The sequence below is a fragment of the Mastacembelus armatus genome, chromosome 11 (assembly GCF_900324485.2).
Source record: "Mastacembelus armatus chromosome 11, fMasArm1.2, whole genome shotgun sequence".
Classification (NCBI taxonomy): Eukaryota; Metazoa; Chordata; class Actinopteri; order Synbranchiformes; family Mastacembelidae; genus Mastacembelus; species Mastacembelus armatus.
In genome coordinates, this window is record NC_046643.1 from 8,944,403 (window position 1) to 9,178,931 (window position 234,529).

At 41.1% G+C, this 234,529-nt stretch overlaps 13 protein-coding genes and 1 long non-coding RNA gene across 22 annotated transcripts; 6 read left to right on the plus strand and 8 right to left on the minus strand.

Moving 5' to 3' along the window:
• Window positions 1-17,731: 17,731 nt before the first annotated feature.
• On the minus strand, window positions 17,732-23,709 carry trappc3 (trafficking protein particle complex subunit 3). Of its 2 annotated transcripts, none has more exons than XM_026299807.1 (5): window positions 23,582-23,709; window positions 21,660-21,757; window positions 20,477-20,576; window positions 19,169-19,351; window positions 17,732-18,570 (listed from the first exon to the last, which is right to left on the minus strand). In XM_026299807.1, coding segments are annotated over exons 2-5 (405 nt in total). In that variant the 5' UTR covers window positions 21,662-21,757; window positions 23,582-23,709; the 3' UTR covers window positions 17,732-18,450. The 2 variants fall into 2 exon arrangements, with proteins under 2 accessions (XP_026155592.1, XP_026155591.1); XM_026299806.2 differs by lacking the exon at window positions 23,582-23,709 and adding an exon at window positions 22,596-22,906.
• Window positions 23,710-23,780: 71 nt separating this feature from the next.
• On the plus strand, window positions 23,781-37,552 carry smap2 (small ArfGAP2). Of its 4 annotated transcripts, none has more exons than XM_026299802.1 (10): window positions 23,781-23,915; window positions 32,941-33,074; window positions 33,737-33,901; window positions 33,989-34,048; window positions 34,152-34,205; window positions 34,342-34,399; window positions 34,733-34,890; window positions 35,015-35,195; window positions 35,341-35,822; window positions 35,998-37,552. In XM_026299802.1, exons 1-10 carry the CDS (start codon window positions 23,810-23,812, stop codon window positions 36,121-36,123), a joined length of 1,524 nt encoding a protein of 507 aa, XP_026155587.1. In that variant the 5' UTR covers window positions 23,781-23,809; the 3' UTR covers window positions 36,124-37,552. The 4 variants fall into 4 exon arrangements, with proteins under 4 accessions (XP_026155587.1, XP_026155588.1, XP_026155589.1 ...); XM_026299803.1 differs by having other exon boundaries at window positions 35,344-35,822; window positions 35,998-36,138; XM_026299804.1 differs by lacking the exon at window positions 34,152-34,205 and having other exon boundaries at window positions 35,998-36,138.
• Window positions 37,553-43,561: 6,009 nt separating this feature from the next.
• rims3 (regulating synaptic membrane exocytosis 3) lies at window positions 43,562-72,212 on the minus strand. The gene is made up of 7 exons (XM_026300531.1): window positions 72,081-72,212; window positions 62,370-62,682; window positions 46,495-46,636; window positions 46,258-46,370; window positions 45,465-45,566; window positions 45,223-45,362; window positions 43,562-45,090 (listed from the first exon to the last, which is right to left on the minus strand). Exons 2-7 carry the CDS (start codon window positions 62,641-62,643, stop codon window positions 44,878-44,880), a joined length of 984 nt encoding a protein of 327 aa, XP_026156316.1. The 5' UTR covers window positions 62,644-62,682; window positions 72,081-72,212; the 3' UTR covers window positions 43,562-44,877.
• Window positions 72,213-76,194: 3,982 nt separating this feature from the next.
• On the minus strand, window positions 76,195-79,650 carry nup42 (nucleoporin 42). The gene is made up of 8 exons (XM_026300354.1): window positions 79,430-79,650; window positions 78,554-78,661; window positions 78,319-78,493; window positions 78,138-78,226; window positions 77,940-78,016; window positions 77,571-77,657; window positions 77,369-77,471; window positions 76,195-77,038 (listed from the first exon to the last, which is right to left on the minus strand). The coding sequence occupies exons 1-8, from the start codon at window positions 79,584-79,586 to the stop codon at window positions 76,518-76,520; spliced, it is 1,317 nt and encodes a 438-aa protein (XP_026156139.1). The 5' UTR covers window positions 79,587-79,650; the 3' UTR covers window positions 76,195-76,517.
• Window positions 79,651-79,791: 141 nt separating this feature from the next.
• On the plus strand, window positions 79,792-83,611 carry LOC113125939 (uncharacterized). The gene is made up of 4 exons (XR_003295220.1): window positions 79,792-79,920; window positions 81,278-81,418; window positions 82,760-82,861; window positions 83,486-83,611. It is a non-coding gene; the product is annotated as an uncharacterized LOC113125939 (long non-coding RNA).
• On the minus strand, window positions 80,552-86,588 carry LOC113125938 (gasdermin-E-like). Of its 2 annotated transcripts, none has more exons than XM_026299617.2 (10): window positions 86,331-86,588; window positions 84,687-84,925; window positions 84,409-84,601; window positions 83,899-84,076; window positions 83,458-83,578; window positions 82,739-82,876; window positions 82,100-82,221; window positions 81,791-81,974; window positions 81,612-81,682; window positions 80,552-81,415 (listed from the first exon to the last, which is right to left on the minus strand). In XM_026299617.2, the coding sequence occupies exons 2-10, from the start codon at window positions 84,895-84,897 to the stop codon at window positions 81,188-81,190; spliced, it is 1,446 nt and encodes a 481-aa protein (XP_026155402.1). In that variant the 5' UTR covers window positions 84,898-84,925; window positions 86,331-86,588; the 3' UTR covers window positions 80,552-81,187. The 2 variants fall into 2 exon arrangements, with proteins under 2 accessions (XP_026155402.1, XP_026155403.1); XM_026299618.1 differs by having other exon boundaries at window positions 80,554-81,415; window positions 82,784-82,876.
• Window positions 86,589-91,224: 4,636 nt separating this feature from the next.
• Window positions 91,225-107,797, minus strand: LOC113126599 (oxysterol-binding protein-related protein 3-like). Of its 2 annotated transcripts, none has more exons than XM_026300699.1 (22): window positions 107,711-107,797; window positions 102,130-102,321; window positions 101,579-101,695; window positions 100,647-100,700; window positions 100,458-100,571; window positions 100,202-100,354; window positions 100,011-100,101; window positions 99,765-99,868; window positions 99,551-99,640; window positions 99,278-99,437; window positions 98,989-99,113; window positions 98,771-98,902; window positions 98,334-98,427; window positions 97,371-97,606; window positions 96,701-96,838; window positions 96,372-96,435; window positions 95,776-95,854; window positions 95,451-95,595; window positions 94,742-94,886; window positions 94,488-94,614; window positions 94,090-94,212; window positions 91,225-92,042 (listed from the first exon to the last, which is right to left on the minus strand). In XM_026300699.1, the coding sequence occupies exons 2-22, from the start codon at window positions 102,190-102,192 to the stop codon at window positions 91,946-91,948; spliced, it is 2,451 nt and encodes an 816-aa protein (XP_026156484.1). In that variant the 5' UTR covers window positions 102,193-102,321; window positions 107,711-107,797; the 3' UTR covers window positions 91,225-91,945. The 2 variants fall into 2 exon arrangements, with proteins under 2 accessions (XP_026156484.1, XP_026156482.1); XM_026300697.1 differs by having other exon boundaries at window positions 101,579-101,716.
• A 7,859-nt stretch (window positions 107,798-115,656) lies between these two features.
• On the plus strand, window positions 115,657-119,742 carry tril (TLR4 interactor with leucine-rich repeats). Its single transcript, XM_026300711.1, has 2 exons — window positions 115,657-115,754; window positions 115,882-119,742. The coding sequence occupies exon 2, from the start codon at window positions 116,003-116,005 to the stop codon at window positions 118,481-118,483; it is 2,481 nt and encodes an 826-aa protein (XP_026156496.1). The 5' UTR covers window positions 115,657-115,754; window positions 115,882-116,002; the 3' UTR covers window positions 118,484-119,742.
• A 126-nt stretch (window positions 119,743-119,868) lies between these two features.
• LOC113126607 (cyclic AMP-responsive element-binding protein 5-like) lies at window positions 119,869-134,349 on the minus strand. Of its 2 annotated transcripts, none has more exons than XM_026300712.2 (11): window positions 134,261-134,349; window positions 131,873-131,939; window positions 131,209-131,302; window positions 129,832-129,941; window positions 129,185-129,441; window positions 125,312-125,438; window positions 124,949-125,020; window positions 122,084-122,443; window positions 121,711-121,992; window positions 121,511-121,619; window positions 119,869-120,651 (listed from the first exon to the last, which is right to left on the minus strand). In XM_026300712.2, the coding sequence occupies exons 2-11, from the start codon at window positions 131,924-131,926 to the stop codon at window positions 120,518-120,520; spliced, it is 1,599 nt and encodes a 532-aa protein (XP_026156497.1). In that variant the 5' UTR covers window positions 131,927-131,939; window positions 134,261-134,349; the 3' UTR covers window positions 119,869-120,517. The 2 variants fall into 2 exon arrangements, with proteins under 2 accessions (XP_026156497.1, XP_026156498.1); XM_026300713.2 differs by lacking the exon at window positions 134,261-134,349 and adding an exon at window positions 133,794-134,250.
• A 5,150-nt stretch (window positions 134,350-139,499) lies between these two features.
• Window positions 139,500-154,698, plus strand: LOC113125912 (juxtaposed with another zinc finger protein 1). Its single transcript, XM_026299546.1, has 5 exons — window positions 139,500-139,783; window positions 147,881-147,953; window positions 149,145-149,341; window positions 150,512-150,681; window positions 152,139-154,698. Exons 1-5 carry the CDS (start codon window positions 139,669-139,671, stop codon window positions 152,313-152,315), a joined length of 732 nt encoding a protein of 243 aa, XP_026155331.1. The 5' UTR covers window positions 139,500-139,668; the 3' UTR covers window positions 152,316-154,698.
• A 1,143-nt stretch (window positions 154,699-155,841) lies between these two features.
• On the minus strand, window positions 155,842-171,912 carry tax1bp1a (Tax1 (human T-cell leukemia virus type I) binding protein 1a). Of its 2 annotated transcripts, none has more exons than XM_026300570.1 (17): window positions 171,786-171,912; window positions 170,497-170,711; window positions 167,780-167,882; window positions 166,918-167,108; window positions 166,415-166,570; window positions 163,687-163,835; window positions 163,157-163,247; window positions 162,859-163,044; window positions 162,460-162,711; window positions 162,041-162,232; window positions 161,835-161,907; window positions 160,958-161,445; window positions 159,133-159,219; window positions 157,911-158,097; window positions 157,607-157,815; window positions 156,788-156,870; window positions 155,842-156,400 (listed from the first exon to the last, which is right to left on the minus strand). In XM_026300570.1, the coding sequence occupies exons 2-17, from the start codon at window positions 170,683-170,685 to the stop codon at window positions 156,190-156,192; spliced, it is 2,847 nt and encodes a 948-aa protein (XP_026156355.1). In that variant the 5' UTR covers window positions 170,686-170,711; window positions 171,786-171,912; the 3' UTR covers window positions 155,842-156,189. The 2 variants fall into 2 exon arrangements, with proteins under 2 accessions (XP_026156355.1, XP_026156354.1); XM_026300569.1 differs by having other exon boundaries at window positions 157,911-158,139.
• A 468-nt stretch (window positions 171,913-172,380) lies between these two features.
• LOC113126521 (3-hydroxyisobutyrate dehydrogenase, mitochondrial-like) lies at window positions 172,381-194,373 on the plus strand. The gene is made up of 8 exons (XM_026300571.1): window positions 172,381-172,502; window positions 174,503-174,663; window positions 174,928-175,037; window positions 175,217-175,338; window positions 186,653-186,786; window positions 187,414-187,490; window positions 192,028-192,184; window positions 192,922-194,373. The coding sequence occupies exons 1-8, from the start codon at window positions 172,433-172,435 to the stop codon at window positions 193,078-193,080; spliced, it is 990 nt and encodes a 329-aa protein (XP_026156356.1). The 5' UTR covers window positions 172,381-172,432; the 3' UTR covers window positions 193,081-194,373.
• A 16,481-nt stretch (window positions 194,374-210,854) lies between these two features.
• evx1 (even-skipped homeobox 1) lies at window positions 210,855-214,609 on the minus strand. The gene is made up of 3 exons (XM_026300478.2): window positions 214,145-214,609; window positions 212,938-213,173; window positions 210,855-212,496 (listed from the first exon to the last, which is right to left on the minus strand). Exons 1-3 carry the CDS (start codon window positions 214,506-214,508, stop codon window positions 211,966-211,968), a joined length of 1,131 nt encoding a protein of 376 aa, XP_026156263.1. The 5' UTR covers window positions 214,509-214,609; the 3' UTR covers window positions 210,855-211,965.
• An 8,918-nt stretch (window positions 214,610-223,527) lies between these two features.
• On the plus strand, window positions 223,528-225,753 carry hoxa13a (homeobox A13a). Its single transcript, XM_026300180.2, has 2 exons — window positions 223,528-224,270; window positions 224,753-225,753. The coding sequence occupies exons 1-2, from the start codon at window positions 223,610-223,612 to the stop codon at window positions 224,998-225,000; spliced, it is 909 nt and encodes a 302-aa protein (XP_026155965.1). The 5' UTR covers window positions 223,528-223,609; the 3' UTR covers window positions 225,001-225,753.
• The last annotated feature ends 8,776 nt before the right edge of the window (window positions 225,754-234,529 follow it).

The window sequence follows — 234,529 nt, forward strand, 5'->3', positions numbered from 1 at the left end:
TCTACATACAGTATATGCATGCAGACTGTATGTGCACACACACTGTAATTATAAATGTTGGGGGGGGAAGCACACATGCGCATGCCAAAGACATCCATCCATCTTCTTTTTCAAAATCACTTGCCCTGTTCGGAGTCATCTTATCTTATAGAGCACACAGAAACACACACATGCATACACATACAAGATTTTGAAAACCAAACAGTGTAGGCGCCTGAAGGAGCATTCAGCTGTGATGCAGATGTGCCAAATAGAGTGGATGGATGGAGAATTCAACATACATGTGCACATGTTCACATGCACGTCTTTGCTTGCCATCAGAGATGAAGAGGGGTGTTCTAGGCAAGGTAAACTTCAAGGGGGAAAGAAATAAGCACCATATTCTCTCCTCAATCAGGCAATATATTAATACACACTGGTTAATTAGAGAATTAAAGAATCAAAGGAAATATTTCCCCAAGTAGCCTCAAGGTCAGGAAGAGAGTGGGAGGAAGTTGGAATGAAAAAGAAAAGGAAAAAGGATGGCAGTGAATGGAACCAAGACTCCGACATGCGGTTCAGATTATACTTCAATGCCATGAACAACCTAAAAGGAAAAGTTGTGTGTTGATCCAAGAAATCTGGCAACGTGTGGCTAGAGGTTATTCGAGGGGCCATAAATGTTCTGCGCCACCGGCATCTTGGTACAACAGTGCACAAACAACACACAGGTTCATTAAACACATAAGACTGCCACAATCTAGCACTTCAGAGAGAAGGGACTTTCTGTGGGGAACGATCTTGCACAAACAGCATTTACACGCTTAAACAAAACCTATTTACTCACACCACAGGCCATTCATTTATGTATTGCACAAGGTCAGCGTGCATCTGACTTTACATAAACTATTTGGGAAATCCAGCTGTCATTTGCACAAAAAACATGAAATTATTTACAGTTTCAGTGTTTAAGCAAACCATGTGTAAGCAAACCATGTGAATTAGGCAACAGAAAGGTTGCTTTCATGTTTGTAAGAACAGGTTAGGTACACATCTTCATCAATAAATGCTCTGTTTTTGTTTCTGGGGTCTTAAATACATCGCTTATAAACAGGTAACTGAGATTTGGCACAATTGTCATCTTGAAGCAATCAAGGGGCCACAGCGTATGCAGATTATTACAAGGGTCTGCAGGAAAAGAAAACAAAAAATTCCCCAGAACGGCCAAGCAAAAATGAGGCACCAGAAAAGGACCACCAGCATCATGTGGACAAACTGACAGGAAGTGACGACCAGCGTCTGTCAGAATAAAGGACACACCAAGAAACTCATACCCTTAGAGACACAATTATGACAACAGATATGCAATGTTTAGTTTCATAGTCCCAATTAACGTACTAATTAAACAGTTTCTCAGACTTTAGAAAGTCATAATTTAATGGTTTCTGTAGAACTGCTTCTTGGTACTTTATCTGTTTTTCTTGGCATAGAGTAATACAAAATAATCTTGTAATGTTCTTGTAAATAAATAGTCTGATCAGGACTATGCCAAAATACCAAACCTCTTTAACAAAGATCCCACACACATTTGAATGGACACCACTATCCCATAGATATAATCACCCCTGGAAAAGTCTCTACTAGTCTGTTTCTTATTTCAAACCTCAATGAATCCCATCCTCATCCTTTAAAAGCACACAGGCGCGCGCACACCCCATAGCCTGGAGAGATGGTTACACTCGGTGTTGACTCAGTGGAAAATTTTCGAACCACAGAAACAAAGGCATTTGGTAGAATCTGAGAATAGGACTCGTATATATCAAGTGATCAGTCTTTGAATCATTATTGATGTAGTGGTTTTATAAACACATGGCTGTATTCAAAGCGTGATGTGGAAATCAGCTCAATTAGTTTCACATTTTAAGCAAAATCCTCAAAAAACTCCTTGGCTGAGGTATTAGAAAAACATTAATCTGACATAATTTCTGCTTTTATGTTAATATGGAGCAAAAGAGGAGAAAAGGGTGTTTTGAAGGCCAACAGTGCTGTTTTCATGACAGCAAAGCCTGACACTCCTGTGAGATGGTCTATTTAAAGACCGTCATTAAGCCTTAAAGTGCTCTGCTCTTTCCTTTTCCATTCTGTATGTTACAAAAAAGAAAACATGTTTGTAACATTCACTCATATGCGCTTGTTTCAAAAAGGGACTTGGCTGGAGCCGTGTGTTTCCAGTGTGGGTTCTGAGGATCAAAAATGGAAACATATTGAAACCTCGGTACAGATCCAGCTCTCTTTTAGTTGTGTACATTCTTCATAGGCAGTTCGCACTGCTGAATCAGAAAGAGTTACATAACAAACGTTGCGAAACCTTGAGGGCTCAGGGCAAGAATATGCCCCTGGTCACTCAGTTGTGAGATGGCCTTGCTTTGAGTGCACATGAAAATATAAAGATATCCTTTTTTTTTTTACCTCTGAGAAAACTTTCTGGCTTTTAATTAATATTATCTGCTTTGGTATTTCGCCACATTCAGGGACCTTGAAGTGCTATTAAGGTTTGAAATAGGCCCTATAGAAGTAATATATTCCCTTCAGCCTCAGCTGGTCTATGTTTATTACCAATTAACTAATGTTAAATTGCTCACACACTCAAACTAAATTATAGCTGCTACATGTGAACATGTTAACACTGTCATAGAACGTGAGCAAGTTGACTGCTGCTATACCAAAGTACGGCCTCAAACAATCAGTAGCATGACTCAAAGTTGTGTCAGGATTGTGAGATACTGTATGAAAAACTTTATAGCAACCAAATAGTGATACAAATCTGTTTCAATAAATTGTAATATCATTCACAGATTTTCCTACAGAATCCAATGACATTAAATGAAACATTTACAACAGTGTGCTGAGCCTGGACTCGTTTTATGTTTTTTCTTATCATTTTATTCTTTTTATGTGTGGTGTCTATCAAAGTGAAACCATTTGGATGTGTAGACAGGATGTCAGAAAAAAAAACAGAATGGTAACAGTGTAAATTTGGCCTTGATAAATGTTTTCATACACTACCTTGAGGGCAAGGATGACAAACAACAGTGAAACTGCCTGTTCCTATTCTAGATTATAACATAAGACAAGCCTGCCCTGTGTCATGCTCACTGGTCAGGAAACTATCATAAAAACATTTAAGTATAATAAAACGTTCCAAATGTGCAGCAGACCAAAACAAACATTTGAGGAGCAGATTTGTATACAAATAGTTTTTCTGGTTTTTATTGCTAACATTCCCCTCTGGCCCCTTACATTTCAGCTGCAGAATCTACAAATTATATCAGCCATTAGGAGGAAGAAGATGCAAATAACATCAGTGTAAAGTGTCTCCTATTAGGGAATGGAAAGTATGTGTATCAGCAGCAGGTTGCCAAATATGTACATCTATACATAAATATGTAATCTGCAGACTTGAAGGCTCACGGGATGCTGTGATACACATATTTCAAATGAATAAAAAAGATGAAAAGATTCCACTCATGCATATAAATACACACACAAGCCCTTTTATGCCCTTACAGATCCCATGCTCAGCATCTCCGAGGGGCTCAGCAGGTAGGGAAAAAACTCTTTTAGAGCTTGCCGCCAAAATCTCCAGGGCTTTGCAGAGCGTCATTGGCCCAGTGCTTCAAAACACTCCGCAAATCCTGGAGATCACCCTGAGAGAGAACATCTGTGGGCTGGGACAATCTGCAGATGAGAACAGAGTGCGCTGTGTGTGCGTGAAAGAGATTGTGCATGTGTGTGGTTGTATGGATAGGTGGGTCAGTTATGATCTATGTCAAACGTGATGTTTAAGTACATGTAAGTCCTTCCATGGTCCTAATTACTAGTATTACTGTATTAGTGTGTCACTGTATCTGTGTGTGTCTGTGTGTGTCATCAGCAGGCACAGTTTTGACTTTCTAAAATCCCAGTCATCAGTCACTGAGGCAAGTAAGGAATTCTGTAATTGGGATCATATGTGTGAAGAGAGCAAAAAGGAGGTGTGTGTGTGTGTGTGTGTGAGTGAGTGAGTGAGTGAGTGAGTGAGTGAGTGAGTGAGTGAGTGAGTGAGTGAGTGAGTGTGCGCGTGCGTGTGACGCCATTTGTGTTATTCACATCGGTGGTGCATCAGCACACTTATCCAGTTAATCAATACTGACACAGCCACAACTGAAATGACACATATTGTCAGTTTTCACAGGTATCATGCTTACAGTCTACTGCTGCAATAAAATGCACACAGTATAATAGAGACATTGTGTTTTTCATAACATTACACACCCCGGTCTAGGGCTTACGATTGATTTAACTGTGACATAACCTAACCCTCACTAACCAGATGATAGATTATAAAAGGTTCATAGTCCTTTTTGGAATGATCTTGGTACAGATAAATAACAACATACTTTTTGGAAAACACAGATTACACTAAGATCGTACAGATTGTCCCCTTGCTAAAACACAAGTCCATTTGTCATTTGTGCCAGCAGGTCGTTACGACCAGCAGTAACATGTTGTTGTTAGATGATCATAGTGGCCATAGTAATTATGACATGATCAAAGGAGGACGTTAGGTGACATAGTACATGGAGTGGGAAAGAAGATTGGGATGGATGAACGGGTCAGAAAGTGCAGGACTTTCCCACAGGGTGCAGGTGTTTGATTCCTGTGTGAAATGTGCTTTTCACCCCATGACCATATCACAGTCTTAACTATGTGTTTATTATTGTAACCATGACAACAAAAGTTGCTTTAAAACTGCCTAAACCAAAAAACCAAGCTGAAAACTGTAATGGTCCCGTAGTCGGAACTGTGTGTTTATGATCATTTCCATGATGACAAAAAAATTTGGGTACGTTTGAAGATGGATTAGTCATTTGGATGTATGATTGTTACCATAACGTCTAGTGAGCATCCCACTGGAAAGGGGCAGCAGCCTAACGGCCATTTTCTAAAGTAGGGACAGATGAGATGTATCGTCATTTAGGGCTTGTTGAGCTTTTACTGCACACAGTGCAAGCACAAACAATACACACTGCACACGCATTATCACATTGGAGATCCACTGCACATATACACTTCTGTATCTGAATAACAGTTTATGCACTTTCAGCCTATTTGTTCCCATCAGGGGTGATGACTGCGGCAGATTAAATCCAAAACTCCACTCTAAACAGAGAAATGGGCGTATGTTTAAACAGGTTGCTGCCAACAAGCCAAGGGAAGCAGGACTTTGTGGCAACCTCAGCAAACAGCTCGATTAAAAGGATTTACCACCGATTTCCTGGTTAAAGTTACAATGGAAATATTTGGGCAAACGGCCGCTATCAACATGAATTACCACTGACATGTCAGCACATTTGAAAAAGAAGAAAGAAAGAAAAGAAAGAATGCTAGATTTGGCAAAAGCAGAGAAGAAAAAATGGACATACAATGAAACAATGGAAGAGAGAGTGGAGATGAAAGTGGGTTGCAGGTTTTATAAGGGTGCAGTGGACATCCCTGTTATGCGTTTGGGAATCATGTTGGAGGCTGGGTACACTCTAGTTTGTGGTTTTCCCAAGGCCAAGCAGATCCAGCCTTGGCCACTTCTCTCTCTCATAGGCACACAGAGTTACACACAATTACACAAAGGATGGGAGAGCCAGGGTTTTACTGTTCATGTGGAAAACAGGAGGGATGAGGGGAGCAGAGGTAACCCTAGCCGTCGAGGTGGCCCTCTGGACGAGCCTGAATCCTACTATTCTCTTTCCTGAATCTCTCAGTCTCGCTTCCTTTCACAGATACAGTACATGCAATCAAGCTGAACGTGTGTGCCATACATGGATGACGGTTGGTGGGGTGGAGTCTGAAAATTGCTAAACCCCTCTGTTTTTGACAACAGTTACGTTACATACCGATGTCTGGCTAAAAAAAATAAAACAATGCAAGTGCGGGCCCCTGTCTGAGCTTGTACATAAAGAATATGTCTCCAAACACAGGAATCCAAATTCCAATGGCAGGAATTTAGCAGAGTTCTTCAGTTCTATTTCACCGTGGCGTGGGACTCTTTCAGTCCAAAATGTGATGACCTCCCTTACAAATTGTTTTAAAACAGCAAGAGTACAGGGTCTGATCTACAGCACTGCAGGGTATTAGAATTCACTGTCACTTTCAGATACAGGAATATTTGCCTCTGTCTCTACCTTGTGTTCCCTTTCTTTCTGCTCGCTCCATCACTGTATCCTGTTCTTTTCTCTTTGCTCCATTTTCCCCTTTTCTCCTCTCTTGTCTCTCTCTGGGGGACACTGTGCAGGGCGGGCCCTCTGCAGTACTTCTCTGATCCCTAAGAGGGCCCGCTGAAGGGAGATATGCAGTCCATAAAACACTTATTTTAAGTTGTCAGTTTGTGGAATAAGTCCCCTTTTTGGTCCGAATGTAAAACAATGTATCAAGGGCTAAAAATCAGCTTGAAAATTAGGTTAAAATTAGACGGAGAAAATAAGCATTTTAACAAATAAGCAGTTTAACGGATTGAGCCTGAATAATGAATAATGTATGGGAATGAGCGCCATCAACCACACAAAAGGACTACTACTATAAATGACCCAAAAAAAACAGTTCATAAGCATCATAGAGGGGTTTGGTACCTTGTGTATTACATTCCTGTCAGCAGACTAAACCACCGTGTCTCTATGACTTCTAAATTGCTGATCACGGTACATCTGGTACAAAGATGGATCATATTTGGATCAGACTGGATGTCAAAACCAACCAGTTCCTCATTTCGATGGCTTCCATGATGTAACAAGTTAGCGACAACAGATTACATTAGACTTAAATGAAAACACACCATTTAATGAGGATCTTCGGTTACTGTGCATGGGAACTACAGAAGCACCTGACACTTCCAGCCTCAGAAACCTTCACCTCCACATGGAATGACTTATATTCAGAGAATACTTTGCAATTTGGAGTACAACCATAATTATGTTTTTGTGATTTTTGCTGTGAGAATGTCAAGCATTGTTACAGTACGCAGTATAAATACTACAGGCCTACCGGAGAGGCAGTGGTGACAAAGGGTTAAAAATGAATAGAAGGAAAAAGAAGATGAATGAGGGAGATGATGAAGGGAAGTTGGTTTTTTTTTTCTTATTTGATCTGATTGTTAAAGAATTTTTAAATTACTGATATAAATTAATAACATTTCCCTGACTTGCAAGTAAAAGCCCTGTTAGCAGGTTTTGTTTTCTGCTGCCTTACACTCATTCCAAACCTGACTAGAAATCTCACATGAAGTCAGCAGATCTATATCTAGATTTGATAAATAAGATTGTCCCTTTAGTTCAATCACAGAACCAGGCTCAGAAGTCAAACATGTTCACTTTTAATGGGCTTTGGCGGCTCAGAACTACAACAGAGAGCTCTCGGGTTACCGCAGCTGCACTCTGCACAGTTCACAATTTGGGAAACCAATTTAGAGAAATAGATCCAAGATAGAGACAAGATCCAGTGGACTCGATGCGACCTGGACTACCTCAGCCAGCGCACACTGACAGTGATGGAGAAGAAAAACAAAGGGCTGGAGGGAGGGAGAGGAATCACAGAGGAAATGAATATCTTACAGTAACACATGGTGTGAAAAAAAGAAATGTCTCTCTCGCTGACCTCCTTGTGTTTTTCATTCCTCCCCTTTCCCCACCTCCCTCTCAGCCCTTCCTCCTCCACCCCTCTGCACTCCATGCCGATTGAAATATGCAAGCATAATAGTCTGGGAAATAGGATCGAGAGGTTTATGAAGGAAAGTGTGTTTGCGGTGGTTAGTCTTTACTGAAGACCAGTGGAAGAGATTTATGTTGTTAAAATAAATTCAAATTATCTCTCTAAAAGACCATGAAATGAAAATGATGCAGAGGAGAAGTTGAGCGAGTAAAAGATGAAAATGGAGAGGAAAATTAGTCAGTGGGTTAAGTTTAGGAATGACTTCATGGACATAGGAGTTTGCAAACATACAGGTTCAGGCCAAACCTCAACTATTTTACTCTTAAATCCATCCTCTAAATCTTGAAACCTTGAATCCTTTACCCATATCTACTGTATGTGTCACCTTTATTAAATAATCATGCCAAATCATGTTTTGTCTAATCTCATCTTTTATATCTTCATCCCTCAATCCCAACTACTCCAAGGTCATCCACAACATGAAACCTCTTTTCTGCTTTGACCTCAAAAGTGACTTAGGTTATAAGAACACAGGGATAATCACAACCCTCTTCTTCAAAACAGCTTGTCCTCTATCCCCTATCTGGATAATAGGATAATAGAAGTCTCTGCGACAAATGTGTTCCTGCCAAAGCTTGTCAAGGAAAACCTGCAATCAGGACCCTCATTTAGATTAGACCAAAAGGCCTGGACACAGCAGTAACCCAGCGCGGCCAGTCTGACTCACTGTTTTTTTTTATAGTTTTTGGACAACAGTAAAGACCTACAGCACTGATACATAAGCTGAACCAGGTCTTGGATTCACATACATTACATACATAGACTAGTGACTACCCAAATTACATTGCTGGTTTTGGTCTTTGTGGGGGATTTGTGTTAAATAACAACAAGCTTTTTACCGAACCTTTGAGTGGAGCCTTCTGAAAAAACAATGTAATCATTTTCCTTTATTGGTTTTGATTAAATTTAACTTTTATGCAAATATTTAAGAATAAAGCCTATAAGTCCTCAAAACTGATCAGTGACTGTTACAAAGTGACACAGACAGGCTGAGACAGACTGACCTGGACTAACATCGCTCCAGGTGACGATTCACATTTCCTACACCCAGCTGACAGGTCAAGCGAGTGCATCACACTTTCTCTTCCTAAAGTGATCTCATCTGTCAGCTGTACCAGGCATCAGCACTGTTCCCACCTCAGTCTCTGGTGCCCTGAAATGGAAACATCAGACAGGAAACACTGTTACCATCCAACATCCAACATGTGGATATCTGCAGGTTTATAGTAAATTTACTAATGCAAGCAAGCTACTATACCACAAACATGAAATGGTATTAATGTAAGACATTTGACTTTTAATTATTACATTATATCCATTTTTACTGTAAATTATACATGCATATATATATATATATATATATGCATGTATATATATATATATATTAATTTCTCCAGTGGAGATGAACAAAGTATCTATCTAGCTATCTATTTATCTATATATGATATATATATACATATATATATATATGATATATATATATATATATCATATATATATATATATGATATATATCATATATATCTAGATATATATGATAGATAGATAGATGGATGGATGGATGGATGGATGGATGGATGGATGGATGGATGGATGGATGGATGGATGGATGGATGGATGGATGGATGGATGGATGGATGGATAGATAGATAGATAGATAGATAGATAGATAGATAGATAGATAGAATGAATTCATTTTCTTGGACTGATTTGAGCTGCTGAGTGGGTGCTACAGGTGTACTTGACCATAACAACACCAGTGTGGGTGGACCTACAGGTGGAGTGATGTGTTCAAGGACACATCACGCCACCATTATTTTGGTTGTGAACACGTCACGAAGTTTACATAAGTGCCTAGAATATAAAATGGAAATGTTAGACACAGTTTTCCAAGCATGTTGCTTCTATTTTTAGTCTCAGTGTACCTTTTTTAAAATTAGGGAAAAAACTCAAGAGTTGCTAATGACTCACATTTTATGGAACCCTCCACTACGCCTGTCAGTCTTTCCCTGCTGATTCAAGTGTCCACACCTTGCACCACTGACTCCAAACATTTTGTGGTTTTCATCATAACCAGAAATACCACTGCTCATGCTCACTGTCTCGGTTTCTACCTTGTTTTCACTGTGCAGTAAAGTGTTGATATAACACGAAAATATCACTGGGTTACATTCATCCATCCCTCAATTCATACATTCATTCCTCTAACAGTCTTTTTCTCCTTCACATTCCACCCTTTCTAGGAATCCTGTTCATAAACTTGGAAGGACGTACCAGTGGTTTGGGATGTGTTTTAGACCATTAGTTACAAATCACATTAAATCTTTATTTTCTAGACAGCCATTGGTTTCCTATTACTGTTATCTGCACAAAAGCTAAACTTGCTTGATAAAAGGGTTGTTGTGCATTTTCTTCTTTCTTTTTTTTTAAGTCACATTGTTGTCAGAAGGTGAGAAAAGAGTTACGATGCATTTGGCACAAAGCATCACATCAACAAACTGCATTGCCATGAAATTAAATATCTGAAGACAACAAGCAAACTTAGTGAAATCAAATAATACATAACAACAACAAATAAATAAAACAGAAAACAAATGTTCACTGTGACAGTTTACAAATCAACAGCTCTCTCCACAGTAGAAAAATAATCTAAAACATATAAAATGCTTTCAACACTCAACCACTATATGAGATTGATGTTGTAGTTACTGGCACAGTCATTTAAAGGAAATGAGCCAGTGATTTTTTTTACGTGTGTGTTTGGCTTTACTTTATATATGTATGCAATTATCATACAGTATTTTGAATACAGAGGTGTTAAGAGGTGCCTTGTGTCTCAGTGTTAGTGTTTTTGGGTGTGTGGGGTGGGTCAGAGAACACTGAGCTGTGATTGACAGCACCTTGTTATAATTGCACAGATTTCTTCCAAACTCATTCACCCACCCTGTTATTATTACTTTATGTTTTTTTTTTTTTCCAACCCTCATCATTGGGCACCATTCTCAGTTAGATCCTCCACTGACATGTTTTGCCAGTGGTGGTGTTCTTGTTAATATGGTGAGCTCTGGAAAACCAAACAAAGCATGACAAAGCACTCAATTACCTGGACCGATGATGTCATGATACCACAAATATCATAACACTGTGGCCCCACCCTCTCTCCCAGCACCTGTCAAAGTGTGGCAAGACATGGGCAGGAGTGTGTATGCATTTGCAAATCAGTGGCATATTTCGGAGGTTGAGTAGTGACAGGGCAGGTTTTTAAGACCCCTCCTTTATGTTGTTAACTTGAACCAGACCATGCAGTACCAGAGCTGGAAGTAAATGGGGGGTTGTGTCTGTGAACAGTGAACTCTTTAAGCTTCCAACACCAGGTCCACCCTAGTGGAATGGGCATTCATGGTAGAGGTGTTGGTATTGGGATGGTTGGTGCCTGTGGCAATACGTGTTAGGGTAGATTTAATGTTTTAACCAGACTGTGCGTACAGCTGGTCCCACATACTACAACATCAGATTAGAAATTCAGTTTTATACCTGCTTAACACATAAAATAATGCCTTAATATGGGAATTTCTTGTACATTATGCACTTTGACATAGCAGTGTTTGGAACTAAAAGATAAAAATAGCCTACTAACATGCTTAAAATGACAATGCTACAATTCAGAGTTTATGTGGTGTAACAGTAATTAGCATATTAGTAATTTTGTTTACTAATACTATGTTTTCATAAATGCAGATTTATTTTTACTTTAAAAAGTTTCTATACATATACTTTTAAAGAGGTTAAATGTGGGTTGCTCTGTTTGTGGTAAGAATGTTCCGCGTTGAAGACGCGTTGAAGATTTTGTTACAAAGTCATGAAGCAGTTACCGATAAATGTCCGGTTTAAACGAAGGTATCATCACTTTCATCCTGGCTAATGTATGTCTTCATTTTTCTCAGAGCATCATCTATCTTCACTCATACGCACCTGCCAAGAGGTACAATAGATAGGGATTAGGACAGATCAAAAGAAAGAGGAAAAAATGTGAATGTTGGATGCTCCCTCATAGTTTGAGTCATGCTTTTCTCTTCCAAAGTACATCTCTGAGGACATCCAGGTTTCATTCACTCAGCTCCACTGGCTTTTATGTCCACTGAAATGCCTCCATGGTGCATGCTGCATACCGAGAGCAAAAGAAACCAAATGTGGTTTTCTGAAAACAGATTGTTTTCAGTTATTATGTTTCATTTTCCTATGTTTTTTGGAAGACAATTTTGCTTAAACTGATTATGGTTACATTTCTGAATCAAAGAAACACTTTCATAGAATTAAAGAAGGGAAAATAAGAAATAATTATATGGTCTCACAAGATATTAATAACAAAATCGGTTAATACTTACCATGAAACATAAACCACAATTTGACTGTGGCTGGAAAGGCTAACAAACACAAAGAGAATCTCTCTTGGTGACAATCAGTTAAAACGAGAGACTCGTCTGTTGAAATAAGGCATGGACCTGGTCCAGTCGGTCCAAAGAGAAAAGATTTGATATTTGCATGTGGGGATGTCAGTGGCCATGTGTGTGGCTGTTCCTTGGCCACAGAGATCAAAATCTGTCTGGTTTCTTAATTTTTTCCTGCAGGGAACCATATGTCTGGTCTTTCATTGGTGAAAACTGATGTGGATGCTGACAGTCAGAGGACCAGACACTGACCTGCAACACTGGAGGCCCGGAAACCATCCAACAAAATGCTACACAGCTTTTGACAGCTTCCTCCCTCTTCCTCTCTTTATCTGTCCCTTTGGAGCAGCACCCAGTGGGTGTTTTGTCTGCATGAGATTTACAATAAGTCTAAGCACCACAGAGCCAAACCTGGCCAGCTAATTGAAAAAAGATTGGAGCGTTATGAGGCCCACTATATGTAGTTTCACCACCTCCAGACAGAACAAGTAAGAAAATCACACCGGAAGGCACACAGGTGAAGCAGATACACACACACACGTGTAGCAATAAATCCTCTAGGGTATAGTATGTAAGCACACAGATATAAACGTCATCTTTTGAAGGCTGTAAAAACTGTGGCTCACATTACTGAATGACATGAGTTAAGGTATAAGAAAGTAAAATATTGGATATTAAACTACACATTTCGCTGAAACATTGTCATTTTATAACACATGAATATATGTTTACATGTTTATTATTTATTTATTTAAAGAACAATAAATATATGCAAGTACACATCTTGCTCTTTCTCAGGCACATACAAACTTCAGAGCAGCTTACAACACATAGCAGAGCATAAAGCATAAGGTTCTTACGTTTTATAACATTACACACCTGGAAGGGCAGAAATGGCAACTAAGCTTAGGTTGTATAGGAAACTACATCTGTTACAAGCAATTAAAAACAATAGACAGACTACAGTTAGGCAGAGATAGCACCACAGAGCCTTGATTTTAGCATCTTACTCAAAGTGCCATTAAGTTACAGCTAATCTTGTTTCCACTAGCTAATCATGCCCAATCACGTGGCTCCCATATTGTGGAATTGCCATAAATCCTCATCCACCCTTCAGATTCTAATCAGTCTCATTTTCCAATGTGACAGCTTGAGGTGTTTTATATGGAAAGTGGTACTCACAGACCTGAAGTGTCTAGCCTTATAACTGGACATCCAGGCCCCTTATAATCACACTGACTGGTGTGAGAGGTGCTTGAAGGGGATGATTAATAAACGGCTTGCTGACAACATAAAGCCTCCAAGCTGGTATCTAGATTTATGCTGTGGTATTACCTCACACATCACGTTAGACAAATGGCCTAGCCAGTAGGCGAGCCTCATCAGAAGTATTCTGCTCTGATTATTGTATGGTGTGTGTTTTGTCACTTCATTTTAATGTGACACACACACGCACACGCACGTACGCACACACACACACACACACACACATGCACACCATTGGCTCATGCTTTGCAATGGTGAGAGGTGATATCCCGTCCAGTGCAGCTGGTGTGCAGCCTCTAGGCAGCCCAGTGCTCTGGGAGGGAAGCCTGGTTTGATTATAGTCCAGGGCAAACCAGAACCTTCACATTCCTGCTTTTCAATTGGAATTAATGTATTTGTTACTGCCTGGGAAACTGATTTAAATATATGCTTACTTATGTGCATTTGGACAAGGGGACCCTGGAATAATGAAGTCTAAGGTGAGGTGCCATTTGCCCTCAGTACTAGCTGGTGTGAAATTATAAATGACACTCTTTTTTTTTTCCTTTCTCTCCCACTGATTCTCTTTACTCCATCTTCAAGTGAGGCTGTTCCAAGCTGGAAAGTTCTGCCATAGTTACATAAACTCCAGGGTCAGAAAAAAGGGAAGGAAGGAGGGAGAAAAACAAGACAAAGGTTGAGTGTATTGTGGGAAAATGAAGCACAAAAATAAGAAAGATCTGGAATAGGTAAAAGCAGTATCATCAGAAACGTCTAAAAGCTCCTCTTCATCAGATCTGGAAGAAAAGAAGAACAAAAGACCAAGAGGAAATTGGAAGCAGAGTGAAGGCAGCTTAGCATCTCCCATCCAAAAAGCCTTAAAGAAAGGGAAGGAGGAAAAACTAAAAACAAGGCATTAAATGGCTTGGTGGCGTCCAGAGCTCCGGCTGAAACCCTCATGGGACCAGCCAGGTCGTTGCTGATACAGAAAAGGAACGCAGCTTTGGACTGATTGCAATGTGACATCTTCCTGTTAAAATGATGTTTTCATTGTTAACACGAATCCCTTGTGACACTGCTGATCCAGGAATTTACAGTACAAGTTTGCTGGATCTGATGCTTTTACTTTTGGGATTGAAAGATGGAGGTTTTACTTGTTTTGTTTCTCATTTCCCCCTTCCTGCCAACACTCCTGATGACCCACACATAACTCTGGGAGGCCTAAAAACCTCTCACTTTCTACTATACAGTAACACGCTTAATGGCTGAGTAATACATAAGTTATTAGATTTACATGAGGTGTTCAACAGTTTGACTGGAATTGGGAGATGATTCATATTCAAAATGGCTTGCAGATGCTGAGGCAGATTTTAGCGGGTACATGCTGTGACTGAACACCAAATCAACTCATAATTTCGCTTCACAACCACATCCAGGTTTATTTATTGAGGTGTTTATGCACATGAATCCCAGCAAAACATCACACTTTCACTCAGTACAGCAGGTTGAATTTCGAACAAACAAGGCCACAACCTGGGAATTATGTAATAACAAGGCTCCTGTTCATGGGAGCATATTCTCAGGTGTGTACCAGTGACACGCAAACTAAATCAACTCCATCTTCCCAGAGCTTCATTGCTTGGGAACATAGTTCAGACTGTCTGGCAGAGTTAAAAAAAAAAAAAACAAAACAAAAAAAAAAAAAAACAACATGAACACACTTGTTTTCTGATTCACCACATTATGCCGCTGACATCTGCACTGTTTGTGCTGACCAGACTCAAAACACACACTCCGGAAACTTCTGGAAATCCTAGGCAACTGCATCCTCAGTCAGCCCTTACATCACCTGACAGACAGCACATTTCCCATAAGACATAGGACATTCCCACAAGGTTGACTAATCCACATCCCTTCTGTGATTTACTGACTTCTGGCTTACCTCGAACACATCAGCAAAACATTACTAAGAAAACAGAAAAAGGGCTGAGGAAAATAAATTGGTAAAACTTTGAGTAGAAATGGATGAAGTGAAGGTAGAAGAGAGGGATGCGGTATTCAATAAGGAGAGGTCAATACCAGGCTGTGTGCTGAGCTTTACTGTCACAGCGTGCCTCTCACCATTTGCTTCCTATAAAGGCCACATGGAAATGTTTAGCTGGCTTAAAGCAGATCGGTTCACATTGTGTCATGCCTGTAACATTTGCTACTTGTTTTCCAGCTCTGTCTTAATAAAGTTTTGTAAAAAGAACAGTCAGTTGCAATAAATAATATCAATAATTACAACAATGAAGAAATGAGCATGTCTGATAGGAAATGTCCATCTCCCATAGTACATGTACACATTTGTGCTTTAAATAACTACTCAAGACAGAAAGTAAACAGATAAAAATAGCATTTTTAAAGCAATTCCCCAGGGCTTGGGAAAAGTCTTAAGTGCCTCAGCAACAACTTGTTTCTTTCTAATTTCTATTTATATTTACTCCCTGTGTTTTCATTCTGCAACAACATCTGCAGTATTGCAAAAGGGAATAGAAATCGCAGATGCACAGGTTATGAGGAGTGAAGTCATAATGGAGCGTTAGTTTGTGGAAACAATCAACACAAAACTCTCACTAGACACACTGGCCGAACTTTAGGCAGTGGGAAACAGAAAATGGCCTAACTGTGCATCAACAGGGTTATTCTAGTGGACATTACCACCTGTTTGTGATTAGAGCAGTAGTAATAAATGCATCCTCACTTTGGCTTCTATGTACAGTATATGCATACTGTGTACACCTTGATCAAGTTACATTCTTGTGAGCATATGGCAGAGTGATACAGGTTTTTCACAAGTACACAAACCCAGCTGTTCAGCATCCCTCAGGTACATGACTCTAATTCTGCCAAGTCATTTACATTGAGCTTCTGCACAGAAACTATTTCCTGCCCCTCTTTCCATCCAACATCCACATCACAGGCCTACTGGGTGCATCGATATGTGGACGTAATGTGCTGTCAGCTTGCCAAATGGTCTGCTGAGTTTATTGCATGCTGACGGCCGTCGCGGTGCTTCCACTTTCCTGTCTTTATCCTTCTAAATGAGCACTATGCCAGACAAAAGTGGACAGAGGCTTAAGACAGTAAACAATACTAAGAAATTCCATCCTAATACATCTTCCTTGGGATTATACAGCACAAAGAATGCATGTTGTCATTGTCTGTCTAATCTCAAGCCAAATCAAAGCTAGGGTCCACAAATTGGCATCTACTGCTGCAAACTGTCTGCTGTTTCCATATTCATAATCTTAAAATGTTCTTTATGTTTTCTGGCAGCTCTAACCTCTACTCCCACAAATAAAGGAATGTATTTCCCCCTCAATATCCATCGTTGGCCAAAAAAATGCGAAATCTTCATGACTTAAGCTGCATACTGGGGAATAAAGCTGCCTACAGCTGAGGAAAGTTATGTACATAGCAGCCTCTGCTGGCTATGTGAAGAATAGAACTTCAAGTGCCTGAACACTAGAACTGTAAAACCAGAAATGAGTTCCTGTAATAGCAGCTATAAAATACAATGTGTAGAGCCGCAAGGTTTCCAGCAGCTAATAGCTGACAGACCTCTCCAAAAGGAAATCCCTATCTGACAATCTCATCCTCTAAGTAGTTCAGCAGACTCGTGAGTTTGGTACTAATGTTATTGTTCTGTTTCACAATGTAAGAAAAAAAAACACACAGAATAAGAAAAACATGGGTAATGCTGTTATAAGTATCCAGACCAGATTTTTGCTTCTAACCCAGGACCAGTGATGATTTGTGTATGTGTGTATGTGTGTGTGTGTGTGTGTGTGTGTGTGTGTGAATGGTCGTCTGTGTTTTCAGTTACTGACAAGGTGTGTGGTGGCCGTAAATGAGAAGTTGTGTTTGTTATTTCTGGGTGATGTAAAGCCATTCACAGGTGTGACAACCAGACCCAAGCAGCAGGGACTGTTAGTTAGGCAGCCACAAACACACACACACACACACACACACACACACACATTACCTCCAGGTACCCTGAGCAAACATAAGAGTAGCATTAGATCTGTTATTGTTTTCCTTTGCAGAGCCGCTGCAGTGCAACACTCCCACAGTACACTGAAGCAGAACTGACAAGCTGGTGCATAGGACACAGTATGCCTTGTGTGTGTGTGTTAGTAGTTAAAATGGTTCCAGATCCCCCACCAGGCATGTTAGAAAGTGCCAAGTCGCTTTAGTCTTACAAAGACGTGAGAAAAGTGTCACATCAAAAATGTCGCATTTATTTGAACTATGAACTTACATAAATTATTATGCCAAACAATTGGCCGCAATGTAGAATGTGATTTCATTAAAATAAAAATAATAAAATAAAAAACAAGACAAACATGAAAACATTACAATCCAAAGTTTTCCAGCTGTGCACCAAAAAAAGAAACAGACAACCAGGAAAGCGAATCACTTTGTCAACAAACAGGACAGAAGCTTCAGAAAATCAACAGAAGAAAAAGTGGCTTTTTAATATGGGATGTCAGAGATAAATGTTCTGAGGAATTATTTTACCCCTTAAGAGTAACAACAAATATCAGACAGAAATCCTCAACCTCGACTGCTGATCATTGCCATGCAAAGATAGTCAGAGTAGTAGGGGTCATGTTACGATATTGTGGGATGTTTTAATAACGCATAGTGTTTCTTTTTTCCTCTGGGGAAAAACAACAGCACAGACAGAAAAGCTTTGTGAGAAAGACAATATTTTTTTCTAATTTCACCATAGATTCCTTTGAATCTTTTAAAGTGAGAAATACAGACCTAAAAAGTCTCGCATGTCACCGACAATATTCAAGACTGCAAGTAAGGGACAGGAAAATTACTTGGGCTACTGAGATGTACCACTCAGCTTGATGTTTTGAGTTCGGCTGATTCATCCTTTCAGTCTGTCAATGAAGGCCTTCCTTGCATAACTTCTAGTCCCTTTCTATTACTCATCACCCGCTGGGAGATTTTCTTCAATCCTCTTGATGAATTTCATGCGAATTTCTGTCACATTGTCCCCTCTCAGTGTGTCCTGCGCAAATCTCACATCCACTGCCATCTGGACCTAAGTCACATTCATGAATCAGTTACAAGTTCAAAATTGTACAGCTTAGTCATTTATATTGTCATGTATGGTGTATTTTCAACATGTCTGAAATGCACATGTATCATGTTTTAATGAAGTAAATGAGTAGGGCTGCAACAAACAACTATTTTAATCATAGATTAATCAGTCAATTATGTTTTCTATGATTCATTTAATCGTCTTTTACAAAAGAGTACGTCTGGATTCAACATTTAACTGCCAAAATATGAATCTTAACAGATTTGCTACACATGTATTATCTTTATGTGTGACATTTGAACAGATCTTACATTTTCTTACGTTAAAAAAAGGCACTTGTTTACTAGAATTTCACACTGAAAGCAAATGTGAGCATGTTACTGTATAAACTGATTTGAGAACCATAAACATTTTACTGGATGACTGATTGTCTGACCACCATAACAGAAAAACATCCCTAGATCCAGCTAATCGCTAAATACATTCATTGCCAACTATTTTAATAATCAAATTTTAATCGATAATATCAATCAGTTGTTGCAGCCCTATTTACATGTATCAGAGCAGCATGAAAAGACATATAAATACTCGACCTTACCATCTCCAAGGCTCCTCTGAGGACCCCACACAGCAGGTTGGAGTAGATGAGCGTGCTGTGATTATCTGGAAGCTCCACAAAGTCTACTAGTGGGTTGTTCTCTAGGATGAGGGAGAATTCATCTCCTGCTGGGCTCCAGTTGGTCACACTGGGAGTGGTGCCCAGGTACATCTTAAATGCAATCTAACAACCACAACCAAGTGAGGAGTGGATAAAAAAAAAAAAAGAAAACAGAAAATAGTTCATTTCTGTTAACATTAAATGAACTACCACTACCCCAATCCAGTGACTATCTCTGAGCTTTTCCTGCAGTTTCCTCACAGTAAATATCAGCAACTGTATATTTTGCTGGAAGGTTTTCCTTGTGAAGCAGCTGCAGGAAGTGTTGATTTGCACAATACTAGCAGTACATACACACCTGCTTCCAGATAACTGCTGTCTGTTGCTCCCATTCCTCTGCAGCCCTTTGTCACAGGAAGGACGGCAAATGTGTTCGCGCAGTGTAAAATCAAACATCCGATCGAGTGCTTTGAATTCATTCGTATATGTAAAATGACCATGAGGAGTAGCGCGGCCTTACATCTACGTAATAACATTTTAAAAACACCGAAATCAAAATAATAATGATTTAAGATTCATAACTGTACACAATCTGATTCGACCATATGACAGTCCTCTGCCATATACATTTAAATGAGGAATGACTGAGGTGATTTTAGAGTTTGGCTGCAGGTCATGTGGTATACTGAGGAAAACCATCATTGTACCCTCCAAAATGCTGTGGCATTCTTCATTCACAGACATTACCCTTTAATTTATGACCATGAGCCCGTTCTTTCAGCTAGACTTGAGTTATATCTGGGGAATGGCTCCCCAGCACACAGCAATTAGACCTTGAGTGCTAAACACAGTCGGTTGTCTACTGTGCGTGTCGTTTTGCAAAACAAGGTAAGGATATATTAAAATAAACATCAGGCCAGAAATATATGGAGAGAGGAAAAGAAAAAGACCAGCATATGACAATAGGAATATATATCACAGTGTAAATAAAGCAAGGCAAAGAGAAAAGCTTCTTTGGGCTAATGTTTAGTACCATGCAGAACCATTTCCTTGGACTTTAACCTTTTCCAGTCAGTCCTTATCCCTATGACTGCCCCCCCTCTTCTTTCATGAATCATTTTTGAAACATTTCATCAAGATCACGCTCTTTAACCTCTCTTTTATATCTTCCCTCTTTCTCCTTTTTCATCCCTGACTCTTGGGGCAAGTGCACGGTCACGCTCAGACTGCCAGGAACTTTCCGATTACCTTAGCAATGACATCGGCTGTTTCTCGGAAATCCTGACACCTGCCGATGTTGGAGCGTGCCAGGAAGTCCTCAATGAGACGCACTCCAATGTTATAGCCCCTATGAAAGAGTGAGAGAAGCATGAAAAAGAAAAGGTTATTTTTCCTCTTTATAGCAAAGGAAATGTACCAAAACGAAATTAACTGCAGATTGTAAAGAGACTGAAGAATGTTTGAAATGGTCCAAAAGCCATTTTTGGTCACTTGGCAAGTGATGCTAATTCTGATTAGAAGGTCAAGTCAACTTATCCTAACTACAATGTATGAAGCCAACTGATGCATCCAACTCCTAAAATGGTCTGTCTCTGACTAGTTGACTGGCAACAGGCAGAGAGCACAGTGCAGACTCACTGCCTTCTAAGGCCAGATAAGACAAGCATCATCTCACAGACCAGAAAAGCAAAATACATACATTACAAGCTCCTGTCAGCAGGAAGGGATGTTTAGATTTTTTACAGTTATAAGACCATCACTTTTTTCCTAAACTTAATTTACTGGGGAATTGTCTGCAGTATACACATATCAGTGTTCTCATCCTCATAAGTAGAGGAATTCTCTGATTCAGAAGTCTGAGACATAAAACTCAGTTATCTCTTCTTTCTGCTTGAGATATGAACAAAGAAGTAGTTTGTGTCAACGCAGTATGAAGCTATGGGGGTGACACCCAAGTGGTCAGAAAAAAATAATTTCTCTTCCCTTTGTTGAAGCAAAACTTTACCATGCTGCAGTAAAGCAACTTAGTTCGGGTACTCAGTGTATACACTGTGAGTAGTATTACATAGTGTACTGTTAACAAATTCTACCAGCTGGGCAGGTCTGTTATTAAAGTGAATTGTACTGACATACACAATTAACTGCTGTAAGAAAAGAAGAGAAGTAAATATTTTTACATTCAACTTTGTTTCTTTGGTTAATTAAAAAGTTTTAATATAAGACCAGATGAAAACAGATGTGAAATAAATAAATCTTGATTTATGCCAATTAATAAAAAAAAAAAAAGATGTGATCAGGAACAACTTACTTTTGTGCATAAACCATTGGTAAAGATGAATGTGATTCATCAAGTAAGAGCGTGCTGCCTTGGAATTTACACTATTTTCAACTCATATTCAAGCATGAACATAGATCATGAAAATAGACTTACATCTTGTCTAGCTGTTTATTGACTTCTTCGTCGTTCTCGTAGTCTTTACAAAGCTGGGTGACCAGGGCCCCATAGGTCAGCGTGAACAGCTCAGAGTTCTATGGGGGAAAACAACATAAATTACATACACTCAGAAGTGAATGGATAACCAAAGATCAACATATTTGGTTTCTTCTTTCAAAGCAAAACACCAACCCACCCTCAGGTAGATGCATATTGACAGAGAAAGTGTCTGTGTGAAACGATATAAAACATATAGGGAGTAGCTCATGGTGGTGTGGGAATAAGGACCACACTTTTTATGGCAGTGGACGTTTTTACACTGTATGGTTTCAGTGTATAAGTTACTTATAACAAACCATAACTGAGTCACACAGTCAGTCGTCACTGCAGCTGTATAACTAATACCATCCAATGTTAACTGATTAAAAATGAAACCCTAACTAAAACTATTGACACATCCCTGACATGTTATTTATGGTGATGGCACATTTAAATGCCATTCTGTAGCTCAATACCAACTTCACTGGAGCTGTTTTTATTAGCATTTGGACATTCAGTGTAGTTCAGTCAGTAGTTATGCTGTTTCATATTCGTCCAGATAAACATGCATCTCTGCCTCAGTTGCATTTTACGGATTTCATTTGGAAACTGATGCAGTGACACATGAGCACATGAAGCTGCTGTGGAGACTAACTAACTCTTTAGCTTGTGTGCTACAACGAATGACACTTCCTGTCAGAGTCAGACATGTCCAGCAATGAATTAAAACTCTCGGCTGAATCCAAATATTTTACACATCGTTAAAACTATCTAACACAAACACATGTTCATCACTGACACGCTGCTTTGAAGAAGAGCAGTACACTTGTTAACATTTGGCTACGTTAGCATGCTGCTACACAGGCTAACTAGGTTAGCCGATGAGTCGCCTACCATCTTCTTGCTGTCTGTTGTTCGGTTGGACTGCCTGGACATTGTGGACAGTGCTGGACGTTTACACAGGTAGTGACTCGATCTTAATCCTTTATTTATTTGATTCAGGCTAAGCTGCTATTTCCGTAATCACCAGTTCAGTCACACAGGGTACAGCAAAGTCAAGGTATTTGTAATATAACAAACTTCCGGTTTTAGTTCATCTAAAAGAAGCACTGGAGGAAGAGTCGTGAGTGGTACACATGCACGGAATGGAAATAAAACTATGTAGCGTTATTTTAGAAAGAGTTCAGTGGATAAAAGCAAACACGCTGTTGTTATCACGTCTTGCACATCGAATTCATTTTGTTTAAAAGAAAACGTCTTTTAAGCTTTATTTTGAAGCCAAACTCATTGGGTTTCCGGTGCTTGATGCGGTTCAGTCAGCTGTCGCTCTAACATTTCTTCGGCTGTTTTGCTTGTGGCACAGTGTGTTTTATCGCCACCTTGCGTCCCGGGGAGGAAGCAGGAGCACTGCCTCTCTAAAGCCCACCCATGGTTGACCACAGGGTGGCAGTATATGTGATTAGTGCTGTCTGCTCAGTAGCTGAGTGTATTTTTGACAAACCAAACGAGCTGGCATTTCCTCACAAAGCATGAAAACACAACTGTAAAATGATTTTTGTTAAGTATGTGGGTAGTGACTAGACACCCTTTATTGCACGGGCGGGTGTTAGTTTAGGGACATACATTTGTTCATACTGTCATATCTTGTATCCTTTGGGGACAAAAAGCAGGCCCCCAGTATCATTCAGTTTTAGGGTTGCTGAGAGATTTAGGGTAAGCAGGCCCCTGACGTGATGGAAACCTGACTCTCTGTGTGTGTATGTGTGTGTGTGTGAGAGAGAGAGAGAGAGAGAGAGAGAGAGACGGAGGACTCAGTACCAGTCAGTGAGGTCACAGATGGGCATTAAAGTCCACATTGCACACTGAGTCTCATCGCTCACATGTCGTGTTTTCCCGTCTTCATCAGGGAACCCGAACCTCCACTGACCCGCATGCTGGTTGGCTGAAACACAGTCATCCCATAGTGGTGAACCAAACTCGCTGGGCTCCACATCGAGGAGGAAGAGGAACTGAGCGCATCGCCTCTGCACACACCGCTCTCATTTTGTCCAAGAAGAGGCTGTTTGCCTGGAGCCGGCACGGGGCTGTGGAGGAGGTGGACTATTGCGATGATGACGGGCAAATCTGTGAAAGACGTTGACAGATACCAGACTGTACTCAACTCTCTCCTGGCGCTGGAGGAGAATAAATACTGCGCTGACTGCGAATCAAAAGGTGGGTGATCTGTCCTGTGTGCAGCCTGCAGATGGTCAGTGCATCCCTCGACCCTCTAGCTCGTTTACTACTCTGCAAAATGCGGCGTTGCATTCATCGGGCTTCGACCAATTACGGCGCACTATGGTGCAAGACACGGGGCCACATCTTTATAAGGCTGGAGCATGGCATGATGTAGCTGCATGCCATGCTCCCTCAACTCACAGTCTGTCAGAAACAGACAGACACAGGAGGTTAAACAATAAATAATAGGTTTATAAAGGAATAGCTCTAATACAAGAAGTTTCAGAATAATGAAGACAGGACAGCTTTATTACAGGTAATGAGTGATCATCAGTGAAAAAGGTATTGGAACACCTTGCGAGACCTTTTGGGGTCCAGTGTGGAAACCACTGGAGCGGCACATATAGACAGGTTAGAGACACCTGCACTGACTCTGAGTCAACCTGAACACATTGTTCCTGCAGGGTGAGTGCAGATGGGGACACAGGGAAGCCCCACTCCTCTCAAAAAGTCACTGCATTGATCCTGAAACATTCCCTCATTATTGGGACCCTTCACATGTGGTGCTCAGTGTTTTATAATGTCATAATGCATTATTCAGATTGTTGCGACATGCTAAGGTCCCTCATGTTTTTTTGTTTTTTTGTTTTTTTTAATTTCTTGGGATGTTCTCATTATAATCTTTGGCAATCTTTACAAAATGTATTCTAGTATTATTTCTATGTTGATCCACACTAGCACAACTCATTTATATCCAGCGTGTTTCTATGCTCAATGAGGCCATGAACTGTGCCTTCAGTTTGCAGAACCTGTTCTGCCACACTGGTGGGTAAACAGTGCTGTTTTGGTAACAAGTACACTGAATCAGAGACTGAATCAACGAACCCATTAGCTAATATCTCGTCTTTATTTTGGTTTAGGATGAACTGTCAATAAGTTCGTATCATCGGTGACTGTAAAACAATCTAAACGTGTGTTGTACGATACAGAGGGTCCACACATTAGCAGGTAAAACTGTGGCACACTCAAAACCACTTCACAACCAGCGCGTGTTCCCACTCATAAATTATAGCTGTCAGTTAACAAGTCTCCTGAGTTCACTGTCAGTAAGCATCTTTATTAGTTATTGCAGCTTGTACATCTAAAATTTTTTTTTTTTTTGCAAGTTATGTGGGGTTTGGTAGGAAACATATATACTTTCTACATTTTGGTGCTACCATAACTCATACCATTTCATTTGTTCTGATGTAACTTGCCCTTGAGGTTGATGAAATGGGCCTTGTGATCCCATACCTTGTCTGAGAAATAATTCAACAGTACTGCTGCGTGTCACTCAGCATATATTTTCACATCACTGCCGCTGTTGCTGCAACCTCAGTCATAAATTCTCAGTTGAAGTCCCTGAATGTGAACGACTGCACCCTGTCATGCAGGGGACATCCTTGGAACTCCTTATGAAAATTTCATAAATGATGGGAGTAAACATCTTTCCATATTTAATAGGGAGTATGATGTGCTCAGCAGGAAACAGCGCATTGACTTTTATATCTGTGTTTCTTTCTTTGACACAGACATAGACAAACTGACAGGAAAGCAGCAGATTATACTGTATGAAGTGTCAAGGTACACACTTGTCTCAGTTGTGTCATGATTTAAAAACTAGGCTTTAATCTATAGGTATATCTTCTGCTCCATGACTGAAGGGAATGAGAGAGTTTTCAGGTGTTCTTTGGATTTATTTACTACGCTGTGTAATTATGGCAGAAAAACATTTGTAATCTCAAACATGTGGAGACAAACAGTTTGTCTGACCTCATGTACATGAGCTGACCTTAGTGTCAAGGAATCATCTCAGCTGATGCGTATTGTTCTTTTGCAATAGGCCTCCTAATGTTACTGGCTCTCTGTTTGCTTCAGTCTCTCAATTCGTTTTTTTATTGGTGACTTTTCGGCACCACTTCTTTCAGGTTATTTAGCTGCCAAATGCAGGTAAAAATGATCTGAGTGCTGAGGTTGGCATCACAAATATTTAATGAGAAACAGCAAATGGAAGGGGGTGTTAGGAAAATAAGCTATGGAGTGAGTTTTGGAGTAGGTTTTAGCTAAAACAAAATGGAAATCCATTTGCCACAAAGTGTAGTGAGCCAGAAGTTATTTGCAAGTCCTGTCTGTAAATCTTATACTTTTAGAGACAAATCCACTGTAAATTGTCCATACTTTATACTTAAATTGCACTATACTATTTTTTTTGTTTGTTTGTTTTCTTGCCTAAATTTTTCAAACATTCCACTTCCTCATTAAAAGAAGCAAAGTTTTATCAAACAGTATTAGAAATACTCCATACATGCCCAGGACACAATATCAAGGTTTGTACAGTACTTTGTTCAGATGATGTGATGTCACCGGGGCACCCTGAATGCTTAGTTGTCTAGTGCATATGGCTTTTGGTCGACCTTTAATAAACTGCAAACATTAGATTTCAAGCAGACACACCTGTTCAGACCTTTTGATCAGATTTTTGCAGCTTATCTAAAGACATGACATGTAGGACTAGAATACTATCAACAACCACATAAAATAAATAGTTAAAACCATCATTACGGCATTTGTGATGTGGTTGACCTTTCTTTCCACATCAGCGACATGTGCAAAGTTCATTTACATGAGTTTGATTGATGTTGGAAAAAAAAAACCCTCATTTCTAACCGATCTTTTTTAATTTTTTTCTCACACATTTAAAGCACATGTGGTCATCAAGCATGCCAGTGCTTTGCTTTTGTGATTGGTGTGACTTCACTTTGCAGCAGACTGGTCTAATTGGACTGCAGATGAGATAAGGGGTTAGAGGAGAAAATAACAACCACAGACATGCCAAGGATACTTGAGATTTAGCATTAAGATTTAGCATTTTCCCTCTATCATTTTGTGGTCTATTAATACAACCTAAGCCACATGTTTCATGGCCTATGTTTCTTATCTTATAATGTAATTATGTATGGCTCCATACTGATTGAAAGGTCACACATTATTCTTATATCCTACCTTTTTTTATGTAGGACTATGCTAATGAATAGGCTGATGCTTAAATCTAGGTTGATTGCTTGAAGAGAAACATTTTACCTCCCAACCGATTTGGACAATCTTAAATGTGTGTTACTCTTTAATGAGAAACACACACACTCAAAAAACCATCCACGTCTGCTCACACATGTGCACACCTTAAACGCATTTGTCCGTTCTCATTCCTCCCTTTAACTCAGGCTTTTGGCCATATGGCTAGTGATAACGCTTGGTCTAATCTTGTTTGCTCTCACATAGATTACATCTTCCTCCCCCTGGGTGACTAAAGAGGAAGTGGCAAAATACATTGAGACAAGAACATGCTTACTCCAGACCATGAAAAGACACAAAGACACATTAAGATCCCTATCAGGCAATCCCTACTTTATCTATGTCTGCTGTAAAAAAAATCTCAGAAATTTAATAGATAGATAGATAGATAGATAGATAGATAGATAGATAGATAGATAGATAGATAGATAGATAGATAGATAGATAGATAGATAGATAGATAGATAGATAGATCTTTTTTAATGCAGGTTGCTTCCTGTGCTGCTTTGTGGTTCCTGTTTTTCTCATTTTCACCACACAGCATTGTGTTCTGTAGTATTTGTATGTATCACTTCCTTATAGTGTGAGGGGGGGCAAAGACAGGTGCATAATGTACTCAACACTTCCACCTCTAGCTTTAGTCCCAAGGGGCTGTGCACGTGCACAAGCTCGTGTGTCTTTGCACTTGATGTATAAAAGCTGACCGCCATTATTGTGTCCATTGTACTTGTGTTTACATACACACTGGGTCCTGGTTGCTGTGGCAATATCACCTGGCGATGTCATGTTTTATCCCTCTACCACCGCTACCACTACCCAGACTCCTCCCCTGCCACCTCTTAATCTTATCCAATCAGAAGCCAGCAGGGATTTCCACTGAAACATAAAGGTGACTGGCTGTTTGTGTCCCCTGGTTGGCATAGAGCTCAGAGTCACACAGGGTGACACAGTGATAGAGAACACAGTATATTACAATGTGTATACCTATCTCCAGTACACTGGCATGGCTGCATTAACCTGGTAGGTGCATATCAAGCAGCTGTGTCCCTTTTTAATAACCCCGATCCTGCGACTGTGTGGGCATGAATGAGTGTACATTATTCCTGGAATATAACATGGTGCCAGTTTTGCTATGTGGTATTTTGAATAAACATTAGGAATATTAGGCAGAGCACTGGGGAAATACCAAAGGTTTTCAAGCTAGATTTTAAAGCAGAACCTTTCTGACGTAAAAAAGTCATATCCTCTTGATGTTCTTATCATGTCATGTGTTAGTTGTGTATACTGCCATATTTCCAAAGTTACAAATCAGTCAACTTACCACACACCGATTGCCACAGAGTGAACCTTCAGTTTTGTAGGGCGGTGACAGTTGCCTGCCTGGCAGTTGGTAATCCAGCTCTGAACAAGTAGGCCTATGTATGATAGAAAAAGCACACAAAAAGTGCATTAAGGTCAAATATCTGTTTGCTGTGCATAGGTTACCTGGAAAATGCCTCGCTGCTGAACAGGAGGGGCATAAAATACCAAGAAGAGCTTACAGTGAACTTACTGCATAACTTATTGCAGCCTCAAAATGAAGCTATTCACAACAGTAACAGCTGATGCTGGGTGAGAGGCAGGGTACACCCCGTACACATTGGCAGTGTAGAATAGACTAAAATTACACAAACAATAGTGTCAGTAACAGGATAAAATGAAGCATAAAACTAAGACTAAAGACTAAAATTATGTTTTGAGAAAAATCTAAAGCTTATGATGATGGAATGTCTTACTCATCTTTTCATGCACAACCCATTTAACCTCAGTGAGTCACCTGCAGGATCACGGTCTTGACACTCACATTGTAACACAGATGGTGACTGTATATTAGTAAATTATCAATAGGGTTCCATCTGTTTATCTCAGACTGGGACTGGGTCATTGGCTGGCCTCAGGGTTTCTGGATTGGTTTAGGTACTGAGGCACTGGAGGATTGGTCATGTGCACACATGAGTGTGTGTTTGTGTGGTGGTGCTGGAGGGCGTAGGAACCCTTGTGACTGAGGCTCTGTGGGATTAACTGGGTGCATGCAGACAGAGCTATTTATCCTTGTGGGATATAGGCTAATGAGCCACATGCACCTGCTCTTGCATGAGTGTGTGCAAGTCAGTGGGGAGTGTACATGAATAAATGTGTTTCTGTGTGACATACTGTAGGCATACCCTAATGTGGATTAGGGTTAGGGTTGTGCATACCTGAAAAGTTCACATTATGAGAAGGAGGACATCACACAAAACTACAAAGAAAGTCACTAAAGACACACAAAACTTATCTTTGTCATCCTTAATATAAAGCTAGCAAAGATAACGGAGTAGAGATATAAGGCCACATCATACTATCAAACAAACCAGCACAATAACCTGTGTTTTCATAAATAAATCACTTCAACATTGAAAAAGTTACATATAACTAGGACGATAAATTTGAGGTTTCCCTTAAGATCTAATGTGACCTTCTTTGTAAAAAGTCCTGGAAATGTTGCAAAAGCAACTAATTCCAATTGCTGGCAAACAGACACTATGTTAGTGTTGAACCCAGACAAGAACAAATGTGCAACACTAGCTCTAATCTGCTGGGCATGGGTTTTCCAACCCCTCAAAGGCGGTCTTTGAAATAACCAAGGGCTCCGTTGTTCTAGATATGACGTTCCACATTTATTTGAGTCATTGAGCCTGTTTTGTTCAGACTTTAAAACCATAAAAACACTGAATGGTCAAAGTAACTAAAAAAGAGGAATTAGCCAACAGTCTTCTTTTATCAAGTGAATCAGCTTTTCTAGCCAAAAACCTTGGCTGTTATTTACTCTATTTACTTTCCTTTGGGGCTCTAATCCAATCTAGATTACTGTCTAACAAACAGGAGAAATTCCTCGAAGCTTTATGGCTAAACCAGAAATTTTCCATTTATTTTCACATAATAATATTAGGCTAGATTTTGGCACATGCTTGAAAACAGATACATGTTTAGGTTAAGGGGATAAAAATGTATTTAGCCAATATAACTTGCCACAAGTGTAATAGAAATAAATGTGTGTGTGTGGGCGACTGAAAGAAAGGTTCATTATGGATGTGTGTTTGCACTTCATGCTCGTCATACCCCCTGTACATCCCAGCAGGTCACCAAACAGCTAAAGTCCACCATTTGATGGCTATAAAAATCCCCTCTTGTTTGTCTCACTTTTGGCTGTCGCCCCAGCTCTGCCTTCTCCTCCCATGATGTGCTTCAAGCTGCATGTTTGACGACCACAACCAGTCATTCTTTCACCAGGATGATTCATCTTTCGCCTATGCAAATCTTCTACTTTTGGATAGCTTGCCCTTTAAATAATGAGACCATGTTTTTTCGTCAAACCTGAAGTGTTTAATTATACCTCAGACAAGGTATTTGTTCTATGATTACAAAAAGAAAAGATAAAGCCTACTCACTTCTTTTATTCAGCAGCAGAGAAATCCACCACAATGCAAACCTAGAAAAGCTGATTTGTACAGATTGTTTGTTCAATCTTTCCTTCCTTTTTTTAGACATTCATTCCTCCTACTCTCTTCCTACTATATCTGTTCAAAGCACCTGGAGGTGTAGACTGTTGCTGGACAGACATATGGTATATGGGTTCTTTTTGAAGCACCGCACTGCACGAATCCAAACAGGCTACTGTGGTGCAGTGTGCAGGTGTGATTCACTTTAAATCTCTAACCTTCAGCTCTGTCCTCCCTGTTCTTCCCCGGATCACCTGGTCAGCACAGTCCTGTCCACACCTGACCACAGGGATTTCAAAACACTGGTAACACCCTACTGTAAGCAGATTAGACCTACACTTATGCTTCAACAACTGGACACACGAGCATGTGGTGCTCTGATTTAAATATTAACATCAGCGTGCTAACATGCTAACAGGTTTTGCTCAGGTGTAGTGAACAAAGTACAAAGTACAGCTGACAGTGGAGGGTAAAGCATTTGCTTGCAAATATCTGAAATAGTAATGGGCATAAACTGGGATGAAGAACAAAAGGATCGCCAAAGTTGCTTCAGTTTATCCATAGGGGTACATTAATGTCTGCAACAAATTTCAATGCAGTCCAGTCAGTGGATGTTGAGACAATTCAGTCAGACTAATGTGAGCCTCATGGTGGTGCTAGATGAAGAGTCAGGGGATCATCAGAGTCAGCAGAATTCATCCTCTGGGAAATATGATTATCTGTATAAAATGTCAGTGTTCCTAGAGCCACACTACTAGTGTAGCTGAAAAGAGATGTAAAATCAGTACATTATGCAACACAAGGAGAACAGCACTTTAGTGAAACCCCAGAACATAAGGGTGGAGAATATAACAGAAAGGGAGAAACAGAAGTGTGAATGAGAGATATGGATGGAGAGGGGAGAAGAGAAGGGTGGTAACGGTTGTGAATGAGAGAGATAAGAAATGGCAACCAACACACAGGAGGAGCATTGCAATGAGGATGAAGAGGAAAAACTAATTCCAGTATTTGGAGAGTTCAAGACAGTTGAAGGTCTTTCTCTGTCAGTGTTTACAGCTGTTGAGCAGGCTTTGTGGAGCAATTCTACTATTATTAGCTGGCATGACAGATAATGCTGAAGCCAGACGGGCAGGATGATGACATACTCTGTCTGGTGACCCTGTGTTTACTGATTTGCTCTCTGTGCTGATCTTTGCATTATATGCCTGTTTGTATTCAGTCTGACAAATGAAGCCTAAAGACTGAGCACACAGAAACACATGAAAAATGTGTCCAACAATTGCGTCCTATTAAGGTAACCCATTTCTTTTAGCATTCATAGTTTAAGATGCAACTAAGACAAGAGGCTTTTATTTAACTCTGCAGTCAGACTGTTTTCACAGCTGCCACAAAGAGGAAGCTTTTCTCTTGTGGCACCCAGCTTCCTCTTTCATTTACATAGAATGGCCTTTCTTAAACACTGCACAATGACTTCCACTGACCGAAGAGCAAAATCCAAATCGAAAACTGCTCTTCCACCTAGTGGTGTAAAGGCCACAGTGCACCAACCTCCAGCAAGGATGCAAGCAGAGAGATGGAGACAGAGGCAGAGAGTGATCTAGGGAGGGCGAGCAGGAAGAGATGGAGGAAAGAGAAGAGGAGGAGGGGCGAGAAGAGAGAGGGATGTAGGGAGAGAAGTGTCAGCATTCCCTTTGAAACTGACTGTAGTCTCTGAAGAGGATGCTTGAATAATTTGCATGTGAAAAAAATAGCCTTGGAAATAAAGACATCTGCAAATGTTAACTGTTCAAAGATCCTGACAGCCCCAACAGATACATAGAGGCAAACATGTTTGTTAAGCTTATATACAGCATGTAGATGAATATGCGGCACACAGCACTCTAATGCATCCAAAAACATACATATAGAAGTAAGATGAACAAAATTTCCCACTCAGATCACATTGCTCCTACACACACAGGATCATGAGTAATCATCCCTGCAGGTATCCAGGCTCTGAGTGTGTGTGTGTGTGTGTGTGTGTGTGTGTGTGTGTGCGTGTTGAATGACTTTCTACTCCCCCTCTCTCTTCTCAGTCTGAGTTATCTAGGCAAACTCTCCCACTGGATCCCATTACGTGTCAGGACACTGCATGATTTACATGGGATTAGATGTATTCCCAGTTGGATTAAACTCATAATTGAGGTTTCAGGCTTGTCTCTCTATAATTGGACTTAAATTAATCAGTGTTTTTCCTCATCACCCAGTTCTCTCTTCAACTTACTTTACCCTTCTTACACCTCAAGATATAAATTCCTTGTTTGTTTTTTTTTATTACCTAATTATTTTGTTTTCCTCCTAAGTAGTATTTCTACAAATACGCTTCTCTTCCTGTGTCACCTTGCTTTTACCAGGTCCACGATGGGCATCTTGGAATTTGGGCATTTTCATCTGTATTCGCTGTGCTGGAATCCATCGAAACCTGGGGGTCCACATCTCCAAGGTCAAATCCGTCAATCTGGATCAGTGGACACAGGAGCAGGTTCAGGTCAGAGCACATGTTACGGATACAAATTTCAAGATGGGGACATTCACGACATGTTAATGAGTGACATACAGTGTGATGTTTCCCAAACAGACATTAAATGGCCATTTGATTATTAGGTATCACAGACCAACTCCAAAAACTGTTATCTGACAACAGAAACTAAAGCCGTCATGTTCTGCTTTCCAGCTACTGGAAGCAGATGTTTGCATGTATAGGTTTATGTAAATGTATATGTATAAGCATATTTAATGGTACAGTTTGACATGTTGAAAAACACCTTCGCATAGTTTCTCCCTGAGAGTATTGTACTGTAATATAACACACAAAGTTATGTCAGAAATGGTCAATTGTTTCAACTTTCTATCAACCTGGATCAGTGGACACAGGAACAGGAAACGACTGAGCATGAAAAGACTGTTCACAGACAGTAGACACGTTCTCATTTGTATTCAGCTGATCTTTCCTGGGCCTGATAGACAAGAAAGTCAGCCTTATGCTTCCCTGAATGAATTTCTGTAGTCAGCGCTTTTGTTTTCCCTTTCTAGTGAGAATCCTCTTCAGTATCACTGGAAATATTGTGCTTGTGTAATATTGTACTTTGTGAGGCTGCTTTAACAATGTGACTTGGGTTGTTATGTTTCTTTTGTTTTTGGTGTCCTCAGTGTGTTCAGGAGATGGGAAATGCCAAGGCTAAACGTCTCTATGAGGCTTTCCTGCCTGAGTGCTTCCAGCGCCCCGAGACAGACCAGTCTGCAGAGATCTTCATCAGGGACAAGTATGACAAGAAGAAGTACATGGATAAGGTCATTGACATCCAGATGCTCAGGGTAAGTCTCTATGCATAAAGTACTTTTGTGTCAAGGTTTGTGTCAATCCCATCATCAGTAGAAAAAGCACTTGTTTTCTGTATGCAGAAAGAAAAGAGCTGCGACAATATACCTAAGGAGCCTGTTGTGTTTGAGAAGATGAAACCGGTGAGTACCTCATAGCGTGGTCATATTGGTTACATTGCAGTGTTATCAGATTAATGCTGAGCCTAACCTGTCTTTAATGTGTTGGATCTGTAACGCTCTGCAGGTGCTCTATAAGCAAAGAAAAGATGAGTTGTCAGTGAAAAGAAGCTTAACTGAGGTAATTTTGCTGTTGTGACTCACGTGGGAAGGTCATTTCACCAACAGGGAGCCTGAAGAAAAATTTTTTGGATCTAGGCTCATTCATCAGTGTACTCTTGATGCATTAATTGTATTGATTTTCTTTGTTGTGACAGAAAAAAGAAATCAGCCCAAAGACAGATTTCCAGTCTGTTACAGACCTGCTTGGACTAGGTATTCTACCCAATACACATGCACATGCTAACTCTTATTTACAGAGTAATTCTAACAACTGTATGATGGATTATTATTCGTACAATCAGTGGCATATTGATTTTTCTACCCTTTTTATGACATTACACAGCGAGCTTCACGGGTGTCCTTTTCAAATGTCAAAGCACCCAGAAAGCAACATTTCCATTTGGATCCTCTTATTGTTATTGATTTTTCTCAGTTATAACCAAAAACTAACAGCTGTATAAATATAAAATTAATTGTATGTTTTCCGCCTGCATCAGAAAGGACAAACACAATATTCTAAGCATGTTTCTGTCTACCTTCATTTAGATGCCCCTGCTCCAAGCCCTGCAGTGTCTAGTAGTGGAGCATGTGTTCCAAACAGTAATGAGAGCCCAGCAGTTTCTAATCCACCTCTGGCACATTCTGCACTGGATCTCTTCAGTTCTCTGCCAACACCCTCTTCTGCTTCCTCGACTAAAACTACGGTAGGAGATAACAAACTGTACATATTGTGCAATGTATGTATGTATGCACTTTCCAGCATCCTGCCACCATTGAAAACCTTTCTTCTCTGTCCATGCTGCACTGCAACCCTTTCCCTTTTTCCAGCATGTCTCCAGCTCCATGCCTCAGAGCAGGGTGACTGCCTCAGTGCCTGAAAACCTCAGTCTTTTCCTAGATCCTACACCTAAAGCAGAGGAGGGCACTGTGAAGAAACTGTCCAAGGACTCAATTCTGTCCTTGTACGCTTCCGCCCCCTCAGTGCACGCTAGCAGTATGGCGACACATGGTGAGAACTAGATAGACTTTGCTCAGATGTTGTTTTCTCTGTCTTTTCTTACACCTGCACCAATGTTGTCTACATTGATAATCAAAATACACACAATAAACAAAATGTTTAGTCTCATCCATTTTCTAACTGTAATTGTTGTCAGCAGGTTTATACATGAACCAAACGGGATACCCGACACATCCATATGGTTCGTACCATTCTTTAGCCCAGGCAGGTGCAATGGGAGGCACCATGATGACATCACAGATGGCCATGATGGGACATCAACAGAGCGGCATGATGGGGGTTCAGCAGAATGGCTTAATGGGTGCCCATGGTGTCATGGCTCAGCCTAGCAGCGGTGTGGCATCGCCCTACATGACAGGGATGACCCAGGGCATGATGGGACAGCAGCAAGGTGGAATGATGGTACATCAGCAAAATGGCATTATGGGACAGCAGCAAAGCAGGATGATGGTACAGCAGCAGAATGGCATTATGGGACAGCAGCAGAGTGGGATGATGGTACAGCAGCTGCAGAGCGGAATGACAGCACAACAGCAGGTTGGAGGTTTGGCCACATTACCCCACCAGCAGATGTACGGAGTGCAGCAAGCCCAGCAGCTACAGTGGAACATTGCCCAGGTGTGTGTCTGAAAACCTCAGTCTTTTCCTAGATCCTGCACCTAAAACGGAGGAGGGAACAGTGAAGAAACAGTTTGTTTGTTGTTATTTGTTTTACAATATAATAATAATATAAATACAGAAAATAGCAACAGTTGTGTTAATCACAACTCACTGCGTGTTTTGTGGCTTTCAGATGACTCAACACATGGCTGGCATGAATATCTACAACACCAGCAGCATGATGAGCTACAACAGTCAGCACATGGGAGGTTCAACAGCTCCGAGTTCAACGCACATGACAGCACACATCTGGAAATGAACTCATCTGTTCAACAGGTGATGTAACACCAGTGACCCAGACATGAATCTGCGGAATAGACTGTCCATAAGATAATTTCCAGTGCGAGGCAGGAGGAGGAGGAGACAGGTGTAAAAAAAGAATGATTTGGGAAACCACTATTACCTCTCTTTCTCTCTCTTCTCGGCCCATGCATCCTTTTCGCGTCTCAACCATGGTCATGATTTGCAGACATCCATGCTTGCCTTCGAAACATTTTCATATAACAACCTAGACAACAGGGTTAAGAGGCCACTGGTTAGGACGACATGGCTTTCGTTGCACCTAGCCTTTCTGTGAGTGTCTACGCACATCTGCTGAATCTGGTTGGTCACTAACTGTTTGACTTAAAAGAAACGTGTAATGTTTTTTCTTAAAGTCAGAAAAACATAAAAGCATTGTCTGTCTCTTTCAGTAGTTTGGACAGTGAAGTTAGTCTACCCTGGCTTCATCTGCCGACGCACTTGAATGCATGTTGCCAAGGAGCAACATATTTCTTGCTGCAAGGCTGAGGTATAATTAAGATTTTCTAATTCGTTAAACCAGCCATACCGGTGTGTCACAACAGAATCTCAACTATTCTCCAAACCACTGTGGTTGTAGTTGTACTCAGTTGTACTAAAACTTTCTTTGCACTGCACACAGACCACTATTGGACAGATTTCCCACTAGAAATGATTATTTTTTATTGAAACAATAGGCCCTTTGTTTTGGACAGAGGTATAATAAAAGCATGATACTCAGTTCTATTAAAATAGGTTCAGCTGAATGCCCAATGTCATCACACCTTCAAGCTGCATGAAGAAGAGAAAGGGAGTTATCAACTTTTCTGGATTCGTGTTAGTGGGAAATTTAGTAAAATCTTAAGAGGAAACTATATAAAATACTTAAGTTATCCAACCTAACAATTAGAAATCCCTTTATGTGTTGGTAAGCTCCTATATCCTCACTCTCTCACAAGTTAAAGCAGCCACAAATCCTACCTAAACAATCCTTCATTATGATGTCTTCTACTTAATTTACACAGGGCTTCTTTTAGAATGAATATCTAATTTAGTGTCAAAAGACTTTAGAGAGACTTTAGTGTCAAAAGTCCTAAACTGGATTTTAGGAGACCAAAGATCAACGCTAGCTTTATAACTGTATGGTTGTACAGTGTTCTAGTGTGCTTTACTGTATAGCCACCTAACTAGTGATTAGTAGAGAAATGAATTCAGTCCTGGTGACCTGTCCAGGGTGTACCCCTGCCTTCCACCCGAGAGAGAGCTGGGATAGGCTCCAGCAGATCCCCGTGACCCTGAACCAGGAAAAGCGGGTATAGAAGATGGATGGATGGATGAATTCAGTCCTTTAACAGTATGTTTGGCCATACTTGCTCTTATGACTCACTGTGCTATTTCCTCAACAAGGGTGGGACAGTCAAAAAAGTCACTTGCATGCAGTGTCACAATATAAGCGCTCACACACCTCAGTGTAAAAGTCTACCTTGTACAATAGGGCCTCAGATATAATGCTGAATGTCTGTAAATAAGAGAAAAACAGAGAGAGGTTGGGACAGAGACAAAGGAAAAGTTTAAGGTTCAGGTCCGCCATGTTTCAGATGCTTCCACTGAACTGCATGAGGAGAACATTTATCTAGCTCTGATCGTGCGTACTGTGTGTTTATTATATACGAATGTGTCTCTGCAGTATGTATCTCTGAATGTTTCTCTCTGCTGTACATCTCTGACCAAGACCAGGAAAAAAAAAATCCTAATGAATGTGTGTCCTCAATGTGTTCACAATTTTATGGACTATTTTTTAATGCACACGCCTGAGTATTGTTGGAGTTTTTGATATTCTTTGACGTACACTTGTGTGTTTTGAATGTTCTGCGTCCAACAGTGTGTGTTTTTTTTTTTTTGTTTGTTTTTGGTGAATTGATGAGTTTGACTCATAGATGTCTAACTATCAAGTTAGAAGCAAACTGTGACCAGGCCAAATCACATTGTGAAGCAAAAAGTAATTTTTTTTTTTTTTTAACCCTTACACACAAGCCCACGCAAATCAAATGAACTAGTCATGATTTCTCTGGAAGTGTTTCTAAATGTGTTAATTCTTATAAATGCATGAAGCGAGTGTAAATAATCTCAGTCTTTCCATTTTTGTAAAAGCACTTTGCTTTTAAGTTTTCACTTTGAATGTGAGTGGTAAAAAAAAGGTGCCGCTAAAATGTAAGTGAATGAATATACACTGGTATAATATGATTCATAACTGCTGCCGGTAAACAAGTAATATATATTTCTCACAACTCAGAAACTCATAGTATATTCTTTGCAGGTTTTTTTTTTTTTTTTTTTTTTTTTAATATTTAGCTCATGTGGAGGCAGGTGAGGAAACCGTGTGACAGCAGCAGTCACCTTGTCTGCTGCGAGCAATATTACCATAAGAGAATGTGTCATCTCTGCACCGTAGCAGCTCGATATGAAAGAATGCTTCTTAAAAATCCATCTCTTTGGGCAATAAGGCCTCTCCTGAGCTTTTGTGTTTGTGACTAACTTTCAGTTGCTTGTAGTCACTTCCTTTATGTTTGGTATATTTTCTGTGAAACGGAAGCAAATAAAGGAATGTATCTTTTTATGTACTTGTCAATCGAGAAATTGTGCGTTTTGTTCTTTATCAGAATATCTTTGTATATTTTGTTTCCTAAACAAGATTAATGAACATGTACTGTATATTACTACTACTGCATTTTTTCATGTTTAACCCCTTTTGATTTCATGTTTACACAAGTTAGTCAATTAGATTTGAGAATATGTAACATGATACCCGTCCCTGTGAAAATATACAAAATAAAAATTGTTTTGATTACAATCATCTACTTTGTATTGATTTAAAATTGGCTACCATACATGATTGGTGTTGTAACATGGATCTATCAAGATTTGTTTCCTTTTTTTGTTTGTTTTTAGTTAAAAAGCTCTGAAACTCATCACACACTACCTGTCAAGCATCAAGCAGCAGACACGGCCAGGAGCTGGTGAAACGTTTTTTTTTTCTTTTCCTCAGTGACTGGTAAACATCAAAAACTGACCTAGAATGGAAATAAATATTGGACAGAAGCAAAAAAAAAAAAATGTTAACGCTACTTTGATTCTGCTGGAAGTATAAAACGAGACATGGAACATATGGACATATGAAAGTTATGCACAATAAACACTTGAGAAATATTTGTGATTCAAATAAACTTTATTGACTTTGCGTCCAGATGTCAAAGGGCATGCAAATACAGGCTTCTGAATCTGAAATTGCTTTTTTTCCTCAGTTTGGTTCTATTTTCTTACAAAACTACGTGCACCTAAAGTAATCAATTCTGCAGCGTACAAACCACAAAAATACCAGTTTTACATTTATCAAATACTGCACATAGAAAACATTTACAAAGCACAGGTATAAAATTACAGCTCCCTTTTTCTTCTTTGCCATAAACCGCACCCTTTTGATCAGACGGTCTGCTACGCTTTGCCCTTTAAAACGTACTGTGTGAACACTCCTCGATGGAAAGGTTAAGGCCAGTTAACAAGAGACAACCGCTCATCCACCAACCCAGTGATCCAATTTAACAGGGCTGAGTGTTTCAATGCACCCATCCATCTCTGCATTTGATTCCAAGGCACCAATCTATTCTATCAATACAATATGTGCTTGGGAATGTCAATGTGGTCCAAAGATTTGAGGTTTACTTTATTATGAAGTTCCACATTAAGCCATTAGTTCAGGTTGTATATGTGTAGTTTGTGCTTTGCTGGGCTTGATAAAGATGGAGGTTGTCTCAACAGTCGGGGAGGGAAGCTACAGTGGCCTTAGAATATTCTGACAGACACCTAAAACGACAAAATGGCTACTCAGAAAACCTGTGCCGTGATTATCAACATTTATGGATGTGGATGAAGAGGAACCAGCAGAAAAAACTTCAACTCGCCCATCAGCTCAGCAGTGATGGGTTTTTTTTGTTTGTTTTTTGTCATTGGCAGCTGCTACACTGGCAAACAGAGATGTGGAATGCATGCTTCATTAGAAAAGGCGAAGTAGAAGAAAAAAAATCAAAGTTGTTGTTCATGGGAGTTATAAAATACCAGTCATTCACAATGCATCGCATGCTATGAGCCTAAACTGCATCAAGTGCTTGAGACTGTGACTTTATATCTTATTTGTCATCATGGCAGCTAAAACTGATACGTCCAAGGAGTGAAAAAGAGGCCAAGAATGAAGGCCCCAGCAACAGTAAGAGGCTACAGCCAATGGTTATTGCCAGAAGAAGACTTATTTCAGAAAATGGAAGGCTAGGTCCATGCTACTTTAAACATAAGATTTTACATCTTAATGAATTTCATTTGATACTGCACTGGGTCTAATCAAATTCATAATCATTGCATCAGAAAGACTAAATACAAGAAAATCATCAGAGTAACCATGCAAGCAAACATTTGACAGTTCAAAGTACAAAAACCATAACAATTCCATCAGCTGGTTAGATAAATCGATAAGTTAATCAGGGGGAGAATGTCAATCGTTTTTGCTTGAAATCATTGTGGCGATTTAAATAAATAAAAAAGTGCATTTGGCCAAACAGGATTCATGCTTGTTTCAACCCCAGAGCTGTTTTTTTTTTTCTTTTAAATGAACACATGAAGAATAAGACATTGAGTATACAGTACAGTAAAAGTAGGAGCCACCTGAACCAGTGCAGACGAGGTCCCTGGAAAAGTCTTCAAAGAGTATAGCAAACAAGATGACAAAAAAATTACTCTTGGTTCTGGTGTAAGGATTAAGAAATACATTCATAAAACTATACATATGCACATATATAACTTCAGTACAATATTTCAAGCAAAATACATTTGTCAAAACTTTCATTTGTGTGCTACAATAGCGAAGCAACGTCTCCTACACAAAATAAGGCCATTGTAAACTGAACAAGCCCTCATTTTTCACGAAAGTCCAAAGGCAGGTTTTGTCCGCACTGCCCCTGGAACTCTCCCTCCACCTTCTCTGAATAATACCGCTCTCCTTACAAAAATAAAATCCATTTTCAACATAGCGCTCAACAGACAATTCAGATTGATTGAAGATACATTATAAAAGTTTTGCACACAATAAAGTTGGGTTAGAGAATGCTCAACGTGGACTCTACAGGGAAGCAAAGCAGTGTATACTTCAAACATTCACAGCCTCCACATTCAAATCTTAGGTGAGCCACCTAAGAGATATGACGCAGCCGTTAGCCATCTGAACGTGACATGCTATATGCTTTTCAACAAACTGCTCATAATTATCTACCAACACAGCAACCTGCTCCTGTGCATCTATCGTCACATGTAAAAAGTCTCAACAACCTTCCATCAACCCTGCTGCTCTTTAAGCATCACCTTTCAGCTTAAACTCACTTAAAATAGTAGAGTCTGTGCCCAAAGAAATAAAATGTGCATGTGGTGAGACGATGCACGCTAATTATGTGAAAGTACAGTCAATTCTTATGTTAAAATCCACGACAAGAGAAAAAGCTGTTTATGCTCATATTGTAAAAACCCTAATCCTCAAATTCTCTCCACTATCGTCCTCAGTTAACTCTAGTCTATAAGATGCTTTTTAGTAAATATCGACACATTCAAACCTCTTACTCACATCTTGCTGCCCTGCCATTCATTATGCATCACAGAGTACAATAAAAGCACCTCACTGAAAGACATACACCCTCACTACATTTTGAAGAGAGGCAATATTTCAATTTTTCCTTTTGGTTGCAGAAATCAAAGAATTGGGACACATTTGGTTAATGTTCTCCATAAAACCACTTCCTGTAGGATAATTATACATCTCTTTACTTGTTTCTTTTCCTACGTCCTTTCCCTAGAATCTTCAATGTTTTAGGTTATTCAATATACAGCAAAAGGACATGTACAGTCTCATACAAGCTTCAAAACATTTGGAATCACAGAAACATAGTAACAGTTTTTTTACCAAGGACTAAACATTTAGCAGGGAGGAATTCCTTTTAGATTGATTTTTAAGTTTTATGTTCTTTCTCTTTCGCTTCTCTCTTTTCAACCAAGTTTTTTTTTTTGTCGTCAAAAAAAGGTGCACGTGTTCAAATACCAAGAGTAGAGTCTTTTTTTACATCATGCCAGCTGTCCAAAAAAATAGATACAAATTAATAAAGTACATAAAATTACTTCATATACATGAACATACAAGTACACATTAGGTAGGAATAGCTCCAAAACGTAAAGCAAATTAGCAAACCTTGATGGTTCTTGTAAAAAGGATTGTATATGTAATAGGAGGTTCAGAAATAACCATTACCCTTCTCCCAAAGCTTCAGGAAATCCAGAAATCCCTTTATCCAAAGTTCAAAAAGTGTTGAAATGTGAATTCTGTTGGTCTGTGCTGCAGAGAAGACAAAACGCCTCAGATTTACCCTTTTTGCAGAAAGATGAAGCAAGGAATGACTTTTTTTTTTGTCAGACGATAAAACTAAACATACAAGTTCCTAATGGGCTGTAGCTGAAGACTGTCAGCTCTTTAACACTTGTGAAATACAACAGTCTTGTGTTTTTATCATATACAAGGTCTGGTATCGGTCTCAAGACAGACAGATTTAACAGCTGAAAAGACAGATATAAATCTTTATCTAAAACAAAACCGTAAACACCAGTAACTCAGGTTGTCCTGTTACTCATATACTGCAGATTTACCTAAAACAACCAACAGGTCAGATTTTCATTTTTGAGAATGGCAGGAAAAACTGTAAACATTTAATCTGTTTTAAACAAAAGCTTAAAGTTTAACTCAAACACAAATGTAAATGTGTTGGCTTATTTGAAACTGTACATCCTAAAGACATACAATTTAGCATTTGAATTAAATATCTAATATTTCCTCCTTGATTATAAATACTACAATCCAAAAATCTACTTAAATATTGTTCTTTTCTATTTAATGAGTTGAGATTTTAGTGTGAAATCAGTGACAAAACAGACGCAATAGGAAGAACTGACCTGTTTCGGCTGGTACAGGGGGCCTTTCCACTGCAGTTCATAATACACTCAAGTGACATTTCCACACTGCTCGATGCAGTATTACCACATAAAAATAAATTAACAAGTGGTCAGCCACTGCAGGTTTACAGTTTAAAAATAATACATATTTTACAGTAAAGTGCCATCTTAAACACAAAAACACTGCCTGGCAGGAAATACAAGAATACATGAAAAATGTGTTAGATTTTATAGACTGCACCTGAAATAAGTAAAAGTACCCTCTAGGGCAGGTTAATGATCACCCTGCTAGCAAAGTAAATACTGGCTTAAATAGTCAGGTATCAAAAAGAAAATCTCATCTGGAATCACATTTTACACATTTACAACAGGTTTGGTTACAGTCAGTGAGACAGAGTGACCGAAGAGAAAACGAAGAGGGTTATAGGTTGTAGTTGTGCGCGTGTTTGCCAGTGGTCTGTGTGTCTGGCTGTGATCTCACCAGACGTGGAGAGAAACAGTTCGGCACCTCTCTGGGAAAAGAATCATCAATGCGTGGAAATCTGGGTGCTGGTATACAAAGAAAATGTGAGAGACTGTGGCACCGCAAGGACGCAGAACGCAAGAACGCCCGGACGAGAGCAGGACACATTTCCCAGAATGTGTTACAACAGTCATTTACTCTAAAGATGAAGGCAGGAATTTGTTCTTCAGCGAACTAGTAGCTGGCTGACTGACTTGTTCTGTTCTTCTGCAGATGGAGACAGCAGTCTCCAAAGCCACCTGTCAACAAAGCTCCATCTTTTGCCCTAACTCACTGGCGTTTTCTCAGGACGGGTCGCAAAATGAAATGCCACTATACTGGTCAAGGCAAGCGAAATAAAAGGATCAAAGCACTTTAAAAATGTCTCTACAAGGGTTTCAAGCAAACATGCAAAATGCAGCCAATACATACATAAACACAAATAAATATTTAACATCTATTTATATATATATGTGTATATCTATATATAAACTCTGCCCTGTGAAAATTATAGAATAGCACTGTTGCTACGTCACATAATAGCCATTATGTGAACATCCAAGCCTGTTGCTCAGGTATGTTTATGTGTTTGGCCTACGGTTCTCAGCTCATGTGTAGAGTGTATCTTCTTTTTTTGCATTACAGCTAAGTCATTGACTCTGCTACATATCCATATTTGTATTGTATACTAGTTTACCTACTACTTATAATAACAACAATAACAATTGCTTTGGTTTTAAAAAATAAAGTTTTTTCTTAGTTTGGCATAGAGAGTTTACAAACTGGCATCAGGATTGCCCTGGGATGAGTCGTGCCACAGAGATCTGGTACCACTGAGTGCAGAATATGGCACCTGGTGGATCGTTGTGTCATGGTAGGAAAATGCTGAAATGAGATTGTGACAAATGCTACATGTTCTGGTAAATTATGTCTGTTTCAAGTTAGATCTGCTAACCAAAAACACTGATCAGTGGGTGAGAATATGGACATACAGTAGGACATGATGTCCAGTAAAGTATATGGCAGCATGTTAGTGTGTCAGGTGTCGTCAGGTATCATATATGTGCTTTAATGCACATGGTTATATGTGTGTGTGCCTATCTGCCTTGAACTTCAAATACAGTTGTGTATATACAGTATGTGTGTCCGTGTCTGCATGACTGCCTGTGCCAGTGCATGTAGGTTTCTACTGGGTGTCTAAGTGCATGACGGGCTGGTGGCGCTCTCCAGGGAGGACTGGGAGAGGCGTCTGGTGAGGGGTCCGATGCTGGGGTCTGCCAGAGAGGAGGTAGGGAACAGCTTATACCAGCCACTGACTGTGGCAGATAGGTCCAAGTCCTCCAGAAGGATCTGGGCCATTCCCATGAAGCACTTGTGGTCCATACGCCCATAATCCCCCCACACTATTACCTACAGAGAAGGTGAAGTATGAGTATGAGTATGTGTGTGATATGTGTGTGATTGCTAGGAATAATAAACAAATGATAAAAGGTGAAAAGGACAGATAGAGGGAAGAATCAGGCGAATTCTACATTCACTTACCTGTAGGACTTTGCCCTGAGGACTCTCATCAAACAACAGAGCCTGCTGGTAAGTAGGGTCCAGAGATTTCTTCACCACTTTGGTTTTTTTCTTGGCCAAGCACACTCCGTTCTCCAAGACATACACCTTCACATAGGTTGCTGCAGCCACAACATGCACAAGAACAGCTACTTGAAACTGCTACATGTACAGCAAAGTCAGTAAATTTCCCAGCAGCAGCAGGTGAGGTCAATTCAGAGTACCTGGTATGTGCTTAGAGCCTGGTTTAGGAATCAACCCTCTGGCCTGGTTGACATCCACCTCCAGCTGCCCTCCTCTGTCCACCATGCCAACATGGACATCCCCTGCAGAGAGAAAACACACCATTTCTCTTCCATTCCAGCAGTAATCAAAATAATCTTGATGAACAAATCATAGGACTAGAGATTCAAGCTGAGTTCTCTGACGTGAATAAAGAATGTGATGCTAATTTATTTTCCAAAGAAGTCAAGTTCTCAGAAACTGCAATTGCTGATATCTACCAGCAGAGGGCGACACAGGACTTTAAGTCTGCCTTCAGGTATGGTGAAGCACACTACTATGTTTTTTTAAACAAGCATTGACCACTACATGAAATGTTTATATCTCATGCAAGAGCACCTTGTAGTATTTTTAAACAGTTTGTACAATATGCTGGTTTCATGGTTGTATTTAGTTGGCACTCTGCTGTGTACTTGTACTTTGCTGTTGCAACAATGCAATTTTCTTCAAATAAAGGTTTTCTTATCTTATCTTAATTTGACTCTATCATTCTTCCATCAAAAAAACATTTACATATTCTTGTACAGAATATACTCTCTTGTCGTGTTAGTGATGAATGAAACTGAAGTTTAACAGCCAATGTTGATCTCACATGAGTGGGTATCAGCTGCTAGCACACAAAGAGCAGGCAAACCACATTAATCACATTGCTTTGAGTCAAACACTACCAGAGCAGATTGAAAGTGACTGACAACAAAAGACTTGCGTTGTTGGTCTACATCACACTTGACTTACCCATGGGCGGTGTAGCTAGTGTTTGCCGGCCTACAATCTGTGCGGGGCCTAGTCCATCCAGAAAGTCACTGAACTGGCTCTCGGGGCCCAGGCGAGTGGTAGGGAAGACAAACCTGAGAAAGATGGAGGGTTAATGTTAGATGTGTACTGCTTATGGATGGATGGATGGATGGATGGGTGGATGGATGGATGGATGGATGGATGGATGGACGGACGGCTTGCATGTTGGATACGCACGTTCCATCAGAGCTGTTAGAGTTGGTGCTGCCGTCAGTTGAGTCCTTGCTGCCCTGCCGTGTCACTCGGTTCCTCATCTCCACGGCGATGCCAGTCTCCGTGCTCCGTCGGATGGTGCTACGAAGCTTTTTTGTCCCACCATCTGGAAAACAGAGGTTGCCGTTCCTGTTTTAACTAAACTTTTTTAATAACAACCATAGGAACATGTGAAGCTGAAAAGGTCAGGTTCTATAGAAGCCCAGCACTTGCATGATAAGCCTTTATGTGGACACTGCCTGTAACGTGAAAAATCCAGTAAGTAAAATGAAATTACCCGATTCGCTACAAATACCTGAAGACGTTAAAGTGATGCTTCCACGAGTGAGAGTTTCAGTAGTTTCTGAAATTATAAAAAGCCCTGAAACCTGCTTATGTCAAACCTTTTTATGTCTGAGAGATAGACTCTTTAGCAACTACCCACAGCGTTTGTTTTTCTAAAACAACTTCATTAGAAATGAAGAGGAATTTAGGCTGGCCTTGAGAACACCCATCTCGTCACTATTTATTTTGAAACAGGTTCACTCAGGCGAGAAGCAATCTCACCTAATATCCACTGGGATGTCCCTGCACTATTGGAAAATCTCTCCACTTCACAGGTATTACTACGAACACGAAAAGCCCATTTTACAATAGCTGTTGTGAGTGTGGGGCAATAGGCTTTTACGAGGACTCCTGAGCCTGACTTCTGAGGTAGAACCACATGCAAATTGGCAGCTTGAGGATTGTGGTGAATAGTGGGGTGGAAAGAAAGTCAGGCGGCTGTGCTGAGAGGGGGTCTTTACAGCTCTGCTGACGCTAGGAGAATGAGAGTTGAAGAGCGGCTAACCCCAAAAGAAGCTTTCAGGGCATCATCCCATGTAATGACATGCTGTATCTTTGTGCAGCTTAACATGCTGACTTCAAAGTAGTAGGGCACTGTCGCAATGATTTAGGTTCAGGATGAGACATGTAAGGCTGTGCACTCAAGCAGTTTTAGAAGACAACTCTTCCCTTATCCCTCCTTTCACTCCCATCTTTGTCTCACTGTACTCCGTGCAACATTACCCAGAGTTCCAAGGGTGCAAAGATAAACATCTCATGGGAGTACTTCAGGACATGCCACACAGACACACACACACACAGACCTCCTCCATATATACTAGGACAGTCAATTAATCAGTTAGGTGGTCAACAGAAAATAGGTATTTTGATACTTGAGCAATGAGTCAGGTTTTAAGCAAATGTGACAAATCTTTAGATTTTCAAATATGGATGTGAAGTCACCACCTGGGGCTCTGGAAAACTGGGACATTATATAGACAAAATAAACAGACTGATCAAGAAAAAAATAGATAAAATAATGAAATCTGTGAAAATAACCACTAGCTCCAGGTCTAGTATCAATGTATTTATCACTGTAGAAGTCAAAAAATACATTTACTGTATGTACAAACATCTTTACTACACTAGGAAATGATACTAACAGGACTTTTTATTAAAACATTAAATGCTATAAACAAAGAGGGAAAGGGAGGAGATGTACTAGAAAGAAAATTTTATTCTATAAATAATACATCCCAGAGCTATTCAACACAGAAATCTATAGATGCACACACACGAACACACACAGACACTAGATAGCACTAGTGTTTGTACATTTACACTTCCATGCAACATTCACACAGATTATCTGCACGTGAGAGTCCAGGCCACGGGGTGACAGTTTAATTAGACGAGGATGAGAAAGCTGCTGTGCGAAGTTGCGTCAGCAAAGCTCACTTAATATAAAGGCCTCAACAAAGTCTCTGACTCTTTTCTGAGCCTTCCCTTGACATGGGCTTTCTGTGCAGACATATTTTCAGTCTCTAAATTTCCCCTTAACTAAACAGTGGTGGTTTGGATGTAAATCACTGGTTGACAGAAGCAATAACTAGAGGAACAAAGTGATTACCCTAACGGCTTTACGCTAGCAGCTCCAATACTCGAACCGTGTTATATCTGTTATTAAAATGGGACCTGCCGCTACCACTCTGAGAAAGTCAAAATGATAAAAGTGGCACATTTGGCCTTCCAAAAGCTTACAAAATGGCTAAAATGGATAGTATTGCATTTTTGTGCTTCATGTACAGCATCAAATTTAGAGTTACTGTTCAGAACTCAGAAGCAGTGTTGCCTGATGATTATTACAAGGGTGTTTTTCTTTCTCCAATTTAGAACATTTATTTGGTAGAAGTAAAAATTTCCATTTTAACTTAAGTTTTTCAAATGTCACTCCGGTCTGGTGATGTGGAGAGAGAGAGAGACACATTGTACTTAAAACTGTTTCCAAAAGTCACTTATCCATAGAGCACAAAGTACGTTTTTTCATGCAGAAATTCCCCCAAAAAATGCTTAGAGATTAAGGGGTTAATTTTCTCTGTTTTAGTGCTGTGACCATGCAGCACATTATGACTGCAGTTGTAGTTGCAGGAGAAACCCATTCATCTCTCCTATATTGAGGCCCAGATACTATAGCTGAATGGTGCAGTGGAGTCATCAGAGACTTTTAACTAGCAGTAGTTCATTGTTGCCAGTTGTGCACACACTGTTGCAGTCGCCCCACTTCATCCGTTTAAGCAACTGCAAGCTCATTAAACATCCTCACTGTGTCCACCTCATCACCATGACAACCACAGACCACCATCATCACTAGGGAGGTAAACAGATGGTAAACAAAGCCACCTGATGAGGTTTTGAGGGAATGAGAAAGCAGAGATTTACCAACTGAACATAGAACTTTAAACAAGTGTCACAGACAACTAAAGTGTTGGGGAGAGATGGGTGAAGAGGAATATGAGAATGATGGAGTCCCCATGGGTGCTGGGGATAAGGGGAGGGGAGGTGCCTACTGCTGCCTTCTATTTATAATCCTGCAGTCAAGAATATTTCCAGTGGAGAGTGCATGTGTGTGTGTGTGTGTCTCTGTCTTGTATGAAGATTTAAACCTGTTTATACACTCACATTGTGAGAACTAAGATTTCCTCATGGGGATCAGATACTAGTCCCAGGCATGAATTTTAGGGTGACAACTTTGTTTAAGGTTACGTTTAGGGTATGTGTTAGGGTTAGGCAAGTACAAGTTGTGGTTAATGTTAGAATACATCTTCAGGAATTGAATGTAAGTCAATGTTTAGACTCCAAAGGAATTAAACCAAATGTGTCTGCACAATTTTAATGGTTGTGTGCACACAATGAACATAAAGCCATTATTAAGAGAACATTTTGGCTTATCCTCACAATGTCAAAGCTCTCTGAGGGTTAAGACTTGGTTTAAGGGTAAAAGTTAGAATTAGGTTAGTGTTAGGAATTTAGTTGTGGTGGTTAAGCTTAGGGTAGGGGGTTTAGGCAGACAGTATGTCAGCAAGTGTCCTCAAGACTCTAGAAATACCAGTCTGTGTTTGTGTGTGTCTGTTTGCAGCATCACTCCCAGACAAACTCCTGCTGCCATGACAACCCCCGCCCTCGTATCTGGACCCAGACAATGCCACCTGAGACAACTGGCGCCATGGCGACAGGCTCATCCGCCCAATCACTTTTTTAAAATTAATTTATCGAGGCAACTGAAACTCCTGCACTTCACGCAGGAACAGGGATTAACAATGTCACTACAGAGGTAACCTAAACTCTGTCCTTTCTTGTAACTGGACCTGAGGCCTGCTATTTAATATAGCATTTAAAATGTTCATTTAAACATCATTAGATTACAACTGTGTATGATCTACACATGATGATCTATTACAGTGGTGAATCTGTCAAATCACCCTGAGTGACTAGAAGGACACTACTATTAACCCATGTTTGACCTATCAAGTGGCAACTCTTCTTTTTTCCATGTTTGCTACTCAGCCGACCCCTCCCCTCTCATCAAAACAACCTCCACCTATCCCCCCACCCCTCCCTGATGGTGCGAAGCAGTGATCTCTTCCTTCCGATTTAATCCCCTCCTCCTTGTCTGCGCTTTCCCTCCATTCGTTTCCATGGCAATGCTGTCTGCATTGCACCAAGAGCCCCGGCCGGCGTGTTCGCTCATAAGCCTTTCCCCTCTCTCTGTCTTTCTTCACTTGTACTGTCATCTTCACAAGTCTCACTCTTTAGTCAGTCCTCACTTCTTTCATCCTCTCGTTAAACCCTATCTCCCAACACGATTCTGTCTTTTATTGCCGCTCTTTATCTCCACCTCTTCATTTACTTGCAATGTTTTTCTTATCTTTGCTTCCCCTTTTCTATACATAAACTCCTTAAGAATTGACTCCTAAAGGCAGATAGCCTTGATTGCCCTTTTAATTCAGTCACTTTTAGTTCCCTAAATCTTTGGCCTCTGTCCATCTTTATCGATCAGTTCTTATCTCTTCATCCAGTCTATCCCATCTAAATTATTTAGCATATTTTCTCCTCTTGCTTTGCTGAACTAACTTTGTTATACAGTGTTAACGTCAAATATGTGCACATCCTCAAAGACGTAATTAGAGGTATTCTGACATATATGCCCTTTGAGCAGCTAAAATAAAAAACATTACATAAGCTGTTGTGCTTTGTGTGCTATAAAGCAGTTAAAATGTCTCTTGTTGGCTTCACTAAGGTGAATAATACCTTGTCCTTCATCATGAATCCTACAGAAACGTGCAGCCCAGGGAGCAATCACACACTCAAAACTTTCTTTTGAAAACCAAGGAATTCATCTGAGCCACTTATGCAAGTCACATGGGTGATAATCATGATAAGGCAAGATCAGGTCACATGGAAGAAGATTAGGATGATAGAAAGTGGTGGGCAGGGAAAGAATTAATAGCTTCACCAGTGGGAATTAATAGCAGAGGGGGATAAAAGGTGGGATTACTGAAAACGCCAACAATGCAGAAAAGAGCTATACAAAGTGACTGCACGCAGGCTCACACATGATATACAGCTTCTATGAGTGTGTGTGTGTGTGTGTGTGTGTGTGTGCTCAGTAGATCATTAAAGCTGCTCTGACATTTACAGAGAACACTGCTGAAGCCTTTCTCATTATATGCAGTTATATAGAACGCTGTTTTTAGACTCCTTGGCTGCGCCGACATGCCTACTGGATGCACCAGTGACGGCAACAATCCACCATGCATAGCAACAGTAACCAAGCATGGGTGTTGGAGATGAAAGATCTGTTGTGGTATCTTCACTGTCGGACACCTGCTAAATTTGGATAAAAGAAACACTCAAGGTAGAAGCCAAAGTAAGACAAGAGATTATATATAAATCTGTCATTCACCACTACTATCATGTGTCATGCAGTTATATAAGCTTATATACAGTGATTCAGTGATTAGGATAGTATGCTTATAGTATACACCAGTGTATATATGAGAGCTAAGAGCCACAAAGACATTTCATGCCTGCCAACAAATGTCAATAATTCTATCCTGCAAATGAAAAACTGAATACAGATTAAATGGTTTTACCCTTCAGGACATTTCTGTTTAAAACATAATATAACCCTGTAAACACTTTCATTTTGTTTGAGATATCAGCTTGCAAAATCAGCTGCCTCACTGGTCTGGCGCTTTGCTCAAGGGAACATCAATAGCATGAGGAAACTCATCCATGCCAATATGTTATATTGGCATCATATCAGCTAGTAAAATAAAACCTTTCTAAGGTTAGAGCTTCCAAACACTTTCTACATCTGCTTCTCACTAAAGCTAATAATACATGAACACCACCAAATGTCACCAAAGCTAAAAGAATTTTGGTTATTTCATATTAGAGATCTTTGTTTCTGTTCTGTTTTTTTTTTCTACATTGTAATCACTAATTTAAAGTGGGTGCTTAGTTAGATGACATGAGATTAATTAGATCCATTTTTAGAGGTGCTGATGTGCAAATTGCATTTGCAAGACTGGCATAGTTCTTCTGCAATAATAAGGCAAATAAGTCAAAATGTCAAAGTATTCTTTTAAGGCATCAGCCATCTGAGGACATTCATTCACAATGTGGATACAAAATAGTTCAGGTAGCAGCATAAAACGTCCTTACAATTCAAGTAGTTAGGTTAATGAACTGAATCTCAGTATCTCTTTAGCTGTATTTATGGCTGTGTGCCATCATAAGCCTGGGTCCCGGCTGCTGTGTGTGTGTTTGTGGTCTTCCTCAAACCTTTTTTCCTATCATCATGTCATTTATGAGACTGTCCATTTTTCTAGGACACGTATTTAACACTAACAGACCATGCAAAAACAAATAAATGCCGCAGAGTTAAGTGTAGGCTAGAATGCAAAGTGTTACTACTGTGTTGTCTTTGTGTGTGTGTTTGTGTTGCGTCATGGGGTGGTGAGTGTAGAAGCAATTTGTTTTTCTCAGCAACATGTTGCAAAGGAAATGATTTCTTGAAATCTAAAACCTTAACGTATGGCAGGACGTCTTTCAATGACTTAATATGCCACATGGACCTCTGTCTAATGACAATTAATTACAATGAGGAAAAGAGTAATCTAATTCATCTGTAATTTCCTGTTGATTACTCAACCCTGCTGAGACCAGACGGCTGAACCATTTGTGAGGAAAAAGCAGATGAGGAGAAACAAAAGACATCGGATGTTTGAAAACTAACCAAAAACTATTCATAACATAATTTTATATTTACATATTTTGTGTGAAGAAAATTCCACATATCATTTTACATTGAGCAGAAGGGAAACTATGCCACCATCCTGGCATATTTGCTCTTTGATTTACAAGAAAAAACATTTAAAGCATGTAAAGTAAACTAAATCTCTCAGTCAATGTTTCCTGCAGTGCAGCAGCAGCCTGGCTGTATGTTCACAATGGGTGAGGAGGAGCTATGAGTGTGTGTGTGTGTGTGTGTGTGTGTGTGTGTGTGTGTGTGTGTGTGTGTGTGTGTGTGTGTGTGTGTGTGTGTGTGCGTGTGTGTGCGTGAGTGTGTGTTGCTCCTATGCACCAAAAACTGATCTCCAGTCCATGTTTTCTTTCATAGCACCATACAGCAGATGACAGCAGACTTGCATTTTAATGTGTCTTCCAGCACTCACTGTAATGAGGAGTGATAATGACACCCTAATTCTAGGCCCCTGACACAGACTTTTATTCACTTTGGGCTGTAGATTTAATTTGAAATGAATAAAATTGACCATTTTTGCCAATAAAGGTACACTTAATAACCCATAATGACAAAATAAAAACATGCATTTAGGAAGATTTATTAGAAATCAAACACTGAAATTAGTCATTTACAAATGTACAGTATTCTACCCTTTTGCTGTGGCTCTCCACGCTGTGGTCAGATGCATCCTGTTTTGCTTTCATTTTCCTTCAGATGTCTACAACTTGTTTGGAGTGCACCTGTGGCAAACTGATTTGATCTGACACAGGCAAACTCTGTGTCTTTCCCCTGACATCACTGAGCCTGCTGAAGCCTTGCTGGGATGCCAACAACCCTCTCTGACTCATTTTTAAGTCACAGTGCTATATGTGAGAGCTGCTATTCTAAAAAAACGAAGGTCAGCCAAAGGCCCTTCAGTGGACAGTATATGGGAAATAACACCTCAGCTACCTTTGCTGTGTGAAAAACCTGACATGCTGAAAAATACATAGAACAATACAGGACATAGCAACATATTCATCCTGGAGTTGATCTTACCCATATCTAATTAGCAAGAAGGCAAATACAAGTATTTCAAAAATGTCAAACTCTTCCTTTGAGTGTGAAGGCTGCATCAGATTACAGGTGCTGTGCTCTAAAATTAAGGTGCACACACACAATAGGAAGTACACAAACACAGCGACAGATTTAGATTGAATGGTTCACCAGTCTGGCTAAGAATAGAGCATGGAGCATGGAGGAGTCAGTGGGCAAGACAAAGAACATGATGGATGCTCTGAGTAAATGGGAGAGCAAAAGAGATGGAGATGATGGGAGGAGAGATAAAGGAGAGGGAAAACTGGGGAAGCACAAAAAGGGCAGTGAGGGAGTACAGAAAGTGGAGAGATGAGAAACAGAAAGGGGAGAGAAAGTGATGGCTGGTCAGCTTAGCAGGTATTTGGTAGCCTCTAAAGGCACCAGCAGGGACGATAAAGCTTTTAGAGACGAGTTAAGTTTCAGTGTGTGTATGTGTCAGGAGATCCAGTGACTCAACACACTTCAAAAGAAAAAAGTGGTGGAGGAAAGGAGATGTGATGAGGGAGTCAACAGAATCACAGTCTCACCTGAAATAGCAGCTCAAGATACGCAAGAAGCATTTTTTTGACTCGTAATGAATAAGAACAGCTATCATGTGTAGTCGTCTTGTGAAACAGGTATTATTATAAAAAGGCAGTTCAAGTGTTACCGTAGATCGGGCGCCGCGGAGATTTAACAAATCCATTGTTACTGTTCTACCGAGTCATAGCTTTTTATCCAGTGTTGCTCATTTTGTTCACAAGATTTTCCTGAGCTGTCCTGAAGTGTAAAGATTTCTCTTTAGGAGTGAGTTTGCCCTCGAAGGATCTAATAACTGTAAGCTTTCCAAAGTGTTGCTGCCAAAATTTCCAAAGTGTGTTTCCTAGCTGTGACTCAGACACAGAGCTAGAAGTAGGGCATGAGTGAGTCACACTGAAAACACCCTTAGTACTTTAATGCCAGGCCTGTTCACTGGCCCACTGCAACACAGTCTAAAAGACCTTTAGGGGTGCACTGTTTTTAACCAGTGGACATACTAGTCTGTTTTATGATGATGTTGCTGAGGTCCCTGATCACTTTCATTTCCCTCACAATCATAAAATCAATCACTGAATCTGCAAATGTTTACAGTCTGATAAAGACAACACACTCGAATTAAAAGACGTTTTTGTGAAAATACTACAACTATGGTGCACTATGGTGACATTAAATGGATAAGGGGTATCTCTGCACAAACACTATGAAACTATAGTAGTGTTTGGAGAATTTTGTTTGGAGAATTTAGTTTGGAGAATTTTGTTTGGGCTGGTGGTGGAATGTGTCTACAACCGATAAGCACTTTCAACTGTTCCTGGGATAGAAAGACAGTCCGAAAACGTTATCCACAGCTACAGTATCTCCCCCCTGCATCACATCTGCCTGTGCTGCAGAGCTAATCCCAGTGTAGAGGAGTGCAATGTTCAGTGTATGTAGGAGTAGAAGAAGTATACAGGAAGCTACAAAGACTAAAAACCAGAGTCTACATTTATCTTGAGCTAATAATGGTAGCTGAAACTGTCTTCTAATTTGTCAGCAACAAAACCAAACAAGTGCAAAACCACCTAGCACCACAACAGTGCACAGTAGGTTACATTTACTTTCCTTCATTTGCAATAATCATGAGTCAGCCCTAAATTTATCATAGACTCTTTCAGAATCTTTAGTAAATGACTCCTTTATCTTAATTCTGTCACTTCTTTTGTTTTGTTTTTTTGTTTTTTTTTTGAGGAGGGGGATACTTTTTGTTTGTCTCTAAGTAGCTAACTAAGGCTAGTCACATGTAAATATTTATGTTGTAGGCATATGTTTCCTGTTTTCAGAAAAATGAAATGTGTAGCTTGAGAACATTTACTACCTGCAGAGGAACAAAGCTTACAGAGGTTTTATTTTGAAAGCAACAAAATTCAAAGCACAGTACTGTAGATTGCGCCACAGAATCATGAAGCTTTTTACAGTCACAGGCATATGAACTGGAAACATCTGGGTTACTTCCCTGAAAGACAGAATAAAAGTAAATGGAAAAAAATGGTTTTCTTAACATTACTGGCAATGGCAAAATTCCCCTCACATATCACCACTCACAGGCTGGAGCTAGAGTTAAAGTCAGCCAACTCCAAATCATTGGTCTGACAGCAGTACAACCCAGAAATGTGGCTGCTGTCTTTGAACAAAGTTGGAATTAATTTAATAAGCAAACTAAAAAGTATCCTCTCCCTTAGTCAGACAATCTTCCTGCTCTGTCTCTTTTCCCTGGTATATTTCAGAAACACATACGCAGAATGAAAAAAAGAATTAAACATAGAATATTTGAAGAAACTGAGAAGTGAGGGTTGAGAATAGAAAAGGATGGATGTTGAGTGGGTTGGGAGGGCTAAATGGAGCAGAAAACAGTGAGGTGATCGAGTGTGGATGTTTACCAGCCAAACACATGCACACTCTGTTTATACTAGGTGGGGTTTGGCCTTGGTGTTGAAGCCTTTCACTGGGATGTTCACCAAAAATGCACACGGACACACATCCATGTCTGGTTTTCTTTTATGTAACTCCCTTTGCGCACTGCATCTCATCAGTGGCACTTGTTTCTCTGCAAGCCCCCAGCCCTCTGTGCAGAATAACAGTATACTGGGAGCCGCTCTGCTGGCTCTGTTTTCACAGTCATGGATAAACCTGCACAGGAGATAAGAACATGTTCAGTGGAAGAGTGACTCACCCATTTAAAGCCGGGAAACCATTTGTGTGTATGCGTGTGCACTTTCTCCTCACAGATACTAATAATAGCAAGTGATAAATAGAACACAGACAGAACCAAAATGCCATCCCCAAATGGGCTGTTACACAAAACCTAGAATAATAACACAATGAGAGTGGGAGTCAGGGCTATGAATGGAGAAACATGAGGAAAACCGCATTATGGAAGAAAAACATACAATATGTCTGTAGGAATGCATAAAAATAGTCTGTATCTAAGGTAAGGGTCTGTATACAGACACACACATTGCCACCAGCTTTATGAAAGTGTGCTTCGCATTGACACCTCATGAAGGAATTTATGCTACCTACCTTTTTCCTTCTTTTCTTTTATGCTATAATCAATTCTGACACCTTTATTCCTGTTGTCATCTCTGGCAGTTTAGTGCAGAGACAGATAGGTGATATTAATGAATATTAGAGATGTCAAAATATATTGTGGCATAATATAACGCTACAAAATATGAAAATGTGCATTTGGGGATATAAAATTCACCTGTGAATATCAAATAAATTAATAAATCTTGTCAGTTTTGACTCTCTAAAGATATACTATCCTGTTTGGAAACACCAGAGGGCATAATTAAATGTCATCCATTAAGGTCTCAGCTGCAGTCTGAAAATGTTGTGAAGGCTTTGAAAATGTCCTTGTCCTACTTCATACATTTAAAACCAGCATGTGAAGATGGTAAAACAAAGATTTGTGACCGACTGTATTTTGCACCAAAAAACTATTTTGTACAGTGTTTTTGGTCATGTTAGCAAACCTTTAAAGCTTTGCTTATGAGACTTACTGTTCAAATCGGTCTTAGGTCAAGGGTCTGATGAAAGACAGTACACCGGAGTTAAAGGCTCGGGTATGGTGCCAACAGCGACACTCCATAATAAACATTCTCCTTGAGAAATCACAAAGAGCTGCCAAACAAATACCTGAACTTCAGTCATTTCTAGTCACTTGAAAAACATCTGCATATAACTAAGACCACGCTGGGTATAATCCTGCAGTGTGTAGAAAGACTGAACAATATGTGAGACATTAAAAATAGCACTGGTTAAAAGCAGATATACACAGTATAACCATTGCAGTACAGAGAGAAAAGGCCGTGGTCATTCAACAATGGGAAAGTAATGGGTCAAATAATGATCAAAGACAGTACACCAGAGTGAAATGGCTCAGGCATCCCAAAGGCTGATCTGAGACAGATACGCCCATGAAAATGAACTGGCACAGAACCGTGATAGGCAAAGATGGACCTGACCTAACAGGAGGCTCAACATGGTGCCACAGACAGGGAGCAATGATGGACATCACTGTAGCCTTTACTAAACAGCACAAAGAGGATTACTTAATATTTGTTTATATACCTACTTTCTTTCTTGTAAATATAGCATGAGCCCTGCAGCATTTATACTGCCAAAGTGTGAGCTAACTGTGCAACACTAACCATGACTTCTCTAAATGCCCAGATCACTGGGCAGTAATCCAGCCAAGGTTATGATATGTTCAAAGCCTGCTAATAACACCAGATCAGAAAGGCTGTTTACAGCTGCATATTCAAATTAAACAGTAAATCTTTCTCAAATAATTTCAACAGCTCTATTTTTTTCAGGAGTTGCAACATTAGTTTTTTTGACCGTTTGAAAATAATGTCAGAAATGATGTTATTTTGAAAATAACATGCAATTCTTACTTAGGCACGGCTACAAAAATACATCCTAGCGCAAGAGCTTAGCAGGACAGATTCAGCTGATAGTTGTAAATTGACTGAATCCAATTCACACGGTGGCACACAGCTAGAACTTACCCAGCAGAAACTCTGGCACAATAACAACACCATAACTACATTACCTCCTAATAGCACTTTAATGATGAGACGCTGACATATTCCGCCACTGCCCCCATTCACTTTGTCTTTTCTACTTCTGTGTCTCTATCATCCATCTCAGTGTTCAGTCACTCTATTACCCCTCATTCATTTTATTTAGTCTATTTAGTTATAAATTCATCTTTTCTTTTGGAGGATAAAAAGCAAACAGCAGAAATATATTTTTACTGACTACATATAAGCCTTCTCTGATCTTAGATCAGTATATAAACGACATATGAGTTCATATTTGTTAGGTGACTACTTCTATTTCTTTTCCCCCATTCAGAACCCAAAGCCCCACATGTACTTCTTCAAATTTCCTGTTTATTGGGGATCAATTCATCCTGTGGCTTATTGGTTGTTAGCTGACAAACCATGCAGAGCAGGGGGCTGACACCTGAGCCAGCCCGCCCCATCAGCCCAAACAATGCATGTGCCACTCAGGACATGGAGCACTGACAGCTGACCAGACTGAGAACACAGAACCTAATCAAACTTGATTAAGCGGGGAGGTATGTTTGTCTGTCGCTCTGTTAGTCTGTGTGACCTTCTGTCAGTCAGTCTCTCAGTGTGGCTGCTCCACCTAATTATATATACCCATTTTGTGCCTCTAATTGGGGAAAACATTAGATTCGGCCTCACTGGGTCATTGAGTAAACGACCTTATTTGTCTCCAGGAACAGGTTTCCAGGTTCAGCGTAGTGAAGTTGTAAGGGCCAGTTCCTAGTATTGTGGTGCTATCATCTTGTTGGGGTAATTTCAGCTGAACGATTTGTTGAGACCAATGCAGGGAGGCGAAACCTGAGCATGCCATGGCAAGGAGACATGCAGAGATGATAGAAGAAGAAGGAGCAGTGCATGATACTGTGATTTTGTTCCAGGCGTGATGTGTTCCTCTGGCAGCTGAGAACATCTAAATTTAGACACACCCGCCGTCTCTCTTTCCTCTTCTCTACATCCTCAGCCTCCTCATCCACACTTTCCCCTCCACTGTGCTCTCCTCGACGCCGTGAACACAGAGACATTAAAGCCCCTGTGGTGCAAATATCGACAGCTTTCTGTGCGTCAGACAAGTGTCAGCTGTGCCTGAGCGCGCTGAGCTCTTTTTTGTGTGTTGAGCACTGGAACAACAGCCATCTCAAACTTATGGGTACCAAAAACAGGTACTGATACAGAATAAAACAGGATTTAGACGACTGTGTTTGCGTTGCTGTGTGTGCAGCTAGTCAGCCATATGGTGACCACATTAGAGCTGGCGTGAGAGCATGTATCAATTTTTCCACCTTCATTTTTTAATCCACATTCCTTTGCTGCATTTCAAAACATTATTTTTCTTCTCCTTTCACTGTTCAACCATCAGTTCACATCTGTCATTACTAAGAGACAAGCGTAAAGCTGCCTGATCCTATTATAATGACTGCATACAGTCATGGTTCCACCATGATGTACAACATTCATCATCTACTACTTATTCTGGACTATCCATGGTCACGGAGGGTGTGTGTGTGTGGGGGGGGGGGGGCAATACCAGCTGACACTGGGTGCGAGGCGGTGTATACCCTGGACAGATCTCCACTCACTCACCAAAGGGCCAAATAGACAGAGACAAACCTTACCACCACACCACCCAGAAGTATACCAAAGAGACTGAAATTATCCTGGAAGTTAATTTCAGTGAGACAAGGCCACAGCTATTTTGTCTGACAAGGCAAATCCCCTATCCCACCCACTGTAAGTGATGTGTCAGTTGGCCAGAACAGATCAGGATCAGGAACGGCTGGACATTGGATCAATATCCTAAAGCATCCCAAACCAAGGCCTGGGTTACAAATCTCTGTTTTTGAGCACTGGTCAAAACAGACCCATAGCACTGAGTATCAAATGATGTCAAGTTTGGAAGTGAAAGATGTCACTGGATGCTTTGTGACCTTCTAGTTTGTCTACACTTTCTTAGACTTAGACTTTAAGCTGCATTTTAGATGGCTGTCTCATGAGCATCTGACAGAACAGATATGTTTTTAATCACACCAGCTCTTTCTTAAAGTTGTGGAACAACTACACACACACACACACACCCTCACACACACACACACACCATGCTCCATGTCCATTTTCCACCATTACCCCAGACTACAGTGATTGTGTTTGGCTTCTAAAACCTACAACTCAACGTGTAGCCACACACAGACCACCAGAGCTGCTAACATGCTGCTCATGCTACACCTTCTGTGTAGACAATGTTTGTTAGATATTACAATTATTTTCACTTTCATTATCTGCTGATTCTTTTAAGTGAGCCAACAGTCCAAACTCAGTTTACTATTATAGACTACACCTGAACAAGTGGACCGTTCTGGTACTGGTATTGATATCTAAATGGTGCGAGTCTCAGATCTTGTACTGCAACTGTACATTTTCATAGCGTTAAAAGACAAAGCGCGCAGGCAAGCGGAAAGACAGACATGGATACAGTGCTCTGAAAAGGTTACAGTTCAGTCTACTGAAAGGAAAAAAGGAATATCCTGAGAGGAGGTGGAAAGAAAAACAACATGTTTGTTATGACAGATACTGAAAAATGAAGAAAAATTCTTTAACTGCATTGGAATGAGTTTCGCCTCCTGTCCCTCTTGGTCCTATTTCTCAGCCTTTACCAAGCCTCGGTTTGTGGCATGTTTTTCTCATTTCCCACCAGGAATGAGTGGGTTTGTGTGAAACACATCTATTCCAGCTGCACAGTATCTGTAATTATACCCCATGGGAGACATATTAGAACATAACACCACTATTATTGCCATACAGCCACCATACATACTAGCTACATGGCTAACTTTAACACACAGTGATGCTTATAACAACACTGCGGCCTTTTAGAAAGGACTCAATAGAGTGATAATACCAAAATAAGGTAAAACCTCTCAAAGCTTGTTGAATAGGATATTAGTATAGTGCACCACTAAACAGTCTTTGCATTATGTTAGTGTCATTGTGGATATAATAAAACAATCCCTGTTCTTCTTGGCCAGTATTAGTACCAATGTAACAATTTAACTGCACCGGGAAAGCATTGATCATTTTAAAGACATGAATTTGTCATCTTAAAACCAAGCCAGAAGAAAAACGACAATTACAGTAAATGTCTTGCCTATTAAACCTACAGCCTTAGTTGGTAATAAGATATACTTTGCAGCTTGGAATCTAAAGAAATAATCAACGTCCTCAAACCGTAGATACTATGATTAAATGGACAAAAGCAAAGTGAGGTCAAGGAGAGATAAAGCCAGAGAAAAAGGACAGAAGTGGAAGGAGAGAAGTACTGTGGAGGCTCGGAGTGAAAACAGCAGAGGTCTCATTGACCTGACACAGTGAGAATTGGAAAAAAGGAGAAAAAAAATTTTGGAGAGAGAGAATGTGATGGAAAACACAACCAGACATAACGAGTGTAAAAAGATGACAGAAGGTTTAAAAAACCCAACAATCCCTGTTTACGCCCTACAGATTTCAAACTGTACACTGACCTTGTTGGTTCAGCTGCTGCGTACTCTTACTCCACTGTGACAACCCCACGATGGCCACCATCTTGGCGCCCAAACTTGAGCGCCGCTTCTTGTTACCAGTCAGCGACGTGGAGTCCGGGCCCCCACTGCCGGGACTCTTCTCCAGGTTGTACATGGCCCCTGAAATGCTGGAGGAGCGCACCACGTTCCGGGCTGCTGCACTGAGGCCGCTGAGGCCACCGAGGCCACTCATCCCGCCCGGGCTGGGCACCTCCACTGAGCTGCTGAGCATCATGGTCCTGCTAGACTGGAGGGCCGGAAATTTGGAGTGGGGCTGAGGAAAGAGAGGACAAGACGATAAGCTGAGGGCGAATGTACAGAAGAGAAGATCAAGGGGGTCGGCAGACGAGAAATACAGTCCAACAGCTTGTCTTATGTCTGCAGGACTGAGGGACACTGAGTTTAAATTTCAACCACAGCTTGGTTTTCAATTAAATTCCCCACATATTAGCAGAGGAAGCAGAAATGACTTCCTCTGCTAATATGATAATGATACAAAATAATAAAAAATGAAAACGTCTCAAAAGTCTTTCTGATCCCCAATACTTCAGCAAACTGTGGAAACAAAGACCACAAAGGTCAGCAGGCGAGGACACTGCAGATGGAAGACGGCTGTTTGAGCGAGTTAAGAAATATCTCCAGTCATACACACACACAAATGTCAGGGCTGGCCTGCTGTTGAGGGCAGACCTTGTCAGCTGGTATTTGTCTTTTGCATTTTTTTTTTCTTAGTCATATTCGGTTTTTGACCTTAAAGAATGACAGACGATAAACTCTGCAGCTGAAGTCGTCATCGGCTGACTGAATCCTGCAAAGACTGCCCACACTTGCCAAACTTTGATTAACTTCAACGTGACATCTAAGCGATGAGCGCAGTTTCTGCAGGACGTTTTCAGGACAGACATTTTGACTTGTCATAGCAGGAAAAGCACAGGTGTGAATAAAATAGATGCTGGCTCTGCGCTGTTGAAGTGTCTCACTAAGTCCTGACAACGTGACAAGGAGCCAGCAAACACCACACCACAACCCTGAATCTGAGGCAGCTAAATGGATTTCACCATATTATTTAAACCTGTGTTTCGTTTCGTTTTTTTTTCTGCCGTGACATGTCAAAGCGTCCTCTGTAAAAAAAAAAAAAAAAAAAAGGCCTATTATCTTTCTCTGGGAAAACTATTTCTTCCATCATCATCATCATCATCATCTCCTCTCCTTCACTCCTTCCCTTCTCTCCCTCCTAACATCACAGTGATTTTACTCAGGCCAAACTGACAGCCTGAGGGCACATTAAATATGTAGATGCACTGTGGCTAACATCGTGCCTCCACATATGCCTTTTTAATATTTCTCTAAAACTTCACTACTCATTTTTCATATAGTTCATATCTATTCTCTTGATGATTACACCCCTTGATGTTTTTTGTCCTTGTACATTGTTTTTATTGTTTTTTGAGTCTGTGTATTTATTTATTAACACAGAAAGTGCAGCAATGCAGTATTTTGCGGTCTCAGTAAGTGCGTTACTTAGTAAAGTGCGTTCCATATGCAGCTCAGGTGGCACACAACATTTCAGCACCCTAAAATGTTACATGGACTGGATGATTCACAGTGCCATCTCCAGAGCCTGCTAGCATGGGAAAAGACACTGATTTTACTTGCTCGGCCTGTAATTGCACAGAACAGCGCATGAAATCTCACTACCAAGACAGTCATAATACATAATACATATACAGAAGAGTGAGTTTTCCTTTAATATATATTTAGAATTGAAGGCTCAAATATAAATGCGGTGTGCTTCAACACTGTCTCCGTACATCATCATCTTTGTCCTGCTAAGCCACATTACCACACACATGATGCTTACTGCCTAAAAAACTTTGCTGGCTAGCACTTTTTGGAGCAATGCACTGACCGTTACCACAATAACTGAAGTGGGTGCTATTGAGGGATGATGAATTCATGTAGCAAAGTGCAAATTCTGGCATTTTGTAATGAAACTCATAATAATAGCCAAGGAGGTGGAGGAGAACGACCACATGCGTTGTACAGAGCTACTGTAGCGACATTTGTTATGATGGGAAAAGGGTATTGAGACAGGGGAGGTAGGGGTTTGAAACCTGAAATTCAGGTCTATATGCTCTTATTTTCTTTCCTTCTCCTTTTTCTTCTCCCTTTCTTTCTTCGTTTCTATTCCAGCCCATGCACACTCCTCTCCAGCTCTCTGGGGGGCTTCTGTACTTTGAACACACAACGAGCAGAGAAGGAGAAAATGGGGCTAGGAGAAAGATAAAGAAGGCTGCAAGAGAAGGGGGATAAACAGAACAATTCAGCTCTTAGAGGAAAGAGTGCAGAGAAGAAGGAAGGAGGGAAGCGGGAGGATGCAGAGAGATGAGTGAGAGGACAGAATGGTTCATGATGAATGGACACAAGACTGCAGGACGCTGGGGCCTGATCTCTGAGGAATAATGGAATGAAAACAAGATAAGGAGAAAAATATGACTTGCATCTATTTCTACTTTCTCTCATGAGATCCTCTATGGGTGTGTCTGTCTAGGCACAATCCAGTGTACAGGTTATCTACTCTGACGAGTGACACTGAGCTATATTGGTTTCAGAGGTTTACTGCTTAGCTTTGAGTTTGACAAACAAAGATTGATTCAGTTCAGCTTTACATGCTTGGCCAGTGAGATGTTTTTACCTTTAGAAAAGCAGCGAATTTATGCTGAACAGGGCAAATCAGTTTTGGGGTTTCTTTGTGCGAGACCCATTTCTGGATAATTAAAACAATCCCCAAACCTGCACCTGCATTTAGAAGTCTCTAATATCTGCAGTGTCACAGTTGAAGATACCACCTTGTACCTGTCCCCACACAATGTTTTACTGGACCTAAAGGCAGACCCGGAGCCCATCTGTCTTCATCTCTGTGCCAGACAGCTCCCCTGCCATACATCTCTGTTCTCTCTTAACTTCTCATCTCAGAGCTCATTTATTTCTCCTCCCGTCAGCAAACGGCTCACTATCGGCACCTACTCCGCACCTCGACACCACCAGTCTCCACCCCACACAGATGCTTTCGGCAGGTTCAATAAAATGCTAGAAAGGACACCGTTATATTTTAGATTAAACTGGAAAGGCCACAAAAAAAAAGCACCTGCAGATTTTTTTTTATAAAGGACAATGAAAAAACTGTTTGCAATCTAGTGTTGAAGTAAAAAAAAACTGCTTCAGTGTGATTCCACCAAGCATGACTATCTGCAGTCGGTATACAGAGTGGAAAAGGAGTGAAAACATGATCTTTCCTCGCAGTTCCACCCATAAATACAAATGCCACAACCTCACAATCCACTAAAGGTCTCTTTAAAGACGCTCTTTAGGCCACAGTATCACTTCTTGTCAGTTAGTTATAATTTATTTGTGGTAAAGATATGCAGATACAGAGTGTCTTATTTAGGAAACACACAGCTGAGTAACCGTAATAAATCTCAATGTAAACATGAACCAAATGCCATTTTACTTCTCCGCTTTAATCCGTTTTAAATAGTTTTATCTATTGCCTGCACTTACTGTTTTTACTGCTATGTGTCACATTTGTTAATTGATGTTTTGTTTCCGTTTGTTATTGGATGAGTCTCTTTGGCTGTGTCTTTGCCAAGTGTTTCTGGCATGTGAGACAGTAAACTGAACTGAATCATAGCAAAAGTAACAGTAATTAATAAATAAAGGCTGTGTTCTGTTGCTCATTTGATACTGGTCAAATGTCATCAGGTGTACTTTTAATTTGATAAAAGTCCTCCTAACTTAAGATTGACACACTATTTTCAAATTAAAGGCAGGTCTGTGTCTTGTTCTTTTTTTGGTATAAAAATCTCAACTATGGGACATTACCTGTAATATAAGGAAGGATTATGTTGAAAAAGAAATGATTAGTTAAAGGTAAACAGCTGAGTAGATTGTAAATATCTGTAACAGTGCAAAAGAAACAATGTGCAGAAATGACCAGGAAATAGATGTAAAACAAAAAAAAAAAAAATGCTGAGGCACTTACTTACTTTTACAAAACTGCACATCCTAATTAGAGCATTTGTTTCCACATTTTATATCAGCCATTACACACACACACACATAAATACAACAAAAAAAAATTGTATGTATGGTGAACAATCACACCGGCAGTGCACGGGGACAGACAGGAGTTGTAATGCACTTCCTGTTGAGGCTACTATGGAAACCTCCCAGGCTGTGATACTGTATGCGCCTGCTGCCGTTGTGTGTGGCCTGGTGTTTTGTGTGTGTGCGTGTGCGTGTGTGTGTGTGTGTGTCTCTGACCATAAGGGGTGTTTTAGGGCAAGAAAACAGAAGGCTGGTTATGCAGCTACACATAAACACAGAGGACAGTAAGAGTGCCAGGTTGTGGGATGACTGAGAGCCAAATGGATCACACACAAAATCACACACAGAGAAACCCAGCACAGTGCAAAAACACATGCTGTACTGGAAGTTATGTGCAGAAAAAGCAGCCAAAATATTGAATGACAGAGGGTGTTGACACTGATGTCTTGGCTAATGAATCTAGATCACCCACTGGCTTGAATTAACATCCAAATCTTCTGTAAAACACCCAGCTCTGACAACAATTAGAGTTCATATTTTATAGCTTCATATTGACAGGGAGAGTAGAAACACACTGACCAGATACAATCACAGCATAATTAAATATTCACAAATTTCACATTTCACACTTTGTGAATCTATATTACGCCTGGTGAACACGCACATGGATCTGAATCGAATGCTAACAGCCATGAAACTCACATAAAAAAGACCTCTAAGTAGCTTTGGCTTTGCAAGTCCCACTGGCCCAATCACGTTTGTATCCAATAAAATCTTTAATGAGGTGAGTCACTGAGTCACTGCCTCTACATCACCTTGTGACAGCAAAAATAAATTCGATCTGCCACACCATGTTTTGTCCGAATCAGCCACGGCAGGGTGGCAAAGGTTTACAGTTTCTCTATCCGATCTACAATTAATAGGTCAGGTTAGCCTGCCTGAGGTTGTATCAGATGTGATTTGGAATTGAAAATAACTTGGGCAGCACACATGGGTGACCAGTGAAGTAGCAGGAAACAAGGAGGAGCCATTAGTATTATTTTTTTTTTTTTAATCATGAGGCAAATACTGACAAACATATTCCTTTGTATTAAAGACTATTTGTCATGACAGCATAAGTCATTATGGTGTGTATTTAATGCATACTTGAATTAAGTATAACTGCTAGTTCTTTTTATTTGCAAAAGCAAAAAAAAAAAATCCATGCATGCATCAGGATACTAGGACTAAATATGTTGTTTCTGTACGATTCCAGGAAACTACATTTTTAAGAACCAAGAAGTATTTTTTAAAGCTTACTTGAATAAATGTAAATTCTAGCAAGTCTACAACATCCGTTATCAGAGGATATTTACACTGGGTTTTGTTTTCTTAGTTTTGGCTGTCATTTCTATCGGCTATGAAAACATACTACTCCAATAACTAATTGCTCAAAATCTGGGAACACAACAGCATCTCAACAAAAAAGGCAAGAACCACAGGCAGAGAGAGACAGGCTCTAAAAAGTTTTCACTAGGCAGACCATCTAAGCCATCATATTCGGAGGCAAAACCAAAACTGAATTCACTAGCAAGTAAAAATCTACTGCTCATGAAAACTGTGTGGCATAACACTGGCATGCACGATATATCAAGATTGAACTTGAACGTCGGTCTGCAAACTGTGATAGATGTTTACGCCTGACAAATGGAGTAACAATTCAGTGCTGGTTCATGAACCGGAGATGTCTGTTTGGCATCTAATCTATAGGGATTGATCAGATTGATAGATTACTGTTTACATAAACACAACTTTGGGTGGTTGGTCATTACCTTTTGGCAGTAATAACAATTACATGACAATAATTTACAAAAATGCTGTCACTAAGCCACATTGATAACCATCAAATCACTACCCTGTGGAGTATTAGTTTGAAATGTTCCTTTACTCATCCCCAGCTTCTCCTATTTTCCACACTAATCCCTGCACAGCTGAGCTGGTAATATAATGTTTTCATCTCAGCAGTGAATCAAATATCTTGCCCAGGATTTACGCCAACAGTCTTTTGAAGAAGTGAGACCCTTTCATATCATCACTTATCACCCCACAGCGGTCTCACCAGCTCACAGGGTTTCTCTTCACACAACCATGGGAATCTGGTGTGAAAATGAGACACATTATGTCACTATGTTATCTTCTCCCTCTCTCCTCAATGACACAGACTCCACAAGCTCCCTGTAATGGTTTTATTTATTTACTTCAAATGTAGACGCTGTTTGTTTCCCGTTTCCCTTTGTGCATTACAGAGTTTGCGCCTCAATCTCTTTTTGCCGTCCGACACTGAACCATTCTCTTTGCGCCTTGCCGATGTTGTTTTGTCAGCAGCAGGGGGATGGAGAGCTGGCAGAAAATAGAAAAATAAAAAGCTGGAGTGACTGTGCTAGAAGGAAAGTGGGTTAAGAGGGGCGTGATGGATGAGACTGGGAGCTTTCCTGACTCATGGCCTGCTTTCTCTGGTGACTAATGTGGTCAGTGACATCTCTCTCACTAGCCCTCAGCCACATCCCCCTTTCTCCATCCCACCTGGGAAAATGGTAGCCAGCCTGGGGCGAAGCAGCACACAGGATCTCACCCCACTTACCGTGCCCGGATTACCAACTCCCAGTTTAGACAGAACGGGATGTGTTATGTGGAGACATAGCTGGGGTCAACTAAAGCTCGCCTCTTTGTTTTATTTACTGCTAAACCTCTTGAAGCAATGTGTGCATTGGAACATAGTCAGATCCTTTGGGAGGAAAAGATAAGAGCTGTATATTTAGTTCTCTGCCTGGTTATGTTTTAAGATGTCTATCAAAGGCTTTTAATCCATTTTCCCTCTGCTATCCTTCTATATGTGACCTCATTTATGTGCAGCTTCCATGTTTAGGTGTCAGACTGATAGTGCTCTATCCATACATGATATTAACTCTGTATTATTTGCCATTAATGTAACATATTTTAATTGTCTACAATTGTACTCAGAATGTGTTTGTTATATTGTGAATCATAATATGCAACTATGTTCTTAAATAGTCAGGGGATTAGGTCATATCTTTTTCATTAGATGCAATTTGATTACACTGTTGATGTATCATTTTGGCCTATATAATTTGAATGTTTTAATGATATACACTATACAGTTTCTTCTTCTATTAAGACACAATGTACAGTGAAAAGCATTACAAAAATTCAGATAAATCCCAATTAAAGCATGATTAGCATTAACTTTAAGTTTGACCAAATGAAGAATAAATATAGCACGAGTCAAAAAAAAAGTAGTGAGTACAGATATAAACCCTATGAAGAACTACAAACGCCACCTTTTTCTGTTACACACTCCTTTTAGCAGGAAGCATAGCAGACTTTTTTCTGCTTGAAAGGTGTTTGGTTGTAATGGAGGTCAGCTCTTCTCTGCAGCATCCTTAAATCCATATCAGGTGTTGAGTGGAATTGATTTCTTTTTGAAGAGTCCAGTATCATTTGGAAAAACTCCACTGGCATTCGCCTGTAAGATCGCCTGACAGTGTGCAATGAAATGTAAAACAAATTAACTCATACAAGACCCCACATACATATCCCACACCCATACGTGACTACAGTGTCTCACTGGCAAGTTTTCACTGTTACCCCGTCTTTGATGATGCATACCAGCTGACCAGTGAATTGTGCATCACAGATGGTTGTAGATAAGTCCACACTGCCACATAAGGTGCAACACATGCACACACACACAAAGATGAACTCAGTGAAGCCTGCTCATTACTATGATAAGTGTCTGCTCTGTCCCTTCATTGTTTTCATTTGATTTTCATTTCAAAGAGAGCCGGGACCAGCAGCGGCCAACCACAGATCTGAAGTGTGCTCAGATGTGTCAGTGCATATGTGAGTGTGTGTGTGTATGTGTGTGTGCTGCACTGGACTTGGCCTTTGCCCTTTCCAGCTATCAATTTTAAAGAGAGGGTGAGTGTGTGTGTGCCTGTGAGCAGAGACTCTTTGATGGAAGATGATACAGTGCATCACGGTCAGGCTGGCCTTTTGAGTAGCCAGCGTATCTGATACTATCTGATGCATCTCCCTTTACTACTCAGAGTCAAACACATACCCTCATAGACACATGCACACATGCATATATTTCACCCAGGTGAATATTTCAGAGCTGTGCTGATCTGTCAGCCCTCTGAACGTGTGTGCCACGTATCTCCAGGCTGCTTGGTAGCCACACCCATCCAAATATGGAAACACGCTGTGACACAAATAAATGAATATTTCATAAACAGCCATGTGACCTGTGTGGCACAGCTGTTTGACGACGTAAAGATTTTTTTCTCTCTCTCTATCTTCTGTGCTGGTACAGACTGCAGAGTTTCTGAAATATGGCATTCTGTCACAATGGATGCAAATCAAGTGTGTTAGGCAAGGCTTGCAAGAGTTTAGGTCATATCTTTTTGTTTTCTCCTTCTGCTAAAAAACAGAGCAATGAGTGCCAGCTAATGTCCACACTTTATACGTCACATCCAGTGCTTCAAACTAACAATCCCAGATGGCAGAAATGTCAAACAGCTTTCAGACTGCTGTATTTTCTTAGCAAAACGTATAGAAACACACAGGAGGCTCTGTAGCCCTGTCACATGTTACTGCCCCCATCCACAGGTGATGAACACAGTATGAGCATGCATACATGTGCGTGGGGCCATCTGACATAATCTCACAGCTCAGCATGCACTTGGCTTGAACCTGAAATGCTGGCAGAGCACTGGGATCTGAAAATATGCTTATTCTCTCCCCCCACTCTCCCTTCTCCGCTGCTACCTTTACTGTCACCCGTGCTCACACAAACACAATCAATAAAGAGAACCAGCGAATTGCTTTCCACTGTCAAGTCAGGCGTCCCGAGGCACCTTTATGCATTTGACCTCACCACACGACCCTCCTACAGATCAGCAGCAGAAGGGCACATTTGACAGCTGACATTGCTTAACTTTCTTGCCTACACTGATAAATCAATAAATTACTTGTCTTTTTCTAAAGCCACATTAGGGGGGGAAAAATGCACCCAAACACTTATAGCACGTTTTGTAAACTGGAGAAAATACAAGCAAATAAATAAATAAATAAATAAAGACGATATTTACATGTCTAAAAGTATTTAGGCCACAATGTAATGGCTCAGTGCAGCATTGATGTGCATTATCTTGTCCACATCATCTCATATGACCGCATTAATCTCTTTAAACACTTAAGGAGATTGGTTGAAGTAGGAGAAGACATGCACCTGTAAGCTGTAATTGCATTTTGGCAATGGTTGCCTTGTATTTCTTCAAAATAATTAGAAGCCAAGTCTCCCCAGCTATCACTAATCATCTCACCTAGTACCCACTGCCTCTGAAGACACTACAACAAAAACAAATTCCAAAGACTGCACCCAGTCTGAGCCATGCGCATCATAACACTGGTCATCTGATCTCCTAGTAATTGCATTATTCGCAATATCGCTTGATTCCACCATCGTTTTCTGTGGAAACTGAAAAAAGGAATCGGACCACTTACCGCTTACAGCGAGGAGCGGCGAAGGCAAGGTGTGGGGGTCGGAAGTTGTCAAATAAATGTTTGCTTGTGTCGTGTGTGTAAGAATGTCATCGTTTGGGCTTTAGTTTTAGTGCTGGTGTGCGGACGGCGAGGTGCTGCACGCTTTCTCCGCTCAGCGCTGCTGGTCACACTGCATCCGAGCCGCGGTGAGAGACGCGCTGCCGTGGACGGAGGGATGGGAGGAGGGGAGGGACAGGGGCAGACGGGATTACTGGAAGGTCTGGGTGCTGTTCAGGCAAACAGCGACAACGCGTGGCCTTTCGAGGCCAGCATACGGACCACATCTCGTGTGAGGAGGAAAGTTAGAGGGATCAAGGAGGGATTATGGGTTTGTCTGTGTGTTTGTCTAAATATAAATATTGATACTGTAAGCATGGACGGATTAGGAGGCAATGGGCCCCTGAGCAGGGACATGTAAAAGGCCCCCACCTCTCCTTGTAAACAGTTTGTGTTTTCTTCTGTTAACTTTACATCTGTCTACAGTCACTTTGGACTTGTTTTACTTGTTTTGTGTTTCATTTGGTTTTTTCTCTGGTTTTCTGTTGCTTTTTAGTCATTTTGTATAGTTTTTTAAATCTACTTTTAACAGTCCCTCCATGGTTCTCTGGTCTAGAGACCCCCCTAACTCCCTTGGGCCCCTGGGCACATCCAGTAATCCATACATGATTGTAAGCATATATTCCTCATGCTACATTTAAACCAAAATAAAGAGGTGTGTGACTTGGATCAACCACTTGGGTGCCTGTGGGTCTAAATATTAGACCCCTTGCACTGGTAAAAGTCAGATCCCAAAACTCAGAAGCAGGCAGAGACAGCATCAGTTTGTAAGAGTTATAGACTATAATCTATGGCATGTCAACATTTTACAGACCAAGTGATTAAAACGTTAGAATTTAAAAGATATGGTACATTTCAGAAATTTTTTTCAAACTAAACTTCAAAACTTGCCTGAGAAGTCACGACTTAAAATTAAATTACTTTATTGTTGCTCAGTCTACCACACTGAAATAACAGAATGTTAAAAACATATACATAAAAGGAGACATTTTCACAGTGCATGCTGCACATGTATATTCATTTAATGAAATGATTGAAATGATTTAATAATCCCCCCCTCTTTACTGGTTCAGTATTTACTTTGCTTTATTTAATGCTGTCATTGTCACTGTCATTGCATCAGTGTCAGGAAAACATGGTCCACTGATTCCAATATGAACCCGTGAACATGTGCAGCACAGAAAGCCAGGTTAAGACCCTTGCCTGTGAAATATGGGCCACTGAGTCACCCATGCAGCAAGCCACTCAAAATGGCATTAATCAGTGGCCTTGGATCAATGGCTTGTTTCCCACTGGCAAACTGCTGTGGCACAGCACAATAAGTTCTACCCCAGGATTCATTGTTTCAATTACTAAGCCTTGTTCTCTGCTGCAACAGTAAGTCGACGGGAATCAGCCCCCATCAAACATTAATACCAGCAGTGAATCCAAATCAGCTCATTGGCATTCTGTCGGGAGAGGAGATTCATGTGGTGGTATAGAGGCATCTGTTGCTGTCATCCGCTGACCACTATGGCTCTGTAATAGCACTGAGCGCAGTGTCATACAGATGCTGATGTGGAGAATCCAGCAAGGGAGAAAAAAATTCTAATAGCTGTAGGCAGAAGTCGTAGTTCAGAGGATTGATCTGTTTAGGGCTTTAACATGCCTGCACCGCTACACTATACAGGGAATTGTCAAGGCAGACAAGCCCTATGGAAAATGTGCTAAATGTATTAGAGCACCATATACAGTCTATCCTGCTGGAGTCAGGTCTCAGTCTATTAGATTACAGTAGACAGCATGGACATGTGACCTGGCTTGTGTGAGCTATAATTTCATAGCAGAGTGGAGTAGGATGGAGCTTAGAGGAGCATATGACTGGTATGTTTGCAGTGGTTTAACCCCTTAACTTTCTGTGCATTTTACTTTTTATATTCAGTTTTAAACTGATGATATTGACATTTTTGCCTATTGAACCACGAGCAATGTCAAAGTTAAAACATGTTTTTGCAATTTTTTGCAAATTTATTAAAAACATAATACACAAATAATAATCTACAGAAGTATTCAGACCCTTAAGTCAGATGTTTGTTGAACCAACAAGCAGCAAGTACAGCCCTGGGTCTTCTTTGGGTAAGAATCAATAAGTGTTGGATAATGTCACCACCATGCTTCACCGTAGTCAGCTGATGAGCAAAGCCTGATGCTCAGACATGGAGCTTGGAGTTGTGCTCACAGAATTCAGTTTTTGTCTCATCAGACCAGAGAATCTTTTGATGACCAAGGCCATTTTTGCTTTAGTTCTCTGTTTGCCCGGAAAGTTGTGCTTCTCCTTCTATTTAACAATTATTGAGGCCACTGTGCCCCTGGGAACACTCAAAAGCCTCAGAAATGGTTGTATAATTTTGCTACCTTATCTAGAGCTCACCTCAATTTTATTGCAGAGGTACAGGGTTTTTCTTTGACTCCATTGATTTTTGTCCTGACATGCAGTTTGAACTGTGGAACCGTATTTTCACAGGTGTGTCTTTCAGGATGCACCTGAACATAATTTGAGCTAAGGCTCTGAATACTGCTGTAAATTAAAGATTTTGGTTTCTGATGTTTAACAGATTTTTTTTTTCAAATTATGGGTTATTAAGTGCAGAGTAATGACAAAATAGCAGCTTAATCATTTAAAATGAAAATCAGCTACATGCCGTAGTAAAGTTTGAAAAAGGTGTAGGAAATGAAATATCTTTTGAAGCCACTGAACGTGCATGATTGTTTTAACTGAAATGTCATGTCTCCAAATCCTCTTGTGCACACTAGACAGTCCCCAGCAGGGAAGGAGGAAGAAATTACTGTTATAATATAAGAAAGTTGTACAACCTTATTCAGGCCATAATGTACTTCAGAATGATGAAATGTTCCCAGTAAAACATTCAGAATTTATGTGTGTGCAAGCATCCAAAGATTCATGTCTCATCTTTCTCCTGCATATGTTACATAAACACAGACTGGCAATTTGAAGCTGCAGCAGTTAGTGAATAGATCTGCATATCTGCTGTTGGGGAAACAACCATTCATGAATGCACATGTTTCTCAGATGTATTTAAGAGTCACTACATGGTAATTTAAACAAGTTTCACTGAAATGGGCGTGCAAGCTTCATGAGATAGGCTCTATTTCAATCGTTCATTAATCTGTTGAATCATTTATGTATTATCTGCTAGTGGGAGGTGGGCGGGACACAACTGCTGAGAGATTGAGGAGAGAAAATTACTATGTTGAGCAGTGTTGCTGGCAGTGGATGCTGTGTTAACATTTTTAGCTAGGCATAAATTTGTACTATATACATAATGATTCTGACCTGGCCACAAGATATGGACTCATTTGATACTTATAACTCACACTCAGACACACAGCTCAGTTTTACCTTTTGCTGACATCACAGTCTGTCACTTGAAAATATGCTCTAGTCAGCAGAGCTGTAGCCCTTATAGCAGCAGAATAGCTTATTGCTGTCTCTTCATCACTGTATTACTCTTCTTGTAGTGCCACTGAATGCTCAGAACCTAATGAATACATATTGAAAAGCTTACTCACTCACTGTCATCTGTGCACTACCCTACTTTCCTCTTCTTCAGTGGATGTAGGCCTATGAGCTGTTGTGGATGTATCATTTTTGGATTGATGGGCAAGGCTTCAGCTGTTTCAAAACTGCAATCTGAGTTTAAAAAAAAAAAAAAAAAAAGAGTGGGAGAAAAATAAAAACCTGAGGCAAAAAAACTTTTTTTTAAATAAGCTGGTCTAATACATTTATGTACATGTCTGGTGTCTCTCTATGATGTTAAGAGGCATTTTTAGGCTTGTACTCTCACACCTTCCGTGGGAATTGTCCAAATATAAGCTTGCAAGTTTACAGTATGCAACTAAGAAAATCCATTTGCAGTCCAATGACATACTCACTGAACTACATTTATAGGCAAGAGGACAGTGTCCATGAAATGGGATGGGGACTTTGTGCAAATAACAGTTTCCAACCAAGTTCATAGCATGTTTTTAATGTTTTGTTGTGATATATTCTTGAGTATTCATACAGTATACTCACATACCCAAAAAATAGATTTTTCTTATCAACTATTGACATCTTTGGTGTCAGAAAGTCAAAACTGAAAAAAAAAAAAAAAAAATCATCTGGCAGCATTGTTACACATACATAAATATCTTAAATGGAGCTAAACATTCCCCAATTACAGTGTTTGATCATTAACTATATCTTAAAAACAACAAATTATTTTGAATTTAACAAAGGTTCTGTGCAGGAAAAAAAATGTATACATTATATGTTATTAAATCAAAAAGTTTTACCATATATTATACTATTAGCATGTTAGCTGGAGGAGGTTTCAAAGGAATCTGACCAAGAGTGAACCTCTTTGCCTTGAACTGATTCAGTTCTTCTGGAGTCAGTTTGCTCTCAAGGGAAAACAGACTGTCCGATGACCCGCCGGCCAACCCGGCTCCCGCTGGGGCTGGAGTGGTAGTTGTCCCAAATCCTCCACTCGCCTGTTCAAATATACTGCTGCTTTGTGCTGTGGCAGGTGTAGGTGCAGGTGCAGCCCCAAAGCCACTCCCAAATCCCCCTCCTGTGTTTGCCGTAGATGAGAAGCTGAACCCAGAGGCCGAGCCAAATCCTGAAGTAGCCTCTGGTTTGTTAGAGGGAGGGACAGTGAAGGAAAATGTTGAAGCCAAAGGAGCAGAGGAGGCTGCAGAGGAAGAACCAAACCCAGATGGAGGTTGTGTAGGAGCTGCTGGGGTGCTACCAAAACTGGCTGAAGTTGATGGCGCACCTGAAGAACCAAACCCAAAACTTGGAGTTGCTGGAGCTCCAAATCCTGCATGTGCAGAGAGATTTCAGAGTTAACATATGAGCAACAGTTAGTGCATATTTGACTATCTGATGCTGTATATTCAGACTGGGCAACAAAAAGCTTGTTACACATGATCTGTAACATAAATTTACAGAATCACATTTAGGACATTAAGACAAGACAAAAGCTGAAGCCAAAATGACAATTTTGTATTTTCACAAAAAGTGACTTCTTCGCTAGGAACAATCACTTCCTTTGGTTCTTTACAAAAAGGTAAATTACTATTTCTCCTATTTCACAGAATAATGAATTGTGACCCTTCTACTGTTACAATAAAACAATCTTAATCTTTACCTTTGCTTCCAAAGTCAGATGTAGAGGGTCCAAATCCAGTTGTGCTTGCTAGGCCAAAGCCACCTGAAGATGCCTGAGGTGCTGGATTGTTTAACTCCGCAAGCTGCAGAGTTAAACAATTAGTATCAAAATATGTTAAAAAAAAAGTCATAATTAAAACAGATGGGAGGGCTGTTACAGTGCATGTGTCTGCCTTTCTCACCAAAGCAGCACGCGTAGCTGGATTCATAACCTTCAGTTCCTGGACTCTGCTTCTCCACTGGCTGAGCAACTGACTGACACCATTGACCTAAGCATATCATACAGGTGTTTCTTAGACTCTTAAATATTTAAAAAGCAGCTAAAACTCATTATTTACCATTTCAACAAACGGCACTAAAGCAGGATCAAGGAACAAAACCAATGAAATATCACTTATGTTTATTCAAACAACAGTTTCTCTGAAAACGACATATCTATGCAGAGGACAGACAGTAAAGAGTCAAGACACTTCAGACATTCATAGAACTGAGTACTCATTAGCCTGTGGACAAACACTAGGAATTACATTAATGGGTGTCACTATACTTACATAGCTCTGCACATCTCCTGAAGCTCTTGTGGTGTAATATTCCAACCTGAGCTCTTCTGGAGAGAGATCAGCGAACCCTGAAGAAAATAAAAATCAAATGTCTAGTTGATATATTAAACCCATATTTTTACAACTAATGGCATGATTACAAATAACAGTAAAAATCATGTAATTAAATGTATTAGATTTGATACAGACCAGATAAAGATGTCTTGGAGCATGAATAACACGAGAAGCCCCACTGCCCTGAACTGTCCCAAATCTCCATGTCCATCTGAATGGTCTCTCTGGGTATTCATGAGAGAGACGTTACATGAATTAATTCCTTATGACAGATAAACATTTATTTTAAAGCAGCTTAAAGAACAAGCAGACTTACATTTTTTTGTCATCATCATCATCAACTGCTGTTCCTCCTCCTCTTCCTCCCCTGTTTTGAGAAGACAAGTTGAATTCAGAGCTCTTCACGTTATCTCTTCTGCCTCCTCCTCGGCCCCAGTCATCCCCTCCGCCTCCTTCTCCACTTCCACCTCCTCGGCCCCAGTCTGCTCCTCCTCCGCTCCCTCGGCCCCAGTCTGCTCCTCCTCCGCTCCCTCGGCCCCAGTCTGCTCCTCCTCCGCTCCCTCGGCCCCAGTCGCTGCTTCCATGAGAGGAGAAAGATGAAGGCTGAATATATGCCCCTTTTTGCTGGTTTGGATTCACCCAAACTTTGTTCCCAAATCCTGAAAACAACATATTGCCAAACAGTCATGTTTCACTATTGCTGTGAGTACACTAATAGACAATGCATTCCCTAGACTCTAACCATCACAACCAAATGCCTAACCCTAAACCTAGATCTAACCCTAACCCAACCCTTAACACTCAAAAACCAGTTGAGGTTGTGAGGACAGGCCAAAACGTCCACACAACCATAGACAGACTTGTACACACACACACACACACACACACACACACACACACACACACACACACACACACACACACACCATACAATAATTAAATGAATATACGCATTATTTGAATAAATATAGGCAACTTACGCAGAAATTGTAAAACTGATAAACCCCTTTTATTAAATTCCAACAGTTTTCTTTTATAATTTTAAAAGAAAACTGTTGGAATATATATGTATATGTATATAGTGTATATTTATTCAAATAATTATTTATTTCGCAATGGCCTATTTATTTATTTCCTTTTTTACTCTTCGGGCTCCAAAGAAACCGAGTTCAAATGTGTCGATTAAACAGTTTCTATTCTATAGTTCAGTCTGTGTTCAGTCTATATTATAACTATAGTCTATAACTCACATTATGTTCAAATCACTGACCAACCGAACTAGTTAGCTTTTCTTCAATAAAGAAAAACTATTGTCAGTGAATGAGACACAGACTAATTACTGACGGCTCTGTACAGTCAAACTAAGGCTGGCGTTAGTTCCACTTTGTTAAGTTCATGTTTCCATTTATCTGTATTTCTACACCAACCTCCTCCACCCCCTCTGGGCTGCTGCTGGCCCGAGGAGCGGCTGTAGTTGTTGTTATGTCCCCCGCCTCCTCCTCGGCTTCCCCCTCTCGGGTGCTCATTCCAGCATTTGTCACCGTAACGACACCGGCCCTGAAGAAAAAAGCTGCATATCGCCATTTTCACTCTGAGCTCCCACTGTGACCTCGATGTTTTATGTTTTCATGAGAGTCGCGAACAGTGACGCTCGTGGTCGCAGGATATTTGCGTCATCGACCAGAATATCATTCATTCCAGTCACAACAGCGACCCCACGTGGCAGTCGAGGGGACAGCTGGTACTGCATGTGCAGTCCCCCGTCCTTAGGCATCACCTTCACTATGACCTGAGCGGAGGCCACAGCTCCTGTGGTGGACTAATACTAACTGAGCCCAGGTTTCCTCAGCGTGGATTAAACTTTAAATTACAACCAGTGTCACAGAGAGGCCTGGACACAACAGGCCCACAAGCTAAGGTAATAAAGCAGCTGACATTACAATTTAGTGGTTCTAATCAGGACTGTCTGCAGTTGCTTTTATTAAGCCTGTGTTTTATTTTGCTATCAGCGTTTGCTTACTGACCCATTCTTATTGTTGTTGATGTTTGTTTCCCACTGTTAACAGAGAGTTGCACTAAAGGATCATGTTATGTTTACCTAACTTACCTTACTTACTGCATATGCCATTAGACACTTGCTGTTAAAAGTTTGAAAATGAGCCAAGATTAAAAAAAAAAAAGCTAAATAAATTCAAAGTTGTTAATAGTATTTCAACCCAGAAAAGGTCAGAAGTAAACATTATCTTAAATAATTCCAATAAAGATTAATAGCTAACATTTTTCAATTTATATCACATTTTTCATCTTTGAGAGACAACCTTCATGAAATGTAAATGCTTTATTTTCATTCTGTAAACATATACATTTTATATAGGTATGATACATACAAGAATTAAATGATAATACTCAGAATGTATTAATATATGATTGTTTTTTTAATTATTTTAAATATTAAATTAAAACAATCAAGAAAATGCCAATACGTGAATGGCTTTATAAAATTTTAGTGTATGAACAGACACACAAAAATATCAACACTGTTTTTGATAAAAACATAACATTGTTGCTATGCAATGCTGGTATTTAAGGGAATGTTTCTATATTTCTGATAAATAGATTTTTTAATAAACTGTAAGCAGCAGCAACAATAGAATACCTCGTTTAAAATCAAAATCCTGACAGGAATAAGTGTACACCATAGGTTTCAGTAATACTGTAAATAAATGTCAATTTCATGTACACTTGGCATGCATCAAATATTACATTTTGTTAAACTCTGAAATGTAAACCTTTACTAAGTGATAACTGTGCTTTTTCAGCTTTGGTGCTGGCTGAAGGGTTGTTGAATTTTCTCAACCCTCTGAATATGGTAAATTTTAATTGTGAGCTAAAAATGAATAAATATGAAGTAAGACAATAATTTGTAGTACCTATGTATGCACTACATACCATATCTCACATTGAATAAAACACATATATTTGTTTTTTCATATACAAAAATAAGTTTAAGTGACAAAATATATGTAGGAAATGTGACAATATGACACTCTTCTATGTATGATACTGAAACAAATAAACATCATTAAGGATAGCAATATTTATCTGTTTGCTTTATGATAAAGAAAGAAATGGACTGAATATAGTCCACAACAAAGAAATAAAAAAGCGCACATGCAGTTAGTCCTTTAACCATTGCACAGCAAGGACAGTCCACGTATGCTGAGGCAGAGGAGCAAAGGAAGAACCTCTACTTTATCTCCTGTTTCCATCCACAGTCGGTCGGTGTCTCTCCTCAGTGACACATTGGAGGAGCTGAGCAGCTGTTCTGCCAGTTGGAAGGCTTGGTTGTTCTGCAGCAGGACTGGAAGACGCTGGATGGATAGAGGCTTCTTACTGTCCTTTAACCTGTGCATCTGGTGAGACAGACAAAGTGATAGATAAGTTGTGTTTTAAAGGTTTAAATGTTACTTTTCTTGATGAAACAGTTTAACATTTTATGAAATATGTTGTAGGATATAAATCCATAGATCCATACCTCGTTCTTATCTGTGTAAAAATATAAATATAAAATAGCCAAAAATGTAAAGATGTTTAATAAATGAAACTAACCAGTGTGTCAAAGGCTTCCAAAAAATCAGGACAGCTCTCACTCAGCAGGGTCAGTGTTTCATCAGGCAACTCTACAAGGATAATACACAACATAATTAAAGTGTGGAGAATAATTTCTATAGTACTACCCTGAGCTTCTCAGAGAACTGTGGAGAAAATGGGAAAAAGGTTTCCTTTACCTTCCATGGCACTGACCAACAGGTGAGTTGCATTTAGTTGAGCCGGGCTAACAGATTGGTCATTCTCAAGGTGACTGTCTGAGCTGAGTTGGTTCAGTATGGCCAACACTGATTTTCTCTGACTCTCAGACAGCTCTTCTTGTTTGCCCATATCCAATGTGTCACCACTACACAAATCCTCCAGCTGATAGGAAGATAGATACAGAAAAGTGGTCAAATGGAAAAAGGTGAAATATGAAAGGAGAAGAATTGGAGTTCAAACTACTGTAGAGGATCCATGGATTCTTGTCATGCCATGCTGTCACTCACCACACACTGTAGATATGACAGAGCAGTCCTGTCTCTCATTATCTCTTGAAGCTTTTCGAATAAGGCACACTGAGTTGACTGAGGGAGCTCAGCCAGTGCAGACAGTTCCATCTCTAGTGATCCTGCAAGAGACCAGGAGACACTGCATGAGATTTTAAGCTGAAGCTACACTGACAAAGTATTTGGCATCTGGCATCAGTCAGTTTTAACCTTTGATATCATGGATGCACAACACTGGATGTTAACAGGACAACCTCACTCACTGACAAAGAGTGAGACAAGCAAAGCTTAGTGGATCAGCATATATCTGTCCATGTAATCCATTTGAAAATCCACTGAATATCCAAGAATGGAACAGCATCATCAGATCATATAGTTATATCACAGAATAAAGTGACATACTGTATCTATTGGTGTTTTTTCATGATATATTAATATAGACAGTTGACCAGTATACTTTAGTCTTGTCTTTTAAGTTTCAATAATTTCATGTTCATGTGTATTATAGTTAGTTTAAGTGTTTTAGCTGTTGAGGCAGGTCAGCCCAGTCATATTATTTCAAATCAAATGACCCATGCAACTATTGTTGTGTAGGAAACATACGCAACTGGATGAATGTATGCATGAATTGACACAAACCATCGTGCAATGTATTCAAAGGAACTTTCTTCCCATCACATTTACCATCCACCACATCCAAGGAGTCATGGGATGGCCAGGATGTTACAGGGGTGTCTGCCTCAAAGCCTCCTACCGTGCCAGGTTGTAGACATATATCTGAAAATACACACAGCATTACATATAAACACAGTGAGAATGAAGCATGGGTGTGGTAAAACAAATAAAACACCTCAAAACATATTAGTGAACATTACGGGACAGGCTGTTTAAAAAAAGATAAACTATGTGCAATGTATTGTTGTACGATGTTTAAGATGCAACACTAGGAGTTTCTGGTGTTTGGTTGTATTTGTGGTCAGTGAATACAGCCCACAATGAAAAAGTGATGCTGTAATTCACCTTTTCCTCTTCAGACATTTGATTTACTATCAGTCCCTGTGTGCTTCTCTATAACAACATCCATGCTTGTGCTTCTATAGTTGTGAAACTGTAGTCAATGACAAAATGCATTCCCTAATCACTTACTCTAACATTAACTATCACATCCATTAACCCCAAACATTACTCTAACCATAATCATAACCTAACTCCATCCTTAGCCTTAAAACCCACAAACAGCCCTTTGAAGATGGAAGGACAGGCCAACACGTCCTCAGAGTAATTTACTGAAATAAATTCTGCCCACACAACTACAGAAATATATGTATGAACTCACACATCAGCACGCCCACACTCACCATAGTGTCCATTTCTTTTAATTTCCAGTTCTAAGATGCTGTATGCAATGACTGTACCAGAAGGGATCTCCAAGGAAACGTCACTGTCCATCTCAATGTTGTTTCTATCCTCCAGACGTACCTGAGAATACACATACAAACACACAAAGAAGTCTTCATTTTGGCACCTGATTTTTTTTTGGCCTTATTTTTTTTTTTCTCTTTGTATGTTCCTCTAAAGGTCAAATTTCAGTAAACATAGTTTTGCCTTAATGTTTCTCTTTTGAAATGTTCCACGGTGCCTGGGGTTCAACCTACTGGTGGTGTAAAGGTGCTTCTAAATTAATTTAATTAATTGATTGTCACTGCTAAGACTAAACATAAATCTGCCATTTTCTTTGACAACACAATAAATTTAACCAGTTCAATCAAACACAGACACTCAGCTTCACACACACCCACCTTTACAGAGTTGCCCACCAAGGCCACTAGTCCAAGCACCCCCTGAACCATGCACTGCTCCTTTTTAGTCTGGGTGACAGAGCAGGAGCTGGTAGTGAGGATCCTCTCCTTCACCACTACCAGCACCTCAGCCCGCTTCTTCAGCTGCTGCACCAGCACATGCTGCATGTCCACCAGCCTGGACAAAAGAGAAACAGATCATTAACCTACATACTACATGAAGGTGGGAATCCCCGGCCAGCTGTGAGTACATTCACAGGAAAAGGGTGAATGTGAAACAGTCACAGTCACAAAAAATAAATGACTAACATATTCAGTATAATAAAGGAAGATTACTCTATTGATATCTAGTCGTGGTTAAGATTATTTATGACCATGGTTTGAGGTCTCAAATGTCTGATGTCTAACAACATTTTCGGACTGTTCATCTCATCAATAATGAACTCACCACCTTGTCACCTCCTGACTAGCTGCGGTGTGCTAACACAATAAAAAGGAATTATTTAACACCTGTTACTCGAGTCACGTAGCAGCTTCTTTACATCCAGTTCCTCTTTCTTCAGCTTGCCAAAACACGACTGGAGCTTGGAAGTGCCATGTCCTTTCAGTCCGACACTGACAGAGCCAGCCTGGGCGTCCAGCTTCCCAGTCAGTTTGTCTCCAAATGTCCCTTCATAAGTCAGGAATTCTGTCTCACACATTCCTGTCAACATATGTGATATTGGAATATATACAGTATATACAGCAGTGAAAAATTCTTTAGCCACTTACTACACACATTTACTTACCAGGACAGAGCACCTTGTCACCCAACAACAAGTCATTGAGGGTGAAATCTGTCGGTTGGTACTTCGGCCGTTGCCAGAACCACATGCGGTTGCGTTTGACAACAAGTGCCATGGGAACCAGTTTGTGTGAGTCATTTACACGAGACACGTGGATTAGGCTTCCTTCAGGGTCAACCTGACAGACGAAGTTGGCAGTAGCCTTGGAAAACATGCCTTCAGCAGATGAGGACTGCAGACAGCTGGAAACAAGAGATTTCTAAGGCCAGAGGAAGGCACAGAGTGCAGCAATAACAACCTCGCTGTCTTATTAGAGCACAAAACCGCAAAAGGTGATTTCCCGCTGGTATTCTCCCTTCATTCCCCCTCTTGGTTAAACTTATATAAGTTTGAGAAGTCTGTTCTAATGTAAGATTTTGACTCAATTTGACTTGAGGCCCCAGTAAAGCAGAGAAGAGCCTATGTGGGTGTGTTTGAGCACTGTGTAACCCCAAATGCCTGTGTGTTCTAGTAAAATAAAATGGAAGTCCCCTGGATGTAGTTAACATATTAGTGTGAACATACACACACACAGACACACGTGCACACACATACGCCTCTGTTCGCCAATTCTGCCAGCTCAGTTTTCATAGTTTAAATATTTAAACAAATCAGGCATAAGGGGTTTCTGTACATGATGGGAGGGAGAAAGAAGAGAAGAAAGTTTGAGCTGTGCCCTTGTTCATTTGAGCAATATTAAGAGTTAAACTGGGAGATGGTGAAAGAATCCAGTTAGAGGATGTTAAGACCAACCCTGACAGAGCTACTCAGCCCCTGAAGGGCTTTTTTTTTCCTGAATGAAATCAATAACAGAATCTCCGTCCCATTTGAACAAAACAGACGTCCACTGACTTGGCATTGTTTCAGTGTGAGTCATTTGGTCTGAATTATTCAAGAGCTGTTGTAATGTCAGTGGGGACCTTTCTCTAACTCCAAACTCAAAATCCAAAAATCTTAAATATGATGTTTCTGAATAGTTTGTGTTTCGTTTGTTTGGTGCGATCTGGATAAAACAGGAAGAAAAAGACATAAAAAACATGAGGGCATGTTTTTCATCAGGTGTAAGTAAGTAAAATGTCATACACACACACACACACACAGGCAACCACACGAGGTTTGGGCTGTCTAAGCATTTTATATGATGTCACTTTTCATCATTTGGGTTTACTGAACTCGAATTATAGTCAGAACTGGAGAAACATTTTTGATTGAAGTTTTTTCCATGTAAACTGAAGGTTAAACTAACTGCGTCAGTGTCTTAGCCCCCACAACATTACTGTTGACACACACATAATGTCTCAGCACGTGTATGAGCGCGTGTGTGTTTCCCGGCAGCCCACTTTTTTTAATAGATCAGACAACAACCAGACTGCTTTGCGCATTTTTGCTCGGTGAGATCAGCTGCACACGAGCGTTCAGAACGCATGACTCGCATCTTATATCTTATACATCTTATAATATGAATATTAAATCAGAGAAGTGACACAACCGTGCTCTGACTGAGCCTAGGGCAAGGAGACGAGGCTGACTGTAAAATGCCTTCATTGTAGTTCTCTCCTTCTAAAAACGCAGATAAACGACCCAACTATGAATAAAGTTGGCTCTTACCTCAAATACGCTTAAAACCAAGTGTAGAAGTTTGCCCGGGGCGTTCAGACCTCTCGTCAATCCAGTTGTCAGTCCTGGAAAGTCACCAATGCTCCCATGCGTAAAAGCGCACAAAGTCGTCCCTCTGTGGATAAAAACAGCCCTGTGGAATTTACAAAGTCGCTTCTTTCAGCGTTATGGAATAAAACTAGGCTGTTTGGAGAAGGAGGATTGTAAAAGAAAACGCTCAGCTCGACACTGGTCGGTCAGAGCTGTGGCTTAGTGGTGGAAGGATGGACTACAGTTATTCACCTCACAGCGGAGGATAAAAACCACTCCCCCCACTCTCACTGGAGAGTTTATTGTGATCATATATATACATATCTGGTATATCTCTCTCTCTCTGTGTATGTGTGTTTTGCTCACATTGTGAGTAATATATGTAAGTCAATGTAATGTTCCCACGAAGTGTTTCATGTTTCAGGGGGGATGACCAGACTTGCCTCTTCGACTTTATATTTTAACTAACTAACTAACTAGAGAGTTGGCTGATATGATGGAGAGAAGAAAGGTGGATATCTTGTGTGTTCAGGAGACCAGGTGGAAAGGTAGCAAGGCCTATAGATTAGGAGCAGGGTTCAAGCTGTTTTATCATAGTGTGGATGGAAAGAGGAAGAAAATATCAATCTGCTGCTAATCTGTGGTTTAATGGTGCCTTCAAGTCACTGTAAAATAAAGACTTTCCCCTCTGCAGTTCAATGAAACATGTTTAAGTGTCTTTTCTATAAGTTACAAAGAAAATCTCTAGAATTTATAATTTAACCTTGACCTTTAATACATAACAAGAGAGGGGCAGGGCACCTTTATGCGAGAGGGAAGCAGATTCTGTGTCAGTGTTGTTGGTTCCCAGAATTAATGTGTGGGAAGTTCAGATTTGAAATGAAAGCATTTTAAGCAACAAGTTTAGTGGAAAGTGTGCATGTGTGAGTGGGTGGGATCTGCTTAATGTCAGTGCTGATTATTAACTTTTTAAGGGATGTCACTCAGATAAAGACATAACAAACACCTGTTCAACCAGAGGTATGGATGCACCCAGATGCACAAACACTGTAGTCGTAGCTGATTAAAGACTACAGGCTGCTGAGGACCCTCTGTCCCCTGAAGGCAGTCGTGGAAGAGGCATTGAGATGTTTTACTTTTGCAAAAGTAGGAGATTCACAGTGTACATATCAGCAAAGTGCTGAGACAAGTGATTGTTTTTTATGAAGAAATACGGTGTAAATGAACTCAAGTCATTTTGTTACCAGTACCTAAATCTTACCTATGTTCTGATCATATACTTTTGGTTCAGTATTCTGGCCTGTTTAAGGTCATGCCACAATATCTCAATCAGATTTAAGTGGAGACCACTCGAAAGCCTTAATGTTTTCTTTTTTTTTCTTTTTGAGCCATGCAGAGGAGGACTTGCTCTGTTTCGGGATCATTGCCCTTCTGTGTCATGATCCGCACCTTGACTTCCTGTTATATGCTTTTGTTCTGAAGGATCATACAGGATCTGGTTTTCTGCCTTGTTTTCATCTTGACTGATTGTATGATTGTTTTTACCTGTTTGCTCTCTTTGGTTCATAGCTTTTATACCTCTTCACTGCCATAGACAAGTCGCCGGATTGTCTGACGACACATTAATTCATGTTTCCCTGTTCCCCATGAGAATCTGATGAGTCCATGTTCAGCGACCCAGATTCCCATGCCATGTCCTTTTAATTCCATGTTCCCATTTTTCGTAGTTTCGATGTAGATCTGGTGAGTCCCAATTAGGAGACCCAGATCCCCACATCAAGTAATGTAACCTTGTTTTGTGTTTTCATTGTTTTCATGTTTTTTCATGAGGATCCGGCGAGTCCTAATTAAGAGACCCAGATCCCCACGTCAAGCCACGTAACCTAGTTTTAGGTTTTCATAGTTTCCATGTAGATCTGGTGAGTCCCAATTTGGAGACCCAGATCCCCACGTCAAGTAATGTAACCTTGTTTTGTGTTTTCATGTTTTTTCATGAAGATCTGGCGAGTCCCAAGTAAGAGACGCAGATCACTAGGCCCCTTGCTAGTACCGAGTGTGACTTAGGCAGCAACCATCATCCTCCATAGCTTCTCTGGTTTTCTGTCTCCATCTCCTGGTCCACCACCATTCCACGTTCCACTCTGCTCCCTGTCTCACGACCAAAATAAGCATCTTAAAACTGAGTTTTGGTGTTGGTGTCTAATTGGTCCTCATTGCCCTGAAAACCTGACATTCTGCATAACCCAAGTGCAATTGAGCTTGAGGTCATGAACTGACTGCTGGACATTCACCTTCAGGGTTTTCTGGTAGAGCAGAATTCATGGTTCCATCAATTATGGCAAGTCGTCCAGATCCTAGAGCTGCAAATCAGCCCCAGGCTATCACAGTACCACCATCCCGTTTCACTGTTGCTATAATGTTCATTTTATAAAATACTGTTAGTTTTACACCAGATGTAACAGGGTGCACACCTTCCCAGAGGTTCAGCCTTTGTCTCATCAGTCCACATTATATTCGCCCCAAAATTCTTGGAGATAACCAAGATGGGTTTTTTTTTTTTTTTTTTGGCAAATGTGAGACAGACCTTTGTGTGCTTTTTGGTCAGCAGTGGCTTTTGCCTTGGAACTCTCCCATGGGTGCCATTTTTGTCCAGTCTGTTTCTTATCGTTGAGCCATGAACAGACCTCAACTCTGACAAGTGAGGCCTGCAGTTCATTACATGTTGTTTCAGGGCTCCTGGATGTCCCAAGCAATTACTTTTTCACAAAGGTAGGTTTGGACAGCTGTTTTCCCTTAATAAATAAAATCATCATTTAAAAACTGTATTTTGTATTTACTCAAATTATCTTTTTGTAATAATAAGGTTTGTTTGATCTGAATCATTTAAGTGTGACAAATATACAGCAACAAAAAAAAATTAGGAAAAGGCAAATACTTTTTCACAACACCTGTAATGAGCTAAAGACACCTGTGCTCATAGTTTCCCAGTCAAAGAGTACCATCCCATTTTGGATCAAATTATAATGATGTTTCCTTTCAATGTCAGGTCTTGTGGTATAATGACTGAGGTATGAAATGTTTTAGATTTCCTCCACTTTGTTCTAAGTAAAAAGTTTACTGTTTAATTATTAAAACATGTGTAGGACACTAAATACATGATTAATTATTCATACATTCTTACAGTTTTCTATTGCCTAAAGAAAGGTCAGCAATCACAACCTGTTTCTGTGTATTGGTGTGATTTCCTCTGTGTGTGGATGATTTGATGATGTTTACAGAGAGTAGGAATTCCTTTCATATTAATATGAAGAGCTGAGTGGGCAGTGAGAACATAAGACTGTGACTGGTCTTGTCGTTGAAACTGAAAAACCTTTCAAAAGAAAAGCAGCCCTCACAGCACAATTATGAACAAAACGTAACAAAATAAAGTTTATTTATTTCCATTAAGCTATGATTGTTAAACTGAGATCATCATGGCTTAAATGAAGTTGTTTTTAGTGTCATGAAAATAAATATCAGATATGGAGGATCAGGATCCTGGAGGTTGAGCTGGACGTCAGGTTCTTCAGGCACCTCTGAACTAGGTCAAAAGTCATGAAAGATGTTCACCCCTGCATCTCAACTCCCAGTAAAATCTGGTGGAGGAGGTCATTTCATACTATTAAGAGATGTTGACATCTGTTAATTTAAACTACCTGGAAACCTATATGATATGGAAATGATTTTAGATCTGATAAGACTGGATATTTTGCCTGATCTGAACAGACAAGAAACTAGTTAGAAGCCAGCTCCAGTCAGTTAAACACCACCCAGAGGCATTAAAGACGAAACTTCACGAAATTTGCCTGGTCCTCATAGAAGAGTTACAGTTGCTCTTTCTCTCAGTATTTGTCTTTGTATTGTGTATGCAGAACTACTGACTGTTGTTGTTGTTTACTGTCTAAGTGAAAAACCTGCGTTCTACTGTGGCCTGTGCTGCAATGGACACCATAGCAGTGCTCCACACTTATCTGGGAAAGGTCATGGACCCTGAGGCAGAGAGGACAGGCTGTGTTCTGCTACTGAAATTTGCAGAAAACAGACCAGCTCCTTCAAACACCAGCAGGCTGGACGCGCTGGTGGAGGGCTGCAGCCCGGGAAGAGTTACTACCATGCTGCTCAACATAGGGTTGAAGTATGAGGAAAACAAATGCAGTGTAGTAATAGCAACTTTAAAAGTAGATTAAACACAATGAGAGGATTTGTCTGACATTTTTCCGTCATCGTTCTTCCTCAGCCACTTTTGTGCTGCAGTGAGGGGGAGCATAGCACAGCATCTCTGCCAGCTAGCAGACCTCATTGGATCGGACCGCATTCTAATATATGGGAAGAGTTTTGCTGAGTGTTTCATCAGCGCTGTCAGCAAGATGACGGTAGATGCCGCACCAGAAGTCACGTGGGTTACCAAGTGTTGTGTGGCCTTATACTTGGCTGCCTCTCTGAAAGACACTGATTGTTTGTTCAGTCTTAGGCAGAATCTTACAACCTTGTGGACATTGTGCTTATACACTACATTGAGAAATGAAAAATGTATTGCTGCACAGACACCATAGACAGAAGATGCTGGAGAGCGTTATCTTTGAAAAGGAGTTCCTCCTAATGTGGGATAAAGTTGTTCCAGTAAAGGACAGAGCACCCCTGGACAAGATCATGAAGAAGATGAGGCAGCAAAAGAGGAGTTTCCTCATATAAAACCCAAACTCAAATGACACTAACGTTATAGTGTGTTTCACTTACAGTTATAATCATTACTTTTCGAGGGTGATTTACTTATTTGTGGCAGTGAGAAAACAACTAATCCCTTACACAAACAACAAAGTGTGACACATGTCCATTGTACAGTTTATTATCCTCTTTGATGGAGGATTATTATTGCTTTTTTCTCAGTCAAAATTTGTATCCACATTCCTGTGACGCTCATGACTGATAACAACAAGGCAGCATCCTGAAGGCTGAAATCCTTCTTTATATTTAGAACCTCTGGTCAGACACTGACTAAAGCAATCACAAAATCTTGGAGTCATGATTGCATGAAGGAATACTTGAACAACTTTTGACCTTTTGAACAAAGTTCACTTGCACCTCTGATCCTTTACTCAACAGCAAAGTTTATGTATCATACTGACATCATCCAAAGAGGACTTTAAATCTCTGACTAAAGGTGAAAAACTGCTCCAGCAGTTGATCGAGTGCAGCACTGCAATAAAAGGCACTTTGGTATATCCTGATATGCGATAAAACATAATGTTATGACTCTGCTGTCGACAGTGACGCTAAGTAAATTAAAGGTATGATAATGAGAGGAGAAAACGTACCCTTGAGACAAAATATAAGAAGAGGAAAAAGAGAAAACCAACAAAAGTTCTATAAGTTCTGCTCAGTCCAAAAAGAGGAAGCCCATATTGGTTTGGGTTATCATGACATGGAGCGAGTCATGTAAACCAGGTCAGGACTCTTGAAAGCTGGTCTGAGTTCAGTTTTACACTTCCCACTCAATGATAATGTGTTGTGCAGAGAGGTATGGTTAAATCCAGAGGTCACCACAACACGGGGAAGTCCATTTTGCTGAAGCCAGGGTCTCTGCGAAGCTCCCAGTACGTGTTGTTGCTCACCCACGTGTCGTCCTTAGACTTCCTGTCAGCACAACATAAATGACATCTGGCTGTGACTGTTACATCATTCAATTTAGGAAGGTTAGACAGCAATATTCATTTAAATCATCCAAAATCTATTATCAATTATTTTTCCAATAAGCTAAAAATATCCTATTTAAACCATCTACAAATATAAGTGATAACCCATAATGAGAGAAGCACATGACCAGTGATAAGTCACATAATGTTACTTCTCAAATAGATGTGATGAAACCAACAATAACATAACAGATAATAAAATTCTTTTTTGGTTATGATGAGCTCATGTTTATCACAAACCTACAGACTGTAACTCTTCAGTCACAGTCATGTGACTGCTTCAGAGGTGATCTCTGGTCCTATGTAACAGACTCATTACAGTTGTGCTCATAAGTTTATACCCTGGCAGAATTTATGATTTCTTGGCCATTTTTCAGGGGAATATAAATAACACAAAAACATTTCTTTCACTTATGGTTAGTGTTTGGCTAAAGCCATTTGTTACCAATCAACTGTGTTTACTCTTTTTAAATCATAATGACAACAGAAACTACCCAAATGACCCTGTTAAAAAAGTTTACATACCCCGGTGATTTTGGCCTGATAACATGCACACAAGTTGACACAAATGGGTTTGAATGGCTATTAAAGGTAACCATCCTCATCTGTTTGCTTGAAATTAGTGTGTGTGTTTAAAAGGTCAATGAGTTTCTGGACTCCCGACAAACCCTTGCATTTTTCATCCAGTGCTGCACTGATGTTTCTGGATTCTGAGTCATGGGGAAAGCAAAAGAATTGTCAAAGGATCTGCGGGAAAAGGGAGTTGAACTGTATAAAACAGTAAGGGATATAAAAAGATATCCAAGGAATTGAGAATGCCAATCAGCAGTGTTCAAACTCTAATAAAGAAGTGGAAAATGAGGGGTTCTGCTGAAACCAAACCACGGTCAGGTAGACCAACTAAAATTTCAGCCTCAACTGCCAGGAAAATTGTTCAGGATGCAAGAAAAACCCACAAATAACTTCAGGTGAAATACAGGAATCTCTGAAAACATGTGGTGTGGCTGTTTCAAGATGCATAATAAGGAGGCACTTGAAGAAAGATTGTCGAGTGGTCGAGTTGCCAGAAGAAAACCATTACTATGCAAATGCCACAAAGTATCCTGTTTACAATACGCCAAACAGCACAGAGACAAGCCTCAAATCTTCTGGCACAAAGTCATTTGGAGTAATGAGGCCAAAATTGAACTTTTTGGCCACAACCATAAACGCTACATTTGGAGAGGAGACAACAAGGCCTATGATGAAAGGTACACCATCCCCACTGTGAAACACAGAGGTGGATTGCTGATGTTTTGGGGATGTGTGAGCCACAAAGGCACAGGAAATTTGGTCAGAATTGATGGCAAGATGAATGCAGTATGTTATCAAAAAATACTGGAGGAAAATTTGCACTCATCAGCCCAAAAGCTGCTCATGCGACGTACTTGGACATTCCAACATGACAATTATCCAAAACACGAGGCCAAGTCGCCCTGTCATTGCCTACAGCAGTATAAAGTGCAGGTTCGGGAGTGGCCATTTCAGTCTCCTGACCTCAATATCATTGAGCCACTCTGGGAAGATCTCAAATGTGCAGTTCATGCAAGACTTTACCATCTGAGAAGATAAAGAGCCTCATTCACAACTACCACAAAAGACTTCAAGCTGTCATTGATGTTAAAGGGGGCAATACTAATACTAATACTAAGAACTGGAGTATGTAAATTCTTGATCAGGGTCATTTGGGTATTTTCTGTTGTCATTATGATTTAAAAAGAGTAAACACAGTTGATTGATAATAAATGGCTTTAGCCAAACACTAACCATGAGTGAAAGAAAAGTTTTTGTGTTATCATTTATATTCTCTGAAAAATGGCCAAGAAATCATAAATTCTGCCAGGGTATGTAAACTTATAAGCACAACTGTATATGGAAAAACATATAGAAGCTATATCGAATAGCACAGAAAGACCTTTATGCTCACAAAGAAACAAAGAGCTGCATACTTGAAAAAACGTGGCTGGTGTGTCATGTTGTTGTCCTGCAGCACTTTCCTCCTCTCCCTCTGGAGCTGCTCTATTCTCTGTTTCTGCTCCTCAGCTCCTTCTGTGTTCCCTTCCTCCAGCAGCCTGGACAAAAGAAGACAGTGAGAGTTAGACAGGATGAGAAGAAAAAGAATTTTCCATTTGCCAACATCTTTTTGGATCTAAACTCCCTTAGACTGTTGCCATGCTTAAGTTCATGTTTCTAGGCACCACCACAAATTGATGTTTGCAGAAAAGTAAAGTTTTAAATACATTTACAGGATCATTTGTAAAGTTATCAGAGCAGCAATGACTCAACTGTGACAAGTAGTGAAGCAATTTCTAAAATGGGTAGGAATGATGTCTGTGGCCAAACTGACCTCTGGTCCAGCCTGAAGCGTGTGTCTGTGGGGGGCAGCAGAGTTCTCAGGCTGAAGTCCAGCTCATTTAACTCCACTGCAAACTGGGTGAAACCATAGTACTGCTCTTGGTCCACTGGCATGGGGTCTGCATAAAGACAAAACCACAAGTGTAAAAAAATAAATGAACAGCTGCTCAGCTAATCATGTCATGCATAGTTTTGTGTTTTGAATGAACTACTGCAGTAATAAAAGCTGTTTAACTGAGAACTCACTTGCTCTCCAAATGCACATGGCAGAAGGTGGGTCCCCTTGAAAAACAGACTCATGCCATTTTCCAAAAATGGTATGTATAACTTTTCCTTTTGAATCTGTGACCACGCCCTCGATCTCATTCACTGTGGAGCTCCATGATTTTGCCTGTAGACAGAAGTGAACATTTTTTGAAATGGAAAGAGATTTCCTAAACACTTCCCTAAAATAAATATAACATGGGTTGCGCCGCTTATTAGTATTAGATTGATGGTACTTAGGTGTAGATGACAGTGTTCTGTTTTTTTTTTTAATTTCAGTTTTGCTTTTCGTCCACAGGAGGCTGCTGTTGATCCTTAACATTGCTGATGGTACAGCATATATTGAGGAAGCATGTCTGTTTAATAACAACTAATTTTAAACGCATCCTTAGAGTATGACTAAGCTAAAGGTCAAGTGCTAAAGTTTAGACACCTGTAATAATATTGACTGAGTGAACTTCAATAAAATGAGACATCAGTACATACTAACACTGAGTTTGTTTGCTACAATTTGCTACTAAAATAGATACCAAGCTATAGTGCAAATGACATCTCATAAGGATTAATGAATATTTTCTGCATTGTTCAGCCATAACAAAGAAAAGTGGGCTATATGCATTTTTTTCTCATTCACAGTTGCAGCACAGACATTCACAACACAAGACAGTGAATTGAATATGTGTTTCCTGACCTTAACAAATGTGACTTTACACTGGCAAATGTCGCTGTTTGTGTTTTTGATGGCCATCTCTCCATAGTGTTCGATCCAGCGCTGACCACTCAGGATGTTATGAATGCAGGATGTTACTTTGTTCCATTCATAGTGATCCCCAAAGCTAGAGAAATCACAACTATATTTTACTGAATATGTCCAAAATTACATGTTTTATTCTTACACTTAAATTGTGCAGAATTACATTGACACTCATATTAAGCATACAAGCACAGAAGTATAAACACTCATCTACATGCAAACACACACCCACACATCGTAAGTAAAGGAGTCACCGACTTACGCAGGTAGTGTGACATGTGTGGTTCCCATGGGAACAATTTCCATGGATTTCCCCCAGAATTTATTTTTCCATCGGACATCTAAAAAAGAATGGATCATAAAATAACAGGTGAGTGCTTTGTGATGATGGAAACAGCAACATTATCTTAATTTAGATCTTCATGGATCGTTTTCTGGCCTCTCCAGCAAACAGTCCTTTTATTAACCATCTTTGTTATTCATGTGCCTGGAGAGAAATGCAAACTGCAGATTCTTTGACCACCACTGTCAGTTAATTGGCTTTTAAACAGCACTTCACAGGGCCAGAGTTAACAAATGAGGTCACATTAATGTAAACTGCACTGTAATTTATTATAGACTGTAAATATCAAGCACTTAAACATCTGCTAAAGGTTTAAGTTACAGAAAGATCACCAAGGTCAAAAAAGGTTAACTGAGGTTACTTAATATTCCATAACACCAGTTTTCACCTTTAGTATAACCTACAGCATGTTAGCAAACACTCAAACAAAAGTGTGGTGGCACTGATCCAATTTCCAAGTCCAAGCAGACAGAAGAAATGTTATCTTAATTTCAAACACGCTCCCTTCTGCTTACCTTGCCAAAAGGTGAAGTTCTTTGAATCAGAGTGACATGCTGACACAGGTGGGTGATGACTGACCTTGGAAAAAGAGAGAAGAGCCACGAGATGAGGTACTTTATTGGAACAGCTTAATAGCTATTGTAGCTCATAAACATGCATTCATCAATCAGTCAAAACGACATGCCAGACAGGTGACAGGTATGGCTTTTTTGTAGCTTTAGACCATTGCTACATTTGTTTTAAGAGATTACGATAATTGGTGTAAACAAACAAGATCAGCACAGTGTTTTACATTTTTTGCTACTAAATATCATATGTGTGCTATAACTTGTGTGCCCTCTACCTGTTCAGCTATGAACCTGAAGCCTTTATCAGGTCTGTCACACTCATACGTCTCTCCCAGGACAGGGTTAAAGGGTTTGCTTCCTGCTCGATGGTAAGTCGATGTATATGCAGATATTGCAAATGTTGCAACATACACCTGTGTAGAAATCAGAGAAGGCAGGTCAACAATTGCACGTAAATGTGTTTATGCATCTTTGTGTGTATTTGCATTAGTGTTATTATATTGTTAATGCAAACATGCATACCTCTCTGTACTGTGTATAGTATATTCTACATTAGAGGGGTAAAACATATGTGTATGGCCATACTGTGTGTCTACTTGAATATTAAAGTGATAAAAAATAAATAAAAGCTTCTTGCTATTGACAAACTAAATATTTATCAAAGACTTGCACATAGAGAGCAAAAGATGAACATCAATATAGAATAACACAGCTACTTTGATGATTGTCTTTTTATTTACTTAACAATAAAATGTTCTATAAGCAAGTAGTTTCTTGTTATTTAGAAAGTGCATGTGCCAATGTTCATGAGTGCTTGATACGATGCCCATGTGTACATCACGCTTCAAGTGTTCAGGTAGTTATTAGGACATGTTTACAAGGCTTTATCTTGCTTGTCCAGGTTTATACAGTATTAGTATTATCATGCGTGTTCTTTCCTCTCACCATGCGTTGGTAAGGGTCCTGGCAGTCATTGGCAGTGTCCAGCAGCTCGCTGTACTCTAGCTCCTCACACAGCCTCTGCAGAGTGTTGAGTGGCTCATTGAGCTGTACTGGCATGGCCACCTTGGACAGATCCTTTCCGATGTTGTTCCTCAGGATGTTCCACAGGCTAACGCTGCTGGTGGGACTGGGAGAGGGCAGCATGGAACGCCGACTAGTCAGGGTCAACACGCTGCTGACTGGAGCAAAGAAATGTACAGAAGGAACTTGAAACTTAATTCACTCAATGTGAACAGGATGTAGCAGACTTGTTTCAGTGGAGCATTTTGGTGAAAATTTAAAAATACACAATGTTGTCTTTTTTCAGCTTCACTACAATAATAACCAATAAGTAAAAAGTGAAATTATACTGACATAAGAGAAAACCCCTTTCAATATAGAGTTCAGAAGGTTAAATAAAGGTTAAATAAATATTCTTTAAACTTTATCAGCAAAAGCCTTTATTAAACTATCTAAACTGTACAATTCCAGATAAAACAGGTAATTTTGGAATTTCACTTAATCCCAATTATTCTGTTTTGTTGACCTGGGTGCAGGTTTATGGACTGAAAATATAAAATAAACACCATCTGCAGCAGTGAGTCAATAATGCCTGTTCACAGATGCTTTGTTGCATACTACTGTATGATCAAATTTCACACTGATTTTGGAAATGTGTCTCAACGTTGGATGCTGGTTATGTTCAAAACATCCTGTGAGCAAGTGAGTCATTTCTCTGATTCTGTGCATTCATAATTTACTGGATGCTGAAACGTTCTATAAAATACACAAAAGCACACGCATAACCCTAATCACAGACACGCTTAAGAGCGCAGTGATGGACAAGGCCTGCCTCTATGAAAAAATAAGCTCTCTTTTCACTTTATTTCACACAAATACAGACACAAAACTTATTTTATCATGTACCAGAGTTGTGTCTCTCACTGCCACCTTCATTGCTGCAGGTATCCACGGAGATGCTGTCACTGACATCACTGATGTACGAGTCATCGTCAGACACCTGGAGACACAAAATCAATGGCGAAAGGTCAGTGAGAAAACAGAACATAGAATAAAAGGACAAAAACACACAAACCAATACATCTAGTCATCAGAGAAAAACAGGTATACGAGTATAAACAGCATATATATTTACGTCCGAGCACACTGACAGTGCTGGTTGTTATTAGTTTTCTTAAAACTAATAAATATTTTTGTACTTCTGCACAACTAGGTGATATCTGAAGGCATATCTCACATGTTATAGACACAGTCGTCATCTGTCTAATTAAAAACATCCGTATTTACCTTTAAACATTAGGGATAGAAAGATGATGAGGAAGTAGATAGTGGTATATAGATACCTCATTCTCAGAGGATGAAGAAGAGAGGAGGTACTCCTTAGCATCAAAAAACTCCGACAATGACTCTGGGATAGATGCTTTGCTCTCACTGGACACCTGGTGAACCAAGGAGTGGGAGCCGTCTGGACAATCCTGTTTAGAAATCAGTTGAGAAAATTGCACCTGATAACCGTGACATAATGACAGAAAAACTGAAGTTCTGAATCACAGTCACTCACTGAGGCATAGCTGGTCTTTAAGCCCATGACCTGCACTGGCTGAGGGGCCTGCATATCGATGGTGTGCCTCAGTCTGTCTCGTTCTGCTACCAGAGAACTAAAGGCTGATTTCAGTGTAACATGAACTGCAGAGAGACAAATACCACAGACAGAAAAAAGGGAGACAACCGATACAGAGTTGTCATGGAAACTATTTTCCCATATAGAAGAACACACAATAAGAATATTGTTCTATCTACAGTAAATGCATCCCCTGAGCACAACTGTGCAGACTTAATCACAGACTCACTATTACTGGCTAGTCTGCAGAAGTCCTCTTGCAGACGGGACACATCTGTAGGTGAGTCTGGAGACTCAACACAGACTTCCTGAGTGTTGGGCTCAGTGGTGGAAAGGTTTGGGTTGGAGGCATGGAGACGAGGCGACTGGGAAGATATACAGCTTGGAACCTTATGGACAAGCACAGACAAAGGTGAAGAAATGTATCCCATTATTTTCCCTTAATTCCCACTTTTAAATGCTTGTGAACTAGTATTCAATAATCATGATGCTGCCCCTGTACCTGTAATGTGGCTTTGGCTTCTTTGCCATTGTTTTTGGATCGCCACCTCCTTGTCCTCTTCTCCTTTTTGGGAATGTCATAAGTAGATGCCTGTGGTGCCACAACGAACAGATATTAGATGGCAGCAAACAAAATAACTTTGAATATTGACCTAAGCACAACATGTCCAACATTCCATGAGTGTGGCCAATTTCATCTGTGTGCCTTTCATTACTTGTAGTGCAGTGATGGCTGGAGCAGAGTATGTGCGGTGGAGGACCTCCATGTTCTTCAGCAGCTGGTTGAGTTCAAGAAGATACGATCCACATTCATCCAATTCTGAGTGAAAAATGAATCAGGCACGGTGATGTACAAAGAACATTCACTGCAGTGAGACAGACTGTGAAAAAAATAAGGCTAAAGGCAAACCATCAGACAATTAAAAAAGCAAGTGAGCAGTGACAAACAACCAGTGACAGACCTTTGCAGCACTTGTCCATGTCTTCTGAGGAGTGGAGCCAAGAACTGACCTTAGCCTGATGAATTGATGCCTGCTTGGTGAGAGTAGCCCTCTGTTTAAGAGTTAAAGATAGATGAGAAACGGGGATGCAAAAAAAAATCTCATAACAACATCCCTATCAAATGAACACTGACAAAAAAATAAAAACATACTTTTCTCAGGGACTCGTTAAGAGATGGGGAGGGTGAGGCATGAGGGTGGAAGAGGTGTCTCTCATGGGGATACATGGCAATTTCGTTTTGTCGAAATACGCGGTGATGACGCAGCTTTGACACCCACTCCTCAAACAACTCAGATGATTTCACCTGGGTGCCATAAAGTCGATTTGGAGAAAGATGCTGTGAATATCTTTGTATGTATGACAGATGACCCTGAATTCAACTAAGCCTGTCTCATATGTGAAATTACCTTCAGGTGATAGATGTTATCCTCTGTGTCCAGGTCAATACACATGGTTTTCTTCTTTATTGACATGACAGAAAGGCCAACATCTATACAGCCATGAAGCTTTCCCTTCTTCAGCTGTGGAAAAACACTTTTCAGCACACGGTTTTTGCAAAATTGACATGCAGATGGTGCTCTTGAGTTGATACCTACATCAGTTTCACGCTTTGCATACTTCAAGATGCCTCTCTCCAACAGAAAGTATCTCTATGTGGGAAGAAATCAAACATAATATTTATTTTTATTTTTTCACCTTCTTTTTCACTTCTTGTCATCCTTGAATCATAGGTTTATGACATTCTACATAAAAATAAAGGTATGCAGACATTGTGTAGTACCACTACCAATACCTCCACTTTTTCTTCAACTTTCACAGCAGCAACAGTGATATAGATGATCAGCAGTACAGAGAAACGAGCATGTCTTGACATTGTTTTGGTGTACAAACACACCTGGCTCACTTTGGTTTTACAATAATAAGAACAAACCCAGAAAGCATTTTGTTTATAAAAGTACCAAATCTATCATGTTGCAAGGCAGAAGTTTCCAGGTATGCATGAGCACACTCAGAGAGAAGAGGGGGAGGAAAGATGAGTCACAGTTACAGTTTTATCAGCTGGCAATAAAAAGAATGGAAAGAAGGAAAGAGAGATGACTATAATTGTAAACAGGAAGAAATTTGTAAAACAAATCCTAAGTTGTTAAACAACAGCTGGTCCGAACTCCACGTAGACATTTAAGGAAGCACCAGAAGTATTACTTGTTCAATCTTGATGTCAACAGAACAGACAACACATCTCAAACCCATGTTCATATTTCTATCTATCTTGGCATTATTTCGTTCAAAGCATTATTTCTTTACAAAGTAGGATAAAGCTTTTTAAAACATAATCCATAAACACAATCTGTCACCAACCATTGGAACAGCAATTAGATTCAGACAGAAAGCAGGTTTGGGGATCAACAAAAGAGAATGGAAAGAAGGGATGCAGAGATGGCCGCATAGCAGCAGTGTTTTGTAAAAACAATTAGTGTCTCACTGCTGTTGCTGTCTAGGAATTTAAGAGGGCAGCCAAAGTGCTTACCTTATGCCATCCCTTCATTGGCCACTTTCTCCTCTTGAGAAGAACGCCCTCCTGTCTGTCAGGCTCTTGCATGGTGGCAGGAACGCCCCTGAGCCCCTCCACAATCTCCCAGCCATCCTGTATGGAGACACAGGAGTACTGCTGACTGAGTTACACAGGTGACAACTTTTTTTGCAAGATATAACAGTGGTGTAACACAATCCCAACCTGTTACACACACATATTATTATCAAACAGGGAGAGGGCAGCATGTACAGTACTGTTGTAAGTACAGTGTCAGTTTCTGAAAGAACAAACAAACAAACTGTTATTTAGCTTAAAGTACACTTGGTTGTGTGTGCGTAAAGTTCACAATATTTGACATGCTTCATAGCCCTCAGCATACCATCTTACATGGTGCATTAAAATTGGCAAATCTGAGGGCAGCTGATATTCACTGAAAAGAAAAACAAATGGTCAAATGCTAACAGTAGCTGCAAGCACTTTTCACTAACAGAGAACACACACACACACATACAGATATACTGACAAACATAAACCGACAGACATACCTGGTTGCTGTCATGTTTAGAGGAGCCACTGCTGTCACTGTGAGTGGGTGAAGGTGACGTCATCTTGTTGCGACTTGACTAGTTCCTGCCCAGCGTTGTCTTGTTTCTGTGGAAACTGCAGCAACAGTAATCACAGCAGGGCTGCCCGGAGCATCACTCTGACCTTTGAAGGCCACGCTGCAACAGTCAGCACTGCAGAGAAAGGTTAACACAAATGGGTGTGAGAGCAGCAGACACTGGTTATGCTCAGTTTAAAAACAGCAGCACACAGGACAAGACAGGCAAAAACAGAGAGGAATCACTTACTCACTGTGTCTGACTAACTAACCCGTGAGTTCTAAGGAAGCTAGACACAAATTGGCTAACAGTCTTTATATCATGTGCTCTTGTGTTCAGACTGTTCAAGGTCAAGCTCAAATAAATGTTCAGTCACTATTCATGACCATGGCTGTGCTATATCATACCTCATGATCAAAGGCCTACTTATAAATGTGCACATTAGCACTGAGAACACAGAAAAAATTCCCATTAGAATATGAACATCATACAAACAAGACTATCACTAAAAAATGAAAATGTAGTATGACTCCAGTGGCTATTCCCATTTCCATGTGCCAGATGCAACTACCACATCTTCTAGTGAAAATTTTATATCTTCCATTAAAAAAGGGTATAGTTAAGTGATCAATGGAGCCTTTCAGTGATCAATGGAGTTCCAGGTCTTTTATAGCTGCATGTTCCTTGAAATTTCCAATCACATGTTCATTTCCTATTTAAACCCTAAGCAGCCCATGTATAGAACTCACTCATCTGCATACTACAAAACTGAGGACTGGATTCTTTACCAACCTAAATAACTGGCTGCCTTCAGCAAATTGATGTTTTTCTCCACCTGCAGATTTGAAGATGAATTTTGAATGTTTCTTTTGTGTGTTGATTGAATGGTACATATTCCAAACTCAGCATGGCGCATATTCATAACATCTGCAAAAACTGCTAATAAAAGCTAAGAACTGCACATGTACTGCACGTGTTTATGATTGTATGGGGTGAGCAGAGAACACTATAATCTCACTGTCATGCAACTTTCATTCCTCTCTTTGCCAGAAATGACAAGCTTCAACCTGGCTATATGCATGCATGGGTGTTATAACACTAGTAGCGTCTTATAGCGTCTTAGAGTGTGTGTATTGATAGTCTAAGAACAAACTCAGGTATGTTTGTGTGAATGTCTGCTAAACTAACACAGTGAGGAAATGCTTGTGGTATTTGTGTGTGCTCTGATGAATGCAAATGTGTTTAAACTTCTGGATTTTATGCCACCAATTACATCCTGTGTTTTAGTGAGTATTTGTGTGTGTGTGGGTATTCTGTAGTTCCCCAAGGCCTCACTTACAGCCAGTACCAAGCCCAGGACATGAGTCATCAACAGGAAAGAATGTGCTCCGCACTTCGATACCCCGACAAACCATAACACGCAGCTAGCAACAGTCAACACTCATCTAAAAGCAGACCGAAACACATGGACGGCCCACTTACTTCACAGCTCTGGAGCAGGCTAAAAGGACACACAACACATTTGCGTAGGCTTCATCAACTGTCGTGTTCACAATTTTTCAGGCTGTGGTATTCCTGGGGTCTTCAGCTGTATCTGAAGCTTTACAAATACAAATCCAGTCAAAAATGTACTACACATACCCTCTGCATATTCACATCTGCCTTCACATCTGTATGTGGTCTGCACTGAAAGCAGGAAAAAGTCCATGCAGGCATGTATTATAGGAGATTAGGACCAGAATGTTACATTTCCAGCTCCAACAAAGTGTGTTTACAGCACACCGTCATCATTATATACAACACAATGTGGTGCGTAAGGGCAGCAGTGTCAAGCAGCACTTTACATAACACACTCAGTCCCGCCCTCCTTTCCTCAGCCCTTTTCCCTTTCATACAATTCAGCTGCAGTCTGCAACAACGCACTTCCTCTTAGCAGAACCTCAAAAATGATATGTGCATAGATTTTGTTTCAAGTGTTACTACCTGCCCGACAGTTCTTTAATTCACTAGCTTAAAAGCTTGAGTAAAAACTATGTGTAATCTAGAGTATAACATAAAGCGCCACTGTAAAATCCGTAAATGAAACTGGGAGAGATAAGTCCCACAACATCCCACTGAGTGCCCTCCTTACCTCCACTGACTGATACTGTATTATTGTACACCACTGAGCCTCCTGCAGTGTAAGACTAGAAGTACTGGGGTTTTGCCTCCAGTCTTGCATAATTTGAGTCAATCATTAATGGCACTACACTTTGCAAATGATCTGTTAAAATGCAAAGGGATCATTCTCGTAGCAAAGGCAGATGCTGCAGAGTCACAAAGTCGTATTTAGGGTATAAATGTATAAAGATGATGATATTATTATTCATTAGATCATTGGATGGTAAGGACAAGGGATGTAAATGGGAAAGGAATTGGTTTTGTCTGGATGTATGATAGTGTGACGACAGTGGGTCTTACATGTGAGACCGCAGTGTAACATTTTGCATAACTAAAGTGGTTTAACACCCAACCTATGCTTACTGTATAATACATTAATTTGGACATGCTCTTCTTGTTTTCCAATTACAGTGTAGCATATTGTCAGCACACAGAATAAAAAGTACCTACAAGTCCCTTACAATGAGAACAGAGATCTCTCCAAAAATGTATTTCGTATTTGTGGGGTTAGCACACACAGTTTGCACTGTGTCAGAAGACAAAGGCGAACAAAACTGAGAACTAACTACTACTAACTACTTTTTAGTATAGTACAGACATATTGTCGCTGAAGTATTCAGGAATGCTGCTTTTAAAGATATTTGAACTACAACCTAAACATTATTAAAGGTAATTACATCCACCATTACATCCTTTTTGAGAACAATGTTCTTATTCACACAGAGCCCTGTGGCTTTCATTAAGCAAAGCATTTTCTGTTCCCCAATTATCATCATAGTATATCAACCCAACAAGGCTAAAGCCTGAGAAATCATCAGACTGGAGTTTCCCGTCCTGGCATTACAAACACAACAGCCAGTCCCTGCCTATACACATTCCTGCAGCAGCAGGACTGCCATCAACCAGACTATCCACATAGTTACAGGTTATGGTTCATCTGTGATGCAACCTCAAATAAAGTGCAAGTCTTTTCCAGTTTATCAGACTAAGAGCCACTATAATGTGCTTTAGACAGACACACATCAGGCAATACTATCTGGCTACTTCATACATAAACACCTGCATTATATAACAAAATAGTGTAATGGATGCTTGGCAGCCTTGCATTTGTCACTGGCCATAGAACTTAGCTTATCTGACTGCTGCCATAATCTCTGACAGGCCTCACAACCGGCTGATAGCACTGGTTTGTTTGAAGATATTTTTAACAACATTTTTCATCTGTAAGTAATACAGTGTCTGTGTTATCTGTCTGCAGGCAGGGCAGCAGGTGATCAAAAAGGTAGACAGCAGCCCCAATATGTCATGTAACTGTTATTTTCATATGCCCTCTAATAAAAGAGGAGAGGTTTGAGCACCAGTATGCCCATGTATTCTTGACCAACAAATTCTTTAAAAGCTGCATCATAGAAGATGTCTTTTTGCAGAGACAAGTGACATTTTGTGTTTCTGCTCAATCATTGGTTGCTATGGATACAAAAAACCAAAGGCAAGAATTTTGTTGAATTTTTATGGAAAATCTGAAGACACTAAAGACGGGACTATTTATAGACCCCATGCTGTTACCAGCAGAAACAGACTTAATTCCAACCAGCCGGCTGGGCTGCAAGTAGGACACATCGTCGTATAACCTTAGAAACCACAAGAGCCATCACAGCCGGGCTATTCTCAGAGTGGCCACTTGCTGTGTTAGTCGAGGCAGGAGTGCTCAGTATTTACCAGCTTTTAAGTGGGTGTTGTGTAAAGGATAAGGTGACATCGAGATAACTCAGTAAATCACACCAGCCACAATGAATGTTTACGCCCAGAAATGCTATAGCAGGGAAAAAAATATTTTGCTGTGAAGTAATTAGCTGATTAAGAAACTTGATAAGACTGATACCTGTGTTGGCTCTGGATTACAAAAGTGCCGGCTTGAACAGAGCCCCCTAGAAGTAGAAGAAACCCAGTCTCAATGTCTTGCTCAAGGGCACGTAAACAGGGCAGCGAGGTGTCTCGTCTTACTACCACTCTGCTGCTCAGTTTTGCTTTCATTGCTGATAAATCTGCTAGCTAAATTTTTGATCAACCATTTGGGCTACAAAATGTCAGAAATGTCCAAATTCCTTGAGCTTGAGGCAACATGTTAAAAATTCTAACCTTGCCTGACCAAAGGTCAAACTTTCTGACACTTACTTCAACAAGTATTTGTTCTGCATATCAAGGTGCAGGTGCAGTTTGAGTTTCTCTCAGTAATCAACTATCAAAATAAAAGCTTTTCAGTTGACCATAAAAAGGTTTGGGTGACTGAACCAGATATTGTCCTCTATTATTTCCATTAATACATTACTCTACACATATTCTCTAAATTCACTCCAGCTTTATGAACCAGCCTCACCTGCAGTGTAAATATGTTAACAAAAACCTAGGGCTGCAAGGCTACAGTACTGTTTGCACTAGTTTGAGGACTGGCCTGGCAGTGTGTGCTCACAGGCCGTCAGTGAATGGCACAGTGATAGCATTGTTATCACCTATTGTGCATACAATGATGCTGACTGGGCTAAGAGGTTGATCGACTCATTTACGATACAGAAAAAAAAAATAACTTAAGCACCACAGAAGCCTGAAATCAAAGAAAGCACTGAACAATGATGGTGACCACTTCATGAATTAATGATGATTAATGATCGATAGAACAAATCGTTTTGTTCAATCAATCAACCACAGTCATAGAAGCTGAAGAAAATGATTCACATTTGAGAAGCATTTCTTATTTGTTGCTTAATAAATGACAATGAGCTGATGATCATAATTGTTAGTAGCCTCTTGGAAAACATACTGTCCCCTGTACTGTAGGCCCACATGTAAAACACAAGTAAACACCTCACAATGGTGTCAAGATGTAGTTTGAACACAATTTATCAATATAAGAATAATAATTTGCGTACGCTGGATGTGATGTCAGCACGGCAGCCGGTGTTAATTGGTTAATTAGTTAATGAGTTATTACAGGGGACAAACTCCACAGGTGTCCCGTTTAAATTCACAGCCCTGCTCAGTTCCTGCTCAGCCGCCACCAGGCAGCACAGGACCTCAAACTCACAACGTCCAAAATAACCCAAGTGGTCTGAAACTCGACACATACACAGCCTCCATAAACGATCAGACATCACATTCAAACCAGTACGAGGAGACCCTCGCACACTAATCCAGTGCTCAACACAAGAGGAAGTCCATTAATAATTCTGTCGAAAGCGATATTTCACTCCTACACGCACAGTTCCAGGCACGGCGGGACTCTGCCGCTTCATTTAGACGAAACCTCGACGACACCAGCAAAAACAGACAGAATTTGACAGGAATATTAAAGTAAAGACATGCTTACAGTGCTACAGCATCCCGTCCCGGTAGTAGAGACTCACCGTACCTGCTCCTCGCCTCGGTGCCCGAGCTTCGTGGACAGGGAGTGGCTTTGCGCGAGAGGCCGGTGTGAGTGACGTTCGTATTAGCCAATCACAGTTGAGGATGAACGAATAGGGCGGGGACCGAGGTTTGGGTGGACACGTGTTGATCGGACGTAGGCAAAAATGTCAAATACATTCAGGTAATAAAAAAAGACCAGAGGTTGTTGTTACACAATGGAGCCTCAGGTGACTTCCAGTGACGTAAAGCGACGTAAGGTCCTGTAAATACCTCTGCAGCCCCAACCACCTACGCGGTGTCCAATTATTTTCAAAGGCACTCCTTTCTAACTTGCAACATTAAATGTACTGGGAACCATTCTAACTTTTAAAGTGTAAATAAAGCAAATTCAATGGTCTGATACCCAATCATGTAGCATTCAGCTCCAGAAACTAGGCCTACAACATATTAGGGATGCCTCTTCTTTTACTTTCATTATTGAGACACACCATTTATAGATTTGTCAAAAACCAAGTGTCCTTTACTTTTCATAAAAAGGCCAAGTAATGAACAGCTCTCCAGCTGAATAAGAACATTAATTTTACTGTAAAAAAAAAAACATTACAGATGAAATTAGTACAATTTTAATGACTGATTCATTATCAAAAGAATTGTCAACTATTGTTTTGTCAGGTGATTCAGAGATTAATTCACTCAGTTATGCAACGAATTGTTTAATAATATCGCCTGTTGCAGAATGTAGGAGCCAGTTTGTTTATATATAAATGTCTTAATAATCTAGTCTCACTGCTTCATAACACAGTGCATAGTCCAGTGACAGATTGTTTGGTGCTTTCCCTCAGACATTCTGCTTGAAAAAGATGGCTGTACCACGAGTGCTGACTCTTTTCTGAAGAGATGAGTAAGTAGTGTGACTGCACCCAGATGGAAAAAAAGACTGATGGAAGTATGAGCATGTGCATTTCTACTCAGTGTCTGTCTTTCATTGTCTGTTAAATTTTGCTCAGTCTTCAGAGAAAGAGCTGCTCAATCAGCCCTCCTCTACTGTCCTTGCTGCGCTCTGTACCACCTTTATGCATTGGCTTTGTTTACCCAACAAAACAAATTTCCTCTTTTGCATGGGCATGAGGTTGTCACTTCCTGTCTGGGATTATTTCTATGGCAACAGAAGGAAGGAAAACCATATCAAAACGGTGCGAGGGGGGAGGGGGGCATCTTTGAAAGGGAGAGTCAGAGCTGGGTGTGTTCAGAAATATGGCTGTGTTTGGAGGAATGTGTGTGTGCGTGTGTGTGTGTGTGTGTGTGTGTGTGTGTGTAGTGCCACTGACAGATTAAGAGAAACTGAAGTTGCCACGTAGTGGTGTGGTGTTGGGGAACACACAGGAAGAACAGCTTGTTACCAGTGGCTGTATCACAGATCATTCGTTGTCAGAACCAGGTGAATTCCCTTCGTCTGCCTAAGTGGTGCACAACTGTAGCCACAAGGGGACACACCCTCACATACCTGACAACAGACACACACACTGTGAACCACACCTGTCTATGTACATACAAACATAGCATGGTAGCAAGCCTGAAAATACAATAAACATACACTGTTGTCAACTTTCAGACATAGCACAGTTTGAATGTTATTTTGAAAATGGATTAATGAAGAAAAGATGGTGTTCATAAATAAGTCACAATTAAGAGAAACAGCTATTCATATAACACACACCCAACAAATCCCTTATGAGCAAGAGCTTAGTGTGGAGAGGAAAAACTCCCTTAGACTAACATTCATTTCTAGGAGACTTACCACAATCACTACTTGCCTAACCCTACCATTAACCTAACCATAAATTTAAGCCAAGCCATCACCCCAAAATTCAGTGATTTGAATTTGGCTTCCACAGGTCCCCAGTGAGTGTATAAATCTGTTTCAGTCCCCACAGTGTGTGATACCAGATGCACACACATGCACATCGTGTATAACAGTGTCATCTATAGGTTAGATATGCTCACTGCACAGTGAGCCGCTTGTATTTTTGCTGGAAGCTGAAATGACCCTTGCTGCACCGAGTGCTGGTGGTTGTCAATCAAATGACGTGAACTTGTGTTTAACAAAGAGGCAAAGAACATGAATTGCAGGGAGGGTGTTTATATTGTCTTGCACTGCAGGTCTGTAATTTGCTTGGCTATACACACTGCAAATTATCGTTAAATGTAAGGAGGAGGCTATGAAGAGGGCAACACCTTTCAGCTAAAGAACTTCTCCCTCATAGTCTAAAAAGTGACCTTGAGTAACACACTGACACTGTGTTCTGTACCGCAACCCTCCAGCACATTAAACCATCAGGGGCAAAAATAGCACCTGATTTTGATTTAGTTTTGGTCTTGTTTCAAACAAGTCAGATTTTAGGCAGAGGAGGAAACATTTACAAATCAGGAGCTGATTTTAAAATTTTGCATTAACACTCGTTACGTCATATTTTTAAGGTATTTCAGTCTGGACCAATGTGGTGGACTGGCTGACTGGCGGTGCCATCAATATAGCCATTTTCAGGTTATGACCATGACATGACCACTTTGTGCAGTTGGTGGTCCAGCCATGTTCTAACTTTTGCAAAGGAAGAGAGAAGCAAAAATACAATTCTCACAGAGGAGCAGCCGTCTACAGTGTTATTGTACTGTTGCTGCCATTTGCCTCACATAATATTCCATGTCTGCAGAGGGCGATGCTGCACGAAAGCAGTGCAGTGTGTGGGAGTGAACAGCTGCAGATCAGATGTCTCAGCTCTCTAAATTACTGACTGACAGCTTTGCTTTAATGACTCATAAAGCATAGGTCTTTTTAACTCTTGTTTGTGACTTGTTTTGTATTATGTTAGACTGAGTGATCCTGAGTTCATGTGCTTATGTGCAATTTTGTGCTTGCTTTCATGTTGTTGTGTGTGCTCGCATAGCCGCAGCCTATCACAGTTTTCAGGGTGTCTGAGTTCCTGGGTATGAGTGTTATCTTCTGTGCAGCTCATTGATCTTAAGATCTTAAAGGCATTATGCTCTTTCAGTGTCATTATGTGATGGAGGTGATTATGTGCATGCAGACAGTTTCTATCAAACTTGGTAGATCAAAGGGTTACCCTTCCAGTACACGTGCGCACACACACACACACACACACACACACACACACACACTAGCCTTTACACTGCCCTCCTTATTCCTCTATCGCCCCCACCATCCTCCCCACCCTTTCAGCAGGGCAATAGCATGCTCTCTAATTTTTTCCAGATGTCAAGTACCTCCCTTCCTCTTTCCCCTGCTCTATTCCCCCCCCCATTTCCAACTCTGACAGGCTCGACTGAAACCCCTAAAATTCTGCCAACCCCCCTTCCCTCACTCTCTCTCTTCTCCTCTGTTTGCCCCCATCTCCACCACCTCGTTTGACGTATCGACAAAACGTGACCCCTGGAGGTCAGGCAAGAGAGGCTGCAGCTCTCCCAGAGCAGAAAGGAATGCTGTGTAAATGCAATTCCCACATTGCATGACCGCCTAGTCTTGCTGCAAACAACCATTTGGTCATGCTCTTTTCATGACATCCTCTTTTGCTCTTATTTTGTTGAGATTATTACTGTTAGTGTTTATTAGTTTAAAAAAAAGTGCCTTGCAATTGCTGCAACTAGGCTCTGTCTTTTCTACTTTTCCCTTCTATCTTGCCCTCTTTTTCTCCCTCCTACGATGGGAACCAGCTGGAAGAGTTGAGCACGGGAGCACTGAGAAAGTGCAGGGTTCCAGGCATGGGGCCCAGATGTTCCCTTCACTCTTTTTCTCTCATTTATATACATTTATGTGCAACTAAAATGTGACTCAGTCTTCTGTATAACAAACAGTAATGCAGACTGTCGTCAGGCTCTGCTCACAGCAGCATGTCAGCGCAGTTACAGACGCATGTTGCACCGAGAGAAAAGAGTCTCTTTCACCATCTCCCTCTAAATGCATAAACACACTCACCCATCCGCTCACAAGCATACAAACTCACACGCGCACACTCACACACACACACACACCGTTAATCCGTATAAGCATGGACTAGATCTATGATTCCCCACTCTAGCTAAAGCACTTAATGATCGCAGCAGCTGTTGCTCATGTAAACTCTCCTCACACACAAAGAAACACAAGTCCACCTCCTCATTCCCTCTTTCCCTCCCTTTGCTTCATTCGCCCACCTTTGTCCATGCATATTGATTCTTTAAATGACTTAAGAAATATATCGAGAGAAACATTTACAGTCCTGTCACAACTGTTCATAAACATGCAAAAGTAAACATCCACAAATGGACATAACACAAGTTTTGCAACACTACTACACAAACTATTAATTGTTTGAACTATTTGCTTTTTGTTAGAGGTCTGATGGCGAAACCTGAGGAACAGTGTAGCTTTTCCCTTCTATTATAACTCATACTTTATACTGAGGATCAACCCTGGATATGTGATAGTTCCATGCCATGTAATGTTATAAGGACACGTCCCCATACAGCTCGTCTCGCTGATGCATTAGAGGCCTGGAGGGAACATGTGAGCCGCCAAGATGCCTGCATTCTGAGATACAATAGGATACACATGTTTCCACTAGCCCAACTTCCTGCAGGTTTGTGACTTTATGTGAGGCCCATTAGTCCCTACACTGAGAGCTCTGCTGTGACTGTGTATATTGTTGATTTTTTTTTTTGTAAATCTGTGATCTCTAGAGTATCCACCATATGTGCTCATGTGAATTTGTAGTCCTGTGCATGTGTGTGGGGAAGTATGTGTTAGCACAAAATCCCATCTTGTGTGCATTATCGGTTACGGTGTGGTAATATGCAGCATTTGACCTCCTTTTCCAGTGTTAGCCTTGCTGAAGTACTGGTACGTCTAAAAACAGTTAATACACTGAAGATTTGGATTAAATTGAACTTGACTGAAGATCAGTTGTGTAAAAATGTTAATATCTATACTATTTTCTGTCTTGCCAAGAGTTAGATTAGAACGTTGACAGTGATGTGTTAATTAGCACAGTGTGGACGTGCTGGATGGGATATTTTTCTGTACCTTTGGAAAGCGCTAGGCTGGCTGTTTCCCTTTGTCAGATTTTTATTATAGGCTAGAGTGCTCCTGACAGTAAGTTAATATTTATCTAAATTCAAAGTTTAAGCCTTGCAATGCAGTTTTCATTCTAGACCTTAGCAGAACAGAAACTTATTTATTAATTAAATAACGTTTACTAATTATCCCTATTTCACTAAAATCATTTTCACATGAAATATAAAAAATAAAGTCACAAAAATGTAATTCTTTGGTACTGTAAATGAATGTATTTAGTTAGTTTCCACCTCAGTTAGGGCGCCATACAACTTGTTGATCTTAAAGCATGCACAAGATATCTTTAAATTGATTCTCTACTCTCACATAAACATTTTCCCTCTCTCTCATTCACAGAGAAGCAGCTTCAGCACCCGAAGCATTTGAAGAGGAATGTAACACTCCAAGACGACCTACATACGCTGCAGCCTCAGCTTATTTACATGTACACGCACACACAACCTCACCGGCACTGACCTGGATATTTTCTATTTCAGGCAGACATACTTTTACACATACACAAAAAGCTGTCAGTCCACACTGCAGATACACAAGCCCTTTTCTCTTTCTCCTACTCAGATGGAATTAGCTTTCTCTCCCACAGACACACACACTCTGCTGAGAAACTAAAATGTCATATGGCAGGTTGATTGGCCACTGAGGGGAGCAGGCTGGTGACACCAGTCTGGAGCTGTTTTTGGTGTGCAGGCACGGTGGCAGACAGCACTGTAAGGGGTCCTGCCAATGTCTTTGTGAATCTGGGTCAACTCCAGAACATTTTTGACCCCTGTTTTCACATGCCTCATACTGTGCTATATCTAATCACCTCTATGTCCATCTTCCACCCAATTTGCACATCTCATTAATACAAAACATTTGACTCCTTCAGCCTCTTCCAAATGCTAATACATTAAACTTAAGCTCAAGGTATTGCTGAAGCTGCAATTAAAGCCAGTTTGAGCTGATGAAATCATTTGTGTATTCCTTTAAACTCTGACACAGACCAGGCAACAGTGATAAAATAACTAGACTGGTCCCACTCGGTCTGAGGCCAGACCTCTGAGTGTTGTCTCAATGTGTGTGTTCCTCACAAAGAGGGAAAGAGAGACCAGAAAGACAGGGACACATATGGGGGTGGGGGGTGGGAGAAGCAGAGATGCAGAAATACTATAGAGATATAGCCAGACAGGAAATGACCTCCCACAGAGAAAGAGAGGGGGTTTCCCCAAGGGTTATATTTCTCTCTCTCTGTCTCTCTCTTATACACAGACACTCAGAGCTATAATGTTTGACTATGATGTCTACCAACAGATATGCATGAGAATGAGACCAGTCGGTGAGTGCTGAAAGTGCAAAGGGCTAAAACAGTCATGCATAAGCTCGGCTCTGGAAACCATTGCATCACTCGAATCTCAAGGGTAGTTGAAAAAGCATCTGAGGGTGTGTTCATGCATGTGCTTGTGACTATGTGCTTGAGTGACTTATGCATATTCCTCCGTTGGTTGACAAATCTCCAGGTGGAGATGTCACTTGGAAAGAAGTGAGAAAGTGAACAGAGAGGTTCATATAGATAGCAAAACGTAATGGAGAGTTTAAATCGGTATCTAATATTAATAAACTTAAAGTATTTCAGTGAAATTGTGAATAAACAATTTAAATTTCCAGTTTCTGACACAAGTATTAACATTTTATAGTAAAATTGTATGGAAAAACTTTAACAGTATCTCCCTCAATGGTTAAAAATGTTGGGAAATGTGACAGGTGGTGCCAATGAAGGCTCAGATAGAAAAAGGTTCTGATCCATAGATTCTGCCTGTGTGTTGTAGGCTATGACAGTGGGTAAAAGCTCTACCTTGTGTGCCATAAACGTGCAGATGTCCTGGCAGTAATGCTGCATGCTTTTCAGACAGGACTGGAACAGAAACCTTCGTGTACGCTGCAGAGAATCATTCATCATTCCGCTCAATTCTGCACAAAATCTTCACATGCTCCACTCCCCCTGCGTTTATTTCCCCGCTTTTAAGTTAGAGATCTTTAACTCAGACTTGGCACCTCTCCTCATCACTTAACACACACGACCCGAATTCCTCATCTGAAAAATGTGAACCATCTGTGCTCCTTATGGTCCCTGCAAAACAAGGCGTGTTAATGAGAGAATGGTAAATTAGAGCTGAGTTGCATGATGAGGGTGTTCCTACTGTATACAAGTCATGCAGCCTGGGCTGTTGATGTGTTGATTGGAGCTTTGCATCACTTATTGAAGGCTATGCAATGTCTGCACTGAGCAGACTGACTGTACTTTCATAGCACAATGAATAGCTGTCCATTGCAGCTGTTCTATGAATTATTTTCAGTTTGTGTAAACCAGAGGCGATTTGAATTGTCGGTATTTTGTTGTGTGTTTGTTTAAACTTGTATGAGTGACTATAGCTTGCTCTGGATTCCAAGACTCCGGGGTTCTCTAGGGATTCCGTGGGAAGGAAATCTTCCTGTCTGCTTTGTCCATACCAGGGATCCGATCCAGATCTCAGACCCCCGGTGACTGCGGGGCCGCGCAAAGAAAAAAAAAAAACTCGGTCAAAGGGTTTCTCAATGTGTCTCCCACCCTCTCTCGTTAGACTCGTGTTTGTGTTTGAGTTTGATTACCTGCGTGCACGCGCAAAAGCGCTGCCTATCGTGCGTTAGGACGCGTGCACATCTGGTTTTGGCCAAGTCCCAGGGTTGCGGGGGAGGGACTACTTCAGCGTGTGTGTGTGTGAGAGAGAGAGAGAGAGAGAGAGAGAGAGAGAGAGAGAGGGAGAGGGAGAGAGAGAGAGAGAGAGAGCACGCTCTGCGCCCGAACTCTGTTGTTTCTCCAAACTCTGTAATTCGCAGCAGATGACCACTTGGGGGGATGGAGGTGAGTTTTTCCTCAGACAGCATGAGAGCGCACGGCACAAATTAATTTGCTCTAAACGCTGGATGATGCTGCTCAGTGATGGAGCCGTGTGCTTGACCCGTACAGCGGTTTTCTTTCCGCTTTTCAGAGCAACAAGTGGATTATGGAAGAGTCTGTCTGCAGCGTGAGAGAGGAGAGGGGCGACTGCACCTGAACAACACAAAGCGAATGCAGCATCAGTCTCTGACTGAGCCAGCCGCGCTGTGGCAATGGATAAGGGCAGTTACCTGGCAGGGATATGCTTTCTCTTCCTGTCGCTCAGTGGATTCGACTCTTCCTCACCGGCGTCAAGCTTTTGTCCCGACCGCTGTGACTGTCAGCACCCGCAGCACCTCATGTGCGCTAATCGCGGGTTGCGCACTGTGCCCAAACCCGTTGGTCGGGTGCCCGAGGAGGTGCTGACCTTCAGCCTTGGGGGTAACTTCATCAGTAACATCTCTGCTTTCGACTTCACACGGTACAGTGACCTTGTAAGGTTAAATTTACAGTACAACCAAATTCAAACGATTCATCCCAAAGCATTTGAGAAAGTCTCCAAGCTAGAAGAGCTGTATCTGGGACACAATCTTTTATCAAATATACCTGCTGGGACTTTACAACCCCTGAAGAAATTAACTGTACTCTATGGAAATAACAATGACATTAAGAAAATTACACCAGAGCTCTTTGCCAACTTGGATAATCTTGTTAAATTGCGCCTGGATGGCAACTCTCTAGAAGTTCTGCAGGACTCTGTTTTTAAAAGTCTGACCAGTCTACACTATCTCCACCTGGAATCCAACAAACTGCAGCATATTCACAGAAACGCTTTCTCCAAACTCACCAACCTACGCTTCCTAAACCTGGCTCATAACAAGCAGTCAGCCGTGCGTAACGCTCTCACTTTTTCCCAACTCAGAGCTTTGACAACTTTGCTGCTGTCCGAAAACGAAATCCAATACATTGGAAACCATGTCTTCCAAAATCTGAAAAAACTGTCCAAACTGTCCCTGAGCAACAACAGAATCTCTCGTCTGGACAGCGACGCTCTGAAGGGGTTGTCGAGCCTCAGAGAGCTTCTGATTGACGGCAACGAACTGGAGGAAATCCCCGCCGGTCTCCTCGACCCTCTGGAGCGCATCGAGGAGCTCGACTTCAGTAGCAACCGCATTTCCAACGTGGACTCTTTGGCTTTTTCTCAACTTAAACACCTTAAGGTGCTGAAGCTGAAGAACAATTTTCTCACCAGTCTATCCGGTGACATTTTTGCCCTCAACAATGTGCTTTACGACCTGGATCTCCATGGCAACAACTGGACGTGCGACTGTCGCCTGGAGGAGCTGAAGAGATGGATGAGTGTTGCCCATTCCCAGGGCAAATTATTGTCTGTTTTCGTGCAGTGCCATCACCCAGCGACCCTGAGGGGGAAGTATTTGGACTATGTGAACAGCTCCCAGCTGCAGCCTCTCGGGAACTGGACCCAGTTGTGCATGAGCCAAGCTGGGCCCGAGGAGAGCCGGGGAGGGGTTGTACTGGTGAAGGTGGAGGGAGAAGAGATATCAGATACAATAGAACTGGAGGGGAGAGGGGGAGAAAGTCGGGTGGAAGAAATAGAAGGCGCAGCTTTAAGCCAGAAAAACAGAGTTGGGATGTTAGTGAGGAAAGATGGTGAAAAAAGCAAAAGAGGGGGGCAGGAAGGCGTAGGAATCCAAGGAGACCAAGGGGCGCTAGAGGTGACACAACCCTCTTCGTCACTGGAAAGAAAGAAACCAAAGAAGAAGTCCGTCAGCCCGAGGTCACGACCTGCCGCAGAAGCTGCTGGGAGACGTGCCAAAGGGAGACGAAGGTCAAATGTCATTTCCAGCACTGATCCACCAGCAGTTTCAACACCAACTCTCAGAAACCTCACTGGTTTAAACACCGTGCTTGACACATCTTCTCCTGTGCTGTCAGGGGGAAGGTTTGACCTCCTGAGGTCGGACCAGGAGGATACTCTACCTGTTATCACGGATCCCTGCGCGTTCAATCGCCATTTCATCACTAATGTGTCTGTGGATCAGGTGACATCCAGTACTGTCACCGTCTACTGGACCACAAGGGATCATCATCGCTACACACCAGGACCTGGGCCGAGTCTAGACGAAGTCCACTACCGCATACTCTTTGACCGCTTTGGAACCGCAGATCGCTTCCCTCGCTTTGTTTACGCCCGCGGCACAGCCCGCTCTGTGACCCTGAGGGAACTCAGCTCGGATGTGACCTACATGGTCTGTGTGGAAGGAGTGGTCGGAGGATCCGTGTGTCAAGTCGCCCCTCGCGACCACTGTGCAGGCCTGGTCACTCTCCCCGAGGGTTTGAGCCGTGGAGGCGCACTGACCTCTGACCTCCAGCTGGTGACCGTGGCGACGCTGGCCGGGAACGCTGCGCTGCTGCTGGTCATCGGTGGGGTCTGGATGGGGAGGACACTGAGGAGGAAGCTGCAGAGGAGGAAGTCGGCCGTGCACGTCCGCCACATGTACTCCACCAGGAGACCGTTTCGCCCCACGATGGCGACGGCGTCCGTGTCCGCTGACTTCGCCAGCTACCAGAGCAGCCGTCCAGCTCGACTTGCACCGCTGGAGGAGGGGGACCTCATCGAGTTCCCATGTGACCGCTTTCTAGACAGCAGCAGCGCTCGCAGAGACAGTGACATGCAGAGATTCTCAGACTAGGACCATAAAAACTCTACAAATGAATACACAACACAATCAGTTGTGAATGGGTTTGTGCTGCGCTCTTTGGTGCAGCTGATCTGTCTTGGTACACGGCGGCGGCACAATAAAAACATCCGTGTGTTTGTTGCTGTGACCAAACCAAGTGTTTTGGTTTTTTTCATTCGACCACAAATAAAAAAGTGACAACAGAACAGCTCAGGTGACTCGAACTTCCTCTTCCTGTTTCCTCTTTTACTTCCTCGCACCTGCAAGTGTTTTTAAATGTATGATTTGACGTGAGTGCACGAGTCCGCATGAATGATGGACCACTGATTTCAACTATGGTGCTAGTGTTTTGTAAATGTACAGTCTGTGATGATGGCTGCTGGTTGGCAGGGAAAATGTTTGTTTTTTAATATCTATCATGTTTTATGCTTTTATATAGAACTTTGTATCATTTTGCATTACATGAAGTAAAATCCCTAACAATGTGACTTGACTGTAGACGATTTACCTCGAATACATCTGTTTTTCAAAAAAAAAATATATATATATATGTATATATAATATTATATTTTCAGGACAGACAGCTCAAGCTACTACTCAAATCTGCCATTATTTGGTCATTTGGCATCTGGATGGTGTTATCAGCTACATGTTTTAAACTTCATTTTTTACTATTCACTGGTGATATTGGTTTTAACTTAATTCTTGTATTTTAAAACACATGGGAGTAATTGTTTTCCATCTCTGCCACACATTGGATAAAGTAAGTGAAGATTACAGCAGTAGTGGATTACTGGATGTGCATGCGCATCCATGCTTTTTTATGCATGTGAAGAGGAGGTCTGGTAATAGTTAAGCAGTCCCTTTGTTTGAGCGGACAGGGTGGAGTGACTCCCACACTTAGTCCAGATCTCATGCACACACAAGGATGCACGTATACTCACATCATGAAAGAAAGTATTTTCCATATTATCAGCGACTCAACTCACAAAAGAACCTTTAAAGACTATATTAGCTCATTATTCTTATATTATAGTATTGTATTGTATTTTATACTATTATATTATAGTATAGTATAGTATAAAGTATAGTATTGGCCAAATATTTTTGTGACTAACCATCAGTAAAAAAAAAAACCAAAACAAAACAGTCACTAGGTGGCAGACTAGACCATACTGTATGTATGCCTACAGAACCAAACTGATCCCCATAATCTTATTACACATAACTGCTTTATATAAGATTTTAAAAAAATAGATTAAAACACTACAACAAAAAATCAGAATAAGTGTTTTTTATTTTAGCGCTACAATTAGAGCGATTGTCAACATCTTAACAGTACAAAAAGTGTAACTTAAGTGTACATTAAATAAAACTGACAGGGAGGATGTGTGAGAAAGTTTAAAGTCCTTTAGTGTCATAGGGGAGTGGTGTTTAAAAAAGTGCCTGAAATGAAACACTGTACAATCACGTGATAAATGGTTTCCCAAGACAGACTTGTGTTTGATTTGAAATCTTAAAATACGTTTTTTTGTCTTAGTGTTAATTATTAATATAAAAATACATAGTTTTGACAAGCTGAGAAGGCATATGGTGTTTACCTGCAGCTCATTTAAATATATAAACTAATATATAGGCTTTGTTTATTTAAATTAATGCAAGACGTGAGCAGGAGAGACTGGAATAATGTGTTATGGCAGAGTGAGTGCACAGTCAGTGGGCAGCAGGCAATGGTCAGATTGCTCTGAACAGAAACAAACATTTTATGAACAGACACAGGATCCAGTTGCCATGAAACCATCACAGTTTATGAAGAATGAAACTAGGAGAGTCTCTCAGTATGTGGTTCTTGTCTCTTGTCCAACCGTAATGATGGTAATAATGTGGAAAAATACCTCTGGTCACATGGATATATGAATTCACCTTTCCAGTTCAGTATTTGATCAACACTTTAAAGCCACATGGATCCATAGTTTGGTGGGATTTAAGTGTAACAATGAGAGGATTCAGTTTTCCAGTCCCACCCCCTCCTCAATGTGGTGAGGGCTAGCGTCCAGAGTGGGGGTCGTGCCCTGTGTCACCTCCAGCTGTTGAGGTGGAGATGCTGTTGTGTTGGATGGCCTGCAGTTGAGACCCAGGACCTACAGGGGTAGGACTTCCTCCTGGACTCACCCCTGCAGCTGGACACAGAGACAGCTGTCAATCAAAGTCACTGATCCCGCCTGGTTTGTCCATTCTGTGAGTGGGTTGCTAAGCATTTGCATTTGATTTTAAATGAGCAACAAACGAATGAAAGTCCATTACAGTTACAGGAAAATATCTCTTTTATTTTAACAAATGAATACTGTACATACAGGTAGAAACACAACAATAGAAATATATGGATATAACACATGCCAGTATTGCAGTCTTTTTTCTCTGAAGCTCAGAACAACAAACGTAATGGCTGCTTTCCATCTAAGCCACAAGGTGCAGTAGATTGTTCAGTATTTTTCATTTTAGGTCAGTTACATGTTCAGTTATTGCTGAACAACAATAACTGCCCTCAGTGACCAGAGTGCAAGATCTGCATTTTGTTCCATGCTAGCTTCATGCAAGGCAGAACAGCCACTGCAAGAATAGCAGTGCACACCATTGCAAATACCATCAAGGTCTTGTTCATTAAAGGGGCATGAAAATTAAAAATAGATTTCTTTGAATGGAGAGTTAAGAGTGCAGTGCTTTCCCCTGATTGGCTCTCCAAAGGTATAAAAGTGCATGTCCTAATATTTGGAGACTGTGGTGTTAAAAAGCAGAGTTTTGTCTCTTAAGTGCTGTTTAGTTGTGCTTTTTAAAATACATTTAAAGGTCCCTGTGTGTCTTAAGGGTTTGATTCCCATAACAAGATAAGATGTAACCATAGGGTATTCCCTTACATGCACATATAAGGTATGTATCTGAATTATACCCTCAGTGGTGGATGGAGATGATTTGTGTCAGGCATCAGGAAAAGCTGGTGATATTTCTAGCGAGGGGCTCAGGGTATGGGGTTTTACTCACTGGGGTACCCCTGTGCCTCTCTCTGCCGGGCGGTGACAGGACAGTCCTTGTGGGTGAGCAGAATCTGCTTGAGTTGACCCACCTCTGACCTCAGTGACGTCACCTCGTTCTGGGAAGACACAGAGAAATGTTAAGCAGTCTTGAAGTGCTGAATGTGTGTGTACTCATCTGCTGAGCGGGTTGTATGCTGAGCATCCCACCTGTAGCTGCAGGTTTGTGTGCGTCAGCTCTTCAGCTTTCTTCTCCAGCGATGACACCCACAGTTTCCTCTTCTGCCGGCAGCGAGTGGCTGCAGCCCGGTTACGTTCCAGGAACTTCTGCCTGCGCTCATCAGGGTCCTGCTCTGCTGTCCTCCTGCGACGGCTGCTGCCTCCCCCTCCTCCTGCCCCTCCTCCGCTACCACTGCAACTACCACCTGCCTGCACTGCATGCTGGGAATGAGAAGGCTGGGATGGCTGCATCTGCTGTGCAACTGGTGATAACTACAAGCAAAAATCAAATCAAATAAAATGAAATAAAGCAACCTTGCTGTACCTGATGGCAGAAAAATTAGGTATAGTATAAACAAAGTACCTGCGGTGGAACAGACAGGGCAGATGCAGGAGGTGAGCCCTGGTGCAGATGTGAAGGAGGTGACTGGTGAGCCTGAGCGTGCGGTACATTCCCTGACTGGTGAAGCTGGTGGCTGTGGGAGCTTCCCAGTTGCTGTGGAGGAGAGGCATGGCATCGCTGTTGGTAGGTGAGGGGTGGAGCTGGAAGCTGAGAATGATGTGGATTATGATGATGAGGGTGGTGGTGATGTTGGAGCGGAGGTGCCTGATGACGCTGTGACATCATCTCCATCATATGACCCATGGATGTAATAGGGTTGTTGATGGCAACCAATCCTGGCTGGTGCTGGTGATAATGATGGACCAGTGTTTGTTTGGCTCTCTAATTGTATAATAATAAGAAAAGCATAAAGGAACTTAAATTATACTATATATATGGTATATACAATATCATGCAAATTGACTCCCAAATTGGCCAGTGGATGCTGTGTCCTGTACTGTGTGGTGTCTTATTGAATTTATGAGTACATTGGTATTTTATGAAAACACGGTTCTATAATTGGCTTGATATAAGAACAAGCCCTAGATGTAAAGAGGCTGTGATTATACATCGTTTTCCATCTCTCTCATAATGGGTGGGGTTTATTTGACCCTGTCCAGCACTAGCTAAATTAGAAACATCAGATAAGCTCCTAACCTACAGGCCACCTCAGGTCAAACACGCCCAAGTAACCAGGTCCTGGACACCGAGCCCCACGGTATCTTACCTCTCTGTAGCAAAGTGTGGGAAAACCAGTAAACACACTAACTAACTGTTCTGTCAATATCCCCCACATAATCCTTTGTCACAGCTTCTCCTTATAATCTACAACCATGAAGACAACTGTAGATAAGATGGATAATGTGTTCCAATAAATGCTGCCGTCTGCAGCTTGATACCTTCACACTTTATCATTCCCGCGTATCATCTGACTAAACAGACTGTAAGAGCTAAATTAAACCTCATCTCACCTTTCTCCTACGCTCAGCAGAGGAGAGGGAGAGAGGGAGAGGTCATGTTTGGAGCATGACATCACCCCCCCTCCATGGCAATATTGCTATCTGCTCCCTGTTACACAATGTTTCTTTAAGCGAAGACGCTGAGTTTTTCCTCTCTCTCAACCATTCAGCGACAAAAAAGGGAGCACATTTAGCAGCTGCCAAGAATGAGGTCACTGAGCTGCCTGTGCCAGCTTTACCAGCCAGCAAGGCTGCCAGTCAAACACACACGCACAGCCACACACACGGAACAGGACGGGACATGAGTATTTCAGCTCTGTTTACTACATAGAAACACCCTGACACTGGGGCCTGTGATTACATCATGGATTGCCTTGGCCTGGATGACACACCACATTGATATTTCTGTCTGGAGGGATCAGTGAATGAAGACACAAAACTATACATGAAACACTGATCCACTTGTCAAGCGTTTACTTTTCCACTTGAGTTGAGTGTGGAGTTACTGTAGGGTAGAGGCTTGTTAATACACCTACTTGTGGTTTTACAGAAGCAGAGTCGGGTTTCACACCTTGAGAATGCAAAGCGCAACACCTGATGAGACAATTTTCTACAGAACAGAACAAAATTGGCCTCCAGAAGTGCATGTGTGTGTGTGTGTGTGTGTGTGTGTGTGTGAGTGTGTGTGTCTGTGTGTGTGTGGCTGAGAGAGAGAACAACGGACTAAAGAGGTTCAGATTTAAACCTGAGACCTGAGTGGCCACTTTTCATTTGCTGCTCTATCTACAAACATTGCTCATGAAGTTATAACCTGCAAGTGACAGAGACAGCTTGTGGACTTCAGTTTCCTCTTACAGATTTCACAGTTTCTGCTCTGAAGTTGCTTTTGATAGCATACCTACAGTTAATTTATATGACATGCACACAGAAAGAGGGAATGTATAATTCATAAAAGAGTCTGACAGCATGTAGACACAAGGAAAATACAACAACCAAAAAACTCAGGGAGAGCACGTAGACTGTGAATATGCCAAAGGCAGAATGTCAAAGAGTATTAAACTTTGAGAACAACTGAAATCACTTATATAAAGTTAAGTGGACCAGGTAACTTTTTTCTTGATGCTTTTTTTTTCCTCTTTGCTTATACACCAGATATAATATTGGGGTTCAGTAATTTATGGGTTTCATTTTAAAGTAGAGCTTAGAAGTTTGACATTTTAGGAAAAATGCTCCTGTGCTTTCTTTCTGACAATAAGCTTAGATGATCAAACTATTCACATGTTTGGCCACTAAATATGAAGATACAGGCAGCATCTAATTAGCTTAGCTTAATAAAAACGCTGAATATAGGGAGAAATAGCAAGTGTAGCTATGTCCAAAAGAAAACAAACACAACGTAACACACAAGACTTTAATAAAAAAAATATCCTAATTCAATATTTCAAAGTGTGTTATGTGTCAGATCTTAAACTACAACATGTACATTAGAGAGCTTTAGAGCTGGCAGGTGGATCTATTACTCTTGTTCAGAGTCAGGATAGCTGCCTCCAGTCTTTGTAGTGAGATAAGATACTGTAACTGGCTGCTGGTGGTAACTTCATCGCTTATTTGGCATGAGAGTGATATAACTCTTCTATTCCCTGTCTCCACCAGAAAGTAAATAAGTGCATTTAATAAACTCTTCCTTTAATGCCGAAACCAACAAATGGTTGTGAACTTTAATCCAGCCACTAGTGGACTGGCGATAGTGTGTCTGCACTCTGTACTGTCATAAATGGAAATATACAGCATGCTTGTACAGAGCACAATAGCCAGAGCATAATGTTATCACCGCAGGAGAAAGGAATAATCCAGAGAAACAGAAAGACGATATCTGCACTGGTCGTACCTGAGGCGAGGAACAGGAGGGGTTGTGTACAGGACCTGGTACACCCATTACACAAGACATCTGCTTCTCTATCTGAAGAAGAAAAAAAATTGATGCAAAAATAACATTTTAAGCATGACAGGAAAAAGCATCAGCACATATATAACCTCAAGTAGAAAGAGTTCCCCGCAAGGTCACATCCATCTGGAGTTTGACACTATTGATTAATTCATTTAGAAAAGTGAAGTGATTTTTTTCTGTGAGCCATAAATATTTCTAACTCTGGGATCTTGACAACGTTGGCCACTATAGCTTCATCTGTAATTCATAATGCATGCAATGTCTGAATTGTACGTATGTGAGTAACCAGTCTCCCATACTTACAGACATGTGCTGAGCAGATGCCCCTTGCATGGCGGGGTCTGGCAGAGTGCCAGGTAAGGAGGCTGGTAGTGGTTGTCTGTGTCTGTTCCGCATGTGGAGGAGGGAGGACATTGACCCGGGAACTGGCCTGTGGTCAGCCACAGGGAGAGAGAGAGAGAGGGGGACAGGTCATTCCACAGAGCAATCCAAAGCTAAAGTATTGCTAATCTGGGTTCACAGAGAGGTGCAAGTTGAAACATTTATAGCTGGGTCCTCATGGCAGATGGAGCTGAGACTGAGCTACATGGACATAGGTCAGAAACAGTACATTTGGGAACTGAGGATGTATGAATGGATGAATAAATCAAACAAGATTATGTTAAAATCTACTAAAACTGGACTGATCTGATCTGTAAATGTCAACTAACTACATCGTAGTCAGTAAATGTACCAGTACAATAATATAAAAATACTGAATCGCATAAAAATGTCCCATGTGAGCCATCTTTTTTTATGTAAAATGACCCAAATCCTAAATTCAGCTATCTCTTATGTGTATTGGTGTTATTGTATTACATATTAAATCATTAGACTGCTAATGTAACAATGCAGAAGTACCAGTAGCATTTTTCCATTAAGGTTGTAGCCAGACCAAATGTGGCCAAATGTGACCAAAAAGTGGCTCCCAAATTAGGAAATGAAACACACCAAAGTGTCACAAGACGAAACAGGTCATGAGATGATTAAAATAGGAGGAAAGAAGAATAAGCAACAACACCTGTTGCACAGCCAGAGATTAATTTTATAACTTTTTTCAAATTTTTGCATTTCTGTGTAATATTTGATCTTTTATCATTTTGTGATAAAACTGTTCTTTAAGTGTGACATTTATGGGGGAAATCCCATATTGGTGGGACTGCTAGCAAACTTGTGAAAAGATACAAGATTAACATTGCATTGTGTTTGATAAAAGAAAATGTTTTTAATTACAATTTTGTATCTAAAAAGTAGCTTGTAAGTATACCTGCTGTATGATGTAGAGTAAAAATACAGTAATTATGAAACAATATGTGGGAACAAGATGATGCTCTTGGGGCCACTCAGTAATCAGTATATAAACACTGCATCTAAATAAGGTGAAATATAATGTAAATTAGTATTCATAGGAATATTTTTAAATGTAATTTAAAAATAATTGTATTGCCTGCCAGCAATGTTTTAGACATTTACATATTATTTGACATAATTATGCATTTGAATTTATTGCTTGTCTCTAAATTGTGAATGAAATTTAACCAGATATTTTTCAGTGAAATAAGATGATATCTTTATCAGTAATTACCAAGTGTAACTTAAATATTTGTTACAACTTACAAAGTTGAAGAGATTTGGAATTAAAACTTTAATTTTTCATTTAAAAAAATATCTTATACTACAAATACAATTTTGACATTCGTAACAAACCAAACTACTTGAAAATCACACATTATGGTTATTTTACCTGTGGGCAGACATGCCTTTATACACATACATGCTCTAGGTTATAGTGAGGTATCACTGTGATAGACAGCAGTGGTTCATGTACCATATAAGTCTATGTAGCTATGGAGGTATTCTATCAAATCAAAGAAGAAATCTCAGGGGTGGAAACTGTCTCAATCGGAAACTATCAACCTAGTTACAAACCACTAATTGAGGAAATGAATGGTTTTGTAATGTGGGTAAACCAACACTTTTGGACAAAAGCATCTGCTGACAGAGAAAACAAATCTAAATGTTATTGTTTGTGAATACAAACACATAAACAGGTTTGAAGAGAAGCAATGACAATGGAAAGTATGGTGAGGTGAAAAAAGTGAAAGAAAACAGAAATACAGGAAAAAAAGCAACGCTTGAGAGGGAGGAGAGAAGCTCAGGGATCACAGCGGGGGATGCGGAGACCCGGGGTGCCATGTGCTGACCTAACTGCACTGGCCCCCAGCCAATCGGACTGCGTGGGCCTCTGTGGCTGCACTGAGGTCATCGGGAATGATGTCATCACTGAATGTGGGGTATGCGGCCCGTTTAACATACACCAAAGTACAGACAAACCAAAACAGCATTTCCTAACGTAACCACAACAGTTCTACCGGGCCAACAGCCAGACACTCAGAGACCAGGTCGCTATGACAACCTGTGTTAAACATGAGGGGAAACAGTCAGACACCCAATTCATGGTTGACTTTACTAACACTAAGGTGGTTTCACTGACTAACATGCTGTCTGGATTGAGCTAACACCAGTTTACTGTACTATAACTGACTGTCAGCTCTCTCTGCTGTCCTGTCATGTCTGTACCTGGACAGATGTTTGTACTTTACTATGTCACTGACTTACTTTGACTCATCTAATTAACTGCAGAGATGTTACAGAGGCTTTGTTTATCTGCAGTACGTGTTGCAAATAGAAATGAGCTCTGGGTTTGTTGATAGGAGATAAGGATTTTATATGACTGTGATTCAGGATAGGAGACAAGTTCAAAATCGCTTCTTAGGCTTTAACGTATTACAAACACTGTCATAAATGTGAGCCGTCCTGTCGGCCAAGGGCTTTGAAGTGTTGACCATGCAATTACAATGTTTGAGTTTGGCAGAGGACCTTTGTTATATGTCGCTGCTCATCTCTTTCTCCCGTCATATCCTGTCTGGCTTTACTGTAAATGATCTAATACAGTAAAAACAAATGGCCAATATTTGAATAAAAAAAGAAAGACAGGTAGTGTCAGTGATGAACATCAGACACAGCAATGGAAAAATTACAAAATGCTAACTGCAGAAAACTAAATTTGAACTACGTCATGAAAAAGCACACTTCAACAAGTTCAACCCGAATATGAAGTGAAAATCGATTTGCTGAAAGAACTTGTGATTTAAGTGCAACTATTGAATAAAGTGGATGTGTTAGTCTGTGCAAGTTGCTGGAAAAAAAAAATCATTTGAGAAAAATATATTTTTGCATTGAAGTCTCATGAAAATAATTTGTATATGCTTCGAATTGGAAAACAAATCATTAGCGGCCATGCAATGACTGCCAATTAATTATGAAATTTGAACTTTGAAATTAAATTGTAAAATGTATAAATGTTTCAAATGCAATCTATAGTAAATCAGTTTATTTTTACGCCAGAGCTGCTTGCATATTAATTACAATGTTATCATTTTGATTACATAAAGTCAAAATTGAAACTAGTGAATAACTGAATAAATGTAAATGTGATGCTAATATCAAACACTTTTTCTCACTAAACAGCACCTATGTTCAAAATATACACAAAACCCACGATTAATGTAACCCATGTATTCTAATGTCGTGATGATGTCCCCAAAACTGAACTGTCATGAAGACTAGAAGCAGCTGCTGGGTGCTGGTAAGATGAAAGACAGGAACTCCTCTAATCTGTCTGTTGAACTGGGTGATAACCAGGGAGCCATGGAAGTTTCCCAGGGGCTGAGAGACTTCAGTCTGGTTCTCAGGTTTTACAGACATAACAGAGGCAGTCTACGAGTGGTAGGGTGGGGAGTGTCACTGGGTTTGAGTGGGTTTTATGCAGTTCTCTTTGCTTTTACTCCCAGTAAATTGATGTTTGATTTTTTCCTCTTTTTTTCCTCTTAGTTCATTAGAGCAGTGATAAATTATGCAGGCACAAATACCAGTCTGTGCCAGACAGAATAAGTTATAGTACATTCAAGACAGGATGGGTGGGTCAGGGTGAAGGAGGGAAAGAGAGTGAGAAAAGACAGCGTTAAAAGGAAATATGTGTGTGCGAAGAGAGTATGTATTGTTGCATGAATAGATAAAAGATATTTATGTGCATGTTTAAATCACTTAAGCTGTATATGCCATAACCATACTCACCCTGAGTGTGTGAGGGTGGAAGAAGCCTGGGTGATGACTGATCCAGACTGGGAGGAGGACAGAGCTTGCTGGGCAGCCAGGCTGCAGCTCGGGCCCATCAAGGGGCCGTGAGACTGGGGATGCGGCAGGGGCTGGGTATGGGGATGGTGCAGTGGTGGTTGGGGATGTGGGTGCTGAGGCTGGGGTGGGTGCTGGAGCTGAAGCTGGGGTTTTAGCTGATGCTGGTTCATACAGGATGGCCCATTATGGGAAAGCGTCTGTGGGGAGAAGCGGAAGCGACAAACAGCTGGGACAATTTCCAACTTGTAGGGCAGTATCTGCTGTCAGTCACAGCATGAGTTGTGTGATCTGATGTGATTTTAATGTGTGTCCAAATGCATGCATACAGATGTTCAGGTGTGTGTGTCTGCACATGCTTGTGTGATAGACGTCTGTTTAATTTACAGGGGAGAACATGATCGCCTGGTGTGTCTTTCTGTGCAGCAGGTCAGATATCTGCAGTCGCAAAGTTGGGTCTGACTGCTATGGTCTCCCTCACATTCCAAGTATCACTCAAAACACAAACCTGTCAGACCTCACAAACCAACACCAACAAGCCATCAACAATAAGGCAAAAGGTACGGTTGTATTTTTCTATACAGTGTTACCTGTTTGTTTTTCTCCTCTTCTTGTGCTTGAAGAAACTCTTCCTCTATCTCTTTGAACAGACCAACTTCTTCACAGTTCTGCAAAAATCTGGTTGGTGTCGGAGTCTGGTCTGGAAATAGTACATGCAAATGTACACAAAAAAAGGGAGTGAACAGAAAATCATGTATTGTATTATAATTGATCGTTCTAAATCAACTGTCGTTCAGGTTGCTTTCCCAGGAAGAGAAACAAGTCTCCACTCTGTCTCTGATAACATAAGTCTGTCTCTGTGAGCCGTCTAAACATGCAGGGGTTAAAGGTCAGCTGCGCTCTTTGTTTGGACATGGGATTTCCTGTAGGAGGCGTGACAGGCTCCAGAGCAGAGACACAGAGAGAGAGAGAGAGAGAGAGAGAGTGGTGCAGAGGGAGAGTCTGCAGATGTTAGATGTCAAGATGATGTTTACTTGCTAGCAGGCAGCTGTTTCTATGGTTACAGACAGTTTCAGGTGACAGTGTTTTGACCAGTCTCTGTAGTGTGTGGATCATGTTGGTAGAATGCAGAGATGCTTAGCTGGTGGAGCTACTTGTTATGCACCTATCCTGAACTTTTTATTTGCATTTTTTGGACTCTTACATTCACAACCTTAACATTTGACATACAACTGGTTTAATACATTGAAGCAAAAATATGTCTCAAAAAATTGGCTACAAGATTCTTTGGTTTACCTTTAAATAATTGCAGATCTATTTTATTTAATGTCTTACTGAAGAACAGCCTTAATAAGTTATTACATGCAGTGCACACTAGGGTTTGAATATGAATTTTCAGCTACTGAAAGACATTTTCCCAAATTATTAATTTTGCAATAACAAATAGAAGCAGCATTTAGGCCGTCATATGAAAATAAATCTCCACACTCAATTTATTTAAATGTGCTGACCCCTATTTAAGTTCTCTCTATGTTTTTTCTAAATCAAAGTGGGCCTTCATTGGTGACATTATGTTTGGTCTAATCTGATGGCGTATACTATACATGTTGCAACATGAGCAGCTCTGTTTCACAGCACAGACTATGTGAGGCTTAGGAAGCCTGTATCAAGCTTATCTGATTTCATACTGTATAACGTAGCGTCATCATTTTTTCATCAAGCACTGATCCTGAAAAAAGGTCACCACATACACGGAGCCAAACAGCAGCTGAACTGAGTGACATGTAGCATGTCTAAGTAGTGACAAAAAAAAAGATTATTGAGAGAAAGGGTGAAAGCTGCTAATTAGAAGTAACATTTTCCCAGACAATAAGCCAAACCACACATGTGTAATCTAAATATTAAAAGCCAGCTTGATGGTGAAGAAGAGCAGTGGATGTGGGAGGAAAGCTCTGTGCTAGTCTCACCTGTAAAAGCCGTGTCCGTCTTGATAGGGGGGAACTTGAGGGTCATCTCATGCTTGTGTCTGTGGATGATCAGATGCTCCTCCAACTGGAAGCACTGCAGCGCACGAACAGAGTGAGAAAGCTATGAAGGGATGTGCAGCTACAGTGCATGACATGGGAAGTGACTTTCAGTTAAATCAGCTGACAACTTTTAGCTGAGAAATATTTGTTATTCTGTTAAGTATTTTAAAATATTTATCACTACATACATATTTATCATCAATATAGTCTCTGAGAATTTTTATCATTTGTATTTTCTTTTTCTGTTACTTGTGCTAATCACAGTGGTCTTGTTACTACAGCCTCAATAGTATGCCAGCTTACAAGTTAATCCTCCTATTATGTGATTATGGGACAAATACAATCTTGAAAAATCCTGTAACTATCAGCCTGGAAACACACTGTGTCCACTTTGTTTTTTTCCCCCAGTATATACAGAGATATAACATAACTACTGTTCAGTTATAGTTTCCACAATTATTAAGTGTGTGATAATATTATCTCCACATTAAAGCATTTTCTTTTACTTACAATATTTTAATCATGCTTGATAATGATAATCATATATAGTTTTAGAGTGTGTAGTCTTTTCAGCACAGGTCTATCACACATAATGCCAACTGACCTGAGAGCAGCCTGGGGCGCCGCACACATAGGGCCCGTCCTGTTTGTCATTCATGTCATCCACAAATCTGCAAAACAGAACAACCAAGAGCAACATATTAACTTGCACCATCATCATCATATTGTATATGGAGAATTACAGTGTCTCTCTCAGTTCCCAGTTACTGCATCATGATTTCATTCACCAGAAGGACAATGCCCTTAGATACAATAACGCTGTACAATACAGTTATTCATATATTATTGTGGCTTGCTGTAGAAGCGTTTTGGAAGAGGTGTGTAATGAGGTAGATGCCACAGATGGTGGATGTTACCCTCTGAGACACAACATTATCTTGAGGATGATGAATCCTTTGGTGGCAGCGGAAGTCCACCAGTCCTGGGGTCTGACAGCATTGCTGCATACTGTAGGTAGCTATTTTCATTAGCACCTGCACTACAAAACATGCAATCTTTTTGTTTTTTTCCCCTAACTATTTATTACTAATAACATGTCAGCACCTGAAGGGCATCAAAGTCTAACAGCATTGTGAGCTTTACTCTTCATAGTTATTATGCAGCGAAGCGCCAAGTGTAGTGCAATCGTTTAAGCCTACAATTAGGCTTTCATCAGGGCATCGGTTAATAATACAAGAGCGGTGAAAGGATGCATACTCACCATGCCTTGCATAAAAATCAAGTCATCATGGGATAAAAATATCAACACAAACGCAGAATAGAGCACAATGGTAAATATGCTTGCAGCATGTTAACCTCAGCTTTACTGTGGAGATATCAGGCCAGTGACGGGTGGTAGTTATGTCTTATCTAAAATGCTGCTGCTGCTGCTGGCCCTTCATTTTCCACAGAGAGCAAAGGAAGAATCCTTCATCTCCCCAACCTCAAGCATTCCTCTGAGCTGCATGGCACCAGGCAAGATTCACACAGGAGGTCAAAAGGTTGACAGTTCCTTGACTGTTCATCTTTCTACAGTACATGTTCTCTGATAACTGCAGTGAGGAGGAAGATGTGATCGAGAAAGTTTTTGAAGGTGGAAATGAGGGCGATGAGAAGTGTGTTGATACCTGTTCACAGGTACACACACACTGTGTAACTTTTCTTTGCATGAGCTGAGAAAACAGTACAGTGGGTCCTGCTGTTATGGGAAGGAGTGAGTGCTAAAGAGAGGGAGGAAGGACAGACAGGGCAAAAGTAAATGCTTCCATAAGAAATGGAAAGTGTGTGTGTGTGTGTGTGTGGGGAGGTGACATTCGGCTGATGGAGGGAGAGAAATGGAAAGGGCAAGTGACAGTGAGAAAGAGAGAGAAGGAGGCGGATACAATGAATGGAAGACAGAAGGAATGAAAGTAGGAGGTGGCAGAGGGAGGGCTGCCCTGTAGGCCTACTCCTGACAGGTTTGAACCTGCCTCAACCCCCATTTTCCAACCCTGGGCAAGTAGAGGTGACTTCATGGGTGAGGGAGTGCATGTGAGCATGCATGCTTGTGTGTTACTAAACAGAATAAGCAAGCATCAACAACACTACAGCTAAAGACATCTGCAGAAACCTGTTAAAAATACACAGGATATGACAGTTGCGGTGATACATCATTATACATCATTTGATAATTCACACATAAATAAACAGTCTCCTAAACAGGTTTGTCCTCAGCACCAGATGAGCAGAGTCAGCATATCTCCACCAAAACCTTCTGTCAGCGTGGTTACATCAACCCAGAATGACGTCATCCTTAATACACAAATCCAACAACAACCCAGACAACAAACATGTTGCCAGTTCAAGAAGGATTAACGTGTGTTTAAAAAAATAATACCTGAAGCAGCTAAATTATAACGTTTCCCGCCCTGTCTTCTATCTTTACTTTTGATATCCCTCCATATGTAATACCCGGGTTGAAAACGGAGCCAACCTCAGCTACTTACTACTTCTCAAAGTTCCCATAACTGATGGCTGAATGTCAACAACATCGCACCGGGCGCCGGTGTCTGGAGTTCATTCAACTCAAATTAAGCAGCGGTTCTGAGCAGCAACTCCTCCGGCAGGCGGGCGGTCATCGCATGTGTGTGTCTCAAGAACACGACCCGGTGTGTTTCCTTTTCTATGGTTCCGTAAAGTAACCTGCTCCAACTCATAAACAACCCGGCACAGCTGTATGGAGAGTGCTGTCACACCCCCCAAATAGACACTCGCGCTCAGCCCGGCGTCCGCCTGGTGATGAGACTTCACCGGGACAGCTAGCCAACAAAGTTCTCCCGCTAACTTTCTGGTAGCGTCCAAAAGCCAAATACCAGCCGCAGAAACAGCTTCAGCAGGCTACGGTTTGGTGTCAGGGCAGCGGAGGCTGTGGAGCCGAAGATTTGGTGAATGAAAGTAAATAGCGGAGCCTTACCTACAAGTAGCGAGGGACAAGCGGCGCTCTAGAGGAACCACGTTGGACTGGGGCGAGATTACAATACGATCTATTTACAGAAGCATTACATCACCCTCCCGGTGACGTCACGTGGGATTCCTGAACTTCTAAATCATTGCGGTCCCGTACGGAGAGAGGGGGCGGGGCTACGGCACCGGCCGGTAAGGGGACGGGCCGGGCCGGGACAGGAAAGCAGCACATCGTGGTGGACCTGCACCGACAGACGAGCCAAGTCAGGCACACCAACAGCAACGTGACGGGACACGGGGCACATTGAGTGGGCGGAAGACACCCAGTTTTTTTCCCCTCTCCCCATTTATGATGTCTACCTTTACAGCAGCGTCTGTCTGGAGTTTATGATTCAAAATGCTGTAGGCCTAATTATATTTATCTAAAAATAAAATCGTTGTTATGGAACATAAATATAAGTGTGGTTATGACAAATTAGGTTGTAGTATGTCCGGAAATTATCTTGAAAAAAGAAACTGGCATTATAATGGAACCTTGGTTAATGAACAGGTAAATTATAGTAATATCAGCTCTAATATGAGGCTATTATTATTATTATCATTGTTAATATTATTACTATTGTTGTTATTGGTGTAGACATAGCACCAGTTGTGGTAGTAGTAGTAGTAGTCAATCAATAACACAGCCAGCATGCAAGAAGTATCTTAAGACAGACAACCAACAATCAAGTAACAATTGACCTACATATTCTACACAGTAATCATAAAACATAATTGAAGTGAAAGGATCTTAAAGACTGTCTGCAGTTCATTCCATTTCTAAGGTACTACTTGAATGTAGTTCTGCTTGGGTTAATACAACAATAATATCGACATATGGACCAATATATTATTGGATCATACTATACAGGTTAGAAAAACTGAAAAGAGAAAAGAAATACAAGGCAAAGTTTTAGCAGGGAAATAGGAGTGATTAATTTCAACACTCTTTATCATTTGTGATAGTCTGGTTTGTTGTTACCATCATGACACACGCAGTCAATGCACACTGGTGGCCATTGTGTGTTTAATATGATGTCATAAGTCAGGATCTGTGCAAAGAGTTGCATCCTGACACAAGTTAGTGTAGGGGGCCCAACAGATTTAAAACTAAAGTTGTTATTCATCACGTTTTGTATTAAATATACCTTTTATACTAAAATGGATGGTATTCATTCTTATGTATAGTTTTAAATGGATTTAAGTGAAGTTAGTATATACCAAATGTAATTATTTTTCAAAAAAAAAAAAAAATTAAAAAGGGCAAAATACAACAAGAAGGATTTTGGTCATTCACATTTCCACTGAGTTAAACCATGGAGTAATATCTCTGCCATGTTTGGTCAGGCTTTCCGGTCCTCCAGTGGGTCTCTAGCTGCAAAGAGGGATTTGATTTTGTTGTGGTTGAAGTGCAAAATGTGACCAAACCCTACTGACTCATCGTCCACCAATCGCCTAAAGCATGCAAATTTTGGTAGCTGCGGCAACAAGAAAAAACAGGAAGTTGTGATGATGTCACTCTGTGTTTTGAGCTCTTCCCCCTTGTGGACATGAATCTCTGAGTTTTGTTTTGAGTGGTGATAAGGGTTTTGTTTCACAGCACGTGTGTGTGTGTGTCTAAGAAGAATGCACAGTCACACTAAAAAGTATATGACGGCAGCCAGGAAGTCTCTGGTTGGTGCCCTAGAGCAGACAATGCCACAGAGATTACAACTACCTCCATAACTCAGTGGCAGTACCAGCCATTACCATCTGGCATCTTCACCTAAGCTTAGCTTTTAACAGCCAGACTGGGAGCATTAGTGAGCAGCCTGCTCAGGGCCTGATGTCATCTTGTCTCTAAAAATATGGTGTTTCAGGTCTAAGGTCAAACAAACTTACTGACCTCAATTCACATATAGCATTATGCTTACTATAGCTGCATCACACAACTGACTGCCAAGCTGTTTTCACTTAATTTATGGTGGTTTCCCTATTGATAAACTATAGAGTAATCTACACCTTAATAACTGAAAACAGATACTTTGACCAGCATCCAGGTATTTAAGTTACCAGACATCTGATTATGTAATGCAGTGGTTGAAGTTAAATTTACAACCAACTGTGCCCTCACATGCAGACCCACTCAGCAGACAACTAGAGTGAGAACATATTTGTTACCATTTTGTCGGGACAAAATATATGAACTAGACTTGTGTGTTGGTCATCACATTGGTTGGACTGTTTGTCCAACAAAAAAGGTGATAATCTGAAAATCCATGCTACTTTGAAATCGATCCTATAAATCACTGTGCGTCACCCGCAGACCTCAGATCTGATGATGTCATGCACCGTAAATGCTCTCTGTCTTCCCCCTTCTCTCTTGCATTTCACAACACATGCTAGCACTTCTCATTTACGTAATGGTGTTGGGAACAGCGTCACAGTCGCAGTGCTGATACAGGTTTGTGTTGCGTGTGTGTCTACGCTTGTGTGTAAGAGAGAACATCTGTGTTTGGCTGACGTGGTCACTGAATTTTTATACTGTACATGTGTGAGAGAGTGTGGATGCCAGTGATGTCATGTGTGTGTGTGTATAGTTTGCTAATTAGTCGTAGCAGTGAATTGTTGTACATTTCATGTTTTGTGCGTATGTTGCTGTGTTTGAATAAGGCTGGGTAGACAGAGGACAGTTAGAAAAAGAGTGAGTGTGCTCCCAGGTCTTGAGGTTATTTGCTGAAGTCACTGGCCAGTGGTTTATGACAGGCCATTTTAACGCTCGATTAACAGGTCCAACACAGGCCAGCCGGCCCTGGTTAGCCAACCTAAGTGATTTAAGGACATTCTCCACTCTCTGGGAGCCACACACACATACATGTTCAAAGTTCTGGCCTAGCCAATGAGCCATTAGAGGGTCATCTTAATCAGTAAAAGTTTATGGATGTAATGGATTATGTTGTCAGTGTTGTCAGTTATATAGTGATAGACACAGATAGTCATAATACCCCCTCATTTTTACCATCAGGATAAACTAACTCTGGGTGACTTTGCCAGTGATGGAAAATAAACAACAATAATTTTAAATTATACAAACAATGAATGGTTTTCATATTTCTGAGATTCCATTAAAGTCTGTTTTTAAGGTGTTGCAAGCTAAAGCACTGGCAGGTTTTATAAACATTAAAGTTGTAAAATGTCAGCTCTCACCCATTACATGGAAATAATTGAATCAATTCTATTACAACCAAAAGCTAAGGCAAGGAAAGTATTTATATAGCACATTTCATACTCATAAACAATTCAAAGTGACTACATATAACAAAAACATTTATGCTAAGCACATTACTGATAATTAATATTTGGCATCTGAAAGGCATCTGTCCTGTTCACAACCAGTGAAGATGCAGGGACTGTGATGCTTCTACTCCTGACCCTAGATAAACATGGCCACTGGTAAAGTTGGAAAGTAACTTAGTATGTTTACTCAAGTACTGTACTTGTACATTTTTGACATAACTGTACTTTACTTGAGTATTTCCATTTTCTGCTACTTTATACTTTAACTTTTCACATTTCAGAGGAAAATATTAAACTTTTATTCCACTACTTGTATTTTAAAACTTTAGTCACTAGTGACATTTTTAAATCAAACATATAAAGCAAAACACCATCTAATCATACAACTTAATTGATCCCCAGTGGAAACTTCACAAGCATCCCAGTGTTATGTAAAGTATTTCAAATTATACTGTACTGTTTATAATGTAGTTAAAATTAACATCAACAATAATGCATCAGTAAATATGAGCCAATAATATTAATGTGAGATGTCACATTAAGTACTTTTATTTTGCTACTTCAAGTATATTTGACTGCTAATACCTTTATATTTAGGTTAAATTTGAAATGCAGCCTTTTACTTGTATGCAGGTTGGAACAGGTGGAGGAAAGTGTCAGGTGTGATGTGTGACAAAAGAGTGTCAGCAAGAATGAAAGGAAAGGTGGACAAGACAGTGGTGAGACCAGCAGTGTTGTCTGGTTTAGAGACAGTGGCACTGAGAAAAAGACAGGAGGCAGAGCTGGAGGTAGCAGAGCTGAAGATGTTGAGGTTCACTCTGGGAGTGACGAGGATGGATAGGATCAGGAATGAGGACATCAGAGGGACAGCTCATGTTAGATGTTTTGGAGAAAAAGCCAGGGAAGCCAGACTGAGATGGTTTGGACATGTTCAGAGGAGGGACAGTGAATACATTGGTAAAAGGATGCTGAGGTTAGAGCTGCCAGGAAGGAGGCCTAGAGGAAGACCAAAGAGGAGGTTCTTGGATGTAGTGAAGGAGGACATGAGGATAGTTGGTGTGGGTGAGGAGGATACAGAGGATAGGGTTAAATGGAGGCAGATTATTCGCTGTAGCGACCCCTGAAGGGAGCAGCCGAAAGGAAAAGAAGAAGAGCCTTTTACTTGTATCAGAATATTATTACATTATGATATTTATATTTTTACTTCAGTAAGTTACAAGAGCTTGCTTCTGCCCAAGTCTTACATCCACATAATATCTAAAGTCCTACTCGGCCTATTCATTGGAAAGCTCTTAGGCCCTATTTTATTACAGGCTGATGGAAAAGTTAAGCATCATCTGCAGATCAAATGTACAGTATATTACAGTACTGGCCACAGGGGATTACTTTGAGTGAAATAAAATATTACACTGTGATTTTTTTGGATACTCATTCCTTACTTACATATTTAACTTACCAGGCACAGAATATATGAAATGAATTCATTTTATTATCCCAGCTGACATAACATAGCTCACACCCAGGGAAAAACCCACAAGTGTAAAAACAGTATACAAAAAAAAGATTATCATAACATATACAGAACAAGATTATTAGGGCCTATATAAATTTGACTCACTCTTCCATCCAATTTTACATTCACCTTCAATGTTGGGCAGTGTGAGATATATTTCCTGATGTAGGTAATACTCTGGACCACAACAAGATGAAAAAGCTGATAACTCAAATTAAGTTAATAGAAAAAGACTTAGACCCCTTGGATCAATTCGTGTGTTGCATTTGATATGTATTTGCTAACCTATTTAATATGTCTGAAGTCACTGATGTATCACAGCCAGATCCCAACAGGTAGACAGGTCGTGACGTAGCCGCCACCAGCCAGTCCCCCCCCCCCCCCCCCCCCTCCTTCTCCGTCCCCACCCCCACCGTCCCGCCTGCCTCCCAGCTGCGTCCGCCGCTGTCCCGTCTGGCCGCCCGGTGTCTGCTCCGCCGCACCGCGCTCTGCCCCGCTCCTACCCCGGACCCGAAGCCTCTGCCTCCTCGTTTACCACCCCGGCTTCCTGAACCCCCCTTCCACCCAGTGAATGCACCAGCGCCGACAACATGACGGGCATCGCCGCTGCGTCTTTCTTCTCTAATTCCTGCAGGTTCGGGGGCTGCGGTCTCCAGTTCGAGTCTCTCGCCGAGCTCATCGTCCACATCGAGGACAATCACATCGGTGAGTCGGGGCACAGGGGCAGACGGAGCTAAAGCAGCTAGCTGGCATTAGCGTCCTAGCTAGTTAGCTAAGCGCAGATAGGCTCGGCTTTGCATTCCGCTATTCCTGCTGCTCTCCGTGCGTCGAGTCTCGTCGGGCTGTGACTCAGTCAGCAACACTGGGCTTTGGTTCTTTTGGGAAAAACCGCTTCTCAGCGAAACCGGTGACCGGCTTCTTTTGTTTTACCTCCACCGTGAGCGTCACCTTTTGCAGCGGTAACTCGCCTGCGAGGGCCGCGCAGGTCCCATAGGTGTAACTAGCATCCCGAGCAGGCAGCGCTTCACAGCTAACGAGTGTTTACGTCTCCAGGCCTGATGCGCTGCAGCCGCTTGTGTATTGAGCCTGCAGTTTTTTGACACTTGAGCAAGACATGGCCTTTTGCAGCTCATTAAGCTGATGTCACTTTCATTTCCATTGACACGTATCAATTGAACCGAGCTGCGGCAGCAAAAGCAGTAACATAATTAGATTTTTCCTCCACACAAGCTACTTGTTGCACTGCTGATTAGATTTTCATCTGCCATGTATAGACTCACAGTTCAGACACCATTTAACAGTAGACACAAGTATCACACTGTAGCTGGGAATAAAATGAAATGAATACAAGCTGTTTAACTTAGGAGAAATAATTGAATAAATAAGGAGTGGTTGATTAATGTTAATGTCTGACAGATCTGTGTGTTTGAATATTAGCTAGGTGACTGGTGGTTTGTTGTCCACTTATGTTTAAATGAATATGACCAATAATTTGGCATCAAAAATCAATATAGATATGAAGTGTTAAATACACATTCGTAGCCCTTAGAGATGGCTCTTAGATGTAGACTCGGCAAATAAAATATTAGCGACTGTGTCTATGACTAAGTCATTAGCATTGCCTAGTTTTTAATAAGGGAGTAACCCTTTGGTAATGCCTTCGTTTTGCAGTGCAAGAGCATTCAGATGCAGCTTAATTAGCACCCTAGAATTAAATACTAGTTAAATATTTAACACTTCTGAAGCACAGATCAAACTCTGGCTTTTGCTTAAACAGGAAATCACCCTCTTTGGTAGATCAACCTTGGAAACACCACAGCATGTTACACTATAGAACCATTTAGATAGATGTGATTCGCCAAAACCCTCAACAATCAGTCGCACAGTCGATGTGGGCTAATCATTATTTGTGGTGTGCATCCATCCTCAGGAGGCTGTTTGAAGAGGGTGAGGTGGGTGGGGTGAGAGGGTAGAATGGATGCTTCATTGAGCTGGTCTCCATGGTAACTGGCTTTCTCTCGCGGGGTTAGGGGCAGTATATTGGCTGGAGTTATTGCACACCTGCCTTCTCTCTAACAAAGAGCGCTCTCGAGCAGCCAGCTGCGGTGAAGACAGACACCCGACGTGTGTCACGATGCAAGGCCTGTCATGATGTTTAATGAAGGGTTGAGTTTTGTGTGACAGTGTATGTGGATGAGGAGAGTGTGGTGTGGTTGCAGTGTTGTGGGCCACTTTTTATTCCAACATATGCTTAATGGATCAGCTGCATTTCAACCAAAGAGGAAGGAAATCAACAATATGAATGGCCATTTAATATTTTTACACACTTATCTATCATGTGATCTGTGACTCCATAGACCACAGTGCTTCACCTAATTTACTAGTAAACTAATGAGTTCATGTTCTGTCAGACCTGCAACCCAAGCCCTGCATATATGATATATGCTCCATCTGGCTCGTAGCTTGACCTTTGACCCCGAACCATCAGCTGTGCAGAATGGCGGTTTACCAGTCATATCAATTAATGAGTTTCCCCCTTAGCTCACTTTAAACCGTGCCTGGTCATCAGCGGCATCAAGATCATTCACAGTTTAATCAATACAGCACGCAGATCCGTTTTCACAGGGTCAAGCGTGACAGATGGAGGTGAGAGTGGGAGAGGAAGTGGGGTGGTTGCATTTAGCTTTGACCCTGGTTTTGTTTTAAAGTGGTGCAGCGGTAAAGATGTGTTTCATCTTCCCAGCTAATTTCTGTGGAATTCCAGATAAGATTTTTAATGTGTAAATAATAGGTGGTTCTTATTGTGTACTGTCCTGTTCATTGTGCACACATATTAAGAAAAAGCAGGCACTAACCGTGAGTCAGATAATCTAAAGGTGTCAACAGGCTTGCAATAAAATGCACAAGTACAGGTAAAAATGAGTCATTAGGTCTTAGGTAATAATGCAGAAATCAAAGTTGGCTTTTGGCTAGAAACAATAGACTGTGCTGCCCTCTACTGGTGGACCATCTTATCTGCTGCCTAGCCCCCAGAAAAGTTGACTGGCTTGTAATGTGCATCTTAATTATCTTAACATGTATCTTATGTGTCTTTCCTCTTCTGACACAGTGCAGAATAGCTTGCAGCAACCAGACCAGATGATCCAGCTGTGATCTTTTCCCTGAGAAAATTGGGTAATGTGTGGGTCTTTAGTGCTGATCTCATCCCAGAAGAAAGGATAGCAGCCTTCCAATAACATGCCCGCATTGTTTAGATAACAGCTGAATGCACAAGGGAATGGGTTAGTTGAGCTGTGTTTAGTGTGCTTGTTGTTGAGGGCTTTGTGCAGTGGCTCTAGGTAAGGTCTGAGGAATGTAATGATGTCAGGCTTGTCGGCCTGCGTGCGCGGCAGTCATGAGTTGTGTTCTCACCTGCACAAGCTTATACCTGCCTCTTACCTCAACGAAGGAGGAACAGGAGGGGAGCGGGAGGGGGATAGAGATTAAAAGTCGAAGAGGGATTTGAAAGAGAAGGTTAAGAAGGAAAAATATGGGGGCGAGTACAGGGAAATCCCAAACATCTCAGCTTTGTTTGGACAGAATGCACTTTAATTTTTTTTTTTAAGGTTTTACAGCTGGATTCAAAGACTGAGCTACAATCTTACATGAGGAGCAATGGTAGCATTGTGTTGTAATAATATGGGCTCTGCTGAAGCATGCAGATAATCAACCCACAGTAACCTTTAAAGATGTAATCATTTAGCCAGGAGGCCAGGTTTGGCCACGGCTCTGTATCTGTTATGGCAGATAGCTGCAGTGCTCGTGCAGGTGAGAACACAACCCACTGCTTCTATGAACAGGAGTTGAAACCAGGCCATAGCAGATAAAAACTACAGAAAAGGCAAACACCATACCTGTCTCACATTAACAGATAGGAAAACCCCTTTCCTGGTGTTGGATTTGCTGATTAAAGTTAAGTGTGTCGTTAAGGAGGTGTTGAGTGAATTACCAGGATTTGTCTTTGTGTTTGATGTTGGCAGTAATGCTGGGTATCGTTTTGTGATGCTTTTCAGAGCTAGGATCATTTATCAATTAGTTGTTTGACAGAAAAGAAAATTGCTATGATTTAGATATTCCATGAATCAGTAAAAGTTGAACATAATGACAGTCTTGCTGTCTTATCAGCTTCTCAAATGTGAAAATATGGAATATGTAGAAATATATGTGTGATTTTTCATACATTTGCCATCACCTTGAATCATGGTGAACTAACAGGCATCTTGACTATTTCAGACACTTTCAGGTCAAAAAGATGAACTGAGTAATACAGAAAACGAATGCATAGAGTAATTATTCGTAAAAAGAACTGTTACTTGTAACTTTCTGCTAACTGACTAGTAGTTTCACCTGTGTTAATGTGAGATTGTTCTTACATTTGCCATGTTGTGTTTCCCATCTTACTTTCAAAGGTGTGACACGGGAAGGGGCGTGTGTTTGTGCATGTGAGTGTGTGTGCCCACCATACTTCCTAAATGACCTGTCAGGGTGTAGGAGAGCAATTAGTGGACTGGCATCCCAAACTGGAAACTGCAGAGCCTCTCTTTTCACGCTACACATACATGCACACACACAAAGATTGCCTTTCGGAAGTCACAGGGCCCGAGCGCCCCACCAAGCACCGGGAAGTGTAATTACAGAGAAGTTTGCTTTTTCCCCCACCCATATCCCCCCTGCTCTCTCTCCTCCCCCTCCTTCTCTCTTCTCCGTCCATCCGGTTGCCTGCTGCTCTAGAAACACGTTAAAATGCTCTCTGTGGCTTAATTAGCAGCCTGCAAAACAAGCCATGCATTCTTGGCTTGATTTCAACACATACACACATGTTGAGAGTCACACACATGTGGACATGCATGGGGGACACATGCACACAGGGTGTATTCAGTAGGGGGCAGCAGTGTGCTGTGGGTGAGAGATGGATGTCTGCGTTGAAATGAGTGGATCGGTTGTTGATTTGGTGCTGCTGTTAATGACAGGAATGCTAATTAGGGAGATATTTATAGACCCTGGAGACTCTGAAATGTCTCAGACATGCAGTACATGGTCAGAGAAAAATGTCCACACCCAAGGGCAGATAATAAGAATAGGTTGCTGGCAATGCAATATGTAGGTTAAATGCAAAACCTTGGAATTAAATCAGTAAAAGTTTATATCCTTATGGCTTCCCTTCGGTATGTAAATCTTAGTGTGTGTGTGTGTGCAGCTTTCCCTTCTGTCCCAGCGACAGGATCAGCAGTGTGTTAGCTTCCTGTCCTGCTAGGTGAACGGAAATCATAAAGCCAGTGAACATTTACCACTGCAGCACTCTCTGTGCACCTGGTTTGGTCCATTTACACCAGCATGTCACCTCCCCCCTTCCTCTCTATGCACACATGTGCACACACTTACCTCATCTTAAAGCAAAATGCTGAGCTCCTTGCACATCCCATATTTGAACAGGCATTTTCCTTCTACTACTTTCTCTTTAATGCCTGGCATTAAGCTCACTTTAGATGACTTTCCATCACAGTTACAGTAGTCATGATATTTCTATACAGCATAACTCCTCTTTTGAAGACTCCTGGTTCAACATTGTAGACGGGGATTCTACGAGTGAAAGCTTGGAAATATACACTGACTTCAGAAAGTATTTTCTAAAGAGTTTTTCACTTTTGGCACAATTTGTGTTTAAAGTTTAATGTAAAATAGATTGTTTGCCATTTTTGCTATGAATTAACACTCCCACAGAGACAAAGTGAAACCATGTTTTTAGAAATATTGTTGTATAAATTGAGTTTTACTTATAAAAAACTGAAATTTTTCCATTTACAGGAGTATTCAGACCCTAAAGTTTGTAGAAGCCCTTTTGGCAGCAATTATAGCTTTGAGTCTTCTTGGCTAAATGTGTACAAGGTTTGAACACCTGGATGTGGGGAGTTTCTCGCCAAAGGGCTGTGTCAGATTAGATGGGTAGTGCCTGTTAACTGTCTTTTTCAGCTCTGGCTGGGCCACACAAGGGCAGCCAGAGACTTGTCCTGAAGCCACTCCAGTGTTGTCCCGGCTGTGTGCTTCACACCATCGTCCCGTTGAAAGGTGACCTGTCGTCATAGTGTCAGGTCACTGTACTCTGGAGCAGGTTTTCTTCAAGGACCTCTCTTTATTTGGCTGCATTCATCCTTCCCTTAATTCTGACCAGTATTTCTGTCCCTGCTGCTGAGAAGCTCCCATATAGCACGATGCTGCCATCACCATGCTTCATGGCTTTTACCCACAATGGTGTTTGCCTGAGATGGTTGTTTTTCCAGCACGCTCTCTGATCTCTGCAGAGGATTTCTATAGCTTTGTTCTAGTCACCAGTGGCTCCGATCACTCAGTGTGGTCAGACAACCAACTCTAGGAAGAGTCCTGGTAGTTCCAAACTTCTTCCATTTCACAATTATTAAGGCCACAGTTCTCCTGGGAACAATCAAATCCTTAGAAATGGTTTTATACCTTGGCCCTGATCTATGCCTCGTCACAATTTTATTGCAGAGGTCTGCTGAGAATTCCTTGGACTTCACAGCTTGTTTTTTGTTCTGACATGCGGTGTGAATTGTGGGACCTCATACACCATCAGGTGCGTGCCTTTCTAAGTCCAGTCAATTCCATTCGCTGCAGGTGATTAAGTTCAAGACACATCTCGAGGGAAATTACAGCAAACAGGGTGCACCTGAGCACAGTTTGGACTGCCACAGCAAAGGCTCTGAATACTTTTGTAAATGAGAGATTTCAGTTTTTGATTTTTAACAACCTTTCAAAAACATATAAAAACTTTGGTATTTTGGTCTACTGAGTGTAGATTGATGGGGAAAGTTCAGTAAAATAAAATTGCCATGTCAAAACACAATAAAGTGCAAAAAGTGAAGGGGTCTGAATAAATCCCTAACATTTTGAAAGAAAATCTTTCAATTAAGAACAAAATAATTAAACTAATTAGTCATTCTGAAAATTAGTTTTTCTGTCTTGAGGGCTACATTATGGTAAAACAATGACTGCATCCCTATAAGCCTGTACAATGCATACTAGGTCTGCAGCTTCCAATTATTTTGTTCTTGATTAACCTGATAATTTGTCTCTCAGATTAACTAATCAGTTGTTTTGTAACCAGCAGGCCTAATCTTGATGACAGGTTATTATAATGCAGGGAAATGAGGAAGTGCAGTAAATACTAATTTTAGAAAGTGGAACCATTTAATGTTTAATGGTTTGGCATTTTTGATTTATTACACACGCTTTACAAATTTTTTTCTCGACTGTAAATATTCTGAGAGTCTCAGTAGTCACCCCTTTATTATCCTGACATTACATTGATACATACTGACATCAGAAATATTGTGGTCGTATATTATTTCCCGCTGCTGCTACAAAAAGCTTCCACCTCAGTGCTTTTTCAAAAGGTCAGACAAGATGCTGCTGGTTTCGACTGTCATGTCTCATGACTCAGCCCTGTCAGTGATGTAGAGGTGTGTATTTTTTTTTTTTTTGTGTGTGTGTGTGTGCATGTTTGTGTGTGTGCAGACAGCTCTGGTCTCTACTTTGGAGCAGCAGGTAGAATTATTAAGGCTGAGCTATAAAAAAATCTGTCAGAGACCACCTCTGTGGACCACCTTGGATGGTGTGTTTGTGGGGGAGCCTGCGTTCGTGGATCCATGCCCCTGCTATCTTTTTTTCCCTTACCTAGCCTTTTCTGGGCTGAATAAACTCACATGTACACGTGTATCTGCAGCAGCAGCAGTGTGCATTTTTCCCTGCCTTGTTTTCTTGTTTGCTGGTCTCCTTGGTGTTCTCCTGCACGGTGGGAAGTCCACATTCTTTTTTAATTATGAGGTGTGAAAGCCTGAAAACCAAAGGGCTCAGAATACCAGCATGCAAACACACACACACACACACACACACACACACACACACACACACACACACACACACTTGGGATTAGTTAGAAAGAGCAACCAGGAGTGTGTTGTTAGTTGTTGCACATATATGATCGAGGTCTTGGATCTGCATTGCAGTACATCTGCTAACCATTATATTTGCAGCTGCAATTATCCCTCCATTTACAACACAATCTTGCAGCGACATTGACAAAACTGCTTGTTTGTCTTAAGAATTTGGATTCTTTTGAATGTTCCCCTGTTGAACACTTGATGGCACTGGTACTTCAGTGATGCACCCACCCGGAGTGTTTTCACGCACACTTGCTCCTGTTTGCTAGGGAGTGGGAGGTGGGGCTTTGAAGTTTACATTGCTTCCCTCAGGCAGTGGAAGTTGCTTATGTAGTGTTACTGACAAGTCAACTGGAAAAGAGAGGGTGTGTGTGTGTGTGTGTGTGTGTGTGTGTGTTTTGAGTAATACACTGTGTACATTCATGACAGTCTCCAAGTCGCTCCTTCACTCTTGGATAAATTTCTTCTTTGCCACTTTCAGACTCTGGTGATGATTGAGCAGGCCTGGGTCACTTTGGGAAAATCACTGGTAGTAAATTATAGACGGCTTGTCACCGGCGTAATAACGCAGCATTTGTGAACGCATCCGAAATATATCTGCAGGCTGCCACATATTATAGAGTAATACAGAGAAAGCAGTGTGAGAAACATCCCGTAATTTTCAGCCAGTCTGGCAGGAAGAATAGATGTATGAGTCAGCTACATACTAAGAGTATTCACACAACATTTTCCCTCCACAGAGAGCAGTGATTAATTTGAATGTCTCTCTCCCTCTCTCCCTCACTCTCTCTCGCTCTCTCTCTCTCAGACACAGATCCACGGGTCCTGGAAAAGCAGGAGCAACAGCAGCCTACCTATTTGGCCCTGAGCTACATTAACAGGTACACACACACACACACACACACACACAGCCAAAGGCATTTTTCTAAAGAGGGCAGTATTGCTCCACCAGTGAAAGTCTGTTTATGTGTGCGTGGGTGCGTGTACATGTGGCTTGCGGGGAGCAGCTCAAACGACGGATGTCTTCCCATAGACACAGCAGTGACTCATCCATAGACCAGCACAGAAAACCACACAAGACAGTCACTCCTGACTCCATACGCTGTGGACGACACAGCCAAAGGCAGCATCTCAGGATGATGGCATGCGTGTGGTTTTGTGCGGTGAACCAATGTGGCACATCCCACTTAATGCCCCATTAAATCATTCCAAGAGGCAGCGTACAGAAAGATAACGGAAAAGCCAAGAGAGAAAGGGAGGGTGGGGCTGGTTTTCTGGGATAATTGTTCATGTAACAAGGTTGTAAATGTCTTTTGTATTTACTGTATTATGTTGTGATGGCTTTATTTATAAAGTCAGTATTCAGCAGCTTAATTATGTTGTGTAAAATCTACAGGACAGCAAGAATTAAATGAGAATAAATACCTTTAGTAGCAATAAATAGCACCATAAAAAGTTATGAATCAGAAACAACATGGGAACTTAATCACCAATGAATCTGATGACATCTGACAGACATGACTAAAGAGAGTTAGACAGGAAACACCAGCAGTCAGCTGTTCAGACAGAATTTAAACCTGAACTCACCTATTTTGGAGAATAAAACAGCTGATTGCTAGGATATATTACCTCTCCACATCCTGGGTCAGGGTTCCCCTAATGTACTTGGCACATGGCATAGTTGTGCATGTAGAGTTTTCTGCTCTTTACTATTCTCAGCATTTCAGGTGACCTCATTTTTGGTTTTAATATATAAATTATATAAATTAGATATTATATATAATATCTAATATAATTATTAGATATAGATATAGTATGGCTTTTATATTGTTATAGCCAAGACGCATGTTGTAATAAACCACAATTATTTTAGTTTAATGAGTAATAATTAAAGTGTATGCAACATAATATTTTTTTAATGAGTTCAGTCAGTTGGAAAGGTGTGAATGTTGCCATCATTGGATCCATATATAAATTACTCGGTGAGTAATGTAATGTTGTGGGTCTGTGTCGATAACAATGCAGTATCCATTGGGCAGCATTTACTGAAGACACTATATTTTTGCTGTCAGGTTCATGACCGATGCAGCGCGCCGGGAGCAGGAGACCATGAAGAAGAAGGCCACGCCCAAACTGTCCCTGTCCATCACAGGCGGAGTGTCCAGGAACAGCACGGCCACGCCTCCTCGCCACACCAGCGGTAACCTGACACCACCCGTCACGCCCCCCATCACCCCATCCTCCTCCTTCCGCAGCAGCACACCTACAGGTATGACAGGTGTGTGTGTTGAAATGTGTGTTTGAGATGATGAAAGATGGATACTTTATATGTATGGAGTGAGTGGAGGTGTTGAAACTGACTAATGTAAATAAAAAACAAAAACAAACCAAAAAAAAAGTTATGCTTGCACTCATGAGAAAAGATATTTGTACCTTGAACGGAATGAATCTTATTTCATACTTGGTGAGTGAGCAGAAAAATTCAAAGCATAACTTCAATATATGTGGCAGAGAGCATAAGCCAGCTCACTTTTTGTTTAGCAGTGCATCCTGTAAATAATAACTACCATTTATTCACTTTTAATTTATTTCATGTTAAGTTTTTATGTCAATATTTGTTCATATTTTTCGACTTGTTCCATAGTGGAAGAGGCTTAAACCCAGTGACTGTCTGCTGTTGAGTGTGTGTTCGCTTGTGTGTTCGGTTTGGTGGCTCCTGCAGTGAGCAGACCAGTCAACACTCTGCTAATTACATAGCAGCTGTCACACTGTGTGTTTGCATGGGGCTGTTTGTTGCACAGCCCAAAAGCAGATGTCCATTTCCAGCCCAAATGGTTCCAAACGTAGTGTTAGGTGTGGGCTTATACATCAGCAGACACTCACAGGCGCACACACACACACACACACACTCACACACTCACACACTCACTCTTTCAACATGTGCCAGGGTGCCATCTATTTCCTCATGCTGAGGTGAAGCATTTCCTGTGATAGTGGGGGGTCAGTGGGTCTTTAAGTGTGTGTGTGTGTGTGTGTGTGTGTGTGTGTGTGTGTGAATATGTGCGAATATGTGCATGTATGTGAGTGGAAAATGTTCTGCACTTAGCAAAGAACTTTTTCCAGACTGAGCAATGGGGATCACTCCCACTTAATGATCGCTTTCTCAGTGCCAATCCCTGCGCTTTGACTCACAGGCACACACACAAGCCCATATATGAATGCCAGTGCTGATTTCTCTGTGCAGCGCTTTTAGTGCCGTGCGCTGCCAATGTGCCATAATATGGGTAGAAGACAGAAAAAAGTATTAATAAAAAGTCACATATCATTTCTGTTTGGTAAATTCCCAAAGCATGACATCCCTTTGGGAATAAGGGCATCCCTCTTTCATCTGGGATGACTAGAATTTGTTTTGTTGTGCATGTCTCCATTGTGCCCTCAGGCAGTGAGTATGATGAGGAGGAGGTAGACTACGAGGAGTCGGACAGCGATGAGTCGTGGACCACAGAAAGCGCCATCAGCTCTGAGTCCATCCTCAGCTCCATGTGCATGAACGGGGGAGAGGAGAAGCCGTTCGCCTGCCCTGTCCCTGGCTGTAAAAAGAGATACAAGGTAAAGCTGCACCAGAGGATGGAGAAGGCTGTTGCAGCCATACAGCAATAGGACACGAGGTTTAGTGATTTGTGAGTCCACACTGGAGCTTTTGTCTGAGTATCACATGTTTGGACATAATGTTTGAAAAAGCTTGTTATAAATCCAGAATGTCGTGATTGGAAGCTGTGATAAATATATCATAGTATGTTTGCTGTGGCTGAATTTATTACAGCTGCAAACAAATGCCTCATTCAGTTTGTCATTCCCTTCTCTTCAATGGACAGTGTGGGAAAATTACTCCTTTATACTATTTTCAAACCAAACAGCAACATGGGATAAAGCCAATATTGCTGTTGATCAGAAAGGGCCAACATGTGTTATCTAACCCAGCTTCCCCACCGTGCCTCTCATCAGGGTTTGACATTGTTCAGCTTTGACACAACAAGGGTTTACAGCCATACTAGCAGCCTTGTGTCACACTTTACCTAGGTACAGGCCCCTAATATCTACCTAATGGTGTGTCAGTTGAAGTGTCAGGGTATTATTAGGATCTGTGTCTGGGATCCACAAATGTCTGTGCAACATTTAGTCAGGAGATGATAAGATACTTCGCTGTAGACTCACCAGCAGACCAACACTGGCATCCCTAGTGCCACGCCCCTAGCTTGGCTAAAAAGCAGAAGGCTTTCAGTAACAACTTTAGAGTTCCTGTAGAATGGCTACAAACCTCTTATCACACTAAGGTAAAAAGCTTGATTGTTCTGCGTGACTTGTTTACCTCTCAAAAAGGAAGAGCAAGAAAGTTTAAAAGTTTCACAAACATACAGTCATTAGTGACAGTTCTTATGCATTTATGAGGAGGGAACAGTTTTAAGTAAATACGCAAGTAGGAATGTTCCAAACGTAATTGCAGGATCAGGTTTCTGTACTAGTTTATGCTAGGTGTCTGTGTTATAATAATATCATGTTGAGACTGACACTGTGACACTGGAACAATTTACGACCAGGTCTCTAACTGTGGAGCAGTTTATGAGCTGGTGTCTAGGAAATGTTGCTAAACAGGTTCTAAGAAGATAATCTGAATTGGACGATTGCACAAGGTTAATTATCTTTCTACTCTTTAGGATTTATGAGTGTTGACACTCAGACACTCTCCTTACGCAGCAGTCTCATCCAAAATGTTGATTCATTATGTGTTTAGTAAAACATGTCATACACATGTATTCTTTATTAAAGTAGTTATCTATATCTGGCTTCATGGTGAAAACACACTGTCTCTATGCTAGATTTATCGTAATGCTGTGGTTTAGCTGTGACATGTTTGCTATATCAGCCTGTCATTGCAAAAGTCAGGAAGCAAGGGCTGGTTAGACATGTAATATAATATAATATATAATATAATAAAAAGTGGTAGGTGTAATTTCTCCTTTGTCTTTGTGACTTTACACCTTTGCTCCTGTTTCCTGTCCCATCAGAACGTGAATGGTATCAAGTATCACGCCAAGAACGGCCACCGCACGCAGATCCGCGTGAGGAAACCCTTCAAGTGTCGCTGTGGCAAGAGCTACAAAACCGCGCAGGGCCTGAGACACCACACCATCAACTTCCACCCACCTGTCTCTACCGAGATCCTGCGCAAGATTCAAGGCTAAAGCCTGTGGTCACACTAATCAGCTGCCCCAAGCAGAGCCCTTTTCACTTTCCTTACCTGACCCTTCTATACCCACCCCACACACTAAAGGATCAAGTGCATGCTTTAAGTTGTTTTCTTTTTTTTTTTTTTTTTCATCTTTTTGATTGTGTTACATTATTTTTTTCTATCCATGGTATATCACTTGTATTTTTGAAAAACAAATTATATCTTTGTAGTTTTTTTATTGTTGTACATTTGCACATTCGTATATGCTATCACATTATTTTTTTCTATTGTTTGACTTACATAAGGTGCTAACTGTAAAAAACAACAGAAAGAAAAGACAAAAAAACAAATGAAAGAGAAGAGGGGAAACTTAAAAGGAGATGTGAAACAGGGAGTCCAGCAAGGCCCTGGCCTCTTTCCTGCTCATCTTCAAGTGGGATGAAGTTGACTGCTAGTCCTGATCTAAGTCCAGCAGTCCTTACACTTCCTTTCCGTTACCTGCAGAGTCCAGCTGAGCTTAGATCTGTGCCTTCACAGTAACTTCCAGGGTTTACATGTGAGAGTTAAGTTATACTTTAAATTGATATATTGATATATAAACAATAGACAGATATGTATGTGTACATAAAAAATATATCAAAATATTCATGAGCATATACATAAATAGTTACAGTTTATTTTCAAGCTTTATTTTATATATTTTTGTCAGTGTTAGCTAGTGTTTTTTTTTTTTTGTATGTATCAGTAAGTGTTCCTTTCATTTCTTATTTACTGAGACGGCCAGTTTTGTCACCTCAGAGAACAAGGTCAAAGAGCTGGCTGACTTTAGGTTCAGAGATCCAAGTTTTCTCTCACATCATCCTAAAGTTTAGGAGCTAATGCTCCACTTAGTTTTGACACACTCTGAATGCGATACCGAACCGGTGATCAGGAAGAGAGCATATTAGAGCACGGCCCAGGCCAATATTCGAGATCTTGAACATTTCACCCCCCCCCCAAAAATAGCCATCTATGTATTTCACGTCTCCAGTGTTTCCTCATTCAGAGTGCCAGAGCTGTGTTCCAGCGACTTAGCTGTGAAAGCAGGTTAAGCATCATAGTGTATTCCAGTTGCCAAGATCTTTGTTGTGGTTTTGCTTTTCCATGATCGTTGCCAACAGCTCTCCACTGCCAAACATTGATCATACCATGTGCCTGATGTGGGGGGAGGGAGGGTAGGGACTCATAATGTTTCACCCTGGAGGTCGCCAAATGTATGGAAATGATTTTCTTGTTCATCGCACCTCCAAAATGTGCAGATGAGTGGATGTAAGTCGACAGAATGTTTTCACGCATGCTCTCTGTGTTGTATCTGGTGAAACTGTGTGAGAGGAGTGCATTGTATTCGAAAGAGATTACCACCTACAACCTATCATTTGTGTGCGTTGTAGATGACAGCATTCCAGTTAATTGTGTGTATGTATGTGTGTGATGTGTATGAGCATTATTTGTGTTTTTTTTTTTTTTTTTTCAGCAGTATCCAAGTCATCAGCCTATAGAGTGTTACTGTATTCTGTGTTTTTCAGTGTTTGGATCTGTCATGTTTCAGTGCTCGGCCGCTGGTTCGACACCTGTGGGTCCAGGACAGTTGGCTGGCTGGCTGGCTGGCTGGCGACGTTGCGACGTGTAGTGTTGTGGTGGCAAATATGTTGCCCCTGAGTGGGAATTCATAATTCATTGCCTCTAGAAAAACAAGAGCGGCGCAGTGCAGTGCTGCATGCCAAAACACATTCATTCATGACATTATTTCCCTCTTCATGCACAAAGTTCTTACTCTGCAGAAGGTTCGAAGCATAACCTTCTCTATTCTTTTGATGTTATGGGTACATTGACCTCTGCAATGCACACACCCTCCTGTCCTCCAAGCTGCCGGTGCCACTAAGTTAACATGGCAACAGGACTGACTTTTGACAAGTTAGATATCAGAAGATAAAGTCTCATAAATTATTCAGCCCCCCTCATTTCTTTTTACTATCCTGTTGTATATTGTTTCATCCTAGTGTAGGAAACAAGCACAAATGTCTGAAAGGTATCCAAAATGATGCTGATAGAGGAAGCAAGGCAATAGTTTGAGCTTTACCCAGGGCCCGTTCGCAGTATTACACATATGAGAGAGGAGGAGCGGAGGCTGTGTGCAGGAGGAGGTGGTGAGGGAGGGAAATCAGTATACTGTGTACAGTGAATGTATTGTAACGTGTGTCTGTTGTCAAGTGCTTTTAAATTATATTTTCGTATGTAACGTGGAGACCAATGTTTCCTTTTTGTATGGGGGATAACAGGTTCTGAGCAGTCACTTGTAAAATTGTCTTTCTATATAAAAGAGAAGCTGCTTAAATGTAAACGGGAAATGACTGAAAAAAAAAAAACGGCAAAATAAAGTGAAAAGCTCTTCAGCACAAACTGATGATTCATTTCTTTTTTTGTTTAACGTATATTGAGCACAATGTTACCAGACAACAGTAAATGCATTTAGACAAGCTTACTTTATTCATAAAGATCTTTGCAGTATGCACTTTTACTGCCATCCAGACATTCATGAAGAGGGCTGCTTGGACACACACACACACATACATACACACACATACACACACACATACACACTTGCCTTGTGATTACTGGACATGTGCAATTTTTAAAGCCAGAGCACAACACAGTCAGGGGTCAAATGACAAAAACAGACAAGCAGAGGTATGAAGCCCTATAGAGACACACGCATATAAATGACATTCACACATGAGGGCTGCCATGGAGCTGTGCACAAAGTAATGACTATCTTCACAGTTCTAACTTTAAAATGCGGAAGTACATAACAACAAAAGTGTCCTGCAGTCTATTTGCCTTGAACATGTAACAGTTATCTCTCAGCTTTGCTTCTCATCGACCCACCAGGTACCAGAAAGTGCACACCAGGAAGTAAAACATCAATGGTCTGTCATTCTGTCATCACTAAAACATAAGGGAGGTAACAGTAAAGGGAGGCAGGGTCACAACAGTAACTCACAGATCTCTCCACATACTTATACTTACTGTCGTATGTACAGTACATTCAGAATAAAGCCTTATTTAGTGCAGATATATGAAAACGTAGTGCTGTTTTTCTTTAAACCATCTCTTCGCCTCTTCGCAAAACGCTATCATGCGTTTTATGAGAGAAATGAAAGCTCACTTCCCATTCACGTCAAATAAAATCATCACAATGTTCTCCAGTTATATATACACACTCCGAAGACATCACATATTCCGATATCTCTCTGCATTTACACTTATAAAACATTTTCTTATCCTTCTGCCTTTCCCAGGCTTTGAATCATATGGGCAATTAAAAGATGAAGCACTGTCTTGGCTATTTTATAAGAGAAGCTTATTTAGTGTAAGACAGTGAAAGAACAGGGTCATGAAGATACTATTTTTGTTTCTCTTCAGAGCCATAATTTAAGCTCCTACAATTTGTTTAGCTTGATCAGCTGTAATTTTGAACAGTTTTGAGCACAAAATAAACAAAAAACCTGCATGCACTTCCACTGGTGCTTTAGGCCCTTATTGGAAACATATGAGCATAGGAATGATATAAAAGTAAAAGGACCCATTGCCCAATGTTAAGGTACCTTTCACTCACTGTGTATTTAGGTGAAAGCTACCCTACTTAAATAAATACCTTGGTGGAATAGCCACCAAAGGAAAACTCTCCTTCCTTTCAGAAGTGGACTACATTCTTTCTAACCTTTAAGACTGCAAATAAGTGCTATATTAACAAGACAACTTAACCAAGCCCTGGTCAAAATGATAGTAGCTGACAATACACATGGACCCGCACAATGTCAGAATTCTAGGTTTGCCCCCAGTATTCTTCATTCAATCTGGTCAAAGTTGAGCACGTGGCCGTCAAAGTGCGTGAGGACGTGCCTCTCGAAGAGCTGCTGCTGACAGTTGAGGGGGAACTGCTCGGAGCAGACGGGGCAGACCTTCCAGTGGCTTTCCACATGTTGCTCGAAGCTGCGCTGCTCGAAGTGGGGTGGGAAGATGACCTCGCACAGCGGGCAGCGCTTGTGAACGTCATTACTGTAGAGTCCAGAAAGGGAGGGGAGGGATGGGACAACAAGATGCATGAGTTGTGGTGCAGCTTGGTTTGTATGGTAATAACATTAACATAGTGCATATATTGCAGGGATAGGCTAGAATGTGACACTATAACAGTGCAATGCATCTGGACTTCTTTGTCCTAGCTTAAGATAAATGATATTTCAGCACCTACAACAGTAATCACTGGCATTTTCTGCTACTTGAGCCTGAGATAAAAAAGAAAAAAAAAAAAAAACAGACATTAGACCCCTTGCTGTGACTCTCCAAATTGTGTTGACATGCATCTTGTTTACTTCAGTTTTCCTTGAAATGTATCTAGACCTTGTCTGGAGTTCACCAATGGAAAACTGGACACAGCTGTGTTACCTGGAGTCAAAGCAGAAGCTGCTTCTGGCTTCACTGCGTCTACTGGACTGATGTTCACAGGACGGCTGAGCCCCGTCAGCAACCTGTGATACACAACACAAGCACATTATAAAAACGATGTCCATTCATTCACTCACACAGCTGAATACAAACAAAAACTGAGGAGACGGGCTGACAGGAACATGAATTAACTGAAACACTCAGTGTGTGTAGGTTTGTATTTGGAGATTAGCATCCTAACTCACTGGTCGTTGTTCTGTTGGCTCCCAAACAAAAAATAGTTCAACAGACACCAACTTATCTTAGACCAGTCTGGTCTTAGACCAGTCTCTATGCAAAGTTCTCCCTAATTACTGTCTCCTCGCTCTTGTTATCTTCTTCTCTCTTGAGCTCTGAAGGAGTGATGTTAATTAGAGCTTTATGCAAATTAGTTCAAGTGCTTCAGCTTTTAATGGGCAAGCTGCATTCCTCTTCATTCAATGACACAGAGCGCTTCACAGAAAGAAAGGGGTGAAAAAAGCAAGATTACAAGGCTGCAAAACTCTAAGGGTGGACAGGAAAACATAGGCTATGTTCACAATTAGAATATCATTTATTTATGTTGCCTCAGAATCATTTATCATGATCATTTATGGTCTTGCAACCTAGTGACAAAATGTTTTCATCATGAAGAACAAAAATCCTCTCAAGATAACACGTTTTTGGAATAATGCATGCATTACCTGTGCATAATTGAATGTATGGAAACCTTAATTCATGCTCCAGGCACACTTCCAGAAAATGTCACAGCAAGCTGTGTTTTAGTTTCTGTTCACTTACATTTCGTGGCTCCTCTGGTGGATGCTCCAGGCTCTCAGGGGGGCTTGTGCTGCGAGCAGGCTGGATGCAGACCACCTCTTGGTCCCAACCTGGAGCTCCAGGGCCAGGACTTGGGGGTGTGATTGGTGGTGCGCAGGGAGGAGCGCAGGGTGGAGCCTCAGGTGGTGGTCGAGATATATGCTCAGGAGACAGAGCAACATCCAGCCGGTCTGGAAAGAGAGTAACACATGCAGGTGTTACTGCTCTAACCACACAGACAGATGCAGAGTCAGACAGAACACAAGAGAGTTGAAATTCCTCCCACCTCTAGTGGTGTCGGTGGAGTAGGGGTTGCCATACTGCAGCTCAGCAGGCCTCTGTGGCACCAGTGGTGGAGGGGAGGGGTCCTGGGGGTAGGGCATGGGGTAGCGCAGCACCATTGGCTGCTTGACCTCAGCACCCTGAACACCAGCCTCCTGCTGCCTCTGCCTGGACACATAACGCTGAAGCTCCTGGCGGAGAGAGCACCCATCCCTGAGTCTCATGGTACATGCCTGGGCTCAAACAAGCATTATGTATTTGTATGTATTTCCAGGGATATCTCCTGTTATTCAATAATCTGTCCTGTCCAACCCCCACCCCCAAATAAAACAAAACAAACAAACAAACAAAAAAAAAAAACAATTGAATTTCCCCTTCTTCTTCTTCTTTTTATCATATACTGTGAAATACTTTGTTATACAAACATATTTCTGTGACTTTCTTTTATCCCATCTTTATTTCATATGCGTTTCTTTCAGTTAAGACTACCCCGCCTTTCGTTTACTTAATTTGCATGGCTGTGTGGAAGAAATTCAGTTACTGTTTCCATAGCACATTTCCACTGTTGGAACCACACATGCAGTAAGTACTTTCAGCTCAGAGTTAAGCTTCCTCTACACTATTGCTGCCCTTTGTGATTAAATGTGAAGCAAGAGCATTAGTACCCTACTCATTACTGTAATGGGTGTCAGACTTTGGCTCCCTCCATGGTGGCTTCGCTGGTTGAGAAACTCACCTTCTCTTTCTTTTACCTCACTCCTTCCTCTAGCTATTCCCCTCTCACCTCCTCTCTTGATGACTTCATTAGTGTGCAGCTATCAGGTTTAACATTTAAACCAGGGTTAGGAAGGTGAAACAGACACGTCGCGTGGCATTTGCACTGTCTAATGGCACCGTACCAATGGGCAAAAGAAGGAAGTATAGATGTTTTAATTAGTGGTTAGTGAGGAGTATGGAGAGGGGAAGGAAAAGCGACAGAAATTCATTCAAAGACCCCTCTAAAGCTCTCATCTATTTTTCTGGACTTTGAGAGCCTATGATACATCATTCACATTTGTGACGTGATTTAAATCAATGCTTTGGACATTTGGACAGACATTCTTATTTAACAACAGCTCATTTACACACAGCTAATATCTGCATGAACCCACAGCGTTGTAATGGAACCGTTCAGTATTTAAAGTCATGCAGACTGAGGTTCACTCTGCCGTCTGCTGCTGCTTTACCTCCTGTAGCTGCTCTTTGTCTCTCAGGGCCTGTGCCAGGTTGCGTTTTAGCTCTGTCACCTCACTGGCCCGCTCTGCCATGTGCACCTATAAACAGAAAACACCCCAGGAAAAGGAAGGGAAAAAAAACAAAAAAAAAAACAATAGCATCAGAGCAAGGTTCATAGTAATGCATTCTATAATTATTACACTGTGCAACAAGGAGACTCATCTGAGAACTGAGAAGAGGACTACCAGTGGGCATACACTGATAGGATAAAATGTTTGGTGTCGCTGGGTTTTTATTTAACCTGCAGCTGTGTCAAATGTGTGACGCTTACTGTAAAACACACAGCTAAAGCCACAGAAACAGTGTGTGTTCAGAGCAGAATGGAGCAGACCAGGGGATTGTGGTAAATCTCTTGCACTCTATCAGGACTGACCCTGTGGGAGAGTTTACATGGTTAGGTGCCCGCTCTTCTCTTATTTCATCCCATTACTAAGATTCCAAATCTCCTCCTCTACCCGCGGCTTCTCTTTCTGCTTCATGTCTGTCTGTCTAAGCTACGTTTTCTCACTCTTAAATTTTGTTAGCTTCTTTTGCTTTCATCTCCTTTTCTCCTCTCTCACCCTCCCCCTTCTTTCATAAATTTAAGGTGCAGCATTAGAGGGTTAAGTTCAGATGAAGGGAGCCTGTAACAGTGGATCCCTCCTCCCACCACTCATCTCTCCCTGTCTATTCCACTCCCTCGCTCCATCCTCTGGGTGGCTGATGTAAACAGCCGTAAAGCATGGCGTTCTGCGGCTGCCTTTCTCCGGAGCTATTAAGAGCAGCTCGGGGCCCGGGGCACTCGCCTCAGACAGGAGGCTCTATCAAAGACAGAGGAGAGCCTTATTTACAGCGCCGATAAACACACACTCACTCACAGAGATTAAATGCTGGTAGGCACTTTGGCGGACGTTCGCACGCAAAACCCAGGCAGGACTGCAAGCTCAAGTGCTCGTAGTGAATCACGCACACATACCACAATTCATACATACCAGAAACATTGGCTCACGTGTGGCATTGAGGTAGGAACCTGGAAACGCTGGTAAAACATACGATCCAGTAAACTCTCATGAATATTTGACTTTGCGACCAAGTTTTAATCCTGTCGTTTATAAAGCAATTGGTAAAACAGTGCTCCAGCCACAAGAGGTGCATTTGTTCAAATGCTGCAACAGACTATAAACAACTATTAACAGCCTCATTGTTTTTTCTGTTTATTAGAATATTTAGTATAGTTGCAATTTCTCAATTCAAAATAAATATACATTATTTGAAATTTTAAAAAAACAAAACACATACACACACACACACATACATATAATTTGAAATTAAAATAACATATATAATTTTGTCATTTACTGGGGCAATCAACAAAAAAAAAATGCTATGACTGACACTATGAGTTTCCTGGTTCTTGAATACAAGGAGATGCTGCTTTTCTCTCCTATGTTGTAAATTCAATATCTTTTTCCACCCATTTGGATATAAAAACCTATTTGATAATGTCACCCTGGGCTCTAGGGTGTAGGATCAGCATGTTTTATTATTTTGTGACATTCTGTGGACTGAATGAAATAACCTTAATGCCCGTAATTAAAAAAATACACTGGAGTTTTTTGTTGTTGTCAAAGTGTGTTTGAATGAGCCGCACATAAATATGATACAGGACACAATAACCTGTGATTGGTACAAATGAAACAACCTTTGTAACGTGTCTGAGTCAGGGGGAGTTCACCCAACACCCTCTCTGAGCTTAAAGCTTTATGGTGTATATGTCTGTGTAACTGTGCCTCTTACTCTGAACCGCTCCTCCTCATTGGCTAGCCGCTGTTTGAGCGTCTCGTTGATGGCGCACTGCTCCCTCCATTTCTCCTCCATTAGCGCCAGCTCCTCCTCCACCGAGCTTGTCTGTTCGCTCTCTGCCTCCCCATTGCAGCTCTCCTCCGCCTCCAGCAGCACCTCCTTCTCAGCAGCATCCCTCGCTTCCTCACTGTTCTCCTCAGTGCTCTGCCTCTCGTTCTCCACCTCCACCCAGCTCATCAACTTCAGGCTCTCCTCTCGGAGGCTCTCCTTCTTCTCCTCTTTCTCATCCCTTTCACTCTCTTCCTTTTGGTTCACCTGTCCTTCACCACCAGCCTCCGCACTCTCCTGTTGCATATTCACTTCCTGCCTTTCTTCCTTTTCTGCATGGATGTGTGTGTCAGTGTGTGTGGGTTCACTGTTATCAAGTTCTGGAGTGATTGTCATCTCAGCTGCTTCTTGCAGGACTGCAGCAGCTATATTCCCTGTAAAAAGACGTAAGATTATGTCATCAGCTGGACATCCGCTGCTTTGATTCAAATATTAATGCTATCAAGCCCTAAATATACTGAAAAAAAAAAAAACTAAACAGTTTTTCCCTAATAACATTCTTAATAAAACATGGACTTTTTTCAATCATATTTTTGTAATTAACAGTTTTGTTGTAAATGTTTTTCATCACCCTTTGGACCTCCAGGAATGACTGTTTGAAAATTTGTAGGTAATCTGCAAACTTATTGTGTTAGTGTGCGTGTGTGATATAGTTTTGTTAAAGTGGGCTATGAAACTGAAATATGCAGCTGCATTATGAAGTACTGAAGATATCATTTGTGAGAAAAACTGAATCCAAATGGCTGCTTCTGTGTGTCCATACCTGCTGTGGGTGATTCTGGACTAGGGGTCAGCGGCTCCTGTGTCGTTTCGGTGGATGCATTTCTCTTTGGCTCCTGCTAACGCACATGCAGGAACATCAACAATGCATCAACACAAACTAATCACATCGTGTTTAGCTGTAAATTTATCTGCAGGTAATGTGGCTTTACGTGTCGTGTCTATTAGTTTCACTACCCAGCTACTCACCCCTTGCAACTCAGTGGTGTTTAGTTTGGCAACCTGCCTGCGGAGGCGCTGGCACTCTCTGTATTTCTCCTTGTAGTGTTCAGCAGCCATATGAAGACGCAGCTTCAGCTCCTCAACCTCCCTCTGCAGCTCAGCCTCTGCCTCGGACACCACCATCATACTGGGTGTCACCTCGTCACTGGTCCCGACACCCTGAAACAGAAGGTTGTAAAATACGGAAACATAAAAACAAAAAAATCTGTTATTATTGGAACTTTATGTTGTGTCTGACACTTAGACCTGCTTCTGTCTGTGTTGCATTTAAATATATTGAAAAAAGTGAATATAAAAATCACGAAACAGACGTAAAGTCCCACATTTTACATCTCTCCTGAGAGATTCAAAGACAGAGGTAAGGAATAAGGAAGTTGTGTACTGACCACTTCCTTCTGTGCAGTGCTCCTCATGCGGTCCAGCTGGCTCTCCATGCGCTGGCACTCAGCCTGAGCGTCAGCTAGACTGGCACGGAGCTTGTCAGCCTCCAAGCGGGCGCGGTACAGCTCGGTCATTGTGTGGTCACGGGCGCTGGCTGAGTCACGGAGCTCCGAGGCCAGCAGGGAGGCCTGCTGCCGGGACGCTTGCAGCTGCTCCTCGGCCTGACGGAGTTGCTCATGCACGCGGACCAGCTCTGCCTGAAGACGTGTAAAGAGCATTTATATACAGACTGCAAATTGAGTGAAGGTGCACTGGATGTTTGTACTGCATGTGTATGAACAATATATTTATTACTTCTTTTTGCAGTGTGGCTATTTTTTGGTAACACAACAAACCACCACTACCTTGTCAGCCTTGTGTGCCAGCAACTCTTTCTCCAGGCTGTCCCGCTGAGCAACACAGGCCCTGAGCCTCTCCAGCTCCTCCTGGAACTGGGCAATGGTCACCTCTCGGTTCAGCTCCACTGCCTTCAGCATCTGCAGCTCTGCACTCAGCTTAGTGTTCTCCAGCTCTGTGCTGCGCAGGTGAGCCTACACACGTGGCAACAGACATAGAGGTTAGCAGGTAGATGGAAACACTCTTTCATAACCAAACACACCCTTTCATTCCTTCAGCCTTTTCTTATAAGCAGCTTTTTTCCACCTTGTAGAGGTCTCGCTCGTCCTTCTCATTCTTCAGCTGGCTCTCAAGACTGTCCCTCTCTGCTGTCAGCTTCTTCAGACGATCACGCAGACTGGGTCAAAAAAAGAAAGAAATAACAGATATGAACTGTGGGAAAATTAAAACATTCATAGACAGTTGTGGCAAAAATGAACACGTGTTCGCGTGTGAGTAATATGTAAGCAAACATTAACAGAGGAATGAAGAGATACATTCTAATTAAATGCAATCAAAGACAATCAACTGTCATTATTCATTTGTCAATCATACAACATTTAATTTCTCATTCATTTTTCTTCTGTCTGAGAAGTGCTCATTTCATTCAGTCATTATTTCAAGGCCCTAGTTTGTGCTTTCCATTATTTTTTCCACAGGAAAACGAATGATGAAAATGTTGAGGCACAATTTAGGAAAGAAGTCCTTTTTAAGCACAGTTATTTAGACAGTCATCTCCTCACAGAAATGGGCGAGTATGGATGATTGATGGTCATGTGTTAACATTCTCCACCCACCAGTCGAGCTCTGTCTCCTTCTGTAGGCCTCTCTGAGTGACTCCCAGCAGGTCCTCCTCTAGCTGGCGGATTCGGTCCGTGGCCTCTGTCAGCCTCCTCCTCACCTCCTCCCTTTCTTCTGACAGGCCCTGGGATGAGCGCAGCAGCTCCTAGGGGACAGAGAGGCAGCTGTGGGTCACACTGACAGGCACCGCAGCCAATCACAGCAGCTGAATCAAACTACTGATCTTAGCAGATGATTGGCTTATGCAATATTCATGATTAATCGCAGATGGTAATTTTTCATTTGACAGAGACTATCTTGTTTTATGTATTACACATATTGTATTCTTTGTTTCTACCTGTGCCCAGTTGTCACTTTTTAGATACACCCATATAAAACAAATGCAGTCATACAGAAAAAATTACTTCCTTCATACTAATGACTTCTGCACAAGCATATGTGCAAATTTTGCAAAAATGTATAAGTATGTATATGGTCTAAGACTGATATGCTAATTTCACAATATGTAACTTTTAAATTTTTTTTTCACTTTATATCATTTTAAATGATTTTTTCTTTGTCCTGCTTCTAAAGCATATTTCATTCACATGGAAGTCTTTCCTTATCTACCTATAAACACCAGCTATAAATTATGACCTGTGGTTGCAAAACACACATTCAATATTTGAAAATATTGGTAACGTTCAGCAACCTTAACTGAAGAAACAGAAGGCATGTGTGGTGAATGCCTACAAGAATAACCTGTCTAATATCAGTGAATTTCTAAAAAGCACATTCCTGGTATTGTACAACAGATGATATAAGGCCTGTTTTCTCATGTGGTGCGGCAGCTGAGGAAATGCCTTGTTTAAACTTGCTGCTACTCATTCGTGAAGAACATTAAATCATCCGTAGCTAATATTGGTTGTGACAGAACAACATACCTCTTCATACACCCTGTTTTTGGTTTGTAACGTGCACACATACAATCTCTCTCTCACACACACACACAGAAGCTGGAAACTGATACATAGTCAAAGACATATGGAGACAGACATATAACACAGATTTTAGCCATCAATCCAAAACAGACAGAGTGCACATGCACACACCAATGCACACTCAGGCCTTTCTCCCTCTGGGCTTGGCTCTGCGTGGATTACTGTATGATTTTTACGGCTGGCGTTTGGGAAGCACTTTAGCAGTGCATAAAGACCTTATAAAAAGTGTAGTCGTAAAATTAGCAGCCACAAAATATGTACTTATGTTTTCATGTTAAACTCAAAGGATATTTTCATCCACTGGGCATAGGCTAATGCACCTACTGTAAACGCTCTGCGGAAGACACATACATACACCTACTCTAAGAAGTCATATATCTACAGATGGACATGCCTGTTGAATGAAAAGTGGCACGGTAATAACAATGTGTGCGTGTGTATTACCACGTAATTTATGGCGATTTTGTCCTTCGTAAAAAGAGCAGCGGCCTAACTCAAAGCAGCCTGCTCTTACTCTGGGACTAGTCCTAAAAGCTGCACTAGGGGGCGATAAGACACTGGCTTCTAACCCAGTGGATTCTTAGTGAGTTTCGCTGCTTCACCTCTCCCTTGTCTCTGCTTTCACTGAGTTTCATTGAGTTGTTGTTTTTAGTTGTGTGCCAAGCTACTGCTTATCAAACAAACAACTCATAAAACACTAAAACCCGACTCATCCGGGTGAGTGAGTGCATGAAGAAGGCATCGGGTAAAATGCAGATTAAGTCGACATGGAGGTTTTAATTATTTCTCTTGTTTAATTTTACTTGAAATGTCTATATTTTTATTTACGTTCCTTGAACACAATAAACTTCTTTCTTGATATGCTATTCTCTAAACAAACAAACAAACAAAAAATAAAACACACTCAAAATTGAGAGAGAAAGACATGGACAGGAAGACAGACATGCAGAAAATAGACAGTGAGAAAGCAGTGGCCACTGAATCGCGTGACTGAGTGGTGTTTGTCCCTGAGGCTGAGCAGGGCTCTTTTTTCAGGCAGGCGGTTTTGTGGACTACCCTCCTCTCATTCCACACACAGACTAAAAGGCTTTGCAAGCGGGTGGCATAATGAATGTGTTTGTGTGCGCGCGCACCCTGTGGTGTGGAACCTGAATGCGAGTGTGAGAGTGAAGGGGGGCAGTTCGTGCATGCATATATGCGTGTGTGTGTGTGTGTGTGTGTTTGCGCATTTGACGTCATGTTTGTTCGCTCTGTGGTTACGATGGCATCGTCCCTGACGCCAGATGCCCGAGAAAACTGCGTCCCAGTTCCGTTCTGGCCCACTGAGTCAGGTCGTTAAAGAGGGAGAGAAAAACGTGCACACACCACACACACATGCACGCGTGCTTGTGTTGCAGTTCTTTGTGTGTCCCTCAAACATGGACACAGATTATTCATAAATTTTGTGCCTTTGAAGTTTTCAAACCTGTGATCACCGGTGAGGAACTGGCTCCACAAAACATGTGCAAATAGCGGCTGTCCGTCTATGTACGCGTTCACCGCTACACGCGCACAAAGCCAACGAAACCACCTCATCTTCAGTTTCAATGTTGCACAAACATTTTTTGATTGGAAGCAGGGCTTCTTTGTATTTACAGACATTTAATATCCACTCTATGTAGATCCTCTTGTTACTACTGATTATGTGTACTGTGTGTGGAGGATCCATTTCTGCCATCAGTCCACCCCATCCCCTCTCTCTAACCTGGTTGTGTGTCCGCAGAAGGCAGCATGTCTCCCTCTCCTGCTCCCTCTCCCTGGCCAGCCTTTTCTGCTCCTCCTGCAGCTGCTGTTTCTCCTCCTGCAGGAGCCGCATAGCCTTTAGCAGCTCCCTGCGCTCCTGCTGCGCCTCCTCCACTCGCTGTAAGGCAGGAAATAAGTTAAAAGGTAAGGCAGATATTTAGGAGCATTTTGAAAACATTGGAAAAAATGGTGAGATGCATTACTCTACAGTATGAAACAGCATTTTGTGTGTTGGTTTCATGGCGGCCTAGAAGGACAATAACGTAGAAGTTTATTAGAGGGAAATTTGCTCTCTTCTTTTTGCCACATTCAATGAGGTCAGAGATCAGAGGTCAGAGTCAGATAAAGAACTGTACCTGTGGACTTGGTAGGGATATTTTTTGGCACTATAAGATCCCCTTATTGGGAATCCAGACCCAGAATGACTGAAAACAAAAAGAAATATGCTCATATCAGGTGGCCTACCTCTAGCAGGCCAGTCTTGGTGGTGACCACCAGTATGTCTGAGTTGCTGTCGTCCTCAGTAACAGTCAGCAGCTCTTCGGTGGGTGTGGCTGACCTGAACTGGAAAGGCGTGCTGGCTCCTCTGATGTCACCAGCATGTGTGACATAGCAGAACTGGTAAAACTCTCCATCAGATTTAGGTACATAATAACCTACATAGTGAAGAGATAACAGTGGGTGTTTGTATTCTCTCTGTGTTTTTCCATTTGATTTTAAATTCCCTTCATTAAGCAGTTTAAACTAAGCAGGTCAAACTAAGCCTGGCCAAAACACGCCAAACATATCAAGATAACTCCTGAGCTTTAAAATGCAGAAAAGATACTACACTGCCTGAAAAAAGTGACTGATACACATTTTGATCAATTGATCAGAAAACAATGAACATTCTGATAGGTAACACATTATTTATATAAACTAATATTTCAAAGAGAGTTCCCTGATTCTGAGACAGTATACCTAGCTCTCAGGAATGGAGGAGAAACTACAGAACATCAAGCAGCCAACTGGTTTTACTGACTCCTGACACACCACAGCATGGTCTCATATTTTCACTGTGTAATATCTGACCATTCCAGGCACAGTAAAAACAGTTTGCAGGCTCTCGGTGTGTGAAAGTGTGTGTGTGTGTGTGGTTTGAGAGGTGCTCAGGTCCCCGGCCGTCGTTTGCGGTTGTGTTGCCTTATTAAATAAAAGTGCTGGTTTTTATATGCACCGTAAAATGGAGGAGTTACTTTGGAATAAGTTGGGTCTGTACAGTGGTTGACATAGTGTGTGTATGGCTGTGTGTAGGTGTAGGTGTGGGTGTGGGTGTGTGTGTGCATACCTTGAAACACCACAGTCCTGTGCACAGTACTTCCTGTTTCATAATTTTCTGGCATAGGAGACCAAAGGAAGGTGTAGTAATCCCTGGCTGTGCTCCAACCCACCTGAGAAGATAATATGAAAATGTTGAGCCACAAAAAAAAAAAAAAAAATAGTACCCAACAGGACAGCATTACACACCATGATGAAAAAAAACCACACCTTTTGCTCCCAGAAAAAAGTGGGGCCAGCAAAGGTGTGAGTGTGTGTACAAAAGAGAACAAGCCACGTAGTAATAAGAAGCGGTAGAGGGGGTAGGGAAAAGGTGAAAATTTTACACAAAATGGCAAGGGAGATGTAATTCCATGAATTTCATCTGTTGTTAGGTGTCAGGTGATGAAAGGGAGTTGTGAACATCATAACTAAGGTCCTGGGTCATAAATCTGTCGCGCGCAACTGACAGATTGTGCACTCTCCCTTTCTGGGCCGTCGCCACACATACAAATATAACTGACATGCACGATATGATTGTGCTTTATAGGAAATTACAGGATGCAGAAAATACTGAGAGGGATTACTTGCTTTTGTTCCATTTGAAATGAGACAGAACTTTCAATAACTGAATAATACCACGGCAGTAAATGTTTTAACTGATAAGTAAAAACCAAACAATGAAGAAAAACAAACAAATGGCTCGATATGTGACTAAACTTTTGGGAGACTTAATTGGTGACAGTAAATCAACTGAGCTATTCAAACATTTGTCGAACTTTCAGGTTGGATAACAGTGTTGCATGATACATAATTGCAGCTTTTCTTATCGACACATTAACCCGAGTATAATGCTATTCCAACAAATAGTAATTGACAGCAAGGAATCCTGGGCCAAGAACATTCTTGTATCCCAGCGAGAGGCTCGGCCGCGATGGGCTCCTGCCAGGTTTTCTTCCGTGCTCACATGAATTTGCTTAAGACAGAAGAGACATAAATAATTTTGCTAATTGCAGAGTAAATGTGACTGACATTTGCTTTGGTATGATGTGGCATTCCAACACAGGAGTGATGCTATAAAATAATCACAGGCAAAGCAGCTATCAATCTTTTAGCCAAGGTGTGAGTGAACGGCTCGATGACAGGCTAATTATACACTAACACAACGGGTTTCTCCCTGCTGACCCAACAAACATGCCACAACCAAAAACCTCCACAGGGCGTTTTAGGGAGTTGTGTGTGTGTGTGTCTGTCGACCATCCAATGAGTATTTTACTTATTCAGTGATATTTGTAAACATTAAAATACATAAGGTCAAGGAAAACAAAAGAAAACTTGAGAAGCTTAATTACAGCACACACTACTGGTGCTTACTGTGTAGCATGTGAGTGCTGTTTGAGAGCACCACCATCTAGGATTCTTCTTGTTGTGCTGTAGCCTGAACATTTTCAGCCACTAGGGGGTGTCTGTGCATAACTCAATTGAACAGTGCCTGGCTGAGCAGTCTGAGTCATCCCCATAGCCAGTCAGCATTATTGTTCCTGGTCTCTTCAGGGAGAAAATGCTCTCTGAGTTATTTCTTCGTGAAGGTTTAACAAGACAGAATTGTAACATTTTCATCCATGCTGATCATTTGTGCTCAGTGTTGAAGTCAATCTAATACATCATTTATAATAATCCGACAACCTGTTGATTTTTACATTCCAGCATGCAACACCCAAGCCACAACATTGTCAGTATTTGTATGGTGGCGAAGGCTCATTTGTTCTTAGGATCAAATTACATATTTATTATTTATAAATGCACATCGGCCTCTTTATACATGCCCCACTGTCAAAACAAGAGATGATCTTGAGTTGACTGGGTTTTTTTCCCCCTATTATTTACACTCTCAGTGCTAATACTTAGAATTAATAAAGATAAATATGTCCATGGACACACAAAATGACAGACATTTACGTCAAAGAAGCACAATCTGAGACGAAGCACTAACCATCAAACGGGTTTCATTCGCCAGTGTTTCAATTAAATTTTCCAATCGACTTTTTCCAAATAAACCCAGAGGCTTTATTCTTTTTAACTAAGCTGGTGGATTTGAAGTCAGTTCTTAAACAACGATAAAATGTTTGTCTTTTGACTTTATGAGACATTAAGTTTCCTAGTTCACATTTCCTGTTAATTATGTGTGAGATTTGATGGCATTGATAAAAGAGCGGAGCAGAGGGGGGAGGCTGGTTAGCAGGATGCACAGAAAAGACTGATGGAAAGACAGAGGGAAAGGAACAAGTGAAGTGGGGGCAAAAGAGGTCCTAATAAGAGTCAGAGCGGTTTATAAAGAGCACCAAATGTTTGCCCCCCAGTGAGACCTACTTCAACCAGCCCACCATGTGCACTCTTCCTCCTTCTGTATGCAGAGTAACCACACCAAGGGTTGTGGTGCAGTTTTAGGCATGTAGTGAAGAGCTCAGTCATTAGTGTCAAGGCGGATGCATGTGTTAATGTGCCAAGTGCAAACCTTTGGCCAATTAATAAAACACTAACACTTAATCCATGTCACAAACACTTATATAATGGGCTGGGAATAGCTCTAATCTCCAAGCATCTCTTTGCAACATACCTAATTTGGATTAATACAAGTCTGGCACATAAATGATTATGCTTTGTGATGTCTTTGAAGCATGGTCGCAGTAACAGCAGCCGTGTGTGTGTGTGTGTGTGTGTGCGCGTGCGTGCGTGTGTGTGAAGTACCTTAAAGATGCCCACCCAGTCTTTGGGATGGGGAGTAATGTAAGGGGTCAGGGTGTAGCGACACTCTAGTGGTGCCTGGGGCAGGAAACTCTTCCCCACATTCTGGAAGATGACATGGGCAAAGTTGGATGTTTCCATGATGCTGACGCTGCTTCCCGGCGACGAATCCACCACCTGGAATGATGACATTGTATCCTATTGTTCACTTCATTTGTCTGTAAGGGAAGAGCAGTACAGAAAACATAAATATTAAAAACTGAAAGAAATAAGTAAATAAATAACTTAACTACACACAAAAACTCAATGACATTAATGGTTAAAGTTATCCATCCATTATCTATACCCACTTATTCCTATTTAGGGTCACAGGGATCTGCTGGAGCCTATCCCAGCTCTCTTTGGATGAAAGGCAGGGGTACACCCTGGACAGGTCACCAGTCCATCACAGGGCCACATAGAGATGAATAACCACATGCTCACACTCACCAATGACATGCATGTTTTTGGACTGTGGGAGGAAACCGGAGTACCCAGAGTAAATCCGCGCAAGCACAGGGAGAACATGCAAACTCCACACAGAAAGGTCCCTGCTGGGTTTCAAACCTGGAACCTTTTTGCTGTAGACCACTAATCCACCGTGCTGCCCTGATCAAAATCAATTTACTATCAATGGAAGAAGGTACTACCCATTCTGTGAAAACTGTTGTGCAATGTATCTTCAGAATTTAGTGAATGTATTTTGAGTCAAAGGCGTGTTATTGCTATGTCTTTATGTTGCATTAGGATATCAGGATATCTCTGTAACATCAATTTTAAACCATTAGTTACTTTTAAAAAAAATAGTTGACAGCATACTAGCTGACCTCTTGAAAATACAATAGTGACTAGCCCTTTAAGCAAAGACTGAAGACTGAATGATGCTTCAATTATGCTGAATATCTGATCAGCAGCCACTTTTCCTCCCTGTCCTGCAACAAACCCTCCTGCCCCACATTCCCGCACGACCCAGCCCTGTGCTCCTCAGATCAGTGGCTGTGAAAGCGACAAAGCCATGACTGGAGCTCTGCCCAGCTGACCAACACCCAGCGTCTAACACAGTAAGCGTATCATGAGAGCTCAGGCCGACCAAAGCAGTAGCCAGAGGATGATCTTATTGACTGCAGCTAAAATTAACGTTAGCTTTGTTACCAGGCCATGTCGAGTCACCAGCTAGCTAAACATTTTCTTGGTCAGGCAGCTAGCTGGCCGACACGACAGACGACAATCGCAGCTTGGAATTGAAACAGTACCCTTTTCATATAAATTCCTCTTGGGAAACCTGTGAATTCCTGCCGCTCAGGTCGATGTTTCTGCCGCTGTCCCGGTGTTGTCAAAGCTTTGACGATGATGATGCGTCGATTTGATGCTCAACTTCCGGGATGCTGAGCATCACCAAGGCTGCTGAGGATGTTAAAGAGGAGCCCACTTCACTATATTTACATTATTTAACTTTATTGTTTCCCTTAGTTTATTATAATTATAATTTGTTTAAAAATTAGTTAATTAGGTGAATTATGTCTGTTTTCCCGATATTTTTTACTGTGAATTTAAAAACACCTGCTTAATTCCAACTCCAAATACGTAAGTAGCTGCACCGCATGAATTAACATTAGTAGAAATAAAAAACAGCATATGAAACATTTTTCTAGGTATAATTTAATTACAGGTATTTCTGCCGCTGTGTTTGTTGGTAGTATAAGGTGAATACTGTACTGGCACTGTTAAAGGGCATAATAAAGTAATAGCACAGGATGTCCTGCCTTCGTCCGGTTTCTATTGGCTGCGGAAACTCACCGAGAGCTGTGATTGGCCAAAGCAACAGTCGATCATAACGGTTCTGTTTGGCTTCCCTGCCCCGGCAGCTGACACTGTACGCCGAGGTCAAGTGGAAAGAAGCATGGCAGCGTTGTTTAGAGGGTGCCGAGGTTTATTATTAAGGTGGAATAATCATGCCGACCTTGCCTATGGTAACGTACTTGCGTATATCCTCAGTTTTCTTGTGTTTTTTTCTTTTGCGAGTGTATGTTCAGAGCAAACAGTGCTTGCTCCAGCCCCTTAGCTAGTCTGCTGTAGCCCTGTGAAGAAAGTATGGAAAACATATTAATTTAGTGTAATTAGTGATAACAGTTGTGTTACTGTCTGTACACAGTGAGCCTACGTTTGGTGTATGGTACACAGTGTGTTAGGACAATGAGATATGGGCAGAAGCAAATGTGAAGCACTGGCTGATAAAATGACATGGCCTCTTTATAGACCTTTATATGCTTATACGTTGTGTCTGTAGTGGGTCTAACATAATATTAGTCTGCTTTAGGTGCTGTCAGTCATAAAACTGTTGTTTGCTCTACTCTACACAAAAGCATGGAGTAGCCCTGGATTGCACACTGTCACAAAACCTGCTCTGTTCACTCCTCCCTGCCCATCCCACAATGCAAGACCCAGCTATGTTTGTGACCAGGGGCAGAGACTAGTGATGAGAAATAGAGGGACATGATGTATTTACACCTTCCCCCTTCCCATACCTCAGACCTGTACAGCCAGTTTCAATGTCTACAATTAAGCAATGTCAACAATTGGTTGCCTTAATGTACTCTTTATAGTATATTTAAGTAGCCAGGTGTAGAAGTAGTTAAAGTCAAAGTAATTTCATTAAAGAAGTTTAATGTGTGGCAGGGAGTGTATATGGTTTAAACTGAAATTGCTGCTAAAACGCTGAGTCACAGTAAAATTGTAGATGTAATGGAATCAGAAATTCCTTTGTTTTAAATAATAGTAAACTAAATACAGAACTGGATTAGGCTGTTTGTCAAACACAACATGAAATAAAAGGCTTTGAGACACTGTAGAAATTCTGAATTAAGCAATCAATAATAATAATAATCGTCTTAATAATAATTACAAATAATCATTTCTTGTAGCCTTAGTTAAAGTAATTGTGAAATGTTAATTGTTTTGTGTTGTATAGTGTACACTTCAGCATGTAATCTGATGAAGCAGTTTATTATGAGAATGAGTGTTGTATTATAGTTTCAGTTGGTTATTGTATTGACATTTATATCTGAGACTGAATGAAACATGTTTAACTTGTTTGATACAGACTAAACAAAAATATCTGCTCTTTGTTCTGTCATACATGTCAGAAGGCTGTTGTCACACTATTGTCATTCCTGAAGTTCCATTTTTACAATTTAAAAAAAATAAGTGTTAGGTCAGATGTGCACTTCTTGGAATGTGTCTTTATATTTTACATTTTAAGGATGATATGAAACTCTTTGTAACACATTTAAGGTCAAATGGCTGCAACAACAAACTATGATACTGTGCTTGACAGAGTGCTAAGGAGTACACACAGCTCAGTTGTTTTTATTTCATAATTGTACAGGAGTAGATACTTATTTTGCTAGATGCTTAAGCAATGTCAACAATTGTTTCAAATTGGCTGCCTTAATGCACTCTTTATAGTATATTTAAGAAAAGAACAATGTCTCTCTACCTCCATTAGCCAGGTGTATAAGTAGTTAAAAGCATCATCATAGATGTAACATATATTTTAGATAGTATCATCATAGTTGTCAAGTACATGAATTTGAATATAAGGTAAGGCTTTCTGTTTTGCCTTCACTGTCCAGGCCTAATTCTGTTTTTGTAGTCCGATTGGTTCACTGCCAGTTTCCACTTTGTTTAGCATCTGTTAACCTGTCTGGACTTTGGCAGGGTTTAATAACCTGTCTAGACTGTCCAAAGGCTGGTCATAAGTTACAACAGCTTTGCTTGTTGACTGCATATATAATTTCCTTTAAAAAAAAATATGATAGCACCTTTCACAGTTGTCGCACAATTTTTCTTGGTTGCCTCTCCAAAGAAAGAGGTGTTGAGTTTAAATTCATTTTTTATTGCTCTTGTCTGAAGATAAACACAAATTTCAATTTTACATTTTGATCACACCTCTCTCTGTTTTCTCACTCAGTGTCAACACGATCAATGGCCTCAAAAACACCAGTTGGGTTTATTGGTCTGGGAAACATGGGCAGTCCCATGGCCAAAAACTTGTTAAAAAACGGTTATCCTGTTATTGCCACTGATGTCTTCCCTGAGTCCTGCAAGGAGCTGCAGGACCTTGGTGCTCAGGTAAATGTGACACTCTCATATTTTAACCCTTATTTAATAAGCCACATTAGCACAGAATAAACTAAATATTGACTAATATTTTTCAAGCTGATTAATACACATACATCCTTTCACACTTATTCTTGGAAACTGTCTGCAATTTCAGAACCACTGCTTAGAGAACAAGCTATGTGCAACCTGAGCCAACAGGTTGTTTAAAAATAAAAGCTGCAGTTTATTTATGAAAGTGTTTAAAGTGTTTGCAACTATGACTCTAATTTCCAGGTAGTGGACTCCCCAGCTGAGGTGGCAGAAAAGGCAGACCGCATCATCACAATGCTGCCCTCAAGCCCCAATGTCATAGATGTCTATACAGGGGCAAATGGCATCTTGAAGTAAGCAAACATTACTAACAATTTCTGTAAGATATTCATGCAAACTATCTTTTTACAAATAGTATGGGGGAAAAAAACATAATTGCGAGGTGTTTAACATGCAAACAGGTCATGGCCAGATAAATGTTTTTTATGTACTGTACATTAAATGGTAATGCCAATTGTTTTGTCCTCTTTAGAAAAGTGAAGAAGGGAACTCTGTTGATTGACTCATCCACCATTGACCCTGCAGTGTCAAAAGAGATGGCAGTTGCTGCAGAAAAGATGGGTGCTGTGTTCATGGATGCTCCAGTGTCAGGAGGTAAAGTCTCATCTTAGGAAATAGAGTCTCAGCTTCACTATCATATTGTACTCTTTTGTTTTTTAAAAATGGAAAAAAAACTCTGTTTGTCACGGTGCTTGACTTAAGGGGCAGATGTTGTTGCCCATTCAAACTGTGTCTGAAGGGAAGATATTCTATTTTTCTAAATGCTACAGAAGCATTTATTTTTTTGTCAAAGTGAATTGCAGCTGATCATGCCCTTGAGTGGGAATGAGGAGACATTGTCAAAAGCAGAGTCAGACTAGTTTGTTCATTTGAGAATATGAATCATTTTGTTAGGCCTGTGACCCTTTAGCCTTACTTCTGAACTATCTTACACTCTTTTATATATCTAAACTATAGGACCTTTTGGGTTAGTGCTAGGACATGGGTTGTAATTACTGAGCAGGCCAGCCAGTAGGTGCCCTCTTGAGGTTTTTATTGCTGCTTTTGACCGGGAGGTCTTAAAGGCAAGGTTAAGGTTTTAGGTCCTCATTATGTTGGTGCTGTCTGCCTGTGATGGCTCCTTGACAGAGCACAGGATCACCAGTCATCCCTAATGGGCTGAGCTGCAGTGAAGAATCCTGTGTCAGAGCTTTTTATGTTGATGGAGCTGTAATGGTGGGTATCCCATGTTAGTGCCTTTCATGTCAGATAAAGAGTCATAAAGTGGACAGAAACTGCCTCACATGGAGTGCAGGAGGGAAAAGAAGGGAGATAAGATATGGAGGAGTCACATTGCAGTGAAACTGTCCATCTCTCCATCTTTCTGTCTCTCATTCTGTTTCAAACACTACTCTTTTGAGTCTGGTAAGCATTTAAGGTACGCTATCCTGACAAAGTCTGGCTAATAACTTCAGAGTAGTAGTGAGAATTGATCATAGCCTATTTGCTTTATATTGCTCAATCTTTAATTAAATGTTCACTACACGCTGTGGTCCTCCCATACAAACACAGACTTGGCCCACATGGGCATGTTTACCAGCTGGCGTCTGCAGAACAGACCCACTGCAGTCAGTGAGATCAGAGTCCTAAGCCTGTTACTCTCCTTTAACACACACACTATTTATATACTACAGACAATGCACAGTTAGTGTGTGCAGTCCTCTGTGAAGGTTCTTCCTTTCCTGACTCTTAACTGAGCCTCTTTTACTAGCCTGAGATGACCAATGATTGACCTGCTACCCCCAGCTTCTGCAACTAGCCGTGCACACACACATGCACAAATGCTCCAATCAAAAATGCTTTAGAGAAATGGTCATAAGTCAGTAAATTAATTTAAGTCATTTATTAAACAAAAATACCAAATATTCACTAGCTTTAGCCTCTACAATGTAAGGATTCTGTTTAATCTCAACATAAATGGAAAGTCTTAGATATTTGAACTGTTGGTCAAACAAAACAAGTCATTATTGTCACCTGTGGCTTTGGGAAGTTGTGGTAGGCATTTTAAACTCCTTATATTGTACAAATGCCTTATCCAATAATCTGATCAATTTAAATGGTTAGCTGTAGTCCTTTAAATGCGCCCACTGAAACTTTCAGCTCCACTCTGAGCTAAGTTGGCTAAAAGCAAGGCTAAACCTGTGGAGACAGGTCATGTGAAGTGTACCAGTATGTGAGAAATAGCAGAGGTCATCCCCACCACTCTACTTTTCACATCTCTGGGTGCTCTACTGGGTTACATGTTGTATTCCAACCAGGAGATGGCACCCTCCCCAAATAGGGCAGTGTCATACCCATAATGTTTGTGTGTGTACAAAAGAGAAAAGCATCGATGACATTAGTTTTGTTGCATGTGCAATAATAATCATAATACTTATTGTTTTAATACTTTATTTCCACAAATGAAAAATGCATGAATTTACCTAATAAAACTAACTAAAAACAGCATTGTTTCAGACGTCACAATATGGTATAAAATTATATTTACATTTCATTAATATATTTTATCTGTGTAGTATTTCAAACTGACTGAAAGAAAAACATAGTCCAGCTTAAATGTTTTTTTCTAATTCACAATACACTCAGCAGTCTCCCTGTGATCGCCTATATTTTTAGACTTGCAGCCTGTCTTTTTGCAGTTTCTGTATTTGTTTTTATTTTTAATTTACAATTTTTTAATATATAAAATGAATTCTTCTGTGTGAATGTGGTGCATGAAGTGGTGCATTTACACAGAAACGCATCTGTGTGTGTGTGTCTGTGTGTGTGTCTGTGTGTGTGTTTTGTGTGTCACTAGAGGTTTGGCAGCCAATCATGGGATCTGATTTGCAGAGTCATAATCCTTTTTAAAAAGACCAATCAAAAAAGAAAAAGTTGACTTTTTCTCATGGGCATCTTGCTGCCTTCCATTCTTGCACTTTAACCATTGTCTTGGCTTTTGCTCTAATTGACACAGCTGTGTCCTGGTATACACACACACGCACATATCCACATACGGTTGCAATCTTTATGTAAACACCTTCCTGCATAGATACCATTATATTAACTTAGACACTGGTTCTTCAGGCATGCTAACATACGCCTGCAAACACACACTTCTACCACTGTCTGGTGTCATTAAAAGTGTCCGCATGCAAAGTCGATCCACAACAAAACAAGCTCTGATGTCACAGGCCCAGGGTGTTGGCACAGCGATAGCAAAAATAGGAGGTCTGGCTAACAAGCGGGATGGTCGTTAGCAATAATTACCCAGAATGCCTGTGCTTGTGTCTGTGTGCCCATGGTGGGCTGCCACATTGCTAACGGACGATGGCTTTAAAAAGGCCCTAAAAAACCTTTCATTGTATTTTTCTCAGTCCTGGGAAAGTCAGCAAATGCCGCAAATGAAAGCAAGAAGGAGCCCGGTTGTTGTGGGACCATGGGCATTCAAGCTAATGTTGCTTGTTTGTGAGGTCTTATAATCCTCAGCTAACTACCTATTTAGGCTAAGTCTCAACACCACTCTAATCATATCCATGCCACATCAACCGAAGCTTGTGTGTTGCAGTGTGTAATTTGCCGACAGCTTGAACGTCATCCTCCAGCCTGTAGAAACTTGTTGAAGCCAAGACTGGCACCAGTTGGTTTGTCAGTCAGCTGCCAATCGACTCCTCTGATGTGTGATATAAGCTCTGTTTCTCCCTTTAGGCCTGCAGGACCTGCTGCTTCTTCCACAAAGATCAACCTTAGCTGAGATTTTGGTTGTAATAAATACTCAGAACTGTGATAAATTTAAAATGATTCATTTACTTGTTACAAAATAATCCAAAAGTAAGGTCCACAAATTTCCACAGCTTTCAACCATATTACAAAGGCAAAAAAAAGTATTGAAACCCTTTGGAATTACTTGTTTTGTTGAAAAAATTGAAAACCTGATCTGATATTCACCCACGTTAGAAGCATTGAGCATTCTGCGTTGTGCTTTTGGAGTCAGCTGGGTCCGCACTTCTGCGCAAAGTAGACGCAGTACTCAGTTTTCTTGGGTTGTGAGGCTTAGCTCACATTAGCAGATGCTTTTTAGTGAATAGCAAACTTAAAATGCAGATGCGATTAAACTTTATTTGCATAGCACAGTGTTGTACAGAATACTGGGCTTTATAGATAACTAAATGATAATAAGAGAACAAATATGAAAATAATACAAGCTAAGAACAACTAAAATAATGTAATGCAAAAAAAAAAAAACAATAAAATAGATTGAAATAAAATGGAAAATGAAATAAAAGACAATGATACCTGAAATATATGATGGAATAAAATGTTTTAAAACAGGAATACAATAAAATAAATCATTCTGAGGCAGCCATGTCCAGTGGCATAGAGCATAAATTACTAGAATCTTCACTAAATATTTTCATCACGCACTTTGGAACAACTAAAAGACTTGTGCCTGAAGGCGTCATACAAGTAGGCTGGTGCAAGACCATGAGCTGAATTTTAAAATCAATACGCAAAACCAACAGCCAAACAGTAAAAGGACTTTTAAACAGGCCTGTGTCCTCTCCTTCTGGCCTTAGTCAGCACTCGGGCACCCGAGTTCTTAATCAATTATAACTGATTTCAATACTGTTGAAAGCTCCAGAAGACTGTAGTGATTATGGGATTGTTTTGTCAAACTGGTCTTGACTGTGTTAAGGAAGACAAATTTGTTGGGTTTTCTGGTTCTTTTCACACTAAAACACTTTACTGATTACATTAGAACAACCAAACAAACAAAAAACTACCTTTTGGAAAAACTTAACTCTTATAAGGACATCAAATTAAGTTATTACAGCAGCAGCAGAATTTATAGTATTCTTGTGGGTTTATTGTGGTCCCTAAAAAAAAAAAAACTCTTTGCTTCTGTCACAGACTTAAATCAGAAACAGTGAACCATATTGTGCTTTTTGCCACCAGGTTTCTGTCTAAAATCTGCCCTTTGTTCACTTATTCACTGTTCACTATGTAATAAAACCATTCAGTTTAGAGCTAAACAGGTTAGTCCGGTAGTGAATCAACTTAGAAAATTAATGGGAAAATACTTTAATAACAGTGTAAGTAGTAATTTTCCTATCAGCAATTAGTTATATGGTTGGCTGCCAAACAAAGTTCTTCATTTTTGTTGTTTTGTGTGATAGTAAACATCTAAAAGTTTGTATTGTTATGTGAACACCATTTGCAACGCTACAACTCTATAATAAGAGGGTAGGTTGAGATTTTAAAAAGACTAATTTTTCCCATCTACATTTTGTCGCTTGATCTAAATTTCTATATGTCAAATGCAAATAATTGCATTTTGGGATTTTTAGCAAAAGGTGGTATAATGTTTTTGGATAGTACTTTTCAATTTGAATTGTGAGAATTTTACAGTGGATAAAGTTCATTCTTAAATTAAGTGCATGAAGAAGCAGATTCAGAGTGATTGCTTTGTGAAAACTGTCCCTGGTATTTCTGGTCAGAAGAAGGAGCAGGACAGCACTCAGGCCAACCTAATCCAGTCTTAGAGCAGGATTAATGGAGCCTGGGAGCCTGAAGGCACTTAGTGAAGGTTAGTTCTGATTTTCTGGTGTTGAGTTAAGGAATCAAGTTGGATGAGCAGAGGGTGGTGCTGTCACAGTCTGTCATGTTGATGGCTAACCAGTACTAGAGAGCGTCAGTGCTCCAAAGACTAGATTAGCATAACAAGCCTTTCACTGACGGGCTTTCATGACACATTGGGAGAATGTGGAGGGTTGGGGGCAATGGGAGGAGGGAGTGTAGGGCCGTGAAGTGACCAGGGATAGTGATGATGGAGGGGTGGTGACAGGGAGGGGCTCTAGCCTACACTCCAGATGGAGGTAGACCCACAGCAGATGGGGACTGACTCTTAGATATTTGTCCCTAATGTCATTTACTTTGTATGTGTGTGTGTGTGTGTGTGTGTGTGTGTGTGTGTGTGTGTGTGCACGCGCGCACAAATAGTCAGCTGGTGTATACGTGATACAGAAAGTCTCAGTCTGTCACATGTAGCCCAAACGTCACACTACATGTCACTCATCTAAAAGGGAATTAGCATTCTGTCTGAGTGAAGGACAGTTTCTGTACCTCAACCCTGTGAGTGTGTATGTGTGTGTGTGTTTTTTTTTTTGTGTAGTCTGTGTCCCTGCCTGCTAACTGGCTAATTGGGGATCATTAGTAACTTGCTCTCTCTTAGATGAGTCTCGTTGGGCCAGGGAAAGTATTGATTGTGGATCCCTCCTGGTCGCTCCATCCTCTGTCACCTACCACTGACCAGCCTCTCCCCAACAGAATAGAGCAGGTAGTGATGATGATGGTAATGATGATGATGATGATGATAATGAGGGCTGGCCTGGTGGTCAATGGATAAACATTGCAAACTAAACCCTCAAGGCTGTAGTATCAGTTATATACAAGAAACTATGCAAAGTCTTTCCTAATTTTAGTTTTTTCCAAAACCCAAACTTGCTCTAGTTGCCTACACACTCAAGGTTCTCATGGAGTACTTGTGTGCAAGAGTCAGTTCTCATGGCTTTGCGCTCGTTAAATGGAGCCGATAAAGAGACTGTTTTTAACGTAACAGGAACATTAGCAAAGTTGGCAGATAAACTGTTGAAAATGCAGATTTTTCTCTTTTTTTGTTGTTTTTTTATGTGTGATTTTGGTTAACGCATACCCGTGCACTGTTTCACTTTTTCACTTGATATGCGTTATGCTTTTTACAGGGCCTGTTTGGGTTTTTAATTTGTTTGAGAGAAAGATCTGCCCTTGGGTGTAGTTATAATGGTGGACCACATGAGGCTGGATTGTTGGCCTGTAAACATCCTACCCCCACTGGCTTACGTTGTAAGTCCCATTGACTCAAGGCTGTAATACAAGTGAGTGTGAAGGCTTTTTTCAGTCTGAATTAAAGATTACTCCAGCCAAGTCAAAACTTTATAATGTTACATGTGCATAGTTACATAGTTACATCTCAGTAGCAAACAAGGTAGTAAGGGCAAGGCCTGAGTTTGTTTACACCAACTACTTTTGGAGTTAAAGGTGTGAAGTCTGGCATATCCCTGAGTCTCTCTTGTCGTTCCTGCAGTGAGAGCAGGAACATTATCAGTAAAGGAAATGAGGTGCTTGGAGAAGATGTGATATTATAGGGGTTGTTGTGTTTTTCCATATACTCTCTGGGGAAGAAAGCAGGGTTTTGGTACTATGCCAAATGCGTCATTCATTACCAAACTCTGGGAACATCCCTTTTTGTGTGTCTGTGTGTTTGCGATTATGTGTGTTGTTTATGTAGCCTCATATTCACAAATGTAGTTTAATTTAAACCCACCACCAATAAAAAGTGCCTACTGGTTTACACACCGCTCGTAACTCTGAGACACGGCCTCTGAAGCTCCAACTGACGTCTTATTGGCAGCCTGCTCCAGGATCTGCACCTGTCCCTGGTGTACACACACACACACACAGATATTGCATGCACATGTACACAGACTTACTTTGTACATAGACAGACCACTTCAAAAGAGTTTGTGTTTAAGAGGTTATAAGGTTGTCATGAATGGCTTTGGTTGATTCTTTTGTGTTTAATGAAAGAAGTGCTAATGAACTACAAACAGTCCAAACCGAAGTTGTTGCTCTGATCTTCCTTTGCCTTCACACAACCAATTTAAGCCTCTTAAATTCATGGTTAAATGCCTTTTGTTTGATTGCTTGCTTACTAACTGCAATAGTGGAGATCGGATGGAGGAGCCGTCTGTACTGTATGTGTCTAAATACAAGGTCATACACAAATACACACACTGTGGTACCTCACCAGCCTTGGTAGAATGTACTGTAGGAGCCATTTTCATTCTTATACTCCTCATGCATTCTAGAAAATCAAAAACACAGTAGCTCAGTAATACTGGAGCTCAATAACAGTCCAGCCAGACTCAGCTCAGTCTCAGATCATTTGTGTTAGTTTTAGGGCTGCAACAGACAACTATTTTAATACCCAATTACTCGGCCTATTATGTTTTCGATTAAACAGATTTTTACAAAAGAGAAGTTTCCAATGTCTTATTGTCAAAATATGAACTTTAATCGAGTTTGCTACACATGTAATAAAAAAAAAGAATGCAACTATGTTTATATATGACATTTAAAAAGATCCTAAACTTTATTACATTAAAAAATGACCATTGTTTACTAGAATTTCACATTTAAATCAAAAGTGAGTGGCACATTAGCCTCAATGAGCGACATGACTTCAGACATGCACTTAAACATTGCTGGACATTACCCTGGTTATCTGCATGTAAAAACACAAATGGAGTACGGACTGAATACTTGCCAGACTTTGCTCCTGGGAGCTCCAACTGTTAAAAGTCGTGATGTGAGCCAGTGGCAGACAGACCGTCAGGAGCACTGGGACACTTCCTGGTGAGCTGCGGATGATAATATAGCAGCAGGATAAGACTCAGAATCCTCACATCAAGCGCAACTTTAACTCTCATTGCGGTGCTAAAAAGATTCATGGCATCTCTTGGTGACACAGATAGCAACCATAGTGCATAGCTACCATAGTCCACCAATATTGCTCACATTTAGAGTGGCCTAGAATGAAGTCAAATCCCCAGCCTGAATTAATGTTTGAGTGCGCCCCTGCTGTGAGCTCCGTTGTGTCTCCTGCTGTGGCTGCATGTGTTAAAATGACAACTATCTCTGAACATGATTCTCATGACAGTGTTTTTATGTGAACACAAAAACATTTAATCCACACTGACTCTGACCTATGTTAGTCATTGGAACAGCAATGTGCGTGCGTGCGTGCGTGCACCTTTAGCTTCACAGACACAGTGGCTAAAAAAACTAAATGTTCCAGAGGAAATACAAACAGCTGCATCATTAGATCCAACTAATCGATAAATACATTCGTTGCCAACTATTTTAATCGATTTTTATCAATAATATTGATGAGTTGTTGCAGCCCTAGTTGGTTTACATGGGAATGTGGAGCTGAGCACTGAGTGGTACTTTTGCCTTCACGCCAGTGTACTAAAATGTATCAATCTCTGAAAGATGTGGCACTGTTACATTAGTCTGAATTTGGTAGTAGTATTTGCTGTATCTTTATATACATAACTTTTTCTGTCTTTTCCCTCTTTATTTAGTACCCTCATCCCTCCTTCCTCTTTCCTCTCCATCTCTCTACCCTGTATCTTCTATCATGGATGCCCCCCACACCCCACCCACTACACCCACCTTGTCTCCCCCCCTAGGGGGCGTTGTGTAGTTGTGCAGTGTTAACGATCCAGGACTGTCACTCCCGCTGGGATGGATGAGCCAGTGGACCCGGCACTCAGGAAGCCTCATTAGGATTCCTTTATAATCTGTCTCTGACAGGACCAGCCGCAGAACGGGACGTCCCCTCACACACACACACACACGGGAGAAGCATAACCACTACATAGACACCATCGGAGACTCACAAACACACAAATGCACTTTGGCCCATGCACAATGAGCAGGCACACTGATACGTCCAACACACACACTTGCATATATACACACACATACACATTGTTATGCTAATGATGTGTTATTCTTCCAGCAGCAAGGATCTTCAATCATCCCAGTGTCACTGCTTATAGAAATCCACTACAGATCATAAGAGCTTATTATGGGTGATTAGTTAATTTGAGGGAGGGAGAGTTTGGAGGAAAGCTGGGAGGTAGGAAAAGAAAGATTATTCTCCCTCTTTGCTGTCATCTCTACATCTCTACATCCCCCCTCTCTGTTGTCTTCCTTTCATTCTTTTTCCCTCCTTCCTTCTCTTTATGGTGAGATATATTGATCAGCATGTTGACTGTGTTATCAATAATGTCCTCTTTACTCGTCCGCAAACAGTGATACAGTGATCTCCACTAATGAACCAGCACAGTTGTCACACTGCTCTTTCTCTGTGTGTGTGTGTGTGTGTGTGTGTGTGTGTGTGTTTATATTGGTGGGAGACAGACTCAGCATGCAGCACGAAAACAAAATAAAATTGGAAAAATCAGAAAAGGACTAATGCTGAACTCTTCTTGAATAGTTTTTCATCTGTATTTTTTATTTCGGCCAAAGTCTAATGATAGTGGCAAGAGAGTGCTATGACTACTTCAGCACTGTACTTTTTAAGATACCTGACTAAAATTATTTTGTCACAAAGACAGTATCTTTGAGCTTGTCTTCAAATAAATAAAAACTTTATTATTGTTGTTAAACAAAACTTTAAAATTTGTTCAAATCAGGCATAAATGGAATTTTTAAAAAGGCAACAAAGTAACAATAAAAGAGATAAATCTATCATGTCCATGGTCTGTGGGCCATATGTGTGTATGATTGGTGTACGTGGCAGTCTTATGTTAAGCGTGTGTTTGCTGTGGTCCATAGGCAGCTGCCACAGCATGGTCTTTGAGCTTCATTATTTGGCCCTAATGACCTGCTGACAGCTCATCACTGACACACACAACATATACACCAACATATACTGTCTAGTCACATCATCATATACATGACAACAGTACAGCCAATTACACAAGGGGGGTTGGAAAAAGATGTATATTTATGTTTCTGGATCATGGAAATCTACAGTAACTCTCCTCACCTTTCCACAGCAGTGAAGTCTGATAATGTGATTTCAGCTGTTTTGTCCTTGGTAATTCCCTTTTAATTATTAACACTGACATTATTAGGCTTTCACTATTAAGAGGCCTTTCATTAGAGCAGGACGACACCCTAAAGAGAGATTTCAACTCCCTGTCCATCCCTGCTCTGTCTTTTCTTTGCAGAAAGTCTCTCACTTTTTGTGCCTATTCCTGACAGGTACTTCTCTGAACTTCCACAACACTTTGGCTTCTACAGTACACTTCAAATTATTGTTGTTAATAAGTTATTATTGTTGTTTTCTCCTGCAGGTATATTAATGTATGTGTATACAGTACCAACAATTCTTTGTGCTAATACTTGGGGCTTATCACTGGAGCCTTTTCAGGGGTAGTGCTATTGCATATGAGACTCAGCCCTGCTGGATCCAACCCACTCTGAAAAGGCGTGATCTCTGCATTAAGGACCGTATGAAGGGAGTGAGGGATGAGGTTGCCTCCCACAACATGGCATGCTCCTTAAGCCATCAGGCATGGGGAGGGACGCCTAATTGAACATGATAAAGTGTAAAGTTAATTACCCCTCATGCCTGTCACTGATACCCCACGAGGGGGGCTGGCCTCAGGCACAGCTGTTAGTGTGTGTGTGTGTGTGTGTGTGTGTGTGTGTGTGTGTGTGTGTGTGTGTGTGTGCGTGCGTGCGTGCGTGCGTGCGTGCGTGCGTGCGTGCGTGTGTGTGTGTGTTTGAGACAGAGAACAGGGTGACAGGACAAAAGGCAAGAGCTCCCATGAGGGCTGTGCAGTGGATGATGGCAACAATCGGCTTTTAAAGATACCTCTGTCCCTCTGGTGCAGCACTACTTAACACGCCTGTCCCAGTATGAGTGCCGCATACACACAGTGAAGGGTACACATCTGACCTTTTAGACACAGTTGGTAATGTTGAAACAGTCAAGTGGTTGATACATTGTGTTCTTTTGTGTGGCTAATCCATAGACTTTATTAGCATATACTTGTTTGGGCCCAGTTACCACATGATTCATCTGCACTTATTCCAAGTTTTGTAATTTAACTCACTATTCAACCTAACTTTTCTGCGTGTTGCAGATCAGCAGGTCTGGGTTGTATAAGTTCGGATATTAGGGATCAATATGTTGAATGTGGTTAATGTCGAGTATGTGCTCACCTCAATTAACTTGAGGCCTGCGTTTCAACATGTGGTGTGTGTTTAGGTGTTGGGGCTGCCAGCATGGCCAAACTGACCTTCATGGTAGGTGGAGTTGAGGAAGAATACAACGCCGCTCAGGAGTTGCTAACCTGCATGGGAGCCAATGTAGTCTACTGTGGACAGGTTGGCAGTGGACAGGTGAAGATGGACACATGAAAGCACAAACATCCTCATATTAGAGCAAACACAGAATGTTTGCTTTTTGATCTGTGGGCCGCGTTTGCTCACATACTAAATGTAACCTAAATGTATATATACCCACACCAATACAGTCAGTAAGCTCGCACCTTATTCATGATTTCACTAATTCACTTGTACTGCACTACTGAAGTCAAGTGTTTGGACTTCAGGGACAAGCTGCGTGTTATTTACTAGATATTAGTAGATAATATGTGGATAAATTCTGATTTACATAAAGCTCTACATTGCAATTGCTTTTGTCAAAGCATATGTTAGTATTTTAGGTTTCGTAGCAAACCAAAAAAGATGAAAAGACAGTCTACTCATAAACTAAAAACATGTGCTGAACATCATAAATACTACACTGTAATCCATTATAAAAATAAAAATAGATCATTCAAAATAATGATTTTACCTCACTGAGTGAGGGTGGCTTTCTACCCTGGCTAAAGATTAGTTTAGGCATATTAACAAGTCTGTTCCAAAGCCAGATCACCTCAGTGGATTTACATTCTTTAAAACGTTGTTCTGCAAGTTTACTTATAGCTAAAGTGTGTTTTCCTCTTTGTGGTCAATCTCTTCTAGGCAGCAAAGCTATGCAACAATATGCTGCTGGCCATTGGGATGACTGGGACTGCAGAGACCATGAACCTTGGTATCAGGTACTGTCAACATGCACTATGGTGCTTCTTACCTATTATTCTAAAGGGAAAACCTAGGTATTTACATGGCAAAGGTTAATGTAAGTGTAATGTAAGCTTAAGGGACCTTGATACAGGTCCATACAGGTACAATACAGAGTGTTGTTAACATGCAATTATAGCCACTATAGGTTGGAGGCACATGTAGAGAAGTCAATGTAATTTTCCTGAGTTGACAAACACTTCAGTTTTCAAACATCTGCTAATCATGAGTACAAGCACCTACAACGTAAAGATGGCACCTGTGAAGTCTCCACATTTTGGCAGTGCATGAATATGGCAGTAAACTCACCTTTAGATATAGCCATCACAATAAAAGATATTACAGTACCAGTGGTATGGATGTGACTAAGGCAGAAATTTACTACTTCAGTACAGGTTTGGAAATGTGTGTGTGTCTTTCTGTGCGTGTGTAGCTTACGGAAGTACAAAGGGGTCAGCCCTGCCCCATGTCAGAGCCGCCTCCTCTGGAGAAAGATGGATGAGGGGGTGGAGCCACCGTCTATTTTACATCTGCTGATTGAGCTCTCACCGGTATCCTGTCACACCCCTGTCCTAGAAATCGCATCATTCATCATTGCCTCATTGCCTCATTTTAACACAAAGCCTTTTCAGTGCACAGGATGATGGGATATGAAGTCCTCCGAATACAGTCTGATATGACCTAAAATCACCTATGGATACAAAAAATCTAAAGCACTGACCAGGCATCTAGTCATTAAAGTTTTGTCAACACACAAATTTTCTTCAGAATTTCCGTTTTTGATTGTAGTGATCAGGAAATCTTCTACAACAGGCTTACACATCAATAATTCCTCACATGAATGAAATTTCCTAGGCCATCAGATTAGTTTTGTACGTGAGAATTGTGAATTTATTGTCTACTCTGTTTATACACATCCCCTGTCAATAATAGACTGTTTCCACCATATAACTATTATGCATTTTTATGGATTTTGCAACTTCAATGGTGCGTGCACCAGTCTCGTGTGTGTGTGCATGTATGCGAATTGCTCTTCTCACAGTGCAGCTGATTTATCTGTGCTGAGACAGAGGAGGAAAATTGGCATGAGCAGTTGCACATAAATCCCCCCACTAGGCCTCTGAAATATTGAGGCATTAAGGGAGCAACACAGATTTACACATTGCCACTCTGTGTCTGATACACACACACACTTAGACACACAGATTTACATTCAGAGACACTGAAGACAGCAGTTTTCTACCAAACTACAACTTCTACTCTCAGTGCACATCATTATAATGTATGCCTATTAAAAAGGATACGAATAGTAACCACTGCACCTCTTCACTTTTAGTGTGAATAATTTTTTAAAGCTTTAAAAGTCTGGCCCATATTTAGTCTTGATGGTCTGTGCAAACATGCATAATGTGTGTGCGTGTATGTTGGGTTTTATTACAGGGTTTAACAAAGACTGTCATCGTTTAGAGAGAATCCACACCCATAACACTCCCATGCTGCATTGCCGTCCAGCCTCTTATGCAGAGAGGATGCTCTCTTAGGCCTCATGTGTACAGACACACACACACAGACTGACACAAAGGAGACAGAGCACTCACAGCCAATTTACAGGAAAACGGCAATAACATTTTATCATGCTGGACTAGGGCCTGATTGAGTTGCCCTTTCTTCCAGTATGTATGCATGTGTGTGTATAAGGCCTTACCTGTGCCTGCAGGCAGACACACAAACACACAGATTCACACACAGTTCTTTTGGTGGAGCTAATTTGTTGATCTCAGATGGAAGCTAGGGCCGTCTCCAACAGAGCGTGACGTTCTCTTAGTGCAAGGGATGGCCACGCATGACAATTATGAGCACACACTCCTAAATCCACATACACACCCTGTCTTTCTGCCTTCCTTTCTTCTACTGTCTTACAGCTTTTCTTCGCCATCCCTGCATGTGTTGCCTTCTCATTTTACCCTTTTCTTTTAATCCCTTCAGACCTCCTCCATCTATTTTGTGCCTGCTATAATTTTTGCATGCAACCAACCAGTCAGTGAAAGTGGGGGATGAGAAGCTGCAAAGAGGAGCATGGAGTAGTGCAGAGGGGCAGCAGTGGTTTTAATGATGCCCATGAAGATGAAGAAGAGAGAGGCGAGTGGCCCAGGAAGGGATATGCTTTTATGACCTATGTTTCACCTTGTATACTCATGTACCTGTGCTCATTCATGCAGGCACACATCTAGTCATTGATGCTCAAGTAGGAACACACACATTTGCTCCTTTATCTAGTTTATGGACGACAAGCGAATCAAAGAGTATAACAAGACACAACCCCTTGTGTTGAAAGACAGAAATAGGTTTGCCACAACACTCACAAGCTCAAACGCCTCCTCCCTCCACAGTTTAAATGAATTGTGAACATATGTTCTGATGAAGATTAAAGTTGGGTGATAAACGTGCTTGTTGGCTCTATAAATGGGATAGTAAATGCTTGTGTGTGTATATGTGCTCGTTAGCTCTTTAATGTAATAATAAATATGGAACGGGTTGGGCTTCCTCTCCTGTGGCATCAAATGAGGATGGGGAGCTAATTGCAATGAAACACACAGTTAATATCAGCACTGCAAATGAACTCCACCTGCTTGAGCTCCCAGTGTATAAACACACAAACACCCTCTCTCATTTTCATCTGCACCTTCATCACTCTCATGTATTTAATCTGCAGGGGCATTGCACAGCAACACATTTGTTTCACCGTTCACGTCTGTGTGTGTTTATCCATGTCAATCTTGTTAAAGCGTGACATGTCCTCTTCTTCACGCAAATTACCACAGGCGAGGAACAACACCACTGCGTCAGCTAATAACCACAGCCATGTGTATGTGTGTGAGCCTGTATGTGTGATGGGAGTAGGAGGAGAACTTCATTGATTTATCGTTAACAGAGGACAACAGCTCCCCGTCAGCGTCTCTGGTCGCTATAACAAACGATCTGCGCGGTCGGACGCGCTTTATTGTAGCTCAGCCAGTAACCTTTTCAGCTGCTGACCCAGAACGCAGGGAGGGGCCAACCGTGTGCGTGTATGTATGTGTGGAGAGATGGGGGGGTTGTGTGTGATGTCAAACATATGTCCCCCAGAGTCCTCAGACAGGGAGGTGTCAGCAGGGAAGATGAGGGGGAGGATGGAGGAGAGGAGAAGCAGGATGGCGAGGGATGCTTACAGACATAAAGTAAAAGAGCCATCATGAGCGAGACTGCCGTTAAAAATTTGCAAGCTAAAACACGTTTTCACACACATGCACACATGCAGTGTCACTTATGCCACATTTCCAAAACAGTTTGTTTAAAAAAAAAAGGGGGGGAGTCTAATGGGAGAGAAAAAAAGACAAAGAGAAAAGCAATGGGGAGAGACATGGAGAGAGTGTAAATGTAATTCCCATTCTTAATTAGTTAGTAGACAGCTCATAAAAACTGTGGTAGTAGTGGCAGAATGAGAGCCAGGTGGAGGAAGGGAGGGAGGGTGGCTGCTGGCCTTAAGGACCTATGATGGTTTAATAGTCATACTGAAAGCAGAATAGAGTTACAGGCCTTTAAGTAACATCGAAGTGAAGCAGCCAGGGCTTGATGTGGTCAGCTTTAAACCAGCCTTGAAACAGTTAATATATGAAAACTGCAGTAACTGACACAGACACTACAGTTACACCCTCCTTACTGTAATGCTTGGCACTTTGTTTCACTCCCTGCTTCTTTCTGTCTGTTCTCTCGTCTCATTTGCTTCTCCATATCACAGTCTGGAGATTTGTTCTCTTGCATATGAAAGTAGGTTGCTGCAAAATGGGGCAGCTGAAGTAAGAGCATGCTTCTATACATGACAACGAGGTTTATGGCTCCCCTGTGCTGCTTAACCACTTCTCCTCCTCCTCCTCCACTTTTTTCATGAAAGAGGGATGATGAAGGATAGATGTGCCGGTAAACATCAATACTGCATTAGCCAGTATTACAAAGCCTTCAGCCATTAACACTGAGGAATGGTCACAGCTGGGCATAAGGTTCAATGGGGGTCACTAGAATCACCAGGCGTCACCACACCCATCTTTCTCTATGCTTCGTTTTTTTTTTCTCTGTGGTGAAAATGAATTTCATAATCGACACTGCTATCCTCTCATTCCTGTCCCATTTCTGCAAAACTGTTTGAATAATGCTCTCCTCTTTGCCTCTGCCATTGTTTCTTACCCAGCCTTAGTAAAATGGAAATGCAATAGTTTAGTATGCTTCTGTTGAGAGTGAGACATTTCTACTGCAGGCTATACAAAGGAAGGTTCACTGGGTTTTTAGGGGCACATTGAGGTACCAGATATTAGTAAACCAATGTAAGCATCCAGACAGTATAGTTTAACACCAGGAGAGGATGGTTTGACTTGAACTCTGATCTTCAACAAGAACTTTTTCGGTGTTTGCATGCCCAATTTGACCATTCCACACAGGACCATGGAGACACTGACTGTTGTCTTTTTCTTTTTATTTCAGACTGGGTTTGGATCCAAAGCTGCTTGCAAAGATCCTCAACATGTCCTCAGGCCGTTGCTGGTCCAGCGACACATACAACCCAGTCCCTGGAGTCATGGAGGGAGTGCCGTCTGCCAACAACTACCAGGGTGGCTTTGGAACCACACTAATGGCCAAGGTACAAGACCTGCTCTCCTTCTTTCTGTCATCTTTTGTTTTGCTCATCATATGTGACTAATTAATTGTTTATTTCAGTATCATCAATCTGTTAATCTGTTTTTTGATTTGGTTTAAACTTTTGGGAAAAAAAACTTAGTATATCCCAGAGCCCAAGGTGACCTTTAGCTTGCTTGTTTTTTGCAACCAAAATCGCAAATGCATACAATTTACAGTGAAACAAGCTGGAACCAGCTAATATTTGCAATTTTTGCGTGATAAAAAGGAATTCAATAAAATTAGTGCTATTGATAATGCTGGTAATCGAGTAACTGACTGATCATTTCAGCTACTTTTGTTACTTTTTTCTTTCTTGGTGTAGTCTGTTTTTTTTGCCACTCTTAACCCTTTCATTTGTTTGACTACTCACTGTTCTTTTGTGTCAGTGTGGTACTGTCTGCTGGGCTCTTCACCAGTCCATCTGTGACTTATTGTGAGCCACTTGATTTTACTGTCGCTGCATTAGCTTCTCTCTGTGGGTCAATCTGTGTATTATGTAGTCCATCTGGGTGTTTGTTAAATCACTTGCAATATGTGCTCTGCATACATTAGTCAAAAGGTAGTTCGCACAAGTTTTTACAAATTCTGGCACAATTAGGATAAATATTTTTTTGGAAACACTTATATCACCTGTTAGATAAACAGAGATAATGTCTTTCCCCCAGGTGACAGTGTGTGTCTCTCTCTCTCTGTTTGTAGGATCTCGGATTGGCCCAAAATACTGCCACCAACACTAAGACGCCCATCCCTCTGGGTTCTCTAGCCCACCAGATCTACAGAGTCATGTGCTCCCGGGGCTATGCTAACAAGGACTTCTCATCCGTCTTCCAATTCCTTCGTGAGGAGGAAGGCCAGTGAATGGAAGGGGGGAACCCAACTGACTGTGATGTTATCACATACACACACATGCACACCACAACTGCACAACCCTTATCCAGTGCCCCTTATCCCACTATACTCAGGAGAGTCTAAGGCCTTGCCCTCAGGCACAGATCTGCGGTCCAATTAACATACTGTATGTCGACACAGGTCCCCTCATTGCATTAGCTGGATCATATTTTCAATTCATGGCTCTTGTCTTTCTCTGCATGGGGGGAAATGCTACACTGACCTTAGATAAGAGACAAAGCAACTCCCTTCCTTGGTTTAAGAGGCCAGCATTGGGAAATAACAGGTAGGATGAGGCACTTCAGGTTTACATGTACCAATGCAAATAATATGTGGTTACAGGATGTAATGATTAATAATGACTGCATGAAAGTTACCGTAAGAGTTGAATTATGCTTTTGTTGGAATTGTGCTTTTTGAATGTTACCCAAGCGACTTAAAGCTGCCCTTGTTAAAAGATAGGGAGCAGAAAAGAATATTGACATAGTGATGGAAGCTGGGATTGTCAACTGAATGAATGGTATAACCAACGCTGGTAGTATTAATGGAAATTTCAGTGACGAGAGCGTAAGAGAGTGCAGAGTTTGTTTTTTTCTTTTCTAATAAAAAAAAAAAAAAAATCCTCATTTGACATCATGTAACCAAAACTGTCAGGTCAAAGTTTACTTATTTTGTTATATGCGTCTGTTGTTGGCATTTAGGTGTTATCTGAGACTGCCAACATACATACTTTGATTTATTATTTTCATTCATTTTTCAGATAATTATTTTTACCCTGTGATTATAGTAGGGCAACTGTAGTTTCATTTCTTTGGCACTAGATTTAAGTCAGTACTCAATGAACCAGTCCTGCTCTACTTGTACTGTGATATAGGTATGTGCATCACCTTGTGATGTGCCCGCCCATGTTGTTACAGAATCTTTTCAACTTACCTCTTTTCTCTATTGTCTACATCTGCTTATGGAGCCACTAGAGTGTTATTTTGTGACCAATACTTTTTCAACTTTATAACATTCACTACCAAAGTTCTCATTGTCGTTCACTTTAGTGAAATTGAAATCTTATATATTTTTGTCTGTTTCTTTGAGCTTGAAATTGTCAGTGAGGAGTATCTCCTCCCTGCTTTAAACAAATGTACATAATGTATAATTAATATTGTTTTGTAGTATTGAAGAGGAGTCTAAAAGAAATGCCACCCTTTCAGTAAAATTCATTCATGTCAACAGTTTAATTCTGTCCTGTCAAGCACGTTGTCAGTCACACTGCAGATTAAAATAAAAGATGTTCTGTTTATTTGGTGTTTGCGTGGGATTTTGAAAAATATGTACTGTATGTCCCTGGAGATGTCAAGATGGCTGGTGTAACCATGTTTATTTTATAATGAACCTAGATCATGAAACACAGTATCTACTGTATGTGCCCACTATAGCTCAATCACTACCTACAGAGAGGTGACTGGCTGATCATACACATACACACAAGACTGGCTAGTTGTTCAGTGAGGCTATACTGAGGCACAGACCATACCATCCATCCACTGTAACTAGACTTTGTGTAGTCATATATTGTAGAGGAGTTAACACTTGTTATTGACTATATGTTCTTTAGTTTTTCATCTTGTTAGAGGGTTTCCTCACTGGCTTCTCGGCCTCAAACTTCTCCCTTTTATTTTCTTTAGTGAAGTTTTTCCCTATATACATCAACTGTGTAGGAAATTGAGGTGATGCTAGAGAGACTATATATATATATATGTATATATATAAATTGTTGATTAGATAACATGTGAGGTGACTAACAGGACAGCAACATGAAAAATGCGTAAAACATTTCCAACTGGGCCTGTCTACTTTGCACATACACAACATGGTTGTCTGGTTCCAGCACCAGCCCTGTGCAGCTTATAGATTGCAAACCAATGTCCCACAATCCTGTTCTTCAGTCGGTTGTTGTTCCATTGTTTCTCCAAAGCTCTTCAGCATGCACTCATATAATGTTTAACGTCAGTCGGGAGAAATAGCAGCACTAATCTCAGAATGATGCTCTTATTTCCATCATTACAATGAAACAGGAGGGAAAAAAACAAATGTGGTTTTGTTTTATTTTACACTTTTTTTGAGGGTTGGGTTGCTGTTTCCTTGCAACATTTTATGGAGCTGCTGTCGTCTAAGTGGCAGTCGCAGTTGTAGCAGACTGTGGCGAGCCGTTGGTGGCAGGAGTTGTGTCGTGGCCTTGTGATTCACTCTGTTATTGTTCTTTGGGAAGTTATGCACTTGCCTCGGCTGTGTGCTTTGAAGATTATACTCATCTGATTACAAATGAGAAGAGGTTTTTATAAATTCGCTATCTGTGCAGAAGCCTTATCATAAAGATCCATCCTTGCTGCTTCCCATTTAATGTTAGCTTATTTAGCACACTTCAACATCTTATAGCCTCCAACACCATCTTGGCCTTTGCAGACAATAGACTGGCTGTCCTGTGGCCTTTGTAAAGAAGTGCTACGCCTCTGTCCTGGCATTTTGAATTAAGCAGTGAAGCTGATTCATATTTGGGTGTTTTAATTTGCCTGTGTTTTATAGCCAGCTGCTGAGCCAGCGGTTTCCTCATTAAAGGACACATGAAAGCAGGCTGTAAAGGAGCCGTGGTGAGACCGGCCTGCACTGACGTCTGAAGGGGATGCGAGCGACTGAGGGACCGACCGAGGGCCTCACCCTCTCAGTCAGGCAGCCGGTGGCGGGCCACCAGACACACCACACTGGCTGTGTCCACACAAGAGCACGACACCAGTCTGATGTGTCAGCAATAGTTCACTGTTTGATACTTCATGAGCTGAGCTGAACTCCACTTTAACTTAAATTTATGCATGTTATACACAGATGATCAAGTTTTGTATCTTTCATTTTTTTCTGCTGGTGTGTTCTCAGATCTTGAAGTTAATTGTGCATAGGGTTAACCCCCTGCACTCAAACCGCCACTCCCTTGCCTATTAGAGAATAAAACCGCCTCAGCTCTGAGAATGGCTGCTGTGATAAATACCTGAGGCAACAGTGTGCATTATTTCCCCATTATAACCACTGGTGGATCCTCTCGGCTGTTTAATGACTGGCTCTTTAAGAAAGTAAGAGCGGTGGGGTCATGGTGCAGGAAGGGGGGGGGGCTGCTCTAAGCACCCTGTGATTCATATCAAATGCACATAAAGTGGCACGTGGCTAAATTGGCTGCTGGAATCTAGCAGGTATAATAGCTCGCACATTACCCAGCGAGCCACTGTCTCACTGTGTAATGTCGCCTCGATATCTTTTACATGAACCCACCAATAGTCGGGCCATTTAGCTCTAGCCAATATCCACACCCACTGTGTCTGCACATCAGCTCAACACCCACACAAGTCTTCTTCCTGTTTTGTAGACAACATTCCCCAATCCTGAGTCATTGACTCCGCTTAGGTTCATTAGTGAAGATAATTCCACTGCAGACAGCGGGGTCAGCACATAACATGTCACAACAACAGCAAGGCACCTAACAGCAGCTAATTATAACTACTAAGTCCTCATTTGAATATTGATGGGGGTGTAGTAATTGCTGTGAAACATGAACCCTCTACCTGGTGAAAAGGTTGCATCTCAACAACGTGAGTAAACATCTAAGGGAGAAAGGAGTTTTTAAAAAAATCTGCTTCTGCTATTTGATATTCACTCACTTTTCCTCACACTTTCCCCCCTTTGTTACTTTGTATTCTTCTATTTGCTCCAAGCTTAAGGTGCTTAAGAGGATAGAAATACTTGAATCAGTTTGTCTGCTGATTTCTAAGATGTTAACATTCCTTTATTGTCCAACATTATAGAGTCATTCCTTCCTATTCTGCTTTCTCTTACCTCTTCTACTACAATAAAATTCTGTGGTCACATTACCCCCCACACACACTCTTGTCTTCTGTGAGTAACGACAACATGCACACTCTATTCATCACACTGCTGCACTTGCTCAGTAGCTCTTCATTATATTAATTACTCTCATTGGAAGAGTGATCATCAGTCCCGTCAGAATCCATCACCGCCCGGTTCCCACAGAACCCCAGTCCGGGTAAATAATCACCCATGTCGGTACCAGGGCTCTGGCCCTGCTGTTCCCTACAGACCCACCAGGGTGGGCTCTAAATACCCAGGGGGTTGCAGCTCCCACTGAGCCACATTCATCTATGCCACCAGTTTTGGGGACAAGATAGCAGCCTGATCCAGGGAGCAATAAGAAGGGAATAACATAGTTTGTTTCACAACAACCCCTCTCTGAAAGGTGTATGATGATTTGTGGATTAATCTGTGCAGGGCAGTAATTGTTTCAAATAAAAAATGACATCTGGAGTCCAAATACATTTATAAGGTTCTGAAGAAAGTCTCAGCAGGCCATGGGGGAGACCAGAGAGTTGAACATAATAGGTGTAGAAAACAATGCCACTGAACTCAGGAGCAGACTAAGCAAAAGTGCCAAGAGCACCTGAATGCTAGTGATGCACTGATCCAACTTTTTCAATCATCAGTTCATCCTCATTGAATATGCACTTCAGTTTCCATAGAGTTGGGATGATTTTAGCAGTGAGTGTATTTTAACCAAACTCCAGAGAATATCCTAAGGAATGTGAGCATGTATGGATGCAGCCAGGAGTAACTGCTCTATTGTTTGTAAAGAAGAGGAAAACAAAATGAATCCAAGGTCAAACCACAGTCTTGATTGATGCTTAGCTATTTTTTCATTTTATTGGAACTGGACGAAATTTAATTACTGGAAAGAGTGTCTGCAAATATTCTTAGCTGAAGGGATGGAATCAACATCGTGTGACAGCAGGTTACTAAAATAATATTGTATGAATTTTGTTTTAAAAAATAAGGCTGCTGATATTCTTACCCATGAAATCTAAAAATAATCTCTGAAATCTCAGTATTTTTCAAATTTCCTACACCTTAGGGAACTCTTAGGGGCAGTTGTAGCCTACTGGATAGGAAGTTGGACTTGAAACCTGAAAGCTGTGAGTTTGAGTCTCAGGTGTAGCAGGAATTGTCAGTGGGGCAGAGTGAATGGCCCTGTCCACTTTCAATGCCATGACTGAGGTGAGGCCCTTGAGCAACAATGGCTACCCACTGCTGTTCACAGTGTGTGTGTGTGTGTGTGTCACCCTACTTGGTCACAAAAACTTTCTCAGGTCCAAGCTGTTTTGTTAACTTAAACATTTGAAAATGGGTCTGGAATAAAGTCTATACGTAAAAAAGATAAATAGTCCTGTCAACAAACATTCAACAAGGAAATTGCCTGTTTGTTAGAGACTGTTTCTAGCTACAGATTAGTATGTCTGAAAACACAGCACCCATGTTCACTGTGGCACAGTAGTTATAAATACTACAGTTGGATGAGAATGAAAGAATCTGGCATAGAGGAAGAATCTATATGAGGCTTTACTTGCTGGTAGCATGAGTTCATTTTTGATTTTGGTCTTTTCATGGGATTTGTTGACAGAATATCACCCATCACAGCAGCAGCAAAATGTTTGCACAATATTTCAGATTAAAAAGGCATACAGCCTTTGAATCACAGTTTAGGACTGCAGTACTGTCTGAGATGCTGGGCAGAAATGCTTGGAACCAAATCTACATATACCAAAAACAAACCCGTATGACTTACAGAGTTGTCCTCAGCATAGAAACCCTGCAACTCTGTGATGGGCTCATCTTGCTCTGTTTAAAGCTCTCTTCATGGCCAATTGACCTGATACCTCATGCTTGTCTCTTGCTAATTGAACAGAGAAGGACCAAGAGAGAGGGGAAGAGTATTAGAGAGAGAGCGAGAAAATGAAGAGCACTGCGGAGGAAGGAGTGATGTGATAGAGGACAAGTAAGAGGGGAGAAGCGAGGGGTGGTGTAGCATGCAAGGCCTCATTGATTAGGTGGTGAGCGATGCAATGTTTCTCTCCTGACGCTTACACACATTAAAGCTACATAAACACCTATAATTGGTTCGTTTAGAGCCGAGTGGAAGGAAACAGCATGCGCGCACACACACACGCACACACACACACACACACACACACACACAGCCATCATCATTAGCCTGTATGTGTGTCAGAAATACAGAGAGAGAAAAGAGGAGCAAAATTAAATGCTCATAAAAGGCATCACAAGCTTGCAGAGTAGTTTGTGTGAGTGGATGCCTGTGTATGTGTGTGTGTGTGTGTGTGTGTGTGTACGTCTCATATGTCCCAGTGCTGTACTAAGCAGGAATGATAAAACCATCCTCAGAGACATGGGATGACAATAACGCTCACTTCAGGGAGAGGACAAAATGGGAGGGATGCTGCTGACTGTGACAAATTGGCTCTCAAATATTGAGGCATCCGATTGGCTGTGAGCATCAGGAGGGAGAGATACATTTGGCTGGTTGAGTTGATGGATAGTTATTATCCCATTCTAATAAAAGCAGATGCAACTTTGGGGCTTTTCAGTTCAATGATAGTTGTAGAGAGCTGTCCAGCACTGTCATATGGGATCCTGCAAAGTGTGTGTTTATGAGTTCATGTGTGCAGTTTTGTCTATGTACTGCAAAGTAAATGAAAATAGTAGGAAAGCAACAAGAGGCTATGAGAAAATTAAACAACTCTAACAGCAGTGCATCCTGCAGCACTCATGTCAGCGAGCCTATCTCTGTTCTTGGATGACAGTGTGTGTGACAGGCAATATTCAGGGAGTTTCCTGCGTCCCGTAGCACCACATCCATCAGGTCATAAGACCCCAAGACAGGGAATAACTTCCTAACCCCCCCCCCCTCGCTTTCCCACCCCAGAGGGCTGTGTCAGTGGCTGAATGGAGCGCTCCCTCTATGTGGAATGATGGGATTCCTCAGTCTTGGCTGTCATCTCACCTACACAGCCGAATCTTCATCTCTCTCTCATGCTACACACTGCATGTCTGCTGTCTCTCTGCCTCTCACACACACATACCTTCTCCCTTCAGCTCCCCACATTCTGTTCCACAAATAAATTTGCATTCACTGTCAATTCAGTTGCTGTATCAACATCGCTGAATCTACATATTGTTGACGTGTCCAGGTGCTAAGTCACCATTATGTCTCGTTCCAACACACACACCCTGGAGCAGGGAGGTCACAGTGGCCCCAGAGCAATGGACTGTGCTAAGCAGGTAAATATAGCGAGGACAAGCTTTATTAGAATAGAAAAAGCTCTGTTACTGTCAGGGGTAAGCATGACTGATTGGGATGGATCTTTACTTCGACACACACAGTCACTCTCTGCTATTCTGAGAAGACTTCACATCTCATGGTTGTATCTTTTCCGTACTTTCCCTAAAACACCAAACTTCCCATTAGGATGTGGTTTGTTGCAACTAATTCAACCTTATTTTAGTCATTGTATTCAGCCATGCAATAGAAAATGAAGTGTCAGGGGTTTTTGTTTGAACCCTTTGTAATTTACTACTAATGTTTTGGGCCATAAAAACCGAGAAAGTATATGTCATGTCTTTCTAATGTAACTGCCCAGCAGATTACCGCCTTATTGCCTTCAAATCAATACCCCTGAGTGGGTGAAAAATAAGGCCGGTGTTTCATCTCTAGTCACTAGCATCCTCCCTGTATGCACACACACACACACACATACACACACACACACACACACAGTTAATGTGTTCATTTTCACATACGTGTTCATCATGGTATTAAAATGGAGAAAGATTATTGGCGAATAGACAGCCGTGGAGAGAAGTGTGGAGCCCAGGTTGGGTAATCTCTCCGGCCTTGTCACTGCTAACAGAGCTTGCACACAAGGAGTCATCCATTCTTGAGCCACTAAAGCTCATTGATCCTATCAACATCCAGACGGAGCAGGGACCCCCGCTCACCCCACTCTCACTCTATAACTGGAATCAATATTGATTATCATCTTTAAACTGTCTGTCTTTGACCATATGCTTCAGGAGCTGTTGTACCCTAAATGTACTGTGGAGTTTTGAAAAAAACAACAAAAGGCTGTGACAACTTTTCTTTTGGGCTTAACATTTTGGGGTTTTTTGGGGGGAAAATGCATATAGAGCCTGTGAAATAAAAGGCTGGGAGATGAGAAGGTTTAGATATGACAGTCACATTTAGTCCTGTAGATTAGTTTTCTAGTTTGTAAAAAAAGACACCTAATTCAGTGTCTGTGTATTTTCTTTTAGTTCGAAACTAGTCAGACTACACCACTAATGGCAGGTAAATACAATATCAACATCAGGGTCCAGCACCACTTCAGTCCTCCTTCGTTCCGCACTCCTGCCCCACACCTCTCTACTCCATCCCGTCAATCATGCCTCTCAGATAGCCCCATGATCGCAATCGACACTCAAATGATGAAAGTGAATAAAACTCATTACTGACAGTCAGTGTGAGTCATGGCCAGGCATTAAAAGTTGCATCTTGTCTGCAGCCTTTCATTTCTCAGCTGTGCTTTATGATGGGGAGACCTGGTCGGGTTCCCATCTCCTTTCTGCTCGCAATCTCTATCAATCCACCACACCTGCAAACCCCACCGCCACCCCCACCCATGTACTTAATGCATTTTGTGCTGTCAGACGTCTAACCGCCTTTATCCTGATGGTGGGAGAGGTTGTAGTTGTGGGATTTGAGCAAGTGGTGTCACAAAAGTCTTGGTGTCTGAGGTTGCAAAAGTGGTTGTTGCAATAAAACAAATGAGCTACCACTTTTTATTTTTAATTAAGTACCCTCTGGAAAGTGGGAGCAGTTGTTTCCTAGTAGAGACAGAAATTTGAGACTTCCGGACAACCCTGTGCCTCCTAAGCTCCTCCAAGGTTAAGCCATTACACTGCTGCTGTCCATACTCTCCACCTGACTATACTAACCATCGCCTAAACAAGTCTTTACCCAATGTAAACTAATCCAGACCAGTGACTCACCCACTGTCTTAGACCTCCTCCTAACTGGTCCTGTCCTCGTAAACCCAGTGCAGGGAGAGCACTGTTTACAGAAACACAGGAGCGGCTCACCTCTGATCTGCCCTGCAATAGGGGGAAAAGAGCCAGAGAGAGAAGCACAGAGAGAGAAAAACAGAGAGGAAAGGAGACGCCAGAGGTTACATGATTGCAGGACAAACTCATAAAAGTTCCATTAACCCGCGAGGAGTTAAAGAGGCCCTGTTTTCATCCAGCAGACAGCCGTCACAAACAGAGCATCACCATAAACCCTGTCCTCCTTAACTTACCTCCATCTTTCTCTTGATGTCTGCAACACTCCTTTTCTCTTTCCTGGTTTTTAGTATTTTATTCACATGTTCCTTCCTAAGCAAATTGAACAAGCGCAGACATTATAAACTGGGATCTATAAAATTAGGATTCCCCATTGCCTATTCTCCTTAACCACTTACACTATTCCTCCCTCTCCTTCCCCGTTCCCTGCTCCTCGACCGACAAAAACAGGACTCCCTTGTTACGCCCTCTACCCCTTTAATCTGGGTTCCTGGTCTGTGAGTCACAACCTGAAGACGCCACAGGTCTATCTGTCAGCGTCAGTTTGTCTGTCTTATTAAAGCGGCTTGTTGTTAATCCACGTCTATTCACTGATGGCTTTCCAGCAGATCTAAAGAGAAATCTGAACAGAAATGTGTTTAGACTGTGTAGATTATAAGCTATTGTGCTCAGTTAGCCCACTCACAGCATACAATTGAACTGATTAGCAACTGAGAAGAGTATTTGGGCATAACAGTGTCAATCTGACTTTGCATTGCTTTAATTGTGGATCTCTCTTTGGTAATGAGCTCATCACTGTGAATCGTTTTTCTGTTGCATTTTCAGTGTGACTCTATTCTTGCAATATGCTAACTCAGCAGCTTTACTTTGACTGATTCTCAGCAAACCGCTGTGGTTCCTGCCAGAAACGCATCACTTCCTGTATGTCAGGGGAGACAGAATATTTGAAATGCTTTTTTTAAAAATTTTTTTTATCAAAATGCTTCAGAATATGACTTTAAATTTAATTCCATAAAAACTATTTTTATCTTTATTAATTCACAAGGTCTCTGGGATGTCAGCATCTCTTTTGCAAGAGAAAAACATTTACATTCCCTCTGTTTTTCCACTGTAGCACAGCAATTAAAATATCCAGGTAAACATATTACACATATTAAAGCTAATCTTTACAGTGTATTTTGACACAGAATAGAGGCTGTAGATCATGTCCCCCATCTCTTGTATAGGAATTGTGCTAGGATCTATATCGCATCCTAGCCTGTATGGACAGAAGAAATAACTGTAGTGCTGTGTCTCTTTCAGTGTACATATAGGCATGTGACTATTATGTTATGTAGTTATCACAGATACACATTGTAAAGAGAGAACCTATTAGATAAAGTCTCCCCTCAAAGGACTGAACATCTCTAATATCAATTACATGGTATAAATCAAAATGATGTGCATGATGTAACTTTAAATGTATGTAACATATCATCAAGATTAATAATAATGCGTTTCAACCCTAATCCTGTCAGCAGTCATGTAATGAAAAACTCCTGGCGGGTTTACTTGTACAGACACTGTGAGCACTGAACACACACACACACACACACACACACACACACACACAGCTGACCCCACCTCTACCTTGTCAGTCACAAGAGTTTTATAGTTTTGGGGAGGTCTGCACCCGGCCAAACACTGTGAGTGTTCTTTCAAATCATCCATTAAAACACTAAGCACAGGCTCTTAGCTTCTCTTCTGATGCCCTCACTATCTGGTACCACCATCTCCTCTGTTCCTTTTCCCATGGTGTAACCTTACCTCCCATGCTTATCTTGCATCTGCACGCACACACACACACACACACACACACGCTATTATGCACCTTGCTGTTGCTGCCTGTAGGGACGTGTTGTAGTACTGCTATGCCCATCAAGCTTTCCTTTCTTCCACAATACATGTGCGTCTTACACTAATAGTGGGAGCTACACACAAAACTCTATTTAATTTTTTAACATTTTTTTGAACAATGCATCCCTGATCCATCAAGTAGTGACAGACAAACAGATGTCTCATCTGTAGCTGGTGTCTATTAAGTTTTCCTAAAATGACAGCGATCAGTGACTTTCTCAGTTATGGCAGCTAGTTTATTAAGATAATTCTAGTTCTTGCTGGATTGAGGTGCTAACTCTGGAGGGTCTTTTTAGTGTTTGTGGATGAGCTGTTTATTCTTGTGAACCTGATATGCACTTACTTATTACATATGCACTTGATGGTTATGTATGATCTCATGCTAAAATACTGAAGCTAATGCTGTCAGGTCCCAGCTGATGATCTATATAGAAAATACTGAAATCATTCAACACCATTGTTCCTGGACCATGGAGATACAGCAGTTATCCCTAAATTTAATAAGGAAAAAATGGAAAATTGAAAAAACACATACTGGATATTTTTTTTCAACTCATATTACTCACATGCAAAAACAAACAGGACAGTGCTTTGACTTACACACTCTACAGAAAACATAGTAGAGGTGTTTGGACAATAGCTGACAATATGTTTTTTGTAGGAGGGCACTACACAGAACCATCAGCTGAGCACTTTTGAAATGTATTAATGTCATCAAACCATACCTATTGTTTAGCTTCACCATGGCTGTATGTTGGCGAATGGGGGGAGCTGGAGTCAGAAGGCCAGAGGGTTGGGAGGTGGAGGAGTGGAGGAGAGAAGGGGAAGCCCAGGCAGTCCAGTCTCCCAGGAGAGGACCAGCAGGCTGGGTGTGACCGTCATAGGATGGACGCATAATGAGGATGCATCACTGCAGCAATGAGGTGCTCTATCACAGATCCACACACACCAACATACACAAGCAGACACACACCAATTGTGCACCCACAACACCAAACAGATATCAAATTGCCATCAAATCTTTGATCAGATCAATGCCCAAGATAAACCTTAGTTGCAGGACATTTCTACTGTAGAAGATAAATTACTTTGAGGGATGTGAGTCCAGTGAGGTTGTGGGAACAGGCTTTTTCTTACTCTAAAGTCTGATTCTCTGGGAAAGGAGCGGCACAACTTTTCCTGTCGCCTTCAGCCACCACTGTTGTTGAGCAGTAACGTGGCCAGCGCGCAGTAAAATAAAATGAGGTGTGGAAAGAATTGGACTGATCTGCAAAGCCATTGGCTGCCGAGAGGGCCATAAAATAATAAGACCCCGTCATAAAACAAAGTGCTTATTAAATCATTTTAAACAATATCACACAACGTGGCGTGCTCTTTCTGCGACTCCACAAAACAAAAAGATCTCATGGGGAAAGCAGCAGAATGATCAAATGAAATTTTACACATTGATCATCATCACAATGCTGAGTAAGATCTTTGGAAGACCTTGGTTGTGTAGCTCCTACCAGAGTTATCACAGTGATATTTTGAGGACTTTAAATGACAAATGTAATGTAAGTGGAGCAGCGGATTAGTGCCTCTTCTCTAAACTAAGCCTGTGTTGTTTTTTCATTAGTGCTGCTGGGGGAAACACAAGCCAATATGGATATGTATAAAACACATATATATTATATATAAAATTGGATTTTCAACCTGAAATAACAATACTCTTTCCAGGTTGGTGGCCTGGTGGGCACAGACACATAGTCCTCTCCTAATGCCTTTGCTATCTGCAGTCATTCTTTCACACTTGCAGGCTGGTGAACTGAGCCTCCTGCTGCACTGGTCTGCAGAGGGCTGCCATGATTAGTGCGCTGTAAGGCTGATAATGGAGTGGGACAGTGTGAAGGCTTCCACTCTGACAGGAGGTTCCACATGGATTTGTGCATTAGTGCCAGTAATGAGAGGCAGTAAAGTCACGCAGTTCAGGAAGAGCAAAAAACGTGAGTTGCTAGTTAGGACATTAACGTGATTAAATTTAAAGGTTGATGGATCAGGGTTGCACAAAAGCACTTGCTCTGTAAATCTATACACTGCATGAGTAGTTACTTATAAGGTAATATAAACTTATCCTTGACACGACACATTGTACACTTCCATTTTAAATGTTTTGGTTTTAATTCAAGATCACTATTTGTTACTTTGATGCCTCAGAATGTCAAACTAATATCTGGTGTTAAAGTCATTTACTTTAAGCTTTAAGGAGCTGAATCTGTCTGCAGACTTCTGCCATACATGAACTCACTGGCCTCCAGATTACTCCAGATATTGGACAGATGACTGTCACAAAGACAACAGATCGTCATTATCAAGAATAGAGACCAAGCACACTGAGCGACAAAATATTAGGATCATTTCTTTTCACTGTTACTCCAGTGAGTCTGATGTCAATAATATCTCCTTGAGTTGGCCCTAAAACCTTTGTTACATTTTATTCCCTGTGAGTCTCAACGTTTCCTGTATTATTCTTTGATTACTCCAAAATTTGTGGTCAAATCCTGTTATGTCCAAACATTGATTTAATTCAGTTGCCTTACCAGTGAATTTGAGTGTATATGATCAACAAACATGCAATGCTTCCACCTGGAGCAAAGAAAATTCCACCTGAATGAGGCTGAGTGACGTCCTGCAAAGGGAAATGTGAATTTCAGGTCAGTCAAACCATGTGTAATCCATAGACTGACATTGTGTTAAACAGTGACCTCTACTCTTTCTGCTGCAACTGAAGAAGTCCAATTCTTGTTTAAATCGGTAAGAGTTCTCATTTTATTTTGTGTCAAAGTCTGCTGTTGTTCAAGAAATCTAATGATGCACAGAGGACAAACGTGAGGAGGGCTCAACATGGCCATGCAAATAAAGGGTCCCCCAGGAGACCGTTCAGGTTCACCACCTATCACCCTAACAGCTGTTTTACAAGAGGTCCCACTATAATACACCCTGTTCTCACCGTATATCTTTAATATCAATTGACAACACATGTAGAAACTGGTGTCTTGTTGTATTCTGTGTATTAGCTACACCACTTTACTGCCGTATGTTCTAACACCAAGATGTATGTCCACTTGTAAACACAGGAGGATCTGGAATAGGTCACACTGAATTAGTTACAGTAACTATGTGTCATAATCTTAATCAGTCTTAAAGAGCTTAGGACATTTTTTTGTAAAGGCAAATAACAGGAGTTCACTGCAGTCTGGACATGGTTCATTTGACTGCAAAATCTACCGTGAGCATCCAAAGGATAAAAACATGCCAAATAATAGCTCAAAATCCTTATATGTCTCGTTTTGCAAAAAAAAAAAGTATGACTGTATTTTAACACCACTGTGCTGCTGCTTTTAATATGTCTGTTATTGAAAGGTAGGGTAACTCTCCCAGCTTTAAAAATAGACTTATCATTTCATTATTATTGATTCATGTCAAATACCTGTAATACCTGTAATGTCCATTATGTCCAATATCCAGCTGTAATGTCCAATATGTCCAATATCCAGCTGTAATATTCAAATGAAAGCAGGCCAATGGTGAGCATGGGCCTTCCAGCTGCAGAACACGCAGGTTTATACCTTAATTTGACTATAAAAGAATTTCTGAAAAGAATGAATGATGTGTTATGTTGGTCAGTATAAGGGAGACTGATTGAACAGCCAGGCCTTCCTTAGGTTAGATTTTGGATTTAATTTTTAAGTGCTAACAATTTCCCATTCAGGTTTGACTGCAGGCAGATGGTGAGTAGCTAATTTTTCTTTCTGGGAACTGAATATAAAAGAAGAAAGGAAAATGCAAACTGGTATTAAAAGTTCACTCACCTGGTTGCAGGCTGCAGGAGCAGACCACAGCCTGTTAATGGGGAGGGGGAGTGTAGTGCAGAGGCAGCATTGATCTGTCTTATTAATCTAGTTTCTGTCTGTTAATATGTCACTTCTATAAATTTCTAGCTATATAAACATTTGGTCTGTGGTGAAATATTATAATTACTGTTGGCTTTGTGAATACTTGTTTCCTTCCAGTTTCTTATGGTCCACCATAAATGGTATTTCCCATCGTTTTACCTGCAGGTGGAGAAGTTCACTTCCGGACAGCCACACCGGACAGTAGAGACGCAACAGTTGGTATGTTTGCAGCTGTGACGCAGTCAACCTGACAACCCCTGCACGTGTAAGCACATATTACTTTTTTACATTCCTGTTTAGCTTGAGTTTCCACTTTACGCGATATTAATCCATCCTACCTGTGAAGGAGGGAACGGCTCACCTGTCCAAAAAAAACCAAACAAACAAAAAACAGAGTGTTAGCTAAGAAATGTTAGAGTAGGCCTACCAAACAAAATGGCGGCACCGTTTTGTTTGGTAGGCCTACTCTAACTGAGCCCTTTGCCGAGGGTGTGTAATAGTTGTGAGTGGTTCACTAACTGTGCTGGTTTAGTGAGTGCTTTAGGAGTGAAGTGTGTGTGTGTGTGTGTGTGTGTGTGTGTGTGTGTGTGTGCGTGTGTGTGTGAGGTAGGATGAATGATTAAACTCTCCACTGTAAACAAACACCAGCAGCAACAAGATGTGTCTGATTTCTCCTGAGCACAACACAGATAAGTCTCAGCCTGAGTAAAGGTGAAGGAGCTGTGCTGTGTTAACACTGGAAGGACCTTTCCAAAAGCCCAACATTGAGTTTATTTAATATGCATCTTGAGTGTAGAAGACTGTGTCCAGAAACTCTGAGAAACGTCTTCGGCTCCGCTTGGTTCGTTCACAGCTAAGTGACAGGATTTAAAAGGGATCTTTTTATATCCTGAACCCATCCGGCTCTTTTTGTTGCTGTTGGATGTCACATGCGCACATAGCAGCCGGCCCATTTTCCTGCTGCATATAGCTGTCTCCAGTGCGCCATAAATAATGTTGATAAAGACGCCGCCGAAAACGACTTTCACGCGTCCCCCGATTGATTTAACGTGACCTCCTTTTTCCAAACGATATTGGAAGCCTATTTAAACAGATGAAGGCTTAAATTGTCTTGCTTGTATGCGCATTAATCTCCCATTCATCATCATTACTGTGTGATTGGTCCGTCCACGCCTCCGCCAGCCTCTTGCATTACGACAAGAGCCTGTAAATTAGGATGTAATCCAATTTTAACAGCGGTAGCAGCAGCCACAGATCCATTTGGTGCGCGTGTGTGCGCGTGTGTGTGCGTGTGTGTGTGTTTCCGTATTTTCTGTCAGTGGACAGCTGCACTGCACCGCCCCTATCAAAACGCTTTGTGCTAGTTGTGGGAGCTATAGAGCCTCTAGCCATTTCTCACTAATAGGATCTTATAAGGCTGGTGTAATTGCTGTTATGTGCGCAATCTACTGTACGAGCACATCGTATCTTGAAGCTCGGCCATACGATATCTTCCAGCGATTAAATGCGCGTTGATACTGGATTAGGCCGCTGAGGATTCCGTCGTATAATTTATGCAGTGAAGAGAGATGGCGATCCATGTGCGTGTTTGGGGAGGGGGGGGGCTGTGTCTGTATTCTGCCTCACTTTAATATACCGTGCTGGCACACTGTGGCGCAGGTTTTGGAGATGATTGTATTGCTCCTGTGTAACCAAATAAAAATCAGCTCCAGGCTTTCCAGCCCGTTAAAATTAACCCGCTATGAAACCAGAATTTTTTTGGATAGATTCCGCTTCTTGGATATTCAGCTATGCCCGATCCATTCATCTTTATTTTATGGTCTGATTTTATTATGCACAAACCAAAGCCATTTTCCTGCATGACCCGTGTCCCTATCAGGTTTAAAGACACCGGCTGATAGTTTACATAAATCTGCCTCGTGGTTTTGCCTCGACCCGGCGGCTTAAACGGTGTATTATTCCAAACATATGCATTTTAATCAGCTCGGTCACACTTACAAGAACTCCAGTTAATAAGGCCATCAATCAAACGCGTGTGAGGGAGGTGGGTGGAGGAGAGGGGGCGCGGTGCGTGTGGAAGCAGTACTGTCTGATTAGGATGGATCTTTACCTTAGAAAGCATCACAGGAGGATGAAAATCTACTGGCTCTTGGTGTCTGGTTTTGCATTTTGCGCACAGAATTTATATTCAGAGGCCAAACCTTGTAAACATTCATGTTTTGGAACTATTCGTTAGTAATAGTACGGCATTTCATCTCTAATATCATTCTCAGTGTTCAAATATAAGTAGTTTTGAAAATGCAGTCTTGCTTGTGAGATTATAGCTACATTTACGCAACTAGCCAATATTTTTGCCAGCTGGACTTGAAGGTTGATGTAAATGCCAGTCATTTCTCCGCACATTACCGCAATAACTCCTGATCTGTCCCATCTACGACATAAACCCCCCTTTTTAAAATGTGATTTGTGTGTCTCTCTGCGGCCCACGGCACCTCGCCAATCCTATTACGCTCAGAAAACTCTTAATTTGCGCAGCCCCAGTCAAATGCGGCCAATTAAGATCCCACTGATTGGTGGCGGGGCTCTCTGAATCATCGATCTTTGTGCATTTCCAATATCTTCAGACAACTAATTCTGCCTTGTTTATTAAGCGGTCGGAGAGAAAATATGAGTGGCGTTAACAGAGTCCGGGGACCACTTAACTGTCACGCTCAATCTAGCGGTCCCATCAGGAGATGCGGGTGCACACCAGTGTTTTGACACCGACCACTTGAGAACAAAATTAGTGTTATTATTGGAGGGGGTGTTGGACCAATTGTGAGCATAAAAAAAAACAAACAAACAACTTAATAGCCTACTGGTTCTAAGCGAAATAAAATGACCTGGAAGGAACAGAACTTGTTTGAATCTGATTTTTATTTTGTTGTCTTCGATTAAAGTACATTTAAATTTTATGAATCCTCATATTGGGCTATTGACGATTTAAATAAATCATAAAGGCGATTAGAGGACAAACACTCAATTGCTCCATTGATTCTTTAACAGTGTTTATTGCAAATCTGCAAATTAGAAAAAGAAAAGAAATATCAGTCACGTTTAGTCCACTTTCTTCACTGTACTGTTGCCGTTGTAGCAGTGTAAAGGGAATAGTCTACAAGAGGCCTACAGGTAAAATTTAATCACGTTGTCATCCAATTACATCAGGTTAAAAACCCGCTGTTGTATTGTTAAGGGCGAAAACTGAAAGATAAATTGTTAGATCGCCTTAAAAACGTTGTGTTCCATTTTTTTCGATGTGATTGTCCTCTCTGTCTTTTTCCATCCTCTTCTGGGTCCCTCCTCTTCTCTTTCCCCCCCTTGTCAAGCCGAGCGGGCTGTAGTAATCCGTTCCCCTGGCGCCTTGTTACCTTTTGGCAGCAAAGGTCCCTTCCTGGTATTATCATTAATTCAGCACCCAAAATTCACCGGGTTGTACATATACATCACTTACTAATTTTACTGGCATCTGCACATTTCGGTCCGGGCCGCCGTGGAGGGCCCGAAATGGAGATCTGGTTATAATGAGACGACGGCAGTCTGTTAACAAATCCGCTTGTTAAAAAAGAGAGATGGAAAGCATCGTTCTTGCGTAACTAACAATACATGTAGGTCGATTTGGACGCATAAGGAGACAAGTGATAATATAAACCTTAACGCCATCCACCAGAGATCTAGACGTTCCTCTGGATTCTCTCTCTCTCACATCAAATTAATATTTATAAATCAAATCTCGTTTTGTGTATACACCGTCATATTTCTTCCCAGTGGCCTGGCTCTGCCATAGGGTTATTATTTTTTTCAGTAATGGGAAATCCGTTGTGCGTCACGTAGCTGAAGATCTGGTTAATTATGTTGCGTCAAGTTTAAGCTGGCTTTCACTGCTTACAGGGTACCTGTTCATGCTGTTTCAGTCCTGGTCTTTTAATGTTAAAAAGCTTATGGTAAAGGCTGATACAGAAGAATTTTGGTTTTATCTGGTCAGAGGCACTTCTTCCCTCTGGTCTAATGTCACAGATGATGTTGATTTGCTGAGCACTGAAGGTGTGAATGTTACAAAAGCGTCAGTCCTGCTAGTTGGGGAGCAAGTGAAGTCCGAGCCGGACGGCCTGGTTGAGATACCGTTGGATTGACTTGAATGACAGGCCAGGCATGAGCAGGGGCTTCCTCCAGGGCCGAGGCCGTGGTTCGGACCCGGGTACAGAGAAGGGTGTCTGAAGGCGCACAGGAGCTCCGGCCTCTGGTAGGGGTGAGACAGCATCCGGAAACTGTCGAGGGACCGTAAGGGGTTGGAGAAAGGGGTGGTGGTCGGAGCCGATCCAGCTCCGACACCCAGGTGGGAGTAGTAAGGTAGCGGCAGGTGGGATGGGAAAGGGTAGGGAAGGTTCCCTGTGGCCGCCGCGTGGCTCATCATGTAGGTGTAGAAGGCCGGGTCTGCGGGGTGAGGCCACGTCATGGCCAGACGCTGGCGTTTGTCTTTCATCCTGCGGTTCTGAAACCAGACCTGGGACAGAGACACAACGGGTCAAATATTAACCACAGCCCTCTCTCATGAAAACCACAATAACAAAAGCGCATATGCAGCTTCCACTTTTACGCACGGATCTGGGTATCAGTTTGTTTTTTTTTTGTTTTTTTTTTTTTCTTGGGCATTGCTTGTTTTATTTGCACTTGTTCAGGTGACAGCTGTAAAAATAAAATAAAATGGAAAAAAGAACCTGCTTCCAGCAAACCGCAGATCTTCAGGTTTTAGGCTGTTTTCAACATTGTTGGTGTTCATCTTATTTTTGCTATATTTTCTGTAGAGGATTATTTATACAAAATATAGTTTCAGCTCTCTGCTTTTGACAGACCTTTACAAATACAAGCTCACTAAATGTGACCCAACATTTAAGCCACAGAAGCCTGACTGAGCACCGCTCCTTTGGGACAAAGTCATTTTTACCTTGATGGTGGTCTCAGGTAGATTTAAGGCGGCAGCCAGTTCGCATCTACGCGGCCTGGACACATAGTTCTCCCGGTAAAATTCCTTCTCCAGCCGTGCGATCTGTTCCCTGGTGAACGCTGTCCGGTACCGGCGAATCTGGTCCGCTGCGTAGGACAGAGAGCCCTGACCTGGCACAGTCTTACCCGGGTCAGCACCACTATCACTGGGGTGACCCGAAGAATCTCCATTTCGACCTGAATAATATGCAGAATAATTATATTGTTATAAAACATAGTGCAAAACCCATTCAATGAAAGATGTAAATGGACACAGCCACTGACACGTTTTGTCTTTTATTCGTTTCATATTTAATGTACATTTTTTCCCCGTGTTTGGACGTGAAAAGGCTAATTCCACAATTTGAATGCACAGTATTTGACCTTTAATAAGGGCCTTCCTGACATAGTTCAGCTCTTCATACTGTGTAGTCTAAACAAATATCTGCTTATATATTCATTTTAATGATTTTATAGAGGAGCCTACACTATCTATTTATACCATCATTGTACTTAATTATATTGCACTGTCATTCTCGGTTTTTGTCCCCTTTTGTGTTTGAGGCAAGCAAATAGAAATTATTCATAAATTTACATTGATATATTTAATATAACTGGGTTATTGGATGCATCAAAACTCATGCGTCTTTGCACATAGATGATGCCAGAAATCCAGCCCAGAAAATTCTCATGTCACTGGTCTTCCTTCATGTTTTTGCTGATGGTTTACAGAAAATCACGCCTTCCCCTCCTTTCAGAAAATATACACTGTATAGGACGATTCACCGTCTGGTTGAGTCATCGTCAAACTCAGTGAGGGACATGTCTGGTTGGATTGTGGGTGTCACCTCAGCGTGTTTCCAGCCACATTGGCCACTTGTCAGAACAGCTGTGCAGCACCGAGTGCAGTTATACTGTATTTTCCTGCGTTATTGAGCCTAAACTGTGTTCTGGCTGAGCACATTCAGGTCGTTCTGTGTAGTTTCTGTTCTACATTTAGGGTACCAATATAAAAATGTGTGTGTGTGTTTTTCTAGTAGTCCTCTCTGTATGTGACATTTTTGACTGGCATAATTAGGCCGGTGGCATTCAGTCAACTCTATTAGCACCACCGTGACATCCCAGAAAGCCTGCAATGGCATGCAGTCCCAAACATAGTTTATACATACCTTTGGCTGTTGGGTAGTCCATGCTTTCAGGCGTGCAGCTGACATCAATTTCCTCGTAGAAGTCCGACTCGGTGTCTGAGCTGCTGACGTCTTTGTGGGGATGATCAGTCCGGTGCCTCTCCCCAGAGGAGGACGTGCCAACCGGCCTCATATCGGCGCACATATTCCTCCGTGCGCTCTCTTCCCCAACCATCTCGGTCCTGTCCCGGGAATAGGGCGCAGCGCTGGGGCTCAAACAGCTCCTGTGCCCCGGCTTTCCCTGCGGTTCTCGCACGGGGCTCCCGATGGTCTCCGACATACTCGTGCCGCTTTTGGCGAGCTGACCTCCCTCCGCCAGCATCACAACCTCCTCTCTGCTTTCCATCACCAGCACGACTTAGAAATCTTGACTTCGCGGGAGAGTGCAAGCCGTCAAAAACCAAGGCGATGATTTTCAGATTGGAGGGGTGTGTTTGTGTAGTGTAGTGCTGGTGGTGGAGGTGGGTGGGTGAGTGGATGGGGGGTAGGGGGGGCTAAGTCCTGAGGAGAAGGAGAGGCTTCTGGAAAAGAGGGGATGCAATTCGGTCTGACCCCGAGAGAAGAGCTCTCCAGAGTGCGAAGAGGGAGCTCAGGGAGGGATCACCATTTACCCTCTCACTCTCTCTCTTTCTCCAGAGCTGTCACTCTTAATAGGCCAGTCGTCATTATGGTCCCCCCCTGATGACGACACGCATTGATTGGATATATGGGTAAACATAAGAAGCAGTGGCAGCGTCAGGATGGAGGTTGGGGGTGTCAGGGGGTACAACATGCAGCTATGAAACCAGGAACAGAGGATCTATCTGCAGTTTTTAATATCAGTATATTCATGTTTCAGACTACAGCATTCTCCAAAAATCAGAAAAAATGCCAATAATACTTAAATGTCAATTATTGCGATCGGATTTTAAAACAGCCTACACTGGGTTTGATTGTCTTTACTGCGCTGCGCTTATGATGCATTTTAATAAAAGAAAAATCCATCAAGATGAATTGTCTACTTACAGATCGTTCACTCTTTCCCCCCGTTCCACTATCATCCGTCATGCTTCTCCCATTCCCATCTTAAGTGGAGTCAGGTTAGGTCCTCAGAGGTCAAGTCTCGCGGTCAGAGTTTCGATAAGAAGCCATTAGACCAGAACAAACTGAGGCAGGTTCATCTTATTTCATGAATGATACCTGAAGTGGTTGACAAGGCCTGTTATCGTTTTTTTTAAGCAGAGAGATGTGTGTATGCGCTTTGTTTGGAATTAATAATTTGAGATTAGTATTTTTCTGGCTCCCACACACACATATATCAACAGTGAAAATGAAACCTCGCGATGTTGTGTTGTGACAGTGCTTCAGTAAAGAGCAGCGTTGGTTGCTGCTTTGCAGTAGACCAGGGTGGCGTCTGTTTTTCAGCTGTTTGTTCTAGTGTTACGCAGTCTTTCAGGAAAAGTCACCGCATAATGATAAAGCAAGAGCTCCTGTACACAGGCCATATATTTTCTTTAGAGGCGGGGTACAGATCCTGTTTTTTTTTTTTTTTTTTTAAACTTCATTCTAACTTTCGTTGTCCTTAGGAAACACAGACCATCCATGGGCTTAATGTGAATTTAACTTAGTTGTAGTAAATTTAATTTCATCCGCTTGATGCAGGGCACAACATGTTCGCTGGATTTTGGATTTCTGAGGTGATGCATCTGCAGCTTCTGATCTAGTTCCCTCCACCTGTACTCCAACTTGGTAGTCTATGTACCAAAGATGTGGAGGCCAGCTGACTGACAAATACACACTTCTTTCACACTGACTTTTCCCTGCGCACTTTGTCGTGTTATTAAACCAGATATATAAAATATGTAGTGAGAAGTGTTTTTGAGAGCTAGAATTCAGATCATTATTTGTGATAATATATTGAAGCTCTGCACTTGGTAACAGTAACATGACTTAGTGGCATTTTGCATCCCAGTAAGTCAGCTGTGGTGAAAATGACATTACATTACGAGGCCCTCAGCACACCTGCAGTCTCTACTTTTTACCAGATATGCAGATCTGCAGCTGCTGCGCATGGCAGTGGTCTGGCATTCATGGATTACGATGAGATTGTGTGGAGAGCTGGAGTCATGTGGTCTATCAGAGAGGAGAGGGAGGCGGACTGCGGAGTGTGGAGCTCTTGCAGCCTCCGCTGTCCTTGTGCGCCCTCGCCTGTTCGAAAGAAGGAAAAGGCCCCGAGCGTCGACGCCCCCCTCCCCCAGCCCGCAGTCTGAGGAGTGAGGGAAATTCCTTTGGCTTTCTCTCCGACTCTTTCATCCTGCCTGCAAAGGAAAAAAGTAAACCACCTCTCTCTCCCTCCCTCTTCCATTTTCCCTCCCAGCTCGCTGACGAATTGATGGTGCTCTTTTTTCAGTTTGGAAAGTAAACCATCTAAGTCTGTCTCCTTTGCCTTTAGCAAAACGTTCACACGGACAGACAGCACTCGATTTTAAACCCTGTGGTGTATATAACTGCTCTGTGGCACCTGAGTCAGTAGGTGTGTTAATGTGTAAACTCCAGTGGTACTGAAATTATTAAAGCATGAGTATTAAAATTTGGAGAGAGAACCAAGCCCCCCATCAGATTGTCCTTTGGAATTAGTTGCCAAAGGACACAAACCACAAACACATGGAAACTTATCAAGCGGAAGCTGAAGAAACTTCGCCGAGGCGAACCATAAATATCTTGTTTTTGGCACTGACACTGGATTTCTTTAATATTCCTTTGTGCACACTTTTAACACGTGGTGGTTTCTAAATGCTACACAGGAACTGGCAACTTATGGTTATACATCCTTCATCCCAGCATGTTTTTGTGTCAAAATGTTCACATGTAGGCTTTTAGCTTTTCTGTGACAGACTGGAACTGTGGTCTTGTTTTTATACCAGGGGTTTTGTCAAAAGGATGGGGTTCCGTTCAGTCTTTTTGTAAAGTCCACGAAAATGGCAAAGGTCCTACCGTTTTGCTACTTAGCAGGAGTTACGCAATGGGTCGTGGATAGGGCAGATGGGATCTTGTGATCACTCGGAGATAAGAGTTTTGCGCAACAGATGAATGACCTTGCAGGTTTACAGTAGTGTCACTTATATTGTGTGTGTTTTAGATAGTGAAGGACAGTTTGCTGATTGTGGGACCATTTTTACATGAAGCGCTTATCTTATAGCGCATTAAAGGTCATCTTTAGAATATATATATATATATATATATTCCTAAACTCCTGCTCACTCTTGGTGGCAGAGGAACAGTAAATTGGACTGTAGTCATCTGCTTCAGTGTCTAGTTTTCCAGGGGGGAGATCAAAGAGGGGGAGCGCCCCCCGCGGCAGACACTGCAGAATGCTCCCCCTCGGTTTTACTAGCAAGCCCAACTTGAACTTGACCATGGAGCCTGCGCAGTATGCATGTAATCCAATCCGTGGCCCTGGCAAAGCAGACCTGCTAGAATATTTGCTTTTAGCACCAAAAGTGTTTTAGTGTGTGTTAGAATAGAGCATGAAGGGGGTTGGTGGATGCTCAGGCTGCCACAGAACAAGCTGCACCGCGTTTCACACAAGGAGTCAGAACTTGGAAGATAAGATGTAGACGCATTCAATTTCGTGGCCCCTCCTGTCTCCGTTGCTTCAACCTGGCCTTGAAACAGGATGACGCAGCTACATGAGCGTTAACTCGGTGACCTTGGAGCCAAACATGTCTCGATGACTATACAGCTGGAAATCTCTGCGCACTGAGGCCGGTTTTTATCGCTTTTCCCTGCTCCATCCTGCAAACCCCTCGCTGTTGCACAAAGAGCTTAGCCAGCCACTGAAATCAGGCCTGTATTACCCCATTAACGGGGTAACCATCCATGGGGTACGGGGTTTAGCACCAATTCAGCAGTAGTAAGGCAACACACCAGGTGCAAAGCCCCGACGTTTCACAAGGCACATGCAAATTTTTAGACTGGTCAGTGCGGCTCTGGCATCTTCGAGAAAGGTGATATTTACAAGTCTGTCTGTTTAGACAGGGGCTTTTATTTTTAGTGAGTGTTACTGTCATCAGTTCCACAGCAAGTATGTGCCCTCATTACCGTTTTCTTTCTGCTTACCGGTAAGTTCTAGCCGGTGATGATGAACATTTGGATGCAGCTCGACAGGGGTGGACTTCTACCTTTTGTATTCGCGTTGTCAGACCTGTTCGCAGTGACTGCAGTTCGGCTGTTCATGTTGTGTGTGAGTGAAGTGTAACATTCAGATGGCATCCAGCTGATCTACATGGCACTGAAGATGTTACCGATAGCCCCGACAGAAAGCTGAGCTCTGTGTTTGTGAAAAGTAGCTTTTCCGTCTAAAGGTCACAAATCACATGATCAATGGTAAACAGTGTGGGAGAAATGGAGATTACTAACATGAAACGTATTATTCTTTTTGCGTTTCTTTTCAATCAGAGGATGTTTTTGTTCGATTTACTTTGAAAATCTCTGCAAGCCTTTACTTTTCAACAAACGGTAATTAATGCGTCGCAGTCCAGTCTCAATAAATCTTATGATTATAAAACTTTTAAGCGTTAATTAAAATAAAATGTCGCCAATTATCAAACAAAAGAATGCGTAGAAATTTGTAATGTAATCGAATCAAACAAAGCGCGCGCACATTCATGCGAAATAAGTAAGTAGGATGTCTTGTTTGATTGTACCTTTTCAAAATAAATGCAAGAATTTGATTTTCTACGGCGGCCAGAGGTTTCCAGCTGCTGATGGACAGTTGCGACTATTTTCGTTTTGTTTTAACAAGTTCCATTTTTAAAAAGCTAAAAGAAAATCAAATTAAACTTGCTACAGCATCTGCAAGCATGAGAGCGGCGCCATGACTTCACTCATTAGCATCACTTAATTTTACTTTCACTATTTTCCCCCCCCAATAAGGAAACAACAAAATAGCTTTAATCTGACAGGTGGACGCCTCCAACCCCAGGACAATGGGGGTCATTTGACGCCTAAAGCTCCGTTATCTTAAGTTTGCATTTAATGTAGTTAATGTTTGTGGCAGTGACGGCCACAAAAGCCCGACTCAAAATGATGTTATTTTCTTTCGGCCTTACATTATAAATCCTTACTGCGCAACGCAAAAGGCCATAAGAGCAGGTTCTGTAGACCACATAATAAGAATAATAATAGGCTATTAATAATAACAATAATGCGATAATTAGGCAATAAATCACGACTTATTTCATATAGTAAATTGGCCTAAGGACTTTTAAAATTTGATTTTGCTGCTGTAAATGTGTGAGGCCGATTATTGCCTGAATGGTGAAGTTTTAAAAAGCTCTGCCATTTCCTCTTCCATCACAGGTTACCTACATGCTTCTGTTAAAAGGTGAAAATCCAAAATACAATACGTGGAACCAAGTTGAGCATTCAATGAAACAAACTTCAGACCTTTATATTCACTGATATTCCTACATGCCAATAAGTAATTTCACACGCAGCTTATAGCGTCAGCTATAGGCTGTTAACGCAACATTTAAGACTTCTGCAGAAACTGAACCAGACCGAGATTTGCAGCAAAACACGTTGTTCAAAGCGCACACCAGGAGCACCATGAGAGTGAAACTTTGTAGTTAGGCGCGGACTTTTTTTGGTGGCTTCCTCTGAGTCCAAAAATGAAGTGGGGCAGTTTTTTTCCTTATGTATTTTTTTTTTTTTTTTTTTTTTTTTTTTTTTTAAATGCAGTACTTCATAATCGGGCCGCGGGCGAGCATCCAGAGAATATGAAAAAGTCAAGTGTGTGACTGCCCCTGTGGTTCACTGCTTTGACCACAAAAACATGTAGGCTGTTATGTTTTGACAGCCGTGTACTTTAAACACTTGTCATCAGAAATACTTAAAGTCGACTGAATGTAGTTCGTCCTAGCAACACTTTTTTATAACACAATTTATGCTATTCACGATAGAAATTGATAGCTGAGAATAACTTTATGTAGACCTTTGCCTTCTTTTACCCAGGCTTCAGGCGTTGAGGCCGAGGGCTAAATGGACTCATTCTTTTTCTGGCAGCGTAATTTGGATGCCCATGCAAACAGGGGGTGGAACCTTGATAATGACCTCAGAGAAAACCTCCAGGCTGTGCTGCCATATCCGAGAGTGGAGTATTTGGAGCCTCCAGGGATCATTTAGCTGGACCAGGAGAGTCTATATCAAAATCAGGAATTGTTTAATTTCATTATTACCTGAGCTCCATTTAAACGCGCAGAGAATCTTGTTTAAATCATGCTCCAGTCTGATCATTGCCATCCTCATAGCTTTTCCATTGATAGTTTACTAGGAATGCAATGACACAATTTTTCACGAGGGTTTCCAGGGGTCATTGTTTAAGCTGCGATCCATAAAGAAATGTGCATCTATTTGGCGGGCCATGTGTGTGCGCCCCTCCCGACTAGCCTATATGTGTTCATTGTAGTTTGGGATGTGTTGTGTCTGGACTGACCACATGTGCGCCCCGGCGGGCACCTTTGCCAGGACGCAACGTTTCTATGATCGCAGCCCTTGCACAAAGAACTGAAGGACAAAATAAAACGTGAATCATCTCTGAATGATAAGAAATCTTTGCAACATATAAATAAAAAAAAACTGCTGATTATACTTATTAAACACGAATAGATGATATGTCATAGGAAAGATATTTCATGACAGCTGCAACGTATGGACCACTTAATGATTAACGCAGCTTTGTTTATTTTGAAGCATAATTTGACTCCAGTAAAGAAAACGCCACGGGCAGTACGCAGCAGGCTAGGCCTTGTACACTTACTTCATGATTCATAGTTGTTGCTGCGTGTTGCTGCTAAATCTATTAATCGCGAAGCTTTTCTTTACATGACAGCTTTGAAGTCCAGACAAATCCAGACTGCTGTGCATAGTTTGTAATGAATCACTATCATTTATCTCTTTACCACGTGATACCGTGAAATCAATGTAAAAATTCAAACATATTGTTTGCATATATTGCATGAAATCACATTTAGTGTAAACTAAAGACATTATACTTGAATGATTCTTAGATACCTTTGATGAAAATTACATTTTAGATATTTATTTATATACATATTTCCCATTTTGAATCCAAACAAGAAATTGCCAGTGTGGTTTCCTTGTCTTTCTCTTTTGCATAATTGCCATAAGCCAAACTAAATTGCCATTTAGTTGCTATAATAAGTGATGATTGACATAACCTTGCGTTTACTAGATGTGAACAAAAATACTGGTTATTTTATAGTTTTGATATAATTTAGATACAGTTTTTCAGACTTTTTGTTTCAAAGTTTTATTTTTCTAATGTTTGAATGAAAAGCGACTACCTCACCATCCAAAATAATGCATCCCCACCTCGTTCCATTATATTCAACAGAAAGGATGCAAATCCCCGCAGATAAAACAAACTGTACCTTAAAGCTTTACATGTTTATTGCCACAATACAAACTAAAGTTCATTGTTGTAATGTAAAACCATCAGTTTGCTGTGTTCTGCACGTAAGGTGTTGGTATCCACATCACTGCCAGGAGCATTACAACACAAAACCCAAATTAGTTTAGATAATTTTTGCATCAAACTGGGATAATCTGTATCAGTGGCCACAGTTGATTTGGGGATTTGGATTCCCATGTATTGTAATATGTGTTTCCAAGCAGTTCTTAAATCTTAAAACTTAAAACGATTTAATGTTGTTTAATTTCGTGTTGGGGTTTACACTATGGGTGTTTTGCGTATTGCTTTTGATGTATCAAAAAAAGAAGATAAAACCAAAGGCGCTGGTTAGAACTTACGTCTTAATAGACTAGAAAGCGTCTGCGTCCGTGTTTTACGCATTGGGGTGGTACATGTTATTTGGTTGATTTTGTTTTTGTTTTTTTCCTTATCTTTAATCCTCCAATAGCAGATAAGATAAACTATCACCCACTTAGTTTTGAAACTCTAGCAACAAATCCAGTGAAAGGTGCTGGATCAATTTCCTCCTCCATCATAGAAAAGGAGAGCCACTGGTTGTAAACACAAAACAGCAGACCAAACACACAGAAAGAGAGAGAGAGAGAGAGAGAGAGCGAGCTGGAGAGGGAGTGAGATCCCGTCCCCTTTTTTTCCAGAGATCATCATTTCACACGTATCTGCCAAAAAACACCTCCAAATATCTGCAAATATAAAAAATACATGCATTTTATATTTCCAACGCTGGTAACACAAAAGTACATACCACCCAAGTGTAGCGGGTACAGACTGGTTTGTGAGAGTAAACGGTGGAGAAAACAAAATGATAGTAAAAGTTAATGCCCTCCAATAGCTTTCATTGGGACAGGAATTCTCACCCCTCTTCCGCTCTTTTCAAGAGCTCAGACGGTTCCTTTAAAGCCTGAATAGCCCGACAGGCTGGATGGCTAGACAACAACTTTCAACTTGACCTTGGCCTCCAGCCGCGTCTACCTCCTATGTAAAACACGCACTGCCACCACCAGTTCCAGAGCTGTTTCTGTATTTGCAGGGTGAAGTGTCTGGAATATTCGCCTAAAAACATGGCTTTTTAAGTCCCATTTTCTTTATTTTTACCTGACGTTGGTGATGAGATATTTTTTTAAGAGGTCATTTCTCTGAATGGTGTTCCATAAATTCCATAAAATGTAGCAAATCAGTACTTCTCTATAGTGGGCTACTTTAATACCGTTCTGAATCCGCTGTTTGTGCTTAATACGCACGTACGGATATTTCATACTAGAGTATCTATAAATCAGCGGTCAACAGAAGTCTGTTTAATTCTGCGTCTGTGGTGTACAACATTTAAATTCAGTATGTTTATTTTCTGTAAGTTGGAATCTTCTTTGCTACATCGCTGTGTAATGAACCCAGTCCTATAGCGTTGCAAACAAAGGCTGGTCAGTGTGTGTGCGTAAAAGGCACAGGATATGCACATTAGTCATATGTAAATGATGAATCATAGATGTATTTGGAACATTTTCACCGCTCTTGAATAAAAGGCTTTCTTTCAAACTCCATATTTGAAAATCAGCCATTTAAAGCCACTGTTATCAGTCTGTAAGCATTTTGGGGGTTCGGAAATATAATTTAATATGAACTCAAAGGCAACTACTCTAATGAGGATCTTAGTTTTTCAAAAACAAACGCACAACATCCATCTCAATTGAAGCAGACAGCCAACAGCTAAATCCCTGGATAGGTACGGTCATCTTACTTCGCCGCATTTTTCTCCATTTAATTATCTGTACTGGGTGATGTTTACTGTCCTCTTTGCATAGCCGAGTCACGTGACAAGATCTTGGCCAATAACAGCGCAACCTCGAAGCTCTTGCGCGCGTCAGAGTGGCTTTACTCTCTGGGAACCAGTATCTCCTTTTTTCAGTCTCTGGGCTTTTTAAAAAAGAGCCAGAAGCTTCAATGTTGGATGCCGTGCTATGACAACGTCACTGCTCCTCCGTCCTCGCTGGGTCGATCCGTCGGTGATGTTTCTATACGACAACGGCGGCGGATCCGATGAAGTGAGCAAGAACATGGACGGTTTTACTGGTGGCAACTTTGCTGCAAACCAGTGCAGGAATCTGATGGCGCACCCCGCGTCCCTGGCACCCAGCACGGCTTACTCCTCCAGCGACGTTCCCACCTCCGGTATAGGCGAGCCAGTGAAACAGTGCAGCCCTTGCTCTGCAGCTCAGAATTCATCCAGCGCCTCCTTGCCATATGGGTACTTCGGTAGCAGCTATTACCCGTGCAGAATGTCGCATCACAGCAGCATAAAATCGTGCGGGGCGCAGCCGCCCTCCGCGTACGGAGAGAAATACATGGACACGTCCGCCTCGGGAGACGACTTTACCTCTCGAGCAAAGGAATTCGCTTTTTATCCCACCTACCCTTCAGGCCCATATCAACCTGTTCCAAGTTACCTGGATGTGCCTGTGGTGCCCACAATCAGTGCGCCTTCAGAGGCCAGACACGAGTCCCTGCTGCCTATGGAGAGCTACCAGCCATGGACTCTCGCCGCCAACGGCTGGAACGGGCAGGTTTACTGCGCCAAGGAGCAGCCCCAGCCTGGACATATGTGGAAGTCCTCCGTACCAGGTATGTGTTTCCTTAGAGTCCAGCCTTTATAAGACAGAACTGTTTGACAATGTTGGCGTGTTAAGATACTACACAGAAAACAAGATGCACATTGTACAGAATTGAGAGCAGGATATGTCACCGTGTCAACCCACAGAACAAACAGCACAACAATATGATCATTTTCATTTAAACAAAGCAGGATAAATATCTTATGGAGTTCGCCTCAAATGTTTTAGTTGACTTTAAAAAGTGAGAAAAGCCGTGCGTGGAGATAGTTTATTAATAAAGAAAATATTGTACCATAATCTCTGGAAAATACTAGTTATCACGCAATAACTAGCTTTTCTACATTTATATGAAATCAATTGAGGAATATTTGGCTCAGCTATTCTCACAATTTTGTTAATTGCAAGAAAAAAGGTCATGAGAATACTGGGCTTGAACCACTTGTTGAGAAGCAGCTTATGACAGCTCCTCTTGTGTCTTTCCTTCCCCCATAGACGCAGTCTCCCACGCCGGAGGAGACTCCGGCTCTTATCGACGTGGGAGAAAGAAGCGGGTGCCATACACCAAGGTGCAACTGAAGGAGCTCGAGCGCGAGTACGCCGCCAATAAATTTATCACGAAGGACAAAAGGAGGAGGATATCTGCCCAGACCAACCTGTCTGAGAGGCAGGTCACTATATGGTTTCAAAACAGACGCGTAAAGGAGAAGAAAATTGTCAACAAATTAAAAACCATCAGCTAGTTTTTTGTTTTTGTTTTTTTATTATTACGGACAATATCAGTGGGAGATGAACTATTAGGCCAACACGTACACACACACACACACACACACACACACACACACACACACACACACGGTTGGACTCGTGGAGAAAAGACTCTTTCTTGACTGAACCTCATTTTGTATGTTGCCAAATGATTTCCCGGGAGCATCTGGAACAAAATTTCTGAGGCCTAACAATGCGGGACTCCGCCTTTCCTGCCATTCGTTGTTAAATATTGTGAAGTGAGAGAAAAGAGATCATTATAGCAGCAGGATGTGACTTTTTTCCCCCTGACATACTCACTCTCCACGCAGGAAAACTAACCCCGAGTTCAGAAAGGTGTGCGCCACCGAGCTACACCTTTATCTGCAGGCTTATCTGAAGGCGAAGATTCACAGGAAGTGACGGTGTTACGGATTTGGACCTTGGGAAAGTTAAATATTAATCTCTCCTGGCTTCCCTTAAAAACCTACTCACATGCTTTGCTTGTATGTTTGTAAGTTTAGTCTTATCTTATATGAACCCATGCTCCCATTCATATCCAATTCATAGTGCAATTCTTATTATAATGCTTAGATAATCGTCCGAGATATGTGTTCATATCAATCATAGCTTTTATAATGCGTGCGTATTCATGTGGCTGTATATAGAGTAAATTCCAGCATGGTATCCAGGTTGTTTGTGTGTGAGACCAATATGTCAGTGTTTAAAGTCCGCCCCAATAAAATATGGACTTGGTTGAATTTTATCCAAGTTCTGTTGAAAATGGGCTTGTTTGTAAGTATGTGATTATACCCACAGCTCAGCTTTTCTTTTTACATTCAGCTGACAACCAGACAGACATCAACATATCTTTTCAAAAATCCATGCATTTAAAAATCCAATTTAAGGCCCAACACTCCTTAATGCGACAAACGAAGCGTAATTAAACAGTGACGGTGGGCTTGTGCTAGCTTTGCTGGGTTTATCTTATCTTACCTAGAAATAGTATTCACAAAGGCTATTTAGAAATCAAGACATTTGATATTTGAAGTGTTTGTTTGGATATAGAAAAAAGAAGAAATGAGCAGCTTCAGGCTCGACTGAGTGGAAATATGGGCTGACATCGCCATCTAGCGACGGCTTTGTGACATGCCTCAGTAGGTTGACCGAAGAAATCTCCATATAACAATAATAATAATGCCAAATAATAATATTAATAGTAATAATGATAGGTTGCAGACAGCAGCCATAATAAAGACACACAGGTGGACGTTTTAGGAAAACCTCATTTATTTTGATACTGAACATTTATAAAGCAATGCAGGCCCCTGATCTTTTCTCCATCTATATACTGAAATAATGTCTTATTCAAATTATCGCAGGGATGTGTAATTGTGAAAGGAACTGCGGTGAACTTGTGTGTATGAATAAAACGGAGAGAAACACATTTGGAGAGAAAAATACGTTAGATGAAAAAACCAGTTTCTCTGGTTAACTAAACTAAATAAATTGCTCCAGTATTAACGTTTGCCTTTACGTTGCCTTTTTCGGTTGCATTTATTGAGATGACGCAGTATTTATGTAGAGCCAGTATATGTTAATTATAATAGAAAGGCGAGCTGACGTGGTGAGCTAAATAACTGGCTCCATTTAGACGACTCGTTTCAAACGATGCAGGCGCTTCAGTATTAGTCTTCTGGTTTTTTACTTTTTACTCTAAAATTTACTGCTTCATAAGCGTTCAATGTGGAATTTTTTTCTCAGTATTTGTGTGTGTGTGTGTGTGTGTGTGTGTATGTATATATATATATATATATATATAATGAGACAAAAAACTGCTTAGGGAGAAGTAAGGAATTTGTTTTATTTATATCTATAAATATAAACAAATTTCTATACATGGCAAAAAAAAAAAAAAAAGAAAATAAACAATAAGAAGACAAACACGAGCAGCATCGACAGTCCAATACTCTCAGTCGCAGTGACGACAGATTATTTGAAAAACACCGGATTTAATACAAGCTTCATTTGCTGCACTTCCTGGTGGATTTGTAAAAACGGTTGGCATGGACATTATTTGCTATTTTATTTTAGTTTTATTATTGTTTGTGTTTTAAGACAATTTCATCTAGTATTATTGTAACTGTTGATGTAAGTGCACGGGTGTTTTTAAAAACTTCAGGGCTTGTGTGAAGAAAATTATTCAGTCGCTCCGCAATTCCTCGTATCGTTCAGTGTCGGTAATTCTGTGGTGGCAGCGTGAATATTTATTCTTCCTTCTAAAAGCTTTTCCTTTTGATTGACTGAGAGCAGTGAACGCAGCTGCAGCCAAAATATGAAAAAAAGAAAGCTTCATTCCAGTCTGCTTGGTTTGGCTGCGTTAACGAATATGATTCAGTCTTCCTGGTAGTCAGATGTCAGGCAAAAACTCCAATCCGTCATTATTCTGAGTTCCAGCTCCTCTTGCTGGCGGTTCCACCTGTTTGGCTGATTTACTTGGTCACAGAAATCGTTTTACCGTGTTTTTTAGAAAGTGCCAGCGAAGGATGACGACTGATTTTCCGAGTCCCTTCAACTCAGAAATGCTTAAAAGATTGTGTTCAATTTTTATAAGGAGCCTGGGGCGATATTGCTTTTTGTTCTTATTCTTTTTATTAATTAGGTCTATTTTTAGTAGTAGTAGTAGTAGTAGTTTTAATGCTGTTGTGGTCTTTAGTCGTAGTTACATAATCTGTTAAAACTAAATATATCTAAATATTATGTTTTTACTATTTACATGCATTAGATTTATATTATTATTACGCTCTATAGGCCTGTAAATGTTCATAAGGTCTAATGTGTTACTGTTTTGAGTGTTTTAAAGCATATTTCAATACACTTTAAGATTCACTAGCATGACACTTGTATTATTCTTTGCCTACTTCTTAATATGTAAGTTAATTCAATATGTGGCAAGTTACAGAAACAAACATTCATGGCGGTATCATTTGCACGCTCGGCTAAATACGCGGTTGTGTTGTATTTTTAACTGGTGGGTATTTTTAAAATTCTCGCTACTGATATTCAGAGTATTGCAGAGTACTCAGTACTGGTGTAGCCTATTTTTAAATAGTAGTCACATATCTAGCATGCGCCAGCAAGCTGATTCAAAGAAATGTGAGATTTTAAGTCCGCGAGCAGGGAAATCTGGGTTGCCATGGTCCTACGTCCTCTGACGTAGGCACGCTGGCTCTCGCACGTGTTACCCAATAAATTCGGGGAGAAGTGATGTCGGGCTGTGCAGTGAATCCCTGAGCCCAAACAGGCACCAGCGAGGAAGAGCTGAAGCTTCAGAGCGGAAGTTTATTAGAGTGAGGAGCTGCAGCTTATTGGCTGTGACAGAGCACAGCAGCCTCGCATTGGCTTCCTGACGATCAAAACAAGCCTGCAAGTCCCGCCTCCGGCCCGACGCATGACGGACGGACCAAAGATCACGCACAACGCTCCGCCTCTCCTGAGCCATGTTTGACGGGACGGCCCGTGGACTGTGGAGGAGGCTGGGCTGGATCACTGCGCAAGAATTGAGTTCTGCTGCCACACTAAGGGGAAACTGTGCATTACAGTTAATTTAGCGCTCATCTAAAGGCTGATATAATCAATTTTAATGCAAAACGCTGTAACTGGGCATTCATGCGCCATCCTCATTTATTTTAATCACAATTAGGTAAGAATGGGGAATAAACTACCACATTACACCAACAATGAAAGTGCTGATTGAAAATACTAACTGGCAACCTTAGGAATAGTCTGTAGTACATAATGTGTGCAGAAAATGAAATGACACCTTAGGGGCTGTTCGGGTCGGTGAAATTGTCACATAAGCCGCAGATCTGCAGAGCAGCCCGGTGTGCCTCTGCCCTGCCTGTCAAACATGGCTGAACACAGACAGGACGGAGGCATTGCTCTTTACATTGACCTTCACTCCTAACGTGCGTAATGGAGGCGAGGCCCACAACCTCCAGCCACTCGGTTAATATAGCTCTGGTCAAGCTTGAAAGCACCAGTTTAAAAGATAATCTGCTAATACAGCACAGGGGGCCTGGGCGGACATGGGTTTATCCAAGACCGTGACAGCGGTCAAATAGAAGCACTTGACCGAGATTAGGCGAAAGGTTCTCCGCGTCCCAGTTGACGCCTTATTTCTACGCAGGCTGGCTTTTTCGTTTACCTCCGTATGTGGTTTAATATTGTTTGAAATGTACATATTCATGTTTACATCGTATATTTATGTGGGGACTACAGTATAGTATAGGGTTGTTCTGAAAGAAAGATGCATAGTGATTATGAATGGATAATGGATGAAAACAAAAGGTCTGTTTGCGTCGCGTCATTTTCTGCTCAAACGGAGATTGAATTAACTCCTATTAAAACACATTTCCGGTGAATTGCAGAAGATCTGACGAGGTTTTTGTAAATATGTTATATACTTAGCCGGCACACGTCTTTTTCCCCTTAAATTTGGTTCCTTATTAAAAAGTGTTTACACAAAGCGCCGTTGGAAACTATGGAAAATTGCGTGTCCTTGAGAACGTTTCCAAACCGACTGCACATATTTTATATTTGTTTCAGACGAACTTCTGTGTATTTCTTTTAATCCAAAATAAATTACTGTAGGTGCTAATGGCAACGTTCAACACTGATTGTCATTTTCTGTGTTAAATTGATCATTGATTATTTATTAATTATTGAAAATGGCATTTTGGCAGAGCTGGTTGTGCTGATTTGGCGGCCAGACACTGTCGGATAAGATAAAATCTGTCCAGACGTGAGATTCGCTCGTCAGTTGTTGAACTTGAATCCAAATATCAGAGACAAAGGTGATTATAAACTAATATGTGTTGTTCATGGGGTGGACATAAAAGACAGAAAACACACTTCAGCCGCAGTGTTTTCGTTGAATCCAGTTGTTGAATCGAATAGAAATGTTTACTGTGAAGCAGAGTGTAGAAGTGATGCGGTTGACACGGATCATGTTTAGGTCTGTCTGTCTGGCCTTTACGGAGGTAATCACGTTTGGAAAACAGGGACATTCTGTCAAAGGCGTCATCTAAAAATGAAAATTTTGGTATTAAAAACGTGTGTGTGTGTGTGTCACTGGTTTGGCTTATACATTTTACACTGTATTGTCGTGTTGTGGAAGGTCACAAGACAATTGCGGTGCCTAAAACCAACCAAAGATCTGAAACAGAGTGTTTTTCTCTAAAAATCTGAGTATTTAAAAGACGAAAACCTCCTTTTAAATAATACAAGGTTTACTGTTGACACGCCTCAACCGGCTCTTTCATTAAAAGTATTAGAAATCTCATTTTAAAGCATAGGAAACAACTGGGAGGTGGAATGCAACTGTACACTTAACTTATTTAGCTCTGTGTTTTCTGAAATGCGCAATTAAGACGCGAATATTTTATGGTGGAATAGTCTGTGTTGTATTTTGTGAATTCATTTTTTTAATAATGAATCTGAAACCCTCTCACTCTACCTAAATATAGACTACTATAGTTATTTCTCTTATTCCTTTTCATTCGTCTATTTCTTTCCTTTGTAAAATGCTTTATATTTCCATTCTGAAGTCCAGTTTAGGTTCTTTTGTCCAGTTCGGCTCCTGTGACGCCTTGTTTACAGTCTAATCCAGCATTGCGTCTCCACTGGGCTGTCAGAGGTGTTCCCGTTGACCGTGGAGTTGGTCGGTTTCCCTACTTGGCCCGTGTGTGGTCCGCGTGGCCCCTCTTTCTCCGCAGTGGCTGTGGGCCCACGTTTTCCCGCTACCTGTGGACACATCAACAACTATTCGCCAAATCAGGTTTAAATGTACTGAAATACACGTCCAACCTGCGCTTTCATTTGCACGCAACTAACTACAAACTCTGATTGGTTCATGTTTCAGTCTGATTGGTTTTATTACACCCCCCCCCCCCCCCCCAACACCCCACACCCCACACACACACACACACACACACACACGTCCACAACACACACAACTCCAGACTCCAATCAGTGTAGTAAGCAACACGATAACGTCTGAGCCAAGTGTACCATTCAAGTTCAAAAGCACTACAAAAAAATGTTATAATCCATAAATGCACAACGAGAGAAAACGTAAACAAAGACGTAAATCTCGCTCGTTTTTGGCTGGGAGTGATATTTTGTAGTCAGTTGCTTTTATCCTACAGTTTGTTGGGACTGTACGCCTCACAAAACTCCACGTCTAGTTGTGACATTTTTAATGAACAAATAAGAATATGTGCAATAAAACGTCGCAGTTAGCGCCCGTCTCCTTAGTCAGACTGATTGTGGATGTTCTCGGCCTCCTGCTCAGCACATTACACTAAAGATCATGTTGTCATTTTGAGACTGAGAATACAGTCAATAGATCCTTTGAAGTGCAGCAGTGGTGGTGGTTTTTTTTCTGCAATAAAATTACAACAAAACAGCCTGTACTAAATATCTAGGCTTTTTATTCCACTCGAGGACTTAAACTACAGGAGGCTTCTTTGCAACAGACTGAATGCGCCTATTTAGCCTCCCTCCCAGGCTATAGGCCTACCTGGCGTGGCGTTAGACTGTGTTTTCAGAACCTCCCCTCACTTGATTGTTTACTTGTTGTCTAACAAGGTTTTATGGCGTAAGGATCGGGCAATCTCTATGTCGCCTTCTCTTCCTGACACAGCCATTACACTTCTATCACTCCAGATTAGGGGTTCCTCTTGACTTAAAGCACAACATATATTGTGTTAACATTTGTTCAACCGTGTAATGGTTTTGTTTAGGGGTTAATTTAATTGAAAAACGTTAATCCACTGTGTGAATGTGTACGTGTTTGCCTTAAGGTGCGAAACATGAATACTGTCTCTGAGGAAACGCAGTGATTTGTTTTAACTTTGTCGAAATTTCCTCCGCAGTAACTCGTGGCTTTATAATATTAAAGGTCTGACAGTTTATGTTTATCTTTTAGGTCATACGTTTTTATTTTTTTGTTAAGAGTCTGAAACTACTACGTGCAAGATGTAGAATTATTGTCGAACTAAAAGGTTTTGATGAGCATGATTATCCTATGTAACATTATGATCATGCTATAATTAAGGAGAACTTTATATTTGCATATAAATTTAAATTGACACCAATGGAATATCTCATACATACATGCGCCTTTAGTGTGAAGGTAAGGTTCGCTTGTCTCGCCCTCAGTCCAGAGTTACAGGCTCACGTTATCAACCATCTTGTAACCTAAAGCCTGCGTAAATGCAAAAGCAATTAAAGGAACTCCATCCGGGGCACAGTGGACCCTTTGCTCTCTTTGAACGACCCTCTCCCTCCCCCGAACTTGAATTCGACCGTACAGCTTTGGCTTTGAGCGCTTTTACGCAGCGCCAAATTGCAGTTTAGTTGACCAAATAGAGCAGAAGCAGGATGGTCAAGAGCTCAGCAGAATGGACTCCTCTGTTACAAAACATATCTGACTGAAACAGACTTTTAGTTATGTCTGTCTCTACTTTATCATAATTATTTAAGTTAACCAATTTGCAAATTTGGTTTTTAGTCAAATGTTTCGAGATGTGTGCATTTTTTTTAGCAATAGTCTTACCTTAGTTGTGTATAGACATATGTTTCTACGTCGCTGACAATCTTCAGCTGCTGACTTTGAATCGTTGTAGGTGGTGACTTCCTATCACGCTTGGTCAGTTTTGTGGTGTCTGTCTGGCCAGGGAGAAAAAAAAGCGCAGCAGAATACTATAGCAGCTATAAAAACGCAGGTCTGTGCAGAGCTGGCTTTGGATTTCCTGGACATCCTGTGCTCAATTACAGCTTAAAAGCTTCAGCACTACTCGTAGAATTTGTCTGGATTGACTGAGAGGCGGAGCGTATGGTCAAAGACACTCCAGTTGTTTGTGTTCTTGCAATTTATCCAAATAAAATGAAGTGTATGCGGAGACGATGGATAGCACTCATTGTATGGGTTTTCCTGTTCTGATACACCCACAGAGCATTAGTTAGTACTTGCACCGTCTTAGTGTGTGTGATATTTTAAGGTTGTGTTTCACATGTGCTATCAGAAACGCCTTGGATCCCCATGTGAACACCGGGCTGTGGGGCCCGGCCAGACGCGGCGGTCTTAATTCGAGCTCAGCTTTCTCATTCACAGCACATTAGAATCAGGTTGCAGCCTCTCCAAAACAAGATCCGCAGTGGCCTCAGAGCAGAGGGCCGGGGAATGTTCACATGGTTACCAAATCAAATCTGCATTTGAAGACATTCTGCTTACTTGTAGTCTTAATTCACTTTGGCTTTCAAAGTAAACATTTCATCCACTAGTCTCCTTTTATGCCAATTTATGGCTTTAAAGACATTTGTGATATTCAGGGTTTTACAACAGATACCTGAAGAAAAATATGCATTTTGCTGCATTTTCCTTTGAAATCCTGCGCAACATTATAATTATAAAAACAATGTCTTATATTTTGACTTCGTGCACATGCTGACTGGATTTGCAAATGTATACGTATATGCGTCATGATACTAAATACAAAAAAAGAGAAAGAAATGGGGAACCAATAGAAATTAGTATTCATTAAAACATAAAAGTGTCTTGTAAATTTCTGGAACTTGTCTTCTTACTGACCGATACTCCCCTGAATAAATATTTGCAGCCAAAGGAAAGAAATAGCCGTGCGTAAAGGTGGAGCAGGCTTGAATGTTGCGACTTTTGGGGCTGTTAGTGAATCCATTAAATGTTGCTATGAGGGAAGCCAGATCTATGAAGGAAGGGCGATTTGAAAACAGACCTTGTTTATTTTCAGAAGAACTTAAATTTAACTACTGATCAGACAGTTTTAATGACTGTAGGCGTCAGACTTCAATCCTCAATTCATCCGCATTTTCCTTTACAAGCCTGTGGTGTTTTCTGAGAAGTGTCTGTCCGTTTTATCTGTTGCCCTGAATCAAGACAAAATATTACAACAATAACAAATGTCGCAGCAAACATTAAGATTGAAATTTAAGATTATTGTTGCTATGTTCCATAAACAGCCCAAAACTGACTGTATGTGTTTACCTTAGAGTTGGATTCTGTTAGCTATAAAATATTAAGATATTCGCCAGTAATTATATGATCACAATTTCACTTTGGTCTTTGTTATACTGGTACTAAACACAAGGCTGCAGCCAGTTGAAACGTTAGCCGTTACTTTGAACATGACCCTGATAACCAAATGACCACAGGGCCAAATGCTGTGTTGTAAAACAATCAAATGATGATGACTAAGACATTTCTAAAAGCAGACAGATAAGCTGCTTGCCCCTCTTCCTTCAATGCAGATCTGTTATCTGTGCACACTAATGCTGGTTTCATTAATGTTGTCAGGCAGGACTCGGGCAAGTTTGTGGGCAGCAGCTTGTCATTTACGTTTTGTATAAATAATTAAAAATAAAGAAACATCTAGAAAAGCTTCATATACGGACAAATATTTGTCCAGGACAGACTGAGTGCGC

What these genes read in the sequence shown, in the direction of transcription:
- trappc3 (XM_026299806.2), bottom strand. Translation starts at nt 22,637, where the DNA reads ATGTCCAGGCAGTCCAACCGAACAACAGACAGCAAGAAGATG. An exon ending in CAACAGACAGCAAGAAGATG is followed by an intron (nt 21,758 to 22,595) that starts GTAGGCGACTCA and finishes TTTCCCCCATAG; the next exon opens with AACTCTGAGCTGTTCACGCT. An exon ending in TCAGAGGAGCCTTGGAGATG is followed by an intron (nt 18,571 to 19,168) that starts GTAAGGTCGAGT and finishes AATGTGACTTAG; the next exon opens with GTCCAGATGGCAGTGGATGT.
- smap2 (XM_026299802.1), top strand. Translation starts at nt 23,810, where the DNA reads ATGATGACGGGCAAATCTGTGAAAGACGTTGACAGATACCAGACTGTA. An exon ending in CTTCCTCGACTAAAACTACG is followed by an intron (nt 34,891 to 35,014) that starts GTAGGAGATAAC and finishes CCCTTTTTCCAG; the next exon opens with CATGTCTCCAGCTCCATGCC. An exon ending in TAGCAGTATGGCGACACATG is followed by an intron (nt 35,196 to 35,340) that starts GTGAGAACTAGA and finishes AATTGTTGTCAG; the next exon opens with CAGGTTTATACATGAACCAA.
- rims3 (XM_026300531.1), bottom strand. Translation starts at nt 62,643, where the DNA reads ATGATGCTCAGCAGCTCAGTGGAGGTGCCCAGCCCGGGCGGGATGAGT. An exon ending in GCAGCAGCTGAACCAACAAG is followed by an intron (nt 46,637 to 62,369) that starts GTCAGTGTACAG and finishes TCTGTTTTCCAG; the next exon opens with ATGGTGGGACAAAAAAGCTT. An exon ending in AGGCTCTAAGCACATACCAG is followed by an intron (nt 45,363 to 45,464) that starts GTACTCTGAATT and finishes TTGTGGCTGCAG; the next exon opens with CAACCTATGTGAAGGTGTAT.
- nup42 (XM_026300354.1), bottom strand. Translation starts at nt 79,586, where the DNA reads ATGGCGATATGCAGCTTTTTTCTTCAGGGCCGGTGTCGTTACGGTGAC. An exon ending in GATGATGATGACAAAAAAAT is followed by an intron (nt 78,227 to 78,318) that starts GTAAGTCTGCTT and finishes ATGAATACCCAG; the next exon opens with AGAGACCATTCAGATGGACA. An exon ending in ATCTGACTTTGGAAGCAAAG is followed by an intron (nt 77,039 to 77,368) that starts GTAAAGATTAAG and finishes CTGCACATGCAG; the next exon opens with GATTTGGAGCTCCAGCAACT.
- LOC113125938 (XM_026299617.2), bottom strand. Translation starts at nt 84,897, where the DNA reads ATGTTTTCCAAGGCTACTGCCAACTTCGTCTGTCAGGTTGACCCTGAA. An exon ending in TTTGAATACATTGCACGATG is followed by an intron (nt 82,222 to 82,738) that starts GTTTGTGTCAAT and finishes GGTCTCTTGCAG; the next exon opens with GATCACTAGAGATGGAACTG. An exon ending in TGTCATATCTACAGTGTGTG is followed by an intron (nt 81,975 to 82,099) that starts GTGAGTGACAGC and finishes TCTTCCTATCAG; the next exon opens with CTGGAGGATTTGTGTAGTGG.
- LOC113126599 (XM_026300697.1), bottom strand. Translation starts at nt 102,192, where the DNA reads ATGACGTCACCTTCACCCACTCACAGTGACAGCAGTGGCTCCTCTAAA. An exon ending in CTAAACATGACAGCAACCAG is followed by an intron (nt 101,717 to 102,129) that starts GTATGTCTGTCG and finishes CTCAGTCAGCAG; the next exon opens with TACTCCTGTGTCTCCATACA. An exon ending in CTTCATCCTCTGAGAATGAG is followed by an intron (nt 98,428 to 98,770) that starts GTATCTATATAC and finishes TTGTGTCTCCAG; the next exon opens with GTGTCTGACGATGACTCGTA.
- tril (XM_026300711.1), top strand. Translation starts at nt 116,003, where the DNA reads ATGGATAAGGGCAGTTACCTGGCAGGGATATGCTTTCTCTTCCTGTCG.
- LOC113126607 (XM_026300712.2), bottom strand. Translation starts at nt 131,926, where the DNA reads ATGAATGACAAACAGGACGGGCCCTATGTGTGCGGCGCCCCAGGCTGC. An exon ending in GCGCCCCAGGCTGCTCTCAG is followed by an intron (nt 131,303 to 131,872) that starts GTCAGTTGGCAT and finishes CGTGCGCTGCAG; the next exon opens with TGCTTCCAGTTGGAGGAGCA. An exon ending in AGAGGCACAGGGGTACCCCA is followed by an intron (nt 120,652 to 121,510) that starts GTGAGTAAAACC and finishes CTCTGTGTCCAG; the next exon opens with CTGCAGGGGTGAGTCCAGGA.
- LOC113125912 (XM_026299546.1), top strand. Translation starts at nt 139,669, where the DNA reads ATGACGGGCATCGCCGCTGCGTCTTTCTTCTCTAATTCCTGCAGGTTC. An exon ending in CCGCAGCAGCACACCTACAG is followed by an intron (nt 149,342 to 150,511) that starts GTATGACAGGTG and finishes TTGTGCCCTCAG; the next exon opens with GCAGTGAGTATGATGAGGAG. An exon ending in GCTGTAAAAAGAGATACAAG is followed by an intron (nt 150,682 to 152,138) that starts GTAAAGCTGCAC and finishes CTGTCCCATCAG; the next exon opens with AACGTGAATGGTATCAAGTA.
- tax1bp1a (XM_026300569.1), bottom strand. Translation starts at nt 170,685, where the DNA reads ATGTCATCATTCCAGGTGGTGGATTCGTCGCCGGGAAGCAGCGTCAGC. An exon ending in ACACCACTGAGTTGCAAGGG is followed by an intron (nt 161,908 to 162,040) that starts GTGAGTAGCTGG and finishes GTGCGTTAGCAG; the next exon opens with GAGCCAAAGAGAAATGCATC. An exon ending in ACAAAGAGCAGCTACAGGAG is followed by an intron (nt 158,140 to 159,132) that starts GTAAAGCAGCAG and finishes GTTTGAGCCCAG; the next exon opens with GCATGTACCATGAGACTCAG.
- LOC113126521 (XM_026300571.1), top strand. Translation starts at nt 172,433, where the DNA reads ATGGCAGCGTTGTTTAGAGGGTGCCGAGGTTTATTATTAAGGTGGAAT. An exon ending in GGATGCTCCAGTGTCAGGAG is followed by an intron (nt 175,339 to 186,652) that starts GTAAAGTCTCAT and finishes GTGTGTGTTTAG; the next exon opens with GTGTTGGGGCTGCCAGCATG. An exon ending in ACCATGAACCTTGGTATCAG is followed by an intron (nt 187,491 to 192,027) that starts GTACTGTCAACA and finishes TTTTTATTTCAG; the next exon opens with ACTGGGTTTGGATCCAAAGC.
- evx1 (XM_026300478.2), bottom strand. Translation starts at nt 214,508, where the DNA reads ATGGAAAGCAGAGAGGAGGTTGTGATGCTGGCGGAGGGAGGTCAGCTC. An exon ending in GGACTACCCAACAGCCAAAG is followed by an intron (nt 213,174 to 214,144) that starts GTATGTATAAAC and finishes CATATTATTCAG; the next exon opens with GTCGAAATGGAGATTCTTCG. An exon ending in TACCTGAGACCACCATCAAG is followed by an intron (nt 212,497 to 212,937) that starts GTAAAAATGACT and finishes TCTCTGTCCCAG; the next exon opens with GTCTGGTTTCAGAACCGCAG.
- hoxa13a (XM_026300180.2), top strand. Translation starts at nt 223,610, where the DNA reads ATGACAACGTCACTGCTCCTCCGTCCTCGCTGGGTCGATCCGTCGGTG. An exon ending in GTGGAAGTCCTCCGTACCAG is followed by an intron (nt 224,271 to 224,752) that starts GTATGTGTTTCC and finishes CTTCCCCCATAG; the next exon opens with ACGCAGTCTCCCACGCCGGA.